A 288,358-nucleotide genomic window follows, 5' to 3' on the forward strand; every position below is an offset into this window, starting at 1 on the left:
TGCCCAAGAAAGCTCAAGGGCCTCACCAGTTTTACTTTCTGCAGGATGATCCTACCCCAAGCAGCTGTTATTCTTTGTGAAACATTGTCCAGGTGGCTGCTGAGGATCTGTTACAAAAGATGTTCTTGGAACATTTGTAGAGGCAAGGGTCAGTTTGCAAGGCATTGTGGCATAGGGATCTCAAAGACCTGCTTCGGTTTCTGCTCAGGTATAGCTCAGTCTAGAAACTGAGATGCTACATGTACGACAGGAGCTGAACAGACATAGGGGCTACAAGTGAGGCACAAGGAGGTGGAGTGGGGAATGCATGGCGCACAGGGAGTCTCCAAGCTGGGCTCTACATCACGGGCAAGGGTTGGAACTGCAGAGATAGGAAGGAAGGACATTCCAGGTACATGGAATGGTGACAAATCATGAGAGGAGAAAGGCCAGGGCTTGGGTCAAACTCAATGGTTCAGTGAGGCTGAGGGCAGGATATATGAAATGAAGACAGACATGCAACTATGGAGGAAGGGGAAGGCCAGACCAAGTCAGGATGAGAACTTGAATTTTATTTGATTATCAGTGGAAAACCACTCAACATCATCTTGTTTACCCATGAAAACAGAAACACATCCCAATTATTTAATATCCCTTATGGAACATTTAATTGGGTCTTTGATATAAACCAGAGTTTTCATGAAAGTTGCTATAGTCCATTTTGAGAGATGGCAGTGCACTTTGCTGTGGTTTCTCCTCAGAATGGAGACATGGTCCTGTCCTAGAGAACTGATTTCCTCTTCTCATTCCAGTAAGAGAAAAATCTTTTAAGCGGGAATACCTATTTTATTCCAATATCATCTTGATGTGTATTTTGTTTATAACATGAGTAATTTGCTGCATTTATAAAACTAAATTTTTTTATTGTTGTTCAAGTACAGTTGTCTCCATTTTTACCACACCTCAGCCCCCCGCCCCAGCCATCCCCACCTCCCACCCTCAAACCTACCCCCTTTGGATTTGTCCATGTGTCCTTTATACATGTTCCTTGATGGTCCTTCCCCTATTTTCCCCCATTATCCTTCTACCCACTCCCCTCTAGTTACTGTCATTTTGTCCTTTAACTCAAGGTTTCTGGTTATATTTTGCTTGCTTCTTTTGTTGATTAGGTTCCACTTATAGGTGAGATCATATGGTATTTGTCTTTCACTACCTGGCTTATTTCACTTAGCATAATGTTTTCCAGTTCCATCCATGATGTTGTCAAGGGCAGGAGCTCCTTCTCTTTCTGCTGCTGTGTAGTATTCCATTGTGTAAATTTACCATAGATTTTTGATCCATTCATTTACTGGTGGGTATTTAGGTTGCTTCCAGCACTTGGCTATTGTAAATTGTGTTGCTATGAACATTGGGGTGCATAAGTTCTTTTGAATTGGTGTTTCAGTATTCTTTTTTTTTTTATTTCAATCATTGTTCAAGTAGTTTTCTGCCCCCTACTCCCGTTCCAGCCCCTCCACCCAACCCTCCCCCCTTCCCCCCATTAACCCCACCCTTAGTTTTTGTCCATGTGTCCTCCAAATTTGTTCCTGTAATCCCTACCCATTCCCCCCTGAAATTCCCTCTTCTCTCCCCTGTGGCCACTGTCAGACTATCCCCTATTTCAGTGTCTTTGGTTATATTTTGCTAGTTTTTTGTTTTGTTTTGTTTTGTTTTGTTTTGTTGTTTAGATTCCTGTTAAAGGTGATATCATGTGGTATTTGTCTTTCACTGCCTGGCTTGTTTCACTTAGCATAATGCTTTCCAGCTCCATCCATGCTGTTGCAAAGGGTAGGAGCTCCTTCTTTCTTTCTGCTGTATAGAATTCCATTGTGTAAATGTACCATAGTTTTTTGATCCATTCATTTACTGATGGGCATCTAGGTGGCTTCCAGCACCTAGCTATTGTAAATTGTGCTGCTATGAACATCGGGGTGCAAAGGTTCTTTTGTATTGGTGTTTTAGTGTTCTTAGGATAGAGTCCCAGCAATGGAATTGCTGGGTCAAAAGGCAGATCCATTTTTAGTTTTCTGAGGAAGTTCCAAACTGCTTTCCATAATGGTTGTACCAGTCTGCAGTCCCACCAACAGTGCACTAGGGACCCCGTTTCTCCACATCCTCTCCAACACTTGTTGTTTGTTGCTTTGTTTATGATGGCCATTCTGACTGGTGTGAAGTGGTATCTCATTGTGGTTTTAATCTGCATCTCTCTGATGGCTAGCAATATTGAACATCGCTTCATGTGTCTTTGGATTTTCTGTATGTCCTCCTTGGAGAATTGTCTGTTCAAGTCCTTTGCCCATCTTTTAATTGGGTTACTTGTCTTCTTAGAGTGGAGTCGCGTAAGTTCTTTATATATTTTGGAGATTAAACCCTTGTCTGAGGTATCATTAGCAAATATGTTTTCCCATACAGTTGGTTCTCTTTTTATTTTGATACTGTTTTCCTTAGCTGTGCAAAAGCTTTTAATTTTGATGAGGTCCCATTTGTTTATTCTTTCCTTTATGTCCCTTGCTCTAGGAGACAAGTCAGTAAAAAAGTTTCTGCGTGAAATATCTGAGATTTTCCTACCTACGTTCTCTTCTAGGACTTTAATGGTGTCACACTTTATATTTAAGTCTTTTATCCACCTTGAATCTATTTTTGTATAAGGTGCAAGTTGGTGCTCGAGTTTCATTTTTTTTCACGTAGCTGTCCAGTTCTCCCAACACCATTTGTTGAAGAGGCTATTTTTATTCCATTTTATGTTGCTGCTTCCTTTGTCAAATATTAATTGACCGTAGAGGCTTGGGTTTATTTCTGGGCTCTCTGTTCTGTTCCATTGGTCCATGTGCCTGTTTTTATGCCAGTACCAGGCTGTTTTGATTACAGTGGCCTTGTAGTATAGTTTAATGTCAGGTATTGTGATTCCTCCTACTTTACTCTTCTTTCTCAAAATTGCAGCTGCTATTCGGGGTTGTTTATGGTTCCATATAAATTGTTGAAGTGTTTGTTCTATGTCTGTGAAATATGCCATTGGTACTTTAATCGGTATTGCATTGAATGTGTAGATTGCTTTTGGTAGTATGGACATTTTAATGATATTAATTCTTCCAATCCATGAACACGGTATATGTTTCCATTTGTTTGTGTCCTCCTTGATTTCTCTCCTCAGTGTTATGTAGTTTTCTGAATACAGGTCTTTTACCTCTTTGGTTAGGTTTATTCCTAGGTATTTTATTTTCCTTTTTGCTATTTCAAATGGGATTTTTTTCTTGATTTCTGCTTCTGCTGTTTCATTGTTGGTGTACAGAAATGCCTTTGATTTCTGGATATTGACTTTGTATCCCGCTGTTTTACCAAATTCATTTATTAGGTCAAGCAGTTTTTTGGTGGAGTCTATAGGATTTTCTATGTACACTATCATGTCATCTGCAAACAGTGACAGTTTTGTTTCCTCCTTTCCGATTTGGATTCCTTTTATTTCTTTTTCTTGTCTGATTGCTGTGGCTAGAACCTCCAGTACTATATTGAATAGAAGTGGTGAAAGTGGACATCCTTGTTTTGTTCCTGTTCTTAGTGGAAAAGATTTTAATTTTTGCCCATTGAGTATAATGTTGGCTGTAGGTTTCTCATATATGGCCTTTATTATGTTGAGGAATGCTCCCTCTATTCCCACTTTACTGAGTGTTTTTATCATAAATGGGTGCTGTACCTTATCAAATGCTTTTTCTGCATCTATCGATATGATCATGTGGTTTTTGTCTTTGCTTTTGTTTATGTGATGTATTACATTTACTGATTTGCGTATATTGTACCATCCTTGCATACCTGGAATGAATCCAACTTGGTCATGGTGTATGATCTTCTTAATGTACTGTTGGATGCGGTTTGCCAGTATCTTGTTGAGGATTTTAGCGTCAATGTTCATCAGCGATATTGGCCTGTAGTTTTCTTTCTTTGTTGTGTCTTTATCTGGTTTTGGGATTAAGATGATGTTGGCCTCATAAAAAGAGTTTGGTAGTCTTCCATCTTTTTGGATTTTTTGAAATAGTCTGTGAAGGATAGGTGTTAGTTCTTCCTTAAATGCTTTGTAGAATTCTCCTGTGAAACCATCTGGTCCAGGGCTTTTGTGTGTTGGGAGTTTTTGGATTACTGCTTCGATTTCTTTTGCCGTTATTGGTTTGTTGAGGCTTTCTGCTTCCATTTTATTGAGTTTTGGAAGGTTATATTTTTCTAGAAATTTGTCCATTTCATCTAGGTTTTCAAATTTCTTGGCATACAGCTCTTTGTAGTAATTTGTTACAATCCTTTGTATTTCTGTGGTATCTGTTGTAATCTCTCCTCTTTCATTTCTGATTGTGTTTATTTGGGTTTTCTCTCTTTTTTTCTTGATGAGTCTGCTTAAAGGCTTGTCGATTTTGTTTATCTTTTCAAAGAACCAACTCTTGGATTCATTGATCTTTAGAATTGTGCTTTTAGCCTCTATGTCATTTAATTCTGCTCTGATCTTGGTTATTTCCTTCCTTCTGCTTGCTCTGGGCTGTCTTTGTTGTTCTTCGAGTTCTTGTAGACGTAGGGTTAGGTTGTTTGTTTGAAATGTTTCTAACTTTTTTAGGTGGGCCTGTATCGCTATGATCTTCCCTCTCAGGACTGCCTTGGCTGTGTCCCATAAGTTTTGGGTTGTTGTGAGTTCGTTTTCATTTGTTTCCAAAAACCGTTTGATTTCTTCCCTAATATCATTCTTGACCCATTCATTGCTTAATAGCATGCTGTTTAATCTCTACGAATTTGAGTGTTTTGGGTTTTTTTCCTTGGGGTTGGTTTCTAGTTTCAGTCCCTTGTGATCCGAGAAATTGCTTGGTATGATTTCAATTTTTTTGAAATTGTTGAGGCTTGTTTTGTGTCCTATCATGTGGTCAATCTTTGAAAATGTTCCATGTACATTTGAAAAAAATGTGTATTTAGCTTCTTTGGGATGGAGGGTTCTGTAAATATCAGTAAAGCCCAGCTCGTCTAGGGTATTGTTCAATGCCACAATATCTTTGTTGATGTTTTGTTTGGAAGATCTGTCCATTTTTGATAGAGGGGTGTTAAAATCCCCCACAATAATTGTGTTGCTGTCCATATCTTTCTTGAAGTCCTCTAAGATTTTCTTTATGTATTTAGGTGCTCCTATGTCGGGTGCATATATATTTACTATGTTTATGTCTTCTTGGTGAATTCTTCCCTTGAGTATTATGAAATGACCTTCTGGGTCTCTCTTTATGGATCTTCTTTGGAAGTCTATTTTGTCAGATATGAGTATTGCTACCCCAGCTTTTTTCTCCTGTCCATTTGCTTGGAAAATTTGTTTCCAGCCCTTCACTTTCAACCTGTGCAGATCTTTTATCCTGAGGTGGGTCTCTTGTAGACAGCATATGTGTGGGTCATGTTTTCTTATCCAATCAGCTATTCTATGTCTTTTGATTGGAGCGTTTAGTCCATTTACGTTTAAGGTTATTATTGATAGGTACTTATTCATTGCCTTTTATGTATGTGTGATCCTCTCTCACTCCCTCTTTTCCTTTCTTTCCTTAAAGCAGTCCCTTCAGCATCTCTTGCAGAGTTGGTTTAGTGGAGGTGTATTCTTTTAGACTTCTTTTGTCTGAGAAGCTTCTTATTTGGCCTTCTATCTTAATTGAGAGCCTTGCTGGGTAAAGTAGTCGTGGTTGCAGGCCTCTGGTTCTCATTACTTGGATTATTTCTTGCCATTCTCTTCTGGCTTGGAGTGTTTCCATTGAGAAGTCAGCTGTTAGCCTTATTGGGGCCCCCTTGTATGTTACTTCCTTCTTCTCCCTTGCTGCCTTTAAGATTCTCTCTTTGTCTTGAAATTTTGCCATTTTAATTATGATGTGTCTTGAGGTGGGCCTCCTTGGGTTCCTCTTGATTGGGACTCTCTGTGTTTCCTGTATTTGTGTGACTTTTTGTCTCATCAAATTAGGGAAGTTTTCCATCATCACTTGTTCAACTAGGTTTTCTAGCCCTTGTTCTTCTTCTTCTCCTTCTGGTATCCCTATTATACGGATATTATTACGTTTCCTATTGTCTTGCATTTCTCTTAATCCCTCTTCATTCTTTCTGAGCCTCTTTTCCCTTTCTTGCTCTTTCTGGGTGTTTTCTTCTATTTTGTCCTCTAGCTCGCTGATCCGATCTTCTGCTTCATCGATCCTGCTTTTCATTCCTTCTACTGTGTTCTTCATTTCAGAGATTGTATTCTTCATTTCCTCTTGGCCCTTGTTGAGAGTTTCTATTTCCTTTTTTATGCTGATGTAGTTTTCATTGAGTTCATTGTAGCTTCCCTGTAGTTTCTCGTAGCTCATTGTGAGCTCATTGAGCTTCCTGACAATCACTGCTTTGAATTCAATATCTGATAGTTGAATTGCCTCTGTTTCATTTAGCATTCTTTTTGAGGCTTCCTTCTTTCCTCTCATTTGGGGAGTATTTCTTTGTCTTCCCATTGTTTGTGAGACTCTTCTTGTTCACCTCAGCTTCTTATATTGATCTGTTCTGGCTCCCTGGGTTTATGATGTGAACTTCTTTAGTAGAGTAGCAGTGAGTTTCAGTGGTGCTGTTTCCTTGACCCCCCAAGCTCGCTGGTCTTGGGCTGTTGTTTAAGTTGGCTTTATGTTTGCCTTTGGGTTCTGGTTGTTGTTGAGTCTTTCTTTGATGGTTTCTTCCCGCCAGCTGGTTAAATGTGGGTCACTCTGTCCACCACCTTCTATATTTTGTTGTGCTGGTGAGGGCAGGTTGTGTTGAGGCTGGTTCTTCTGTGTGTACAAGGTTTAAAGAAATCTTGTTCAGTTGTGTGTATTGGGTACTGTCTCTACTGTTTAGTTGTATTTCCAGATAAGCCCTGGATTGAGGTTTGTGTGGTTACTACTCCCTCCTTCACCTTCTTCTGCTGTTATCTGTTAGTGGTTCCTTAGTTGTTGGGTTTCCTCTTCCAGTGGGTATCCTGGTGTTCACCTCCTCCACCTATTCTTTTTTGTCATCAGATGGAGGGGAGGGCAAAATGGTTTAAGACAGCAACCGAGAATTCTATGCTATTTACAGTCGTAGCAAGTAGGGAAGATATAGGAGATCCTTTCACTATGTATAGTGTTAACCGTGGTCTTCCACCCAGCTAGCTGATTTTTAGAAAGGATGGAAAGAAGATAAGACTCTTGTTGGGGGAGGAAGGATTGTGAGTTGGATCTATAAAGCAGAAAGGTTGTGGGCGGTCAGATTCTGGGGTAAGGTGAGAGTAAAGGGTATTAAATAGGTGTAGTGTGTGAGAGAATAGAGTTAACCACTACAGTAATAGAGTTCAGGAAACTTTGAAATGGGCTACGATCTGGGGGGGGTGGGTGTTGTGAAGTAATTACACTTGCATGGAACAGCAGTTATTTACAATAATATTATGGCAACATTCATATGGCAGAGTCTATGAAATCTAGGTAATAAGGATATGAAGTACCGAACATTGAGTAGTATGCTTATAGGACACAGGTGAGTTAATGGACAGTAGATTAGTAATACGGTATAGAAAGAGATATCAGGGGAAAGCTGTCAGGTCATACAATAAAACCAGCCTAGCAAAGCAGGCTATACAAAAATAAGAGGGATATAAAAATATTGTTTAAAAAAAAAAAGGATGTAGGAACACTGGAAAAATAATAATAATACAAATTTGCAATAACTTGCAGGTTCTTTGTAATAGCAGAGTGACATTTATCTCACTGTCCCAGCTTTTGTGATGCCCCTTCTTTGGGTTCAACTTTGGTCTTTTCACCGTTCCAGGATTTTGTCTCACTTGTAGGTATTTAGGAAAAAATTTAAAAAAGAAAAAAAAAATAGAAAAGGCAGACGAAGGCAGGAAGAAGAGATAAAATTGGAGGACAGGAAGGAGGAAGGAATAAAACAAGAAATCAGGTAAGAGAGGAAAAAGAAATCAAAAGAGAATAAAAACAATAAAACTTAAAAAATTAAAAATTGTTAAAAAAATAGAATCAAATTAAAAAGTCTCTTGATTTCAAAGTGGCCAAACCGGTTTTTCTGCTCTTGCTGTCTGAGGCAGTCTGAAGGATGACTTGTTTGGCTTTTCTTCCTAGGCCCGTGGGGTTCGCACTGGCTCCGCGGCCCGTCCGCCGCCCGGCGCGACCCTCGCTCCCCGCGCTCCGGTGAGCGGGCGCGGCCCGTCTGCGCCAGCACGGCCGTCTGCCGCACGCCGGTGCCCCCGCAGGCGGGCGGGTGCAGCCTGTCCGCAGCCTGCGCGCTCACAGCTGGGGAGCAAACAGGCCAGAGCCACTGATCACTTCAGGAGAATTCCCCAAACAGTGTCTGTGTCCATTCACTCCTTCCTCTTGGGAAATTCCTCCCAATCGAGCCCGCCGCTCTCCAATGGCCCGGTTTCTCTCACCGCCAAAGCTCCAGCCAGAACGGTGACCCTGGGAGTCCGGGTCCGCAGCGCGACTCGGCTCTGGCGTTCACCGCCTCCAAAGCTGCATGCCACCCGGTGTGCCCGCCAGCACCTGGACTCCTCCCAGAGCCACCCAGACCTTGCTCGGCTGGGGAGGGAGCAGCCGACCTGGCTCTCTCCCACTAACCCTACGGCAAACCCAGCCGGGGCCCCCGGGCCTGGGGCTGCAGCCCCGGTACCACACGCCTGTCCTGGGAGCCTACCTTGATGCAGCGATCTGTTCTTTGTTCTTTCGGTTCTGCCACAATCCTTGGTCCTCCGTTCTCAAAAATGCTGAAATATGTTGGTTGCTTGCCTTTCCACTCCAAAGATCGGTCAGGACTCTCTCCCCTGAGTAGAGGAAAGCCAAATCTGCTCCTTCCTACTCCGACGCCATCTTAGATCCAGTATTCTTAAAGTATAATCCCAGCAGTGGATTTGCTGGGTCAAAAGGCAGTTCCATTTTTAGTTTTCTGAGGAAATTCCATACTGTTTTCTACAGTGGCTGCACTAGTCTGCATTCCCACCAACAGTGCACTACGGTTCCCTTTTCTCTACAACCTCTCCAGCACTTGTTTGTTGATTTGTTAATGATGGCCATTCTGACTGGTATGAAGTGGTATCTCATTGTGGTTTTAATTTGCATCTCTTTGATGGCTAGTGATGCTTACCATCCTTTCATATCTAGTAAGAGAAGCTTAATTCTAAGTTTCTGTGTCTACCTTACTCCCTTTTCTGCCCAACCTTTCTTCCTCAACCTTTCCTTCCCAGTGATTTCATCAGAAGAGAACAACATTCACACCTTCCCCCAAAATTCCAAGCCCTTCACTTTCATTGTCTTTACATTACTTGGAACATTTAAAGTACCATAAAAGGCATTAGCTGTGCTGTGTGCTGCAAATGGAGTCAAGAAAGAACATGGACTGAGGTTAACAGTTTCTTTTTTTTAATCCTCACCCAAGTTTATTAATTTTAGAGAGAAAGGGAGACAGGAAAACATTTATGTAAGAAATATTGGTTGGTTACCTCCTGTATGCATCCAAGTCAGGGATCACACCCACAACCGAGTTGTGTGCCCTGACTGAGAATCTAACCCACAACTTTTTGGTGAATGAGAAGATGCCCCAACCAAGCAACCAGCCAAGGTGGAGCTAACAGTTTTAATAACGCTCTTCCTGCTTTATTTTCAAAAGCATTTGGGAACAGTAACGTTTATGAATATTTAGCTAAGCTTGTGCATGAAATACTCTACTGCTTCCAGATGGAGTCTTAGTGAAGAGGCTGTGTTGCTGCCCACCTGGAAATGAGTTGATGGTGGGTTGCAGTGGCTGTGCCTACAATCTCTGCCATGTCTGACAGCCAGGACACCTCTATCACATCCTTACAACTTATTCCACCCCATCAACCAGCAGATAAATGCAACTCCTATGCTTTCCCACACAGGGAAAGCAAATTGGGCTTCATGCTAAAGAGGTAGACAAATTCACAATGAACCACCATCAAGTCTTGTGGGGTAATGGTAAAGGGATGATAGCCTTAACCAGGGGCTACTTCCCTGACAGCATTACTGGGGGCTTCCTCCTTTGAATATTGGGGCTGCTGGTGACTGTGTTGAGGGAAGGAAGCCCAGGACCTGTGGCTCTTAGATCTATTGTCTGGGCCCACTCTTCTACAAGAACCTGTGTCTATAAGATCAAGCCCTGGTCCCTCTGTGCTTCCACCTCCCCCTCAAGGGGGAAGCTGGTATGGGCCAGGCAGCTGGGGTGCAGGAGAAGGCCACAGCTGTCCCAGCAGAGGTACACAGAGGAACTCTGGGAACAGGCAGCACTTGTGTCCCAAACCAGGTGACCAGTCACTAAATAGTGTGTGGGCCATTGTGCTCAAGGCCTGGAGTGGAATGCCCCTGCTTCTTCCAGGTTACCCAGGAAGAGCCAGGCACTGAGGCTGGGGCACTGGGGGTGGTGTCCTGGGAGCAAAGCCAGCTTTGCCTTTGGATTCTCCCTCCTAACACCTTTCCCCAGGATTTACCTGCTTTGCTGGAGTAGCAGCTCATCTCTCTCTGCTCTCTCCCATGCCGGAGCAGAGCCTGGAAGTAAAGACAAGGTGGCTTGTGTGAGTTGTGCACTGTGGCACTGTGTGTGTAGTGTGAGGCCAGGAAAGAGGGTCATAGAAAATACTTGTCCTGAGTAGTTCTAGGTATGGGGTCCATTTGAAGTATTCCCCAGTGAAACATTGTGGTATGGAATGCAGTGTCCCCAGAGCCTCTTAGAGCAGTTTCACACAGAGCACCAGGACAACCATAGCTATTCCCATGTTGAGTGTGTCCTTGGAAGCTTGTCCCATACACAGTCTTCTTCGAGTACAGATTGAGCCCAGAACCACCTGATAGCCTGCAAAGAACACACTCACTATGGTTTGACTTCAGTAATACATAAAACAAACTCACAACTGGATGATCCTTCGTGTGAACACTGTTTCTGACCTTCGGCTCCTATACTACCAACTCCCCTATTATAAGATGGAGTGTTGAAGTTACTACTGTGGGGGTTCCTGTGAATAAGGAGATCCAAGCAGCTGACCCCTCTGACCTTATGGCAACCTAGCTCTGTGGCTGACCCAGATGTTATGCAATAGGTTGAAGCAGAGCTTGAGTTGACCACAGACTTTCTAGTTCAGGATTCTTATCTGAAATCCAGGTGGTGCTGAAGCCAACATAAATTGGGCCAGTTCAGACAAATCCTGGCCCAGGCATACTCTAAATATTGAATTCAAACAATAACCCCAACAGAATGGCTTTAGTGTAGGCAGTTTTACAGTACCTTTCTCAAAGGCTCCTTCAGCATTATCAATCCATTTAGCTCCATCTATTCTGAGAACTAGGTAGAAAAGGCATGGTCTTCTCCTCCCTTATTTTCTTTCTGGAGAAACTGAGACCTAGAGAACTTAAGTGACTTGTCCAAGGCAGAATGGGGCCTCAGCTGCCTCTCCTGAGCGTGTGCCACTCTAGGACCTGCCTGACCACCTCTCCCTTGACATGTAAAGGGAGAATCAGGACACGGACAAATCTTTTTCCAGCTTGGAACACCATATCAGGCTTGGTAACTTCTAATGTTGCACAATAAGCCTATGATCTCAGCTGCCCCCATGGCAGGAATGCTACCAGTAGACTAAGTAATTATAAGGAGCCTGCATGCCCTAATGCTTCGTCTATGTGGCAGCCCTTGACCAGAGCATGGCCCATTCTGCATGCCAGTGGGGCAGTACCTTTAACTCCCTTACAATTCCTTATCACTCTCACACATGTGAAATCCTTCCTATACTGCGGCAGGAGAGGGTATGATGGCCCTGCGACCTTCCAAGAGAAGGTAGTGGCAAATGCATTAGTCTTTGCCTCCCAGCTCAGCCTCTCAATAGAGGCAGCTGCCAATGCAGGAGCGAACAGTCGGTGCAAACAGCCTAGAATGCCATTCACTTCCAATGTCAAAGAGGGTGTCAAAAATGTCCCTGATCTTTTTTCCTATCTCTTTTGGGCAGCGTAAAAGAAACTTGGATCTAGGAAATGTTTTACATCTGCTACACACAATGGGAAATGTACCCCTAAGTGACAAGTAGTGATTCTGACAAGTGATGAGTCTTTCAGCTGCTCCTTCCCAATGGCTACAGAGACATGACATGACTGAAAGCAAACAACCCCTGTGCATTAGCTCCAGCTGCAATAAGAAAATACCATAGATAGGGAGCTTCAGCAGCAACCTTTACTTATCACAGTTCCAGAAGTTGAAGTATAAGACAAAGATGCCAATAAGGTAGGTTTTATTCAGATCTCTTCTTTTGGCTTGTAAGAGCCCACCATCTTGCAGTGTGCTGACATGGACCTCTTCTTTGTTCTTACAAGGTGAAAAATGGAGTAAGTTCTATGAGTCACTTCTCATAAAGGCACTAATCCCATTATGAGGAGGACCCCCTTCATCTAAACCTAAGCACCTCTCAAAAGCTCTACCTCCAAATACCATCACATTGAAGACAGAGCTTTGACATGAATTGGTGGGGGGCACATTCAGTCCATAGCACCCTTGTAGAGATCAGGCTGGCTAAAGAATGTCAAGATCCTCTTGTAGGTATAAGAACTCATGTAGCCCCTTTATTTTAACTTGCTATCAGAGACTGGAGGTTTCCTTTTCCTTCATCCAGCAATGGTTCGTTACCTTAAGACTGATATATTAAAGGCACACAATGGCTTATGGTAGAGTGATCCAAGCCCCCTTCCCATGTGGACAGCTGGAAAGATATCCTTCTTGGTGCTTGACCACAGAGTACATCACTTAATCTCTTTTCCTCCAGGGAGTAAACTCTCCCCCAAAAAGGGCTATGGTAGGAGAGAAGGAAGCTGTGTGCAAACTAAATGGGCACCTTGCCCTTATTTTCATCTCTGAGGTGATCTGAGGCATGACTACAGTCTAGAAAGTGGCTAGCCCCTAGGCCAACTGTTGTGGGCCTGGTGAGACTGTGGCTGCCCTTAGTGTCAATAAATGACCCAGCAGGCTTCAGCCACATAGAGGGCCTGGGCACAGACACTTGGAAAAGCAGAAGCCAATAACTTCTACAACTGTGGCAGGGAACTGAGGTGTGAAGGAGAGGCTCAGGGGAGCAGGTCACACACATGGAGCACAACTCCAGCAAATGAACCCTTCACTCAAGAGCTTAGCATCAGTCAGCTGAGTCAATATTACTTCTAGGTTAAAAAAAATCAGTCATAAGTTCAGAAACATTTATTAAGCAATGAAGCTGTTATTATATTAGGTCAAAGCACCTCACAGTTGGAATGTTATTCTCTGCAGATTTCCCCAATGTCACTATAGGGGAGGTGCAGGGCTTGATGATCAAGGCCAAGGCCTCAGAATTCTTGTAGCTTAAGACAGGACAGCTTCTTACTAGAATGCAAACCATACTGGAAATATTTCTTGGCAGAAGAAGGGTATTCTAACTTGAGCAGACTCTGCAGCCTGTCTGCCTACAGTAGAACAGTTGTGTGTGAGGCAGGGCAGGGTATATGGAGACAGCGGTCTCCTGCTACGGCCTTGTTGCTGTTACATACTAGCATACTAGGGATTATAAATTGCATCTGTATCACCACTTGAAAGAAACAGGTCATGTTCAACTAACAATTATAAAAAGAACTTCACAAGAAAGGAAAGTAAATATTAATTCTGAACTCTAAGGGACTCGAGCCATGAAGGTCTCAAAGGTCTCATAGGTTTGTCTCCCCAACTCAAGGCTTGGTAAGAGAGCACTGCTAGTTCAGCTGCTTTTCTGGGTCAGACTGCTCTGCAGGTAAGGAACAGATGATTTGGTCTGGTGGATCTTCAGCAGGGTCCTGGGAAGTCTGTGGACCTGAAGATCCCTGGGCTCCTCCCTCAAGAGCTAGTGCCTGCTGAGAAAAAGGGAAACAAGGTGAAGTCCTTTGTTAGAGGTTACTGGGACTGATTTACAACAGTGGGAGAACCCCTTAGTTTAAGTTAGCAAGGTACTGAAAAGTACCACTTTGGAACACAAACTTGCAAGATGCTGGCAGAAAGGTGGAGCTGGAGAAATTGGATTTTCCCCCACTTCTCTGTCCAAACAGAATTCTGACTTAAAGACTAGCAGAAGCAGGCCTCTTGGGCTCTCCTAAACTTATCTTAATGCCTAAAGATACTGGGTCCTGTGTCTGGCCCTCCCCATCCCAGCTTCTCTGAGAGCCATGGCTAGCCAAGGCCTTAAAAGGTCTCTCCATACTCCTACCCTTGAACCTTGCCATTGCTCTGCTTGGACTAAGGCTTCCATGTTAAGCCTCATCAGCAGTTACCTGGCCCACTTGAACACTATGACATGAAAAGTAACAACTCTGAGCTGTAGAGGAAAGGGGAGGGAGGAACAAACATAAAAATGGTGTTACAAAGAATGAACTGTGAGAGCTTTTTCTGATGGAAAAAGAGAGACTTGGACTGGTTTTAAGATGATGCAAGATTTTGACAAGTGGAATGCAGCAGGGTAGAAAAGAAGATAGGAAAAAACAAAAGGAGCAAGGCTGGACTATGGGTAGAGCTGGAGATGTCTGGAAATCTGGGCAGAGGGAGAGCCCAGAAGGTAGTAGAGATGATCCAGGGCAGAGTTTGGAAGTCTCTGAAGTCTTACAGACAGGGAAGAACACACTCAGTCAGTCCTTCCCTTGGCAGCTCCACTGTATTCTCCCAACTGCTCACCCTTCCAGGGTACTCCCTTCTCCATTTCCCTGGGATATGTTCTCAGCTTTGTCTTAGCTCTGCCTCTCTGGGCCCATCCTGAGGGTAAGCATCTTGAGAGGAGGCTTGGGGAAGGGTCTCACCAGAATCTGGCTTGGTAAATGAACCCCAGAATCCACTGATCACCTGATCTCTTTGTGTGGGTAGTCCCTCTAATTGATCAACTTTCTAGACATCTGGCAGCCCAGTTGCTCAGGGTGTGCATGTGAAATTAAATATACCTCTAGCCACTTAAAATATCCCAACTCTTTCATGTTACCTTAGCTTGGTGGGGTTTTTGTTTCTTAAATTTTAAAAGCGGTAAGGCTCAGTGAAGAATTTTTAAGCCAGAATCAAAACACCTTTTGCTGACTTCTGGCTGAGATGGAAGCATAGGTAGATACACTTTGCCCCCTCGCACAACCAAAAGAAGAACAACAACAAATTTAAAAACAAAAAATAAACAGAACGAACAGAAAATCGAACTGTATGGAAGTCCAACAACCAAGGAGTTAAAGAAGAAACATTCATTCAGACAGGTAGGAGGGGTAGAGATGGGCAGTTGGGCAGAGAGGACTCACAGCAAGGTGGTGGCTGGCAGGCCAAGTGAGGCAGCAGCTGGTAGAGTGGGCAGTCCCACATTTGGATGCAGACAAACTCAGAGGAACAACTGGGGAATAAGACAGACCACGTAACCCAGGGTTCTAGCATGGGGAAATAAAGCCTCAAAACCTCAGACTGTAAAATCCTGTGGGGGTTGTGGTGGCAGAAGAAACTCCCAGCTTCACAGGAGAGTTCACTGGAGAGATCCATAGGCTCCTAGAACATGCACAAAACCACCCACCCTGGGAATCAGCACCAGAAGGATCCAATTTTCTTGTGGGTAGCAACGGAAGTGACTGAAAGTTAGCTGAGAGCTGAACAAGTGGCAATGTTCCCTCTTGGACCCCTCCCCCACATACAGCAACATGGGTTGCCCTGCATTGGCAAATACTTAAGCCTCCAGCCCTTACTACGTAACAGGCACACCAAGACAAAAAAAACAACAACAACAACAAAAAAAACTATGGCCTGAATGAAAGAAAAGATCAAAGCTCTAGAAAAAAATTGAACTAAGTAATGAAGAGATAGCCAACGTATCAGATGCAGAGTTCAAAACACTGATAATCAGGATGCTCACAGAACTGGTTGAATATGGTTGCAAAATAGAGGAAGAAGTGAAGGCTATGAAAAGTGAAATAAAGGAAAATGTACAGGAAACCAATAGTGATGGGAAGGAAACCAAGACTCAAATCAACAGTTTGGATCAGAAGGAAGAAATAAACATTCAACAAGAACAGAATGAAAAAACAAGAATTTAAAAAAAAATGAGGAGAGGCTCAGGAACCTCTGGGACAACTTTAAACGTTCCAACATTCATATCATAGGAGTGCCAGAAGGAGAAAGGAAGAATAAGAAATCAAAAACTTACTTCAAAAAATATGAAGGAGAACTTCCCCAATCTGGCAAAGGAAACAGACTTCCAGGAAGTCCAGGAAGCTCAGAGAGTCCCAAAGAATTTGGACCCAAGGAAGCACACACCAAAGCACATCATAACTACATTACCCAAGAGTAAAGATAAGGAGAGAATCTTAAAAGCAATGAGAGAAAAGGAGACAGTTATCTACAAAGGAGTTCCCATAAGACTATCAGTTGATTTCTCAAAAGAAACCTTGCAGGCAAGCAGGGGCTGGAAAGGAATATGCAAAGCCATGAAAGGCAAGTACCTACATCCAAGATTGCTCTAACCAGCAAAGCTCTCATTTAGAATGGAAGGGCAGATAAAGTGCTTCTCAGATAAGGTCAAGTTAAAGGAGTTCATCATCACCAAGGACTTCTTATATGGAATGTTAAAGGGACTTATCTAAGAAAAAGTAGATCAAAACTATGAACAGTAAAATTACAACAAACTCCCAACTATCAACAACCAAACCTTAAAACAAAAACAAAAACAAATGAAGCAAACAACTAGAACAGGAACAGAATCACAGACATGGAGATCACATGGGGGGGAGAATCAGGGGGAAAGGTATAGGGAATAAGAAGCATAAATGGTAGATACAAAATAGGGGGAGGTTAAGAACAGCATAGGAAATGTAAAACCAAAGAACTTATATGTGTGACCCACAGATTTGAACTATGGGGGAGAATGTAGGTGGGAGTTGGTATGCAGGGCAGAGGGGAATAAAGGGGAGAGAATGAGACAACTGTAATAGCATAGTCATTAAAGTATATTTAAAAACACCCTTTGTTAAGTGCTATTCATCAGATTGAGTCTGTGGTCCTCAAGGGGCTTCTGGGTGTGTACCTGTGACCAAAGCCTGTTATGTGACTGCCATGTAGACCACCACTGCCCTGGAGACACGGCATTGTAGGTAGTCCCCAAGGAAGGGTATACCCTATCAAATACAGGGCACCCCACAGATGTATACAAGCACACTCAACAGGAGGACTCTTGGTTTATTTTCAGTATGAGAAAACAGATGCACACCTAGGTCCTGGATTGCAGCAGAAATAAAAATCCATAAATTCATAAAGGTGTCTGGGCTGAGGCAATAGGCTCAGCACAATGGCATGGCCCACTTTGCACAAATAACACATTTTTCTGAGAAATTTTTAAGTCAGAATGCATTTACTATCCATAAGGACTGCTCACTTTTCCATGGAAGCCTGAGAATCTTTTTGCTCAGCAATGAATGCTACCACCATGTGTGAGCAACTGCCTTCAAACTTACTGAGCTTTGAAGTCTGGATTTCATACAGAGCATAAGCCCATGATGTGTGCCTTATGGGGAGGATCCCAGACTCTGTGCAGAACCCCTGACCTCAGTTGGAGAGCAGAGAAGGGGCTGGTATACCTGGGGCAAGGTGGCTTGGTCGTCCTGTTTGCCGTGAGGCCAAACTTTCACTTGGATATTGAGGTGATTCTGTGGATCTGATGACTGTTGCCCAAGTTGGATGTAATCCTGTGGGATCTCTCGGGTGATTGAATCTGAGTCATAAGTTGTGGGAGACTGAGAAAAGCTGGCAGAAGAAATTGTATTACCATTTAGGCTATGTGCCAACTGCAGCGGAGTTTGTTCCTTCTGGTTCTCATGAACAAAACCGTAAGAGAAAATACATATTTCAATGACATGAATCTCTAAATGATGGCCCAGGAAAAATTGTTTTGTTCATTGGTAAGTGCTTAAGGCAATTTTTTTTTTTTTGGTGGCTAAATCAGGATTCACTTTTGTGTGCTTTTACTTTAGCCTGAATAAGTCTCAATTTGCTAAAGTGAAGCAAATCCTCTTTCTGGCATTTGAGACCAAAGACATTATCACTGAGCTGCAAATGTGTTCATGTAGTCATATTGTCTCCCAGCACTAAGACCTGTGTTCTTGACTCTTCAGGTATCCAATGGCAATCTAGCAACTGTATCGCACCCACTCCCTTCATATAGATTGTCAATGCCAGGCAGACCCCTTCACCTAATCTACTGTGATCACCAGATCTCAGTGAAGTGGGACAAGAAAACTGGGAGCCCAGAAGTTATTCAGCTGTGGGCACTCAAGAATTCTCTTAGATACCTTGTGCAATGAGACTGGACTCCAGTGGATGAAGTTAAACAAATTCAAGATCTGTATGCTAATTCCCTAGATGGGAGGCTTCCTTGTCTAGTCCTCCTGCGTCATGAAGACTCCTCTGTCCCATCAATACATGTTTGGCTATGCACCATCCATGTAGAGGCAGGGGGTCCTGTGGCCATAGGGTAAGATATATGGAAGCACACTGCTTTTGATGAGGGAACATTTGGTGCCCTGTAGGCAAGCCACCCATGGTTTCGACCATGAGAGGGTAACAGTGACCTTAGCCCTTACCACCATTCCATGCACTTCTTACCTTTGACTTTCATCTTCCTGGCCCCCAAGGTTTTTAAATAACTGGAGATGAACATCAGTAGACTGGGCCTGCATGAACAAAAGAGAGTCACTACAGAGGGAGGGGCCCAGAGAGGCCAGCTTGGTTTGTCAAGGATGCTTGCAGCCTCTGGTTTTCTACAATGATATTACACTGCTGGGGCTGCTGCTCCTGCAGCAGCTGCAGATATTGTTCTTGCTCCTGTAGGTACTGCTGCATTAAAAGGAAAGAGATCGAAATATTTCAGGGTCTACAAGAGCCTCTAAGAAATTGATGGACAACTCTCCATTTTCCCAAAGCAGAAGAAAGCAGTAGTCCTACCTCTTTGGGCACAGAAGTCTGAGTGACTGTCTCCTGGTTTGGCAAGGCATTAACTGCAATCATGTTACTGGCTATGAGAAGCTGTAATCTAGCAAATGTGTACATGAATTGTGTGTATGTGTGTCCAGGTCTTGATAGGCAGGATTTTTTATCTCCTCAGACACATGAATTGAAGCCAACTGAATAGTCATTACACCCTCAGGAGATCTGCCTGAACCTACATTACATTTTCATGAAAATGAAATCCCCTTTCAGATACACAGTGAAAACAGGTTTTCCATACCTGGTTGAAGGTATCGCAAGGCACCTGAAGCTCCTCAGGAAATTTCAAAGAGTGAGAAAAACATAAAGCATCAAAACATTTGGTCTCATTGGGATCTATAAGGGACTTCTCCATTTGCTCGGTACGCTGCTTCTTGGGACATGGTTCCAAAGATTGGGGATCACAAGTGTCAGTGGTTAGCTGCATCTGTAAGGACAGAGTATCACAAAGTATTCAGGAGTCACATCATTCCTTACAGCATAAGACATTCTGGGAATGCAGCAAGACTGCTCACAGGCAAGCCCAAACAGAAGCCTTGTCTATATGAGCCACATCTGCCACTCTCAGAGATGGGCTAAGTCCATCTTCACTCCTGCAGTCAAGAAAAAAAGTGAAAAGTCGTAAGTCCCTGTTGAAGAGCACTCCAGATGTCCTGTGCTGCCTCAGGGCAGCAGTTGTCCCTATTAGCAGTCCCTATTGACTCTTTTCCCTTTCTCCTGTCCCTTATGCTACTTACATAGAACCAGTCTCTTACCTTGAACTTGGAATCCTTCAGTGTGTTAAGCTGCTCCTTCATCATTTCCATGGCATCTTTCTGGTTTCTGATGTCAGCCTGAAGTATTTTAGTCTTCTCTTCCAGCTGCTTCTTAAACAACTTCATCAGTTCCTTCTCACGTTTGTTGATGTATGCTGCAACTGGCGATAGTAGTCGTAAAGACTGCAGGGAGAAATCACTTATAGGGAAACTAGGTTCTCCAAATACTACCATATTGTTTTATTTCCATGTTTTGAAATACTGAAAATGAGAACAATGGCATTCAAATCCTGATTTCATTCATTCTAGAAAGTTTAAAGATATGGTTAGAGAATCCAGGAATTCTAGATCAGAACTGGATAATGGGGATCATTTAGTTTTTTTTTTTTTTCCATAAGCATAAAGCTCTGAAATTGGCCCAGAGAAGTGAAATGATATTTCCAGAGTCCTTAGGTGAAAAGTCAGAGTACCACGGGTAAGATCACAAAGAAAGCATGTGGGAAACACCCATTGAATGCCCATTAACAATGTGGTAAGAAGCAAGTGAATGCTCCACTGCAACTTATTTTGCCCCAGGCACTTGTCTAAGCATTGCACAAAAATTCACAGATCTGACATTCACAACCCCATAAAAGTAGGTAACTTTATAGACATTACACACAGGTGTAGTACTTGGAAGAATACTCTCCTCTTAGAATCTAATTTTAAGTTGAGTAACAGTCTCATATCTGGAAATGAAAAACAGACAGGTTTATAAAAGTAGAGTGCATGTTCGGGGACAAAACAATACTTCAGGTTGACTGGAATAGAAGGAATGAGATAAGTGGACAAAGAGCTTTGTGTAGACCATACAAGTTTAGGAGGCTGAAAAACTTGGATTTTATTCATCAGCCACTTGTGCTGCTGCCAAAAAGAGTGTTTTAAAACATAGACCTGAAGATTAAAAGGTATAAACTTCTAGTTATAAAATAAATAATACATGGGGATATAATATATAGCACAAGTAATCTACTCATAATATAATAATTTTCCACAATGAAATATGGTTACTAGATTGATGATTGTGATCACTTTATATGACATGTAAATTTTGAATCACTACATTGTACACCTGAAACAAATGTAATATTGTATATCAACTATAATTTCAAAAAGGAAAACCAAGGTTTGAGTTTGAGGGGCAAAAACAAAAACAAAAACAAAAAACAGGCCTTACTAGGGAACTGACATGCTCAGACCTATATTGTAGAAAGTGCCTTCTGATGGCACTGTGGAAGATGAACTGTGAGGAGACAGTAAGCTTGGAGTCAGAGAAACAAATTAGAGGGATGTAGAGGTAATTCTAGGTAAATATAAGAGGGGCCTGAAACAGACCAGAAGCAGGAGACATAGAAAGGAATGGACACATTTGAGAAATTAAGAAAGTGGAAAGGACTTCTCAATTGACTGGCTGAGGAGGACAGAAAAGAGGTGAAATTCTTGAAAAGGAACTATCAAAGCTGTCAAAAAGACCTGGAAACAATTGTTGTTTGCCTTGATCTGTGCTATACACTGTGTATAAACAAGATTAGAACCAGAAACCCAATCCACAATGTTAATATTAATGATGAGAAAAAAAGTACATATTCTGGTCATGATGGTGGTATGGGTAAATATGATACTCCAGTCCTCCCCCAACCACATCAAAATCACAACTGCAAAACAACCATCATTCAAAACTGCCTAAAATGTGGGTGAAAAGGAGTCCTACAACTAAGAATATAAAGAAGCCACATCAAAACTGGTAGGAAGGGCAGAGGCACAGAACAGGTGGGTCCCACACCCACATGCAGTAGTTAAAAACTGGGAGGAATATTTTGGCTGTGGAAGTCCCCCCATGAGGTGGAGGGGGCCCCAGCCCTACACCAGGTCCCTCAGGCCAGGGTTCCAGTGTGTAAAAAAAAAAGTCCTCATAACTGTACCTGTAAAAACCAGCAGGAATTGTGGCTGAGGGAGATGGAATGTTGCTGGAGTCATGGGAAGTTCCTCTTAAAGGGCCCATGCACAGACTTACTCAGACTCAGATATTCTGAGCTCCAGTACTGGGGCAGCAGTTCAAAATGTACCAGGGGCATACAGAGAGGACTGGGACTGTCTGGCCTTGGGGTAGGAGCTGGAGGGGTGGCTTTCTCCAAGACAGAAATGCTGGCAGAGGACACTGTTCCTTTTCTGAGCCCTCTATCCTACCACAGAGCTGGCAACTTGGTACCATATTTAATCCTCCGTAAACTTGGCTAACACTGTTCCCCTTACTTTGGTGATTCCCTGAGACCTTGCCCCACCCAATGTGCAAGACCACCCAGGTGTTTCCATTGGTTTTTCCATATGAAAGACCTGTCTTGCCTCCTATTTTGGACTTTCCTAAAAGCTCTCAAGCAAGCAGCATCTGGCCTCAATGTGCCTTGTACTTCTCACTAAGTAACCCCAGGCCTGGCACTAGTGGCAAACAGTCTTGGTTTGCAGCTTGGCCTCTCCTGGGCACCTTCAAGCCCAGAACAAGAAGAAGCCATCTGCAAATCACTTGTAACTCATGCCAGGTGGCCCTGGGCAGGGTAAGGATGGCAACTGACCTTGGCCTCACCTCCCAAGAAGCCCCAGAGCCAACACACCAGTGAAAAGCTTCAAACCACATCACAGCACCACCCAACCACCTATACAAGTGACGTAGTCAAGGGGTGGATTCATCAGGCACCAGAGCCCCACTGAAAGAAGTCCTGCTCTGTGGGGCAGGTCCATGCACAGCTGGCTCTCCATGGTGGTCCTGGCTAGTCCTTGAAGCCAATAGGCCTGGGAGCAAATCCTTCCCATTGAGTTCCCAACAACAATCAAGGCTCAACTATAACAGGAGGGTATACACAGCCTGAGTGAGGGGCACACCTGCAGTGCCTAGCTCAGGTGATCAGGGAGGCTGTGCCACTGGACCCTAGAGAACACTCACCACATTAGGTACCATCTGTAACTAAAACATATAAACAAACATAGGGAGGCTGCCAAAATGAGGAGACAAAGAAACATGTCCCAAATGAAACAGAACACAACTCCAGAAAAAGAATTAAACAAAATGGAGACAAGCAATCTACCAGATGCAGAGTTCAAAACATTGGTTATAAGGATGTTAGATGAACTTAGTGAAAACTTCAACAAAGAGATAGAAAATATAAAAAAGGAGATAGAAAAGACAAAAAAGATCAGCTAGAAATGAAGAATACAATAACTGAAATGAAAAGTACATTATAGGGAATCCACACTAGAGTAGATTAAGTAGAGGATGAAATCTCTATTTGGAACACAAGAGAGCAGAAAACACCCAATCAAAATAGTAAAAAGAAAAAAAAAGGAATAAAAAAAATGAGGATAGTTGAATCACAACAGTAGATTAGATGAAGCAGAGGACCAAATCAGCAAGTTGTAAGACAAGATGGCAGAAAACTCCCAAACAGAGTAGCAAAAGAGCAAAAAGTATACAAAAAGGAAGATAGTTTAAGGAGCCTCTGGGACAACTTCAAATGTATCAACATTTGCACCATGGGGGTGCCAGAAGAAGAAAGTGAGCAAGAAATTGAAAACCTATGTGAAAAAATAATGATGGAAAACTTCCCTGACCTAATGAAGGAAATAGACATGTAAGTCCAAGAAGCACAAAGAGTCCCAAACAAGATGAATCCAAAGAGGCCCACACCAAGATATATCATAATTAAAATCCCAAAGATTAAAGACAAATCTTAAAAGCAGAAAGAAAAAAAGCAGTTACATATGTATAAGGGAGATCCCATAAGTATCTGCTGATTTCTCGACACAACATTGCAGGCCACAATGGATTAGCATGAAATATTCAAAATAAAAACCAAAGACCTATAATCAATATCACTCTACCCAACAAAGCTATCATTTATAATTTGTATTTATTAATTGATTCTAGAGATAGAGGGAGAGAAAAACATCAATTTGTTGTTTCACTCATTTATTCATTCATTGGTTAACTCTGGTATGTGCCTTGACTGAGGATTGAACCCACAATCTTGGCATATCGGGATGATGCTTTAACCAATCAAACTACTTGGCCAGGGCAGCAAAGCTATCATTTAGAATTGAAGGACAGATAAAGTGCTTCCAGAAAATAAAAAAAACTAAAGGAGATCATTACCACCAAACTATTGGGTTAGTTAAAATGTTCATTTGTTTTTTTTTCCCATAAGATGGCTTTAGCAGTGTTTGGTTGTCTTTAACTTCATTGGAAACAATTTTGTTAGGTTGTATTGTGACAGCTGTCATATAGGTATGCATTTAAAAACATTTATTAAAATTGTTGGAACTTTTTTTGCCCTGCCTGGTGTGGTTCAGTGGATTGAGCACTGGCTTGTGAACCAAAGGGTCAATGATTCTATTCCTAGTCAGGGCACATGCCTGGGTTGTAGGCCAGGTCCCCAGTGGGGGGCATACAAGAGGCAACCACACATTGATGTTTCTCTACCTCTCTCTCCCTCTTCCCCTCTGTCTTAAAATAAATAAATAAATAAAAATATTTTTAAAAATTGTTGAATTTTTATGTAGCCATTTTAATATTGAATGTAGAAGAAAATACAGAACATTTTCAGCATATTTTGCTTTATTATTTCAAAAAAGGTGAAAACACAACTGAAAGCCCCCCAAAAAGGTTTGTGCAGTGTATGGAGAAGGTGATGTGACTGATACAATGTGTCAAAAGTTGTTTTCAAAATTCTGTGCTGGAGGTGTGTGTGTATATATGTGTGTGTACATATATATTTTTTCATTCCATTATTTTTATTATTGTTTTATTGTTGTTCAAGTACAGTTATCTCCATTTTCATCCCACCATGCCCCCACCCCACCCTCAAATCTATCCCCTTTGGCTTTGTCCATGTGTCCTTTGTACATGTTCTTTTATGGCCATTCCCCTATTATCCTTCTCCCTGCTCCTCTCTGGTTATTATCAGTTTCTTCTTTGTTTCAATGTCTCTGGTTGTATTTTGCTTGCTTGTTTGTTTTGTTGATTAGGTTCCCCTTAAAGGTGAGATCATATGGTATTTGTCCCTCACTGCCTGGCTTATTTCACTTAGCATAATGCTTTCCAGTTCCATCCATGCTGTTGTCAAAGGCAGGAGCTCCTTCTCTTTCTGTGGCTGTGTAGTATTCCATTGTGTAAATGTACCACAGTTTTTATTTATTTATTTATTTTTAGAGAGGGAAGGGAGGGAGAAAGAGAGAGAGAAACATCAATGTGCGGTTGCTGGGGGCTGTGGCCTGCAACCCAGGCATGTACCCTGGCTGGGAATTTAACCTGTGATGCTTTGGTTCTCAGCCCATGCTCAATCCACTGAGCTACGCCAGCCAGGGCTGTACCATAGTTTTTTGATCCATTCATTTACCAATGAGCACTTGAGTTGCTTTCAGCACTTGGCTATTGTAAATTGTGCTGCTGTGAACATTGGGATGCATAGGTTCTTTTGAATTGGTGTTTCAGGATTCTTAGGGTATAATCCCAACAGTGGTATTGCCGGGTGGAAAGGCAGCTCCATTTTTATTTTTCTGAGGAAATAATATACTGTTTTCCACAGTGGCTGCACCAGTCTGCATACCCACCAAGAGTGCACCAGGGTTCCCATTTCTCCACAACGTCTCCAACACTTGTTGTTTGTTGATTTGTTTATGATCACCATTCTGACTGGTGTGAAGTAGAATCTCATTGTGGTTTTAACTTGCAGCTCTCTGATGGCTAGTGATGCTGATTATCTTTTCATATGTCTCTGGACCCTCTGTATGTCTTTCCTTGAAAAGTGTCTGTTCAAGAACATTGCTCATTTTTTAGTTGGGTTGTTTTTCTTCCTGGAGTGGACTCATGTGAGTTCTTTCTATATTTTGGAGATCAAACCCTTGTCCGAGGTATCATTTGAAAGTATGTTTACCCATATGGTTGGTTCTCTTTTCATTTTAATGTTGTTTCCTTTAGCCATTTAGAAACTTTTTATTTTGATGAGATCTAATTTGTGTATTCTTTCCTTTATGTGTCTTTCTCTAGGGGATATATCAGTGAAAATATTGCTGCCTGGAATATCTCAGATTTTGTGCCAATGCGATTTCCCACAAAATGATGCTCAAGGGTGGGAGAGACCTATTGAATTTGATATCGATCAAATCAAGGCATTAATTGGGAACTATCGATGTTATAGCACATTATACAACATTATCAGGAGATAGCCAACTACTCAAAATATCCAAATCAATAAAGTTATTAGTGAAAATGAAAATGTGTCACTGATATGATGAAAAAAAAACTAAATGAACTTTTTGGCCAACCCAATAGCATTTCAAGAAATGTTAAATGGTTCTTCTTTAAGAAGGAGAAAAAAAGATAAAAAATATGAATAATAAAATGGCAATAAATAAATATCAACACTTACTTTAAATGCAAATGGATTAAATACTCCAATTAAAAGACATATGAAGGCTGAGTGGATAACAAAACAAGACCCTTATGTAGCCTGTCTACAAAGACTCACTTCAGATCAAAATACACATACAGACTGAAAGTAAATAAATGGAAAAAGATATTTCATGGAAATGGAAACAGACAAACAAAAAGGAGGGGTAGAAATACTTATAAAAGGTAAAATAAACTTAACAAAAGACTATATAATAAGAAACAGAGAAGGACCCAGCAATTTCACTTCTGGGTATTTATCTCAACAAACTCAAAAAACTAAATTGAAAAGATGTATACATCCATATATTCATTGCAGCATTATTTAAAATACCAAGACATAGAAGTAACCTAAGTGTCCATCAATAAATGAATAGATAAAGAAGTGGTGCATTTATACAATGAAATATGACTCTGTGATAAAAAAGAATGGAATCTTGCCATCTGCAATAACATGGATGGACCTAGAGGGTATTGTGCTGAGTGATATAACTCACACAGAGGAACACAAATGTCATGATGTGAAATCTACAAAACTGTTGGGAACCACCCTGCCTGGTATCAGAAGCTGTAACCCCCACCTAGGCTAAGGCTGATGGACCTTCCTTGGACCGTAAGCCAGCCAGAAGACAAAAGCTTATCTCCCTGGCAGGAGCACCGCTTCTGCTCCTTTTACTTCACCCTGCCTGGCCCTCAATGCTTGGTTGGCTAGCCAATGACGGGTAAGATTCCCCAAGGGGGGAATGATCTAAGACAGGCACGATCACGTGGGAGGCCCCCAAGGAAGGACTTTGGGGGCTACAGCAAAAGGGGGTGATGGACCCTCGCCCCTTGGCTTTGACAAAGCCTGAGTCCTCATTGTCTGTGAGAAAATTTCCTAATCTCTTGGATGCCTTACTTCCCTTGCTACACCTAAGCCTGAAACAATGACAGAGGGTGGTGCAGCCCTTTGCTGGAAAGGGCAGGTTCCCCGGGTGATCAGGTCTAAGAAAGAATATGTAAAATCCTGTGAAACCTGCTTTGTTTAGAATGCTCTCAATTAACTGATAAGGGTCCAAGGAAGAAGTAAGTTTGTTCCTTAAAGTTTTTTACAGCTCTTTAAACCTGACTCAAAATAAGCCCTCAGAGTTCCTTGTTATCTATTGTTTGATCCTTATTTCCTGGCAATGAGTAATGAGCTTTACCTGAATTCTTATGCACACTAACCCAATAAAAAGCCTGCTCAGGTGGGAGAATGGCATGTTCTCCCTTAGGGGCGCTCTTCCCTAGGGAGGGTGGCTATGGCGCTCCCCACTAGAGAGACTGGCTGTTCCATCCCTGTTTCCCCACAGGACCTGGTTGTCTCTGTGTATGTTTTTCTCATGTTTTGACAAGCCATCCGCAGTGTTCCATGCTCTCCATGCTCACTGCAGGCCGGTGAGCGCGTGTCACAAAACAAAATAAACAAACAAGCAGAACAGTAACAGAGTCAGAGAAACAAAGAACACTTTGATGTTTGCTAGTGGTGGAGGGACTTTAGGGGACTGGGTAAAAAAAGGTGAAGGGATTGAGAAACACATTGGTAGTTACAGAATAGTCATTGGGAAATAAAGTAAAGAACAGGGATTATAGTCAGTAATACTGTAATAACTATGTATGGTGTTAGATGGGTAATGGATTTATCAGGGTGATCACTTTGTAAGTTACAATGTCTACATCACTGAGTTGTACACCTAAAAACTAATATATTATTGTATGTTAACTCTAAAAAATAAAATAAATTATTTAAAGTAAAAAAAAAAAAACAGATGTGCAACTGCTAGAGAGCAAAGATAACACAATGTATTACATCACACTGTGGTCCTTCAACCCCTTATGGTTAATGGAAGCATGTGGCTGAGTTATTAAAAAGGAAGAGAGAGAAAAACCATTCAAGTTGTTTTTCTTATTTGGAAAAAACATGTATTTTTAATGTACTTAAACTGCCCTCTTTTACTATATAGTGTATGTGTGTGTGCATCTATCTTCTTATAGGAAAGCAGGCATTCATTAGAGCAAAAAAGTCATCTCTAAACTCAGGACTGAAATAAACAAACTTTATAGGTCATCACACCCTTATCCAGGCAAGAATATTTTCTCTACTATCCCTGGCAGATGAACTACCAAGCCTTGCCTCAAACCTTTCCACTGAAGGAGAGGAGCTCACCCCCTGGGAAGGTAACCTAACTCATTGCATAAAGGCTTCCTTGAAGGGAGTGGAATGCTAAGCTGCCCTGAGGTACTCGCTATCCATCCTAGTTGGATCCATTGGAGACAGGTCTCCCTGTTCAGCAGCACGGTGGTCCTGCAGCTATTTGGTCAAGCTGTCCTGTCCCTCCCCAGTCTCCCTTCTCCAGTGTCTTCCACTATTGACCTAATGACATTTTCCAGGGCCTTTCCACCCTGTTCCTAATCTTCTAGATACACTCTAGTCTGTCAATCCATGGCACTCAGAAATAAGCCTAACACCCTATCACATGCAGAGCCAGACCATACACACTTATTGTTGGTTGTTTTGATTAATTTATTTTTAAAAATATTTTATTTATATATTTTTAGAGAGACGGTAAAGAAGAGAGAAAGACAGGGAGAAAAATATCAATAGGTGGTTGCCTCTCATAAGCTCCCTATTCAAGACCAGGCCCACAACCCAGGCATGTGCCCTGACTGAGAATTGAGCTGGCTACCCTTTGGGGTTCACAGGCCAGTGCTCAATCCACTGAGCCACACCAGCCCAAGCTGTTTTGATTAATTTAAATAAAAGACATATTTAAATTTTAATTGTAAATTAATTCAAAGGAGAAGAGAAGCCTGGGACAGTGAAAAGGGAACCAAAAGCTTTTAGCATAATAAGGACATAAAGAGAAAATGGATTTCTACAGAAATTTTCTTTTAAATAGTTCAAAGAATTTTCATATCAGTCCACAAATCCCTGCAAGACAATCAGACATTTCAAGATGGAGAAACTGAGACTCAGGAATGTGCCAAGGTCACATTGCTGGGCCCATACTCAAAACAACTCTCTTCTAGCCCTCAATTCTTCTCATCAGAAGAGGATGGCTTGGCCTTAGGAATGGAGTGACTCATCTTAGGTTTAGTAATCAATGCACAAAATTCCACATAACAGACCATCAATTCATTTTCTTGGCTGTCAGTCCTGATTTTAATAATCCTGTCTAATTATCCAAATCTGTGGTTATATACATAAATTTGGAGGTAGAACAAGAGAGTAATCACTCCAACTGTTTTGATTTGGCAGCAGACCATATATATTGGTGCTGACATTTGAAGGTTTGATAGATCTACTAACATTCTGAAAGGCATGCTTCTAAGCAATAAAAATTCTAATGAGCATCTACCTCTGTTGGGGAGGTGTTGGTATGGGTAGGCAGGAAATTCATCTTCCTGTGAGATGGTTAGCATCCCTTCACAGGTGATGAGGAGCATAGCTCTTAAAAATATTAACTTTTCAACTTCCAGCTAAGATGGAGGCATATGTAGACACACTGTGCCTCCTTGCACAACCAAAAGAAGGACAATAAAACTTTAGAAACAAAAAATACCCAACAAGTACTGACAGAAAATTGAACTGTGCAGAAGTCAGACAACCAAGGAGTTAAAGTAGACACATTCATCCAGACTGGTAGGAGGGGAAGAATCAGGTGGCTGGACAGACAGGGGTTGTGGCAAAAAAAAGCAGTGCCTGGCAGACCCCAGGCACCCAAAGCAGCAGCTGGTGGACCCAGGCACGCATGGCGGCAGTGGGCAGACCCAGTAAGGTGGCAGATTGTGAAGAGGCACCAGCACACAAGGTGGCTGGCAGACCAGGTGGTCCCACATTCGTGTGCAGATAAACCAGGTGAAACTGAGGAGTGAGACAGACCCTGCAACCCAGTGTCCCAGCACGGGAACATAAAGCCTCAAAACACCAATTGAAAACACCTGAAGGGGTTGAGGTGCAGGGAGAAAACTTCCAGCCTCATAGGAGAGTTCATTGGAAAGAACCACAGGGCCCTAGAATGTACACAAACCCACCCACATGGGAATCAGCACCAGAAGGGCCCAGTTTGCTTGGAGGAAATGGCAGAAGTGACTATAATCTGGCAAAGAGTGGAGAAAGCGCCAGTATTCCCTCTCAGGCCCCTGCCCCACATACAGCATCACAATGCAGTAACTGGGTTGACCTGCTCAGTGAACACCTAAGGCTCTGCCCCTCACTACGTAACAGGCATGCCAAGATAAAAAAAAAATGGCCCAAATGAAAGAACAGATCAAAGCTCCAGAAAAAAAAAATACAACTAAGCAATGAAGAGAAAGCCAACCTATCAGATGCACCATTCAAAGCACTGGTGATCAGGATACTAACAGAATTGGTTGAATTTAGTTGCAAATTAGATGAAAAAATGAAGGCTACACTAAGTGAAATAAAGGAAAATGTACAGGGAACTAATAGTGATGGGAAGGAAACTGGGACTCAAATCAATGGAGTGGACCAGAAGGAAGAAAGAAACAACCAAACAGAAAATGATGAAACAAGTATTAAAAAAAAATGAGGAGAGGCTTAGGAACCTCCAGGACATCTTTAAACATTCCAACATCCAAATTATAGGGGTGCCAGAAGGAGAAGAGGAAGAGCAACAAGTGGAAAAGTTATTTGAACAAATAATAAAGAACTTCCCCAATCTGGCAAAGGAAATAGACTCAGGAAGTCCAGGAAGCTCAGAGAGTCCCAAAGAAGTTGGATACAAGAAGAAAAACACCAAGGCACATCATAATTACATTAGCCAAAATTAACTGAAGGAGAGACTCCTAGAAGCAGAAAGAGATAAGGAGACAGTTACCTACAAAGGAGTTCCCATCAGACTGTCAGCTGATTTCTCAAAAGAGACCTTACAAGCAAGAAGTGGCTGGAAAGAAGTATTCCAAGTCATGAAAGGCAAGGACCTACATCCAAGATTGCTCTATCTAGCAAAGCTTTCATTTAGAATGGAAAGGCAGAATAAAGTGCTTCTCAGATAAGGTCAAGTGAAAGGAGTTCATCATCACCAAGCCCTGATTATATGAAATGTTAAAGGAATTTATCTAAGAAAAAAAAAACATAAAAAACATGTACAGTAAAATGACAGCAAACCCACAATTATGAACAACCACACCTAAAAGAAAAACAAAAGCAAACTAAGCAAACAACTAGAACAGGAACAGAACCACAGAAATGGGGATCACATGGAGGGTTAGCAACAGGGAAGTGGGAGGAGGAGAGAGGGTGAAAAGGTACAGAGAATAAGTAGCATCGATGGTAGGTAGAAAATAGACAGGGGGAGTGTAAGAACAGTATGGGAAATGTAGAAGCCAAAGAACTTATAAGTATGACACATGGACATGAACTAAAGTGGGGGGGGGGGTGTGGGTGGGATGGGATGTGAAGGTTGGAGGGGAGTGAAGGGGGGGAAATGGGACAACTGTAGTAGCATAATCAATTAAGTATATTTTTAAAAATACTAACTTCTCTGGGTGTTAAGCTTCGTATTTAACCCAAATTTTCTCTCAGACACAAAGTATCTTTGAATATTTCATATTAAGAGGAAAACAAAGTTGTCTGGAGGTCAGACAACCTCCAACCTCTCTGTTTGTTAGGACCCACAGAATTTCTCAGTTGCATCTGAAAATCCAGTACATCAGAAATGGTGATACAGTTTTTTTTTAAAGCATGCTTTCTTCAAAGTGAAACTGAGCATAACAGTGGAAACCTGTAGCCTTCCAGAAATAGCCTTTCAGATAAATGTGAGGCAAGATTCCCTTAGGTACCTGAGCACTGATGCCAGCAGCCACACTAAAGGATGAGAGGTTCTCCTGCTCTACCTCTACCACCTCTTCCATCTGGTCAATCTGTTCCAATTGTTCCACTTCAACTACATCATCCACATATTCCACCATATGTTTGAATTCAAGTTTCTTCAAAGATGATACAGCTGAGGAAGAAAGCACAATGAAATTCATAACCCAAAAAGCAAAAGTATCAATGCTATCAAAGAGATAATAAAGATTTCTCTGTTTAATTCTTGTATGTCAAAAAAACAAGAGCCCAATTTTATTTCATGTTAAAAATTAGACATGCCAGATACCAGGATTAATTCAGAAATTACTTAAAAATCTTTTCATATCTGAAAATGAAGAAAAGGGAAGGAGTGTATGACTTTACCTTCACCCAACCAAGCATATGGGGGTGCCCAAACCCATTAGTGATGTATCTTTTCATTATATAATTCTTTTGATACCTTCCAACTGATAAAAGCCAAATTAAACCTAGTCATAAATCAGTTCTGAAAAAATAGGTTCCCCAAACTGCGGGATTTCAGGAGTTCTTGAAGTGATCTTGAATGTGTTGCAACATGATGCTCCTTCAACAGCTCCAAAAAACAAAGTGGAGAACGTTATTTGATTAACGTGAAATGGTAGAGTCATTTTGGAAAATAGTTTCAATTTTGTTCACACACTTCCCATATGACCCAGTAGTCCCACATCCAGGAATTTATCCAAGTAAATTAAAAATATATTCATATGAAAATAACTCTATGCAAATGTTTATAGTAGCTCTATTTATAATCACCCAAACTTGGAAACAACTCAGATGTCCTTCTACAGATGAACTGATTTCCAAAAACAACTGTAATACATTCATGAGATGCATTACTACTCAGCAAACAAAAAGAAATGAACCATTAATGCAACATGGATGAATTTTAAATGCATTTTCTTAACCAACCAAGCCAGACCAAAATGGTTTGATACTGTATGATTCCATTTATATGACATTCTAGAGAAAGGAAAGCAGATGGAATACAGATCAATGGTTTCCTGAGGACAGAGGACAGAGTTTGAGTTCAAAGAGGCAGCACAAAGGAATTGGAGGGTGACAGAACTGTTCTGCTTGGTACTGTGGTAGTAGACACATGACTCTTTGTCTTTGTCACACCCACAGAACTGTACACTCAAAGAGTGATACTCTGAAATTTTAAAACTAAATTGCTCTTAGATATTTTAAAAATCACAATCATGGATCCATGAACATTGGCCCTTCCCCTCCAAAATCAATTATTTTTGAAGATTTTTAAAATCAAAGTTTTGAAATTCAGAGCAATAATGGAAAGGTTTTGAAGTAGAGTTATTTTTTTACAAATAGAGGTATCATGGTTTACAGGAAAAATTATAAAGGACATATGGACAACAAGGGGGGTGGAAATGGGGGATGGAGGTGGGGAAGGTTGGGGGGGAAGACAGAAAACTGTACTTGAACAACAATAAAAAAGAAACCTAGAACTTGGGTTAAAGGACAAGCCTCAGTTAATGGAAATAAAAGATGACTGAATAGATAATGAGAAAAAAATAGAGGTATCATGGCCATAGAGTACATGATATAAATTATCTATGACATGTATAAAGGAGTCATGGACAAAGCCAAAGGGGGACAGAGGATTGAGGGTGGGAGGTGGGGGTGGGTGGGGCAGAGGAAAGTGGTAGTGGGAAAATGGAGACAGCTGTATTTGAATATTAATTAAAATGATTAAAAAATACAAAAATAAATTTAGAATAAAGATCAGCTAATTAGAGGACATGGTCTGCATTATGCATCCACCACTGCTTTAAGTTTTGTATTACTATACAATTATGTTTATGAAATGCCTTTAATATTGAAACTTATGTAATAAATATTACTGTTTTTCCCTTCACTAGAAATTCTTCTTATAGTACAGTTTTTAAAAACAAGAGATTTCTTTGGAATACAACTACTATGCCATAAGCAGAAAAGATTGCATGAATACGAAAAGATAAGATGCTGCTCTTCCAAGGACTGAGATAGAGCAGCAGTCTTTAGTGGATTAAAATTAAATGGGAGGAAATAATTCCATCCCCAAGCACTCAAACCATTGATGAGATACTCATTTTCATTGCTCTCAAAGCATCATATCAAAAAGTTTACAGAAGATGAAGAAAGTTAGAATTCACTGTTTTGATTTCACAACATTATAAATAGAACATTATCTTCATTTGAAAAACTGTTACTACTCTGGAGGCCACTATTTTTCTTCTGATCGTCCCTATATAAATGTCCAAATGTACCTACCTGGCAATGGTGTGACTTCCATGGAAGATGTGCTGGAGTCACGAGATATATCAGACTCTACAGTAATTATGTGAGCAGATACTTCTGATTCATACTTCTCAACCTCTATAATATCAGCTTGATCCTAGGAATTTCCAAAAGATAAGATGACATTTCAATTCAGAGACAAAGAGATATATAAATAAAAGGAAACACAAGCAGAGCACAAAATCTGATTTCACATAATCTCTAACACTGCTTCAATCAACTGAATACCTAACACAAAACCACCATGAAACACGTCCATGAAAAATATCACTAGAAGATAACAACAAGCAGAGACTATGGGTGCCACATGCTATATATTATAAAAACCTAAAAGAGAAACAAATTTTAGATGGGACAAAAGCATAAGCATAATAAATATGAGTGCCAATCAAAAAGAAAACATGACTTAAAGAGGTGCCAGTTCATAGAGGTGAGGAGGCTGTGGGAGAAGAGTACCACTATAGACAGGTCATTTTTCCAGAGGTCTGGCACATGTGGCCTAAGTTTAGAGAAAGAAAAGACCACCTGGATGGCTGATTAACAACTAACTACTCCATGTTTTTAACACAGATTAAGGTTGAAAGTCTTATTATCAAAAGTACCTTTACTATAGTAGCACACAGATGAACATGGTCCTGGAGAGCTTCTCGTGCAACCTCCCCATTTGATAGTGTCAAAGAAAAAGTCATATAGCAAATTAGGAGAAGAAGAGAGGGAAGAGGAGGGGGGGAAAGGAGGGGCAAAGTGGGGACAGGAGGAGGGGAGGGGAGGATCCAGTGACTTGAAATCCAGCACTTGTTTCCCTAACCTTTGGCTACCTCAATTTAAGCCATTTGATGCCTTAAACTGCATACACTGTATTCATATTTAGCAATCCACTTCGACTTCCTTAACAACCAGATCTTTTTTTTAATAGTCTGTGAATCACTCTTTATATGAAATTTAAGTACAATGCCTGGTTTATTAATGCAATCTTTTACATCTTTGCCAACGAACAGTTTGTTTGCTTGCTTTTCTTTGGGACCAAATGAAGATATAGACCTATGCTGATTTTTCTACAAGGAACCTCTTTGTTGGAGCCCACTTGTCTAGATCAAAGCCCAGCATCTGAACTTCAGGAAATTGTGCAACCTCACTATTTAAATAGTATACTGTGATTTTTATTCCTTAAAATAAGCAGTATGTTGCTGGGGATATGGCAATCTTTCATTATTTAAAAAGATGTTTGGTGGAGTGGTATTCATTGAGGTGGGATATGACCTTCCTCTGTCCTCTTTTTCCTGATTTTTTATCATAGCCTTATATTAATTTACTGGATAATCACTAGCTGCTTGCTTCTGGATGATTTTCAATATAAATTTATATACCCAGATATTGATTAAGATGTCCATTTTGTGTGTTCACATGTTTTAGCCTATCAATATAAATGCTGTGAGCTTAAATGGGAAATCATGTGCAGTGAGTATAATTGGCCTGGGAAAAAACAAAGTAAAGAAACTATTTTGGAATCAAAAAGATACCAGTCTAAAATGCAATTAGGACTAAGGCCAGCAGACAGCTTTTCAAGAGAGGATGCTAGAAGCTAAAAAGAATGATGAAATAAAAATGTATATATGAGGACAAGAAGGTAATCAATATGCTTTTACAAGTTTAAGAGGAGTTTTCGCTTCACTTTTATTTCTTAATTGTCTCCACAAACAGTATGCTAAAGAGATTTAAAAGAGAAGCATGACTTTTCAAGCTAGGCATAGAGTAGACTTCAAATGCAGGCTCCAATAATGAATGGTTATGTGAACCAGAAAGGAGTGTACATTGTGAGAGTGGCAATCCAGAAGCATGCCCCCCAGTATTCACATTTTCCTCATGATTAGAATAGGTGTCAAAAGTGCTCTGCCTAATTTTTAAGAGATCCTTGCATATTCCTTTTTGGGAAAAAAAAAAGTGCTATAGATTGTCCAGTCAAGATGACAGATTGAGTAGACATGGGGAAAATATTAGATAAAATACAGCATAATCTTAAAATATACAGTTTAAAAATCCTCTCTGTATCCCATTTGTCCTCCATCTACAACCCGTTTACTTGATTCCCTAGACAGAAAAACTTCTTAAAAGGGAAGTACGCAATGTGTCCAATTACACCAGCCTTTCTTAAACCAGATAATCAGACATTATCTTCCTTCCCACTTTATATTCCACCAAAACTTTTCTCAAGTTCAGCAATGACTTCCAGGTCCTAAATCGAATGATCACTTCTGAGTTGTACACCTACTTAATCTATAAACAGTGTCTTACACTGTTCATCATTCCCTCCTCCTGGAAATACTTTCTTCTGTCAACTGAAAGTAATAGCGACTAGGTGTTTTGTCACTAAAAAGGATTTATTTGCAGAAACAAGAGAAAGGTTGCAAACCAGTGCATGTAGACATAGTGATTCATGCACACACTGCATAGCATGCCAGGGTAGAGAAGTTTATATAGAAGAGGAAAGGAAGGTAAGGGGACGAACAGTTAGTTACAGTCATAGAGCTTCACTGTAAGCAAAGAGTTCTTCCTGCAGTTTTCTAAATTATGTAGAGTGTAAGAACTCCTCCCGCAAGACCTAGCTCCTCCCATAGACTTCTGTTTGCTTAGAATCTCAAGTGATAATCATTATCACTTCACTTGGATTACCTCTTACCTAACTAGTTACTTCTTCTCATTCTCCATTGCTGATTCATTCTCCCTAATCTCTTAACTTTTGGGGTGCTCCAGATTAGCCCTTGGTCCTTAGCTCTATTGATACTTATTTGATAACTGCATCTAAGCTTTTTACTTTAAGACAATCCGTGTTGATAACTGCCATATTCTTGTTTCCAGTTCAGCTCTACATTTCCAATTAACTGCCTAATATGCATCTCAAAAATAGAAAAACTTTCAAAACTGAAACTCCATTATTATACCCCACAACAAACACCCCTAAGCTTCCAAATTCATCCCAGTTTTCTCCATCTCGGTTAATGGAACACTATCATTCCAGTTAGTCAGGTCACACACTTTAAATTAATTCCTAACTCCTTTCTTTTTCTGACATGCCTCATTTAATGTCAGCAAACCCAAGAGCTGTTTCTTTGAAATATATCTAGAATTCAACCACTTCTCATAGCTCCCACTGTTAAGACCCTGGTCCAAACCACCATCATTTCTCACTTGGATTGCTGACATAATCCCCTAACTGGGCTCTCAGCTTCCACTTCTGCTCCTTCTCCTTCAGTCTATTCTTAACACAGAGATTCTTTTAATAAACCAATCAGTCCATGTACTCTTCCACTCACATCTCTCCAGTGGTTCCTCATCTCTTTCAGAATAAAATCTAAAATCCATACAACGGCTCCCATGGCTTTATTTGACCTGACCCCCATTACATCTCTGATTTCATCCATACTTACTCTCACTATTCACTCTGCCTGACCTCCCCTGGTCTCCTTGTTATTCTTTGTGGATAAAAAAGGGGTTCTATGGAAAGTAACCTCACAGGATGATCTGGTCATATATTCCTAACTGGGTGGGTCATGGCGGGTAGTCATGCCCCAGGCATATACTTCTTTACTAAAAGGCTTATCTTTGCCTTAAGTCATGTCCATTGTTTCTCTGCATCTAGGTTAACACACTTTTGAAATGCTCCCTTTCAGACCCCTCCTTCTTAACTGTAAGAACACATAACCTTTACTAGGATGTAATCTAATCCTGGCCTTGCTTTCTGCCCCCCTCAAGTAATTTTCCTGCGTTCCCTCCTTAATTTCAAATGCATGAAAGAAGCTTCAGAACTGTTATTCTCTGGAGAATTTGAGATTTTGCTCCCTGGTGTATGTCATCAGTTTGGCTCAAATAAACATGAAAATTCTGTACAATGATGGTGTACATAGAAAATCCTATAGACTCTACCAAAAAACTATTTGACCTAATAAGTGAATTTGGCAAAACAGCAGGATACAAAGTCAATATTCAGAAATCAAAGGCATTTTTGTACACCAACAATGAAATATCAGAAACAGAAATTGGGAAAATAATCCAATTTGATATAGCAACAAGAAAAATAAAGTACCTAGAAATAAACCTAACCAAGGAGGTAAAGGACCTGTACTAAGAAAACTACACAATACTGAAAAGAGACATTAAGAAATCAAGGAAGACACAAACAAATGGAAGCATGTACCATGTTCATGGATTGGAAGAATTAACATCATTGAAATGTCCATACTACCCAACGCAATTTATAGATTCAACAAAACCCCTATTAAAGTACCGATGACATATTTCACAGATACAGAACATTTTAAAACTATATATGGAGGTATAAACAACCCTAAATAGCTGCAGCAATTTTGGGAAAGAACAACAAAGTAGGAGGGATCACAGTACCTCATATCAAACTGTATTACAAGGCAACTGTAATCAAAGCAGCCTGGTACTGGCATTGTTATGGAAAAGGCAACTCAGACAGCTTTGGGGTTTACGAAGTGGAGTTTTATTTATGCATGCGGACTCAGAGGAGGTGGTCTCCAAATTCTGGGCCCCAAGCTCAGGCAGGGGCTTGCTTATATTCTTGCTGCAAAGGCGGAAGCAGGAGAAGAGCGCAGTCACAGGTGGTCGCTGGTGGGAGGCGGGTTTACAGAAGCAGAATGCAGAAGTTAGCATGCAACCTTGAGATTACTGTTATCTGAGAATGGCTACTGCTCAGTTATGTCCTGTCACAATCCCCCCTTTTGATGCTATAAGATACTTTTACCCCTTTAGCATCACAATATACCTGGCTATACGGCTGAGGTGCTGGGGAAGGTTGCAACTGCTGATACTGGTGTTGGTACTGCTGGAGAGCTAACACTTTGGCAGCTGCCCTATGAGTCACCATGGCCTCCAGGTGTTGGACCAAGGTCTGAAGGATGCAGGTTCCCAGAGTTATGCCTAGGAGAATTATGAGGATGGGCCCCAGGACAGGTAATATTCATCTCAGCCACATTTGTGGGTTGAATCCAAAATTCCAATCTTCTAGCTCTTGGGCCTGTTTTTTAATGTTTTCTTTCTTAGTCTGTTCAAGCTCTGTCTGACTCATTCCATTCAAATGGCGGTAATAATTCTAACACATTTGTTTGCCTGGGGTCCCATATGCCTGACATATCCAGGTTTGATATCCTATGGTCCCAGACATCACCCCAGTCTGGTATACCTTCCCTCCCCAAATACAGAGGGATTGCTGTGGCTGAACACAACCTGATGGCATGTCGGTGGAGGAGCTGGAAGCTGACCCTGGGAGATAGTAGGAGACCACTCCACCGCTGAGCATAATCCTACACCCGGGGGTATTACATTTACAGGCTGGGGCTGAGACAGGAGCCGCATTTGTCAAGGGAAGCATATAATAAATCCAAATGCAGAGGCCAAGCAGAGATAAACTACTCCTAGGGCGATCTGCTCTACAGGATTCCATTCTGCCAGGGTCACAGTCACTAGTCCAATTCCCAATACTCTTGTGAAAGGGCCAATTAAAGTCAGGTACCCTGCGGAGCAATGGTCCATTCCTTGGCATCTTCTATACTGGTTGGCGTCCTCCGGAGCCTCAGTGTGGGTAGTCTAGGTGCATGCTTAGTCCTCAGGTCCTCAGAATCTGCTGCTGCTTCCACCCATGTAGTAGGTGGCATCAGGTCAGTCCAGGGGCTGGTCCTGGAGGTCCAGCCGGCTGGCGTGAACTTCTTAGTTACTTCGAGACAGTCATGGTCCAGCTCCCCAAGTTCTGCTGGTAAGTAGGTGGCCGGATTGCCTCGTTTCACAGTTTTAACATGTACCTTTGGGTTCTCTTGGAGAATGCCTTGGTACTGAGTCAGTCGAGGGCTTGACAGCCACTTATGATCCTGCCCAGAAAGGAGACTGTTCACCACGTGTGGTATGTGGAGATTGGTTTCTTGGCCTACAGTTAACTTGTCTGCCTCTTGCAAGAGGGTCATGGCAACAGCGACTGCCCTCAGACAGGGCGGCCAGCCAGAGGCAACATGGTCCAACTGCTTAGACAGGTAAGCCACCAGGTGTTGCCATGGTCTGACAGGCTGGGTCAGGATCCCCAGGGCTACTTTATTTCTCTCATGGGTGTACGAATCAAAAGGCCACCCTGGATCTGTCAAACCAAGGGCAGGGACATCACTGAGGCGCTCCTTGATGTCTTGGAAGGTCTTCTCTTCATTTTCTCCCCATTTTAGGGGCTTGGTATCCAGACCCTTCAAAGCCTGGTAGAGGGGCCTCGCCATGGAGGTGAATCCTGGTATCTACATCCGGCAAAAACCAGCTGCTCCCAGAAATTCCCACAATTCCCATCAAGTGTGGGGGGACGGGGGAAGGGAATCGGGCTATGAGAGCTTTCCTTTCAGTGCTCAGGGCCTTATTCCCTTGTGAGATGAGGAACCCTAAGTATTTTACTTGTTTCTGGCAGATCTGTGACTTCTTCCAGGACACCTGATACCTTAATTCAACCAGGCACTTCAACAGTGTGTGCGTTCCCTCACAGCACTGTTCTCAGGATGAGGCAGCCAGGAGGAGGTCGTCCATGTACCGCAGAATCATCAGGTCTGGCTCCCCCTCAGTGAGGGGCTTCAGGTCTCTTTCTAGGGCTTCCCCAAATAAGGTTAGTGAGTTCTTTAACCCCTGAGGCAGTCTAGTCCAGGTCAATTGAGTCTTGACCGCAGTGTGCAGGTCTTCCCAATCGAAGGCGAAAATGGGTTGGCTGGAAGGTGCCACAGGAATGCAGAAAAAGGCATCCTTCATATCAAGGCAGGTAAACCACATTGCTGTTGGGGGAAGCTGGCTTAGGAGGGTGTATGGGTTCAGAACGACTGGGTGGAGGGTGATGGCTGCTTCATTGATGGCCCGCCGATCCTGGCCAGGCTGGTACCCACTTCTGTTTGGCTGCCATCATGGGTCTGGGCAGGTGTGGCCCCATGTTATGGAGCCAATCTTCTCTGAGCTCCCACACAGGCATGTCCCTGTACAGGCACTGTAACTTGGGGGACATGCCCCCCAGTCACATCTTGGGTGGGGGGGAGTCTCTTTCCATCCCCCTGGCCCAGAGCATGGCCACAGTTGTTTAGCATATCTAACTGACCAGCCAAAGGCTATAGGTATGTTAAATTACTATGCCATGGATTAGCTGTAAAGCTGTTGCTCTATAAAACAGCCCTGAATATTCTTGCTCTGTGTTCCTTCCCCCAACTCACACCTGTGGGGGAAGGGGTGAAGACATCTTAAAATCTCCTGGACACCTTGAGTTCTGAACCCCATTTTAAATGCCTATTTAGGGTCCCCCCTCTTGGCTGCACCCTGTAACAATCCCTCCTTTCAGATATACACCCACTTTAAATTCTTTTAAAGGACAATGGACGAAGGTCTCATCTTCTTGTAACTACTTCCAGCTGGACATGGACGTCGTCCTACCTACCCGTGGGTCAGAGGTGCCCTGAAGCAGGGGGTGCAGCACAGAGAGAGTCCTTCCTGTAAGGGGAAGGGCCTTACAAAACCCTGGTCAGTTGGCTATCACCAGGAAGTCACAGGTTTAGTGTCCAAAGGCTGGCATTACTGGACCGTGGGCATCCTGGTCATATTCTGGAGCTGACAGATTTGGAAAGAGTTGGAAGGTACAATTAAATCATAACCACTAAATGAAAAAGACAGGAACTTAAGTAAAGAATGGCTTATCTGGAGGAAGGTGTACAAGGCATGCTACACCTACCCAAAACTCTTGTGATCCATTATACTTTACTCGGGATGAGGGGAATATATTAGGATTTCCCTCCTTCCAGATATCTGAACCCTTTCTATCCAAGCTATCAAGACAGAAAAGGGAAAATTAGTTCTAAAGTGAAGCCCACAGATCCCCCGAACCATTCACCAACCCAACTGCTTAATTCAGCCAAACCATTGAGTTTCAGGGGGTGATGATGAAAAATGGGCTCCTTAAGTGAGGCCTATATTGCAACCAATTACTCAGGTAATGAAGTCATAGGCATACGTCCTATGAAAACAGAAGAACACACAGGTTAATTCACACAATAATCCCTAAACCAGTCTCTGTGCCTGTGAGACTGTCTTTTGGGAAGACGTTCAGTTGCAAGGTCCTTTCTGCAACAACATTTAGCAATGGCAATTTGACAGGTCATCCATATCTGTAAATTGTACATCTTTGATGATATTACAAACCCAGTTTCAACTTTCAAATGAAAACAAACTTTCAAGACAGTTAGCTACGCCATTCTGATGTCCAATACTGAGCATTGTGATTTTCCTTGAACCACAATTTTTCTCAAGATCACCCTCACTGTTATTAAAGGGACTACTTTGAGTCCTGCTTTTAATTTTGAATGTTTGCATAAACACACCAAGAGAAGCCTGGACCACTTATGATCTTTAATTCCACTTTTCTGGAACCCACACACGGAACCTTTACATTGACTTTTCAATCGGCTCCTTGGGGCACAGAAGCTGAGCCACACATCCGCCATCTGGCTTCTCCTGTACCAGTTGTTTCACTCAAACCCTTGAGGTTTCCATTGTGCCTACAAGTTACTTTTTGGCCATCTTTCAGGAAAGCAACCTTCATTCCTTCCCTGGAGAGATTGCCATGAACCACACAACCAACCAAAGTACCAGGCTTTTCTCGTGGGCTTACACTAGCTTCACAAGTCAATCCCAGTTCCTCGGGGCTTTCTGGTAATGACCAGAACCCATACATGCCCCCTTCAGGTGTGACATTCCATTCAAAGTCTTGGTTAACAAAACGACTATTAATGACTGGTCTTATTGGTTTTATGCAAAGAAACCTTATTGTCATCACTCACTCCTACAGAATGCCAAATTCTGGAGGGATCAGGTAGGGAGAAAAATACAGTGTGAAGAAAAATCCTTTTCCTTCTGATATCCACTAAGATTGCATTTCCACTCCTTGTACATTCCATTACTAACTTTCACTACATAATTCCTTCCTAAAACTTTCACTTTTCTATTTATCTTTACAGTTTCCCACAGACCTTCTGCAACATTCACAAACCTTCTAATCTTTCTTTCAAACACCTTATTCATTTACGTATCTTATACTTTCTCATTTACTTTCCTACAGAGTGTGAAGTTTCAACCTTCCCTGGAATCCTCCACTTTCCTTTTCAGGGCAGATACGGAGCAAAATCCAAAACACAGAGTTCCAGAACAATACACAGGTAGAGGCATTCTCTTGCACCAATGTGTCCATTGGTGCCTTGCAGAGACATGCTCCTTTTGCCTCTGGCTGAAACACTCATCAGCCCCAAATGACCCTTCCTGGGTCCTGAGTGGCAAAGGCATTCTCCCCAACAGGTTACAGTGACCTTTCCTTGGTCTTATAATACAGAAGGTTTCTTATCAGAAACAGAACCAAATGTGAGAAATTTGCTCTTTTCCCACTAAGCCAGAAAACAGGTAGTTCAGGTTTCCTTTATTCCAGGTTTAAAACTTTCACATCCTTTACACATAATTTTATGCATCCAGATTTAACCATCAATCTCTTTTAATCCTGGTTCCTTTCCCACACTGGGAAGGACTGTACTTAAACTCAGTATTTAAACTCAGTATGTGGCAGCTAGAAGTCCCTAGCACTACAGGTATCTTCCACTAAAAGTCCCTGGATTTGCAGGGACATCCTGAAGCTTTCTGAAGCTTAGACCTTATTAACACCCTATATATCAGATGGTCACCCTTGGACCTCAGTTCATGACCTTAAGAACCAGAGCCATTCCTATCAGAATCAGTTACACAGAGAAGCTGACTGATGCATACAGCCCATAATCTGAAGAGAACCCTTAGCCCACCACCTTGTCCTGTTCCAAGATGGCAGCTCCCATGCACGCTGGGTCGTCCAAGATGGTGGCGCCCAAGCACCCTGGGTTGTCCAAGATGGGAACAACCATGCATGCTCGGTCCTCCATGGTGGGGCACTCACGTGGCTCATCCTCCATTTTACCCGAAATGGCGGCACACCCACATGGCTTGCTGTCTGATCCCCACCATACCTGCAATCTAGTATTGTGAAAGAACCCCCCCCCCACCATGATGAATTCTCCCGATCAGCGCTAACAGACAAGGGAAGGGACTCTTGGGTTGCCCACCTGGCCTCTCCTCTCTCGAGGGACTTGGGTCTGTCTTGCCTAAGGCTGCCCGAGTAGAATTCAGGTTAAACTCCCAGTTGTTATGCTGTACGACAGACCAAGGCATCACAGGTTAGGGCTCACTCACACTCTGTAGGCTTCTGCTGGTGGAGCAACAGACACAATCATTCACACAAGCATGCAGAGATTATCATGTTCCCACCTGCCCGAACAGTGGGAACCCTACCTGGGCCTTCTGGCCTGAGGAGTGATCAGCCCCTCCTTCCACCACAAGGGTGGGCCTGGTCTCGGGCACTGGTCCCCGGGGCACTTACGGGATAGGCGCCTTCTCAGATTTCACCAGTTCACACCCTGCCAGCCCAGGTCAAAGAGTGGTCCGGGGGCCAAGCCAGTGGAGCCTGGGATGTTCAGGATCCAAAATCACCGGGGCATGCACCTCCTTTTCACCGCCGGGCCCCACCGGCCACCCCACAGCTGCCTTCACCAGAGGCAACAGCCTGCTCGCATGAGTTGTTTCCCGGTCAGGGAACCAAAATGTTATGGAAAAGGCGATTCAGACAGCTTTGGGGTTTACGAAGTGGAGTTGTATTTACGCATGCAGACCCAGAGGAGGTGGTCTCCAAATTCTGGGCCCCAAGCTCAGGCAGGGGCTTGCTTATATTCTTGCTGCAAAGGCAGAAGCAGGATAAGAGCACAGTCGCAGGTGGTTGGTGTTGCCCAGTCACTGGCGGGAGGCGGGCTTACAGAAGCAGAATGCGGAAGTTAGCGTGCAACCTTGAGATTACTGTTATCTGAGATTGGCTACTGCCCAGTTTTGTCCTGTCGCAGCATAAGAGCAGACATATAGACCAATGGAACAGAATAAAGGCCAAAAATAAACCTAAGTCTTTATGGTCAATTAATATTTGACAAAGGGAGCAGAAACATAAACTGGAGTAAAAACAGCCTCTTCAACAAATGGTGTTGGGATACCTGGACAACTACATGCAAAAAAAAATGAAACTCGATCACCAACTTACACCATACACAAAAATAAATTGAAGGTAGATAAAAAGACTTAAATATAAATTGTGACACCATAAAAGTCCTACAGGAAAACATAGGGATGAAAATCTCAGATATTCCATGCAGCAATATTTTCACCCATATGTCCCCTAGAGGAAGGGACATAAGTGAAAGAATGAACAAATGGGATCTCATCAAAATAAAAAGCTTCTGCATGACTAAAGAAAACAGTATTAAAATGAAAAGAGAACCAACCATAAGGGAAAACATATTTGCCAGTGATACTGTTACAGAACAAACAAGGGGGGCCTGGGATGATATACTATTACTGAAAGAAGCCCCCGGGTCTGTTATGCCCGCCGCCAGAGGAAAGATGTCTCTCAATGCCAGAGATTTGTGAAAAGGAAAGGAAATGTTTATTTAATGCTATAAAATGCTATAAAATGTTTATTTAATGCAGACTTAAAGTAGTGACCTAATGTCTTCACCAAAACCCCAAAGTCCCTTAAAACACTGACAAACAGACACAGTCCTTCCTTCCTTCCTCCCTCCTTTGCCCAGTCCAGAGTACTGTATCTCCTAAAGCTGTGGGGGTCCCCACTCTGGCAAAGACACGTGGTCCCCTCTCCCCGGGCCACGGGAGTCCCCACTCTGCCAGAGCCGCATGGTTCTCCCTCTCAGGGCTGTGGGAGTCTCCACTCTGCTAAAGCTGTGTGGTTCTCTCCTCTCAATAGCTGTGATCTTCTCTGCACTTCCACAGCCACTTGGTTCTCTCTCCTCAATAGCTGTGATCTTTTCTGCACTTCCACAGCTGCATGGTTCTCCCTCTCAGGGTTGTGCATGGTTCTCTCTTAGTGGCTGCTATATCTCGGTTTAAATCCCTGAGCCAATCTTCCTCTGCAGCCCCATTTCCAACTCCTCCCACACTCAGCTTCACATGCCAGAACTCATACCCTTCTAGCTTTACTGGACTGCCATCATGAGTCTGGGCAGGTGTGGCCCCATGTACTGGAGCCAATCTTCTCCAAGCTCCCACGCAGGCGCTGTAGCTCGGGGGACCTGCCCCCAGTCACATCTTGGTGGGGAGGTTACTTCCATTCCCCTGGCTCAGGCATGGCCACAGCTATTTAACATATCTAAGCGACCAGCCAAAGGCTATAGATATATTAAATGACCACACCAGAGGTTAGCTGCAAGGCTGTTGCTATGCAAAACAGCTCTCAATGGCCCTGGTCCATTGGTCCCTTCCCCCAACCCATACCTGGGGAGTGGGAGTGAGGACATCCAAAAATCCCCTGGACACCTTGAGTTCTGGACCCCATTTCAAATGCCTATTTGGGGTCCCCCCTCTTGGCTGCACCCTGTAAAAATACCTAAGACAAGGGTTTGATCTCCATAATATATAAAGAACTCACATGAGTCCACTCCAGGAAGAAAAACAACACAATTAAAAAATGGGGCAAAAGACCTGAAACAGACACTTGTCCAAGGAGGATATGCAGAAGGCCCATAGACATATGAAAAGATGCTCAGGTTTGGATATTTCTTACTCTGACATCCTCTTGTTAAATGAAAAAGAAAACACCAGGTCCAAGATGAAGTCATTTACCCTCATGTAATTGTAACTTCATCCTTTTCCAGAAATGTGACCTATAAACAGTCAATCTGAAATTTCTTGGCTAGCATTAGTAAAGTTTCCTGCCAGATGAAAACCTAGCTTTTCCTTCCCCAAGGATGACCTGGCCTGAAACAATCCTCTTTTCTTTTGCTAAAGACTTCTTTGCCCCTCCCTCTGTCTGCCTATAAAACCCTTCCATTTTATACACCTCCTTAGTGGTGCTCAGAGAAGGGAAGAGCATAAGGTACAGTGTTTAAGACACATTGCATAACAAAAAAGGTAAGTTAATAACCCTGTCTTCTTGAAGGGAATAAGGCTGCCACCCAGGGCAAATTATGTACATGACTCAGAACCTGAAGTGATTTGTGACATAGCCTGGGGGGAGCTCCTACAGCACCTTTGTGAGAGGCAGCGGGAAGATGCCTAATCCAGATGTCTGTGAGTCACTGGGAACTTTTGCACTGACTAAAGATGGCAGCTGAAAGAGGATTAAAGATACTATGGAACTGGCAAAAATGGCAGACACTAATGCACTACAGGAAGGGCAGGATATGAGATCACATAGGAAGTTCCAAGCCAAGCATTTAAATTAGGGCAGGCTGAAAGGGGAAGAGAGAGCCACAAGGTCTGCAGTGACAAAGGAGGTTTGAAAGTCAGGTCAGTGAGTTGCCAGAGCTCAGTAAGCCTGCCTGCAGAGGACTATGGCAGAGCTGATGGAGCTGCAGGGACCTGCCTAGCCACCCAGATTTATGAGAGATGCTTGGAGCTGAACCATGACTGGGAATACTAAGCTGCAGAATTCTGGTTTTCTGAAAGATGGTACTTCTAAGTGCCATATTCTTAAACTGGCCTGGTTTGGCAAAGGGAGGCAGGACTGTGTGTATTGGATGCTTTTAAAGCTAGTGGCAGAGATCTTCCATTTATTCTAAACTTGTATAACCTTTAAATAAACAACCCCTTTCCTTTTTCACCAACTCTTGCATTGGGAGGTATGCTTCTTGGCAGTGGGCAATCGAACCCCACACTGTTCCACAACAGCACAGGTGGGTTCTTTAATGTTTCTACTAACTGGTTTTTCTTTTCAATAAAGGTCATATATTACTGCTTCATTGAATGCCTAGTAATCTTTGGCTGAAAGCCAGAAATTGTTCATTTTACTTTGTAAGGTACTGGGTATTTTTGCATTCCTATAAATACACTTCATCTTTGTTCAGGAATGTAAACTACTTGAACACAGTTTAACCCTTTGTCTTGCCTTAATGATTTGATAGAACCAGAGCACTAGTTACGCTATGGCTAATTTTTCCCCACAACTAAGGCAAAACCATTCTGTATACTCTTACACCTCATGTCTTGTGTGTTATGAGAACTTCCAGGGTGGCTGATAGAAACAGGAACTACTGCCATCCTTGTATGAATGCTGACACTGTTGTCCCCAATCCTCTTGGGTAGTTCTTTCCTTTCACAGATCCCAGGCATACTCTTTTCTACGTAACCCTTTCCTCTCTGGTACTCTGCTAACAACTGTAGACTCCTTATATTCTCACTTCAATCTCAACTCAGGCAGTCCACTGGGATCCTGTGTGTTCTACCTCTTGGTCATATGTCCTGGAGACTCACTGGGTAATAAGCTGTGACAGTTATAGGGCTCACTTCCTTCATTTCTCATCTCTTGAGTCCCTATCTTTTGTTGTTTAATGTCCATTACTTTGAAAACTATTTCATTGTCTGTTTTAGTTTGGGCTGTTTTGAAGAAAGTTAGTATTCATTTGTGTACAAAATTTATGAGTGCCTACTGTGTGTAAGAAGCCTTGCTGAAGATATATTTGGGGATATACTGATGAACAAACAGCCCCTGCTCTCTCAGAAGCTTCATTTTATTGTAGGAATACAGACAACATACTAACAAATGAGGTTCCTTTGGACATTATTACATTTATATAAGGTAGCCTGACAGATAGTTACTTCATTAACTTTACAGATGAAGAAACTGAGATTTTCCATGGTAAGTGACTTTCCCCGTCACATAATTGGTAAGTGGCAGAATCAGGAATCAAACTCTAATCTTCTGATGTCTAGGCCATCTTTTCCCTTTGCAGTACTGTCACAGCTAGAGTGATCCAGCCTATCATCTGGGTTACATGTACCTATGGAATGGCAGGTAAAGTGAAAGACCACCCATCCATTAAGAAGGCTTTGAAGGATGCTTTTTCTGTTCTTCTATACTGTTTTCCTTGCAGTCTTATCTTATCTCCCAGACTAGATTCAGATCACTGAGTGGACAACCAGATTTCATTTTTCTATTAATGTGTATCCCTATGAGGTTCTCTCTAGTAACTTTGGTGAATGGCTAAATGAATGATACATTCAATGGCTTAAGAAGACGATTGGGAACAATCTAGGTAGGTTATTTAGGACTGGGTTCTACCCCTGATGGGGTGACATAGTCTCATGAATCTATAGCCTAATGCAGTAGGCAGGTCAGTAAACTTTCATTCTGAAATGCACTCACAAGTCAAAAAGACCTTGAACAATAATATCTGGCATAAACCTTTGCTTAATTCTTAATTCTTTTTTCTTTTTTTATTGTTGTTAAAGCACAGTTGTCTCCACTTTCCCTCTACTACCCTCCCCTGCCTCACCCACCCATACTTCCTACCCTCAGTCCTACCCACCCTGGGCTTTGTCCCACCTGGGGGTTGTTTATACTGTTCCTTGATGACCCTTCCTCTTCCCCCACCCCTTATTCCCTTCCACACTCCCCTCTGGTTACTGATTAATTCTTTTTAAAGCTACTATAGGGACCATTCCAATCATGACCATTACTGGCTCCCAACAAGACACATCTACAACTATGTAACATCCTTCTCATGCTATACCCGTATGATATTTTTTTTTAATGGTTAGTGTCCTTACTGCCTTCCAGGAAGCAGCAGATTCTCATCAGTTTTTTTCATCAAAACAGCCAGGCACTCTGAAAGCAATTTAACATCCCTGGATCCCAAGCTAAACAAATCATCAGGGAGTGCCCTGACTGTCAAGCGCTTACTAAGGCACCTCCCTTGGCAAGAATTAATCCATGAGGATTAAGTTCTCAAATAATTTGGCAAACAGATGTCACTCATTATGCTCCTTTTGGAAAATTCAAGTATATCCATATTTCTATTGATACGTACTCTGGTGCCCTACATGCATCTGCTTTAACAGGAGAATCTGCAAAAAATATACAAGCCCATTGGCTTCAGGCCTTTAGTCATTTAGAATGGCCTCAGCAAATTAAAACTGATAATGGCCCTGGATACCTTGCCCATTTTACTCAGGTTTTTCTTCAGCATTGGAGTATCCAGCATAAAACAGGGATACCTTACAGTCCAACTGGTCAGGCAATTGTAGAATGGGCTCATCATATTTTTTAAAATCTTCTTAAAAAAAAAAAAAAAACAAGAAAAGGGGAGCCATGAGTCCTCCCCCCCAAATTTGACTATGTTAGCTATGTTTATGTATAATTTTCTAAATTGTGATGAATCACTTCATACTCCAATTGAAAAACATTTTCAGACAAAAGAATCAAAACCACCTCACCCTCAGGTGAGGATCTCTTTTATATAGAGATCCTTTAGGAGATGGCACTTGGCAGGGACCTGTAGACCTGTTGACCTGGAGAAGAGTGTGTGCATGTGTTTCAGTTCCTACAGGTCCTGTCTGGCTGCCAGTCAAAAAAGTGAAGCCTTAATATAAACGACACAACAGCCGCCAGTACCACTATCTACAGGTTAAAACCAATCACCTGTTGAGAAAGGTGTCCCAGATGGAACTCGTGACAGATGTCAAGCTCTGCTATCTGGAGGCGAGAACCATTCATCTTGAGAATCAGAAGACTCATCCAACACCCAACAACCAGAAGGATACCAGACACCCATGGCGTCACACACAGGGCCGCCAAAAGAGGAGGACGGGGTCTCCCCCAAGGACAGGGGCTGAGGCTTGGATGCCTCCTGCAGCGGGCAACCATCCCCCAATGCTCCATAGTGTTCCCAGTGGGTGTGCCCCCATTACATAGGGAGGCATTGAAGCCCTTAAGGCTCGAGCCGAGAAAACTCTCAATGAGATGAGGGTGGAAGACACCCCAGAGAACAGGTTTATTACATACCTAGCAGTACTGTCAGCCAAATCAACCAGAACTTTGCTTTTGATTGCTATTATACTCTGCCTAGGGGGGGGCAGGGCCTAGCTGCTAAAGATAATTCCTCTTATATCTATTGGAGCCCCATTATTGATCCACCGGTGTTTAAGCTGCATACCTGGTGGAATGTTGAGCCTCCTTTTTCCACTACCGATACTCAGTGGACTGGAGGAGTATGGATTCCCCCTTATGGCCTACTAGAAGAGAACAAGCACTGGTTACTGGTACCTAAAGATACTGTTTATGTCTCTGAACATTTATCGGCTTGTTTCTCTGTTCTTCTTAACACCTTATGCTTTCCTTTAAAGGAACAACTTTACGCTGCAAGCAAAGAGCAATGCAGCAATTACTATCAGCTTTCCATGATTGCCACAGTTGGTCTACGTACCCATGAGGGGGTTTACCATACTTCTAATCCCCCTCCGGTTCCTCCTTGTGCCTTGGACAATAGCCATAGAGATTCAGTCTTTTGGTCTTTATGCAGAGGACCGAATGCCACTGTTGCTTTTCTCCACAAGTTCTTTTATGATAGAGAATTGGGGAGCTGACTGGAGAATTTTAGCTAAGCCTGACACAACAACAGTTGTGGTTCAGCCTCAGAAACTATATACTAATATGTGGTGGGAAGGGCCTAATACCAGAGTGCCCATTATCAGAATTGTTTCTCCCAACCACACTAGCCCATGGCATTATAATTCTTGGAAAATGGGCTTTCCTTTTATTACTAGAAAACATCTGTATATAAAAGTTGGTTGTGACACTAGAAGAGCACTGGGATGTTGGTACCAGGTTGACCCTCCAGAACAAAATTGGATCATGGTTTGTACCTCTCACCCCTATTTGTTTTTAGCAACCCCAGGGACAGCCCAGGTCTTTTATAATGAATCAGCAAGAATTTATTCTCCGCCTGTCCTTGTCCCTGAAGGTTTTACATATGCTAGTTGCCTTACCCACCTTAATGTTACTCAGCTAAACCTTACTACAGTTTATATAATTAGAAGACAAACTCAGGTGTGGGTGCCAGTTAATATAGCCAGAGAATTGGAGGATCCAAATGGCATAATAGCACTTACCAATGCGCTGTCCTCCTTACAAGTCTGACGGTTCGTTGGCACCCTAATTGCATTCATTGTTTCTGCTATAATTGTCGCAGCTACTGCTGCCACGGCAACTGCTGCCCTCATTGACTCAGTTCAAACCACTCACATTGTTGATGTTCTCTTAACCAATACTACTTTAGAAATGATCCAACAGGCCCAGATCGATTAGGAGATCCTGACTCATCTTTCTGCAGTTGAGTCAGCACTTGACTGGATCAGCGAGCATCAGGAGGCACTGGTGACCCGTCAACACCTGACCTGTGACCCTGGATTCTCCAGACTGTGTGTCACATTGCTCCAATGGAATTCTAGCCAGTATACTTGGAGTGATATTCAGCATCGCCTGAAAGGGGCTTTTTCTACCAACTTAACGGGACAAATTGATAAACTGCAGCTAGAGCTACATCAGCAGCTGTAGGACATTCAATGTTTAATCAAACAGGAGGTTTTTCAGGCCCTTAATGAAAATATTAATTGGCTGAACCCTAGAACATGGTTTGATAGACTTAATTTGAAAATTTGGGTTTTGGAGCCACTGGTTGTTTACTGATTATAATAATGCTTTGTGTATTTCAATGTATTTGCAAATTGTTTTCCCAGGGTTGTATAAGAGACCAGCAAGTAGCAACCTTTATGGGACCTATAGCAGTCCTAGCTAAGAACAAGGGAGGAGATATGAAAAACCACTTTGCCAGAGGTGGAAATGTAACTCAACACTCATGTAAGAAACCAGTGGGGGATGAGTCGGTGAGCAGAACCGCACCTGTAAAGAAGTCCTCCCATAGGAAATCAGGCCTGCATTATACTCAGGCTGCCTCGTGATTTGCCCTTCCTGGAGTCTATGCTAATTCTCCCAAAGATTGAAATGTAATCAGACCTGTTACTCTTGTTATTCCCTTGTATTTGTAACATTTTTTCTTAGACTGAATTTAGGAGCCTGGGTCTTGACAACCCCTGGGGTCCCCTTTTGTTTTAATCCTAACTTGTGCCTTATGATATATATAGATGTTGTTCTTCTTATGATTTGCATTCGAAAACAGCAAATAGTAGGTTTCACAGGCTTAACAACAACATTTGGTTTTAAATACAAAAACGGGGAGGTGTTGGGGTCCACCCTGCCTGGTTTCAGGAAGCTGCAACCCCCCCATAGCTAAGGCTGAGTGAGAGATCTTCAAACCAGGAGACATTAAGGAGACAAGCCTGTCTCTCTACTCCATGTCTGGCCCCCATTGCTTGGTCAGTTAGCCACTGATGGGTAACATTCCTCAGAGGAGGATGGATCTAAGACAGGCATGATCATGTGAGAAGGCCCTCAGGGAAAAGACTCAGGGGGGCTGTGGAAAAGAGGGGGTGATCAACCCCCACCCCCTTGGCTTTGACAAAGCCTGAGTCCTTATTCTATCTGTGAGAAACCCGAATCTTCTGGTTACCTTTGTCTCCTCTGCCCAACCCAGACCTGTGGAAATAACAAGAAGCGGTGCAGTCCAGACCAGAGTCAGTAGACCCCCCCGGGGTAATTAGACCTGAGGCAGGGAATATGCAAAATCCTGTGAAACCTGCTTGCTGAGGATGCTCTTGAATTAGAATATGAAGGCATGGGCAGGAAATGAAACTAGCCTTTTAAGTCCTGTAGTTTTTAGGTGATAAAACCCCAAACTCAGCGTGAGCCCTTTCAGCTCTTTGAAAGTTACCTACTTGTTTGATCTTCCCTGCCAGACCGTAATCAATAAACTGTATCTGTATTCTTAATAAATTCCTGCTCAGGTGGGAAGGTGTGGTGCCTGCCCCCCATGAAAGAGTGGCTGTTCCATTCCTATTTCTCCACAGGACTCAGTAGTCCATGTGTATTTTTCTCGTTATCTCGAGCATCTGCAGTGCTTGCAGTTACTGCCGGCCAGTGACTGCCTCATACCCATATATTTTTTTAATGCTCACTCAAGGACATTTTTCATTTAACTTTTTAGAAAAAGAGGGAGGAAGGGAGAGGGAAACATTGATGCAAGAGAAGCATGGACTGGTTCCCTTCATATGCACCCAGACTGGGGATCTGTGCAGTGACCGGGGATCAGAGGCATGCAGACTGGGGGTTGCATGTGCCCATATCCAGACCAGGGGAGGCATGTGCCTGTGCCCAGACTAGAATGAACTTGCAACCTAGGTATGTGCCCTGACCAGGAATGGAACCCAAAACTATTCAGCTACTGAATGACACTCCAACAACTGAGGTATACCAGCCAAGGCTTGGATATTTCTTGAAAGTACAACTTTTATATGTTGGTTAAGGGAAGCAGAATTTTGTCAGCCCAAAATATGCCACTTTGGCATATTATTTTAAGCTGATTATTTATAAGAAACTGCAGGCACAAGTGAAGCTCTGAAAACTAAGTAAAAGTTAACCACTTATAAGAAACACTTACATTTATAAGGAAAATATCCATTTGTAAGGGTGTCACCTGCTCTGTACCAGAAAGAGAAGGATGAGAAAATCTCTAAAAAAATTCATTAATGCAGAAGGCAAGGAGTTAAATATGCATAACGACCTTACCTTTGTTCACTGTGCTTTCTCTGGTAACCTCCCATAATTGGCCTCTTCCCAACCACCCCTCCCAACACCTTTTGTCTTAGCTGAAGATGATATTTAAGGTGATGGCTTGGGCTATTTCAAGGAGTTACTTAGTTTTATTTTTTGTGGGTATCTCCCATGTATACATGAGGCATCCAGTTATTAAACTTTTGATCATTTTTCTTCAGTTAATATACTTTTTTATTAGAGAGGAATCTTAGCCAAGAACCTAGAAGGGTAGAGGAGAAATTACTTTTCTTCTCCACCTTGGCAACACACATTAAGTAAATAATCAACATTATGGCCCTGGCTGGTGTGGCTCAGTGGATTGATTGCCAGCCTGTGAACCAAAGGGTTGCCAGTTTGATGGGCACATGCCTGGGTTGTGAGCCAGGTCCCCAGTAGGGGGCATGGGAGAGGCAACCACACACTGATGTTTCTCTCCTCCCTCCCTTCCCTTCTCTAAAAGTAAATAAATAAAATATTTTTAAAAGAATCAACATTATGGGAATAAGGGTCTCAGCTTTTAGTCTTTGGCTGTCAATGTACGTACATATGAGGCAGAAGCAGTAGATCCACCAGGCAAGGATTCCATTTCAGAATTTATTCTTTGGCCTAGATCACTCCTATAAATGGGTAAAAAAAAGAGAGAGAGAGATAGTTCACTTGCCATTTGAATCAAAACTTTCTACAGCTACAATAAAGTAAGGTTCATATTTTAAAATATATATCTATTTTTCTTAACATATAACATCATTAATTTTTGAAGTGCTGATTACCCACAGTGAAAGTTGTTCTTTAACATCTCTATAAAATAAACCATCTGAACCTTCATTAGACTGAAGTTTTCTGAAGGTCTCAATGCCTCTTTTTGACATTAGGGAGCAAAGCGAGCTTTTAAAACATAAGACTTCTGGTCAAGATGGAGGCATAGGTAAACATACCTTGCCTCCATGAACAAATATAGCAAAAAATACAACTAGACTATGAAACATATTTCACCCAGAATTGTTCAGAAAATAGAGCTGTATGCAAGTCTGACAACAAAGGATTTAAAGAAGCCTCATTCATCCAGACTGGTAGGAGGGGCAGAGATGTGAAGAGGCAATGAAGACTCAGAGTGGTGCAGAGAGGCATGGAGTTAGGATCAGGAGGTCCCAAATCCACGTGTGGTGGATAAAAAATGGGAAGGATCCGAGCAAGGGATTCCAGCCCCAGTCCTGACCACCTAGTCTGATTCTCAGTGCCAACCAGATAAGTCTCCATAACTTCTGGCTGTAAAAATCAGTGGGGGTTGAGGCAGTGGGAGAAACTGTGTCCTCTCAAAGAGCTTATGATGGACTAAAGACTCACAAAGACCCACTCTCTCTCGGATTCAACACCAGGGCAATAGCTGGAAGGGCACCAGTGGGATATGGGGAGACAGTAAGTGCGAGTGTGGAGAGAGCTTCCTCCCAGGCAAAACTCCAGAGGCCAGGCAGCAGCACTGTCCCATCTGTGAGCCCTCTACCACACAGAGTGACAGAATAGTGACATAAGTTTCTCTGCCTTGGGGATTACCTAAGGCTTTGCCTCATAAAACTTAACAGATGCACTAAGACAGGGAGTCAAAGTAGCACTACCTAATACACAGAAACAAACATAGGAAGGGTCCCAAAATAAGATGATGAAGAAATATGGCCCCAATGATAAAACAGAACAAAACTCCAAAAAAATAACTCAATGACATGGAGATAAGCAATCTATCACATGTACAGTTCAAAACACTGGTCATCAAGATGCTCCAGAAACTCACTGGGTACTTCAGCAGCATAAAGAAGACACAGGCAGAAATGAAGGTTGCATTTAGTGAAATAAAGAAAAATCTACAGGGAACTAGCAGTGGAGGAGATGAACCCATGAATCAAATCAATGACTTGGAACACAAGGAAGGAAAAGGTATTCAATCAGCAAGAAGAAAAAAGAATTTAATGAAATGAGGATAAGTTAAGGAGCCTCTGGGACAACTTCAAATGTACCAACATTTAAATCATCGAGATGCTAGAAGGAGAAGAGGAAGAGCAAGAAATTGAAAACTTATTTGAAAAAATAATTAAAGAAAACTTCTCTAATTTGATGAAGGATATAGATATAAGTCTAAGAAGCACAGAGAGTCCCAAACAAGATGGACACAAAGTGCTCCAGACAAGGTAAAGCTAAAGGAGTTCATCATCACCAAGCCATTATTATACGGAATGTTAAAAGGACTTATTTAAGAAAAAGAAAATCAAAATGATGAACAGTAAAATGGCAACAAATTTGCAATGATCAACAATTTAATCCAAAAAACAAACTAAGCAAACAAGCAGAACAGAAACAGAATCATAGATATGGCGATCATTTGGAGGGTTATCAGTTGTGAGGGGAAGGAGGAGAATGGGGAAAAGGTGCAGGGATTAAGAAATAGAAATTGGTACGTACAGAATAGACAGAGGGATGTTAACAACCATGAAGAAAATGGAGTAGCCAAAGAATTTATATGCATGATCCAATGATCTAAGGGGTGGGGAGTGCCAGAGGGAATGAGAGGTCCTGGGCAGAGGGGAGCAAAAGGGTATAAAATTGGCACAACTATAATAACATAATCAATGAAATATATTTAAAAATAAACTTCCTTACCCTTTACTTAATTCCAAACACACAAATAAAAGCTGTAAACTGCCATTCAGAGAGGCATTTCCTCAGTTGGTTGAGCTATTCCTTCCAGGCATATGTTCAAAGAAATTTTTATAAAACTTTTCTATAAGTTTGGATGTTCTTATATCTATAGGGTCCATTTATAAAAAGTGGTCAAATATAATACAACTATGTACTTGCACATGTGCAATAAAAGCCCGCCAAAACTAGCCAGGAAGGATCTGCCCTATAAGAATATAATCCCTCCAGCCCCTGACGTCAGTCTCTCCTTGGAATTGGCCTGCTCCCATGTTCTGTGGAGTGTACTATCACTTAATAAATCTTCTCTCTCTCCTTTCTGCTATAAAAAAGTGGTCAAATATAATTATTTACTAAAACCCTGTTTCTGATAGTAATGTCAGCGGCATGGTGGTAAGAGAGGATGTCCAGGTCTCTTCCCTTGAAGTTACAAGTTGGAAAGCTACAATTTAACAAAGAGCTGCTCAACATACAAACATGTCTGAGAGATACACACATTGAGACATCTGAAGGTGGCCATATTAGAGTGAATATGGGAGATGGGATGGAAGGAAGGACAAAGATAAAAGTTACAGGCAGGCAAGCACTCACCATGGGCCCAGCAAACATGATAGCAATGAAGGTTGGTATGCATCCCCCACTGGGCAAATTAGAGGGGCAGAAAGAGCAATCAGGCCTCTGTGGCCTGCCCACATTGAGACTGACCCCAGGGTCAAGGGCAGAGAAGTGGTGCAAAGGGTTGCAGCAATCCTTAGCCTACCAACACCAGACAACGGATTCTGTATACATGAGAAATATGTGTTTATTTCCCAGCAGTAAAATCATCACTCAGCAGAGCACAAAAGACTGAAAAAAAATTTCCAGTGTAAGGGTATGTACTCATTGTCACTAAATCCACTAAAAATATCCCACAGATGTGTGAAGCCACTTCCTCCCTGCCTATTCCTCACCCACTTATCACTTTACAGCCTGTTGGGGGCAGCTGGGTCAACTCAGACAAAGTGCCTCTGCCAGCTTCTGGTTATAGGAATACAGTGCCAGGAGCACACAGGCCATGAGGTCCATAGCCCACATTTCCAATCTACAGGCATGGTGCCCTGAGTCCGAGGATACTGGGTAACATGGCACACTTTCCACAGTTGATGTGACATTGTCCCACAGAGATACTGGAAACCCCAGTAGTAAAAGGAAGAGAAAATAAAAATTTGTGCTTCAACACCATCTGCTGGAAAACAAAAGAAAGATTCTACATGTCAGTGTTCCCAAAGGCGAAGTGTAAAATACTTTTAAAAAGATTTTATTCCCACAAATGCCTGGGCAAAGAAATAATCCATCAAGTACAATGCATAACCAAAGTAACAAGAGAATTCAGAATGAAAATGAAAAATCACCTGAGAAAAAAGTTAAAGACATGGAAAACTGATTTAAATGACAGAATTCAAGACTGTAGTTTTAAAAAACTTAACAAGATACAAGAAAACTCAGAAAAGTGGTTCAGCAAACTCAGAAATAAAATCAATGAACAAAAGGAGTAATTCACCAAAGAGATCAAAACTATAAAGAAAGAACCAAACAAATTCTGAAGCTGAAGAACTAAGTACATGAAATACAGAATGAACTAGTGCGCTTAAGAAATACAGAAGACCAGATAGAGGAAAGAATTAGTGATACAGAAGATAGAAATCTAGAAATAACTAAGGTGGAAGATAAGGAGAACTGAGAGTTAAAAAAAAAACTCTATGAGAACTACTGATTCCACTAAAAAGAGCAAAATAAGAACAATGGGTGTACTAGAAGGAGAAGAGCAGAAGGGAACAGAGAGCCTATTCAAATAACTGATGAGAACTTCCCAAACCTATGGAAAAAACTGGATCCTCAATCCAAGAAGCTGACAGAACACCTAATGATCTCAATCCAAAAAAAGGCCTTCCCCAAGGCACATTATATTAAAATTTTCAGCAATTAATGACAAAGAGAGAACTCTCAAGGCAGCCAGAGAAGACAATAATTTGTAAAAGAAACCTTATTAGATTATCATCAGATTTTTCAGCAGAAATTGTACAAGCTAGGAAAAAAGTAGAATCAAATATTCAAATTATTGAAAAAGAGAAATCACCAACCAAGTATAATGTATCCAGAGAAGTTATCCTTTAGCTATGAAGAAGAAATAAAGGCTTTCCAAGACATACAGAATCTGAGGGAATTTACCACACAAGACCTGCATTACAAAAAAATGATGAAAGGTGCTCTTCTACCTGAAACACAGACATTTGGATACAAAACTATGAGTAAGATTACTGACAGATAAACAGAAGCAGGAAATTATAATCCTTGTTAATAATAAGGCATTGAACACTATTAAACATACCAGAAAAGTTTAAGTAAAAATATTTTTCAAAAATCGTATCATAGCTACTGCAATTTGGAAATGAACATAGAGCATAAAAAAGGATCATTTGTGACAACAAAAACAAAAGAAGAACTGAACTTGCACGGGTGAATGCAGATAAGATGCAATTGGAAGAAGGACAACTGTATATATGAAGCTTTATTTTACATACCTAATGGTAATCACAAACAAAACTAAAACTGAGACACAACATAAAAAGGAGAAAAAAATAAAATACCACCAAACCCAAATAACAAACAGAAACACAAGTAAAAAGAAACAATGGAGACACAAAACTACCAGAAAACAAATGATAAAATGGCTATAGGAAATCCTCATGTATCAATACTTATCCTAAATGTAAATGGACTAAACTCACCAATTAAAAGGCAGAGTAGCAGGGTGGATTAAAAAAATATTCAAATATATGCTACCGTTAGGAGACACATCTCACCTGTAAGGACAAACATAAACTTAAAGCAAAGGGGTGGAAAATGATACTCCAAGTAAACAGTATCCTGAGAAAAGCAGGTATAGTCATACTTATATATAACAAAATAGATTTCAAGATAAAAATGTAATAAGAGACAAAGATGGACATTTTATAATGATAAAGGGTACAATGCATCAAGAAGATGTAACACATTAATATATATTTGCCCAACCTGAGAGCACCGAAATATGTAAAGTAGCCACTAAAAGAAACAAAGGGACAAACTGACAAAAATGTAATTATAGTATTGAACCTAAAAACCCCATTGACAGTGATGGATAGATCATCCAAACAGGAAATCAATAAGGAAATACCAGCCTTAAATGACACATTAGACCAAATGGGAATAACTGATTTTTACAGTGCTTTTTATTCCGGAACAGTAGACTATGCATTCTTCTCTAGTGCACAAGAAACATTCTCAAGGATAAACCATATATTAGGGCACAAAACTGCCTCAAAAATTTAAGAAGACTCAAATCATAACAAACATATTCTTTGACCACAATACTTTGAAATTGGAAGTTAACTGCAAAAAGTGGGAAAATACACAAATATGTAGAGAACAAAAAACATGCTATTAAACAATGTCTGTGTCAAAGAAGAAATAAGAAATCAAAAGAAACATAGGCCTGGCTTGTGTGGCTCAGTGGATTGAACACCGGACTGCAAACCAAAAGGTCTCCAGTTCGATTCCCAGTCAGGGCACATGTCTGGGTTGTGCGCTAGGTCCCCAGTAGGGGGAACTCGAAAGGCAACCACACATTGATGTGCCCCTCCCTCCTTTTCTCCCTCCCTTTCTTTCTCTAAAAATAAATAAGTAAAATATTTTTAAAAAGAAATAAAAAGATACATAGAGACAAATGAGAATGACAACATGATGACATAACCAAAATTTGGGGGATGTAGCAAAAGCACTAATAAGAGGGAAGTTTATAGCATTACAGGAAAACCTCAAGAAACAAACCAAAAAAAACTTCAAATAAACAACATTTCACTTTAAAGAACTAGAAAAAGAACAAAGGAAGACCAAAGTTAGTAGAAGGAAGGACATAATAAAAATTAGAGGAGAAGTAAGCAAAATAGAGGACAAAAAGACAGTAGGGAAAAATAATGCCAGAAAGAGCTGATTCTCTGAAAAGATTGATAAAATTGACAAACCTCTGGCTAACCTCACTAAGGAAAAAATAGAAAAGACCCAAATAAAATCAGAAATGAAGGAGGAAAGTTACAGTGGACATCAAAGAAATACAAAGGACTACAAAAGAATACTATGAAAAGCTATAGTGCACCAAATTGAAAGAAATGAATTCTTAAGAATTAATATTAACTACATTATCGTAACATAAAAAAATCTGTGTGGAATCCTAGAATACTGTTGCTATTAATAAGAATGGTAAAACATTCTGTGACTTTACCCTGGCTGGTGTGGCTCAGTGGATTGAGTACCAGCCTGCGAACCAAAGGGTCACCCATTTGATTCCCAATCAGGGCACATGCCTGGGTTGTAGGCCAGGTCCCCAGTGGGGGCTGTGCAAGAGGCAACCACATATTGATGTTTCTCTCCTTCTCTTTCTCCTTCCCTTCCCCTTTCTCAAAAAATAAATAAACAAAATCTTCTAAAAAATATTCTGTGACTTTTTACTTTTAGCAAATTGACATGCCTTAAAATGCTCGACAGAAAAATATATCCATTGACTATATTCAAGAATCAGTACTTGTATATAGTTAAGAATGATATTATTCATATTAAAAGGAAAATTATAGAAGAGGGATTATTTGAATATATAAGGGATTTGAATATATAAGAGATATATTCAAATCTATATTTGAATATATAAAAGATCCAACCTATACCTTCTGAGCTAAAATTGGCAGCAGGCTGTTTTTGTATGAAGAATGATTTTGTTTTATAAAAGGTTGTCAAACAAAGAATATGTTATAGAGACCTTATGTAGCTTATAATGCCTAAAACATCTACTATACTCAAGAAAAGTATTTCTTAAGACATGTGTTTTGATGAATTAATAAATTTGGGTAATTTTTTAATTTTAATTAATTTATTTTTAGAGAGGGGAAGGGAGGGAGAAAAAGAGGGAGAGAAACATCAATGTGTGGTTGCCTCTCACACCCCCTTACTGGGGATAGGGGACCTGGCTCGCAACCCAGGCATGTGCTCCAGACTGCAACCCTTTGGTTCACAGGTGGGCACTCAATCCACTGAAAGACACCAGCCAGGGCAATGTGGGTAAATTTTTCTAATTGGTCATTTCAATGAGTTGGGTTTGGATGAATTGATTTTTGGCAATTTAGCCACTGGGCAAATTGATAATTTGGCAGAAAACTTTCTAAAATTTGTTTTTGGTGAATTCACTTGAAGTTGATCATGACTTCTCACAAATGAAAGAGTATAAATAAAGATACAGATCAAGATGTGGAAAAACCCAAGTAGGTTGAAGAGTTGCTTTCCCCAAGTGACTATGGAAGTCAATGAAAACTCAGAATCCCACCAGAGAAGCCCAGTCTATTTTCACCCAGGAAAGATCTTGATGGGCCTGAAGTTGTTAAGATCATGGTTTCCTATTAACAAAGAGACCACAACCCCCAACCTTAAAAAAACATTTTAGCACATGAACATGGAAACATTTTCTGAGTGCTTCCAGAAATATTCATTTTTAGTGTCAAAAAGTTTTTTTTAATGGGGGGCATGGTATGATATTTCATTCAGATATTCTGAATAGAAGCAGTGTGCTATTTGAATCTACCAGCCTTCTCCAGTAGAGTAATGTATACCACTAACTATCCTATAGTGAAGGCCCTGTCAGTTTTTAAGTGCATATTCTAGCAGGAAGAGTATTTATTTTCTGACACATTACTCCCGGGCCACAAGGATACAGGGAAATTTGGGGCGTGTGTGCATGTACGTGCATACACACGTAAACACAGGGGTTGAGAGGTGAGCGGAAAGTTAAATAAGATGACTTGGGAGATACTTGGCTCTTCCCCCACAGATTCCCTACTCAGATCATTGCAGTACTCACTGCTCCTTGACCAAGAGGATTGGTGCCCATAAGAGGATGACTTAAGGTCTATAAGCCAAATATACCAATAGCATCTTCCCTTCTTCCTGTTCAAGTCATGGATATAAATAATTATTTTTATTTTTTCAATTACAGTTGACATTCAAGATTGTGTTAGTTTCATGTGTACAGCATAGTAGTTAGACATAAGTCCAGTACCAACTTGGCACCATACATAAGTATTACAATATTTTTAATATATTCCCTATGCTGTGTTTCACATCCTCATAGGTACTTTTAAAGGTGAGTGGACATAGATTCTTGTGGTTTTTAAAATCATATTCTGTGTGTGGGCTGATCTATAACTGATATATCTGAAGTTTATATATCTAAGCTGATATATAACTAAACATATCATACAGAATAGTTCAGATGATTTTAGAACTAGAATATTTTTTTAAAAGCATTGAGCTTCCATTATTTAAAATAAGGGGTCCCTAATCCTCTCTGGTTAGTGTAACTCAGTTGGTTGGAGTGTTGTCCTGTAAAGCGAAAGGTTGCAGGTTCAATTCCCAATTATGGCATATGCCTGGGTTGTGGGTTCAGTCCCCAAGACAATGGATCAATGTTTCTCTGTCACATGGATATTTCTCTCCCCTCATCTCTCCCTCCTTTCCCCTCTCTCTAAACTCAATAAGCATGTCCTCAGGTGAGAATGGATAAATAAAATAAAATAAGGGGTCCCTTTAAAAATTGTCTGGTAGGTAATTATTTTTATCCCATAGCTAAGAAAACTCTATCTCTGTTTTAGTTATATGTTATAGACTTGAATCCAATTATTACTAGTACACAAATAAAATGGAATAAAACTCAAATGTGCCAATTGTCATATATTTTGATGTTTTACAAAGGATGTAGTCCATATGGGAAAATTTCCACCAAAGGCTTACTCCATCCATTTCATAGAAAATATCCTTTTCTCTAAAGGGCCAGTTTGAACTACTCTAATGTGCTTTTTGGGTCACACCAATTTTCCACAAACACATCAAAAGAAGAAAAACACTGAACAGCATTCAGTGGTATTTCCTCACTAGAATTGAAAAACAAGAAATACCTAATATTTATAACACAAAGTACATACAAATCATGAACATGGAGGAATCCTAATATGATATCCCTTGTATCTCAAAGGGAAAGCAATCATGATAAGCAGTGCCCCAATGTCAAAGAATAAAAACAAATTAAACACTAAGTAAACAAAACCCCTAAAATTTGTTTGAAGGTTTTATTATCTCAAAAAGATATTGCTATCATTGGCATCTTCTGAACAGTGCAGAGATATTAAGCAAGTTTTAAAAAATAACCTGTAGAATCTGATCAGTTTTCTGTTGTCTGCCCACTTTTCAAAAGTAGAGAAAGCAACATATAGTGTTGGTTGGCGAGTCACTGGATCATGTGTGGATCCCAGCCAGGATGCCAGCTAAGACTAGACATTCATAAGCAGAATGAACATCAGTGCTATACAGTTCCCCATCATATATTTGTGGAAAATTCTTTCCAGGAGAAATTCATAAATTAGACAAGAAGCTCTACTATGACCATCACCATGTGGTAAAATATAGTGTGCTCTGTTCCCACTAACTAAAAAGCCTGTTAAGCCAAAGCTTCCAGCAGAGGACAGGGAGTTTCCTGGGGATGTCTCCTGCTCCAAGAGAACAGCCTTTGAAGGACAAAAGTGCCACCTCAGATGTGTTTTTATAATTCATCTGGTATCATATTTAGTTGCACTCTTCATTATTTTCATAGTTATCTCTATTATAAAATATTTCTTTCAGTGTGAAGTGGTCAGGAGACTTTTTTATGAATTAAAGTTCATCATTGTTCAGTCAAATTGATTCCCTTGACATGGCTTTTCAAAAGAATGAAATGCACACATTTTCACATCACAAAACAGAGCAACACAGATTTCTCTTTTTTCCAATATATTTTTAGAAAAAAATTATTTATTTTTGGAGGGAGGGGAAGGGAGGGAGAAAGGGAGGGAGACAAACATTGATCAGTTGTCTCTCTCACACACTCAATGGGACCTGACCTGCAACCCAGACATGTGCCCTCAGCCAGAATTGAACAGGCAACCTTTTAGTTTGCAGGTTGGCACTCAATCCATTGAGCCACACCAGCCAGGGTGTACAGAAGGCCTGGCCTGGGTACATATGTTCATGGTAAGGTTTTTCCAAACAGCCCATGTTTTATTTGGCATCTCAACCTTCCTACTTGTAATCCACTCTCTCAATCATTTCCTGAAGGTGAAATTCTATGTGTTTCTTCTATCACTTTCATAGGATTATTTCTGAGCCAGCTGGGGAAATACAGCAATATAAATTAGTCAAGTCCCACCATATATTAAAAGAAAAATAAATTTTTGTTTCTTTGATGCACATAAAGGCACTGATATACTAAGTGCTGGCTGTTTAGATATAAGTTATGACTTTAAATTTGATGTATTTTCCTGAAAATGAAGCCCTTTAGTTTCTAGTGGCAAGGTGGACACATAGCTAAAGCTACTTAATTGATTAAGATAAGCTACTCTCTGTACTGGGGAAGACAAGAGCTGAATGCAATTTGGATACTTCCCTCTTGGAGCTTTACATTTTCTAGAAGTGATAAATCTGTCCTTGTGATCTCAGGGAAAAGTGGAGAATGTCAACAGGAAAGGAGAAAGTGAGGAGAGAGCTTTTCCAACTCACATGGTAGGAAGAACTTCGAAGAGGAGTAGGAATGAACTGGTTTCTGAATGGTGAGGAGGATGTTACCATACAAAATATAGAGGGAAGGACATTTTAGGCAGAAAATGGGAACAAAGGTGCAGTGAAACAGCATAGATGGCATTTACAGAATGGTGACTTCATTATGGTTTCTTGTGCATTTGTCCATCTCTGCACTAGGAAGTATGTTTCATTAGGACAAGCACAGTGCTGGACACTAAAAACACAGCCTCATGAAGTTTGAAGTTTTGTGCACATCCAGACAATGAACAAATAGTCCAAAGGTAAAATATATTTACAAATTACAAAAAGCAGATGAAGGCAGGGTGTCAAGGGAAGATAACCAAGAGTGGACCTAGGGATCATTATAAGCCAACCACATGGCATCAGTGGAAGAGTATTTCAGGGTCAGAACATAAGCACGTACTACTGTTCTTTGTTGGAAAAGAGCTTTGAGAATTCACAGAAGAGAGGATGCCAGTGCACCTGGAAAATAATAGATAAAAGAGAATATGGCACAAAATAAGGATTGAGAGAGAGGTAGGCATGAGAGAAGTGTGATTTACAGATCATACCAAAGGAATTTGGATTTTATTCTAAAAGTAAGGGGAAACCACTGAAAGCTTTTGAGTAGGAGAAGGGCAAGAGTATATTTTAAGAAATGGTTTCAGAAATACATATGTCAAAAAAATAGGAACTTCAACCTAAACCTCTCATTTTATATAAATATGAGCTCAAAATGGGTCACAGATATAAATGTAAACCTAGAACAATAAAAGTTTTAGAAAAATAGGAGAAAATCTATGTGATCCTCAGATTGGCAATGAATTCTTAGACATTGTCAAAAGCACAATCCATCTAAGAAAAAATGGTAAAATTATTCTTTTTCAAAATTAAAAACTTTTGTTCTACCAAAAGATATTGCTAAGAGAATGAAAAAAGAAGCTACAGAATAGAAAAAGCACTCTGACAAAGGACTTGTATCCAGAATATACAAATCCTCAACACTCAGTAAGAAAACAACATAATTTTTAAAGTAGGCAAAATGTTTGTATATTAAAATGATGAAAAGATCCTGAACATCTTTAGTCACTAGGGGAATGCAAATTGCAACTGTAATTCAATATCTTTTTTTTTTTTTTTTTTTTTTTTTTTTTTTTTTTTTTTAAGATTTTACTTATTTATTTTTAGAGAGGGAAGGGAGGGAGACAGAGAAACATCAATGTGCGGTTGCTGGGGGTCATGGCCTGCAACCCAGGAATATACCCTGGCTGGGAATCGAACCTGGGACATTCTGGTTCCCAGCCCGCGCTCAATCCACTGAGCTACGCCAGCCAGGGTCAATATCTTAAAGAAATAAAATAAAACTTTATGTTCACCAAAAACTTGCACATGATGTTTACATAACAGCTTTATTAAATACTACCAAAACCCAGCAACAACCCTGATATTACTCAACAGGTGAATAGATAAGTTGTGGTATCCATACAATGAAACTCAACTAAGCAATAAAAAATTACTGATGCATACAACAACCCAGATGAATCTCAAAAGAATAATGCTGAGGGCAAGAAGCCAATCTCTAAAGATTGTATACTGCATGACCCTGGTTTTATGACATTCTCAAAAAGACAAACTATAGGGATGCATAATAAATCAGTGGTTGAGAGTGATAGGGATGACTCTCATCTAAAGGGAAAGCACATGGAACTTTTGGGGGCAGGTGATGGAACTGTTCTTTATTTTGACTATGATCATGATTACACAAATCTAAGCATGTGTTAAAAACCATGGAAATGTACATCAGGAAAAATCAATTTTAATATACAATTTAACAAACAAGGGTGTCAAGAAGCTTGAGTTCATGCCTATGGGGTGTGAAGTGAGCTCCTGAACCAAAAACTGGCCTGAAGTTCTTTTCTCAAGAGTGAGCAGAGAGGGGGCACATCTCCATGAGGGTTCCAGCCAAGACAGAGGTGTAGGCAGAAAGCCTTCACTTCCTTGCACAACCAAAAGGAGGATAACAACCAATCTAAACTCAATAAACAACCAGAAGCACCAGAAAATCAAACTGCGTGGAACTCTGACAACCAAGGAATTAAAGAAAAGATGAACCAGAAAAAAACAGACTGGTAAGGCGTGCTGGCTGATAAAACCGTGGCGAGGCAGTGGACCATGGCTGTGTGCTGCATGGGTGGACCATGGTGAAGCTGCGGGCTACATGAGTGGGGCTGACTTAAGGGGAAACTGAGACTCAGAGCTGACTGTAGACTATGGCGGTTGCCACAGTGGGAGAAACTACCAGTCTCACATGAGAGTCTGTTGGAAAGTGTGCTAGAGATGAGCAGGCAAGCCACATTGTTCCCTCTCTGGCCTCTCTACCACAGGCAGTGCCACAGCACAGCAAAGGGGGTTGACCTGCCCAGGTGAATACCTACGGTCCCACCCCCTTACGACTTATCAAGTGTGCCAAGACAAAGAAATATGTCCCAAATGAAAGAACACAGCAAAATCTCAGAAAAAGAACTAAGTGATGAAGAGATAGCCAATCTATCTGATGGAGAATTTAAAGCCCTGGTAATCAAAATGCTCACAGATCTGACTGAGCTTGGTCAAAAAATGAAAAAAACAAATTAAAGATATCCAAAATGAAATAAAGCAAAATATTCAGAGAACCAACAGTGACAGGAAGGAAGGAAGGAAACCAGGACTCAAACCAACAATTTGGGATGAAAGGAAAAAAGAAACATCCAACTGGAACAGAATGAAAAAACAAGAATTCAAAAAAGTGAAGAGAGTCTTACAAGCCTCTGGGACAACCTGAAACATTCCAATATCCAAATTATAGGGGTGCCAGAAGGAGAAGAACAACAGCAAGAAACTGAAAACTTATTTGAACAAATAATGAAGGAAAACTTCCCGAATCTGGCAAAGGAAGCCAGCAAGTCCAGGAAGCCCAGAGAGTCCCCAAGAAGTTAGACCCAAAGAGGAACACACCAAGGCACATCATCATTAAGTTACCCAAGGTTAAAGAGAGAATCCTAAAAGAAGCAAAAAGAAAGGAGAGAGTTACCTACAAAGGAGTGCCCATATGTTGTTTAAAAAAAAAAAAAAAAAAAAACAACATCTTACAGGTAAGAAGGGGCTGGAAAGAAGTATTCCAAGTCATGAAAGGTAAGGACTTACATCCAAGATTACTCTATGCAGCAAAACTTTCACTTAGAATGGAAGGTCAGATAAAGTGCTTCCCAGATAAGATCAAGTTAAAGGAGTTCACCATCACCAAACCTTTATTATATGAAATGTTAAAGGAACTTATCTAAGAAAAAAGATAAAAATCATGAACAGTAAAATGACAACAAACTCACAACTATCAACAAAATGAACCTAAAAGAAAAGAAAAACAATGAAAACAAAAACTAAGCAAACTAGAACAGGAACAGAATCAGAAAACTGGACATAATATGGAGGGTTTTCAGTGGGGAGGGGGAAGGGAGGAATGAGGGGGAAGGTATAGGGAAGAAGAAGCATAATTAGTAGTCATAAAATAGATGGGGAGAGATAAAAATGGTATAGGAAACAGAGGACTCAACGAACTTACATGTACAACTCGTGGACATGAACTAAGGGGGGAGGTACTGAAGGGTTGGGGAGGGCAGGGTGGAGGGGCAATAAATGGGGGAAATTGGAAAAACTGTAATAGCATAACAAATAAAATACTTAAAAATAAATAAATTGTTTAATAATTAAAAATGAAAGCATATATCCACAAATAGACTTGTTAAAAAAATGTTCATTGCAGCTTTATTTGTACTCACCAAACACCAGCAATAAATGTTCATTAAAGGAAAATACCTAACATACTGTGGTGTATCTATAGAATGAAATGCTCCTCAACAACAAATACACATGATGTGATGAATCACAGAGACATTATGCTGAGTTTAAGAGCACAGGCCCAAGAGAGCATATATTACATGATTCCATTTTTATGACATTTGAATAAAGGAAAATTTAATCTATTGTAAAAAAACATCAAAACAGACATTGCCTCTAGGTGAGGGGCACAAAATACTTCCTAGTGTGTTGAAAATACTGTATGTTCCATTTCCCCCTCATTGTTTAATGTTTTCACTTGGTCCTCCTTACTATATAGCCTACTCTGGTCTATTGATTTATTATCTTTATCCTCACTGATTATAAGCTCCAGGAAGATAACAGTTTTTGTTCACTGCTGCATCCTCAGAGTCTAGAACAGATCCTCCCATATAGTAGGTGCTAAATATCTGTTGTATGAGTAAGTTTCACTGACACTGGATTGATGAGACTGGAAAGTTAGATACCTAGTGGTAGAGACACTAAACCAAATCAGATGTCATACAACAATGTATAGAGACCCCTCTTAAGAGGTGATGGACACAAGGAATGAAGTCAATACAATGTACTACAAATGCTCCATACAATAAAACTTCAGTAATACTGACAACTGTATACTTTTTCAAAATTCTTCTCACACCTTTGTATAAGATAACTCTTCACTGAAACAAACTTAAAGGCAAATTAGGCAAACTCATTGTTTTTGGTGTAGTTGCTGACAGGTAAAAGCTCCCTAAGGACCAATTTCAGCAATGTAGCAGAGTTTTAGAAGACTGCAAGCAAAGGTAAGAGCTATTAGAACATTTGGAAATACTTGTCATTTGATTTTCCAGTGTTCTGTATTCTATTTTTGGGTATAGATAACGTCTTCATAAAAAGTGTTTAGGGCAAATTGGTATAGTCTCCTCTTGTTATTCTTCTCTGCTGCTAAATGGAAGGTGCTATTAAAGAAAATAATTTCAGTAATGTCCCACAGCAAGTACTTCCTAAAACTTCTTGAGTTTTCTCCTTGGAATCCAAGCCAGGCACAGCTCTTGAAACTGGTGTCCTGACAGTAACAAGCCCAGGAGAAACTAGTTCCCAATTTTAGCCCTACTGATTCACCACTGTGTGAGTTTGGGAAAATCATACATCATCTGCAACTGCGCTTTCTCATCTGTAAATGGGTCTAAAATATACCTTAATGAACTGTGTAGAGTAACCAACTTAATAAACATGAAATCACACCATGAAAGATAAAACACAGGTAGATCTGTAGTAAGTGATGCTATGACAGGAATGTGGACTTCACCTGTACATACAACTGACCAAACTAAACTGACTCTAGCAGTTGTAAGATATAAAAGGGCTTTGCCTGCCCCATGCCAACTCTCAAGTGTCCCTTACTTATATTCAATGCTCCAATCAAGACCTTCTATTCCAGGGCATCAGTAACTTTAATGGAAAATAACCCAGCTGTTGAGTCCCTTTCCTGAAATGAAATGTTCTGTAACTTCAAACCTGAAACATGCAAGGACAGGACTAACTACATGAAAACAGACCCTTTGTTCTAAACATTTCAAATCACCTTGTTTTTCTTTCATAAGCACACACAAAGCTTTCAAGCCTCTTAGCAGGGTGCTTCTTACCTCTCAAAGAACATGAAGAATTACCAAGGGAAGTTCCACAGGCATTTTGGGAGATCTAGGTCCCTATTTGGGCCTGATTACTTTTCTAATCATTCTTCAGACTATAAAATGGGAGCCAGATTATCAATAAATGCTCAGGGTGCCTGAAAACTACAACCTTTACATGACACAATCTCTTTTCCTTCTGTTAGAAAATGTCCTGAAAACAGGAAGGAGTCTCTGAACAAAGAAGGAAGTACTGGTTTGCACTATTTTATAACAATACTGCATTACATTTGAGAGGTCTCATTCCATGACATGGGTTACCATTTTGATGGGATCAATCAGTCAGTCCCTGGGCAGATGTTTGTTTCTGCCTATTCAATGTCAGGCTCTGTGCTAGACCAAAATGAGGCTAACAAACCTCAGGCTAGTGAATGATCCAGGTCCACCAATAATGTATCATGTGAGAGCTGAGGTGGCTGAAGCCAGTACAGTAGCTATGGCATTGGAAGAGATGGAAGAGATATGAGGGACTGGGTGCTGGAATTAAACAAAACTTTCTTCATCAAATCCATCAGTTCTTTCCTGTGTCATTTTTTTGCCACCTTGCTATCTATATGATGAACAATCCATTGCCTAATTTCTGAAAGAATTTCAGTAAAAAGTTTATATAAGTATAGAATATATAAAACTGTAGTGCATTCATCCACACTCGAGTGATACCGTATTTTGCTGTGTATAATGCACACATTTTTGGCCAAAATTTTTGAAGGAAAAATAAAGATGCACATTATACCTGAGTAGCACTGATTCCACATCTATATAAATGTTTTTAATTATTTTATTTATGTTTATGCATTAAAAGTGCGACTCTAGAAGGCAATAACAATATCTGTATGCAAAATAATACCTTGGAATATGATAATGGGTTTTGTTTCTAAATACAAATAAATAAAAATCTGAGTTAAAAAATTAAAACAAAAGCTATTTTCTTGGAAGTTTGCGCTCAAAATGTGGGTGCACAGTATACATGGAAGCACATAATACATGGCAAAATACAGTGATTTCTTACAATATTAGAGAAATATTATGTTAAGCCTTAAGAAAACACTTTTCTTATATTGTGTAAAGATCAGTGGCATAGATGTAATAGTTGGCTCATTTCCACATCAGAATATTGTTCATCCAGGAAAGCTCCACTTAAAAACACAGCCCTGACTGGTGTGGCTCAGTTGGTCAGGCATTGTCCCCAAAATGAAAGGTTGCAAGTTCAATTCTTGGTCGAGGCACATGCCTTCATTACAGGTTTTGTACCTGGTCAGGACACATGCAAAAGGCAACAAATTGATGTTTCTCTTTCACATTGATGTTTCTCTGCCTCTCTCTCCACTTCCCTTCCCTTCTTTCTAAAAATAAATAAATAAAATATTTAAAAAATTAAACACAGATATCCTCACTCCCTAAACTCTGTCTGAATATGTGCTACAACAATCTGATGATATACACAAAATTCAATACCAAAGCCTACTAAATAAATGTTTTAGATTGTATTCAAGAAGATGTTTAAGTCATGTGTTACTAGGCAAAAAAAAAAAAATATGGTTTGCTGCTATTTTATCTCAGATGTTCTCCTAATAGGGATCATATTGTTTAAACATTTTATGTTTTGTATCTTCTTCCCCACATTTCCTTTCAGGAAAATGTTTTCTAATAAAGTAGAGAAACTACTTAAGGAAATTGGCAAGCACGGGAGGTCTAAATAAAAACATGTACTACAAGAAAAGTTGTGAATGCTAAAGCAAATTAAGACAGTTGAATGGCTAAGAGTCTTAAGTTTGGCCATGCACATGTCCCCAAGACATATGAACCACAAATATAATGCTAAATAATTACAAGAAGTTTGAGATCCTTATAAAATAAATCTTGCTTGTGCCAGTGAGTGTTATGCTGTTATGAACAAAACTGTCACATTCAACACACAAGTGCAGTATTCTGTTAGCAAGAGTTGTAGAAAACCAAGTAAAGGGAATGCAAACAGACTGCCACCATGAGCTCTGCTTTTCATTCCACTTCCTAGTGTGTAGTTTCAGACAATGGTTCCCCATCCAAACACCTCTGAACTCTCTTGCCAGGAAGCAGAGATTCACCCTTTTCCTCAGATCAAAACACAGATGTATCTCAGATATTCCTCTTTAACTCATTTTTTCAACAACTTTTTGTTCCTGACCTCCTCCCACTACCAAATAGTAAATGTGACAACAACTTCTAGCTTCCTCTTGTCACCACCAAACCTCACTCAAACATGCTTTCAATGATAAGAAACCTCTTGAAACCCAATCCTGTTTATTTCATTTTGTTAAGTATTATTAGCATGTAATACTCATCTTAATGTATTATTTTGTTTATTTACAGGTGCATGTACACTGTGATGTGGAATAAAAATGTAACCCATTCTGAATAACACATTGAGCAGTGGACAGTATTACAGCTCACTACATATGAACACACCTACTAATAAGTTTGTAAAGTATTAAATAAGCCTATAGGATTATAAGTATTTTCTATTTTGTAGAAATACCTGGTGGATTTTTGAAAATTTTATTTATTTATTTTTAGAGAGAGGACAAGGGAGGGAGGAAGAGAGGAAAAAGAAACATTGATGTGTGTAATACAAACATCAATTGATTGTCTCTCACATGCCCCCAAAATGGACCTAGCCCACAACTCAGGCATCTGCCCAGACCAGGAAGAACCAGAGAACTGCTGGTTTGTGAGATGATGCCCAACTTGCTATACCACATTAGTTAGGGCTGGATTAGGGTTATTTTTTAAGTAGGTTTGTCAAGCAGTTGTAGTAATATATGACAAATTGCAATTTCCAGTGTTAAAGAATGCATTTTTATTTTTCCTACTCAAAATAATGGAATACCAATTGCTATTCTCTGAAAATTCATTAATAAACAAAATTTTAACAGTATAGATTTACAAAAAGAAGGCCACCTGGATAACAACACTTACTACAATACGTACTTATTCTTTTACCATTTAAAAGTGTTTTAAGAACAAGAAGAAATCAGCAAAATCACTAGCTATCAGAGAGATGCAAATTAAAACCACAATGAGATACCACCACACACTGGTCAGAATGGCCATCATAAACAAATCAACAAACAACAAGTGCTGGTGAGGTTGTAGAGAAAAAGGAACTCTAGGGCACTGTTGGTGGGAATGCAGACTTGTGTGGCCACTGTGGAAAACAGTATGGAATTTCCTCAGAAAACTAAAAATGGAACTGCCTTTTGACCCAGCAATTCCATTGCTGGGATTATATCCTAAGAACCCTGAAACACCAATCCATAAGAACCTATACACCCCAATGTTCATAGAAGCACAATTTACAATAGCCAAGTGCTGGAAGCAACCCAACTGCCCATCAGTAAACAAATGCATCAAAAAATTATGGTACATGTGAACAATGGAATACTATGCAGCAGAGAGAAAGAAGGAGCTCTACCCTTTGCAATAACATGAATGGAACTGGAGAGCATTATGCTAAGTGAAATAAACCAGGTGGTGAAGGACAAATACCATATCATCTCACCTTTAACTGCAACATAATCAACCAAAGAAAAAAAGCAAGCAAAATATACTCCAAGACACTAAAATTAAGAACAATCTAACATCAGCCACAGGGGAGCGGGGAGAGAACAATGTGGGGAAGGGTTTTCAGTAACTACTATAAAGGACACATGGACAAAACCAAGGGGGAGGATGGAAGCAAGGGAGAGAGGTGGTTTTGGCTGGGGTGGGGGGAAATGCAGACAACTGTTATTGAACAATAATAAAATAATTTTTAAAAATAAAATAAAATGGAAAAAATATTTCTAATTATTGATAAAAAAAGAAAAAAATAAAGATGGAAAACTCCCTGTATTTGATTAGAGAAAATGTTACACAAATTCAGGAAATGAAGAGAGTCCTATTCAAGAGGAACCCAAAGAGGCCCACTTCAAGGCACATCATAATTAAAATGGCAAAATAACAAGACAAAGAGAAAATCCTAAAGGCAGCAACAGAGAAACAGGAAGTAACATACGAGGGAGCCTTGATAAGACTAGCAGCTGAATTCTCAATGGAAACACTCCAAATCAGAAGAGAATGGCAACAAATATTTCAAGTAATGAAAAACAAAGGCTTTCAACCAAGACTACTCTGTCCAGCAAGGCTCTCAATTACAATGGAAGGCAAAATAAGGAGATTCCCAGACAAAAGAAGCCTCAAAAAATACACCTCCACCAAACCAGCCCAGCAAGAGATGCTATAGGGTCTGCTTTAAGAAAAGGAAAAAAAAAAAAGAGTGAGAGAGAAAGAGGAGCACAGGTAGGAAGGAAGTAAAATGGCAATGAGTAAGTACCTATCAATAATAACCTTAAACATCAATGGACTAAATGTTCCAATCAAAAGACATAGAATGAATTTGGCAAAATAAGGAGACACAAAGTCAATATTCAAGAATCAAAGGCATTTTTGTATAAACATGAAATATCAGACACAGAAATCAGGGGGAAAAATCCCATTTCATATAGAAACAAGAAAAATAAAATACTTTGGAATAAACCTAACCAAGGAGGTAAAAGACCTGTACTCAGAAAACCATTCAACACTGAAGAAAGAAATTAAGAAATACATAAACAAATGGAAGCATGTACCATGTTCATGGATTAGAAGAATTAATATCATCAAAATGTCCACACTACCCAAAGCAATTTATAGATTCAATGAAATCCCTATTGAAGTACCAATGGCATATTTCACAGATACAGAAGAAACATTTCAAAAATTTATATAGAACCATAAATGACCCCAAATAGGTGCAGGTCTCCTTTTTAGAAAGGAGAACAAAGTAGGAGGGATCACCATACCTGATATCAAACTGTATTACAAGGCCACTGTAATCAGAACAACCTGATACTGGCATAAGAACAGACACACAGACCAATGGAACAGAATTCTCTATTTCTGCCCAGAAATAAACCCAAGTCTCTATGGACAATTAATATTTGAAAAATGGGGCAGAAGCATAAAATGGAGTAAAAATAGCCTCTTCAACAAATGGTGTTGGGAAATCTGGACAGCTATGTGCAAAAAAAAAAAATGAAACTCGATCACCAACTTACACCATACACAAAAATAAATTCAAGGTGGATAAAAGACTTAAATATAAGTTATGACACCATAAAAGTCCTTCAGAAGAACATATGCAGGAAAATCTCAGATATTCCATGTAGCAATATTTTCACAGATATGACCCCTACAGCAAGAGACATAAAGGAAAGAATAAACAAATAGGGCATCATCAAAATAAAAAGCTTCTGCATGGCTAAAGAAAACAGCATTAAAGTGAAAAGAGAACAACTGTATGGGGAAACATACTTGTCAATGATACCTCAGACAAGGGTTTGATCTCCAATATACAGAAAAAACTCACAGGAGTCCACTCCAGAAAGACAAACAACACAATCAAAAAGTGGGCAAAGAGAGGGAAGATGGCAACGGGGTACAAGGGAGCAGATTCCACTTCCCCCTACACATGGGAGAAAAATCTAGCCAATCTATGGAGGAAGCGAGCAAACAGCCAACAGTACCCCAGCATATTTGAAAATAATAGACCAAAAATTGTAGCGGACACTGAAAAACCAGACACTAAGGAGAATACTTCAGGACAATAAGGTCCCAGGGACCAGCTCAGGGACCAGAGTGGCTGCAGCCCCAGGCCTGGCGCCCACCCCCGGGTCTGCCACAGAGTCCTTGGGAGAGAGCCAGGTCAACTGCTCCCTCCCTCCCTGGCCAATCAAGGTTTAAACAGCACTGGGAGTGACCTGGTTGCTTGAAGTCACAGAGAGGGGAAAAAGGACAAAGTGGCAAACACACAGGGGCTGTAATCATCCACAGAGTCTGTGGACACCAGCTTGGGTGAATTGAGAGTCGCTCAGTGACATGCACTGACCCCGATAGTCACTGGTCTGGCTCGAGAATTGGAACGGCAGGCTTGAGTAGGAGGAATTTCTCAAAACAGAAAACTGGGAATTCTCCTACAACAGCCACTCAGCCTGCTTCCCACCCAGCCTGGCAGGGATCCGAGGTTACACAGAAGTTTGTGTGGATTGCCCTCTGCACCCCCATAGCATTGGGAAGAGCACCCAAACCCAAGGGACAGAGGGAGCCTGGCCAAGCATGCAAGCACCTGCACCCCAGCCCACAGCAGTAACCCGGGGAAAAGAATGCTCACAGAAAGAACTAAATCCCACACACAAGGCACCGGTGACAGGCCTCAGGCTAGCTCTGGGGCAAGTGCATGCAAGACTGGCTGAGTGCAGATCTGGAAGGGAGAAAAGCCATACCAACTGTCCCTCCGACTGCTGCAGCCAGCAAGACCAGAAAAACTAGTTTGGCCAGTTTGAAACCAACAAGAGGTTTTTTTGTGTGTTTTTTTTAAGTAATCTTTTATTTTTTTTAAATTTTTGTTATTGTTTAATCTTTCAATACCTTTTTTCTCTTTCCTTCTTTCTTGTTTTATTCCTTCTTTCTCTTTCCAATTTTATCTCTTCTTCTTCCCTTCTGCTTTTTTAAAATTTTTGTATTTATTTTATTTATTTTTTATTTTTTTAAATACCCAAAAGTGAGAAAAAAAAAACCCTGGAACTGTGAAAAGACCAGAGTTGGACCCAAAGAGGGGGCAACCCAACAGCTGAGACAGTGAGATAAAATTCACTTTGCTATTACAGAGAACCTGCAAGTTATTGCATATTCATATTATTATTACTTTTCATTACTCTTAAATCTTTTATTTTAGTAGTATTTTTATATTCCTCTTCTTTCCGTATAATCTTCTTTGCTTGGGGAGTTATATTGTATCATTTGACAGGTTTCTCCTGCTCTCTCTTTCATAGTGTATTGCTAATTTACTGTCCTTCACATCACTTGTGTTCCTTTAACACACTACTCAAGGTCCTGTACTCCCTATTCTTATTGTCCAGGTCACATAGATTCTGCCATATGATTGTTGCTCTAATATCATTGTAAATAATAGCTGTTCCATACAATTGTAAATACTACACAATATCCCCCTCTGATCTTAGCCCACTTCAGTTTCCTAAACTTAATTACTGTAGTGGTTAACTCTATTCTCTCACACACTACACCTACTTACTATCCTTTACTCTCACCTTACCTGAGAATCTGACCTCCCACAACCTCACTGCTTTCTAGATCCAACTCACAATCCTTCCCTCCCCAACAAGAGTCTTATCTTCTTTCCATTCTTTCTAAAAAGTGGCTAGTTGGGTGGAAGGTCACTGTTAACTCTATACATAGCAAAAGGATATCCTATCTCTTCTCTACCAGCTGCTACTGTAAATTATAGAATACTCTCTTGCTGTTTTAAATCATATTGCCTTCCCCCTCTAATTGATCACAAAAAAGAGTAGGTGGAAGTGGTGAACACCAGGATACCCACTGGAAGAGGAAACCCAACAACATAGGAATCACCAACAGATAACAACAAAAGAAGATGAAGGAGGGAGTGGAAACCACACAAACCTCAATCCAGGACCGATTTGAAAATACAACTAAATAGAGGAGAAACTACCCAGTACAAACAAATGAACAAGAACAAGAGAGCATCCTCAAAACATTATACACACAGAAGAACCAGCTTGAACACAATCTCCCCTCACCAGCACAACAAAATACAAGAGGTGGTGGACAGAGTGACCTGAAGTTAAGCACCTGGTGGGAAGGACCCACCAAAGAAAGACCCATCAACAATCAAAATCCAAAGACAAACACAGAGCCAATTTAAATGACAGCCTAAAACTAGTAAGCTTGGGAGATCAAGGAGGCTGCACCACTGAGTTTCACAGGTATCCTACCACAGAAGTTCACAGCATAAACCCAGGGAGATGCAACAGATCAATTTAGGAAATTGAAGCTAACAAGAAGAGTCTGACAAACAATGGGAAGAAAAAGAAACAACCCCCAAATGAAAGGAAAGAAGGAATCCTCAGAAAGAATGCTAAATGAAATAGAGGCAACTCAACTATCAGATATTGAGTTCAAAGCAATGGTTATCAGGAAGCTCAATGAGATCACCATGAGCTACCAGAAATTATAGGGAAACTACAATGAACACACTGCAAACTATATCAACATGAAAAAAGAAATAGAAACTATCAACAATGGCCAAGAGGAAATGAAGAATACGATTTCTGAACTGAAGAGCAGAGTAGAAAGAATCAAAAGCAGGTTAGATGAAGCAGAAGATCAGATCAGCGAGCTAGAGGACAAAGTAGGAAAAAACACCCAGAAAGAGCAAGAAAGGAAAAACAGGTTCAGAAAGAATGAAGAGGAATTAAGATAAATGCAAGACAATATGAAACATAATAACATCCACATAATAGGGATACCAGAAGGAGAAGAAGAGCAAGGGATAGAAAACCGATTTGCAAAATAATGATGGAAAATTTCCCTAATCTGATGAAAGAAAAAGCCGCACACATACAGGAAACACAGAGAGTCCCAATCAAGAGGAACCCAAAGAGGCCCACTTCAAGACACATCAAATTCAAATGGCAAAACATATAAGAAAAAGAGAAAATCTTAAAGGCAGCTAGGGAAAAACAGAGAGTAACATACAAGGTAGCCCCAATAAGGCTAGCAGCTGCCTTCTCAATGGAAACGCTCCAAGCCAGAAGAGAATGGCAAGAAATGTTCCAAGTGATGAGAACCAGAGGCCTGCAACCAAGGCTACTTTACCAAGCAAGGCTCTCAATCAAGATAGAAGGCCAAATAAGGAGCTTCCCAGACAAAAGAAGCCTAAAAGAATACACCTCCACCAAACCAGCTCTGCAAGAGATGCTAAAGGGACTGATCTAAGGAAAGGAAGGAAAATAGAGAGGTACACAGGTATGAAAATGGCAATGAATAACTACCTATCAATAATGACCTTAAATGTAAATGGATTAAATGCTCCAATCAAAAGATATAGAATATGGGAATGGATAAGAAAGCATGACCCACACATATGTTGCCTACAAGAGAACCAAATCAGGATAAAACACCTACACAGACTGAAAGTGAAGGGCTGGAAACAAGTTTTCCAAGCAAACAGACAGGGAAAAAAAGCCTTGGTAGCAATACTCATATCAGACAAACAAGACTTCCAAAAAAGGGCCAAAAAGAGAAACCCAGAAGGTCACTTCATAATACTCAAGGAAAGAATCCATCAAGAAGACATAAACATTGCAAATATATATGCACCCAACATAGAAGCACCTAAATACATAAAGAAAATCTTAGAGGACTTAAGGAAACATATGGACAGCAACACGATTATAGTGGGGAATTTTAACACCCCACTGTCAAGCATGGACAGATCTCCCAAACAAAATATCAACAAAGATATTGTGGCATTGAACAATACCCTAGATGAAATGGACTTAACTGATATGTATATAAAGCCTGTCATCCCAAAGAAGCTAAATACACATTCTTTTCAAATGTACCATGAACACTTTCAAAGACAGACCACATGATAGGACACAAAACACGCCTCAACAAATACAAGAAAATTGAAATCATACCAAGTATTTTCTCTGACCACAAAGGACTGAAACTAGAAACCAAACCCAAGGGAAAAACTTCAAAACACTCAAAATCATAGAGATTTAATAGCATGTTATTAAACAATGAATAGATCAAGAATGAAATTAGGGGAGAAATCAAAAAGTTTCTGGACACAAAGGAAAATGAACTCACAACAACCCAAAACTTATGGAATGCAGTGAAGGCAGTCCTGAGAGGGAAGTTCATAGTGATACAGGCTTACCTTAAAAAGATAGAAATATTTCCAAATAACAACCTAACCCTAAGCCTACAAGAACTTGAGGAACAAAAACAAGGACAGTACAGAATAAGTAGAAGGAAGGAAATAACCAAGATCAGAGCAGAACTAAATGACACAGAGATTAAAAACACAATTCTAAGGATCAATCAATCCAGGAGCTGTTTTTTTTTCCTAAACATAAAAAAATAAATCGACAAGCCTTTAAGCAGTCTCATTAGGAAAAAAAAAGAGAGACAGAGGACCCAAATAAACACAGTCAGAAATGAAAGAGGAGAGATTACAACTGACACCACAGAAATACAAAGGATTGTAAGAAATTACTACCAAGAACTCTATGCCAAGAAATTTGAAAACCTAGGTGAAATGGACAACTTTCTAGAAAAGTATAATCTTCCAAAACTCAATGAAGATGATGCAGAAAGCCTAAATAGACCAATAACAGCAGATGAAATTGAAGCAGTAATCAAAAAACTCCCAACACACAAAAGCCCTGGACCAAATGGTTTCACAGGAGAATTCTAAAAAGCATTTAAGGAAGAGCTTAAGGAAGAGGTTACCCTATCCTTCACAGACTATTCCAAAAATCCAAAATGATGGAAGACTCCCAAAATCTTTTTATGAGCCAACATCTTCCTAATCCCAAAACCTGATAAAGACACAACAAAGAAAGAATACTTCAGGCCAATATCACTGATGAACATTGACGCTAAAATCCTCAACAAAATATTGGCAAACCGCATCCAGCAATACATTAAAAATATCATACAGAATGACCAAGTGGGATTCATCCCAGGGATGCAAGGATGGTTCAATATTTGCAAATCAGTAAGTGTAATACATCACATAAACAAAAGCAAAAACAAGAATCACATTATCATATCAACAGATGTAGAAAAAGCATTTGATAAGGTACAGCACTCGTTTATGATGAAAACACTCAGCAAAGGAGGAATACAGGGAGCATTCTTAAACATAATAAAGGCCATGTATGAGGGAGCTACAGCCAACATCATACTCAATGGCCAAAAAGTAAAATCTTTTCCACTAATCAGGAACAAGACAAGGTTGTCCATTTTCACCAATTCTATTCAATATGGCATCAGAAGTTTTAGCCACAGTGATCAAACAAGAAAAAGAAATAAAAGGCATCCAAATCAGAAAGGAGGAAACAAAAATGTCATTGTTTGCTGATGACATGATAGTGTACATCGAAAATCCTAAAGACTCCACCAAAAATCTGTTTGACCTAATAAATGAATTTGTCAAAACAGTCTGATACAACAAAGTCAATATCCAGAAATCAATGGAAGTTTTTGTATAGCAACAATAAAACAGCAGAAGCAGAAATCAAGAAAATAATCCCATTCAACATAGTAAAAAGAAACATAAAATACCTAGGAATAAACCTAACCAAAGAGGTAAAAGACCTGTATGCAGAAAACTACACAACACGAAGAAAGAAATCAAGGAAGACACAATCAAATGGAAACATATACCATGTTCATGGATTGAAAGAATCATCATCATCAAAATGTCCATACTACCCAAAGTAATGAACAGATTCAATGAAATACCTATTAAATTACCAATGGCATATTTCACAGACATAGAACAAACACTTCAAAAATTTATATGGAACCATAAATGACCCTGAATAGCTGCTGCAATTTTGAGAAAGAAGAGTAAAGTAGGAGGGATCACAATACCTGATACTAAACTGTATTACAAGGCCACTGTAATAAAAAACGCCTGGTACTGGCACAAAAACAGGCACATGGACCAATGGAACAGAACAGAGAGCCCGGAAATAAACCCAAGCCTCTACAGTCAATTAATGCTTGACAAAGAGGGCAGCAACATAAAATGGAGTAAAAATAGCCTCTTCAACAAATGGTGTTGGGAGAACTGGACAGCTACATGCAAAAAAAAAAGTGAAACTCTAGCACCAACTTACATCATACACAAAAATAAATTCAAGGTGGATAAAAGAGTTAAATATAAGCCACGACACCACTAAAGTCCTAGCAGAGAACATACGCAGGAAAATCTCAGATATTCACACAGCAACATTTTTACTGATATGTCCCCTAGAGCAAGGGACATAAAGGAAAGAAAAGTCAAATGGGATCTCATCAAAATAAAAAAGTTTTTCATGGCTGAAGAACACAGTATTAAAATAAAACGAGAACCAACTGTATGGGAAAACAAATTTGCCAATGATACCTCAGGCAAGGGTTTAATCTCCAAAATATACAAAGAGGTTACACAATTCCACTCTAAGAAGGCAGGCAACCCGATTAAAAAATGGGCAAAGAACTTGAACAGACACTTCTCCAAGGTGGACATACAGAGGATCCAGAGACACATGAAAAGTTGCTCAATGTCGCTAGCTATCACAAATTAAAAGCACAATGAGACACCACTTCACACTGGTCAGAATGGCCATCATAAACCAAGCAACAAACAACAAGTTTTGGAGAGGTTGTGGAGAAAAGGGGACCCTAGTGCACTGTTGGTGGGGTACAGACTGGTACAACCACTATGGAGAACTGTATGGAATATTCTAAGAGAACTAAGAATGGATCTGCCTTTTGACCCAGCAATTCCACTGCTAGGATTATATCCTTAGAACCCTGAAACACCAATCCAAAAGGACCTATTAACCCCAATGTTCATAACAGCACAATTTACAATAGTCACGTGTTGGAAATAACCTAGGTGCCCCTCTGTAAATGAATGGATCAAAAAACTATAGTGCATTTACACAATGGAATTCTATGCAGCAGAAAGAAAGAAGGACCTCCTACCTTTTGCAACAACATGGATGGGACTGGAAAGCATTATGCTAAGCGAAATAAGCCAAGCAGTGACGGACAAATGCCATATGATCTCACCTTTAACAAGAACCTAAACAACAAAAGAAAGAAACATGCAAAATATAACCAAAGATACTGAAATAGAGAACAAGCTGACAGAGTCCAGAGGTGAGAGGGCAGGGAGTTTCAGGAGAAAAGGGGAAGAGTTTACAGGAACAAGTATAAAGGACACATGGAGAAAAACTATGGGGAGTGGAAATGGGAGGGACGTGGGGAGCACTGGGAGGGGTGGGCTGGCATGGGAGTAAAAGACAGAAAACTGTACCTGAACAATAATTAAAAATAAAAAAAATAGTAACAATGAAAAAATGGGCAAAGGACTTGAACAGACACTTCTCCAAGAAGGACATACAGAGGGCCCAAAGACATATGAAAAGATGCTCAACATCACTAGATGTCAGAGAGATGCAAATTAATACCACAATGAGATACCACTTCATACCGGTCAGAATGGCCATCATAAATAAATCAACACGAAACAAGCATTGGAGAGGATGTGGAGAAAAGGGAACCCTAGTGCACCATTGGGAATGGAGACAGGTGCAGCCACTGTGGAAAACAGTATGGAATTTCCTCAGAAAACTAAAAATGGAACTGCCTTTTGATCCGGCAATTCCATTGCTGGGATTACATCCTAAGCACCCTGAAACACCAATCCAAAAGTATCTATGAACCCCAATGTTCACAGCAGCACAATTTACAACATCCAAGTGCTGGAAGCAATCTAAGTGCCCATCAGTAAATGAATGCATAAAAAAACTATGGTACATTTGCACAATGGAATACTACACAGCAGAAAAAAAGAAGGGGCTCCTACCCTTTGGGACAGCATGGATGGAACTGGACAGCATTACGCTAAGTGAAATAAGCCAGGTGGTGAAGGACAAATACCATATGATCTCTGCTTTATGTGGAACCTAATCAACAAAACAAATAACCAAGGAAAATATACCCAGAGATGTTTAAATTAAGAACAATCTGACAGTAACCAGAGGAGAAGTGTGAACTAATAATGGGGGTAAAAAGGGAAAGGGTTTTCAGGAACAACTATAAAGTACACATGGACAAAACTAGGGTGGGAGAATCAGGAAGGTGGGGATGGCTGGGATGGTGGTGAGTGGTAGGGGTTAAGTGTGGACAACTGTACTTGAATAAGAATAAAATAACTAAAAGAACAAAATACATTCAAATTGGAAAGCAAGAAGTAAAACTATCAGTATTTGCAGATGACATAATACTATAAGGAAGGAATGTGAAAGATTCTGCCAAAAATGAATTCAGTAAATTTGCCAGGTGCAAAATAATATTAAAAATTAGTTATATTTTTATATGTTGATAATTAACTATCATAAAGAGAAACTAATAAACTATATCATTTACAATTTCATGAAGAGAAATAGAATAGCCCTGGCTGGTGTGGCTCAGTGGACTGAGCACTGGTCTACAAACCAAAGGGTCGCTGGATCCATTCCCAGTCAGGGCATATGCCTGGGTTGCAGGCCAGGTCCCCAGTAGGGGACACATGAAAGGCAATCACATATTGGTGTTTCTCTCCCTCCCTTTCTCCCACCCTTCCCCTCTGTCTAAAATTAAATAAATAAATAAAATCTTTAAAAAGAAAGAGAGAAATAAAATACTTAGGAATAAATTTAACCAAGGAGGTAAAAGACCCATACTCAAAAATTATAAGGCACTGAAGAAATAAATTGAAGAAGGTACAAATAAATGGAAACATATACTGTGCTCATGGATCGGAGGAATTAACATCATTAAAATGTTCATACTACCAAATGTAATCTATAGATTCAATGCAATTTCTATCTAAATACAAATGACGTATTTCACAGAACTAGAACAAATAACCCAAAAATATATATGGAACCACAAAGACTCCAAATAGCCTAAGAACACTTGAGAAAAGTCCAGTCAGTAAAAAGAAGTGGACTTTCCAATGGATTGTGCTAGTCCGCTCTACAAACTCAAAAAGAATCCACAGTCAACTCTGGATGTAGCATATGACTTTCTAAATGAAATTTGCGTTTTAGAACTCTGGCCCTAGGTAAACTAATGATGCTTTAAAGTCTCTACATTCCTGAGACATTAATCCTGAGACATCACAAGATAGCTACAGAATATTGCTGGACTCAGACTTAGTTGTTCAAAACAGAGAGGCTTCAGGAAATTCTGATGATAGGAAGTTTTGCAGGGCAACAAAGTTAAAGTGGAAATTCATTTCCAGTATGAAGGCATTCATTCATAGGCACACAATATTTCTTTTCATGGACACCCTCTATATAACAAAATGAATGATTTGTGATCAAAGGCAACTATCAAGGTTGCCAGTGAGATACTTAAGGGGGCCAGTGAGATACTTAATTCATATGTTTCATATTAACTAATTTTAGGATCCTGATCCATGTAAGAAAAGGCTTTTGTTTTTATTCCTCACTTCTAAGATTATTTGGAACTAAAACAATCAAAGAGAAAGTCAATCTTCCCAAATTTTGCCTGTGATAGAAAGTTCAATAAATATTGTTCCCAACCATTTTACATTGTATTTCAGGTTCCAATTTTTAGATGTACAACAAGATTATAAATGATGCCAAAACTCCTGGATATTTAACCACATTGTCTCTGCTTAACCGCAAGTTCAAAAGTGCACGATTTAAGTGCAAAAACCTGAATATTCAGAAGGCTTGGTCTAGGCTGGCTTTTTGCTGGAAGACTGAGTACAGTTCTGGCCTCCAAAGGCTGACAGAGTTTTATCCAAAGGCTGAGAATTTCGATACAGTTCATTATAACCTTATAGGGGCCTGGGAATATTCATACAGAAAAAAATGATAAAGACTACTATTATGTATTTTAAAGGTGAGTAAATCAATCTTTATTGAAGAGAGTAAATACTTACTTTACAATAAAGTGTGGCATTACTCAAGTTTAGTGTAAGAAACTATTTTCTAACATCTGAAATTATTGTATCTGGAATTGAAAACTAGGGGTAACTATGGATTCTTGTCTGAGATCTATAAAATAGAGTGAGTTTCTGGGACTTGGGTTGATTTATATATCTATCTTTCATGAACATGTGTGGCTAGATTAGATATTTTCTGAAGTTCTCCAATTGTAGATTTCTAATACTGGTAATCAAATACATAGTTCCTCATAAGTCTACTTAAATTCAAGTATGTTTAATTAAGTAAATCCAGATGTGATGAAATCAATTACAGAAAAATGGCACTGCTATTTATTTCTAAATAGAGAAGATTTATGTGTATTCATGCCTCTAAATAACAATATAAATACCAAACTAGTTAACTGCAGATTAACCAAGAGTTAAAGCAAAGAGCCCACATTACAAGAATAGACAACGAGGCTTTACTGCACAGGTGGCAAACACAAGGCCCATGGGCTGAATCCAGCCCTCCACCTTGTTTTATCCAGCCCAGCACCTTGTTTCTACCTGGTAGCAGTACCAAGCTCCTTGACCCTAGTTAAGGAGTAGTTACATTCATACAGTCCTAAAATTACATTCGGCCTTTTCAAGACAACTGTGAGGCTGATGTGGCCTCCGGTGAAAATGAGTTTGACATCCCTGTTAGCCTCAGAGAGCTTATCATAAATAGACCCTTACCAGAAGATGCACAGAAAATACAGAAAAATAAGCAGTTTTCTGCAAGGTCATTCACATTGTTAACCCCAGAAAACATTTTAAAGAGATAAAAATTTTCTCTTGTGTTTCTCTACCCCCCACATCTCAAGATTCCAGTATCTCCTTACTGCCTCTGGCTATTCAGAGTCATTCCTAGGAGCAAACACGTAGTTCTTTGCATTCTCCACCCTAAACACACACCCTTTGCCATTAAATTTTTGTAGGCATGATGTCTTCAATTGAAAAATGTTAGTCCTGTTTCCCATTAGTCTGAGTTAAACTGGTTCATCTATGCCAGAGGGTGAGATATCTTTAAGAAGTTATATATCTGTTTTTGTAGCACTTCTATTGCTGAGAATTCTAGGCCACCAGTTAGAAAAGGATTGATGGGGCATTTTTTTATACCTGGAATCTGATCAGTCAGGTGCCTGCCTCATCTGTGTGTTTGGACAAACTTATATGAATTAGCAAACAAATAATCTGGATTTACATGTTGATATATTTTCCATTTTATTTCTCCTCTATCAAATATAAACAGAATGTATATGTATTTATAAATTTAAAATTAAACCATTATTTCAAGTATTGTTTTATAACTACTTCTGCAAACTCTTGAAAATGTTAAAAAATAAGCTATGTCTAGACACCACGACGCTAACTCCTGAGGATGGCGGCGGCAGCCGTGGCCACGGCCCCGAGAGGGTCAGCACAGCCGCCAACACGCCAAAGAGCCTGCCACCCCCGCGAGATTCTATTTTATTTCGGGACTTCCGGCAAGATGGAGGAATAGGTGGACGCACCATACCTCCTCGCACAACGAAGAATAGAACAACAATAATTTACAGACATAATATCACTCAGAACTGTCAGGGGATTTATCTGAATGGAAGTCGGACAGCCAAGAAGTTGAAGTAGACCTGTACATCCAGACTGGTAGGGGACGACAAGCCTGGCGGGCGCGGGGCTGGCGCGGGTCGGTGGCACGCGGAGGTCAGGGGAAATTTGGTGCAAAATCGGCACGACAGCCATCTGGGGCGCAAGAACACAGCGGTGATCCCTGAGTATGCAAGCAGCGGCTGGGGGAACCAGTGGGACAGCGATTGTGGACCAGGGCAGAGCTCGCAGCCCAGGATCCCAGGGAAGTGTCTGAGCCCAGGAGAACGGAACTGCCGCCATTGTTCCCTCCCGCCCCCGCCCCTCACATATAACGTCACAATCTAGTGATTGGGGTGCCTAGCCCCGGTGAACACCTAAGGCTCCGCCCCCCACCGTAACAAGAGCGACCAGACTGGGAGAAAAAAAAAAAAAGGAGAGACAGAGAAAGACATAAGACATGTTTCCAGCAGAACAGATCAGTCCCCCAGGACTCATCCTTTTGAGCGACCAAGAAATAGCCAATTTATCAGATGCACAGTTCAAAACACTGGTGATCAGAAAGCTCACGGAATTGGTTGACTTTGGGCGCAATTTAGATGAAAGGATGCAGGTTACCATAAAAGACATGCTGGAAGATACGTGGAGGAAAGCCAATAGTGAAAGGAAGGAATCTGAGTCTCAAAACAATACAGTGGACCAGAAGGAAGATAGAATCAACCAAGCAGGAAAGCACGATGAAATAAGAATTCAAAAAATCGAGGAAAAGCTTAAGAGCATCCAGGACACCTTTAAACATTCCAACATCCGAATTATAGGGGTACCAGAAAGGGAGGAGCAACAAGTGGAAAAGTTATTTGAACAAATAATAAAGGAGAACTTCCCCAATCTGGCAAAGGGAACAGTCTTCCAAGAAATCCAAGAAGCTCAGAGAGCCCCAAAGAAGTTGGACCCAAGAAGAAACACACCAAGGCACATCATAATTACATTAGCCAAGGTAAAAACGAAGGAGAGAATCCTAGAAGCAGCAAGTGATAAGGGGACAGTAACCTACAAAGGAGTTCCCATCAGACTGTCAGCTGATTTCTCCAGAGACCTCACAGGCAAGAAGGGGCTGGAAAGATATATTCCAAGTCATGAAAGACAAGGACCTACATCACAGATTGCTCTATCCAGCAAAGCTCTCATTTAGAATGGAAGGGCAGATAAAGTGCTTCTCAGATAAGGTCAAGTTAAAGGAGTTCATCATCACCAAGCCCTTATTTTATGAAATGCTAAAGGGACTTATCTAAGAAAAGAAGATAAAGAAAAGACATGTATAGTAAAAGGACAGCAAACTCACAATTATTAACAACCACACCTAAAGCAAAACCAAAAGAAACTAAGTAAACAACTAGAACAGGAACAGACCCACAGAAATGGAGGGCACATGGAGGGCTAGCAGCAGGGGGGTGGGAGGAGGAGAGAGAGGGAAAAGGTATAGAGAATAAGTAGCATAGAATGTAGGTTGAAAATAGATAGGGGAAGGGCAAGAATAGTACGGGAAATGTAGAAGCTAAAGAACTCACAAGTATGACACATGGACATGAACTAAAGGGTGGGAACGTGGGTGGGAGAGGGGGTACAGGGTGGAGGGGAGAGAAGGGGGAAATGGGACAACTGTAATAGCATAATCAATAAAATATATTTAAAAAAATAAGCTATGTCTAACTCATTTAACAAAAATTGCAATACACCAATCTAATCATATGGATTAAAATATTTGTTAATTATTTCAAAAAAAGAACACTTGAGGAAAAAAAAAGTTAGAGGTATCATGCTAACTGATATCAAACTATACTACAAGGCTATATAGTAATCAAGAGTGTGATATTGGCATAAAGACAGACACACAGATCAATGGAACAGAATAAAGAGCCCAGAAATAAACCCACACCTATATGGACAATTAATATATGACACGAAGGCATACAATAGGGCAAAGATAGTCTATTCAACAAATGGTGTTAGGAAAATTGAAAAGATACATGAAAAAAGGTGAAACTACACCATCATCTTACACCAGATAAAGAAATGAACACAAAATAGATTACATATTTAAATGTAACCATAAGACTCCTAGAGTAAAGAGGTAGTAAAACCTCTGAGATTTCTCTTAGAAATATCTTTTTCTGATATGTCTCCTTGGGCAAGAGAAACAAAAGAAAAAATAATCAAATTAGAGTCATAGCAAAGTAAAACTTTTTGAAGAGCAAAGGGAACCATCACCAATATGAAAAGACAAACCACTGACCCTGGCTGGTGTGGCTCAGTGAATTGAATGCTATGAACCAAAGGGTCGCTGGTTTGATTCCAAGTCTGGGCACATGACCGGGCACAGGCCAGGTCCCCAATTCGGGGCACCTGAGAGGTAACCACACATTGCTATTACTCTCCCTTCCTTCCCCATCTCTAAAAATAACTAAAATTTAAAAAGAAGAAAAGACAAACCACTGACTGGGAGAACATATTCAGTAAGGATACATCTGATAAGGGTTAGTATCAAGAATTTATAAAGAACTCATACAATACCAACCACCCCCCCATCAATAATCCAAATAAAAATGAGCAGAGGACCTGAAAAGACACTTATCCAAAGAGGATATACATGGCCAATAAACATTAAAAGATGCTCAATGTCACTAAACATCAGATAAATGCAAACCAAACTGAGGTATCACTTCATACTTATCAGAAGGTTGTCATCAATAAATCAACAAATAACAAATACTGACAAGGATGTGGAAAAAAGAACCCTCATACACTGTTGCTGGGGATGCACTGTTGCAACCACTATGAAAAACAGTGTGGAGGTTTCTCAAAAACTTAAAAATAAAATTGCCTTATGACCCATCAATTTCAATTCAGGGTATATATCTGAAGAAACCCAAAACACTAATTCAAAAAGAGTACATACACCCCTATGATTATCACAGTGTTATTTAAAATAGCCAAGATATGAAAGCAACCCAAGTTCCACTCAACAGACAAGTGGAGAAAAAGCAGTGGTACATTTATACAATGGAATACTACTCAGCCATAAAAACAATAAAATCTTACTATTTGTGATTAAAATGGATAGACTTAGAGGGTATTATTACGCTAACTGAAATAGGTCAGATGGAGAATGACATATATGATATGATCTCACTTATATGTGGACTCTAATAAAGTAAATTAACAAACAAAATATACACAGATTCACAAATGGAGAACAAATTGACAGTTGTCAGAGGGGAGAGGGTTGTGTGGGTAGATGAAAAAGGTGAAGGGATTTAAAAGTACAAATTAGTAGCTACAAATACAGCATAGGGAATATAGTCAATAATATTGTAATAACTATGAATGGTGCCAGGTAGATACCTGAAGTATTGGGAGGATCACTCTGTAAAGTATATGATTGTCAAACCACTAGGCTGTAAACCAGAAACTAATATAAAATAATACTGAATGTGAAAAAAATTAAAAAAGAAAAAAGCCATCACTTATACTTATATTTAGTTGGAAAATATTAATTATAGTAGCTGAGGGGGGAAATATTCGGATTAGTAGATTGTTCTCCTGAATTTAATGGTTCATTTGTTTTCATTTTGATGAAAAAATATTTGATGATGAAAAAATATTTGGTTATTTCTCTTGTTCTAGCTTTGTTTAATAAAAGTGTGTTCCAGGTCTCCATTACTTACGTCAACATAGATGAATTTTCCTCATCTGAGAGTTCTACTATCTCAATGTCGTCAATGGTTTCCTTTACAGTTAAAAGTTCCTGGAAAAAAGAAAAAGGTATTTTGGATACTTAAAAATGTACTTCTACTCATTGAGCTGCTCATACCTAAAAGACAAGAGTTATCTTTAACTTTCCTTCTTTTATCCAATTGTATCAGCAAAGAATATGGGCTTTATCTCCAAAATATAACCCAAATATATGTATTTATTTCTCCATTATGACAATCCTAATTCAAGCCTTATAATCTCTTGCATCATTCTTCTGATATCCATTCTTATTCACCTATACTCCCTTTACCACCCAGAAGTCAGCCTGATCTTTTAAAAATAAAGTCATAACATATCCAAGACTATGGGGCAAGATGGTGGAGTACATTAATGCTTTAATACTTTGCTCACCTCCTCCCAAGACCACATCAAAATTACAACTAAATTACCAAACAACTACCCTTGAAAACCACCTAAGGACTCGCTGAACATAACTCCTAAAACTAAGGATATAAAGAAGGAGCCACGTGGAGACTAGGAGAGGTGGGCATGTGAAATGGGCTTGTCCCACACCCTCATGTGGTGGTTAAGAATCATGAGGATTATCTTGGCTGTGGAGTTCTACTCTGAGCTGTTAGGTCCCAGCCAAACATAAGGCTCCCCAGCTCAGAACGCCAGTGCTGGGATAAAAAGTTCAAACAATATCTCACCATGAAAATCAGCAGGGACTCAGTCTAGGTGAGATAAAAGGCTGCTATAGACCCAGGCATCTTCTTAAAAGGACGAACACAGACTCACTCACTCACAAACACTCATCCTAAACTCCAGAGAAGAAATAACAGCTCAAAAAGCACCAGGGACATCTGGGTAAGAACTAAATTGTCTGGCTATAGGGATAGGGCTGGAAGGGCAGATCTCTCCAGGACTAAAGTGCCTGTAAGCACCATGTTCCTTTGTTGAGCTTTCCCTGACACATAGCCCACAGACACATATAAGCACAAAATCTGAGTCTCCTTTAACCTAGCTAACACAGTTGTCTCACCACCCTGATGATTCCCTGAGACACTGCCCCACCCATTTCATGAGCCCTACTAAAAATACTTTCAGACACTACTACTACACACATGCAACTGGCCTAGGCTATCCCTGAAAACTTTGCTAAAATCTCTGAAGATCTGCAAACCCCAAACAAGCAGTACCTGTACCTCAGCTTGCCCAGTACCTCTTGCTAAGTGGCCACAAGTCCAGCTGTAGTAGCAGTCAGCATCAGTTTTCAGCACAACCTCTCCCAAGAACCTCTAAGTCTAGCATAGGCAGTTATCAATCACAGATCACTTGGTAGATCCCACCAGGTATCCCAGGTTCCTTAGTAGGTGACCTGGGCCTGCACTGGAGTCCCTTCCAAAAAGCCCAGAAACAACACATCTAATAGTGGGCTTTAGACCACATCAGGACACCACCCAACAAGTGGCACAAATGACACACCTCAGGTAGAATGAGCAGGTACCAGAGCCCTGCTAAAGCAACTCCCACACCTTGGGATGAGTCCCTGCACCACAGTTCATCTGCTGTAGTCACAGATAGTTCACACAGCCACTCAGCCTGAGGATCAGTCTTTTCCACTGATGTGTCAAGAGCAATCAAGGCTCAACAAAAACAGGAAATCAACACCACCCACAGAATGATGGCCCCTGGGGCACCAGCCTCAGGTAAACAGGGAGACTGTACCACTGGGTCCACAGGATACCCTTTACATAAGGCCACTTTACTAAGACTGGGAGACATAGTAAATCTGCCTAATACATCAAAACAAACACAAGGAAGCAGCCAAAGGAGGAGACAAAAAATATGTCCCAAATGAAATAACAGGGCAAAACTCCAGAAAAAGAACTAAAACAAAAAAAGGAATGTAAGAAGCCTGTCAGATGGTTCTAAACAATGGTTAAAAGGATGCTGAATGAACTTAGGTGAAGAAGAGATTATTCAGTGAGAACTTCAACATAAATAGGAAACATAAAAATGAAGACAGAGAACATAAGAAAGAACCACACAGATATGAAGCATACAATACTGAAATGAAGACTACATTAGATGGAACTGACATCAGATTAGACAAAACAGAGGATCTATTCAGTGATTTGGAATACAAGGTAGCAGAAAATACGTAATATAAACAGTATAAAGAGAAAAAGAAGAAAACAATGAGATAGTTTAAGGGACCTCTGGGACAACATCAAATATAACAACATTTGTGTAATATGGGTACCAGAAGAAGAGAAAGAGCAAAGGATCGAAATACTATCTGAAGAAGTAACAAAAAATTACCTAACCTGGTGAAGAAAAAGACACAAAAAGTTCAGGAAGCACAGAGAGTCCCAAAGGAGACAGATCCAAAGAGGTCAACACAAAGACACATCATAACTAAAATGCTGGAGAATTTTAAAAGTAGTAAGTGGAAAACAGTTAAGTTACCCATAAGGTAGCCCCCATAAGACTGTCAGATGACTTCTCAAAAGACACTCTGCAGACAGAAGGGACTGACGTAAAATATTCAAAGTGATGAAAAGCAAGAACATACAACCAAGATTACTCTACCTAGCGAGGCTATCACTGAAGATCAAAGGACATATAAAGATTTTCCCAGGGAAGAAAAAGGTGATGGAGTTCATCACCACCAAACCAATATCACAATAAATGTTAGAGACTTATTTAAGAAGAAAATATAAAAAATATAAAGAAAATACCACTAAGAAAAAATTCTCACTGAAAAAGGTAAACATAATAAAATCAGTAAATCAACAAACATTAAGCTTATACAAAGTTTAAAAGGCAAAAGTAGAAAGATCATGTGTAATTACAACAGTACATTAAGAAATACAATCACACAAAAGTAAAAAATAATGACAAAACAAACATGGTGAGTAAAAACAGTAATGATTTTAGAAAGCATTCGAACTTAAGCAATTGTCAACTTAAAACAGACTGCTATAAACGTAACTCAGTATATATGAAGCACATGGTAATCATAAACCAAATATCTACAAGTGATACATAAGAAATAAAGAAAAAGAAACCAAACATAACACTATACAATGTCATTAACACACAAGAGAACAAGAGAATAAGAACAGAACTACAAAAAAATCAGAAGATAATAAAATGGCAATAGCTACATGCCTATGATTAATTAAATGTAAATGAATTAATTTCTGCAATCAAAAGACAAATGGATAAAGCAGAGATGATACAAGTATACTGCACAGTAGAATATCACTTGAACACAAAAAAGAATGAAATCTTACCATTTGTGGTAATATGGATGGACCTAGAGGGTAATGTGCTAAGTGAAATAAGTCAGACAGAGAAAGACAAGTACTATATGATTTCACATCAATGTGGTATCTAAAAAACAAAACACATGAACAAACAAAACATAAATAAACTCTACAAAGAAGAATCTTTTGGTTGCCAGATGGGAGGAGGGTTGGGACTAGGTGAAAAAGATAAAGGGATTAAGAAGTACAAATTGGCAGCTATAAAACAGTCATAGTATGTAAAGTACAGCTTAAGGAATATAGTCAATAACATTGTAATAACTATGCATCATGTCAAATGGGTGCAAGATTTACCAGGGTTATCACTCCATTAGTTATATAAGCATCTAATAACTATGCTGTACACCTTAAACAAATATAATATTGAATGTCAACTGTAATTGAACAATTTAAAACATTTTTTTTGAAAAGCAGATCATGTCATCCTCCTGCTTGTCACTGTACTTTGAATAAAACCCAAACTCATTATCATGGTTCTCATAGTTCTACATAATCTGGCCCCTGCCTATTTATTGTAATTTATTTTCTACAACTTCTTCTCTTTTCACTTTATTGTAGTCATGTAATAGTACTTTCTTTCTGGAAACTCTCCAAAGCAGTTACTACCTAAGACTTTTACAGCTTCTGAATCCTCTACCTTATTGCTTTCCTTTCTTCTGTGGGTTGGTACCTTATAATCATTGGGGATCTCTTTCAAAATACAGCTTATCAGAGATACCTTCCCTGATCACTCTTAAATTCTGCCCTCTCAATCCATTAACATAGATTGTTTTATCATCTCCATGACACTTGTCTGTTGTCCATTCCCCCTAATGTTTCTCCAGCACCAAGCATAGTGCCTGGCACAAATGTTACTCAGTGAATAAATTCATTGAGCCTGAATCCTCCATATTAATTCTAACAACTAACTTTTTTTTTTTTAGAGACAAAATCTGTGAGTGCTACATTAGAATACTACATGATCAATGGGGTCGGGGACTGCCTCAAATCTCACCTGTGATGGAATGGTCCCTGCTCTTACTATGGCCCTGAAACCAGCCTCTGTAAACCACCTTTATATACAGTGGTACCTAGGCACTAGTTAATTCATTCTGATAAGCGGTGAGCAATCAAGGATTGATGCAGCATCTTCTTTTGTGGGGTGGCATTGTGACTTATACAAGTTCTAGCAAGTGTAATGAGTGGCGAGCAAGCACTGAGTGGTGAAACATTTTTTTCTCATCAAAATGTGATGAGTACCAGGTTTGACAAGTTTTGAGGCTGACAAGTACCAAGGTATGGTTGTATATCAAAACCACCTGTAAATAACTCTTTAAGGTGTGTTTAGATCTCCACTCAGATGCTCATCTTCTGAAATGCAGCTTATCTTTCCTCATTCACATATCCTAGCACAACCCTCTACACATATTGGGTGCTTTAGCAAAGCTGTCCAGTCACTGAAGGACCAGAGTGTTGGCCCTTCAAAGGAAGCCCGCATTGCCAAAATGGGGGAGAAACACTCACAACATACTCACCCACAGGGTCCGAGCCCTGAAGATACAAACAGTCCCCACTACATAAAACTGATCCTCCAATGGAAGCTGTGTATCAGATGATTCAATGTATTGTTGGCTGGGGAGGAAGCTTCTCAAAAGCACCAAGGGCTCTAAGGGAGACAAAGACACACATGTGACAATCTAACAGAAGGACAAGCCAGCTACATAAGAAAATGGACACCTGTCACTTTAGTGTGTGCTTGCTAGGCTATCAAAAAATTTCGCAGCTTTGAGCCATGGATTTTTCCTGTCGTTTTTCCATTACAGTCACCCTTCCCACCATGTTGTCTGCCAAAACATGAAGAAGACACTACTGAGAAATAATTATTGTGACTTCATGGCTATTTTCAGTCCTGTGTTCTTACCCTGTTGATAATGTTTTAGTTTCCTTAGCTCCCTTCTTTTATATAGATCACATGGGTATTAAATGTGTGCATGTGTGGTCAAGCACGAATTTTTAAACGGTATCCGCCCTTTAGTTCCTAAGACACACAACAAACATATCAGACAATCATTGGTTATTTACTCATTATTCATTTGTTCTATTCATTTGTTATGTTTAAGACCTTAGTGACAAAGAACTGAGTTAATTATACTTGGTTCATGGCATATTATGAAGACAGATAAAGTCTCTGCCTTTTTTCCTCTCTGTCCCTTCCCTACTCACAGACACCCACTGTCTTCCAGCACCTTTAATATAATATCCTTGTAAAATACACAGTTTGGTTTTATGTATATGTGTTTACACTTTACAAAAGTGGCATTGTACTATAGATCTCATTGTTGCTTACTTTTTTCAATCAACAATATGGTTTTAAGATCTATGTTATAGCCTGTGTATCTTGACTTCACTGCTTGTAACTATTACAAAGTTTTCCATGCTGTGTATTTCTCAAATCTGACTTGCCCATTTCCCTAGTGATGCATACGTGGGCTGTTCCCAACTCTCTCCTGCCACAAACTATACTATGGCATATGTAGTACCTATACTCTTAGACACAGATCTCTCTACAAGTTTGCCTCTGGGATATTTCTACCCAGTGATAAAATTGATGAGTCCTAGGATAGTCAACATAATTTAAGTTCATTCAGTTTTTTCAGGATAGCTTATGAGTTTACATTTCTCTCAAATGTATTAGTTTTTTTCATTTCTCACATTCTTATCAGTATTATTCATGTTTCTAATTGCTACCATTCTGATGGGTGCACACTGCTCTCTCATTGGTTTTTAAATATTTTATTCTGGCTTACTAGTGACTTTGAACATCTTTTCACATATTTGTTGAGCTATTTATCTCTGATTCAAGCCCCAGAAGTTTTAATGGCCCCAAATCAATGTTTATGTTAATTTCTCAGCTTGTAGATCTTGAAAACTGAAAAACGGACCTTATATTCACAAGACACAGATTAGGGTTTTGATTTTCTGTAAATGACACATTTTTTCCATTCAAATTCTGAGAAAAATGGAGACCTACTCTTCCTCTAGGCCAGTAGAAATAATTTAACTGATTATTTTAAATCTCTAGGTTTTATGTGTTGGTTTTATGTTTCATGGGTTAGAAAATCCTAACCCAACCCATTTAAGACTCACCTAAGTCACCACATAATCAGCTTCCTCTTATCACTGTGATTCTGTACTTTATCCTTTAATTTCTGGCTCCCATGGAATTCCCTTTCTTTTAAGTTTGGCTATGCATTAAACTTCTTTTGTTGTTCTTTTAACATTTCCTTGTTTTTGTAAAAGAAAAGAACCATCCTTAACTCCCAATCCACCATGTTACCATATGACCCCATCTTTTAAATTTCACTATTAATTTTTTTAAAGTCTAATTAACACCTGTAACCAAAGCCTGTGGTCATAGGGCTACCAGAGAGTTGGAGAGTACAGACAGCAGAAGGACATTTATGTTAGCAACAAAGGGCTGCATAACTCATTAACTTTATCTAGATCAAATTAAAAACTGAACTGCTTACCATCTGAAATATCATGTACAGTCAGGATAAATTTTGCATATTCATAAGGAGGGTTCTTATCATGTTCAATGTTTCCTCTTTTTAAATGACAGCAAAATTCTATATGATTTCCTACTTAAAAAAAGATACAAAAAAGTTACATTTGTACTTTACCATATTATTTTGGATTATTTCAGATGACTACTGTCTTAGACTAGATTTTTCCAGAAATGTTTTCTTTCCATGAACATTACCACTTGCATAGCTATCTATGTTGTACCTATAGAGTGGGTTACCAGCTAGAACATTATTTATATAACACTAATGCAATTATACAAAAGCTGAAGTAACTAGGGTTCATAATAAAGTACAAGATTTAATGTAGAAGAAATGTTTAACACTATAAATATAATTTGTAAAATTATATTAATTCAAATTAATATATAATTACAAGCTATACTAGATCTAATGTATTTATTTTTACTACTCTTCTGAGTGATAGTTACCAATTTCTTAAAATCTAAAAACTTACTGTTTGAAAAAAATAATCTATACCTGAGTTTGACAAAGGAAGTTTGAGACAAATCTTTTGGAAAACTTCTCTTTTCTCTTGATCAGGCAGAAGGCTTAGTAATGTTTTACCCACGATCTCATTCTCAAGAAGGAAAGAGAGAGAGAATAAATTTCTGATATGTGTTACTACTATTCACTCTCCCTATCTGCTTACCTTCAGTAAGCTTATTATCTGTCTGACTCACCCATCCTATGGTTATACTCATTGTACTTTTTAAAGTCCCAATGCACATTACCCCTCTCTGTAACTATCACCTTTTATCTTTCTTTTGCATTCACGCAAGTAACACATTTCTGCAACAATCATGCCATCCACTGAGACCTCCAGTCCATTCTTATCACATTGTCACTGGGCATTATCTATCTCAAATTGTCACATCCTTCCCTACCCAGCTCATATTACATAGTTAATCACTATAATCACTCCCACGTGCTTTTTCTCTCTGACATAGTTGCCTTGAAAAATTCAAACTCTGGTTAATTACAACTCTTCATCTAACCTTTACCTTCACTTAAGCAACTGAATGTATATGGAGAAAAACCCACAAACACTCTGTGTATTATTTAAAATGGGCACTTAGCTCTGCCTAGAGATCATTCCACATTTTTCTAGACAATCCATTCTCCTACTCTTCAAGGTAACTACTTCTTGCCTTTCTATTTTTCAAACCTCCAACCCCCATCCTTCTTATATTCATCTGGGGATCTTGTTTCAATGAAAAACAAAGGAGAAAGGCAATTTCAGTATCACCCTGCCACTAAATCTACCAACTTATCTGTTCCTGTGGCCAGATACCTGCTTTTCCTCCCATTTTAATGAATAAGATTCTACCTATGTCTGGTGGACTGCCTCTCATTCCCTCTCAACTTTTCAAGGACATCATTACAGAAAATTTCCCTTACCCTTGCTACATTATCATGCTCTCTCTCTCTCTATTGGGTATTTCACATGGTATGCAAATGCTATATCAGAGATGCTGTAATAATATCTGTTATCTCAAAAACAACATAAAATCCCCAAATCCAAAACCTTCCTTCATACTACATCCTCTCCTCTAGCTCTATTTCTCTGGTCTACATTAGAACAAAAATCCTTGAAAGGAACTATATGTGTGGTCTCTCATTTCTTCATATCTCACTCTCCTATGAAATCCATTCTAATCATATTTTTATCCTAACCATGACACTTTTGTAAAGATCACCAATGACCTCCACACTGCCAAATTCAATACTCAATTCTGAACCTTCATCATACCTAACATCTCAGCATTTGGTAAAATGGATTCTTCCTTCTCCCTTGAAACACTTTACTCAGCTTCCAGGACACCATACACATCTGGATATCTTTCTGCTTCATACTTTTCTTTGCTAGATCTTTTCCTCTTCCTAACTACTTGGCACTGGAGTATCTAGGGCCTAGTCAATGGACCTCTACTCTTACTATACTGTCTTCCTGAGTAGTCTCTTCCAGTTCCACATCATTAAATGCCACCTATCTGTTAATGACTCCCAACTTCTCATTTTCAGTCTGGACTTCTCCCTCAATTCTTCTACATAACTCAATTTGAATGTCTAATAGGATTTCAATTTTAAGATATCCAAAACAGTGCACTTGATCTTTTCCTTCACAAAACATGTTCCTCCCTCAATCTTCCTTATTTCAGTAAATGGCACCACTCTTTACCAACTTGATTACCCATGACTTGCCTTTTTTCTCTCAAACACCAAATCCAGTCCATCTGCAAATTCCGTTGGTTCTAGTTTCAAAATACATAATCACTCTACTTCTCAACACTTGGTCTAAGCTATCATCTGTACCTTGAATTACTGAAAAAACTTTAACTGGTCTTCCTGCATCTGCTTCTGCCATACCCTGATCTCACTCCATTCTCCACAAAGCAGCAAGAATGATCCATTTAAAACATAAGTCAGACTCCTGGTCAAGATGGTGGAGTAAATAAGTATTATGTTAAGCTCTTCCCACAACCACATCAAAATTAAAACTAAATTGTAGAACAACTACCCTTGAGAACTACCTGAAGACTAGCTGAATAGAATTCCTATAAACTAAGGATATAAAGAAGAAGTCATGCCAGACTGGTAGGAGGCATGGAGATGAAGGAAGGGCAGGTCCCACACACAGGTGTGCTGATTAAGAATCAGAAGGGATATATTGACTACAGAAGTGCCCCCTGAGGAACAAAAGGTCCCAGCCTGACACCAGGCTCCCCAGCCAGAAACACCAGTTCCAGGAAGAGGATTCACCATAACATATGGCTCTGGAAATCAGCGAGGATTCCATCTGGGTGAGATGGAGGACAGCTAGAGTCCCAAATGTCCCTCTGAAAGGGTCCCTACATGAACTTACTCAGTGACAAGACTCACTTGCTCTGAGCTCCAGTGCTGGAGCAGCAACTGAAAAAGCACCAGGGACAAATGGGGCAAAACAGAATTATGGGCTACAGGGCAAGCACTGGAGGGGCAGCTGTCCTCAGACCAAAGCTTTGACAGGGACCATTGTTTTTTATTAAGCCCTCCCACCAAAGATCTCACAGATGGGCTCCATTGTTTCTTTGCTGAGCACCCCCCTCATCCCAGTAAATCCCAATCTCCATCAAACTTGCCCCATTCTAGCCCAGACTGACCCTCTTGCAAACAGCTCTTCCACACAAGCTGCCAGCCTTGGCCCATTCTGGGAATGTTCATAAAATCTCTCAAAGTGTCATAAACCCCAAAAAAGCAAGGGATGGCCTCAGTGTGTCCTTTACCTTTTGCTAAGCACCCCTGGCAATAGTGGTAGTCATTCTATATTTGCAGCATAGACTCTCACAGGGCACATTCCATATTCAGCACAGGTATCCACCAACAACAGATCACTTTCTAGCTCCTACCAGGTGGCCCTGGGACATACATGGGCAATAGCTCACCTGGGTTCACCCAAGCCCTTTCCAACAGGCCCCAGGTAGCTGGCTTCAGACCACAGCAGAATACCACCCAATTAGCTACACTAATTATATACTTAAAGGGTGAAACTGGCAGGCACCAGACACTCGTTATAGTGAATCCCACAATGTGGGCTCAGCTCCTGCACTATGTTCATCTGCTGTAGTCATGGCCAGACCTGACAGCCAGTCAGCCTGAGGGTCAACCCCACCAACTTATGTGTCAACAGTAATCAAGGCTCAGCTACAACAGGATATCACACACAATCCACACAAGGGTCAATCCTGAAGCACTTTTCCCATCTGAACTGGAAGACTGAGCTCCTGGGCCCCACATGATATCTACTACATAAGGCCATGCTGCTGAGCCTAGGAGATGTAGCAGATCTACCTAATATAGATAAACACCCCCAAGAAGGCAGCCAAAATGAGGAAACAAAGAAATATGTTCCAAATGAAAAAACAAGACACTATTACAGAAAAAGAACTAAAATACATGGATGCAAGCAATTTACCAGATATAGAGTTCAAAACACCATTTTTAAGGATGTTCAATTACTTTAGGGGAAGAATAGATGAAATCAGTGAGAATTTATACCAAAAGATAGAAACTATAAAAAAAGAACCAGTCATAAATGAAGAATACAATAGCTGAAATGAAGAATACATTAGATGAAACTGACAGATTACATGAAGCAGGGAATCGAATCACCAATTTGGAAAAAAATGAAGCAGAAAACAACCAATCGGAAGAAGAAGGAAGAAGAAAAAGGAAGAAGGAGAAGGAGGAGGAGGAGGGGGAGGTAAAAGAAGGAGGAGGAGGAAGAAGGAGGAAAGGAGGAGGAGGAAGAAGGAAGGAGAAGGAAGAAGAAGAAGGAGGAGAAGGAGAAAAGAAAGAAGGAGGAGGAGGAAGAAGAAGAGGAAGAAGAAAAAATAAAAAATTAGAATAGTTTCAGGGACCTTTGGGGCAATTTCTAGCATACCGACATTCTCATCACAGAGGTACTAGATAAAGAGAGACAGTTAGGAATTGAAAACCTATTTCAGGAAATAATGACCGAAAATATCTCTACCCCGGTGAAGTAAAAAGACATACAAGTTTGGGAAGCACAAGGAGTCTCAAACAAGATGAACCAGAAGAGGCCCATACCACAACACATCATAATTAAAATGCTAAAGGTTAAAGGTAAAAAGAGAATATTAAAAGTACAAAGAGAAAAGCAATTAGTTACCTACAAGGGATCTCCCATAAGGCTGTCAGCTGATTTCACAACAGAAACTTTGCAATCCAGAGAGATTGTCATGAAGTATTCAAAGTGATGTAAAGCAAGGACCTACAATTAAGATTACTCTATCCAGTAAGACTATCATTTTGAATGAAAGGAGAAATAAAAAGCTTCCAAGACAAGAAAAAACCAAAGGAGTTCATCACCACCAAGTCAGTATTACAAGGAATGTTAAAGGGAGTTGTTTAAGGAGAAAATAAGATAAAATTATACATCAAAAATGGAAATAACTACATACATATTTATAATTACTTTAAATCTAAATGAATTAAATGTTCCAATAAAAGGACATAGGGTGGCTGAATGGATAAGTATTAAATAAACAAGAACCATACATAAGCTGCCTACAAGAGACCCACTTCAGATCAAAAGACATACAGACTGAAAGTAAAGGGATGGAAAAATACATTTCATGAAAATCAAAATTTTAAAAACTGGAGTAACCATACTTACATCAGACAAAATAGACTTTAACACAACGCCTATTAACAATAGCCAAGATATGAAAGCAACCTTTGTGTCTACGAACAGACAATTGAATAAAGATGTGGTACATATATACAGGGTGGAGCAAAAGTAAATTTATAGTTGTGAGTATGCCAAAGTTTATTCTTGCATTATTATTTATTAATTATTGTATTATTTTCCATATGAACAACTGTAAACCTATCTTTGCCCCACCTTGTACAATGTAATGACTGAGCCATAAAAAAAGAATGAAATCTTAACATTTGCAATATGAGTGGGCCAAGAAGGTATTATGCTAAGTGGAATAAGTCAGAGAAAGAAAATAGAAGATGGTGGAGTGTGTGGAAATCACACTGACCTCCTCCCAGAGCCAATCTGGAATTACAACTCAATTGTGGAGAAACCACCCCGAACAAACAACTATACAATAGCCAGAGAGAAGCCCTATAACTTCAGACAGACAGAAGAACCAGCTTTGTCACAAACCTGTCTGGTAAGGAGTGTGGTAGAGACTCAACAGGGTTGGCTGGGCACCCACAGGCAGCAGCGACAAAGGGATAATTAACCAGCCAGTTGGATACCCCTAAGAAGAATGGGGTGTAAACCCCAAGCTAGGATTCCCAGGATAGAGCACCAGAGACCCAAAAGTACACATATAACAAACATCAGTGAAAAGCAGCAGGGCTGCAAGGACATACAGTTGGAGGTGAAAGAGCTGTTTAAAGGGCCAACACACAAATTTTCATTCATAGCCATTTACCCTGGGCTCTGGCAAAGGCAGGGGCAGAGAAGGCTGGTGATGCCTGAGGAGAGACTAAGGACTGAACCTTTGGGGACAGAACTGAGAGTAGATGCAGGGATCCTGGTGCTGAGTCATCCTCCAGACAGCAGCAGCCATTGTGTTCAGGCAGACCACCCTCCTCCAAGCAGCAGCAGCCTGAGGGAAAATAATAGCCCCAACCCCAGGAGGATCTCTGCCCTGGCCCTGCGGTGCTTAAGGCTGACTGATGAGTGCAAAGTGATCAGATTAAAACTGAGGGAGACAGAGATAACAGATAACTGGCAAAGGGGAGGCAGAGTGGACTAGAGAGACTTTAGGAGAGAGAGGGGACAGAGCCCTTAGGGAGAGAACTAAGAAAGTAGCCTCCGGGGTCCCAGAGCTGAACCAACCCCCATATGCAGCAACCATCCTGCTTAGGCAGACCACTCTCCTCTGAGAAGCAGCAGCCTGAGGGAAGCAATAGCCCCCACCCTAGGAGGGATTTGGCCCCACCCTACAATGTTTAAACTTGACTGCTGAGTGCAGAGTGACCAGATTAATGATTGAAGGAGACAGCCAAATAACATCACCAGAGGCAGATCCAGAAAGAAAAAAAAAAAAAGTGGTAAATACAAGAGGCTACCAAGTCAAAAGCCACTGTGCTCTCCATGATTTGCAATATTTTCTTTCCTGCATAGCTTTTTAACATTCACTTCTTATCCAGCAAGTTTGTACATATTAAGTCATTAGATTTTATACTGTAGTGTATTTCACTTCACATATTTTGCCCCTCCTTCCTCTTACCAATTTTACCTTCCTCTTTCCTCACATTATTTTCATTTTAAATTTTGTTTTCTCTCTTGATACAACTTGTTTCCATTCTGCACTATTTCTCCCCCATCCAGACACACAAAACCCATTTTCTTGTCAAGGGTCATCTTACATCCTTTTTCCCTGTTCTTGAAAGTACCAGCGTTCTCTCTCCACCTTTAACAATCTTTACTAGTTGGTTGTGGGTAGTGTAGTTGTTGTTGCATTGTTTGTTTGTTTGTTTGTTTCAATTGTATCTGTAGAGCTTCACTAATTCTGTATTTCAAATATCAAACTTTACTGGACCCCTCTCCTACTCCTTTTCTCATATCAAATTTTAATTTTGCCAACAACTTTGCTTGTTGTTTTGGGGGGTTTTTTGGCTTCTATTTTGTCTTTCTTTTATTTCTCTTTCATCTTGCCCTTTTATTTTTCTTTATTCTCTTTTCCTTATATCAAAATTTTTAATTGTTCCTTCTCTTAGCCTGGTTTTCCTTCCTCACTCTTAGTTTCCTCTCCCTCTATACTTTCAAAATCACTTCCCATCTCTCTAAACATCTCTTAGACTTTTCTTTGTTCTTTTCCCAATTATTCCCATACCACCTATATTAATTTTAACTCATTTGTTGTTGATAGTACTCTGATGGAACTTTCTCTCCAATTTGGCTCCTATATTTTTATTAATTATTTAATATTTCCTTCCTTTTTATTTCTCTCTCTCACTTTATTTTATACTACTTTAATTTCTGTTTAACCTAATATTATACCCTTCCCTTCTCATGCTCAAGTCCATATTCTTTTCTTAAATATTTTAGTTTTATATTTTTAGAGAGAAGTGAAGAGAGGGAAAAAGAGAGGGAGAGGAACATCAATGTGTTATTGCTTCTCATGCAACCCCCTACTGGGGACCTGGCCTGCAACCTAGGCATATGCCCTGACTGGGAATCAAATTTTCAACCCTTTGGTTGGCAGGCCTGCTGGCAATCCACTGAGCTACACCAGCCAGGGCCATTACAACATCTTCATTCCCTTTTTTATTCATGAGGAAAAATTTACCTTCTCTCTTTCCACTGTTCCAATTCCCAACTGTTATTAGGGCCCCTCCCTCTACCCTCTCAAAATAATTTTTCTTTCAGTAGGTTATCTCATATCTGCCCTCCTTTCATATAATAGTCTTAATCTCATTACTCCCTTATTAATACTGGTTCATTTGCAGTTGATTGTGGGTGTGTGTGGGAGGGGAAGTTATATTTGTGGTAGTGGGTTTTGTTTGCTGGGCTTTGTGGTTTTGTTCTGGCAACACCTGCACATCAGCACACAAGATGTGATGTGCAGAGTGACCCTCACTCAACCAGCTGGAGGGAAGAACCTAACAAAGACAGACCCAATAACAATCAAAACTCAATTACATCCAAATAACCAGCATAAAAGGCATAAAAGGTATCTTAAGAGCATCAAGTTCAGGTGATACAGGAGACTGCACCACTGAATCTCACAGGTCTCTGACTATAGAAGTTCACACTACAAAGTCAGAAAGTCAAAAGAGATCAATTTAAGAAGCAGAAGCAAACAAGAAGAGTCTCACAAATAATGGGAAGACAAAGAAAGAACTCCCAATTGAAAAGAAAGGAGGAATATTCAGAAAGAATGCTAAATGAAGTAGAGGCAAGTCAACTATCAGATATTGAGTTCAAAACAATGGTTATCAGGAAGCTCAATGTGCTCACTGAATTATCAAAAACTGCAGGGAAACTATGAGGAACTAGCTGCAAATTATAGCAGCACATAAAAGGATATAGAAACAATCAACAAGGGCCACGAGGAAATGAAGAATACAGTTTCTGAATTAAAGAACACAGTACAAGAAATCAAAAGCAGGCAAGGTGACACAGAGGATTGAATCAGTGAGCTGGAGGACAAGGTAGAAAAAATCACAAAAAGAGCAAGAAAAAGAAAATAGACTAAAAATAACAAAGAGTTCTTAAGGGAAATGCAGGAAACATGACACAAAATAATATCTATATAATAGGGACACCAGAAGGAGAAGAAGAAGAGCAAGGTATAGAAAACTTGTTTGAAAAAGTAATGATGGAAAACTTCCCTAATTTGATGAAAGAAAAAGTCACACAAGTCCAGGAAGCAGAGAGGGTCTCAATGAAAAAGAACCCAAAGAGGCCCACTCCAAGACACGTCATAAATAAAATGGCAAAATTTAAAGACAAAGAGAGAATCTTAAAGGTAGCAAGGGACAAACAGGAAGTAACATAGAAGGAGGCCTGATAAGACTAGGAGCTGACTTCTCAAAAGAAACACTACAAGTCAGAAGGGAATGGCAAAAATATTCCAAGTTATGAAAAAAGCAAAGGCCTGCAACCGGGACTCCTCTATCCAGCAAAGTTCTCAAATTGAAGGCAAAATAAGGAGATTTCTGGACAAAAGAGGACTAAAAGAATAAGGCTCCACGAAACCAGCATTTCAAGATATGCAAAAGGGAGTGCTTTAAAAAGAGGGAAAAAAAGAGTGTGAGAGAGAAAGGAATGCAGGTACAAAGGAGGTCAAATGGCAATGAATAAGCACCTATCGATAATAACCTTAAATGTAAATGGATTAAATGTTGCATTCAAAAGACATAGGGTACCTGAGTGGATAAGAAAACATGACCCCCACATATGCTGCCTACAAGAGACCTACCTCAGGACAAAAGACCTACACAGACTGAAAGTGAAGGGTTGAAAGAAAACATTCCAAGCAAATGGGCAGGAAAAGTGAGTTAGGGAAGCAATACTTATACCTGACAAAATAGACTTCAAAACAAAGGACATAAAAAGAGACTCTAAAGGACACTTCATAATACTCAAGGGAAGGATCCATCAAGAAAACATAAACATATAGGCACCCAACAAAGAAGAACCCAAGTACATAAAGAAAATTTTGGAGGTCTTTAAGAAAGATATAGACAGCAACACACTTATACTAGGAGATTTTAACACCCCATTGTCAAAAATGGATACATCTTCCAAATAAAATATCAATAGGAATATTTTGGTAATGAACAATGCCGTAGATCAAATGGACTTAACTGGTATATATAGAACCTTTCATCCCATAAAAGAAAAATGCACATTCTTTTCAAATGCACATGGCACACTTTCAAAGATAGACCACATGATAGGACACAAAACAAGCCTAAAAATTTTCAACAAAACTGATATATCAAGCATCTTATCAGACAACAAGGGCCTGAAACTAGAAACCAAACTAAAAAAAAAAAAAAAAAAAAAAAAAAAACCCCCAAAAAACCCAACATAATGGAGATTGAACAGCATGCCATAAAACAATGAATGGATCAAGAATGAGATCAAGGAAGAAATAAAAAAAGTTTCTGCAAACAAATGAAAATGAATTCACAACAACCCAAAACTTCTGGGACATAGTGAAGGCAGCCCTGAGAGGGAATTTCATAGTAATACAGGCCTACCTAAAAAGATAGAAACATTTCAAATAAATAGCCCAACCCTACATCTATGAGAACTAGAGGAACAACAACAAACAAAGCCCAGAGCAAGTAGAAGGAAGGAAATGACCAAGATCAGAGCAGAATTAAATGACACAGATACTAAAAGAACAATTCTAAGGATCACTATATCCAGGAGCTGGTTCTTTGAAAACATAAACAAAATTGACAAGCCTTTAAGCAGACTCGTCAAGAAAAGAGAGAGGATTCAAATGAACAAAATCAGAAATGAAAGAGGAGAGATTACAATTGATACCACAAAAATACAAAGGATTGTAAGAAATTACTATGAACAACTATTTTCAAAGAAATTTGAAAACCTAGGTGAAATGGATAAATTTCTAGAAAAATATAATCTTCCAAAACTCAATGAAGAAGAAGGAGAAAGCCTGAACAGACTGATAATAGCTGACAAAATTGAAGCAGTAATCAAAAAACACCCAGCACACAAAAGTCCTGGACCAGATGTTTCACAGGAGAATTCTAAAAAGCATTTAAGGAAGAGCTAACCCCTATACTTCTCAGACTACTACAAAAAATCCAAGAAGATGGAAGACTCCCAAACTTTTTATGAGGCCAGCATCATCCTAATCCCCAAACCTGACAAAGACACAACAAAGAAAGAAAACTACAGGCCAATATTGCTGATGAACATAGATGCTAAAATCCTCACAAAGCACTGGCAAACCACATCCCACAATATATCAGAAAGACCATACACCATGATCCAATGGGATTCATCCCAGGGATGCAAGGATAATACAATATTTGCAAAGGATTTACAATGCAAGGATTTACAATATTTGCAAATCAATAAACATAATACATCACATAGACAAAAGAAAAGACAAAAATCACATGATCATATAAACAGATGCACAAAAAGCATTTGATAAGGTACAGCACCCATTTATGATAAAAACACTCACCAAATTGGGAATAGAGGGAGCATTCCTTACCCTAATAAAGGCCATATATGAGACACCTACAGCCAACATCATACTCAATGGACAAAAACTAAAAGCTTTCGACTAAAATCAGGAACAAGACAAGGATGTCTGCTTTCACCACTTCTATTCAGCATAGTATTGGAAGTCCTAGCCACAACAATCAGAATAAATAAAAGGCATACAAATTGGAAAGGAGGGAGTAAAACTATCATTGTTTGAAGATGACATGATAGTATACATAGAAAACCCTACAGACTACACCAAAAAACTCCTCAATCTAATAAGTGAATTTAGCCAAGAGTGGGATACGAAGTCAATATTTAGAAATCAAAGGCATTTTTGCACACCAACAATGAAATGGGAACTAACTGTACGGGAAAATATATTTGCCAATGATATCTCAGACAAGGGTTTCATCTTCAAAATATATAAAAAACTCACACGAGTCCACTCTTGGAAGACAAACAATCCAATTTAAAAATGTGAAAAGGAGCTGAACAGACACTTCTCCAAGGAGGACATACAGAGGACCCAGAGGCATATGAAAGGATGCTTAGCCTCACTAGCCATCAGAAAGAGGCAAATTAAAACCACAACGAAATAACACTTCACACCAGTCAGAAAGGCCATCATAAACAAATCAACAAACAATAATTGCTGGCGAGGTTGTGGAGAAAAGGGAACCCTACCGAGTACGTTGTTGGTGGGAATGCAGACTGGTGCAGCTACTGTGGAAAACAGTATGCAATTTACAAAACAACAACAACAACAAAAAAAACCTAAAAATGGAATTGCCTTTTGACCCAGCAATTCCACAGCTGGGATTACACCCTAAGAATCCTGAAATACTAATTCAAAAGAACCGGAAGCAGCCTAGGTGCCCATCAATAAATGAGTGGATCAAAAATCCATGGTACATTGACACAATGGAATACTACACAGCAGAAACAAAGAAGGAGCTCGTAGCCTTCATGACAGCATGGATGGAACTGGAGAGCATTATGTTAAGTGAAGTAAGTCAGGTGGTGAAAGACAGATACCATATGATCTCACCTATAAGTGGAATCTAATTAACAAAACAACCAAGAAAGCAAAATATAACCAGAGACATTGAAATTAAGAACAAACTAGCAGTAACCAGAGAGAGAGGAGAGGGAAATAGCAGGGGAAAGAAGGGAAAGGGTCATCAATGAATATGTATAAAGGTCCCATGGACCAAGCATAGGGCAGTAGTATTGAAGGTGAGGTGGGGATGGGTGGGGTGGGGGAAAGTGGTGGTGGGAAAATGGAGATAACTGTATTTGAGCACTCATAAAAATGATTAAAATAGTTATATGTAGATTTTTTATTACAGGTGTCAGCAATCCTAACCTCCATGTTGTTCAAGGGTCAACTGTAATTTGCTTAATAGCTCAAAACAATTGTGGACATTATATAAATATAATCAACCATGGACATAAAATACACTTTTTTTCACTATAAAGTGCAAAATATGACCAAAAAATAAAAAAAAGAAAATACCATATGATTCCCTTTATATGTGGAATCTAAAAAATGAAATAAACAAACTCATGGATATAGACAACAAATGATACTTTACCAATGGGAGGGGATTGGTGGTTGATTGAAAAATGTGAACAGATTAGTAAATACAAACTGGCAGTTACAAGATAGTCTTGGGGATGTAAAGCACAGCATAGAAAATATAGTCAATAATACTGTAATAACTAATGATACCAGATTCGTACTGACTTATGAGAGGATCACTTTTTAAGTCATATGGATTTCTAATCACTATGCTGCACATCTGAAACTAATACAAAATAATATTGAATGTAAACTACAATTGAAAAATAAAATTAGAAAAAATTTATTGAAAAATAAAACATAAGTGAGTTCAGGCTATTCCTCTGCTCAGCATTTTCTACTGGCTACCAAAGTCATTCAGAGTGAAAGTCAAAGTACTTACAATGGCCTTTACAACTTTATATCCTGGTTCCTTGTAGCCTATTGACCTTCGTCCCTCCCACTCTGCCTCTTCTTCACTGCATTCCATATACATTGAACTTCTTGCTCTTATTCAAATACAAGCAAATAATCTTCTTGAAGTCCTATCTGCTGTTCATTCAATGCTTAACACTCTTTCCCAGATATTTGCAATGACTTTCTCCCTTACTTCTTCCAAGTCTTTATTCAAAAGTATTTTCAAAACAGCACCAATTCCCTCACATTTCCTTCTGCCTTTTTTTCATAGCACTTAATCATTACTTGACATTATAGTCACATGTATTTATTTATCTGTTTATATTCTGTCTCCCTCAGTAAAATGTAAATTATATTAGAAAGAGACGTTGGCTGTCTTATACACTGCTACATCTTCAACACCTAGATCACAGCTTGGCACAAGTGAGCACCCAATAAATATTCGTTAAATGAATTAGTAATATTGTACCATGTAGGTAAAATATGGCAACACATGGATAAGTAGAATATCAGACATTAAGTTAAGTAATAAGCTTTTAATGTGACAGGAACAAAGCAATAAACAAAGTATTCTTTGTAGCTGAATCATGGCCTTGGGTGATGAACCACAAATTCAAATGAATTTTAACTGATTCATATTAATAACCTACAGTCAAATTTCAAAAATATACTTTTCCTGGTTCATTTGTATAAGCCACCTTATGAGTTGGCTAATGCTCAAATTAGAAAATTGATTCTGTCTGAATTTTTTTAAAAGCTTGACTTAATTCAAAACAGAAATATTACCTTAATTTAGAAAAAAACATTATGAAATAGGCAATAAATTTTCACAATGAAAGCTACATATTTTTCATTAAACAACTTGTTCCACAAAAATTATTTTATTAGCTTCATAATAAAATAAACTTTAAGTACCAAACCAAGTTACCTCTGATTAGTAGAGACCACTCATTCATTCCTCTAACACATTAATTAACAACTGTTCCTTGCCAAACATTTTGCTAGGTACATTCACATAATCTAACTCACTGAATACCCTTTGAGAGGAAGAATTATTCCTTATTTTATTCACAAGGAAATTAAGGCATGTCCAATTATCGAGAGGTCACAAGTTCAGAGATGAGATTCACACCCAGCTCCATCCAACTCCATGTCCATTGTTCCTTTTACTACACCAACAGTGCCTGGCACCAGGAGCAGCTGATTTGCTAATGGCCCAGTTTCTGCATTTTGGAAATTCTACATAAAATAGTTCATTAATTTTATTACTGAATACTCATGAGGATTAAAAAAGATTAATCTGATATGAATTCTAATTTCAATGAACATGTAGTTCAGTAGGGCAGATGGGACATGCACAAATAATTATGTGATGTAAAGTACAAAATAATACATTAAGAGATGCAAAGTGCTATGGCTCACTAGTTCTCTAATTAGTAGAAGAATGTGTCACTTAAAAGAATTCAAAGTGAGTATCTTCTGATAGTGTACATTCCATTGGATGGAAATGGTAGCAATGAATTTCTTATTAACTAAGTACATTCTTTAAGAAAGATAACAAGGACAATGAATGACTTATAATTGACCACCAATTGAACTAAAAACAATGGACATAATGATCATTCCAGTGACCCTTCTGATAGCTGAATAAAGGGTAGAAAGCTGAAAACATTATTAACATAATGTTATTTTTAGATATCTTTGGCATTTGCTCTTATAACACAAGGCAGAAAGATCAAGATACTAGAGGGTAATGAAGCAAAGATAAATACAAGTGAAAAATTAAGGAGATTTTTCAAAAGCCAAGTTTTAAAATACCTATTAGTTACCCCACAAATATTAGTATGGTGAGTCTCAGTCACACCAAAAAAAGAATAAAGAAATTTACTCCACTACATGACATTTACTGAGAATCAAGGCAGGCAGTATCTTTTGCTGGCAGAGACATTCAAATTTAACATGCATTAGAAAAACTGTTCAGTGGTACAGGGTACCTGGAATGATAAGAGCCTCTGTACCAGACTGACAACGTATCCTGAATAAAACAAGACTCATAATCACTAGTAATTATCTGTTATGCTATTAAGGTTCACAGGGAAAGCAGAGCAAAACTCATCACAATTATCACAAAATAACCATATATCTATGATCAAAAGTTGCTGAAGTCTCTTTAAAACTCAATGCTGAGAAAGCCTTTCCATTATGAAATTTATATTTTAAGTTTCATTTGTTGAAGAATTCTAAAAGAGAAAAAGCCTAATTTTAACTTTTTTGTGTGGGGGGAGTGTGATGAAGTAAGATGAGTAGGAGGGCAGATTGCTAGGAATAGGGGTAATGACTACAAGTTTTTCCAAAGGAAAAACTGTTAAGAAAATCAATGACTAGAAAAATGTGATGGCAGATTCTGAATATAAACTTAATACCATGATGATAATAAATAGTCCATAATTTAGTCACAGTATATGTTATAACATCATAACTTGGATTTTTCTCCTCTTTGTGTCACATTCATCCAAGCCACCAGAAAAATTATATTACTTACAAAACACTGATTAATTCCACACCCACCGAATGCAACCCATTGCTACCTATTGCCTGGACTATTGCAATAGCTTTCAAATGGACTCCCTACTTCCATGCCTGTCCCGATAGTTTATTCTTAACACAAGAACCAGAATGATTCTGACAAAACTTAAGTTCAAATCACTTCCATCATCTGCTCCCAACTCCCCAATGGCTTCCTCCCATCTCAGAGGAAAAGGCAATGTCATTACAATGGCCCTGAACAAGGTGGACCTCTGTTACTGCTCTGACCTCATCACTTCCTTGTACTCTTCCTTTTTCACACAACATTCCAGTCACAACAGTCTTTGTACTGTACATTTTCTCCAATAAGCACATTCCTGCTTTAATGTCATCTCACTTGTTCTTGCTTCAGCCTGGAATACACTTGCCCCAGTTTTATCTGCACAACTCACATACTCACTTCATTGAAGTCTTTGTTCAAATGTCACCTAATCAGACAGGTCTTCATAATCACACCATTTGTAATAGTCCACCTCAAGTCACTCTCTAAGTAATATTTTCCCTATTTACAGATGAGAAACTAAAGCTCATGTAGTTAGTGAGTAACAGTTCAATTTTAAATCTGGAGAGACTGATACCAAAGACCAAGTTTTCTTCCTATCCCACAAGCTATTAGTTTATAGTTGCCCAACAGATGGAGGTGCCTTGATTTTTAATGAAAGTGTAGATTCCTGGAGCCAGGTAGATGTCTAGAAATGGTGTGGTCTCCATATTAACATAAGATATGTGACTTATAAAATAATATTTTAAATCAAAGACTAAAAAAGATTGCATATTAAAAATTAAGAAAAGTTAGGGTTTAATGAAGAAAACTGCAAAATATGCTTCAGGTATAGTCTTTTTTAGCCCTGTTTTATAAAAATATATAACTTCATTATCATTTAATGATTATGTACAGACATAACAGATATAGTTTTATTTTCAAGTACACTAATCTCAGGCAATCAAGTCCATTGGTATAAGATTAGTCATTCAAACCCATTAGGTCCCAGACATCTTTACTTTAGGGCAACTGTGTATGTATGTATTATGTGTGTGGAGGGTACCTTAAATATTGAAAGGTGAAAGAGTCTCTTGAGAATGAAAACTTCAAGCCAAAATGTATAAACAATCATATTATAACACACACCATTACTGTAAAAAATCTCCATGTAATAGGGAAAAGTCACCAACCTCAGTCAATGACCAATTTGGTTTAAGTAATGTGTAATACCACAAAAATTTAGATACTTTTCTGGTCTTCAATATAGCAACATTTAATCTGTAATGTGTCATACTACTATGTCTTTTCTTTTAAAATAGATTTAATAAGACCATTTCCCTTCCATGATATAAGTACTGCAAAATCCAATTCAGTGAATATCTATCTCAAATACTTGTTTGTTATTCAGCTGTTTTGATATCCTACAAATATAAGTTGAACTTGAAAATGTAAACTGTTTTCTAAAAGAAAGTAAGAGAATGATAAATAAAGAAATGGATCACAGTATCTGTAAACAGAAGAGCAGAAAAGCTCTGAGTTTCTAAGTGGGCTATGGAACATGCCAGCTGGAACAGCATAAGTAGTAGAATAAAATTCTAATCCACTTCTAAGTTAACTAAATGATAACTTAAAAAAACTTCTATTAATGTACATATTCCAAACCTGAATGCTGGAATATGGGTCAGGGTTTATTAAGTTGTTGAAACAACTGTGGAATGAGGAATATACAATGAAAGCAACAATCCAGATACAACTAACACATGCAGACAAATGCCAGATTTCAGGAATTGTTGTGGTAGTAGACGTATTCTACACAGCCCTTCTTCACATACATGGAAGAGTGGAATATGAATGTTTGTACTACTTTCATATTTAAGTAATATACTTTTTGGTGTCCAGCCTAAAGATCCAGAAAAAATTTATGGAATCATATATTCCACATCAATTGACACTATGAAGATAGAAAAAGCTTTCTTTACAGGGACATAGTAACACTAAAAGCTCAGGATGAATGACCATTTTGGACACCAGAGACCCTGACTACAACCCATGTGTAGGTGTCTCCAGCAATACTTACAACATTGCTATGCTATGAGATCATTTCTATATTTTCCCTAAATGATACCATGATTTGTTCTTTAATATAAAGAAACAAAAATCAAATCAGACATGGAAATGGATGCTATGAGCCAGCATGAACAAACCATGATATTTACCATTTAACCAGTATATGATTGACTCTCAAAGAAATGGACAAACACACCCATCCAAATGAAAGCTGCCTGGCAATGCAATCACCCTGAATACCATCCACTGATTCTGAGGAGACTGCTGTTTCAAAAACCATATTCTTAATTAAAGATTGCTGTCAGGAGCAGTTTACAAGCCACACACACATGCAGTGTTTCATTACCTCATATCAGAGTTTACTTTTATAGATTTAAACTGAAACCAATGGAGATGACAATATAATAGGTGCACATTTTGACAACACTGAGAATATCTTTCATGATTTATACATTCCTGAAAACAAATAATAAACCTCTAAACAACGGAATGAATGATTCTTTCCCAAATTGTGCTGGAACTTACTGGTACATAGCCAAGGACAGAAGAGATGTTTTCGGCCACATAACGTATCACTCCATCTGTGCTCAGTATTATCATAAACCCACCTAAGGACTAATGAAAACAGAATAATAATGTAATTAGGTGATGGAACAATAATAAAATGACAGCTTTATCTCTAAATGCATAAATAATTATAATTGCACACTGAAAATGTGTTATGGTCCTTAAATATCAATAAAGCATGCATAAACCATTAAAATTCCATTATTCTGCCTCCTACACAGAATCTACTTAACCTTAAGCATGAGATGTTTACCAAACGATGTGTCACTCAGACAAACAAATTTCAATATACACCCAATTAACATAAAACTCTCCAACACAAGCTAGGGAGATTCATTTCTGTGACTGCATTGTTTTCCCTTTGATTCAAAATTAATTTCAAAACATTGACAATATTTTGGAGGCCATGTTCATTTGTGGTTTAATCATCCATTTATAAATGTTAATATTGCCACCATCTTCTTGCTATATAATGGAATAGATACTAAGACAAATACCTCCTGGTACAGAACACCTAAAATGATGAATATATAAAAACTTATATTTCAAAACAGGGCCAAACTCATGGTAAAGTGAGGAAAAGAACCTGATATTTGAAATGACTAGAACATGGGAACATAGGTAAGGTGATATTGGAGCTAGCATTTGTTTCTCTTGGAAATACTGCATAAACTGATGGTATAGGGCTTGGGGAACAGAAAGGAAGCCAGGGCCTTCACAAGGTGGGAGGTGAAATTAGAGATTCTTGCATAAAGCCAAGTCTACCAAATAGTAACACTCTCCACAGGCAAAATAGAAAAATGTCTTCCAGCAAAGGGAGACAGGGAATGTGCATGCCTGCCTCAGTTTCAACTTTGCCTAAAAAAGAAGAAAAACTAGTCTCATTTGATTATGTGTAAAAAGAAGTGCACCTTCACACAGATTCGGAGCTAGAATTAACAAACTATCTGTGTAGGACTCAACACCACAAGCATATTATTTAGTTTAAAGTGGTCCTGACTTACTTAGGTGGGGGGATGAAGGAATGCAAAGGGGAGAAATGGGGGACATCTGTAATAGCTAAAAATAAAGTATTTCCAACTGCAGATATCTAGTAAAAGTAAATGGAAATCACCTCCATAGAACTACTTTATTTTATTTTAAAGCATATTTTATTGGTTATGCTATTACAGTTGTCCCAATTTATCTCCCCATTGTTCCCCTCCTCCCTGCACACCCCCTTCCACCATCATTCTCCCACTTAGTTCATGTCCATGGGTCATACATATAAGTTCTTTGGATTCTACGTTTCCTGTACTATTCTTAACCTCTCCGTCTATTTTGTATGAACCATTTATGCTTCCTACTCTCTGTACCTTTGCACCAATTCTCCCCTTCCTCCTTCTCACTGATTACCCTCTATGTTATCTCAATTTCTGTGATTCCATTCCTGTTCTAGTTGTTTACTTATATTGTTCTTTTTTTTTTAGGGTCAGTTGATAGTTGTGAGTTTATTGTCATTTTATTGTTCATAGTTTTTTTTTTTATCTTCTATTTCTTACATAAGTCCCTTTAACATTTCATATAATAAGGGCTTAGTGATGATGAACTCCTTTAACTTGACCTTATCTGGGAAGCACTTCATCTGCCCTCCCATACTAAATGATAGCTTTGTTGGAGAGAGTTATCTCTAGATGTAGGTCCTTGCATTTCATGACTTTGAATACTTCTTTCCAGCCCCTTCTTGCCTGTAAGATTTCTTTTGAGAAATCAGCTGACAGCCTTATGAGAACTCGTTTGTAGGTAAGTCTCCTTTTCTCTTGTTGCTTTTAAGATTCTCTCCTTATCTTTAATCTTGAGTAACTTGATTATGATGTGTCTTGTTATGTTCCTCCTTGGGTCCAATTTCTTTGGGACTATCTGGGCTTCCTGGACTTCCTAGAAGTCTAGTCCCTTCATGAGACTGGGGAAGTCTTCCTCAATTACTTGTTTAAATAAGTTTTCAGTTTATTCCTCTTCTCCTTCTGGCACCCCTATGATTCACAGATGTTGGAGTGCTTAAAGTTGTCCCAGAGGTTCCAAAGCCTCTCCTCATTTTTTTTTTTTTTTGAATTCTTATTTCTTCATTCTGTTCCAGTTGGAAGTTTATTTTTTCCTTTTGTTCAAAATCATTGATTTGAGTCCTGGTTTCCTTCCTTTCACTGTTGGTTCCCTGTATATTTTGCTTTATTTCATTTTGTGTAGCCTTCATTCCATCCTTAATTTTGTGCTTGAGCTCAATGAACCCTGTGAGCAGCCTGATTATCAGTGTTTTGAACTCTGCATAAGATAGGTTGTCTTATCTCCTTGTCACTTAGCTCTTTTTCTCTGGTTTTGATCTGTTCTTCCATTTGGGCCATATTTCTTTATCACGGGATACCTGTTACATTGTAAGTGGTGGAGCATTAGGTATTTACCAGGGTGGGGCAACCCTCTTTGCTGCATTGTGGCACTGTCTGTGGGAGAGTGGTCACAGAGGGAACAATGCTGCTCTCTCCGCTCTAGCTCCACTTTCTAATGAACTCTCCAGTGAAACTTGGAGTTTCTTCCACCTCTGCAACCCCCACAAAACTTCAGCTAGAGGTTTTGAGTCTTTAGTTTCCTGGTGAGCCAGCCCCTCCTTGCCCATGCAGTCTGCTGCTTTCCCACAGGTCCTCTCCTCCTAGCTGCCTGTCTCCACCCCTCATACTGGTCTGGAAGAATGTTTCTTTAACTCCTTGGTTGTCAGGGTTCCATGCAGATTGCTATTCTGGCAGTTCTGGTTGTTTATTGTTTTTAAATTGGTTGTTATCCTTATTTTGGTTGTGTGAGGAAACAAAAATATTTCTACCTACACCTCCATCTTGGCTGGAACCCCCTGCTTGATGTAATTCAATCACCTTAAATTTACTGAAAATTGTTTTGTGTCCTAACATGTGGTCTATCCTAGCATACATTCTATGTGTACTTGAAAGGTATGTATATTCTGGGGCTTTGGGGTGGAATGTTCTGAAGATATCAATTTTATCCATATTACCTAGTGTGTTGTTTAAGGTCACTCTTTCCTTGTTGATTTTCTTCCTGGAATATCTATCCACTGAAGTCAATGGTGTGTTAAAAAATATCCCACTATGACTGTATTTCTGTCAATCTCTCCCTTTATGTCCATCAAGATTTCCTTCACATATTTAGGTGCTCCTATATTGGGTGTGTAAATGTTTACTAGGGCTATATCCTCTAGTTTACTAGGGTTTTGTCATTATGTAGTGTCCTTCTTTGACTCTTACTATAGACTTGGTTTTATAGTCTATATTTTGGATATAAGTGCAGCACTTCCAGCTTTTTCTTCCTTTACATTTTCATGAAATATTTTTTTTCCATCCCTTTACTTTTGGTTTGTGTGTTTCTTTTGATCTGAGATGGGTCTCTTGGAGGCAGCATATACATGGGTTTATTTTTCCTTATCCATTCAGCTATTCTGTCTTTTCATTGGAGCATTTAAGCCATTTACATTTAAGGTGATTATGGATAGATAAATGTGCAGTGCCATTTTATTGATGGACTGTTTTCCTCTGCTTTTTTTTCTTTCCCTTTTTCCTCTTTTATTCTTAAAACAAACCCTTTAAAATTTTCTGCAGTATTGTTTTGGTGTTAACAAACTTTTTTAGCTTTTTCTTGTCTGTGAAGCTCCTTATTTCTCCTTCGATTTTAAATAATAGCCTGGCCATCATAAACAAATCAATAAACAATGAGTGCTGGTGAGGTTGTTGAGAAAAAGGAACTCTAGTGCACTATTGGTGGGAATGCAGACAGGTACAACCACTATGAAAAATAGTATGGAATTTCCTCAGAAAACTAAAAATGGAACTGCCTTTTGACCCAGCAATTCCACTGCTGGGATTATACCCTAAGAGCCCTAAATCACCAATCCAAAAGAACATATACACCCCAATGTTCATAGCAGCACAACTTACAATAGTCAAGTGCTGGAAGCAACCTAACTGCCCATCAGCAAATGAGTGGATCAAAAAACTATGGTACATTTACACAATGGAATTCTATGCAGCAGAGAGAAAGAAGGAGCTTATACCCTTTGCAACAGCATGGATGGAACTGGAGAACATTATGGTAAGTGAAATAAGCCAGGTGGTGAGGGACAAATACCATATCATCTCACTTTTAACTGCAACATAATCAACAAAAGAAAAAAGCAAGAAAAATATAACTAGAGACAATGAAATTAAGAACAATCTAACAACAGCCAGAGGTGAGATGGAAGGGACAGTGGGGAGAAGGGTTTTCAGGAACTACTATAAAGGACACACAGGCAAAACCAAGGGGGAGGGTGGAAGCAAGGGAGGAAAGTGAGTTTGGAGGGGGTGGGGAGAAAATACAGACAACTGTAATTGAACGGCAATAAAATAATTTAAATAAAAAAGAATGTAAAATAGCTCAGTAAAAAAAAAACGATGGTATATTTACACAATGGAATACTACATGGCAGAAAAAAAGGAGCTCCTCCCCTTCATGAGAGCACGGATGGAACCAGAGAGCATTATGCTAAGTGAAATTAGCCAGGCAGTAAAAGACAAATACCATATGATCTCACCTATAAGTAAAACCTAAACAGCAAAACAAACAAAAGAGCAAAATAGGATCAGAGACAAGGAAGTAAAGAACAAGGTGACAGTGGCCAGGCTGGAGGGATGAGGGAGATAATGGGGAAAGAAGGGGAAGGGTCAAGTCAAGGAACATGTATAAAGGACCCATAGAAGAGGACAATGGGATGGAGAATTGAATGTGGGAGGTGAAGGATTTGCTGAACAGGGGCAGTAATGGGGGAAAAAAGGGGGCAAGTGTAATTGAACAATAATAAAAAAAAGATTTTAATAAAAAATAAAAGAAATGATAACCTTCCTGGGTAAAGTAACCTTGGTTGTAGGGCCCTGCTTTTCATCACCTTGAATATTTCATGCCATCCCTTCTGGCCTAAAATGTTTCTGATGACTAATCAGATGACAGTCTAAATGGTGCTCCATTGTATGTAACTACCTGCTTTTCTTTTGTGGCTTTTAAGATTCTCTTCTTGTCTTTAAGCCTTGTCATTTTAATTAGGATGTGTATTGGTGTAGGCCTCTTTGTATCCTACTTATTTGGGACTCTATGAGGTTCCTGGACTTGTGTGTCTTTTTCCTCCACCAGATTAAGGGAGTTTTCAGTCATTATTTCTTCAAATAAGTTCTCAATCTCTTGCTTGCTCTCTTCTCCTTTTGGTATACCCATTATGTGGATTTTGTTAGGCTTCATGTTGTCCCAAAAGCTTCTTAAGCTTGCCTCATTTTTTAAAATTCTTTTTTCTTTTTGCTGCTCTTCCTGGGTGCTTTTTCCTACTTATCTTCCAAATCACTGTTTTGATCCTGTTTCATCTTACTTACTATTTATTCCTTCTCGTGTGTTATGTATCTAAGATATTGCATTCTTTATTTCTGACTGGTCCTTTTTTATGTTTTCTATGTCTTTTTTCATGCTATTGAGTATCCTTATAATCATTACTCTAAATTCTCTATCTGAAAAATCACTTGCCTCCATTCCATCTAGTTCTTCTTCTGGAGAATTCTCTTGTTCTTTCATTTGGGGTCTGTTTCTTTGTCTTCCCATTTTTGCTGCTTCTTTGTATTTTCTACTTTAACTTCTAAACTAATCAGTTGTTAATCTGATCAGCTGTTCAACTAATGAAGCTCTAATAAGCATCCTGGCTTAAGCTTCAAATGTTAGGGTAGGGTTACTGCTACCCTACCCTATGGTAGAAATGTTAATTCCTGTGGGTAGGGTCACTGCTTCCCCTCAGGCTGATGCCACCTGGAGAGGAGTGCTCTGCCTGGGAAAAATGGCATCTGCACTACGGGGAATGACTCAGCACAGGGATCCTAGTGGCTGTTCCTTCAGTTCTTTCCCCAGAGCCACCAACCCCAGCCTCTCCTCAACCATCTCTAGTCCACTCTGCCCTTCCTCCACTGGACCCCAGGGTAAGGAGCTACAAACCAAATTTTATGCATTGACCCTTTAAGGGGTTCTCTGAATCTGTAGCCATCTCTCCCTGGCAGACAGAAGCCATGCTGCTTTTCACAGCTGGAAATGATCTGGGTTCTTTTCCGGTCTGGTGCTGCAGGCTGCGGAGCCTAGCTTGGGGTTTAGACCCCACACTTCTCAGGGGAACCTCACCACTGTAATATCCCTCCAGTACTTCATCTGTGGCCTGTGAGATCCTAGCCAGCCCTCTCCACTTTTTTCTACATTGCCTACCAATCTTATTTTGGTGAAGTGGTTTATTCTGCCTGTCCTTGGTTATAAGGCTTCTCTCCAGCTAGTGTTCAGTTGGTTATTCAGGATGATTTTTCTAAAATTCAAGTGTAATTCCAGAGTGGTCCTGGGAAGAAGTTAGTGTAGCTTCCATTTAACCTTAAACTGTCTTGGATCTCCCCAGAGAATTATTTTAAAACCAAGGCTCAAAGAATTCATGTACATAAAATTTCAAAAGTATGAGCTTATAATAAAATATTAATAAACACAAGAAGAAAACAAAACAGTGAATGAGTGGCAGTGTAAATAATAAAAATGCAAAATCAGATAAAAAAGACACTGGAATTATAACAAACAGACTTTAATATAAAATAAGTATGCTTAATATGCTTAAATAAATAATGAACAGTATTGAAAATATGATGAAGGAACAAGAGGCTAAAAACTAACCAAGCAGATGTGAAACTAATGAAACAAAATATTTAGAAATGATAATATAATCCAAAATAAAACTTAATGTATAGGTTAAATTGCAGGTGATACCACAGCTGGAAAGACAATTTTGAACTGGGAGATAGAGCTAAAGAAATGACTCAGACTGTAACACAAAGAGACATAGAAATGGAGAATAAGAAAAATTAAATGACATGGAGAAGAGAGTGAGAAATTCCAGTAGACATTTTACTTTGTCAGAGTAAAATGTTTACTTTATTCTCACAACAATTCAGTGAAATAAAGATTTTTAACCCATTTTACAGTGAAAGAAACCAAAGCTCTGAGAAAGGTAACTTTCAAGGACATATAGCAAGTAAGTGATAAAGATACAATTCATATCCCTATTTGTCTGACTCAAAAGACCATGATCATTTAAGCCTTAGTTTATGGCCTTTGAATTTACTGAAATTAATCAGTTCTGGAGATAGAAACCATAAATATGCCATGTTCTTATGTGAAAAAATAAGACTTAAATGTGTATTATTTAGAGTATAATAGTCTATGTTGAATGAGTCTACCAGATAATTACTAAACTTGCCACTAACCTATGCAAAGACTTGTCCATATCTGTTATCGCCCAAGATCAGTGGTTTTCAAAACTCACAGTCAAAATAGAAACAGACTCATAGATACAAAGAACAGACTGATGGTTGCCAGGGGGGAGGGGACTGTGTGAAAAAAAGTGAATGAATTGAGAAGTACAGATCTATAGTTTCAAAACAATCATGAAGATGTAGAGCATAGGCAATATAGTTAATAATAATGTAATAACTGTGTATGGTGACAATTGAGTACTGGAAGTATCAGGGGGAACATTTCGAAAAGTATATGATTGTCTAACCACTATAACATACACCTGAAATTAATACAGATAATATTAAATGTAAACTGTAATTTAAAAAACAATTTTCAAACATAAAATAAATTTTAAAATACCTCTCAGTTGGCATAACAAGTTTCTGGGGAGCCTCTTAGAAATGCAGACTCCTGGCCCTACCAAGATTGAGATTCTGATTCAGTTTAAGGTGAGTCCCAGGATTCTATATTTTTACCAAGCTCCCTAAGAAATTATTTTATGCGTGGTCTCCTAGCCACACTTTGAAAACACTATTCTTTATTTTCTATTGCACATATTGTACATACAAAGAAATCAAAGAACAAACCCACTCATACCTGTATTGCCATATGGTTGAAGTCTTCATAGCTATGAAATGATGGAATCCAATTAGATATCTCTCTAGAGGTTGATGGGCTGACTTTGTCTTTTTAGAAAAAGGAAGAAAAGATAGAAAACTGTCACATTAAAATGATTAGCTATGGGAATTAGTTTTTTCAAAGTTATAATTAATTTTATAGAGAAAACTCTCATGAGAAAATGCTGAGTGCTAATGAAAGATCTGGTGTAGACTGTTAATAAACTATCATAAACAGAAGTGTTTAGAATTGAAAAAAGACCATGAAAGACATTCAATTCAATATCTGCTATACATATTATGACCTGTCCACCAACTTTATGATTTTTTCCCTCCAGTTCTTTTCTTGATGACTTTAAATCTTCTGATTTCTACCAGAATCCAGTATTCATAACATGACAGATAAGATACAACCTGTATCAAAGGCTATAGATATATCAAGCACCTAAAAATCTCCTCTACCTCTGGCTAACACAAGGAAGTCCACAATTTAGTTTCATCTAATAGTTAAGCTTTTAGGTAAGGCTCTTACCTAGAAAATCTCTAAGCTCCATCTTGTATCTCTTCAAAATTATTGACACTGTTCTATCTCCCAGTGTTTCTGCTCCTGTGCTCACTCAGAGCCCTTCCACCTCCTCCAACCCCACTTACACCATTAACTTCACTTAACTTAGAGACTTTAGAAACACAGCAAATCCCCTGATGAGGATAATTCTGATAGCAGCACCTGCTTTCTTAGAGATATGGATAAGAAGAAAACCAAGCATGATCAGAAAAGCTCCAAAACCTTTACTAAAGAAAGACTGAAGCCCTGGCTGGCATAGCTCAGTGGATTGAGCGCCGGCTGGGAACCAAAGTGTCCCAGGTTTGATTCCCAGCCAGGGTACATGCCTGGGTTGCAGGCCATAACCCCCAGCAACCGCACACTGATGTCTCTGTCTCTCTCTCTCTCTCTCTCTCTCTCTCTCTCTCTCTGTCTCTCTCTCTCTGTCTCTCTCTCTCTCTCTCTCTCCCCCTCCCTCCATTCCCTCTCTAAAAATAAATAAATAAAATATTAAAAAAAAAGAAAAAGAAAGAATGAATAGAGGGTGTGTAACTGCATGGGAAGTAGAAATATTATGAAAAATAAACCCCAACAATTACACAACTGCCTCAAGATCAATGTTTCTGATCACTGTCCCAGCGTGGAGATTCAATTCTGGTCACAGCTCCTAATACTCCAGAAACAACCCATGACACTCTCCCACAGCTGATTTCTGAAGTCGTTTCCCCACTGACTTCCAGCTGTACCTAGTGACTCTCATCTCCTGTACCCTTTCCAAAGAAACAAAAAAGACAGAAAAGTGTTCATGTATTTCCAAGAAAATATAACCAATGTATTTTATCAACCTATCATAAAGGGCTTCCTAACTTACTATTACCCATGAAATTGTTCTTGTTTTGTTTCTAGAATATCATATTCAATTTTTATGAAAACCCCAGTGTCCAGCATAGTACTTAACTCACAATAAAGACTTGGTAATTCTTATTAAACTGAACCATATTCACTTATTTAACTAATATTTACTGAACTCCTATCTATCTATCCTGCTCTATTTCAGAGACTTGGGATGGAATATGAACAAGATAAATAAGGTAACTGTATTTTGTACCTTATAGACTGGTTATGGGGGTTGACAGATTATCAATTTGTCAACAGATAATCAACATGAAGTACAACACTTTAGACTGGATGATCAAGGAAATCCTTGCTGAAAAGGTAACATCTGAGCCAAGATCTGAATGACAGGAAGACATACTGTGAAGACCTGGGAGCAAAGCATCTCAGGCAGAGGAAGCAGTAAGTACAAAGTGATGCAGGAAAGAATTTGGCCTATTTAAGTAACAGACAGGAGGCCAAAGGGGCTACATACAGTACAGTGGCCAATGAATATAGTAGTAGAAAATGAATTCTGAGAGATAGGCAGGGCCAGATAACACAGGGTACATGGTAAGGAGTTGGCATTATTCTGAGTGGAACATTAAGTCCTTTAAGCAGGTAAGTGGCATATTTTTTTTAAAAGATCACTATGGTTATTTGTGGAAAATGCATCAAATTGAGGAGCAAGGGTAGCAGCAAAGAGTCTAGCTAGGAAGCTAATTCAGTCCACCATTATCTATTAAAGGTTGGTACACCAAGGCTATGGAAATGAGAAGGTAATAGATTTGAAATATATTTTAGAGGTAAAGCCAAAAGGATTTGCTGATGGATTAGGTGATGAGATGAGAGGAATGGAGAACACAAGAATGACTTCTAGATTTTTAGCCACAGCAACTGGAAGAATGATTGGTAGTACCAGGCACTGAAATGGGGAAACTGGGGTGGGGGTTGGGTGCCAGAACCAATGGAATGGAGAGGGATCAAGAGTTCCTGATCTCTTTTCTTCCTTACTAGAAATCTACATGAAAAGATCACATAAGGCCCTGGCTGGCGTAGCTCAGTGGATTGAGCACGGGCTGGGAACCAAAGTGTCCCAGGTTCGATTCCCAGCCAGGGTACAGTCCTGGGTTGCAGGCCATAACCCCCAGCAACCACACATTGATGTTTCTCTCTCTCTCTCTCTCTCTCTCTCTCTCTCTCTCTCTCTCTCTCTCTCTCTCTCCCCTCTCCCTTCCCGCCCTAAAAATAAATAAATAAAAATCTTAAAAAAAAAAAAGATCACATAAGGAACTTTCATACTAGTTTAGCAATGAGTATACTTCTCAGTATCAAACTCAGGTAGGTAGTCAGGGCTGGAAATAGATTTAAAAAGTGGGGGTCATTGACTTCCAGGTAGCACTTTAAATTAAGGGACTGGATGAGATTACCTAGGAAGTAGGGGTAGATATATAAGACAAAAGGTCCAAGGACTGAGTCCTGGGGCACACCAATATTTATAAGTTGAAAAGGAAAGTAGGAGATGCAAAAAGAAAAAGACAGAGAAGGCATGGCCAATGAGCTAAGAGAGAAACTAGATGTGTTCTGCTGGAATCCAAGAGAAAAGTGCTTCAAGAAGTAGAAAGTGGTCACCTTTCCAGTGTTTTCAAAAAGTCAAGAAAGATGAGGCCAGTTAAGGGATGTAAGTATTCAGCAATGTTGGAAGTCACTGTTATTCCTGACAAAAATAGTTGTACTGGAATGGTAATTGTTCCAGCTTAAGTTAAGTGGGTTGAGGAAAGAATGAGGCATGAGGAATTTGAGACAGGATCTATACAATCATTTCAATAACATTTGCTGTGACAAGGTACATAAATAAGTCAATAGCTAGAGATATCATGCAAGAGATTTTTACAGCACGATTATATTCTTATGGGCATGACCTGCTCAGATGTTTTGAGTTCAACATGCTTAAATATTCTAAGTACTATTTCACACCCTCGGACTATTTTCCCTTTGAAACATTCACCATATGCCTTTTAAGTGCCTAAGATATACTAATTCTCATTTCCTTGTTCCACTTCTGCATGAACCTCAATACTTTCAGCTTTGACCATAAACAGACTCATGAATGGAGAGAAACAAAATATGTGTGTATTAGAAGGTGTCTGTGGATATAATCTAGACATTAATCCCTCCCAAAGATTTTGAGGTAAAGGGACAGACCCAGCTATCTCACCCACAACTAATTTTTAATATGGCTATAAGAAACCTATACAGATGGGTTGAGGTGCTTAGATCAAACCTTTATTCTGTGAAAGAGCACTAGTGCTCTGCAATTTTTTTGCTCTGTCTTCTTTTACAGGATAACCATGAGTTTGCAGCAAGGCACGCAGTTGACTGAAGAAAGTACTGAATCCGTCCTTCTTTTCAGTTTCAGATACATTAGGTGCATCTCTAATTGACAAAAAAAATCAGAGTTATTAATGTTAATGGTAGGGCTGGAAATTCATATAGTAAAACAATGGATAAGGAAGAATAAGAAGAGAGAAGAGAAAATGTTAATGTCAATATCTGAGCAAAAATTCAGTCCCTTCATCACACATAAGACAGCAATAATTGTCAATATTGAAACAAGGAAACTAAAGCCAATGCCATCTCCCTTAGACTGTGGGGTCTTTGAGGATAAGGACCAGATCTGTCTCTAAGTCTTCCATAGCAAAACTCTGTGCAGTGTCTAGCATTGTGGCCTGTGAATTATATAAAGTAATTTAAGTTCAAACTAATTTGAATTTAATGGTGAGTGCTTTTTCTACTATATATTCTTACCTGTTTTTACAAGAGTATTAGTCATGAAAGAAAATTCTTCCTAAATGATCTATAATTACTGAAGAAGTTCTCTCCAAGTCATTGCTCCTCAGAAAGAAGGCTGAGCAATAAAATGCTAATTCAGATTTTTGACCTTTTAAAAAACATAGATTGTGCTGAAAAACTATGACAAAAACTTTTTGATCAGTGCACTGGAATTTACTTCTGTTGCCTGAACTGAAAAAAAAATAAGGTAATTTATCTTCTCAAACATAAATGAATTTAAGTTCCAGGCAAACTGAAGCCTTAAAATGGGCTTCTAAACCTATCAGGGCATGTAAACTATTTATTTAGTGTTAGCTGTGGGCAGCCACTGTATAAGGCATGTAGGACACAGTTTGATGGGAGAGATAACAGATACATAGACAATGTATTAAGTATTATAATAGAATTGAGGCTAGGGGTTATGGAAAACTCACTACAGAGACCAAATTTCCCTGATTAAGTCAGGCTTCCCCAAGGAAGTCAGATCTTACTAGATTTGAAATAGGAACAGAGGACAGGGTAGAGGGTTTTGATGGAAATATCAGTCAGTTATAAATTCATACCTCTTCTCTTCCTCTCTATCTTTACCCATTACTCAATGATGTAACAACAAATTCTGAAATCAAAAAAAGAGCAACATTTTACTAAGAAATCAGTTTATGATGAATCGCAGTAAAGCAGTAAGACTAATCAAAATTCTCTGCCCTGACTGGTGTGGCTCAGTGGGTTGAGTGCCGGCCTTTGAACTGAAAGGTTGCTGGATTGATTCCTGGTCAGTACACATGCCTAGGTTGCAGTCCAGGTACCTGGTTAGGGGCATATGAGACGCAACCAATCAATGTTTCTCTCTTCTTATCTTTCTCTCTCCCTTACCTCCTCTCTAAAAAATAAGTAAAACCTTAAAAAAAAACTAACTAAAATTCTCAATTGCTTAGCACCCTTCCCTCAAGGAATGCCTACTCCTTTTAAAGATAGAATTTAAGTACCAATAACCCTCTCATATGTTGCACAGATATTGAAAACTTGCTTTACTGTGTGATCTCCAATGAATACTTGTCATGACATTGCAAATGAATTTATTTGAAAAAGTTCCAACATTCTGTGAAGTTACACACTTAATCCAAAAGTCAAGTATTTGTTGGTTTAATACCATACCCCTTAAATTCCTTTAACTTCCAATAACTTAAAGAGTATTTAATGAAACAGACAGATGTGGGTTGAATGCTTCCTGTCTAGCCAAAAACAATACCATGACACAATAGTCTGCATTTATTGTCAATATTATAAAAATTATAGGCATACAAAAAAAATGGCCCTGAAATCACCAGAGTCCTCTGGCTTGAATTGTATAATTAGACTCACACATCACCCAAATGTCAAAGCCTCAATGTAGAAATCAATGACATTCAAATATGTATTAAATAAGAAAAAAAACAATTAAAACATAGCAAACATTTTTAATGCTCTCAATAAAGTAAGAGAAAGCTCAAGGGTCAAACGATGGGAAGACACTGAAAACCAAAGCCAGTTAGAACAGCAGCCTATGTTGCTGGGGCGGGGGGCACAGCTATGCAACAAAGGAGCTTGGATATTGAGGCCCTCTTGGGTGAAAAAGAATCCAAACAGAAAAGAATCCAAACTTGAAACTAAAACCTACTAGCTCCTCCCTATTTATAGCCAAAACTTCCAGAGAATAAAATTTTATTTAAAAATTGTCCCACCAACAAAGGAAAAAACAAGAAAGTTTCTCTGTCTCAGCATGTAGTAGTACCTCAGCAAAAAGGTACTACTAGACTGAATCAACTTTAGGGTTCCAGGAAAAGCAACAAACCCATTCTGGAGAGATTCTCTCTAAAGCTAGGTTCCACAGAATTTCCACAGGTAAGCACCACTGAAGGTGACTTCACCATCCAAAATTAGAATATATATAAGGATATAATTCGCCATATCTCAGAAATAGGAAACACACAAAACAAACAAAAACATATACACAGCAGTAGGAGACCTCCAAGAACTTCAAATAACTAAAACATCTGAAAGCTATTATAAAATAATTGTGTTTAAAAATAATAAAGACAAAAGAGATGGAAGTTACAATATGAAAAAAGACCAGGTAAACAGGAAGAACAAAAAAATTCTGTAAATAAAGACATGGTCAATGAAATTAATTTCAAAAAGAGGGATTAAACAATATATTAAGACACACCAGATAAGAAAATTAGTTAATATAATAGAGATATGAGATTTGCTACATTACATTTACAGAGAGATAATGAAATGGAAAATATTAAATGAGGATATAAAACATGAAGGACAGATGGGAAGAACTAATAAATATTTAACATGAGTTCCAGATAAAGAGAATAGCAAGAATGGAAGACAAGCAGTAAAGGGTTAATAACTGAAATTTTTTCCGGAATGAAAAATGTGACCCAAACTGCATGAATTAAAATAAAACCACATCTAGAAATTTCAGAACACAAAAGACATCCAAGCCATTCTAGGCAACAAAACAGATCAGCAAATATCAAAGAATAAGTATTTGTTTACAGACCTTATGCTCTGGCTCTAATGCAATTGTATTAAAAATGAACAAAAAGAAAACACAAAAGCTTTTTTACTTCGATACTTAAAACATAGCAGCAGCAACAAGAAAACTTCCTGAGTAGCTCTGGAAATCAGAAAATATTCAGAACTGAAATATTATAAGAGTACTACATATTACAACCTGTAATATGCAGCTAATGCACCACTAAGGAATTTATACTTTTATTTTTTTCTAAAGATTTTATTTATTTATTTTTAGAGAGGGAAGGGAGGGAGAAAGAGAGAGAGAGAGAAACATCAACGTGCGGTTGCTGGGGGCCGTGGCCTGCAACCCAGGCATGTACTCTGGGTAAGAATCAAACCCGTGACACTTTGGTTCGAAGCCCGCGCTCAATCCACTGAGCCACATCAGCCAGGGCTGGAATTTATACTTTTAAATGTTCACAAAAAATAAATTATCTAATAAGAAGTCAACTGGACAAATTGTAAAAACAAGAGTAAAGTCGCAGAAAAGAAAAGCAAGGAAATAATAAAAATAAGAGCAGAAAATAACACAATAAAAATAATGATAGAATAGATAAGAAAATCTGTTTCTTAAAAAAATAAAATAAAACACTGTTTTACCAGATGATCAAAAAATGAGAGAAGACACATTTTGGAATGAAACGTGAGTATGTATGAATAAAAGAAATGGAAAAAAGCAGTATTATAAACTCTGTGCCCCAAAATTTGAAAAGACACAAAATAGAATATTTCTCAGAAAAATGTATTTTATCCAAAGCTACTTTAAAATACAATGAAAATTTGAATAAATCATAAAAATGTAAAGAGATTAATTTAATAATTAAAAATTTATTTACAAAAAGGCGACTGAACCAAAACTAAACAAAACAACATCAATGTTTTCACAAATGGATGGTTTCAAATATTTAAGTAACAAGTATTTCATATTTCATGCAATTCATGCCATGAAACATAAAGAGAGAAGCCACCCACCCCACTCATTTTTCCCAACTCATTTCATAATGCTAGTATATTATTTTCTTATTTATAAACAATTATTTGTTTTTCAATTAGTTGGCATACAATATTATTTTAGCTTCAGGTGTACAACATAGTGATTAGACTTTATATAGCTTACTAAGTGACCACCTCAGTAACTCTAGACCCATGTGACACCATATACAGTTATTAAAATATTACTAACTATACTCTTTACGTATACTTTACATCCTGTGACTGTTTTTATAAATATCAATTTGCACATCTTAGTTCCTTCCCCCTTTCCACCCATCTTCCCACCTCCCCCCATCTGGCAACCATCAAAATATTCTCTGTATCAATGAGTTTCTTTCTGTTTGGTTTGTTCATTTACTTTGCTGTTTAGATTCTACTTTGAAATGAAATTATATTTGTCCTTCTCATTCTGACTCAATTCACTTAACATAATACCCTCTTCCCATCCATGTTATTTCAGATGACAAGATATCATTCTTTTTATGGCTGAGTAATATTCCATTGCATATATGTATCATCTCTTCTTTAACTAGTAATCTATCAAGGGACACTTAAGCTGCTTCCATATCTTGGCTATTTCAAATAGTGCTGCAATGAATATATGGATGTATGTGTCTTTTCTAATTAGTGTTTTGGAATTCTCCAAATAAATACGCAGATGTAAAATTGCTGGGTTCTTCTTCATCTCTTGTTATAGCCTTTGTTTTAAAGTCTATTTTGTCTGGTATAAGTATCGCTACCCCAGGTTTTTGGTTTGTTTGTTTCCACTTTCATTAAATATCTTGTCCATCCCTTTAATTTCAGTCTATGTGTGTCTTTTGATCTGAAGTTAGTCCTTTGTAGGCAGTATATGTAAAGGTCTTGTTTTGTTATCCATTCAGCCACTATATGTATTTTTAAAAGATTTTATTTATTAACTTTTAGAGAGGGGAAGGGAGAAAGAGGGAGAGAAACATCAGTGTGTGGCTGCCTCTCACACACCCCCTACTGGGGACCTAGTCCACAACCCAGGCTTGTGCCCTAGACTGGGAATTGAAACAGCAGCCCATCAGTAAATGAATGGATCAAAAAACTATGGTACATTTACACAATGGAATACTATGCAACAGAAACAAAGAAGGAGCTTCTACCCTTTGCAACAGCCTGGATGGAACTGGAGAGCATTATGCTAAGTGAAATAAGCCAGGCGGTGAGGGACAAATACCATATGATCTCACCTTTAAGTGGAACCTAATCAACAAAACAAGCAAGCAAGCAAAATAGAACCAGAGACATTGAAATTAAAAATAATCTGACAGTAGCCAGAGGGGAGGTGGGAGGGGATAATGGGGGGAAGAGGAGAAGGGTTTTCAGGAACAATTATAAAGGACACATGGATAAAATCAAGGGGCATGGAAGCAGGGGAAGAAGGAGGGGATGGTTGAGGTGGGGGTAGTTGTGGGGCATAAAAGCAGACAACTGTACTTGAACAACAATAATATAATTTTAAAAAAGGAAAAAGAAACAGGGACCCTTTGGTTCACAGGCCAGTGCTCAATCCACTGAGCCACAACAGCCAGGATGGTCACCATATGTGTTTTGATTGGAGCATTTAATCCATTAAAATTTAAATTAATTAATGACAGGTATGTAGTTATTTACATTTTGTTATTCTTGATTTTTTATCATTTTTTCTTCTTTAAGAAGTCTTTAATATTTCTTATAATACTGATTTGGTAGTGGTGAACTCCTTTAGCTTTTTCTTATCTGAGAATGCTAATATATCTTTTATAATACATCACACCCCCCCAAAAAAAACAGCAGAAAAGGGAAATTTTTTATTTTATAAGACAATATTATTTATGATGTAGATTCAACATCCTAAATAAAATTATCAAACCCAAACTAGAAGAGTATTTTAAAAAGTTTGAGCAAATTCCAGAAATACCAGGATAATTTCAAATTAGAAAAAAATGTAATTCAACATATCAGGCAAAGAGAAAAAAAGAATGTGATCATCTCAAAAGATGTGGAAAAGACATTTGATATATGTAATTCAATACGCATGAATGATTTCTAAAAATATTCTTTTTAAAAAGATTTTTTTATTTATTTATTTTTAGAGAAAGGAGAAGGGAAGGAAAAAGAGAGGGAGAGAAACATGAATGTGTGATTGCCTTTGGTGCACCCCCTATTAGGGACCTGGCCTGCAACCCAGGCATGTGCCCTGACTGGGAATCAAACTGGTGACTATTTGGTTTGCAGGCCAGCATTCAATCCACTGAGCTACACCAGCCAGGTTAAAAAAAAAACAACAACAACAACAACAACAAAAACACTCTTAACAGACTAGATATAGGCAAAAAATTCCTCAACCTGATAAAAGGTGTCAACCAAAAACATACCAACAATATACTTAAAAATGGAACATTAAATTAATTACTTACCTTCAGGGGAAAAAACAAGACTAGCTGGTAAAATATTTAATACAGAGTGATAAAGGCACTAACCAATGAATTAAGGTAAGAAAAATAAATAAAATGAATTCTCTCCTCATTTATGAACACTATAATTATCTTCATAAAGAATCCAAGAGATTCTTCAATTTACTGAGAATAAAAAAATAATCAGCAAAATTGCTGTATACAAAAGTAGAATTTAAAAATTAATTCTGTGCACTGGCCAGTGGCTCAGATGCTTGGGACATCGTCCCATACACCAAACATTGGCAGATTCAATTCCTGGTATAGAGGTCTCACTAACAGGAGATAGAAAGAGGGGTTCAGAAAAGTCAAGATTGTTGGAATTTGTGGAGCAGAATGCCAGAAAGAAAATAAATATGGTAAAAAGAAATCTCCAGAAATCTTAATACAGGTTCTCTTGAATCTTGGACTAAATATTAACCTTTGCCTGTGCAAGAGGACACTCTACAAGACCTACCAAAGTACTATCAGAGAAAGAACAAATACGATGAATTCAAAACTAAATAATAATCACAGCTTACACATGGGTGGAAAACATTTGAATTTCATCCACCAGAATGAAGAAAAATGACTGAAAAAATTAACAGAGCTTTAGTGTGAGATAATATCAGACAATGTAAAATATATGTAACTGGGGTCAAGATGGTGGCATGGGAAAACATGGCTTGCCTCCTCACACAACGACATCAAAATTACAACTAAAATACAGAACAACCATCACTCATAACCATCAGAAATAGAGTTGCATGGAAATCTGACAACTACAGAATTAAAGAGACAACATCCATCCAGACCAGATATGGAATGAGCTGGTTCCACATCCACGTGTGGCAAATAAAAATTCTGGAGGAATATCATGGGAGTGAGGAGTCCCAGCCCCATACCAGGCTCCCCAGGCCAGAATTCAAGTGCCAGGAAGATAAGTCCCTATAACTACTGACTGCAAAACTCAGCAGGGATTGAGTCTGTAAAAGAAACTTCTGGAGTCCCAAGGAGTTCCTCTTAAAGAACTCACATAAGGACTCACTCCAACTCACTCCCTTTTAGCTCTAGCACTGGGGCGGCAGCTTGAAAGGCACCAGTGGCAAATGAAGAGGAACTGAAGTGTCTGACATCAAGGCAAGAACTGGGGAACAGCTTTCTCTGAGACAGAAAGGCAGACACAGGCCATTGCCCCTTTTCTGAAACCTCCCCCAACAAAGTCACAGTGCCAGCAGGCAGATGCCATATCTGAGACTCCATCAACCTGGCTAACACTGTTCGTACCACATTGGGAATCCCCTGAGACTCCATCCTACCCAACTTACCATCCCACCCACGCTGCTTTTCCATATGAATGACTGGACTCAGCTCATGCTTTGCAACTTCCAAAATCCTCTCAAACAAGCAACAGCCAGCCTCAGTGAACCCCCAGCCCCCATGATCTTGCTAACTGGACTCAGGCCTGGCTCTAGCAACAATCAGCTTATATTCACAGTTTGTCTTTCCCTGAGAATCTCCAAACCCAGCACAAGTAGCAGCAATCTCAGATTGCTTTATACCTGAGGCAGGATGGCCCCAGGCAAAACACAGCTGGTGGCTGAGCTTGGCCTGCACCACCTGGGAAACCCCAGAGCCCACTGAACAGCAACAGACTCATCAGAGCACTACCACTGTCCCCGCACAGCTGATCCTCCACAGAGGGCAGAGGTTGACGGTCAGTAGTCACAGACAGTCTTTGTAGTTGACTGGCCTGGGTAAATCCCTCCCACTGATCTGCCAACAGCAATCAAGGATCAACTACAAGAAGAGGGTTTACTCAGCCCACATGGAGAGCACACCTCGAGTACCCAGCTTGGGTGACAGAGGAGGCTGTGCCACTGGACCCTACAGGACACCTATAGGATATTAGGCCACACTACCAAGAAATGGAGTCAAAGCAGCTCTACTTAATACATAGAAACAAACACAGAAAGGCTGTCAAAATGAGGAGATAATAAAACATTGCACAAATGAAAGAACAGATCAAAATTCCAGAAAAAGAACCAATCAAAATGGAGATAAGCAATCTATCAGATGCAAAGTTCAAAACAATGGTTATGAGGATGTTCAAGGAACTTACAGAGGACCTCAACAACATAAAAAAGGTCCATTCAGTAATAAAGGATTCACTAATTGAAATAAAAACAATTTACAGGGAAACAACAGTAGATTGGATGAAGCTGCAAATCAAATCAATGACTTAGAACATAGGAATAAAAAAAAAAATCAGAACAATAAGATGAAAAAAAAAAGAATCCAAACAAACAAGGACAGTGAAAGCAGCCTCCAGGACAAACTGAAACAGTCCAACATTCATATCATAAGGATGCCAGAAGGGGAAGAGAAAGAGCAATATATTGGAAATTTATTTGAAAAAGCAATGAAAGAAAACACTCCTAACTTGGTTAAAGAAAAAGACATGCAAGTCCAGAAAGCAGAGAGAAAGGCAGCAAGGGAGAAACCAGAAGTAACATACAAGGGAGCCCCGATAAAGTTAGCAGCTGACTTCTCAATGGAAATGCTCCAAGCTAGAAGAGAATGGCAAGAAATATTCCAAGTAATGAGAACCAGAGGCCTGAAACCAAGGCTACTTTACCCAGCAAGGCTCTCAATCAAGATAGAAGGCCAAATAAGGAGCGTCCCAGACAAAAGAAGTCTAAAAGAATAAACCTCCACCAAACCAGCTCTGCAAGAGATGCTAAGGGAACTGTTTTAAGGAAAGGGAGAAAAAGAGAGAGAGGGAGAGGAACACAGGTGCAAAAATGGCAATGAATAAGTACTTATCAATAATAACCTTAAATGTGAATGGATTAAATGCTCCAATCAAAAGACATAGAATATGGGAATGGATAAGAAAGCATAATCCACACATACGCTGCCTACAAGTGACCCACCTCACACGGGTTGAAAGTGAAGGGATGGAAACAAATTTTCCAAGAAAACAAACAGGAAAATAAAGCTGGGGTAGCAATACTCATATCAGACAAAACAGACTTCAGAAAAATGGCCATAAAGAGAGACCCAGAAGGTCACTTCATAATATTCAAGGGAAGAATCCATCAAGAAGACATAAACATTGCAAATATATATGCACCCAACATAGAAGCACCTAAATACATAAAGAAAATCTTAGAGGACTTAAGGAAACATATGGACAGCAACACGATTATAGTGGGGAATTTTAACACCCCACTGTCAAATATGGACAGATCTTCCAAACAAAATTTCAACAAAGATATTGTGGTATTAAACAATGCCCTAGATGAAATGGACTTAACTGATATGTATATAAAGCCTGTCATCCCAAAGAAGCTAAATACACATTCTTTTCAAATGTACCATGAACATTTTCAAAGATAGACCACATGATAAGACATAAAACAAATACAAGAAAATTGAAATCATACCAAGCATTTTCTCTGACTACAAAGGACTGAAACTAGAAACTAACCCCAAGGGAAAAACCCCAAAACACTCAAAATCATGGAGATTGAATAGCATGTTATTAAACAATGAATAGATCAAGAATAAAATTAGGGGAGAAATCAAAAAGTTTCTGGAAACAAAGGAAAATGAACTCACAACAACCCAAAACTTATGGAATGCAGTGAAGGCAGTCCTGGGAGGGAAGTTCATAGCGATACACGCTTACCTTAAAAAGATAGAAATATTTCCAAATAACAACCTAACCCTAAGCCTACAAGAACTTGAGGAACAAAAACAAGGACAGCACAGAGCAAGTAGAAGGAAGGAAATAACCAAGATCAGAGCAGAACAAAAGGACAGAGATTAAAAACACAATTCTAAGGATCAATCAATCCAGGAGCTGTTTTTTTTTTTTTTTTCAAAAAGATAAAAAAAATCGACAAGCCTTTAAGCAGTCTCATTAGGAAAAAAGAGAGAGAGAGAGGACCCAAATAAACTCAATCAGAAATGGAAGAGGAGAGATTACAACTGACACCACAGAAATACAAAGGATTGTAGGAAATTACTACCAAGAACTCTATGCCAAGAAATTTGAAAACCTAGGTGAAATTGACAAATTTCTACAAAAATATAATCTTCCAAAGCTCAACAAAAAGAACCAGAAAGCCTGAACAGACAAATAACAGCAGATGAAATTGAAGCAGTAATCAAAAAACTCCCAGCACACAAAAGCCTGGGACAAAAGGGTTTCAGAGGAGAATTTTATAAAACATTTAAGAAAGAGCTAACCCCTATCCTTCACACACTATTCCAAAAAATTCAAGAAGAAGGAAGATTCCCAAACTCTTTTTCCAAATCCTGCATCACACTAATTCCAAAACACAATAAAGACACAACAAAGAAAGAAAACTACCAACCAATATCACTGTTGATCATAGATGCCAAAATCCTCAACAAAATATTGGCTAACCTCATCCAGCAATACATTAAAAAGAGCATACACCATGATCAAGTGGGATTCATCCCAGGGATGCAAGGATGGTACAATATTTGGAAATCAGTATAAGTAGCACATCACATAAACAAAAGCAAAGACAAAAGTCACATGATCATATCAGTAGATGCAGAAAAAGCATTTGATAAGGTACAGCACCAATTTATGATCAAAACACTAAGCAAAGTGGGAATAGAGGGAGTATACCTCAGCATGATAAAGGCCATATACGAGAAATTTGCAGCAAGCATCATACTCAATGGGGAAAAACGAAAACCTTTCCCACAAAGATCAGGAACAAGACAAGGATGTCTGCTTTCAACACTTCTATTCAATATAGTACTGGAAGTCCTAGCCACAGCGATCAGACAAGAAAGATAAATAAAAGGCATCCAAATTGGAAAGCCAGAAATAGAGCTGTCAGTGTTTGCAGATGCTATGGTAGTGTACATAGAAAATCCTATAGACTCCACAAAATAACTACTCTACCTAATAAGCAAATTTGGCAAAACAGCAGGGTTTAAAGTTAATATTCAGAAATCAAAGCCATTTTTATACAACAATGAGAGATAAGAATCAGAAATTAACATAAAAATCCCATTTGCTAAGGCAACAAGAAAAATAAAGTACCTAGGAATAAACCCTATCAAGGAGGTGAAAGACCTGTACTCAGAATACTTCACAACACTGAAGAAAGAAATTAAAGAAGTCATAAATAAATGGAAGCATATACCGTGTTCATGGATTGGAAGACTAAATATCATCAAAATGTCCATACTACCCAAAGCAACTTATAGATTCAACAAAATCCCTATTAAAATACCAATGACATATTTCACACACATAGAACATTTCAAAAACTTATATGGAACCATAAACAACTCTGAATAGCCTCAGCAATTTTGAGAAAGAACAACAAAATAGGAGGGATCACAATACCTGATATCAAACTATATTACAAGGCCACTGTAATCAGAACAGTCTGGTACTAGCATGAGAACAGACACACAGAAAATGGAACAGAGTAGACAGCCAAGAAATAAACCCAAATCTTTATGCTCAAAGGGGACAGAAGCATAAAATAGAGTAAAAATAGCTTCTTCAACAAATGGTGTTGGGAGGCCTGGACAGCTACATGCAAGAAAATGAAACTCAAATACCAACTTACACCATACACAAAAATAAATTCCAGGTGGATAAAAGACTTAAACATAAGTCATGACTTCATAAAAGTCCTAGAGGAGAACATAGGCAGGAAAATCTCAGATATTCCATGCAGCAATATTTTCACTGATATGTCCCCTAGAGCAAGAGACATAAAGGAAAGAAAAACAAATGGGATCTCATCAAAATAAAAAGCTTCTGCACAGCTAAAGAAAACAGCATTTACATGAAAAGACAGCCAACCATGTGGGAAAACATATTTGCATATGATACCTCGGACAAGGGTTTGATTTCCAAAATATAGAAAGAAGTCACATAAAAGAAGAACTCCAGGAAGACAAACAACCCAATTAAAAAAGAGGCAAAGGACTTGAACTGACACTTCTCCAAGGAAGATATACAGAGTGCCCAGAGACACATGAAAAGATGCTGAATATCGCTAGCTATCAGAGAGATGCAAATTAAAACCACAATGAGGTACCACTTCACACCAGTCAGAATGGCCATCATAAACATATCAACAAACAACGAGTGTTGGAGAGGATGTGAAGAAAAGGGAACCCTAGTGCACTGTTGGTGGGAATGCAGACTGGTGCAGCCATTGTGGAACAGTATGGAATTTTCTCAGAAAACTAAAAATGGAACTGCCTTTTCACCTGGCAATTCCACTGCTGAGATTATATCCTAAGAACCCTGAAATACCAATCCAAAAGAACCTATGCACCCCAATGTTCATAGAAGCACAATTCACAAGAGCCAAGCACTGGAAGCAACCCAAGTGTCATCGGTAAATGAGTGGATCAAAATCTATGGCACATTTACACAATGGAATAATACACAGCAAAAGAAATAAGAAGCTCCTACCCTTCGATACAGCATGGATGCATCTGGAAAGCATTATGCTAAGTGAAATAAGCCAACCTATAAAAGAGAAAAATCATATGATCTCACCTATAAGTGGAACCTACTCAACAAAACAAACAAGCAAGAAAAAAAACAGGCATTGAAATAAAGAACAATGTGACAGTAATCAGAGAGGAGGAGTGTAGGGAAAATATGGGATAATGGGGCAGGGCCATCAAGGAGCATGTGTGCAGGACACATGGACAAAGCCAAAGGGGGTTGGTTCAAGGATGGGAGGCGTGGATGGGTGGGATTGGGGGGCATGGTGGGGTGAAAATGCAGACAAGTGTACTTGAACAACAATAAGAAAAAAAGCATGAAAAAAAATCTGCCCTGGCTGGTGTAGCTCAGTGGACTGAGGTCCAGACTTCTAAGCAAAGGGTGGCTGGTTCAGTTCAGTCAGGGCATATGCCTGGGTTTCAGGCCAGGTCCCCATAAGGGGGCACGTGAGGGGCAACCACACACTGTTATTTCTCTTCTCTCCCTCTCTCCCCCAAAATATATAAAAATAAAATCTTTTAAAAAACTCCAAATTGGTTGACAACCTCTGAATCAATGGGCACCTTTAATTGTGCTTTCTTAGTTTGCAAGTCACTAATCTCACCATCAGCACAGACCACAGAGGCATCTAGGCATTAGTGTTTTGACTTTTGATGGTAAACATGCAATGTAATATACATATGATGTATTATAGAAATATACACTGGAAACCTATATAATTTTATTAACCAATGTCACCCCAATAAATTAAATTTAAAAAAATTATCCTGGAGAGTTTTCACATATTTAAGAATTGACCAGAGTTCACAGTCATGTTTTTTTTTTCTTTTGGATATTTCCATTTTCAAATCCCTAGCACATGGCTTCAAGGCAGCTGTACTTTCAGAGTATAAACTATGTTACTATTTTGAAGCAGAATTTGAATTTATAGAATAAAGCCAGTTGATGTTGCCAATAACAAAGTAAAATTAAAGACCACTGGTAAAAGAACTCATTAAATTTTTCTACCTATGCACTGAGTTCATCTGGTGCAATTATTAAATAAGCACTCTATATCTTAACTTCATAGAAGAGTTAAAATCCACAGCTGCCCTCCCCCAACCAGGTATGGAAAATGGCATACTTCTTTTCTTTTTTTTTTCTCCTTTACTTTTATTCTTTACACTATTACAGTTGCCCCCACTTTTTGGCCCCCTCCACCCAGCTCCTGCCATGCCCTCAGGGCATCACCACCCAGTCATCAGTGTCCCTGTGTCATGCACGTATATTCTTTGGCTAATACCTTCACCTTTCTTCCAATCCCCCCTTCTCCCTCCCCTCTTTTACTGACAGAAAAAGAATTAAGAATTTAAATTCCTTCCCTCTCTCATCTAATCTGGATATATTCCTCAAAGAAAGAACAGTCTGAGAAAAAAAACAATTTAAACACAATAAAACTATTTAACATAAATTGTTACACAAACCACAAAAGCTTTTCCTCAAACTGTCAGATACACATCCCAAACACCAATGTCTTATCCATTGAAAAATAAATTAAAATAAAATAAAATAAAACCCATCCTCAAGTGGATCTAGCCTTTGAAAACCCACCCTTACAACATGGCCTTTAAAAGTGGAAAATCTGTGAACTCACAGTTCACCAACTGCTAGGTCTACAAATATCGGGGAAATGTCCTGCTTTTAAAACGGCTGTCCACCAGTCCGCGCAAAATAACCTCTGTCTCTGCTACTTGCTCATTTCCTTCAGAAATCTGTTTTTGAGGTTTAGGCTGATACTAAGAACTTTCTCAAAATTTCCAAAGAGCCGAAGGGTTTGTCTTATAATGCCGTCTGTGATGGCGGCCAAAAGACCAGCTTCTCATCGGCCATTTTGTCGCACCCCGTGGTCCTCCCAACCAAGTCTCCCGCCAGAGAGCTCAGAAAGACCAAGGGCCCAGGAGACACCTCTGTAAGGGGGTACTGTAAGCACTTGACTTTCAGCAAGGGGCAAAATGACTCTATACACCACCCAGGACCTTTTACCTCAGAGAAGACTTCTGTCACAGTCCAGTCCCACTGCCTGTCACCCTTTCAGAAGGTCCACTGTGAGCAGGGGACCTGGAGTCAGGGGGTTAGAGGAAGGGCTACTATGGGTAGCGTGAAAGCTTTGAAGCTCCTCTTTGGCCCCTAGTCCTCATTGAAATCCCGCAAGGGTTTAGGACAGAGCTGCTTCTGACTGACTCCTCAATCAAGAAACCGTCAAGGGTCGAAGCTCCCAACGGCAGAAATGAGCCCTTCCGGCTACGCTATTGGGCATTATGGTCCTCCGAGACTACTTCCGGTGTCAGGATGGACGCTTCCTCGAAGCCCTTAGGTAGCTGAATCACAAAGTCCCAGTTTAATTCTGGCTGCCTTCCCTTCCTGGACCCCCCGGGGTGATAGCTGAGAGGCACCTTATGTGGACTGTGGAGCCAAAAGATCTTTTGAGCCCAATTTGGGCTCCATTGTGGAACTAAAGAAGCTCAGATCTCATCCTGGTTAACGGGGTGGCTGAACCCGGAAGGGAGCCAAAATGTCGTCCGCAATTAAGTATCAAATAAAGTATCAAGTACTGCCGAGTGTCTGCAACTCAGCAGCACAGACTCAGTGGTGTGTGGAACCCCAGATATCAAAGGGAGGGCATCTGCAGGGTGTTCACCTTGACCCATTATTTCATTAAGCATGGGAATCCCAACTGTAAGGCCAGCTTTCTTTCACATTTTCCAATATTTTCAATGTGCCCTGCACTCCTATCTTTTCCTGAAGAGACACCCACCAGAGCTTCGCAGGGTTGCCCTACATAACGCCTTTTGATTTATCAATTCTGCTTCTAAACACTCTTGGGTAAGACAATTCCACAGCCTCCCTCAGCCACTCACTCCAGAATTAAATAATTCTCACTGTGGAGTAAATTTAACTACAAGTTGTTTTCTCAAGACAATTTTGCAACAAACTAAAAGGATCTTCAATGAACTGAAACTTCTAAAACCAACTTTAATTCTGATCCAGCACTCGGTATGAGATGAATGAGTAAATATTAACTTAACATCATTAATATTAAACTTTATTCACAATAGTGACAACCCTTGCCCCTCAGACAAGGGCCATATGTCATATAAAGGGCTCCAAAACATTCTATCTCCTACACCAGTGATTTTCAACTTTTTTCATCGCATGGCACACATAAACTATTTACTAATATTCAGTGGCACACCAAAACAATGCATTTTTTGCCAATCTAACAAAAATAGGTATAATTTTGATTCATTCACACAGGTTGGTTATTGCTGTGTTGGCTGTTGTTATTATTTTATTTGACAATCGAAGGGAGAAAAAGTCAGTGCCCCTGACGAAATAGTCAGGTACTGCATGTTTTAAAAACTCTTGCAGAACACCAGTGTGCCTCTTGTGGCACACTGGGGTACCCCCGCACATAGGTTGGAAGCCACTCTCCTACACAATCTTTCTGATTTCAAAGTTAGACCGCTCAATCATTTCACAATATATGCATATATCAAAACAGCACATTGTGCACCTTGAATCAGTAATTTTCAACTATTTTCATCTTTTGGCACACATAAACTAATTACTAAAATGCTGCAGCACACAAAAATATATTATGTTTTTGCTAATACAGCAAAAAATTGATATAATTTCAATTCATTCACACTGGATGGCAATTGTTGTGCTGGCTGTTGTCATTTTTTATTTGACAGTCTAAGGGAAAAGAGGTCAGTGTCCCCTGACTAAATAGTCAGGTATTGCATGTTTTAAAAATTCTTGTGGCATACTAGTGTGCCATGGCACACAGTGCCATGAAAACCACTGCCCTAAATAGATATAATTTTTATTTGTCAATCACACCACAATAAAGTTGGGGGAAGTGGACCACTCTGAAAAATAGTCATTGGATGTATTCTTCTCTCCATACTAAATTTAAAGATCAAATTCTAAACATTTATGTAGTTTAAAAAGCAGCTCCTAAACTCAGTTTCACAAAGGACTCGTTTTAAAATGTAATGATTCTTCAACTCCCAAAGTGCATTTTTAAATAGACCATTCAGATTTGTAGCTGTATTACAGCCTTCAGGCACCACAAACTCTAATTATTACATTTAAACATGTCAGCATGGGATGATATCTGAAATAGCCAAGAAATGATAAAGCAAAAACTTGTTTAGTGAGGCAGGGATTTATGTAACACTTTCAAAGTCCTAAAGCACAATGTTGCATAATGGGCATAAAAGCTAGGCCCCATCTTCCCCAACTCTCAATTTCTTCTTGTCTTCAAATCAGTTCTTTCAGTACCACATTACCTGCAAGGGAGTAGTGATAGCATGTATATATGTAATGTTTGTAATTTGTAAAGCATATCATCAGTATTAATTAAACTTAACTATGTAATTAGTACTGAGTTGTCAAAGACAACATTCAGGACAGAGGGATTATTAAATTCATTGATTCTAATAATGGTTAACCAAGGTTCCTCAGAAACAAGGCATGATTCACCCCCAAAACCAGAGATTAGCAGCAGCAAAGCAGAACAGAAAGAGACTGGGGCTTAAGTATAAATCCTGGCCAGCCTTGGAGAATGTAATTAACATCTCTGTAGCCATGGTGTCCTCTAGATGATACACCAAATAATAAATAGTACCTGCCTCCTAGATTTTGGAGGATTCAGTGGGATGATGTCTGCAGAGTGTGGCACAGGGCCTGGCAGGAAGAATGCCCTGGTCACTGAAGCTGTACTTACCATCAGGAACCATGATGGAATATTCAACAAAGGCAGGGATATCTTCCAGATGTCCATACCCCCTGAATACAGCAGGCAGGAGTCGAGGACTTTTACCTAAGACTCTCCTGGTCTTTCTCACAGGGGAAAGGCACTCCTAACAAAATAAAGACAGTCATGAGTAGCCTCTACAGAAAGTACCAAAATTCCATGGGAATCTCCAAAGGAATTCCCTGGAAGATAAAAACCCAAGTGATGTAAGGTTTTACACCTCTGTGTGGTTATCAAACTGCCAGTTGTTTAGTTACTCCCCAAACAAAATAAATATTTCCTTTTCACATTTCTTGAAAGAAAGGAGAACACACTTGCACAAAATCAACATCAAGTCACGACTGGCTTATAAAGACACCCACACCCTCATCCATCCTCAGTTCATTTGGATGCCATTCTGCGGAGTTGTGGTAATATTTCTACTACATCTGAAACACACTGATCAACATGTAATTTTTGTTTTCATTAAAAGTCCCTGGTTTTTCTTGGTATGGTATTTAGTGTACCCTTAATGTAGTATAGTCTATTTTACTTGTGGGAAAATTCAGTGATGATTATGTGAAAAGAATCGTAGTGTCATTTTAATTCATTTTGAATTTTTTTAAAAAATCAACCAATGAATTCTGGAAGGATCCTCCTTTTATGACTATACACTTTTCAGCTCTATCCATCAAGTAGCAAGTAGATGGCTTCTATTTTGTTACCTACTACAGTCTCCATTAACCCAAGAGTTTATGCCTAAAAAAAAGGTGTATTTCTAGATGCCAAGCCTCTTCTATCATTGCTCCCTGGCCAAAATATCAGAAACAGAGTCTGGTTTTCTGGTGTTCAAAATGCCCTTTAAGCAAAAAAACTAAAGTGTGTAAACTGTCTTCTCCCCCATCATGGTGCTGTTTTAGTCCATGTCACCCTCAGCTCTAGCCTGCACTCCTGACTGGAGTCATTGCTACCAACTCTTGTCCCCCATAAATAGTTCTCCACCCAGCAGCCAGAGTGACCTCTAAAACTACATTCATTGTCACATCATCGCCATGGTGGGAATACTGTAAGCTCCCTCCTACTATTTCTGGCCATTGAGGAAGGCCCAATCCCATTCTCCCCTCCCAATTGTAATGACTTCTTCCCTCTCCCCACAACAGAAGATTTGTTTGAGCATTGGAATCCAGAAAACAAATACTGAACTGATCCTCTATGTGGTCATTAACTAAAAAGAAAAGAATGATCTTAAATTATACTCCCAGAGAACCTAAACACCCATGCTTTCTTCTTTCTCTATTCTCAACTAAAAAAAGAATAAGTTTAGGATATTGAAATTACTTATGTTCTCTAAACTTCAGAGTATTAGTGGGCCCCTGAAGGGTCTTTTTCTGTAGTTTTTTCCTATTCTTTCATTTGGGACATTTTTTTTTTCATCTTCTTATTTTGGCTACCTCCCTGTGTGTGTTTCTATGTATTTGGTAGGTCTGCTACATCTTCCAGTCTTGGCAGAGTGGATTTATGTAACAGATGTCCTATGAGTCCCAGTGGCACTGTCTCGCTGTTCATCTGAGCCAGTTGCTCCAAGAGTGACCTTTGAATGGGTCGAGTGTGCTCTCCTGTTGTAGTTGATCCTTGGTCGCTGTTGGCAATTAGTTGGTGGGGTTGTCCATCAGGCTGACTGGTTGTGAGGACTGGCCATGACTACAGTGAGCAAGCTGTTGTGCAGTGGCTGACCCCTTAGAGTTGGATTCACTTTAGTGGGGTTCTGGTACCTGCACAGACCACCCTTTGGGTGTATCATTTCTAGTGTTAATTGGGTGGTGTGGTCTGAGGCTGGCCACCAGGTGTGTTGGTTCTGGGGATTTGGGGGAGGATCTACTATGCAGGTCAATGTCAGCTACTTCTTGTGTCTGGCCTCAGGGCCACCTGATAAGAGCTACAAAGTAATCTGCATTTGGTATCTGCCAGTGCTGTGCTCAGAGGCAATAGGGAGAAGCCATGCTGTGAACTGAGGCTGACTGCCAGTAGTGTCAGTCTTGAGGCCACTTAGCATGAGGTACAGGGCACACCCAGCCCAGCCACTTCTTGTTTGGGGTTTGTGGATGTGTCAGAGATATTAGGAAAGTTCACAGCATGTGAGTACAGGCTGGCCACTTATATGGATTGCTTCTGAAAGGGATTTGGGCAGGCACATGAATTGGGTGGGACAGGGTCTCAAGAATCATCAGAGTGGGAAGAGAGCAGTGTTAACCAGGTTAATGTAATTGCTACTTCCTAGTTGAGGACACTGAAGCTCATTGAATTTTGCGGGAAGGATTGTCCAGGATCTGAAGGCTAGAGTGAAGTCATGCTCGGATGAGAAGCCCTGGCTATTCCCACTTTATCCTGCCCACATGTATTTTGTCTCCACAAAAAAATATTGCTTTGAAACAGAGCATGAACAGATTTGTAAAGCTCTTCCTAAATCTTCAACAAATAGAAAAATAAACTTTAAAGCATATCAATCATTACATTAAATAAAAGTAGTATAAAAACCTTAATTAAAAGATAAATATTGTTAGACTGGAGAAATAAACCAAGGCTGAACACTACTCATGTCTACAAGAAATGCATTTAAATATAAAAATAAAAGAGATTAAAAGTAAAAGGGTGAAAAATTAGATACCATGCAGATCCTAATCATAAGAATGAGAAGCAGTTATATTAATATTAGACAAAGTAGAGTGAAGAGCTATGATATTACCAGTGATAAAGAGTAACATTTCATAATAAAAATAATCAATTCAAGAAGACATTACAAAAAACAATTCCCTTTATAACTGCATTAAAACAAATAAAATAATTAGAAATAAACATCCCTAAGGAGGTCTCCTTTCCCCATACCTTACCTTAGACATCCCTTCCATCTGCCTGATCCTGAGTTACATCCTTTCATAATAAACTATTAATATCTTTTTTTTTAAGAAAGAACAGAAGTACAAGTTTCTGGGGCAACTGCAGCAGGGAGCACTCAGGTCCAAGTTGACCACAGAGTTCCCTGGCTCTGTGCCATTGAAACCATCCTTTCCTCTTATTAGAATCTAAACAGTCTCTCCCATAAGTACGTGGTGTGTTTGTGCCCATGAACAGTCAGGTGGTTAGGGTTCCTACTTCCCAAACTATAAGCAGGTCTCCAGTAAGTTCTTGGTAAGGAAATAAATATACTAGGTACCAGAATCCTCTTATACAATATATGAACAGGGCATTCCAGTCAGTTTCAGTTGGAGGTCCCTATCCTTGGCCTGGGCCCCTCATGTAGACCTCTAAGCTAGACTGTGGCAATGTTTTTTTAGTTTTCCTGGCTTCCTCTGGTCTCTTCAGCCATCAAAACAAAAGGTGGGGTGTTTCACTTTGTCAGACAAATAATGGACTTGATATCAGATGTTAGTTCCTCTTTGCCTCCCCAATCTAACCCAGGTCCTCCTTTCCAGCTTTATGTCTCCTGTGTCCTGTAATTGTATCACCTTCATGCTAGCCATGCCGTATTTCCCACTTGCCCAAGGTTTTTCGACTCAGATCCTCTTCCATGCCTTTCTTGGCTGGGTGCAGAGTTATGTCCACAACTGTCTGGCAGAGGGCAGGGGCCATCAGGGTTTTTCAGCAACAAGCCCAAGTGTAATGGGGGATCAGGATAAGGCAGGGTGTGGGGGGAGAATTTAATTTTGTGATTTGGTACTATCACAGGTCAGATAAATTTCTCCTCTGAGCTGCCTCAACATCCCACTCTTTATATTTTCAAATAGCTCATATAGTTTTGCATGGCCCTAAGAGTGAGCGTCTCCTTAAATTTTGTGCCCTAGGCATGTCAGTCAATTTTCTCTCTATGTCAGAGCTCAGGTAAGTTGGGCCATCTCAGACACTTTTCATTCTTTTAAGCAGGTTGTTATAAGCCCTAGACTGACTTCACCACAGAAAAGAAAGAGCCCTTGGACCCCACTCCTTTCTATTATGAAATAGTTACTACTGCCCAAGCAGTGCTGGGGCATCTGAAACCAAACCCACGGAGAATCTTCAGATGTTTTTATAAGAGAAAATATCTTCACCTTTTAAAGACTGTGAGCAAGGCATTTTTTTGTCCTCTGGTCATTTGTTTTTTCAGTATTTGTATAATTTGTGGCTTTAGTTGTCTTGGAAAGAAAATGCCACTTTACCATGACAACTGTACCAGTTTAAGGTGCACAGCTTGGCTCAGGCTGTGAAGTTTCAAAAACATGAAATGTGTAGGGCTTTAATGTCCCTCCTTTTAAAAAAATCAATCAAATGTTCTTCTCCCCAGAAAAGCTGAGTATTCTCCACATTTTCTGTGCTATTTGTCATGAAAAGCCAGCAGGCCTCAATAAGGAATACCAGAGGACTAAAATCAAAGAAAATTGTAGTAAAAAATTGATTTCAAAAAGGTTTATATAATCAAAAACAAATAAATGGAGATGTACTTTGTACCTATTCTAAATCTAATGTGTATAGATTCTCTTTTTTTCATACATTTCATCTGATTGTGATTTTACCTCTCTTTACAGAAAAGAGAGAGACCCAGGAAAGCTAAATAACTAGTTAAACTGGGATTCAAACCTAGGGTGGATTGGATCCACCCAGCCTACCACAATATTGTTTATTCAAGGAGTTCAGTCACCTAATTATTGTAATTAGGCAAAAACTGAGGGTTCAGAATTACCCTTTTTGAAAACATAGAAAACAAACAGTTTTTGTTTTAAAAAAAAATGTTTTGATTCAGTTACCAGCCTCAATGTCAATATACCTTGTGAACAGCTATAGTTCCCTCTGATCTGGCTCAGTCTACACTGGGTCAGATCAGAAATTATGAGGCTGGGCAATGGTAGGAAATCTCTGCTTCAACTCACTAAGATGACCATCAAGTGACAGATAATAAGAACTATTGTTGAAGATGTGCTGTAATTGGAAACTTCATACACTGCTGGTGGGAATTAAAGTGGTGCAGCCACCTTGGAAAACAGTCTGGCAGTTCCTGAAAACTTCACCCCTAGGTGTATGCCCAAGAGAATTTAAAATATATGTCCATACTGGTATAGGAATGTTATATAACATTATTCATAAAAGCCAAAAATTGGAAACAACACAAATGTCAATCAACTGATGAATATATAAATGAAGTAGGGTATATACATACAATGGAATATTATTCAACCATAGAAATGAACAAAGTACTAATTGATGCTACAGTATGGATGAAGCCTGAAAACATGCTAAGTGAAATAAACTGGTTACAAAAAGGTGCATACCATGTGATTCCACTTGTATAAAGTACCTAGACTAATCAAATTCATACAAAAAAAGTAAAATAGTGAGCTAGTTGCCAGGGGCTAGAGCACAGGTGGCAAACACAAGGGCTGTGGGCTAAATCTGGCCCTCCACCTTGCTTTATCTGGACTGGTACCTTGTTCTACCCAGTGTCAGCACCGAGCTCCTTGCCTCTAGTTAAGGAGTAGTTACATTTATACAGTCCTAAAATTACATTTGGCCCTTTGAAGGCAGCCACAAAGCTGATGTGGCTCCTGGTGAAAATGAGTTGGACACCCCTGTACTAGAGGAAGGGAGAAATGGAAAACTGTCATTTATGAATGTAAGTATAGAGTTTCAGTTTTGCAAGGTGCAAAGAGTTTCTGGAGTGCCTTTCAGACTCTTCCACCACCCCAGAGCTTCCGGCATCTAGCTATGGTCAACCCCACTGTGTTCCCCCATGGTGTTCTTCGACATCACTGTCCACATTGAGCTCTTGGGCCATGTCTCCTTAAAGCTGATTGCAGACAAATTTCCAAAGACAGCAGAAACCTTTCCTGTTCTGAGCACTGGGGGAGAAAGAATTTGGTTATAAAGATTCTTGCTTTCACAGAATTATTCCAGGACTTATGTGCCAGGGTGGTGACTTCACACACCACAATGGCACAGGCAGCAAGTCCATCTATGGAGAGAAATTTGATGGTGAGAATTTCATCCTGAAGCACACAGGTCCTGGCATCTTGCCCAAGGCAAAGGCTGGACCCAACACAAATGGTTCAATCACTATTACTGACTGTGGACAAGTCTAATAAATTTGACTTGTGTTTTATCTTAACCACCAGACCATTCCTTCTGTAGCTCAGGAGAACACCTCTTTACCCCCATCTGCTTGGAATGCTCTATAATCTTAGTGCTCCTGCTGCAGTTCATTGGGTTCCAAACTTTCCTTACCCCTTCCAAGGCTAGTTGGATTGCAGAGTTAAGTTTATGATTATGGAATAAAAACTAAACAAAAAAAGAGTTCTGGAGATCAGTTTCACAGCAATGTGAATGTACTAAACATGACTGAACTGTACACTTAAAAATAGTTAAGATAGTAAATTTTATGTTATGTGTATTCAACCATAAGAAAATATGATTTTGTTTATAATTAAATGTCCAAAATAGGTCAATGCATGGAGACAGAAAGTACATTAATGATTACCAGGAGCTAGGGAAAGGGATAATATATAATGCTTGCTAATGGTAAAGATTGCTAATTCTAGAATTACATAATGGTGATGTTTGCACAAGCTTGTGAATACACTGAAAAAGTTTCTGAATTATACCCTTCTGAGGGATAAATTTTATGATATGTAAATTATATATAAATTAAAATTTTGATATGAGAAAATAAGAGTCTATCAGTGGGAGCTGGTGTTTATGGCAGACATGAAAATGATAGGAAGAACAGGAAAAATTATAATTATGAGAAACCATGCAAAGGCAATACACTGATCTGTCCAGCCACAACATATCATTGTATTGTAGATGCAAATGATCACATGCAATAATTGGTTCAAACTAAGGGTGGGTTTCATAGCTGTAGATCAAATATTTGAATAAAAAAATATATATATGTGTCCAGTCTTGGCTGGTGTGGCTCAAGGGATTGAGTGCTGACTTGTGAACCAAAGGGTCGCCAGTTGGATTCCCAGTCAGGGCACATGCCTGAGTTGCAGACCAGGTCTCCGATGGAGGGCACATGAGAAGCAACCACACGTTGATGTTCCTCTCCCTCTCTTTCTCCTTCCCTTCCTTATTCTCTAAAAGTAAATAACTCTTTTAAAAATACATACATGTCCTTATGGTTATTTTTAATGTGATATGAAATTACCCTAAAACACAATTTATAATTGTGGAGAGCAGGACCAATAAAAGGGCATTGGTCCAATCAAGATAGCATAAAGTATGTAAAACAAAGGAGTTACTCTTGTCAACCAAGATGGTTGTCAGTCAGCCATGACACTTTGGTTCAAGAGGGAAAGTCAGAGCAGATACAACTGGCAAGGAGATACACCTAAGATATCTAGACACATGGTCAGAGCAGTCATGTCTGGCAAGCAGAACAGCCATGTACCACCCATAGGCTCCTGAGCAAGTTCCCCACTTGCCATCAGTGGTGCCAAGACTTATCAAGAGACCCAGAAGGCTGGATTACACCACTTTCAAGGTATAACTGAGGCAGGCTTCAGACCACTACTAACACAACTGAACTCCACACACCAGAGTGCTGCTCCATGCCACACAGATTTCCTTTGTCATTGATTGCTGTGTGTGTGTACTTGTTATATTACTCTTAGAGTGTGAGTAGGATATTAATGTATATTGATACTCTACCTTGAGTGAACCTGCATTCAATAAAAGCTGAGTGAGTAGAATAATTACTGTGTGAGACTCTTGTCTATTCCTTGGTGCTGGCTGCTCAGCAGGAAACTAGGGGAGCAGTTGCCAGGCTGACTTGCAGGAAAGACTACCAGAAACATTCACTTGCAACAGTAACAAGTCATAATGGCTACCTAGAGGATACAGAGTAATAATTATAACATGAATATATGCTAATAGTCTATTTCAATACAATCTGAAGGTGCTTATATATCCTAACCCCACTCCTTTTGAATAAGACCCACCTCATTCTCACTATTGATCTTGGATAATAGAAATCTCTGTGGATAATTAATGGGATGCTAAGGTAAAATAACAATAGGTATCATTTAGTTAAAATATTTTAAATTCCCTGGCTGGCGTAGCTCAGTGGATTGAGCGCGGGCTGCAAACCAAAGTGTCACAGGTTCGATTCCCAGTCAGGGCATATGCCTGGGTTGCAGGCCATGGCCCCCAGCAACAGCACATTGATGTTTCTCTCTCTCGATTTCTCCCTCCCTTCCCTCTCAAAATAAATAAATAAATGAAATCTTAAAAAAAAAAGATATTTTAAATAGTCTGGTTCTTACCAGATTTGTTGGAAGTGTATCAAAACTCTCGATTTAGCAGTTTATGACACAATTTCCTGGCTTCTCCACTGGGCAAGGAATTGTCACAAATCTTTTAAAATGAAGAAAAGTGAGGCAATTCTTGGAAACTATACTGAACCTTCAACTCTGCAAGAAACCGTTGGTACTCATGGTGAATTAAAGTTAATGCTCATCAAGGTGTAGCTACTTATCACCAAAAGGTGCTGCCCATCTTGAATCCAGCAGATGAGCCTCTTCTCTGATTCATCTTGCAGGGTTGAATTTTCTTCTTTTCTCTTTTGAGGAAAGTTATTATTTTCTTAGCACTGAAGAAAATAACCAAGGTGAATGCATACAGAGCTAAGCTAGAGTCATGCTGGATACACTATCAAATGTAAGTGGACCATGAAATAGAATAGACAGTAAAAGGGAGACTCGGGCTTATTTGGGATCATAGGATACAATAAAACCGATAACACAAAGTATGGTAAAAGGATAGACTATTTAGTTAGATGGTCTTGGAAAAACTATCTCATTCTGGGCAGAAAAATCAAACTAGGTTCTCATCTAACAACCTGTATGAAGATGGTTTCCACATGGTTTCAAAAGCAATTATGGAAGGAAAATATAACATCAAAAACAAATGTAAAAATATTTTTTGTCTTGGAATAGTAGGGAAGAATTTCTTAACTAAAACTCTAAAATCAAATATATAAGGTAAAATTTAATTAATTTGATTATATTAAAATTAAGGATTTCTGTTTAATGAAAGGCACCATGGACAAAATTAAAGACAGATGGTAGGATGTGAAAAAATACTTGTGATATCTAAAACCAAAAAAGACTAATATTTTAAAGGCATCACAAAAATGATAGGAAGCCTAAAAGAAAAATATGCAAAGGATAGAGGAACAGGACATTTATAAAAGAAGAAACCTAAAGAGCAAACATATAAGATGCCCAACTGATTAATTAGTGAAAATTAAAATATCTATGTGATATCACCTTACATCTGGTGACATGGAAAATTAGAAAGCTAAAGATTACCAAGTGTTGAAAGAGCTGAAATATTATAAGAATCCTCATACTTTGCTTTGGCAGCATAGACAGGGCCAGCCATTTGGAGAACAGTCAAGCAACATACAGTTAAATTAAGTGTACACAATGGCCCAGCAAATTGGCATGTGTGTGCGTGTGTGCGTGTGTGCGCAGAAGAGGTTAGGAAAAGGAGCTAAAGAAAACTCTGTAACTAGAGTTAACGGATTTGGGAGTCCCAGGTATGCAATGTTAAAGAAAATACATCTTGGTTCTCTGTTTTGAAGCTAAACATTGCATGACTCATTCTTTTTATTTTTCATTTTGAGATTTTTTGTTATTCTTCAATTACAGTTGTCCCCATTACTCTCCCCACCCTATCCACCCCTACCTCCCATGTTCATTTCCCTCCACCAGTTGTCTTCGTCCATGTGTCCTTTAAACATGCTCCTTGACTTGACCCTTATCCTTCTTTCTCCTCTTTCCCGCCCCCCTCTGGTCACTGTCAATTTGTTCTTTATTGCCATGGGATGATTCATTCTGATAGCAAGTCAGGCAAGCCTTGGAAAACAATATGGTGGTATATGTGTTGTTGACTCTTAAACAAATAGATAGATATTTCTCCAGCAAAATTGGGTTTATTTGGAAATAACAAAGAATTGCAATTCAGGACGTGCAGTGTAATGGTGAACCATGCTGAAGTCCTGAGAAACAAAAGAGAGAAAACTCTGTTGTAGGAGGACAACAGGAAGTTGGGAGAGCTGTGATAAACATAGTTCTTGTTGTGCTTCTCTATCAACATAGAGTGTAAAAATGCTCCTACAGATTCTCCAAAATCCAATTTAATGAGGCTTCTATCCATTAAGCTTCATAGTGACTAAACTCTGACATAGTCATCTCATTCCTGATCATAATATCCAAAGGGAGAAAAAACTAGGCATAAAGTTACTTATTATACTTTTATATACTATATTAATGATTCCAGGAATTAATAAAATATAGTAAAATGAATATGTAAAATAAATAGATGAAGTTATGAATATTTTAATAAATAAGGGAAATAAAAGTTTGCTTCATTCAATATTGTATTCAAGGAATTTTCAGAAAGCAGTCAAAACTAATTTAAAAGTTTATGTCATTTCTCATACTGATCTTCTACTTTGACATAAGAGAAACAAGAGTTAATGGACATGTTGGTTAGAGACAAGACATATTTTTAGCAATTTTTTTATTATCTAACATTATTGTTTATGGTCAATAAATGTCCTAATCAGCATTAACTCAATGATGTAGTTTCCAATATTTTGAATGAAATTCAACCAAAATATTTGTAAATGTTTGATTAGTATGCCGATGATTCTTTTCAATCCTGTTATGTCTTAAACAAATCATATATTTGGGCACTGCTTGCCTGCCAAATGAGTCCAAATTTTTTAAACAAATCTAAATGTACATTACCTATATCTATTAGCAACTGAAAAGCGAAAGCTTTACCTCTATCCATAAATGAATGGTCTTATGTCACTTACTGAATATTTATGAAGCTGAGACCCTTTCTTCTCAATTAATTTATTCATAATCATACAAATTAATCTGGTCACTTTAATTCTCAATTCAGTTTAATTCTATAAACATATATTGACTACTATACACAAAGTGACATATTTATGAGGAATATTTCATTAGAATTATTTCTTTTTTGGTAAGACTTTTGAAAAATGTTTTTAGTTGTTATTTTTTTAGTTGTCTCAATTTTTCCCCCTTTGCCCTCTTCTACCCAGCCCATTAGTAAATGAGCGGATCAAAAAACTGTGGTTTATTTACACAATGGAATACTATAAAGCAGAAAGAAAGAGGGAGCTCCTACCCTTCATGACAGCATGGATGGAACTGGAGAGCATTACGCTAAGTAAAATAAGCCAGTTGGTGAAAGACAAATACCATATGATCTCACCTATAAGTGCAGTCTAATGAACAAAATAAACTAATGAACAAAATCATCAGAAATATTTCAGCAGCAATTTTTCAAAGCTATTTCCTCAGAGAAATACATGGCTTGTTAACATTACATTGCTACTTTACATATAATGGTGTTTAGTCTGGGTGAGTTGATATTTGCATATTAATCAAATGAAATGCACCATTGTTTGAAATTCCCCCACATCTGGTTTATAATAAAAAAAAAACATTTTCTAGTTTTAAATTGGAGGGCACATCATTTTTCCAGATGCTGTGTTGCTTTTCTGTCCACATTCTCAACTTCCTTTAAAATTCACTCATTTTACCTCCTTAATTGACACCCCCATCCATTTTATCCAGCACTGATTTTTGCTTATCTCTAACTACTTTTAATATTGACCCTCAGTCACATGTATGTTTATATTTCATGATTTATTTATGATTATAAATCTCTAAGTCCTACTTCTCCAGCCCTGTGGTAATTTTGCAAGAAATAGAGACCAAGCCTCTGTTTTAATTATTTATTTATTTTACTTTTGGACATGCCATGAGAGCATAAAAAGTAAACATGTATTGATTGCTTGATAACACTGCAGTACCATCTCCAAAAAAATTGTAAGAAACTGATACACATATTGACTCCTTAAAATTTGGGAATCACTGTAATCAGTCATTGAAAAATGAAGTCAAGTCTGCCCTGGCTGGTGTGACTCAGTGGATTGAGTACGGGCTGTGAACCAGATGGTTGCCAGTTAGATTCCCATCAGGGCATATGCCTGAGGTGTGGGCCAGGTCCCCAGTGTGGGCCATATGAGAAGCAGCCACACATCGATCTCCTTGTCTTTCTACCTCTCTTCCCCTCTCTCTAAAAATAAATAAATACAATCTTTAAAAAATGAAGTCAAATCTCAGAAATCCTAGCAGGGTCCAGGAGTTATCCTAAAATATTTAAAAATTGGATTTAAAGAATGTCTCAAAGGACAGGCACTTTCCTCATTTCTGTGTTTATCAGCAAAACACATAAATGTGGGAAAATTATTACCAGGAGACTGCACCAACAAAGAGATAGAAATGAAATGCAAACAGGATGCTACTTACTTGGAAATGGATAATTTTTAATTTGCTTTAGAACTGGTACTCTTACGTTGTATTCACCTATGCCTCCTCTCTACCCACTACTGCAAATTCATGCACACATTACTTAGAAAAGATCATCCTAAGAGCTACCAAACATTAAACTTCAGTCTTTTTTGGTACAATTTATCATAAATTCTGAATGTCTGAATTAAAAATTTGTAATGTTTGACTGTGGGGGAAACTCATGGCCAGTAAAGAAAAAATAATCTCCTGGGAAACTTAACTCAGAATTTCTTCCCTGAAGAAAAACGAGCAAGCCCTGTATCTAATGTCAGTCACAGGGAAAAGCTTCAGAACCAGGAAGAAGGATTTACAAATTCTTAAAATTGCCCTCTGTTTACACTTTAATTTCGAAGATTCAACAATTCCTTTAAATTCTGCTTAATGTCTTAACCACAGTGGTTCTATATTGAAAGCATTAAGTGGAATAGCTTCTGGCTGGAAAATGCAAACAAGTTTCAGTTATCTCAATCACTAAGAGCCAGAGAATAAAGCCCACCCTGCCTGGCAAACAAGCAATTAGTTTCTAGGATTTGTGTACTAGTTGAAAATAGTTAATGAATTTTCTAATATTCGCTGCCTGTTAAGGAATTAGCTGATTTCCCAGCTCTACAGATACATTATGAGATGTGGAAACTCTCACTGAGGTTGTTTCTACACATCTAGATCCCACGAGTAAAAATAATATTAATAATAATAATAATAATGGTCTACAAGACATACACAGAGAACACTCAATGTTAACCAGCATCTCAAAAGCCATAATCTGCCCAGTGCAAATAGACAATAGGGCCCTTCAAAACAGTGTCTTAACAAAAATGTTCAAGTCTTTGAGGGCTGATTTTTAAAAATCTCATGGCTGTATATTCCATGGGATGCAATAAGCTTAACCTTGTAGGATGCTTGGTTTTTTCCTTTGCTTATATGAATTTACTATTTATTCACACTTAATACTTGAAAATGAGTTAATCTGCAACATTAGACTAGAGGGCTGTGTAATGCTCAGTGTCGGGCAAAAGAGTGGGAAATGATTCCCTTTGAATGATTTAAAATTGTATATTTCCTTACCAATGTGATAAAATAAGCTCTCATTTAGATGAACTTCTTGAATAATGTTATATACTGGTTAGTTGTTGAACATCTGCCTATCTCTTTTCAACTCTAATTATTTGTTTATTTGAACTAATCTTAGCTATGGTTAGTGGTAAAATGTGAAGGGCTAATTTCAGCAGATTAGAGCTTGGCAGGAAACCCTGTGTAGGATGAGGGGAAAAGGATCACAGATAAATTGGCATCAGCTTCCAAGGAGTGAAAGCAGAATTAAACCAGACACGGGCCAGGATCTGGTCCTGGGAACTGAGAAAGAAAGTTGTTACACAGGGGGTTAAAACACAGATGGAGAAGATGATGATGCAGGGAGGTAAGAACTGAGGCCAAGGAGCAAGGAGACACTAAAACAATGACTAAGATAGTCTGAGAACAGGGTCAGACCAAGCTTGATGGTTAATTGATAACTTTCATGAGAATAAAGTACAGGAAGTAGGATGTGTGTACTATTTTCCTGCTAATTATTGCTACCCAAACACTATCAATCTATATTTTGGAAATGTATCTCCTGGATCACAAAAACAATTTGAGAAAAGAATGGGCAAGTTTGAATGTACTTCCATCTTCCTGTGTTATAGAACAGAAAGAGCCCACCAGGTTCTAGTAGAGCTCAAACACTAAATACCAAGTATTGCAGTGGAGAAATATTGGCTACTTTATTATGAATAGTGCCACCTGGGAGAACAGGAAACAAAAGCCTAAACTCCCTGATGATGTGTAGGTTACAGATTATATAGAACAAAATCTCAAGACACCATGGGTTAAGGGATTGGGGTCAAGCTGGGAGCTGACGATCAAGGTGAGGAAAGGGTAATAAATCATTTCTTCATGTCTTAAAGAGCTCTGAGGTCTTTTCTGTAGTCCCTCTGTCCAGTTTCATGGCAAAATAACCAGGGAGTTGTTCCACCTTAGGGCTCGGGAACTAAAACATAACTCCAGCCAAGATGTTGTCTCTGGCCTGCCAGAGGTCTAGGCTATATGACCTTTAATCAGGTCCTTTAGTCAAGTCCAGGCTACTGTCTTCTGCTGCCTTGGGGGTTGTTGATTAAGGGGTGGGGGAAGGTTAGGTCTCTGAAGGGCATAGTGAGAAAGAGAGAGGATTTCTAGAGCTAGGATTTAAGGCTAAACTTAATCAAAGTTATAAGGACCCTTGGTTCCATCTACACAGCTGGACAAACATCACCTACTGCCAATGAATCAGGGTCCTCTAAGCAGTCATTTTCTTGCTCTTCTATGGAACAGCTCAAAAAGGACACTTGTCCCTTTGTTCATTGCAAAATAGATTAATCTACATTTGAGAGATGTATTTATCAAACGGGCACAGATGATCCATCTGCTGATTGACGAGCTAATAAGTCAGTTAGGACCAAATAAATACAGGGAGTATTCAAATGAAGGTGACCTTTTTGTGCAAAAAGGTCCCTGCCAATTAAAACTTGTGAAAGTTGTCTTTGTCTCCTTATGGAATAGCAAGGTTGTTAAATAAGTGCTAGTTGATTACATTGAACTTCTTTTTAAATTTATATTTATCGTTGTTCAAGTATAGTTGTCTCCATGAACTTTAAATTGAGTATTCAAAATATTTACACAATACATCTTCAAACTAAATTGAAATTTTCAAAATGCATATTTCACAGACATAGAACAAACACTTCAACAATTTATATGGAACCATAAACGACCCCGAATAGCTGCTGCAATTTTGAGAAAGAAGAGTAAAGTAGGAGGAATCACAATACCTGACATTAAACTATACTACAAGGCCACTGTAATCAAAACAGCCTGGTACTGGCATAAAAACAGGCACATGGACCAATGGAACAGAACAGAGAGCCCAGAAATAAACCCAAGCCTCTACGGTCAATTAATATTTGACAAAGGAAGCAGCAACATAAAATGGAATAAAAATAGCCTCTTCAACAAATGGTGTTGGGAGAACTGGACAGCTACGTGCAAAAAAATGAAACTCGAGCACCAACTTACACCTTATACAAAAATAGATTCAAGGTGGATAAAAGACTTAAATATAAAGCGTGACACCATTAAAGTCCTAGAAGAGAACGTAGGTAGGAAAATCTCAGATATTTCACGCAGAAACTTTTTTACTGACTTGTCTCCTAGAGCAAGGGACATAAAGGAAAGAATAAACAAATGGGACCTCATCAAAATTAAAAGCTTTTGCACAGCTAAGGAAAACAGTATCAAAATAAAAAGAGAACCAACTGTATGGGAAAACATATTTGCTAATGATACCTCAGACAAGGGTTTAATCTCCAAAATATATAAAGAACTTACGCGACTCCACTCTAAGAAGACAAGTAACCCAATTAAAAAATGGGCAAAGGACTTGAACAGACAATTCTCCAAGGAGGACATACAGAAAATCCAAAGACACATGAAGCGATGTTCAATATCGCTAGCCATCAGAGAGATGCAAATTAAAACCACAATGAGATACCACTTCACACCAGTCAGAATGGCCATCATAAACAAAGCAACAAATAACAAGTGTTGGAGAGGATGTGGAGAAACGGGGTCCCTAGTGCACTGTTGGTGGGACTGCAGACTGGTACAACCATTATGGAAAGCAGTTTGGAACTTCCTCAGAAAACTAAAAATGGATCTGCCTTTTGACCCAGCAATTCCATTGCTGGGACTCTATCCTAAGAACACTAAAACACCAATACAAAAGAACCTTTGCACCCCGATGTTCATAGCAGCACAATTTACAATAGCTAGGTGCTGGAAGCAACCTAGATGCCCATCAGTAAATGAATGGATCAAAAAACTATGGTACATTTACACAATGGAATTCTATACAGCAGAAAGAAAGAAGGAACTCATACCCTTTGCAACAGCATGGATGGAGCTGGAAAGCATTATGCTAAGTGAAACAAGCCAGGCAGTGAAAGACAAATACCACATGATATCACCTTTAACAGGAATCTAAACAACAAAACAAAACAAAACAAAAAACTAGCAAAATATAACCAAAGACACTGAAATAGGGGATAGTCTGACAGTGGCCAGAGGGGAGAGAAGAGGGAATTTCAGGGGGGAATGGGTAGGGATTACAGGAACAAATTTGGAGGACACATGGACAAAAACTAAGGGTGGGGGGTAATGGGGGGAAGGGGGGAGGGTTGGGTGGAGGGGCTGAAACGGGAGTAGGGGGCAGAAAACTGTACTTGAACAATGATTGAAATAAAAAAAAAAGAAAAAAAATATATATATATATTTAAATTACACTGTCATTGTAAATTAGAGGGCATGGATAAAATGTTATTTTTGCTGGAGAGTAAATGATCTTTTCAAGTAATAATTTCTTTTTTTCTTTTTTCTTTTTTAATTTTTTTATTTTAATCTTTGTTCAAGTACAGTTTTCTCCCTTTTACTCCCATTCCAGCCCACCCACCCAACCCTCCCCACTTCAATACCATTACCACCCTCACCCTAGTTTTTGTCCATCTGTCCTTTAAATTTGTTCCTGTAAACCTTACCCATTCTCCCCTGAAATTCCCTCTTCTCTCCCCTCTGGTCACTATCAGCCTGTCCTCTATTTCAGTGACTTTGGTTATATTTTGCTTGTTTCTTTGTTTTGTTGTTTAGGTTCCTGTTAAAGGTGAGATTATATGGTAAGTGCTTAATTTAACACCAGCCAGAGCTAACTTATTGTTTTTAGATTTTATATTTAGCTATTTTGTCCATTTTAAATAATTTTTGTACATGGGGACAAATTGTAATCTAGTTTCATTCTTTTGCATGTGGTTTTCCCATTTTCCAAGCATCGTTTATTAAAGAGGGTTTCTTTTCTCCATTGTATGTTTTTGACTCCTTTGTCAAAAATTATTTGCCCAGCCCTAGCTGGTGTGGCTCAGTGGATTGAGAACCAGCCTGTGAACCAAAGGGCCACTGGTTTGATTCCCCGTCTAGGGTACATGCCTGGGTTTCAGGCCAGGTTCCCAGTAGGGGGTGTGCCAGAGGCAACCATACATTGATGTTTCTCTCCCTCTCTTCCTCCCTTCCCCTCTGTCTAAAATAAATTAATTAAATTTAAAAAAATTGTTTGCCTGTATACATATGGTTTTCTTTCTGGGCTCTCAATTCTGTTCCATTATTCTATGTGTCTGTTTTTCTGCCAATACCATGCTGTTTTGATTATCACAGATCTGTAATATAATTTGAAGTCAGGTAGTACACTGCTTTCCTATATACTAACAGTAAAATTTCAGAAAAAGAAGTGAAAAGGAAAACAATTCTTTTTGCAATTGCAACAAAAAGAATAAAACACCTAGGAATAAACTTAATAAAGGATGTGAAGGACCTATATACTGGAAACTACAAAGCATTGTTAAAAGAGATTGAAAAAGAGACAATGAAATGGAAAGATATTTTATGTTCATGGACTGGAAGAATCAACATAGTTAAAATGGCCATATTACCCAAAGCAATATACAGATTTAATGCAATCGTCCTCAAAATCCCAATGTCATTTTAAAGGAAGTAGAACAAAAATCATCATCATCAGTTACATAGAACTACAAAAGACCTGGAATAGCTATAGCAATTCTGAGGTGAAACAAGAAAGCTGGAGGTATCATGCTACCTGACTTAAAATTGTACTACAGAGCTCTGATAATCAAAACAGCATGGTATTAGAAAATTTTATTACTTATTTTTATAGTCAAAATTTCTAACAGTGTCATTCTACATTTGACTATTTTGCAGAGCAGTAGTCAGGTTCTAGAAAAAAAATGTTTAATTTCTACCTCCCATCTTGAAACAGATGGAAAAGCCATTAACATACTGTAAATGTAAAAATGTAAATGCTTAGGGAGAATGATGAAGAAATATGTCTTTAAAGAGCAAGGCTAATTCTTCAGACATCAGATATCTGTTTCCATAGGCCATATAGACTGAGTTATCTGCTTGATGGGACCTTGGATGTCAGCAAGCTCAATACCCTCAATCCCTCAGAAGAAAAATGTCTCTGGATAGTCAATCCATGCTGAGCAACAAAATGGGCCCTTTCAGTTATATAAACCTTATTTTAATAAGGCCCAGTTCAACAAGTCAAAACATCTGTATAAGAGGTAGGTAATTTCCTCTCACAGCTGGATTACTCTTCTATGTGTCCAAACCAGGATTTGGTTTCTATCCCCAATGACCAGATCATTCTTGGATGGATCCCAATAAAGGAGAGTATCATGTGTTGTGTCAAGGCCCACAAAAAGATCTCTCATAGGCAACCATGGTTGGGATAATACACAAATGTTAGTGCTGTAGTGGCCAGATTCTGAATGCTAGCAACCCAATTTCCCAGTACGATTTTAGGCCTGACCTTCTTGACCCCTCATTGCCACAATATGGCAGAGGCATTCATTATACACTGGGTTGTAGCTTTAAATGAAGAATGAGGAAGTTAAGTTAAAGAATATTGCTTTAAAATAATATGTTCAATGATTTTTTTATAGTAACAGATGCAAGGGAGGACACAGGCAGATTTTAACATTTTCTTGTTTGACTTTAACACTGAGTCATCACCATGAGAAAGTTAATGCATCCAGAGATATGAAATGCCAAAGACATTTAAAAATATTGATACCATATCAGCCTTTTACATTGTAAAGCATTCTTAAAAACTATATGGTTTGGTTACAAATACATTAATAATAAGCAATGATACAAAACAGTGGGAGAACTGCAACTTAAACTATCCTCACTTCATTACCCAAGGCTCACTAAAAGAAAATAAAGCCATAATTCAATTCCTTCCTACCTTCCTTCCTTCCTTCCTTCCTTCCTTCCTTCCTCCCTCCCTCCCTCCCTCCCTTCCTTTTATTTCTTTTTTCATTTTATTGTGGTTCAAGTACAGTTGTCTCCATTTTTCCCTCAGCAATTGCTCCACCTCACCACTCCTGGCCTCCTACCCTCCATCCTACCCCCTTTGGCTTTCTCCATGTGTCCTTTATACCTGCTCCTCGATGACCCTTCCCCTATTTTCCCCCATTATCCCTCTCCTTCCTTCCCTCTGGTTACTGTCAGTTTATTCTTTATTTCAATATTTCTGGTTATATATTGCTTGTTTGTTTGTTTTGTTGATTACGTTCCATTTAAAGGTGAGATCATATGGTATTTGTCTTTCACTGCCTGGCTTATTTCACTTAGTATATTGCTCTCCAGTTCAATATGCTAAGACACATCTATGGTGTCATGAAGGGTAGGAGCTCCTTCTTTCTTTCTGCTGCACAGTCTTCCATTGTGTAAATGTACCATAGATTTTGATCCATTCATTTACCGATGGGCATTTAGATTGCTTCCAACACTTGGCTGTTGTAAAATGTGCTGCTACAACATTGGGGTGCATAGGTTCTTATGGATTGGTGTTCCAGGATTCTTAGGGTGTAATCCCAGCAGTGGATTACAGCAATTGCTGGGTCAAAAGTCAGTTCCATTTTCAACTTTTTGAGGAAATTCTATGCTGTTTTTCACAGCAGCTGCACCATTCTGCATTCCCACCAACAGTGTGCTAGGATTCCCTTTTCTCCCTACCCTCACCAGAACTTGTTTATGATGGTCATTCTCACTGGTGTGAAGTAGTATCTCATTGTGGTTTTCATCTTTCTGATGGCTAGTGATGATGAGCATCCTTTCATATGTCTTTTGGCCCTCTGTATGTACTCCTTTGAGAAGTGTTTGTTCAGGTTCTTTGCCCATTTTTTAATCAGTTTGTTTGTCTTCCTGAAGTGGAGTTGTGTGAGTTCTTTATATATTTTGGAGATCAAATCCTAGTCTGAGGTATCATTGGCAAATATATTTTCCCATATAGTTGGTTCCCTTTTCATTTTAATGCTGTTTTCTTTAGCCATGCAGAAGCTTTTTATTTTGGTGAGATCCCATTTGTTTATTCTTTCCTTTATGTCTCTTTCTCCAGAGGACATATCAGTGAAAATATTGATGTGTGGAATATCTGAGATTTTCCTGCTTATGTTCTTCTCTAGGACTTTTTATGGTATCGCGACTTATATTTAAGTCTTTGATCCATCTTGAGTTTATTTTTGTGTATGGTACAAGTTGGTATTTGAGTTTCATTTTCTTGCATGTAGCTGTCCAGACCTCCCAACACCATTTGTTGAAGAGGCTATTTTTACTCCATTTTATGCTTCTACCCCCTTTGTCAAATATTAATTGACCACAGAGACTTGGGTTTATTTCTGGGCTCTCTGTTCTGTTCCATTGATCTATGTGTCTGTTCTTGTGCCAGTACCAGACTGTTTTGATTACTGTGACCTTGTAATAGAGTTTGATGTCAGATATGGTAATCACTCCTACTTTTTTCTTCTTTCTCAAAATTGATGAGGCTACTTGGAACCATTTATGGTTCCATATAAATTTTTGAAATGTTTTTTCTATATCTGTGAAATTTGTCATTGGTATTTTCATAGGTATTGCATTTAATCTATGGATTGCTTTAGGAAGTATGGACATTTCAATGAGATTGATTCTTCCAAACCATGAACATGTCATATGCTTCCATTTACTTGTGTCTCCCTTATATTTTTTCTTCAGAGTTTGTAGCTTTCTGAGTATGGGTATTCTATTTCCTTGGTTAGGTTTATTTCTAGGTACTTTATTTTTCTCGTTGCTATAGTGAATGGTATTTTTTCCTGATTTCTGTTTCTGTTATTTCATTGTTGACATACAAAAATGCCTTCAATTTCTGAATATTGACTTTGTATCCATTCTTTCTAGATGTAGAAATTAATACCCAGGGAGATGTAACTTCCCCAAGTTAATCACAGAAGCAAGCTTGGAACCAAGACTTTTTTGGGTGCTAAGACAGTACTTAATAAGCTCTGCTGCATTTGTAAGTCATCAAGAAGCACCTTTTCTTATTAAGGATGCATGAATTCTAGCATATGGCTCATCAAAATTTATTGAGACATCAATATCTGCATTAAAAATGTCAGCTAGATTTCCTTTTCAATTAAAGTATTAAAAACACCATTTGGGAGAACATAATTTATTTGCAATATCTCCTCCTGTTGAACATGATTCAGTGTTTAAGCAGAGAGATCTAATTTTATATATATATATATATATATAGTTTATATATAAATATATAATACTATATATAAATATATATATCAACAGTAAGTAATTCAAGTTTAAAATCAAATATCATATGAACTCAACTTCTAGATTTATGTTTCTTTCTCTAATTGATAATAGAGCCTAGTCCTGCCATTTCTATAGGGAATAGTGTGTCTTGCCTGTAAACAAATGAAATTTTTAAATTAAATACTGCTCAGTTCCCATCTGCTTTGAAGTTGTTTTAAACAATCAAAATCCACAAACTTCTCAAATTTAAGTAGGCATTCATTTTTGTTTGCTGAAGTGTTTTTTTAATATCTATGTAGAGGTGGAACAAATCCATACAGTTTTAAAGCCTGAAGTTTAACTGAGGTTTTATATATTGAAATTCTAAACACTTAAAGATAGTATTAGATATTTGGATGTCGCAAGCCGTACACTCAAAACTTGTATGATTTCCCAGGAGCTAGTGCAGAGAGCAAATTTCAATCACTTTCTCATTCTTACTCTGGCTTTCCATGTCAGCAAACAATTTCTGATTGCCCATTCTGAGCAAGATACTGTTGTATAACCAGAATGAGATATGGAGTAGAGGAGTGCAAGAAGGGGAGGGCTGAACTTATACAGGGATGACTAAACACTGTCTTTTTCCTCCATAACTTGTGGTCTATAAAGAGTATTAAGACAAGGACACATGTATCACATAGGACAGTCAATTGAGGGTGGAAACATTCTAGAACAGAGTTTTAGGAGGTTCTCCCAGAAGATAAGGGATGGAAATATGGCCTTGTATGAATGGGAGAATTTCAGCAGGCATACCTGAGAGGCCTAGGAGCAAGAGAATATTGTAGGTGGAGGAAACAGCAGCAGAAATGATGCAAAGGTGGGAAAGGGCAGATAAGACTGGGGACTGAATGTAAACAAGCCCATAAATTTGATTGCCTGTGTTTGGTAGGGCTCATGTATGTAGCCAAGCTATATGGCTGGCTAAGTAGAGGTACACATTTCAATGCCCCTGTGACATTAAGATAAGCTACAGGCAACTCACAAAGACTGAGTTTTGTGGCTATAATCCATCTAGTGGCAATGGCTTATGGACTATTGTCTAGCTAGGCCCACTAGAAGTCCCTATCAAATCTAATAGTGAGAACTGGGAGCTCAAGGATCTGGGACAGATGTAGAGCCTTCTGTTTCTGACAAGGTACCATAATTCTTGTTTGCTTGGAACTTTTAAAATTTAAGACAGAGCAGGCCAAGACAATTTATTATATTTTGATGGGCCTCATAAGAGTGCTGAGGGGAATACTCAACCTGTAAGCCTCTAAAATAATATTGCGAAGATAGAATCTGGTAATCTGAGGCTAGAGGTTGTAATTCTCTCTTTGGAAAAGTGTCTATTTAGGGCCTTTGACCATTTCTTAATTGGGTTGCTTTGTTTTATTTTGTTTTAAGAATAAGTATATATTTTTTCTTGTTTTCTTTTTTTAATTATTTTATTGTTGTTCAACTACAGTTGTCTGCTTTTGTCCTCCACCACTACTCCCTACCAGAGCCATCCCCACCTCCCACCCCTCCTTCCACCCCACCTTGGTTTTGTCCATGTGTCCTTTATAGTTGTTCCTGAAAACCCTTCCTGCTCTCCCCTGCCCCATTATCCCTTCCTACCACCCCTCTGGTTACTGTAAGATTGTTCTTAATTTCAGTGTTTCTGGTTATATTTTGCTTGCTTGTTTGTTTTGTTGATTAGGTTTCACTCGTAGGTGAGATCATATGGTATTTGTCTTTTGGATTGTTTGGCTTTTGGTGTTGAGTTTTATAAGTTCTTTATAAATTTTGGATATTAACTTATTATCAGATGTATCAGCAAATATGTTTTCCCATTCAGTGGGTTGTCTTTTCAATTTGTTGATGGTTTCCTTTGCTGTGCAAAAACTTTTTAGTTTGATGTAATCCCATTTGTTTATTTTCTTCTTTTCTTCCCTTGCCCTAGAAGATATATATCAGTAAAAAATATTGCTATGAGCAATGTCTGAGATTTTACTGCCTATGTTTTCTTCTAGGATTTTTTGGGTTTTAGCCTATTAAGTCTTTAATCTATTTTGAGCTTATTCTTGAGTGTCGAGTAAGAAGGTGGTCTACTTTAATTTTCCTGCACAAATCTGTCCAATATTCCCAACTCCATTAATTAAATAAACTGTCTTTGGACCATTTTAACCTTTTGCCTCTCCTTTAAAACATTAATTGACTATAAAGGCATGGACTTATTTCTGGGCTCTCTATTCTGTTCCATTGATCTATGTGTCTATTTCTATGCCAGGACCATGTTCTTTTGATTCTGTGGCCTTATAATATAGTTTGATATTAGGCAGCATGATTCTTCCACTTTTGTTCTTTCCAAAGATTGCTGTTGCTTCCAGGGTCTTTTGTGGTTCCATATACATTTTTGGAATATTTGTTCTACTTCTGTGAAATATGTCATTTGTATCTTGATAGGAATTGCATTGATTCTATAGGTTACTTTGGGTTGTCTGGACATTTTAATGATGTTAATTCTACCTATCCATGAACATGGTATATGCTTCCACTTATTTGTATCTTCTTCAGCTTCTTTCTTCAGTGTCTTATAATTTTCTGAGTACAGGTTTTTACGTTCTTGGTTAGATTTATTCCTAGGTATTTTATTCCTTTTGAGGCAGTTGTGAATGAGATTGTTTTCTTCATTTCTCTTTCTGATCGTTCATTATTGCCATATAAAGTGCAACTATTTTCTGGATATTAATTTTGTATCCTGCTACTTTGCTGAATTAATTCATCAGTTCTAGTAGTTTCTTGGTGGAATCTTTAGGGATCTCTATATAGAGTATTATATCATCTGAAAATAATGAGTTTTATTTCTTCCTTTCCAATTTGGATTCCTTTAATGTATTCATCTTCTGTGTTTACTGTGGCTAGGACTTTCAGTACCATGTTGAATAAGAGTAGTGAAAGCAGACATTGCTCTCTTGTTCCTGATCTTAAGGGGAATGCTTGCACTTTTTGCCCATTGAGTATGGTGCTGGCAGTGTGTTTGTCATATATAGCTTTTACTATATTTAGGTATGTTCCCTCTATTCCTACTTTGCTAGTTTTTGTCATAAATGGGTGCTTGAGTTTATGCTTTTTCTTCATCTGTTGATATGATCATGTACTTTTTAATCCTTCATTTTGTCTGTGTGGAATATCACATTTATTGATTTGTGAATATTGTACCAAACTTGCATTGCTGGAATAAAGCCTATGTGATCATGGTGTATGATCTATGTGATGCATTGCTGTATTTGGTTTGCTAATATTTTGTTGATAATTTCAACATCTATGTTCATCAGGGATATTGGCTTATAATTTGCTTTCCTTGTAGTGTCTTTATCTGGTTTTGGAATTAGAATAATGTTGGCCTTTTAAAATGAGCTTGATAGTCTTCCTGCCTCTTGAATTTTTTGGAATAGTTTGAGAAGGAAAGGTGTTAGTTCTTATCAGACTATTTGGTAAAATTAACCTGTGAAGCCACTTGGTCCAGGACTTTTGTTTGTTGGGAGATTTTTGATTACTGCTTCAATTTCACTAGGCATAATCTGTTTATCCAGATTCTCTAATTTTTCCTTATTCAATTTTAGAAGAATTTCATGTTTCTGGGAATTAATCCATTTCATCCAGGTTGTCCAATTTGTTGGCATACAGTGGTTCATAATATTTTCTTATAATTATTTGTATTTCTTTGGTGTCAGTTGTTATTTCTCCTCTTTTGTTTCTGATTTTATTTATTTGGGCCCTCTCTCTTGTTTTCTTGGTGAGTCTAATTAAAAGTTTGTGAATCTAATTTGCCTTTTCAAAGAACCAGCTTTCAATTTCATTGAACTCTTCTATTTTTTTAAGACTTTGTATCATTTATTTGTGCTCTGATCTTTAATATTTCCATCCTTCTGTTCACTTTGGGCTTTATTTGTTGTTATTTTTCTAGTTCCTTTAAGTGTAAAGTGTGATTGTTTATTTGAGCTTTTGCTTGTTTCTATAATACTATGAATTTCATTCTTAGGACAGCTTTCCCTGTGTCCCTCTGATTTAAGGTTGTTGTGTTCTCATTTCCATTTGTTTCCAGGTGTCATTTGATTTGTTCTCTGATCTCATTGTTAACCTATTCATTGATAAATATCATTACTTAGCTTCCATGTCTTTATGTACTTTTCAGTGGTCTTCTTGTGATTTATTTCTAGTTCCATAGCATTTGGTCAGATAAGACGCTTGATATGATTTCAGTCCTCTTAAATTTATTGAGACTTGGTTTGTATCCTAACATGTGGTCTATCCTAGAAAATGTTTCATGTGCACTTGAAAAGTATGTATATCCTGCTGATTTGGGGTGAAATGCTCTGTAGATATCAATTATATCCATTTGACCCCTTTAAGGCAACTGTGTCCTTGTTGATTTTCTGTCTGGAAGATCTATCCATTAAAGTCAATGAGGTGTTAAAATCCTCAGCTATGACTGTATTTCTATTGACCTCTCCCTTTATGTCCATCAATAATTGCTTTACATATTTAGGTGTTCCTATGCTGGGTGCATAAATATTTACTAGGATTTTATCCTCTTGTTGGATTATTCCCTTTATCATCAAGTTGTGTCCTTCTTGTCTCTTACCATAGCCTTATATTTTGTTACATATAAGTATTGCTACTCCAGCTTTTTTTCCTTTCTATTTGCATGAAATGCCTATTTCTATCCCTATACATTACTCTGTGCGTATCTTTCATTCTGAGGTGGGTCTCTTGAAGACAGCATATATATGGGTCTTGTTTTCTTATTCATTCAACTACCCTGTTTCTTGGCTGGAACATTTAATACGTTTACATTTAAAGTGATTATAGATAGATGATAAATAGATAGATAGAGAGATAGATATTGTTATTTTTAACCCTGTTCCTCTGTTTCCTCCTCCTTCTTCTTATTCATTTTTTAAGATTTTATTTAGTTATTTTTAGAACAAGGGGTAGAGAGGGAGAAAGAAAGAGAGAGAAACATTGATATGTGAGAGATACATTGTGATCAGTTGCTCCTTGAATGTCCCCAACTTGTGACTGGACCAATAACCAAGGCATATGCCCTGACTAGAAATTGAACTGGCCACCTTTGGGTTCACAGGCCAATACTCAATCCACTAAGCCACATCAGCCAGGGCTTCTTTCTTTTTTTATTGTTGTTCAAGTACAGTTGTCTGCCTTTCCCCCCACCATTTCCCCTGCACCCTGGCCATCTCCACCTACCTCCCCTGATCCTATCCCCCTTGGTTTTGTCCATGTGTCCTTTATAGTTGCTCATGAAAACCTTTCCCTCTTTTCCTTCCATTACTCCCTCCCACTTCCCCTCTGGTTACTGTCAGTTTGTTCTTAATTTCAATGTCTCTGGTTACATTTTGCTTGCTTGTTTGTGTTGTTGATTATGTTCCACTTAAAGGTAAGATCATATGGCATTTGTCTTTCACCACCAGCCAAGGCTTCTTATCCTTAGTCTTAATGCAAGCCCCTTTACATTTCTTGTAATACTGGTTTGGTGATAAATTCCTTTAGCTTTTTCTTGTTGGGAAGCTTTTTATTTCTTCTTTAAATTTAAAAGTAGGTTTGCTTGGTAAAGTAGCCTTGGTGTAGGTCCTTGTTTTCCATCAATTTGAATATTTTATGCAACCCTTTCTGGCTTGAAATATTTCTGTTGAGAAATCAGATGACCTACTCTTATAGGAGCTCCCTTGTAGGTAACTAACTGCTTTTCTCTTGCAGCTTTTAAAATTCTCTTCCTATCTTTAAGCTTGCCACTTTTTAAATTTTTTATTGTATATATTTCCATTACCATTTATCCTCCTCCATATGCCTCTTCCCCCCCAGGAATCACCACATTGCTTTCCATGAGTCCTGTCCCCTTTTTGCTCAATTCCTCAGCCACCTAACTGCTCCCACAAAGCTGTCAGACTACACTCTATGAGTCTGTCTCTGTTTCTCTTGTGAGTTTAGTTTGTTCATTAGATTCCACACATGAGTAAAATCATATAGTCTTTGCCTTTGTCTGTCTGGCTTTTTTCTCTTTTTTATTGTGGTTCAGTTACAGTTGTCCTGCCTTTTTCCCCATTGTTCTCCCCTGCCCTGTCCCCTCCCACCCTCACAGTCCATAAGTCCCCACTGACTGTTCCCAAGAGTTCTCTATTGGTGTTCCTTGGTTTTCCCCTTCCACTTCTTTCCCCTGCTATCCCCCTCCCCTCACCCCTCTGATCACTGTCAGTTTGCTCTTTATTTCCAAGTCTCTGTTTCTATATTGCTCATTTGTTTGTTTTGTTGATTAGGTTCCACTTATAAGTGAGATCATATGGTATTTACAATAGTCAAATGCTGGAAACAATCTAAGTGCCCATCAGTAAATAAGTGGATCAAAATATTGTGGCACATTTACACAATGGACTACTACACAGCAGAAAGAAAGAAGGAGTTCCTGCCCTTCATGACAACATGAATGGAACTAGAGAGTATTATGCTAAGTGAAATAATTCCAGTAGTGCCTGGCTTTTTTCATTTAGCATAATGTTCTCCAGATGCATCTATGGCATCTTAAAGGGTAAACTTTTCTTCTTTTTGTGACCAAGTAATATTTCATGGTGTAAATGTTGTATAATTGTTTCATCCATTTATCTACTGATGGAACTTGACCTGCTTCCATATCTTTGCAATTGTAAATAATACTGCAATGAACACATGGGTGCATATGTTTTTTGAATTAGTGTTCTGAGTTTCTTCGAATATATTCCCAGAAGTGGAATCACTAAATCAAAAGGTTGTTCTATTTTTAATTTTTTTAGGTATCTCCATACTGCCTTCCACAGGGACTGCACCAATCTGCTTCCTACTAGCAATGCAAAAGTATTCCCCTTTCTACATATCTTTTCCAGCACTTGTTTTGTTTTGTTTTTCAATTTACTGATGATAACCATTGTGAAATTATGATGTATCTTGGTGTCAGCCTCTTTGGGTCCATCTTCTTTGGGACTCTCCATGCTTTCTGGACTTGTGTGTCTTTTTCCTTCACCAGATTAAGGAAATTTTTTATCATTATTTCTTCAAACAGGTTCTTGATCCCTTTCTCTCTCTCTCTTCTTCTGGTATTCCCATAATGCAAATGTTGTTATACTTCTTGTTGTCCCAAAAGTCTCTTAAACTATTTTCATTTTTTAAATTCCTGTTTTGCTCTTTGATTCGGTGTTTTTTTTTTCTACTTTGCCTTCCACATTGCTAATTCAGTCCTCTGCTTCATCTAACCCACTACTTATTCCTTCCATTGTATTAATTTTTTTCAGATATTGCATTCTTTATTTCTGACTGGTCCATTTTTAAGGGTTCTATGTATTTTTTCATCCTTTTGGCATCCTCATTGGAGGGAGGGCTTAAAAAAAACCCCAGAATTTATTTAGAAAAATTGTGTATTTATTCTTACATGTTTAAATGTCAGCCACCTTAAAAATACTCTTCATTTGATGCAATACACCTTTGAGACATTTTTCACTGTTCAAAACAGTTTTCAAACTCATCAATTTTCATGGGGTTTTTTTTTTGTGCTTCTGCTGGGGTTTTTTTCATACTTTTCACATCATCAAAACATTTTCCTATGAGAACTTTTCCATCTGGGGGCGGGCGGGGGGAGTCACTTGGAGCAAGATCAGATAAATAGGGGATGTGGAGCATGGGGATCATTCCATTTTTGGTTAAAAACTGCTGAACATTCAGCACAATGTGGACAGCTGTGCTAATAAATCACCTATCATGAAATGGGCAAATGAGTTGAAAAAGTTTTTTTTAAAAACTTCCCTGAATCCAAAAGCAGACTTTCACAACAATGCCTGCTTGTACATTAATACAAATGGATTCCTAGAACACTCATGGAGCAGGAAAAGCCTATACTACAAGGGTCCTGAACTTCAGAAAATAATTCCATTTTGGGGAGGGTCCTCCCTCATAATCATTACTTTGAACTCTCTATCTGATAAATTGTTTGCCTTCATTTCATTTAGTACTTCTTCTGGAGAATTCTCTTGGTGTTTTGTTTTGTTTTGTTTTGTTTTGTTTTGTTTTGTTTCATTTGGGGCCCTTTTCTTTTTCTTCACATTTTGGAAGCCTCTTTGGGTTTGTTTCTATGTATTAGGTAGATCTGTAAAGACTCTCATGAAGACGTCTGTCAGGTGCTGCCTGTGACTGGCCTTGAGAAACCATATTGGAGCTATCAGAAATCCAGAGGTTGTGGCTCCCTCTGCTGGGCGTGGGTGCATGGTGAAAGGACCAAACTGCACCAAGGCCAGATTTACCAGCACTAGGTCCAGGTAAGTTTAGCTGAAGTCTCAAAGAACCCAGAGATCTGCTTCTACCTGTAGACTGCCTGTTAGGCATAGTCACTTAAAGAACTTCCAGTTGTACTCCTCAGCAGGGTGTAAGCTCCTCAAGGTGAGGTGAGAGGGATTCTTGCAGGTGGGGCTATTGCTTCCCCCCAAGCTGATGCAGCATGGAGGTGAGTGCTCTACCTGAGAAAAATGGGTTCTGCAGTATGGGAATGACTGAGCATAGGGACCCTGATGGCTGACCCTTAGGCATGCTCCCCAGAGCCACCAATCCAAGACTTTCCACACACAGTTTTAGTCCACTCTGCCCTCCCTCTGCTGAAGGCCTGGATAAATGGCTGCAAATTAAATTTCAAGCATTGATCCTTTAAGAGAGTGGGTGCATCTCTAGCCATCTCTCCCAGGCAGACAGAAGCCCTGCTGCTTTTAACAGCTGGATGTTATGTGGATGCATTTCTTGGTTCTGGTGCTGTAGGCTGGGGACTCCAGCTTGGAGTTTAGACCCCACATTTCTCAGGGTGAAACCTCAGCCAGTGGAAACATCCCTCCAGAACTTCAGCTATTGCCTGTGGGAGTCCAACCAGCCCTCTTGCACTGCCTCACTTCTTACTAGTCTCAAAGTAGTGATGGGGTTTCTTAGGTAAGTCCTTGGTTATAAGGCTTTTTTCTCTCCAGCTAGTGTTCAGTTGGTTATTCAGGATGTTTTTCCTACAATTTAGTTGTAATCTAGTTTCGTCTTGGGAAAAGGTTAGTAGCTCCCCCTACTCTGCCACCATCTTGATTCTACTAATGATTCATTTATTTTCATTCAACTAATACCTGTTCATCCCCAGTACCCTGAATGTGGGCTATGCAGTTTTAACTTACATTTATTGCAGTATAATTTACAAACAATAAAAATTCCTTTTTTAGAGTATAGTTATGTGAGATTTGATGGATACATAGAATTGTGTTAACTATCACCACAATCAAGAAATAGGATATCTTCCTTTTTATCATTTTTATTGTTTGAATACACTTGTATCCATTTTCCCACAGTCACTTTCCCTCATGCACCCCATATAGGATATTTTCAATGCCCCTAAAATTCCCTCCTGCCTCTCTGTAGTTAATTCCTATCAACATCCCCATTTCTTGACAACTATTGATTTGTTTTCTATTCCTTTAGTTTTGCTTTTTGCAGAATGCTCATACAAATGGAATTATGCAATATATAGCTACTTGAGTCTGGTTATTTTCACTTAGCGTACTACATTTGGGATTCATCAATGTGGTTGTGTTTATAAATACTTTATTCATTTTTTCCCTTTTTTTGTTATTGTCGAAGTACAGTTGTCTCCATTTTTCTCCCATCACTCTTCCCTCCTTACTGACTCCACCTTCCACCCTCAATTCAACCCCCGCCTTGGTTTCTCCATGGGTCCTTTATACATGATCCTTAATGACCCTTCCCCTTCTTGCCCCTGATATGCCCCTCCTCCCACCCCTCAGGTTACTGTCAGTTTCTTCTTTATTTCAATGTCTCTGGTTATATTTTACTTGATTATTTGTTCTGTTGATTAGGTTCCACTTGTAGGTGACATCATATGGTATTTGTCTTTCACTTCCTAGCTTATTTCACTTAGCATAATGCTCTCCAGTTCAATCTATGCTGTCACAAAGGGTAGGAGCTCCTTCTTCCTTTCTGCTGTGTAGTATTATATTGTGTGAATGTACCACAGTGTTTTTTAAATATTTAATTTTTTATTTTTAAAGAGAGGGAAAAGGAGGGAGAGAAGGAGGGAGAGTTATGTCAATGTGTGGTTGCCTCTTGTGTGTCCCCTAGTGGGGACCCGCCCCACAAACCAGGCATCTGATCTGACTAGGAATTGAACTGGCAACCCTATGGTTTGCAGGCTGGTGCTCAATCCACTGAGCCACACCTGCCAGGGCTATACCACAGTTTTTGATCCATTCATTTATTGATCGGCACCTAGGTTGCTTCCAACACCTGGCTATTGTAAATAGTGCTGTTATGAACATTGGGGTACATAGATTCTTTTGAATTGGTACTTCAGGATTCTAAGAGTATAATCCCAGCAGTAGAATCATCGGGTCAAAGAGCATTTCCATTTTTAGTTTTTTGAGGAAATTCCATATGGTTTTCCACAGTGGAAGCACCAGTCTGCATTGCCACCAACAATGTACTAGGGTTCCCTTTTCTCCACAATCTCACTAGCACTTGTTTGTTGATTTGGTTATGATGGCCATTCTCACTGGTGTGAAGTGGTACCTCATTGTGGTTTTAATTTGCATCTCTTTGATGGCTAGTGATGCTGAGCATCCTTTCATATGTCTCTGGGCCCTCTGTGGGTCTTGGAGATGTGTCTATTCAAGTCCTTTGCCCATTTTTTAATTGGGTTGTTTGTCTCCTGGAGCGAAGTTGCATGAGTTCTTTATATGTTTTGGGAGATCAGACCCTTTTCTGAGGTATCATTGACAAATATGTTTTCCCACAGGGTTGGTACCCTTTTCATTTTGCTGGTAGTTTTTTTTTTTTTTATAGCCATGCAGAAGCTTTTTATTTTGATGAAGTCCTATTTGTTTATTCTTTTCTTTATACCCCTTGTTCTAGGGGATATATCAGTGAAAATACTGCTGTGTCAAATATCAGAGATTTTTCTGCTTATGTTCATCTCTAGGACTTTTATGGTGTCATGAATTATGTTTAAGTCTTTTATCCATCTTGAGTTTATCATTTTTATGGTGTAAGTTGGTGGTTGAGTTTCATTTTTTTGCATGTACCTGTCCCAGACTCCTAAAACTATTTGTTGAAGAGGCTATTTTTACTCCATTTTGTGCTTCTGCCCCATTCATTAAATATTAATTGATACTGGAGGCATGGGTTTATTTCTAGGCATTCTATTCTCTTCCATTGATCTATGTGTTTGTTCTTATGCCACCACAACACTGTTTTTATTACAGTAGACTTATAATATAGTTTGATATCTGGCATTGTGATCCCTCTTTGTTTTTCTTTCTCAAAGTTTCTCAGGCTGTTTGGGGTCATTTATGGTTCCATATAAATTTTTAAAGTGTTTGTTCTATATCTGTGAAATATGTTATTGGTATTTTAATAGGGATCACATTGAATCTGTGACTTGAGTTGGGTAGTGGGGACTCTTTGTAAAGACTTAATTTATTTTTTAGAGAGGAGAAAGAGGTAGAGAAACATAAATGTGTGTTTGCCTCTAACGTGCCCCTTACTGGGCACCCGGGCCACAACCCAGGCATGTGCCATGACTAGGAACCAAACTGGCAGCCCAGGCTGGCACTCAGTCTACTGAGCCACACTAATCGGAGTTGTGGTATAGACATCATGATGGTGTGAATTCTTCCAGAGTCCATGAACATGGTATATGCTTCTTTTTATTCATGTCTCCCTTAATTTCTTTCTTCAGTGGTCTGTAGTTTTCTGAGTACAAATTTTTACCTCCTTAGTTAGGTTTTTTCCTAGGTACTTTATTTTTCTTGTTGCTGTAGCAAGTGGGATTTTTCCCCCTGATTTCTGTGTCTGATATTTCATTGCTGGTGTACAAAAGTGTCTTCAGTTTCTGAGTATTGACTTTGTATCTGGCTGTTTTGCCAAATTCACTTATTAGGTCGAGTAGATTTTTTTATGGAGTCTACATGGTTTTCTATGTACACTATCATGTCATCTGCCAACAATTTTACTTCCTCTTTTCCAATTTGGATGCCTTTTGTTTCTTTTCCTTGTCCAGTCACTGTGGCCAAGAATTCCAATACTATGTTGAATAGAAGTGGTGAGTGAAGACATCCTTGTCTTGTTCCTGATATTAGTGGGAAATCTTTTAGTTTTTGCCCATTGAGTATGATGATAGCTGTAGGGTTCTTTATTTTGTTGAGTTATGCTCCCTCTACTCCCACTTTGCTGAATGTTTGAGTCATAAGTGGATGCTGTACCTTATCAAATGCTTTTTTGCATCTATTGATATGATCATGTGATTTTTGCCTTTCCTTTGTTTTGTGTTATGTATTATGTTTACTGATTTGTGAATAGTGTACCATCCTTACATCCCTGAGATTAATCCTACTTGATCATGGTATATGATCTTTTTAATGTATGCTGGATATGGATTGCCAACATTTTTTTAGGATTTTAGTGTCTAAGTTCACCAGCAGTATTTCCCTCTAGTTTTCTTTCTTTGTTGTGTCTTTATCTGGTTTGGGGAATAGAATGATGCTGGCCTCATATAATGAGCATGGGGATCTTCCCTCTTCTTTGATTTTTTTTTTTTTTTGGAATAGTTTGAGAAGGATTGGGGTTATCTCTTCCTGAAATGTTTTGTAAAATTCTCTGTGAATGGTCTGGTCCAGGGCTTCTATGTGCTGGGAGTTTTTTGATTATGGCTCCAAATTTTACTAGCTGTTATTGCTCTGTTCAGGCTTTTTGCTTCTTTGTCATTCAGTTTTAGAAGGTTATATGTTTCTAGAAATTTTTCCGTTTCACATAGGTTTTCCAATTTCTTGGAATATATTATTTGTTTTAATTTCTTACAATCCTTTGTATTTCTGTAGTATCAGGTTTAATCTCATTCTTTCATTTCTGGTTTTATTTATTTGGGTCCCCTCTCTTTTTTTCTTGATGAATCTGGTTAAAGGCTAGTTGTTTCAGTTTATCTTTTCAAAGGATCAGTTCTTGGATTTATTAATCCTTAGAATTGTGCTTTTCGTCTCTATGTCATTTAATTCTGTTCTGATCTTGGTTATTTCCTTCTTTCTACTCACTCTAGGATTTGTTTGTTATTGTTCCTCCAGTTCTTGTAGATGTAGAGTTAGGTTGTTTATTTGAAGTGTTTCTTTCCTTTTGGGTAGGCTTTACTCTTATGAACTTCACTTTTAGAACTGCCTTCACTGTATCCTATAGGTTGTGGGCTGTTTTGTATTCATTTTCTTTTTTTTTAAAGATATTTATTTATTTATTTATTTATTTATTTATTTATTTTAGAGAAGGAAGGGAGGGAGAAAGAGAGAGAAACATCAATGTGCGGTTGCTGGGGGCCATGGCTTGCAACCTAGGCATGTGCCCTGACTGGGAATCGAACCTGCGATGCCTGGTTCACAGCCCGCGCTCAATCCACTGAGCTACCCCAACCAGCGTTTTGTGTTCATTTTCATTTGTTTCCAGAAACTTTTAAATTTCTTCCTTGATCTCATTCTTGACCCATTCATTGTTTAATAGCATGCTAGTCCATCTCCATGAGTTTGAGTGTTTTTTAGTTTTTTCCTTGAGGTTGGTTTCCAGATCCAGTCCCTTGTGATTCAACAAAATGCTTGATATGATTTCAATTTTCTTGAATTTGTTGAGGTTTGTTTTGTGTCTTATCATGTGGTTTATCTTTCAAAATGTTCCATGTGCATTTGAAAAGAATATGTATTCTGTTTATTTGGGATCCAAGATTATATATATATATATATATATATATATATATATCAGTTAAATCCAGTTGATCTAAGGCATTATTCATTGCTGTAATATCCTTGTTGATATTTTGTTTGGAAGATCTACCTGTTGTTGACAGTGGAGTGCTGGAAATCCCCTAGTATAAGTGTATGGCTGTCTATATCTTTCTTGAAGTCCTCCAAGATTTTCATTATGTATTTGAGTGTTCATATGTTGAGTGCATATACGTTTATGATATTTATATCTTCTTCATGGATTCTTCTCTTGAGTATTATGAAGTGTCCTTCTGGTTTTCTTTTTATGGTCCTTATGTTGAAGTCTATTTTGTCTGATATAAGAGTTGCAACCCTAGCTTTTTTTTTCTGTCCATTTTCTTGGAATACTTTTTTCCAACCCTTCTCTCTGTCTGTGTAGGTCTTTTGTTCTGAGATTGGTCTCTTGTAGGCAGCATATTTGCGGGTCATGTGTGCTTGCCTATTCAGCTCCCCTATGTCTTTTGATTGAAGCATTTGATCCATTTATATTGAAGGTTGTTAATAATAAGTACTTACTCATTTTTCCTCCTTTGTACCTGTGTTCCTCTCTCTCACACATTTTTCTTCTTCTTCTTCAATCAGTCTCTTTAGTATCTCTTCCAGTGCTGGTTTGGTAGAGGTGTATTCTTTAAGCCTCCTTTTGTCTGGGAATCTCCTTATTTTGCTTTCCATGTTAATTGAGAGTCTCACTGGGTAGAGTAGTCTTGGTGCAGACCTTTGATTTTCATTTCTTGGGATATGTCTTGCCATTCCCTTCTGACTTGTAGTATTTCTGTTGAGAAATCAGCTGCTAGCCTTATTGGAGCTCCCTTGTATGTTACTTCCTCTTTCTCCCTTGCCACCTTTAAGATTCTCTCTTTGTCTTTAAAATTTGGAGTTTTAATTATGATATGTCTTTGAGCAAGCCCTTGTGAGTTCATCTTGATTGGAACCCTCTGTGCTTCCTGAGCTTGCATGGCTTTTCCACTCTCCATTTAGGAGAGTTTTCTATCATTGTTTTTTCAAAGATATTTTCTATCCCTTGCTCCCTTTTTTCTCCTTCTGCTGTTTGTATGATTAGAATGCTGTTGTGTTTCATGTTGTCCTGCAGTTCCCTTAAGCTATCTTCATATTTCTGAGTCTTTTTTCCTGCAGCTGCTCTGCCTGGGTATTTCTTTCCACCTTGTCTTCCAGCTTACTAATTCAGTACTTTGCTTCCTCGAGCCTGATTGTAATTCCTTTTAGTGTATGTTTTTGTTTCAGATATTGTATTCTTCATCTCCTCCTGATTTTATTCACAGTTTCTATTTCCTTTTTCATACTGTTGTAGTTACCACTCAGCTCCTTGTAGTTGTCAGTGAGTACCTTTGAGCATCAGTATAACCATTGTTTTGAATTCTTTTTCTGATAGTTTGCTTGCCTCCATTTCATTTAGCTCTTTTAGCAGAGATTTTCCATTCATTTTGATGGCAGGTCCTTTCTTTGCCCCCCATTTAAGATCCCTCCATTAAGTTTCTTTCTTTGTCCTCCCATTTTTTGTTTGTTTCTGTGAATTCACATGCTCTGCTTTGCCAGTTGTCTTTGTAGAGTGAAGTTTTGTAGTAGGGGTTCACGGGACTCTGTGATATGGTCTCTTTGATCTCCTTGTCTGGGTGCTCTAGGGTTGCCGTTTATTCTGTTTGTGTGGGTTCTCTTGTTGTACTTAGGCTTTACCTGTTGGTGGCTCCTTTGTTGATGGGTTGTCCTCTCCAGTGGGTTTATTGGTATTCACAACTCCTACCTTGTTTTGTATGCTGTTGAACAGGTGTTGGTTAACAAATAGTATTATCAGACAACCAAACCTACACCAACAAAAAGGACCCCCAGCTCATCAGCAGTCTTTACTGCAATGGAACCAGATTAATAAAGATATAGAAAGATTGCAGATATTATAAGATATGACAAAGCGCCCTGGCTGGCATAGCTCAGTGGATTGAGCATGGGCTGCAAACCAAAGTGTCACAGGTTCAATTCCCAGTCAGGGTACATGCCTGTGTTGCAGGCCATGTCCCCCAGCAACCGCACATTGATGTTTCTCTCTCTCTCTCTCTTTCTCCCTCCCTTTCCTCTCTAAAAACAAATAAATAAAATATTTTTAAAAAAGATATGACAAAGGAAATGTGAGATGAATAAAAGAGGGGAAAATGTTGTTGTGTGGTAAGAGAGATAATTGGTAAGAGTTGGGATAGAACTTAGGTGAAAAAAAGAAGAGAGCAAAAATTACAACGTAAGTAAAACATGAAAGGGTGATGGAAACAATGGGGTTAGAAGAAGGAAGTGTATACTATGTGGTTTGAAATAAAATTGAAATTGTATTGGATAAATAGGAGTAAATTTGCAGGAAAAAATACAATGGGATCAATAGCAGTGACTGCTAAGTGAAGTTTAATAAAGGTGGAATGGGAATAAGAATATTGTAGAAAAGCAAAAAGTGAATATAAGATGTCTACAGTAAAGAAAAATGATTATGAGGGGATGGAGAAAGCAAACTAATAAGAGTAAGGAGTAAAGCCCTGGTTGAGAGAGTTGGAAAGAGAAAAAAAGGATGGAGAAAACAATGAAATAAAATTTCTTACTCAACTGATCCTGGGTAGGGCCAAGGTAAAATGGAGTAAGACATTAGGACAGTATTCTATGGGATTTAAAGTACAAACAAGTAGTGAACAAATAGGAGTTCCTTTGGAAAAGCACAGTAATAACCACAAAATTTCAACCAACTAGCCATTGTTTATAACAGATGAAAAAGAAATAAGACTCTTATTAGAAGGGAAAAAGAATGTGAGCTGAGTTAAGAAAGAAGAGTGCTTATGTGAGGTTAGATGGAGGAGAAATAGTGAGAGTAAGGAATAGAAACTTGGTGTAGTGTGAGAGAAAACACAGTTAACCACAATAGTAATAAAGCTCAGGAAGATGGCAAAACAGATTAAGACCAGAGAAGGGTGCTGTGTGGAATTTAGAATAACAACAATAAGATAAGAAAGATATAATCTGAATAAAAGGAATAAAAAGTAAAATACCAAGAGTAGTGTATTACTTGGAATACAAATGAAGTGAAAGAAGAAAAATTAAAATGTAATATGAAAAGGAGAAAAAACAAATCAAACAATAAAAACAAAAGAACAAAAAACTAAATAGAGGGAAAGAAGAGAAATACAAAAGAGAGCATGCATGTTCTGATAGATAGCAAAGTGAAAGATAGCAAAGTGAAATTTGTCTCAGCTGTTGGTGTGGCCTTCTGACTTCTTTCTGGATCCCTGTCTGGTTTTCTCACAGCTTCAGGTCTTATTGTCATACTCTTGCAAGAAAAATAGGTATTGCACTGAATCTGTAAATTGTTTTGGGTAGTATGAACATTTTGATGATGTTAATTCTTCCAATCCATGAACACAATATATGTTTCCATTTGTTTGTGTCTTCCTTGATTTTTTTCTTCAGTGTTGTGTAGTTTTCAGCATACAGGTCTTTTACCTCCTTGGTCCTAGAGGAAAACATAGGCAGGAAAATCTCAGCTATTTCATGCAGCAATATTTTTATTTATATATCCCCTAGAGCAAGGGACATAAAGGAAAGACTAAACAAATGGGATCTCATCAAAATAAAAAGCTTCTGCATGGCTAAAACAGTATTAAATTAACAGTATTAAAACAGTATTAAAATAAAAAAAGAATCAACCATATGGGAAACATATTTGCCAATGATACCCCAGACAAGGGTTTAATCTCCAAAATATATAAAGAACTTACACAACTCCACTCTAAGAAGACAAGCAACACAATTAAAAAAAAAAAGGTCAAAGGACTTAAACAGACACTTCTCCAAGGTGGACATACAGAGGATCCAGAGATACATGAAAAGATGCTCAATGTCACTAGCTATCAGAGAGATGCAAATTAAAACCACAATGAGGTACCACTTCACACTGGTCAGAATGGCCATCATAAACCAAGCAACAAACAAGTTTTGGAGAGGTTGTGGAGAAAAGGGGACCCTAGTGCACTGTTGGTGGGATTGCAGACTGGTACAACCACTATGGAAAACAGTATGGAATTTTCTAAGAAAACTAAAAATTGATCTGCCTTTTGACCCAGCAATTCCACTGCTTGGACTATATCATTAGAACACTGAAACACCAATCCATAAGACCCTATGCACCCCAATGTTCATAGCAGCACAATTTACAATAGCCAAGTGTTGGAAGCAGCCTAGGTGCCCATGAGTAAATGAATGGATCAAAAAACTATGGTGCATTTACACAATGGAATTCTATGCAGCAGAAAAAAAGAAGGACCTCCTACCCTTTGCAACAGCATGGATGGAACTGGAAAGCATTATGCTAAGCGAAATAAGCCAGGTGGTGAAGGACAAATACCATATGATCTCACCTTTAACAGGAACCTAAACAGAAAAACAAACAAACGGGCAAAATATAACCAAAGACACTGAAATAGAGAACAGAATGACAGAGTTCAGAGGTGAGAGGGGAGGGAATTTCAGGAGAATTTCAGGGGAAAAGGGGAAGGGTTTACAGGAACAAGTATAAAGGAGACATGGACAAAAACTAGGGATTGGTGGAAATGGGAGGGAGGTGGAGAGGGCTGGGTTGGTGGGCTGGGATGGGAGCAAAAGACAGAAAACTGTACTTGAGCAACAATTGAAATAAAATTTAAAAAAAAAAATAAAAGCCTCCTGCTGATTTTACACCTGCCAAACAAATTTTGCAGGTTTTCCTGGATCCTGCGGGCAGAGAAGTCTAGGCTCCATTTTTATGTTCCCTTTCTTTTTCTTTTTTTTTAAATTTTATTTTAATTATTTGGAATTAGGACTAAGCAGAGTTCTTAGACTTGACACCTGAAGGACTATCTATAAAAGACAAAAATCAATAAATTGGACCTGATCAAAATGTAAAACTTTTATTCTCAAAAACCCATGTGAAGAGAATTAAAAGGCAAGCTGCAGGTTGGAAGAAACTATTTTCAAAGCAAATATCCAACAAAGTCCTTGGATCTAGAACATGTGAAGAACTCACAAAGCTGAACAATAACAAATAAGTCAATTTGAAAATGGACAAAAGACATGAAGATTTATTTCACCAAGGAGGGTATATAGATTGCAAAATACATGTGAAATATGCTCAACATTATTAGCCATCAAGGATTGCAAATTATAACTATAATGAGATATTACTGCACATTTATTAGAATGTCTCAAATAAAAATAATACACCATCAAATACTGAAGGTGCGGAAATGTAAAGAAACAGATCACTCATACATTGCTGGTGGGAATATAAAATCCTATAGCCACTGTGAAAAACTACTTAGCAGTTTTTTTAAAACAGATATTCAATTTTTTAAAGATTTTATTTATTTGCTTTTAGAGAGGAAAGGGAGGGAGAAAGAGAGAGAGAGACAAACATCAATGTGCGGTTGCTGGGGGCCATGGCCTGCAACCCAGGCATGTGTCCTGACTGGGAATAGAACCTGCAATGCTTTGGTTCGCAGCCCACGCTCAATCCACTGAGCTATGCCAGCCAGGGCAGCAGTTTCTTTTATTACTAAAAATGCAACTTCCATACAACCCAGCAACTGCACTCTTGGACATTTATTCCACAGACTTTAAAAGTAATGAGGGAATTTCGGGGGGAAAAGTGGAAGGGTTTACAGGAACAAGTATAAAAGACACATGGATAAAAACCAGGGGTGGGTGGAAATGGGAAGGAAGAGGAGAAGGCTGGGTGGGTGGGTTGGGATGGGAGTAAAAGATAGAAAATTGTACTGCAACAACAATTAAAATAAAATTTAAAAAAGGAAAAAAGAAAACTACAAAAAATAAATAAAAGTAATGCTCATACAAAACCCCATATACAAGTGTTTATAAAAGCTTTATTTGTAATAGTCCCAAACTGGAAACAACCCAGATGTCCTTCAATGGGTGACTAGCTAAACAAATTGAGGCACCAATCATAGCATGTGATTCTAATCACCAATAACAAGGAATGAACTAATGATACATGCAACAACCTGGATGAATCTCCAGAGAATTATGCTGGTGAAAAAGTCAGTCCTGAAAAGTCACATACTGCACAATTCCACTTATATGACATTATCAAAATGACAACACTATAGAGATGAAGAACAGGATAGTGCTTACTGTTTAGGAGCAGAACCAGAGTATAGACACTGGAAGGAGTTGAGTGTGATTATAAAGGGAAATACAAAAAACTCTTGTAGTGATGGAAGAATTATTCAGTGTCTTGATGTGGTCATGGAAATGCTGAGGAAATAAAATGTTATAGAATTTCACACACACACACACACACGAACACAAGTAAAACTGGAAAATCTGAGTAAGATTAGTGGATTCCATCCATGTTAATATTGTGGTTGTAAAATTATACTACAATTTTGCAAAGTGTTACTATTGGGGAACTGGCTAAAGTCTCTGGATACATCCCCAAATACAACATAGCTGTATTATTAATATTTTCCAAAATTGCATGGGAATCTACAATGATCTCATCTGAAAAATTCCAAGGAGGCATTAAAGACCTAAATGTGAAAAACATGATGTTTAAGGTTTTAGAAGAAAACAAAGGAGAACATCTTTATAGACTAGGAAAGATTTATTTTAAAAAGACAGAAAGAACACAAGACCTAAAGTTAAAGATTGACATACATGTGACTACATTTATGGGGGGAAGGGAAGGTAGAATTTTCAGGAACAACTATAAAGGACAGATGGACAAAACCAAGGTGGGTGGAATCAGGGGTGAGAGGTGGGGATGGCTGGGGTGGGGGAAGTGGTGGGGAGAAATGCACACTACTGTACTTGAACAACAATAAAATGATTTTTTTAAAAAAATTCCATTCACCAAATACCATGTTAAAAAGTGTAAAGACAAGCTAGAAAGTGCTAGAAGATATATTCAACATAGGTATATGATAAAAGATTGATATCTAAAATATATGATAAATACATCAATAAGTTTTTTTAAAGATGTTTTTAAATGTTTTTTTTTCTAAATCCTCACCCTAGGGTATGTTTTTATTGATTTTAGAGAGGAAAGGGGAGAGAGAGGGAAACATAAATGTGAGAAAGAAACATCAATTTGTTGCCTTCCAAATGCACCCCAACCAGGGATCGAACCCACAACCTAGGTATGTATCCTGACCAGAAATCCAACCCACAACTTTTTGTGTATGGAACAATGCTCCAATCAACTGAGCCATCTGGCCAGGGCTAAAATGATGGTTTTAAATGAGCGAAAGATATAAAGAGGCAATTCCCCAAAGAGGAAACCTGATCAGTGTACATGTTAAAAAGGTACTCAACCATTCTAGTCATCTGAGAGATGCCTAAAGACAAGCAACCATTTCATATCAATCAAATAGGAAAAATATAAATGGTCTGACAATATCAGGTATTGGAGAGGAAGTAGGACAGTTGGGGTCTTACACACTGCTGGTAGTGTGCAATTTAGAGCAAACACTGTAAGAAACAAATTGGCAACATATAATAAAGTTAAAGATGTATATACTTTTGATTCAACAATTTCAGTCCTAGATAGCAGCTTGAAATATTTTTTGGTCCTGAGTCACACTATGAAATAATTTTAGCACAAAGTGTATTTAAAATTGAAGCAAAAGTTTTCTGCAAAACTTTTTATCCCTCATGCAAAACCCTGTGATATCTTCTATTTTATTCCATTTCACTTTTTAATGCTCAGCATGATGAATTAAATTGATTTCATGGCCCACTAATGCAGTTGTTTTCAATCTTGGCTGCATATTATAATCATCTGGAGAACTTTTAAATCTCCATTCCAAGGCCACAACCCAAACAAATTAGAATATCTGGGGAGTTTGACTTCAGCATCAGAAATTTTTTTAAGTTCCCAGGTAATTTCAGTGTGTAGACAAAATTGAGAATCTCTGCATTATTATTAATGGGTCACAACATTGCTCTGTGTATGGGACAATGCTGTGTATGTATTAACACTACTCTTAGTTAATACTATTTTGCCGATGTTAATTTTGGGGGTTTTAATTATTGCACTATGGATATATGATATTAATATTGGGGGGCTGGGTGAATGTTATATGGGAACTCTGTACTATTTTTGCAACTTTTCTATAAGTCCAGTTATTTCAAAATAAAAACATTTTAAATAATTGTATTTATTTTATTTTTAGAAAGAGGGGAAGAGGGGGAGAAAGAGAGGGAAACATAAATGTGTGGTTGCCTCTCATGAGGCCCCCACTGGGGACCTGGCCTGCAACCCAGGCATGTGCCCTGACTGGGAATTGAACCAGTGACCCTTTGGTTCACAGGCCAGCATGTAATCCACTGAGTCACACCAGCCAAGGCTCAAAATAAAAATTTTTTAGAAAGAAAAAAGTTCTCTAGAGAAATTATTGCACCAGGGAACATGTACAAGAATGTTCAAAACCACAATATTTGTAAAAGCAAAAAACTGAAAACCCCAAAATGTCTAACAACAGGAGAATGAAAAAATACACTGTGCTCTTTTCCTACAATGGAATACTATATAGTAGTTAAAGTGCATGAACCAAAACTACATATATCAACATGGATAGATCTCAAGAATAGATAATGCACAGTTAAAGCAAGTTACTGAAGCATAATTTATAGCATGACACCATTCTATGAGATTTCAAAACATGCAAAACAAGATTACATTATTTTTATGAATATATAGATATTGAGTAAAAGAATAAAGAAAGGCATGGGGATGAAAACCACTAAATTCAGAATAGCAATTAACGAGGGAAAGAGGCAAGAGAATGAAATCAGGGTAGGTTGGACAGGGCCTTCAATTGCATTTGTACTGCGCAATTACGTAAGCTAATTGGTGGGTATATAAGCATTAGCTGTACAATGTTGCTGGTTTGTTTTGCTCATTTGTATGTCTGATATATTTTATATAAGAATTAATCTGAAGCACTAATAAATCATCCAGTGGGATAGAAAAAAAAAAGAATTGTATAGAAGCTCTGAGTTTGGGAGTAAATGAGTGGGAGCAGTGCACCATCTTTGCTCTCTATCCAACTAGGATATCTGCCAATGTGCTTGACGGCCAATGTGCCTAGAAGACGATTATGCCACATGGATGCTAAGCACTTGGGCCTAGCATTTCAGTAATGACCTGAACAAGAGTAAAGTACCGATGACTTATTCACAAACATCGAATAAACACTTAAAAATATATATGAAACCATAAATGACCCTGAATAGCTGCAGCAATTTTGAGAAAGAAGAACAAAGTAGAATGGATCACAATACCTGATATCAAACTGTATTACAAGGCCACTGTAATCAAAACAGCCTGGCACTGTCATAAGAACAGACACACAGACCAATGGAACAGAATAGAGAGCCCAGAAATAAACCCAAGTCTCATATGGTCAACTAATATTTGACAAAGGGGGCAGCGGCATAAAATGGAGTGAAAATAGCCTCTTCAACAAATGGTGTTGGGACACCTGGACAGCTACATACAAAAAAAATGAAACTTGATCACCAATTTATACCATACACAAAAATAAATTCAAGGTGGATAAAAGACTTAAATATAAGTCGTGACACCATAAAAGTCATACAGGAGAACATAGGCAGGAAAATCTCAGGTATTCCATGCAGCAATAATTTCACTGATATGTCCCCTATAACAAAGGACATAAAGGAAAGAATAAACAAATGGGACCTCATCAAATTAAAAAGCCTCTGTATAGCTATAGAAGACAGCATTAAAATGAAAAAGGAACCAACCATATGGGAAAACATATTTGCCGATGATACCTCGGAAAAGGGCTTGATCTCCAAAATATATAAAGAACTCACAGGACTCCACTCCAGGAAGATAAACAACCCAATTGAAAACTGGACCAAGGACTTGAACAGACACTTCTCCAAGGATATACAGAGGGTCCAGAGACATATGAAAGTATCCTCAGCATCACTAGCCATCAGAGAGATGCAAATTAAAACCACAATGAGGTACCACCTCACACCGTTCTGAATGGCCATCATAACCAAATCAACAAACAACAAGTGTTGGAGAGGTTGTGGAGAAAAGGGAACCCTAGTACATTGTAGGTGGGAATGCAGACTGGTGTAGCCACTGTGGAAAACAGTATGGAATTTCCTCAGAAAACTGAAAATGGAACTGTCTTTTGTACCAGCAATTCCACTGCTAGGAGTATGTCCTAAGAACCATGAAACACCAATCCATAAGACCCTATGCACCCCAATGTTCATAGCAGCACAATTTACAATAGCCAAGTGCTGGAACAAACTTAAGTGCCCATTAGTAAATGAATGGATCAAAACACTATGGTACATTTACATGATGGAATATTATGCAGCAGAGAGAAATGACCTCCTACCCTTTGTGGCAGCATGGGTGTATCTGGAGAGCATTATTCTAAGTGAATAAGCCAGATGGTGAAAGATAAATACCATATGATCTCACCTTTAACATGAGCCTAAACAAAAAACAAACAAACAAACAAGCAAAATATAACCAAAGACACTGAAATTGAGAATAAGCTGACAGCAACCAGAGGGGAGAGGGGAGGGGATTTCGGGGGAAAATGATGAAGGGATTGCAGGAACAATTATACAGAACACATGGACAATAACAAGGGGGGATGGAAACAGGGGAGGTAGGTGGGGAGGACTGGGGTGGTGGGAAGGGGTGGGGGGGAAAGGCGGAAAACTGTACTTGAACAACAATAATAATAATAAAAAAAGAACAAACTGACAATAACCAGAGCAGAGGTGGGAGGGGATAATGGGGGGGGAGGGGGAGGGGTTTTCTGGAATATGTATAAAGGACACTTGGACAAAACCAAAGCGGGTAGGATTGAGGGTGGGAGGTGGGCACAGCTGGGGTGGGGGGGAGTGGTGGTGGGGGGAAATGGAGACAACTGTACTTGAACAACAATAAAAAAATGTAGATAAAAAGTTTTATGATAAAATACTAGGATCACAGTAGAAAATCAACATGTTTGATTTAATTTTCAATATGACATCTTTTGTACAACAATTACTACAAATTTTGTACAAATTCAGACAGTGAAACTTCCTAGAGAGAAATTAAACCAAAAAGGTTCTTGAAATCAGACACTGTCCTTTGGTGAAATGAATCTTGTTCTCTAACCCACTTTGAATAGCTCTTCATCTCATTTGCCAGGATAAATCTTCTTAGACAAAAACCTATTTTGGCCAAGTCTTTAGACACTGGATTGGAAAGGGCCCCTTAACTGAAGGGGCTGAAGAGAATAATCAGGCACCAATTTTCTTGGCCTTAGTTGAAAAATTGTGATGATATGAGTAGAGGTGCTTTCACCAACTATATACAGAACATCATTTTATGATGACAGTATATAGGCAGTATATATATTTCCTGTAATAGGCACTCTAACTGCATGGAATAATGAACTGAGAGGAGGTGAAAGGCTGTTGATGGACTTACTAAAACCTTAGCAATAGCTCTATGTGATACTAATTAAGGAGCATTGAGAGTTCATATGAATAATTCTTGAGCATTTTAGTTCCTTAGAATAGACTCTACATCTCAGCACTAAATTTTACAACTTTTTGTAAATGACAAGAGGATTGTGTAAATCAGGAAAGTTACCCTCTCAGGCAGGCACAGTTGATGAATCACTCAGGTGAAGGCACTTGATGCAGTCCCTGTTGCAAGAAAGGTGCTTAAAGCCCTTTGATAAAGAGACCTTTTATTACCAGTATTCTCTCTCTCCTTCCATTTCTAGAACCTGCCTGTTAGGAAGACAGGACTAACCTTGCAGATTGAAGCCTCCTCTATAGAATGACTTCCTCCTTGGAGCCTCTAATGCCTACTCAGTGCAGGGCTCAGAGGTGAAGGAGAAATAAATTATGGGGGGGGGTGCAGTAACTAAGAACATCCGTATGCTACACTGCCAGCTCCCAGTGAAGGAAATTTTGGGGAAATCTGCTTTATCTGCTATGTTAGTTTTCTGGGCTGTTATAAAATTTTTAAAAAGGACCACAAACTGCATGGTTTAAACAATAGAAGTCTTTTGTCTTGGTTCTGGATGTGAGAAGTTCAAGATAAAGGTGTGGACAGGTTTGTTACCTTCTGAGGGCTGTGAGGGAGGGATCTGTTCCAGACTTCTCTTCTTGGCTTGTAGATGACTGTCTGCTCCCCATGTTCATACATGGTGATCTATTACTTGTGTGCATATCTGTGTCCAATTTCCCCCTTTTATTGGATTAGGGCCCACACTAATGACTTCATTTTAATTTGATTACCTCTATAAAAACACTATTTCCAAATAAGATCACATTCTTAGGTACTGGGAATTTGGATTTCAGCATACCTTTTGAGGGGGGACACAATTTGACTCATAACACTTGTCAGACATGTAATCGGGTCCCTGGAAAAAGCACCATTCCCACATTGCAGGACTTCTTACTGGTAAGAGACTTTGAGACTCAGATCTATGGACTGACAGGGCCACAGGGGACCCCAGAAACAATCCCACAAGGGGCTAGTCCAAATTCACATATTGGTGGTTCAGTTGAGGTCACAACCTTGTTCTTATAAAGTGCCAGAAGCCTCAGGCAGAGGCCATGGGGAAGATGGCAAAAGGAGTATCCTTTTTCAAGGACTAAGACACAGGGCAGGAACCAACACAAGGTCTGGCTCTGATGGCAAGTGAGTGGAACTCCTGGCCACATTTCTTAATGGTTTTCCTCCCTCCCCCATATCCTCTTCACTGCTCTCATTCATTCCTGGTGTCCATGAGGTCTTACAGTGAGTTCAACTGAAACAGGTTCTTTCATCTACCCAAGTGCACTTTAAATCCATGTCAAAACTAAAAGAGAAGACAGGAGGAAGAAATTAAACATAGATGACTCAGCCATTACAAAATGTGACTGAAATTACAATAACTTGAACATATTCTGAGCTTTGTCTTTTAATAATAAAATGAAAGATCAAATGTCTTATTTAATCTTCATATAGTTTTCTTTCCCTGAGATCTGCAGATCAATCTGTTACCCACTTTTCTTCTTTTTTTTAACTGTGGTAAAACTCACATTATATAAAGTTTACCATTTTAACTGTTTTTTAAGTGTTAAGTTCAGTGCTGCTACTACCTCTGGCTCTTTCATACTTCTGAGTGCTCCCAGAAGCACTATAGCTGAAAAGCTGGGCAGGGATTTTTAGAGTCAGCCATAACTTGGCCCAACCTCCACTCTGTGACATTGGCTGTGTGACCTTGGACAAGCTGCTTGACTTCTTCTCTGACCATTAATTTCTTCATTTTTTTTTAAATATGCCATATCTCCCAGGGTACTGTGAGGGTAAAAATGAGCATCAATTCACATATCACTTGGCACAGAGTGAAAGCTCAGAGTGTCTAATCTTATTAGCCACTCTCTCACAAGAAATAATAACATTTAGTCTATTATCTGAAAAATCCTTGTACTGCCTTTATTTTATGAAAACTCAGAAAAATATCTCCTTGAATTCTAAGATACATGGAAATCCCCACTTCCATTACTCAACCCCTGCTGCTTCTCATTCATCCCTCTTCCGCCCTCACAACCCAGCTGCAGTCGGTCCACGTTGGTTTCTTTCCCATCATCCCTCCAACTTCATTGTTTTTATGGGTCAAGAATTTGGGAGTGGCTCACCTAGACGGTTCTGGCTCAGAGTCTCTCTGTCAAGACACCTTCTGGGACTGTAGTTATCTTAAAGCTCAAGTAAAAGTGGAGGACCCAAGGTAATTCACTCACATGGCTGGCAAGTTTGTGCGGGTAGTTGGCGGGAATCCTCAGTTTTATACCATATGGAACCTTATGGTTTTGCTTGAGTGTCCCCATGATGTGGTGTTGGCTTCTCACAGAACAAGTAAGCAAAGAGAGCAAAGAATAAGTGGCAATGCTGTTTATAACCTAGTCTCAGAAGTGCATACCTTATATACAGAATAGAATATTATGCAGCCTTGATAAAGATGGGGATCCTGCCATTTGCAACAACATGGATGAACCTGGAGGACCCTATGTTAAGTGAAATAAACACAGAAAGACAAATACTGCATGATCTCACTTATATGGGGAATCTAAAATAGATGAACTTATAGAATAAGACTAGAAAAATGGTTGCTATGGGCTGGGAAGTAGGGGGATAAATGGGGAAATGTTGGGTCAAAGTACAGTTTCAGTATTGCAAGATTAACAAGTTCTGGAGATCTAATTATGTTGTTAACTACAGCAATGTGTCTATAGTTAACAATATTATTGTGTATATTTGAAATTTGCTAAGAGGGTGGATCTTAAATGATCTCACTGCATACATACATAAGCTACTTATGTGAGGTGATGGAAGTGTTATTAGGTTGCTTGTGGTGATATACTCACAACATATACATAAATCAAAACATCAAATTGTATCCCTTAAATATATGTAATTTTTACTTGTTAATTGTATTTCAATACAGTTAAAAAAAGAAAATATATCCAAAAAATTAATTTAATGTAATCCAATTATTTTTAAACAAGTATATAACAGTCACTTCTGCAACATCCCATTGATCTTACAGGATAGCCCTATTTGTTATGAGAGGGGACCACCCAAAGGTGTGACTGTCAGTGAGGATCATTGGGGTTGTCTTGGAGGCAGAGATATTTTTATGTGGCTAATACTTTGAAATAACTTGGTATCAGCAAGAGTGGGAGAAAAATGAGAGCTCTGACACACTATTTGTTTTTGTTTAGCCTTAAAACATCTGACCCATAAATTTTCATTCTAGAAATCTGTAGTAAGGAAATAATTGTAGATATGCCAAAAATTAAGTGTAAAGATGCTCATCAGAGTTAATAATTGTTCAGAATTTTATAACTTAAATTCCCATACTAGAGAACTGGGTAAGTAAATTAGGGTATCCATATAATACAATATTAAGTAGAAGAATATTTAATGACACAAAAAATATTTATTGTGTGTGATTAGATTTTTTTAAAAAAGAAGCAACAAATCACTCACTTTTTAAGAACATTTTAAAGCATTTTTGTATGTACATAGATAGATGGTAGACAAAGGATATACTTCAAATATAAGCAGTGATTATCTTTGGTGGTGATATTACAGGGATTTATTTTTGCTTTTTAGAAGTGGTAATCCTCTGATAATAAGAAAAATGCTAAAGTTTAATTTTCACAGAGGACTCAGCCCAGGTATCACTGCCTCCCAAAAGCTTTGCCTAACCCCAGATTTGCTGCTCTCACCTTCCAGCCTGAGTTAGCTGTTTCCTTCTCATGCACTCAAAGCATGTCCATACCTCCTGTGGTACACTTTCTGTTATACTTAGTATTGTCCTGCTTGTCTATACCTCTGCCCTACCACTGTTGCTAAACTCAGATGGTGCCATGTTGTATCCATCTGCATATCCCTATTGCCATGTACAGGGTCTGCTATAACACAGACACTCAGTGTAGTTTGTGAAAAGGAAGTGAGTGGCACTGCTCACCATCAGCTAAGCCAGCTGTTATGCATGGGTTGGATTCCACTACAACTCTTCGAGGCTCTCCTGTAAGGAATAAGGCCATTGCAGATGGTGTGGGATGAGTAGCCTGTGCTTCTGGCCCTAACTCTGACACCTTCCTTTGGAATGGCTCTAGAATTCAGGTGAGATCATTGCACATCACTTATTTGGTGGTTCTCTCAGCAAGAGAAATGAATGATGGGATGTTACTAATACTGCTGTTTGGTTTCAAGACAGTAGACTGTTCCACAAATTTAACTCAACTTTACTTTGATAGCCTTTATTTCTGTCCCAGGTTTCATCAATTAAGTGATGACAGACCAAACACTTGAGTAGAAGCAGAGCTTGAAGTAATTCATTTAATGATGTCTCAGAAATGTACTGAAAATATCACATGATCAAGTATTTAAGTTGGCTCCTTTACCAATACCCACACAAACAGATCATCTAATGTTGTTTATACAGGCTCTGATACATGACTGCCCAATTTTGCCAAAGCTTCTACATTCCAAATGGTTATGAACAATTTAATCAAGATGACACAAGAACATATAGCCAAGTTGAGTTATAAATGGTCTTTCCTTACTACAAAAATCTGGAATATTTAATCAGGCCTTCACTTATGTTTTAGTATTAAAGGGAAGATTTATTATTAATGAGGAAGGATGCTTCAAGCTTCAATACTTTCTTTCTAGAATAAATATTAAGAAATTAATCAAAGACAAAAGGATCACAGCTTATTCATGCCTAAGATTTAATTCTGACTGGATCCACATGAACATCAGAGCAAGGAAGTTTCTTACCATCTAAAATGTGGGGCTGCCTAATAACAGTAATACCCTTGAGTGTCCAGGAAAATTTTCCTCAGGCAAAGGAGCTGAGAAAAAAGGTCAGTGTGAGGAGATGTCCACAGAACAGCTTAGGAGCCCTGTGTAGGGTGCATGGGCCTAGATGGGAGGGCTCAGCTCTGCTGTGGCTCTGGTTTGCCTGGGTGGCCTCAGACCTGCCCCATGCTAGCTCTGAGATTCTGATCCCTCCATCACCAGAGGAGTTTGGAATGGACCAGTTTCTTTTCCAAGCTCTTCAAGGCCATGAGCTTCCTGGAAAGGTGCTCAGGGGCTGTAGCTGAGTATAGCAGAGCATGTGAACACATACCCACGTGTGGATGTACTGCAGCCTGGGTAATTGAGCTTCACAAAACTTTTTCATAATGACCCTCTGCAATATGTTTTGATACAAAAAAAGATGTTTTGTTTCATATTGTAAAAAAGGACATTAAGAAACTTCTGGACTCATAAAGCTCTAAGATTCTAAGACCTCTTCAGCAGCTTTGTTGGTTCCATACTCAGATAAAAAAAAAAAAGTCAGTGAAAACTTCCAGCCAATATAGAAGCATAGGTAGATACACTTTCCCTCCTTGCACAACCAAAAGGTGGACAACAACTAATTAAAAAAAAACAGAACTGATAGAACATCAAATTGTATAGAAGTCCAACAACCAAGGAGTTAAAGATGAAATATTCATTCAGACTGGTAGGAGGGGCAGAGATGGGCAGCAGGGAAGAGAGTAGGAATGGCAAGGTGGCAGCTGGAGGACCAGGTGGTCCCACATTTGAGTGCAGATAAACTGAGAGGAACAACTGGGGAGACAATCCACGCAACCCAGTATTCCAGTGTGGGAAAAGAAAGCCTCAAATCTCTGGCCGTAAAAATCTATGGGAGTTGTGACTGTGGAATAAACTGCCAGCCTCACAGGAGAGTTCGTCGGAGAGACCCACAGGGCCCTAGAACATACACAAAACCACCCACATGGGAATCAGCACCAGAAGGGCCTAATTTGTTTGTGGGTAGTGGGGGAAGTGACTGAAAGCTGGCTGAGAGCTGAGCAAGTGTCATTGTTCCCTGTCTGACCCATTCCCCACATAGAACACCACAATGCAGCAATGTGGGTTGCCATGCCCTGGAAAATACCTAAGGCTCTGTCCCTTACAATGTAACAGGTGCAGTGAGACAAAGAAATATGGCCCAAATGAAAGAACAGATCAAAGCTCCAAGAATAGAACTAAGCAATGCAGACATAGCCAACATATTAGATGTGGGGTTCTAAGCACTGGTAATCAGAATGGCCACAGAAATGGTTCAGCATAGTCTTAAAATAGAGGAAAAACTGAAGGCTGTGCAGCGTGAAATAAAGAAAAATATACAGGGAACCAACAGTGAAGAGAAGGAAACCAGGGCTCAAATCAATGATTTGGAGCAGAAGGAAAAAAACAAACATCTAACCAGAACAGAATGAAGAAACAAGAATTCAAAAAACTGAGGAGAGGTTTAGGAAACTTCAGGACAACCTCAAATGTTCCAACATCTGAATCACAGGAGTGCCAGAAAGAGAAGAGGAAGAGCACAACATTGAAAACTTATTTGAACAAATAATAAAGGAGAACTTCCCTACTCTGGCAAAGGAAATAGACTTCCAGGAAGCTCACAGTGTCCCAAAGAAGTAGGACCCAAGGAAGCACACACAAAACCACATCATGATTACATTACCCAAGATTAAAGATAAGGAGAGAATCTTAAAAGCAGCAAGAGGAAAGGAGACAATTACCTACAAAGGAGTTCCCATCAGACTATCAGCTGATTTCTCAAAAGGAAATTTTCAGGCAAGAAGGGGCTGGAAAGACATATCCAAAGTCACGAAAAGCAAGGATCTACATCTAAAATTACTCTAGCCAGAAAAGCTATCATTTAGAATGGAAGGGCAGACAAAGTGCTTCCCATATAAGGTAAAGTTAAAGGAGTTCATCATCACAAAGCCCTTATTATATGAAATGTTAAAGGAATTTATCCAAGAAAAAGATAAAAAATATGAACAGTAAAATGGCAACAAATTCACAACTATCAACAACTGAACCTATAAGAAGAAAGTAAGCAAACGACTAGAAGAAGAACAGAATCAGAAATGGAGATCACATGGAGGGTTATCAGTGGGGAGGGGGAGGAGGAGATGGGGGAAAGGTACAGGGAATAAGAAGCATAGATGGTAGGTAGAAAATAGACAGGGGGAGGGTAAGAATAGTATAGGAAATGGAGAAGCCAAAGAGCTTATATGTATGATCCGTGGACATGCACTAAAGAGGGGGGATGCTGGTGGGAGGAGGGTGCAGGGTGGAGGGGAATAAAGGGAAGAAAAAAATGGGACAACTATAATAGCATAATCAATAAAATATACTTTAAAAAGTCAGTGAAAATATGGTCAACAAATAAGAATTTGTGTGGCAAATGCTTTCATTTGTTTTTTCTTTTGATTTTTTGTCTTGTTTGTCTATTTGTTTATGTGTTTCTTTTTGCAATTGCCACTTGCCTCCAGGGCTCCATTTTACAGAAGTGAAACAAACCGCTCTGGTAAATAACAGCCTGACACTTTCATATTTCTGATTCACTTGTAGTTAGTCACATTTTCCCCATTGGGAAGATTAATATTTTTGTGACAAGAACTTCACATTAATTTTAAAAGTGGATTCAGTGATGTCATAATTTCTCATTTTGATCTTGCCTGATCCAAATAGTCATTCCCTGTAGAGAAGAGGGATGCATTCCAGCATATAATTACTGTTGTTTATTATGGAGATGGAAACATCAATAATATCTTCTTTTTTAGCATATTCCCCTAATTCATAGTAATAAGATTGATAAAGTATTAAGGAATGATGAAGGGGTAGTTATTATATTATGAGTCAGTCTTTTATGTACTGTTTAGAAGCACTTTGTAAGAAAGAATGTTATACTTTGAAAGATGAGGTCTTTCTGGCACTTTTGTGTCTCATCCCTAATACTTGGTGGCAGTTATGCATCTTGACTTGGCCTGGGGTGGCAACAAGGGTCAAGTTTCTCAAGTTTACTAGGTGAAGGCCAATGTCAGGCCCACTGGGAGTCAGTAGTTATGTAAAAGCAAAACAGGCAAGAAAGAGTGCAGTTGCTGTTAACTGGAAGACACAAGTGGAAGGAAAGCCCAGAAAACTTTCCTTGAAAGAAATGTTTTCTGTGGAAACAGAAAATTTGGAGTTTCTTTTAGAGTTTGCTTGAGCAGTGACCAATGGAACTCATAAGAGGAAGATGTTCACTCACCATCTGAGTGTTTAATCTGGTAAAGTGTTCTAACTTGGATATATGTCTGTTCCCTCTGCAGTTAATAAACGTTAGCAAATACCTCAGAGGTAATTGTGCTGTGGCTGGAAGAGTAAATGAAAAGGGTGTAGGCCCCAAGGTGGCTCTATTAGAGGCTCATATTTTAAAATTGTAGTTATTTTCTGTAAAATGTAGCCTCTGAGTGAAATGTGTGATTTCGCAAAGTGGACCATGCTAGCAATGGGAGTGGATTTTCATTTTGTTTAGGTACTTTTTTAGAATCAGTTTTAAAATAAGCACCATTAACTGGCAAATAGGAGTAATGATCTAAATAAGGGCAGCTTTGACTCACCCCTGCAGTGTGCAAAACAACTTACAAATGTCATCTGGCTGGCCTTTGTACAAATCTGTGTGCAACTGGTGGGCATTGTCTCTACTCACCTATGAGGACATTAAGGCACAAAGTGATTATTGGAATTAGCCAAAAGTGTCTCAAAACTTATGATAAACTTTCCCTGATGCTACTGCTTTTTTATGAGACATGCTTATTGAAACTAAAAGAAAAAAATTAAATGGTAACCAATTGTCTCAATCTAGCTTCAGTCCTTGGGTGCTATCCACCCTTGTATTTCTGACAAACAAGGAGAAACCCGTCTCTAAATGGAAATTTGTTGGTGCCTACTGTGTTTGAAACAATCGAGCTGCCTGTGGCCACTCCTACAAATCACCTGTCCACACTCTCTGGGGTCCCTTCTTCCCTATTAGAATAATTGCTAGCAAAATCACCGAAGCAAGGAGCAAAGTATTCTCAACAAACAGCAAAATAACTAACTAACTAACTAACTAACTAACTAAATAAATAAATAAATAAAGTGAACTGACTGCATTTCAGCTGTTAACATTAACACCCAATGTGTATCCCTGGTTGGTGTGGCTCAGTGGATTGAGTGGCAGCCTGCAAACCAAAGGGTTGTTGATTGGATTCCCAGTCAGGGCACATGCCTGGGTTGCTGGCCAGGTCCCCATTAGGGGGGGCACAAGAGGTAACCACACATTGATGTTTCTCTCCTACTCTTTCTCCCTCCTTTCCCCTCTCTTTAAAAATAAATAAATAAAATCCTAAAAAGTTTTAAATAAAAAGATTTTATTTATCTATTTTTAGAGTCAGGGGAAGAGACAGAGAAAGAAGGAGAGGCCTTCCTGTTCGAAGGCCCATGCTCAATCCACTGGACTACAAAGCCAGAGCTAAATAAATAATCTTAAAAAAATAAATAACCAACGTGTGTGTGTTGGGGAAAGAGTTAGGGATGGTGGTGCATATAGAAAGATAGTGGCAATATGTTTTGGTAGACCTGGTTTGCTGGCTTTCTGGACAAAAACAAACAAACCAAAAAACCAAATGCCAAAAACCTTCTTGGACAGTCTCCTGACCCCCCAAGGACACCAGAAGCAGCACCAGGAGAAATGCTCACTTGGACCATAACTCAAAAACACAGATTTGTAGCTAAGCCACAAGGTTCACTTAGAATGCAGACTCCAAGTTTGCCTTAGGTCAAAGCCAGTTTTCAAAAGTCCACATAAAGGCATCTTGAATCCCTCCCATTCCTCTTTCTGTCACTATACCCTGTTGTGTAAGAACCCATTCATTCACTAATTCCTCCTCTTTCTTATCCCTGTAGGTGGGCATCCAGCAAATGCTCCTTACATGTCTGTTGTGTGATAGGTGCTGTTTCCAACTGCTGGAAAGTTTCTCATTATAAAATGAAAAATGATAGGCAAGTCCATCTTTAACTTTTTGAGGTATCTCTATATTGCTTTCCACAGTGGCTGCACCAGTCTGCATTCCCATCAACAATGCAAGAGTTCCCCTTTCTGCACATCCTCACCAGCACTTGTTTGTTGATTTATTGATGATAGCCATTATGACAGGTGTGAGATGGTATCTCATTGTGGTTTTAATTTGCATCTCTCTGATGATTAGTGATGTTGAGTATCTTTTCATATGTCTATTGGCCATCAGGATGACAATTAGTAGTGGGGGCAGTTAAGGGGTGAAGAGATTGAGGAAAAAGGGAAAGGACTCATGGACATAGTGTGGTGATTGCTGGGGGGTACAAGAAAGGTGTTGTAAAAATACAATAAAGATTAAAATAAAATAAATGATTTTTTAAAAGATTTTATTTATTTATTTTTAGAGAGGGAAGGAAGGGAGAAAGAGAGAGAGAGAGAAACATCAATGTGCGGTTGCTGGGGGCTGTGGCCTGCAACCCAGGCATGTGCCCTGACTGGGAATCGAACCTGCAATGCTTTGGTTCGCAGCCCGCACTCAATCCACTGAGCTATGCCAGCCAGGGCTTAAATAAATGATTTTTTTTTTTAAAGAAAAGTGATTGGCCAAACAAGCCCTTAGTTCTAGATATTGTTTCTACTCCAGAAGCTCCATCCTCCTGCCACACATTACTGCCTGAACTTAACCTTGTTGTGATCTCCTATGGTTCAGATGGGCAGGGCTCCTTCCTGTTCTTTTACCATAGCAGGACCATGTACTGTGAGATAAAAAGTCTTTCACCTCACTCTCTACCCTCTACACGTGCCACCATGGAGCAGCCTTCTCTGTCAAATGATCACATCCATGCATCAAGAAGTTCACTGACATACAAGCCAGAAGGTACCAAACCTGGGAATCTTGGTGGATCAGAAAATGTTTCCTTTTATTGAACCAAAACCTACCCTCCCTGCACCATTTACACAACTCAGGACAGGGAAATGCTGGTTATCAACACTGTTGTGAATAAGAATGTTTGGTACTGAAAGAAACATGGCCAACTTGCTTGCTTATAAATCCATACCCAGAATAGTTTCTCAAAGACATAAGTATAGTTTTCTTTGTGTGTTTGTTTTCCCTGTTCATTCTTTCTTTTTTTTTTCTTTTTTACTTTTCCTTTCTTTATAACATTTAAATTACTTGCCGAGGGGCTATACAAATGAGAATTAGATGGACTTCATGAGTCATCATTTCAGTGGGAAACAGCAGCTTTGCTTCAAAAAGCAATTTAATTAATTTTTGTTATGTGCTATGGAAATAAGTTTTTAGGGATGATTCAAAACATGTGTAATTGTCTAAAAATAAGCAGACAGCACAAATTACTGTCTGGTGTTTTAGAATGCAACTATTAAAGTAAGAGAAAGATGTTTTAAAATATAAAATGATGTAAAGTTTGTGTGTAATATTAAAGAGGTAAAAAAAAAAAAAAACCCGCAAAGTGGAGTCAAAGGTGTGTGTATGCCAAAAGTAAGCAAAAGCAAACATGGTGCCCATGAAAGACAAGGCCTAGTTTTAACTATCCCCTTCTGATATAAGAGAGGACATACCATCTACTCCAGCCTTTATGTCTCTCCTTTCTGCATCCCAATTTTCTCTTCTATAAAATGAGAATGAATCCTGTCATACCAATTTCTGGAGTTGAGAATCAAATGAAAAAGTGGGTATGAAAGCACTTTGTACACTGCAAAGTGTTGGACCCATATATGACATGGTTCTACTCACTTATGAATGACTCTATTTCTTCAGAGTAGAAAAGTAACACTCTGAGTTATAACCTTTTAAAGCAAAAACACTGCCTCTACTTTCTCACCTCTTTATTATTTGGAAATATGGTGAAACAGTGAGGACCTTGAACTTGCTCCTTACCTCTACACAAAAATTGTACCTGCCTATCTCCTGGGATGACAACCCATTTGTCCACCAATCCAGAAACCCTGGAGTCCTGTTTAATTCAGCTCTTTCTTCCAATATCCAGTCCATTGCCTCATCCTTCAAAATATACCCAGAACCCAACCAGCTCCACTCTGTTAAATGCCCCTCGTCTAAGCCCCTATCATTTCATCACAGATGTTGCTACTGGCCACTGGTCTCCTAAGTGACCTCCCCATATACACTCTTGCCCCTTCTAATCCAATCTTTTAATTTTTAAGTTTATACTTGGGGCAGGCACTCTGGCCTATCCAACTGCTGCTCTAACCCTTCCTACCTCCTACCTGGAACCTTTTGGTGGACTCAGGAAATCTGGCTACCCCTTCCCTCAGCCCAAGAATGGCCATGTAACCCACTTCTAATCAGTGGAATTTAAGGTGGTATCTGTCATAAAGTTTCCAGGAAAGAATATCATCCCTGTTAAAAAGTGAAAGACATGTGAGGCAAGTCCCCACCCACCCTACAGCAACATTTGGACATTGTCGTATGCTTGGAGTTATGGCAGCCATAGCTGTGGCAGAAATATGGCAACCATGCATGTAGCTGGAGAACCACCTGGAGCCCCAACATCATTAACTATTGAATTTACTAATCTTGAAACCATTTAACTTTGGACGCTTTTGTTAAATGGCAGGGGTCAGCAAACCCTTTCTTAAAGGGCCAGACAGTAAGTAGTTTAGGCTCTGTGATCCATCTCTGTCTTACTCAGCTCTGCCCTTGCAGGGCAAGAACAGCCATAGCCAATACTTAAGTGAATGGGCATGACTGTATGCCAAGAAAACTTTACTGATGAACACTGAAGTTGGAATTTCATATAATTTTCAAATATTTCCAGAATGTTCTCTTTTTTATTTTTTCAACTATTGAAAACATTTTCAATGGTTGAAAAAATAAAAAAAAATTCTCAGTCAATGGGCTAGATAAATATAGGCAGCAGGCCAAAACTGGCACACAAAAGGCTGTAGTTTGTCAATGCTTGATGGGGTAATAAAAAACCTATCCTTATATCTCTTTCTTATTTTCTTACTTGCAGCCAAGAGTACACTAACTGATTCAATGGCCTCTTTTTCCTTTTTTTACTTTCAACTTTTATTTTGAAATATTTCAAACACTAAAAAGTACAGAATAATAATATAACAGGCCTCTATGTCTCCACTATCCAGATTTAACCAATGATAACATTTGTCTATATTGCTTCAGATAATTTTTAAATAAATAAAGCTTACCAAATAGCTGAAGGCTAAATCCTATTCCCTTCCCCTACAGAGGTACCAGATACCCTGAGACAGGTTTGTATTCTTTCACGCACCTTTGTACTTCCATGTACTGTGTATGCATAAACAATATACCCCAGTATTTTGTATATTTTGAAACTTTACATATATGCACTGCATATAGCTTATTTTCAATTTCCTTCTCCCCTCAACATTATCCATGTTGATACATGTAGAGTTGGTTAATTCACTTTTTCCACTGTGTGAATAAGTCACAATTCATCCAGCTTGTTCCCCAACTAGGAAAAAAGTTGTTTGTTTTTCTATGGTTTCTCTCATGTCCAAGGAGGTTTGCATTAGAATGTTCACTGCAGCAGTCTGTATTGGCAAAACTCTGGAAACTATCAAAGTTTCTCGACATTTCTCCCCTTTGTTCATTAGGGATCTCTTCTAATAATTGAGATTTCATCATGTTCCTATCCTGTCCAAAACCTTTCACTGGCTCTCTGTCACCAAATCTCCTAACCCTTAATCCTGTGCTTCTGCCTCTACTCTCTGTCCTTGAAGTTCTGCAGCTTTGTTCCAGACAAAATGAGTTCATGTCCACCTCTAGGCTTTATTGCAAGTTTTTCTTTGGCTAAGTATAGTACTCACAAGGCCCTCTGTGTCCTGAGCCTGCCACCTCCTCGCCCCCAGACCCTCTTACCCTTTCCCACTTCGACATCATACTTTATGCTCTGTCCTGTGCCTGATGTGCTCTCCTCCCAGCTCCAACTCCACTTCCACTGCCTATTGCCAACCCTTTTACTTCCCCCCACACAGCTAGGAACCACTTCACCAAAGAAGCCTTTGATGAACTTCCCTGACCCTAGGGGAACTAACTCCTGTGTGCCTCTAGCACAGCACCTGTGGACATCTATTAGAGCCCTTCTCAAAAGGGAGTGCCCCTACTTACTTGCTTTTTCCCCTCTCCACTCTGGTAGCTGGTTGCATTCAGACACCATATCCTTCATGCCTTTCTGAAACCCCGCTCCCTCTCAACCACAGATTTGGCATATGGAAGGTACTCGCTAAATATTTGATGAATTGATTTCTGGATGAATGAATCAAGTCTTATCTCTACTGTATTAGCTTCCAGAAAAATGAACTCAAGAATTATGCAGACTAGGATGTGACTGGCAGAACTGAACAGTATTGAATCTAACTGACTCTTCCCCATGGATATTTGAAATCAATAAACACTGCTATTTTATAGCCTCAGAAGCTTTACTTTAGCTTTATTATTCAACCAATTATTGAATTACCCTGTTTTCTTAAAATTCATTTAAATCTATTCTGAAACATGAACAATAGACTCGATTATCTCATTTTACTTCAGGAAGACTTCTTGTGAAAGTATATAAACTTTTAGAAAGAACAAATTATATCTAGTAGGGAATGAATTTATAAAAAGGAAGACCAGATACTGACTAGTAACCTAAACCAGGGAGGGATAAAACAGTTAATATTACCTCTAAAATGTTATAATTGGACCCTTATTCATGAGACTGATTACAAGTTAGTAATTTAATTTTCTTTACTTTGAGGAAAATACTTGCTTAGTACTTTAAGCCAAAGCAGAAGTCCTTATGTGGTGCTTAATGGAGTTATGACACTGAATTTCACATGTCTCTTGTGGAAATCAATCTTGCTGTCTTACAAACATGACATGAATCTAAAAGCACCTTGTTTGCTGGAGACCAAGAGGAACAATATAGGAAAAAAATTTAAATATCTTAATTTACCCTCTGGAAATCCCAGAGCTTAAATATCAGGGCCATTTGGGAAAGCAATGTTTTAAATATAGTATATACTTCTTCTTTTTTATTTTTTAAAATTTATGTTTCAATTACAGTTTACATTAAATATTATTTTGTATTAATTTCAGGTGTACAGCAGAGTAGTTAGATGATCATACACTTTACAAAGTAGCCCCCACCCCACCCAGTATTTCCAGCACCTGCCTGGCAACATACATAATTATTACAATATAATTGACTATATTTCTCATGATGTATTTTACATCCCTGTGACTCTTCTGTAACTACCAATTTGTACTTTTTCATCCCTTTATCTTTTTCTGGCAGTCCCCCAAACCCTTCCCCTCTGTCAACCATCAGTCTGTTCTCTATACTTATGGGGCTGTTTCAAGTTTGGTTGTTCAATATAAATATACTATATACTTCTTAAATAGATAGCACAGAATAGCATTTAACACTCCCTTGAACACTCAACATTATCCCCAGAAACTGTGTGATACTGAAGGAGGCCAGCCTGGGAGGTGGAGATGGAAGTGCCACTTGGCTTTTCCATGATTTGCTGTGTGACTCTCATCAAGCTACTTTCCCTTTCTGGGCCTCAAATGTGCAATGAAGATTGACACGAGATGATTATGAAATATCAGCTGTCCAACAACGTCAGGTGTTTGTCAAGTTTTCAAGCACGTGTAATTTTGTTAGTATCTTACAAAAGGAATATAAGCAGTTCACCCAGTGCTTTCTGGAATTTGGTAGGCTAGAGACATATGAATTACATTAAACACAAATGACAATTATTAGTCTTATTAAATATTGTCATGGCATATTTTAATCAGACTAGGTTCTGATGAAATAATAAGTAAATTGTTTCTAATTACTGGGTCTTATTTTTAATGCCCAATCTTCTAGATTTTTCTTCCCCCTGATGTGCTCATCTGTTTTACTGTAAAACAATAATTTCAACACTCCTGTCACTCTGAGTATCCACTTCTACAAATGTAGACACAATTAATATACTTATATATCCATAGGGGGATTTGTGTCCATAAACTATGTATGAAAACTATTCCAGAACACATTGCCTAAAAGCCCCTCACACAATGACAAATCACAACTGATTTGGTGGAAAATTCCTCTGTGCATTCAAAGCCTGAAGTACTGCCAGAAGGGGAGAGAATCTATAAAACAATGTGGTTGGGCTAGACTGAATGCACAGGAAATATTATTTAAAAGACCCTTAACTAGGTGGGCAAAGAATGAGCTTACTCACCAGATGAAGTTAATAAAAGATCCTTTGACCAAGATTTCCATGACAAAGCTCTGCTAATTTTCTCAAGAAGAATCTGCCTCAGTGGTGAGTCACTGCCCTTTGCAGGCATTATTTAAACAATATGAGATAGGAGAAAAGGCCACAATTTAGATCAATGCCGTCTTTGGATGACAGAGTGTGTGAGTCACCAAATAAAATTAATGCTGAAGCGTGGTTACCATTTTTGCTGTATTTACTCTCCCCTGATAAATTCTGTGTGTATCATATTCAACGAGATATTTCAAGAGAGTTGGTTGCTAGGTTTCAGCCTCACTCACAGTTTTTAATTTTAGAACAGAAAATAAATCTTGAAAATTTTCAAGATGGCAATATTAAGTTTACCATGAGGCAATCAAAGGGCTGAGATGTCTGTATATTGACAGAGGTCACTCTAGTGACATAAAATAAAAAAACTAAAAGAAAGCCAGAGTTGCAAGGACTTTAGAAATCATTTTAGCCATTCCTCTTACTTTATAGAAGACACTGAGATTCAGAAAGGGAAGTAACTTTTCTAAGTGACACATTTGGTGGCCAGAAGGGACCAAGACACAGATCTTCTGTCTCCTTGACCAATATCTTTCTCCCAAATTGGACATTCATGATTTATATGTTTAGTCTGTAGACTTTAAGCTTTACAAAATGTTTCTTCTTACTGGTAATGGAAAGTAGCAGCAAAGTTAACAAGATGAATTTTAAAAATATTTTTAAAGTTTCTCAGGTTTTTAAATGTCATTAAAATATTTATTATAAAATGTGCCTTAATACCTCACAAAAGAAGATATGCAAATGGAAAATAAACACATGAAAAGTTTAAACTCATATGCCATTGAGGAACTATAAACAAAAACAATGAGATACACTGTATAAGCATTAGAGTGGCTAGAATCCAGGACACTGACAACACCAAATACTGGTGAGGATGTGGAACAGCAATTCCATTTCATTGCTGTTGGGAATGCAAAATGGTACAGCAGTTTTGGAAGATAGTTTGGCAGTTTCTTACAAAAGTAAACATACTCTTACCATAAGATCCAGCAATCACTCTCCTTTTATTTACCCAAAGGAGTTGAAAACTATGTCCACACAAAAACCTGCACACAGGTGTTTATTTATAGCAGCTTTGTTCATAATTTCTAAAACCTGGAAGCAACCAAGATGCTCTCCAGTAAGGGAATGGATAAACCTATTGTGATGCATCCAGAGAAAAGAATATTATTGGAAGCTAAAAAGAAACAAGCTCGGAAGCCATGAAAAGATATGAAGAACCCTAAATGCTAAGTGAAAGAAGTTAACCTGAAACAGCTACATACTGTATGTTTCCAACTATATGACATTCTGAAAAAAAGCTAAGCCATGAGACAGTAAAAAGATCAGTAGTTGTCGGGATTCAGAAGGAGAAGAGATGAAGAGCACAGAGGAGTTTTAGGCAGTGAAACTATTTTGTATAGTACTGTAATGGTGGATACATGTCATTATACATTTGTCCAAACCTACAGAATATTCAACACCCTGAGTGAACCCTAATGTAAACTATAAACTTTGGGAAATGATAATATATCAATGTTGGTTGATAGGAGAAGCTGGGAAGAAGATTAAGGGGGTATATGGGAACTCTTTATACTTTACACTCATTTTTTTTGTCAACTTAAAATTCCACTAAAAAAGTCTGTTAAAGAATTTTAAAATGTACTGTGGTTTTCATTTAGTACCTTATACAATTCAAATATTTTTAATAACTTTTTTAAAAGATTTTATTTATTTATTTTTAGAGAGGGAAGGAAGGGAGAAAGAGAGAGAGAGAGAGAAACATCAATGTGCGGTTGCTGGGGGCCATGGCCTGCAACCCAGACATGTGCCCTGACTGGGAATCGAACCTGGGATACGTTGGTTCACAGCCCACACTTAATCCACTGAGCTACTCCAGCCAGGGCACAGTTCAAAGATTTTTAAATAGGAAGTTCAACACAGTCCATTGGGCCAGTTTACAAGGAACAGTCTCTTAGATTCTCAGAAAATACACTAAATATCCTTTAGAACATGAAAGATAATGACTTTACCCCAGAGATGCTGTTACTTAGTACACAGAGATCTCATTAAGCACCCCAAAACAAACTGCATATTCATAATTAAATATTTGACATATCAGTGCTTATTTTGTTAAAATAATTACATGCATTTTAACATGTGGTCCAGGTCCAGAAAGCTTGCTTCTATAAAATGTGACAATTAAAACATCTGTTGTTTCTGGTTAGAAGGGTCCTCCTGAAATAGCCATCCCAAGGGTTTATGCTAAACCTCTGAGATTGGAGATAATCATAAAGTTATCAGAGGGAGGAAACTGATTACTATTGGTAAAATCAAAGCTAAATAAACAGATAAAAATACCACCTGTTATTATGGAATTAATTACAAATTAGACTTTGAAACCCACTGCATTAACAGAAACAACACACACCATCTAGAATGAAAACTACATCTATTTCTGATATATAAAGAACCATGTGTTTGAATGATATAAAATACAAATAATATACATTCTGTAGAAAACATTATGTCAAGGGCAGATATAGGTCCTAATTCTGGAGGTTACCCTGCCACCAGTGTGGGGTAAGTCCTTTGCAGCACTGCACCTGACCCCCAGGACTCCCCCTCCATGGCAGGCTCGGCTGCCTCAGGGGCTCAAGGAAACAAAAAACATATACTAATACCAAACTCAATAGAAAGAATGCTAAAAGTGACATAATATGGAATGACATTTATTCACTCAACACATGTACTGGATACCTATTTTATGCCAGGCACAGAGCAGGGTACTAGGTGCTCAAATGTGAGCAAAACTGGTCAATGTTACATCTGCATGGAAATGCATGGGCCACTAGAGCTTGCCGAGGCAGAAACTGGAGTAGGTTTCAGGCTGGTTGAGAATCAAATCATGAAGCTCCCCTGGAACTCTCTTAAACACACAATTGGGCAGTTGGTGTTTTGAGGAGCCAGCAACCTATCCAGAGAGCTACAGTCATGGGGTTTCAGCTTCCAGAGTCTGTCCACATTCCCCAGGGCCCCCTTCCTCCATTTTGAAAGCCAGAGTCCTTCTCAGATCCCACCACTGTGACTTCCTCTTGTACATCCCTCTTCCACTTTTAAGAGCCTTATTAGTATCCTGTGACAGCCATAGTGTATTACTACAAACTTCGTGGTTTAAAACAATGAAAATCTATTTCACAGTTCTTGAAGTCAGAAGTCTAAAACCAAGGCATTGGCAGGGCTTTGTTGTCTCCAGAGGCTGTAGGGGAGGATCCTTCCTTGCCTCTTCCGGCTTCTGCAGGTGCCAGGCATTCCTTGGGTTATGGCTGCATCACTGCAGTTTCTCCTTTCTTCACATAGCCTTCTCCTATGAGTGGGTCTATTTCAAACTCTCTCTCTCCCTCTTATAAGAATGCATGTGATTGCATCTGGTTATCAGGCATTATCAAAGATTATCCCACCAGTATAATCCAGATAAACTCCTTCTCTCAAATCCTTAAATCAATCGCATCTTTTCTCATATAAGGCAATATCCAGTCTTTTGTCATATAAGGTAATAATCATAGATTCTAGGAATTAGTAAGTGAATATCTTTGGGGTGTGATATTTCAGCCTACCACAAGATAATCCTAGGTACTCTTTCTCTCTTAAGGCCAACCAAATAGCAATATTGATTCCATCTGCACATTTAATTCCCCTTTACTAGGTAGGGGGACATATATACAGGTTTCAGGGAGTAAGACGTGAACACATTTGAGGAGTCATTATGCTGCCTACCACACTATATGGCATGTGTCTTAGACTGAAATGTGTCCCCACAGAATTCATACGTTAAAATCCTAACCACCAGTACCTCAGAATGTGACTGTACTTGAAGACAAGGTCTATATAGAAGTGATCGAGAGAGGTCATTAGGGTGGGCTCTAATTCAATATGACTGGTGTCCATATAAGAAGAGGAGATTAGGACACATGGACAAACACAGAGGGATGACCATGGGAGGACAGAGTGAGAAGACAGCCATCTGCAAGTCAAGGAGAGAGGCCTCAGGAGAAATCAACCTTGCCAATACCTGGATCTTAAACTTTCAGCCCCCAGAATCATGAAAAAGGAGTTTCCTGTTGTTTCAGCTACCCAGTTTGTGTGTGTTACTTTGTTATGGCAGCTTAAACACACTAAACAAAATAACCAAAGCAGGAGAGCTACTCTTCTATCATGTTCACAGGTTCCATCCATATTCAGGGGGAGTGGAATAGAAAAGGCTTGTATACCAGGCAGTGGGACTCTTGGGGATATCTTCAAATTCTGCTTACCACAGCTGTAAATCCTCACCAGACCCTTTTGCCAAGTCACCTGGAAGAACTGGTTTACCTTCTGCTTGCTCCATTTGACTGATTTTTCTATTCCTTTCCCACTCAATGTTTAATCTTTAAAAAATATTTTATTTATTTTTTAAGATTTTTATTTATTTATATTTAGAGGGGAAGGGAGGGAGAAAGAGAAGGAGAGAAACATCAATGTATGGTTGCCTCTCACACACCCCCTACTGAGGACCTGGCCTGCAACCCAGACATGTGCCCTGACTGGGCATCAAACCAGCGACCCTTTGCTTCACAGGCCGGCACTCAATCCACCAAGCCACATCAGACAGGGCCCAATATTTAATGTTAATTCTACTTGGTTCAAGGTGGGTTTGGAGGGAGGAGTAAGCCAAGAGCAGAGGCCCAGGACTATGTCTCTAGCAAGAAGCAGTAGAAATACTGGGGCGGGGGAGGGGGAAGGTGTGTTGTACTGAGTTTGTTGTACATCCAAGTTTTAGGAAATAAATGGAATATAAAAATGTGAACAGCCCAGGCCAGGTGGTTCACTTTGGTGGATCAAACAGATAGTGGATTTGATCCCTGATCAGGGTGCATACGGTAGTCAAGCTATTGATGTTTCTCTGTCACATCAGTGTTTCTCTCACTCATCCTTTCTAGCTCTAAAATCAATAAACACATCCTTGGGTGAGGATAAAAATAAATGTAAACAGATTTCATTTTCACAGGCCCCCAAACACTTTCATTTTCTATTGCAAATATTTTTTATTTCTTCTCAAGTTTTCTTAAAGTTTATTTTTCATTATATTTGACGTAAAATATGCTATTAGTTCAGGTGTAAAACAGAGTGATTAGATGTTAATATACCTTACAAAGTGATCCCCCAATAAGTATAGTACCCACATGGCACTATACATAGTAATTACAATATTATTGACTATATTCACTATGCTGTACTGTACATCTTCGTGACTATATTTTTGTTATGCTATTACAGTTGTCCCAATTTTTCCCCTTTGCCCTCCTCCACCCAGCCAACCCCCTGCTCCCACAGTCAGTCCCCAAATCATTGTCCATGTCCATGAGTCATTCATGAATGCTCTTTGACTGATACCTTCTCCTTCTCTCCACAATTCCCTCCCCCCACCTTTTCTTCTGGCAGCTGTCAGTCTGTTCCACGTTTCCATGTCTCTGGTTCTGCTTTGCTAATTACTTTATTTTGTTCATTAGATTCCTCTTATAAGATCATATAGTATTTTTCTTTCACCAGCTAGCTTATTTCACTTAGAATAATAGTCTCCAGTTCCAACTATGCTGTTGCAAAAGGTAGGAATTTCTTCCTTCTTTCTGCTACATAGTATTCCATTGTGTAAATGTACTACAGTTTTTAATACACTCATCTACTAATGGGAACTTAGGCTGTTTCCAGCACTTGGCTATTGTAAATAGTGCTGCTATGAACATAGGGGTACATAAGTTCTTTTGAACTGGTGTTTCAGGATTCTTCGGGTATATTCCCATCAGTGGAATTGCTGGGTCAAAAGATGGTTCCATTTTTAATTCTTGAGGAAACTCCATACTGTTTTCCACAGTGGCTGCATCAGTCTCGATTCCCACCAAAAGTACACTAGAATTACCTTTTCTCCACATCCTTGCCAGCATTTTTTGTTTATTGATTTATTAATGATAGCCATTCTGACAGGTGTAAGTTGATACCTCATTTTGGTTTTAATTTGCATCTCTATGATAGCCAGTGATATTGAGCATTTTTTCGTAAGTCTCTGGGCCCTTTGTATGTCCTCCTTGGGGAAGTGTCATGTGGATTGTATACCCATTATTTAATTGGGTTGTTTGTTTTCCTGGTGTTGACTTGTATGAGTTCTTTATATATTTTGGAGATCAAACCCTTATCTGATGTATCATCGGCAAATATGTTCTCCCATACAGTCAGTTCCTTTTTCATTTTGATGATGATTTCTTTAGTTGTGCAAAAGGTTTTATTTGATGTATTCCAGTTTGTTTATTTTTTCCTTCCTTACCCTTGCCCTAGGAGCTATATCAGTAAAAACATTGCTACATGAGATATTTGAAATTTTACTGCCTATGTTTTCCACTAGAGCTTTTATGGCATCATGACTTATATTTAAGTTACATATATTTAACTTATTCTGATAAATAGTGTAAGTTGGTGATCTAGGTTCATTTTTTTCATGTACCAGTCCAGTTCTCCAATACCATTTACTTAAGAGACTACCTTTACTCCATTGTATGCTCATGCTCCCTTTGTCAAATATTAATTGATCATAGAAATATGGGTTTATTTCTGGGCTCTCTATTTTGTTCCATTGGCCTACATGTCTATCGTTATCACAGTACCGGACTGTTTTGATTGCAGTGTCCTTGTAATATAATTTGATACCAGGTATTGTGATCCCTCCAATTTTCTTCTTCTTTCTCAAGGTTGCTGAGGCTATTCAGAGTCTTTTATGGTTCCATATAAATTTTTGAAATAGTTGTTCTAGATCTGTAAAATATGCCATTGGTATTTTCATAGGAATTGTGTGAATCTATAGATTGCTTTGGGTAGTATGAACATTTTGATGATGCTGATTCCAATCCATGAACACAATATATGCTTCCATTTATTTATATCTTCCTCATTTTCTTTCTTAAGTGTTCTATAGTCTTCTGAGTACAGGTCTTCCTCCTCCTTGGTTAAATATATCCCTAGGTACTTTATTTTTCTTGTCACTATAGTAAATGGGATTCCACGTCCCCGCCACAACTTCTCTTTCTGATAGTTCATTGTCAGTGTACAAAAATGCCATTGGTTTCTGAATATTGACTTTGCATCCTGCTGTTTTCCCAAGTATACTTATTAGGCAGAATACTTTCTTGGTGGAGACTATAGGGTTTTCTATGAACACTATCATGTCATCTGCAAATAATGACAGTTTTACTTCCTCCTTTCCAATTTGGATGCCTTTTATTTCTTTTTCTTGTCTGATCACTGTGGCTAGAACTTCCAGTCATATGTTAAATAAGAGTGGTGAAAGCAAACCCCCTTTACTTGTTTCTGATCTTAAGTGAAACACTTTTAGTTTTTTCCCCTTGAGTATGATGTTGGTAGTAGGTTTCTCATATATGACCTTTATTATGTTGAGGTGTGCTCCCTATTTTCCCACTTTGCTGAGGGTTTTTATCATAAATCAGTGCTGGATTTTATCCAATTCTTTTTCTGCATCTATTGATATGATCATGTGATGTATGTCCTTCCTTTTATGTGATGTATTATGTTTATTGATTTGTGAATATTGTACCATCCTTGCATCCCTGAGATATATCTCACTTCATCATGGTGTATGATCTTTTTAATGTATTGCTGTGATGCAGACACTGGCCCACAGTGTCCATGTCATTATGGATGAAATGAGACATTCACATGGACTACCAAGTCCGATGAAGGAAAAGGGACAGCATGGCTTTCCTCTCAAAGGGAGCAAAAGCCTCGGCCTCTGCTATGACAGGCCTTTATTTCTATCTCAGCACATTACATGACAGTCCTCATTTACTATGCACAGGTTTGCTTTAGGTGGTTACCTTTTACGGAAAACAAAGGAGTCAACACTGCTAATCACATTACAGAAGAGGGATATTTGCAAATGAAAAGGCAAAAGTGGTTGAATGGGTTACACTCATCCTTGGAAGGTTTAGCATGGATTTTAGGAAGTTACTTTGCAGTAAATGTCCTCAATTCAGGGTAAGGGAGTTTTTTAGCAAGAGCAAGGCTCAAAGTGGCCTAGGCACATTGCAGGCCTGATTCCCCATGGGAGAACCTATCCGTGGGCGTGGGTTCTGTGCATCTCTGAGTGGGAGCTGGGCCCACACCACACAGAAAGTTCTCCTACATTGCTGGATTGCTAATTTTTTTGAGGACTTCAGTATCTATGTTCATCAGAGATATTGGTCTGTAATTTTCTTTCTTTGTTGTGTCTTTACCTGGTTTTGGGAGTCTTCCCTCTTCTTGAATTATTTGGAATAGTTTGAGAAGGATAGGAGTTAGTTCTTTGAATGTTTGGTAAAATTCCCCTGTGAAACCATCCAGTCCAGGGCTTTGTGTGCCTGGACTTTTTTAAATTGTGCTTTAATTTCACTAATTGTTATTGATCTATTCAGGCTTTCTGTTTCTTCTTAATTCAGTTTTGATAGATTGTATGTTATTAGAAATTTATCCATTTCACCCAGGTTGTCCAGTTTCTTGTCATAGAGTTGTTCATAGTAATTTCTTACAATCCTTTGTATTTCACTGGTATCAGTTGTTACTTGTCCTCTTTCATTTCTGATTTTATGTATTTGGGTCCTTTCTATTTTTTCTTGATGAGCCCGGTTAAAGGTTTGTCAATTTTGTTTATGTTTTCAAAGGACCAGCTCTTGGATTCATTGATCACTTGAATTGTTCTTTTAGTCTCTATGTCATTTAATTCTGCTCTGATCTTGGTTATTTCTTCCTTCTACTTGCTCTGGGTTTTGTTTGTTGTTCTTCTAGTTCTTTTAGATGTAGTGTTAGGTTGTTTATTTGAAAAATTTCTATCTTTTTTAGGTATACCTTTATTGCTATGAACTTCCCTCTCAGGACTGCCTTCACTGTGTACCATAGGTTTTGGGTTGTTGTGTGTTCATTTTCATTTGTTTCCAGATACTTTTTGATTTCTTTCTTGATCTCATTGTTAACCTATTCATTATTTAATAACTTGTTATTCAGTCTCCATGCATTTGAATGTTTTTGAGTTTTTTCCTTGGGGTTGGTTTCTAGTTTCAAGCCATTGTGATCTGAGAAGATACTTGACATGATTTCAATTTTCTTGAATTTGTTGAACCTTGTTTAATGTCCTACCATGTGGTCTTTGAAAATGTTCCAAGTGCATTCAAAAAGAAGTGCATAGCATCAGCCACATCCTTATCTCCATGCACAGTATATGTATGTACTTCACATTGTCTTATTCATTTAATAAATTTGTTTAGTCTGCAGAGAACATTGCTGGGAGACTCACCAGCATCAAACCCCTCTCTCAGATTGGCCACCCAGTTATCTACCTAAATTAACCAGTACAATCCCCAAGTTACTGATTTGGGACTGAGTACTCGCCCACATATAAACCCACCAATGCCTGGCATTGTCCGGCCAAAGTGATTATTTCACAAGTGGGCAGAGTAAAGTCCAGGGGGGTTACTCAGTGGTTGGACCTATCTGTACTGTGCTGATGAAGCCCTGGAATGACTGCAGTCATTCTGTCATCATGAGGAAGGGAAGCCTGAGAACTTTATCAACACATTGAGAAGGACATGCAGAGGGGATAACAAAAACAGAGCAGGAATACACTAATTAAACTGTGCCAGTGGATTAACCCCATCTCTAGTCTTTTCCATTGTTTAAGTTAGTTTGAACTGCACTTTCTGTTACTTGCTATTGACTAAAACAAGTGCCAGGCACTGGGGATTTAGCAGTGAACAAGGTAGTGCCTACCTTCCTGAACTTATGTTTCAGTGGAGTGAGGAAGATAAACAAATAATTTTATCCAATACTACATGTTATGAGATTAGGTAGTCAGGAAGGCCTCTCTGGGGAGGTGACACAAGACTTATGACCAAAAGGGTCAGAAAAAGCCAGCCCTGGAATGATCTACAGATGGTACCAGGCAGAGGGAACAGGCTATGCAAAACTGTGAGGTAGGAGTGAAGATGGGAGATTTGGGAAACAAAGATCCCATAGGTTGGCAGATGTTGAGCAAGGGGAAAGGGAATGAAATAAAGGTAAGTTGCCTTGCTTATAGGCTGTGTATGGAGTCTGGATGTTACCCTGAGTAAGACTGGAAGCTATTTGGAGGATTTTGAGCAGATGTATGGCATACCTGATTTAAATTTTGTTTAGCTATTTATAATTGTTTTACTTTGTATCATATTGGGGTGACATTGGTTAATAAAATAATATAGGTTTCCGGTGTATGATCTGTAATATATCATCTGGGTATTGTATTGTATGTTCACCATCCCAAGTCGAGTCTCCTTCCATCACCATTTATATCCCCTTTATCTTCTTCTACCTCTCCCCACCTCCCTTTTCCTCTGGTAATCTCGGTACTGTTGTTTGTGTCTGAGTTGTTTGTTGTAGTTTTGCTTAATCCCTTCATCTTTTTCATCCAGCCCTGCAAGCCCTCTCCCCTGCAACAGTCTGTTCTCTGAGTCTGTTTCTATTTGTTAGTTTTTTTGTTGTTGTTGTTCATTATGATCTAATATTTTAAAAGTCATCATCAAGCTTCTTTCTGGTAAAATGACTATGGGAACAAGAGCAGCAGGGAGCAGTTAAATGCATCAAGTGAGGAGTGAAGCTGATCTAGACCAAGGTAGTGGCAGTGAATGTGTCAAGAAATTGGACACAGAATGTAATTTCTAATATTCATTCCCTCAGGGTGGCTGGATACTCCTTTGGAGGGACACATCAACTGAGTCACCAGGGTACGTGCAATTGTTCTGCACGGAAAATCCTGTTTTCTAAAGGGTTAACCTAGATACACCTTTAATGGGCAAAACAGCAGGGTGTATGCAAAATGAAGTGGGAAGATGTAAGCAGTGAGAGGGAAAGTATTTGGGGGCAGGGGAGTTACTCTGCCCCCCAAAAAGTAGATATGCCTAGGAAACCATTTCCGGTTTGCTCCATTACTTCCTTTACTTTAGGAAACCAGATTGACTTAAACTGTGTTAGGTTTTCCCTCTCTCGAAAGACCACTGCAGTGAGGATTCCAAATAAGGGGAAGGCATCACAGGGGCAGCATGGTCATTTCTTGGCATGACTAAGCTATTTATTTCTAAGTGGACTGTTCCCTGTACTACAGTTTTCATTTAATGAAATTTATTAACAGTGAAGCAAAGTGAATACAGATGGTCAGGGATCCAGTAAGGTCACCTGATTTTAAACTGAAACTTCAATATAGCATTATACAGGATTTTCCCTTTGCCCAATAACGTACCTGCTATTTAATGCCTGCTTTATACAAATATCTTCAAGTCCAGCATTAAAAACATATATACACAATTCTTTTTAAAAAGATTTTATTTTAGAGGGGAAGGGAGGGAGAAAGAGATGGAAACATCTGTGTGTGGTTGCCCCTTGAGCACCCCCTTCTGGGGACCTGGCCCACAACCCAGGAATGTGCCCTGACTGGGAAACTGGTGACCATTTGGTTCACAAGCTGGTGCTCAATCCATTGAGCCACACCAGCCAGGGTACATACATACACAATTCTTGATCTCTACCAGCAGTTCTCAACTTGGCAGTATCAGATCACAGCCTGTTACAAATATGTATTCCTGGTCCCTGCCCCCAGAGGTTATGACTCAGTAGGTCTGGGCAGTAAATCCTGTGAAGTTGATTCTAAATTTCTGCAATATAATTACCCTTATTAAGTTCATGGACATTTTATAACCTACTTTTAACATAAATACAATTGTATATAATCTGTATATTTTGATACTAAGATATCTCAAAAATTTTTGGAAGTGTATAGGATTTATTAATAAGAACTAGCTGGATCCGTCAGAAGTGCAGGAAGGAACTGGAATAAGTACAGTCAACAGATGGCTAGAAGACAGAGGACAAGAGCACTGGCATGAAGGGTGCCATGCTGGATATCACCAGGAGCTGACTAGTATTTGAAGCACATTCACTCCTAAATGAATTTTCTTAAAATACCACAGGACAGGGAGCTGCTTTCTTTCCCCCACCGCCACAGAAATTCTGATGAGCCAACTGCAGATGGAGCCTCATCAGCCCTTCCTAAGTACTCCTCACAGCCCCCCACCAGTTTGAGCATCTCTGGTCTACATTTACTGCATAAAAGCTTACTCTTGACAGTTCTGTACATATTCTATACAGTATAAACAGAGAGGCAAACAAATGTTAAAAAACAAAGAGTTTACTCAATAGAATTGTTATTAAATCAGGACACATCAAAGTGGCATTACAGATACCCTTTTAATGACAACAGATAGTAAATTTATACAGATTATGGGCTAGAACATAATGAATATAAAGTCCACTCAGATAATGGTTAAAAAGCATCACTAACAAAAGAAAATCTGATTCAAGTGGCTAAAGAATTCAAGTCCCCCATTTCGATAATTACACACAGCTTTCATCATAGCACATCTAAAGCCTTCCCCTAGTCATGGTACTATTCAAGTCTACAGCATATTCAATGACTCCAGTGATTTAAAGATTCACACTTTTAAGCATCAATGTCAAGAGACATCAGGTAAAAAGGTTCACTAAGCAAAACTCAAGAATATGTGAATGTTCTTTGCAAACTGTAAGGTGCTGTGCAGATGTTGTTAGCTATTGCTATTATTACTGTTCAGTGACATTTCACTGAACCTGAGAAAAAGGAAGACTAGTTTGTGTAACTGACAGATATGACTTGTAGAACATCTTAAAAGAAATGCAAGCCCAGGCTGGCGTAGCTCAGTGGATTGAGCTCGGGCTGCGAACCAAAGTGCCGCAGGTTCGATTCCCAGCCAGGGTACATGCCTGGGTTGCAGGCCATAACCCCCAGCAACCGCACATTGATGTTTCTCTCTCTCTATCTCCCTCCCTTCCCTCTCTAAAAATAAATAAATAAAATCTTAAAAAAAAAGAAATGCAGATATTACATTCAAGTACACGTAGCAAGAAAAACAGGCAAGGAAACCATGGATAGGAGTGATGGTAAATTGAAGAATTCTAGATTATTTTAATAAATATATAAGGGATTAAGCTATTCATAGATTACATGTAATATTTATCATTAGGTTCCCAAAGTCCCTGAAAATAACTTATTTTCTCAGGGGACACTTTCCTCCTGCAAAAAAATAAATAAAAAACTTGTGAAGTTATTAATATGCTGCTTCAGTTCAGCTCTTACAAAATGAGTCAAGTGTGATTTAATAAAATTGAACTACTCTGGTAGAGAATGCAGAGTGCCTGACAGCAGAGAAATCTGCTGCTGACCTAAGACAAGTGACAAGTTGGTACCATAGCCGAACTATTTATGAAAGGGTCCTAAGAGCAGTCTACAACTTCACTTAAGCATGAAACAATAAACATGAACTTGTCTGGGGACAAGACATACAGTTAAAACAGGATTTCAATGTTATGTTTCATGTACCTTCAGCTTTCATCTTTCCTTGGACACACCTTATTTAATTGTTTTTACTGGTCTCCTTGGGTAGTCTACAGGTATACATAAAATTTATGTGAAAATGGAAAATGAATACCAAAAAAGTCAATCAGTTGCCCCTTTTGGCAAAGCTGATGAGATTTTTATGATAAAAATAGTCTAATTATTACAAAGTATTTCAGTCAGATTCCCAGGAAACACAGGGTGGTTGTTTTTTTTTAAGTTAATGGTTTAAATTTCTCCAGTAACAACTCAAAACTGAACTTTGCTGCTACATGTAAAATGGTATCCACTTGAAGAACTGATGACATCAGATGCATTCTACAGAAGACTTCAGTTTTCAGCACAATGGGAAAGAAAGATTATATTCTGGGGGGTAAACTGGGAGGTACGGCCAGGAAGGCAATATGTTACAGTAAATGGGGTTAAATCAGTAGTTTGTGCTGACATTTTTAAGTTACACTCCCTTCTTGTGGTTATTCTTACAATCAGTTTTCAAACAACATATGCCTACCTTAAAACATGTATGAGGGCTCAATCATAGCTTTTCTTTCTATACATCCTGAAGTATGTATGTGGTGCAAGAGAAAACTAGTAAAAAATAAATCTGTATGTCAAATACCATGTTATTTCAACAGTAGCAAACTAACGAGTTTACAGTTGAAACCCCAGGAAAAAATGAACTGGTTTGAAAACAAATCTATTGTAGTAATCCTAAATATCAACCCTAGCATCTAATTCTAAATTTGAAACATATGGTACTTTTTTTCAAGAGGAAATTACAACTGCTTTTGCATGAATCCCTGGTTTAAATACTTGCAGAAAAATAGTCTTATCATTATCTACTTAGCAAATGTTGAAAATCAAACAAAATAATCCAACATTGGATATTAATATTTTACAAGTAGCATAACATTGCAAAAGTATAAGAAAAACTTTGGCATTATAGAAAAAGAAATTAGGTAGATAACAATTCTAAGTACAACAAGGCATCTAAACAGGGGACTATATAGAAATCTACTACACAGTATCCCACATTTACTAATTTCATTATTAAAGCTGTATAATTTTATACTAAAACTGTAGTCTTTTTTTAGGAAAACACTTTACATTTAGAATAACTGCTTAAAGACATTTTAAACTAGACATTTAACTAAACAAGAATCCAATCCATCCAATTGCACAACATTAAAAATAGGAGTGAACAAATTGGTAATGGCAAACAGGAATTAGCAATAACAGGAAATTTGAAAAATAAGATACCTCCTTAAAAGAATAAAGGTAGAGTGTGTGTGTGTGTGTGTGTGTGTGCACGCGCGCGCGTTTTTAAGAAAATGGCCACTGATCACTCCTGTGGGGAAAAAAAATGCCAATAGCTGTCAGGAAAAGTTGGCAGGATTTAAACTTAATCCAAATGTTCAGTGAATACTGAATTACCATTAAGAAATGCACATAGGTTGTAAACCAAAATACTGGTTATCTCCAGGTGGCAAAAATATAGGGAATTTAAATTTTCTTCCTTTTTAAATATGCATTTTTCTAGGTGTGTTTTTAGATTGCATACAAATAGTACCAAGTGGTTAGAAAGAACAGACTAAAGATACTAAAATAAAAACACAAGGTCTTTTTCTATCATAATGGGCCTTAAGAATTATCTAATTATACATACCTGGGAAATAACAGGTCTGATTAAAAATACTAGACTAGAAATACTAAGAATACTTTCTGGATAATAAAAACAATCTATTTTCAAGATTGTTCACACTACCTAAGTATGCAAAAATAAACATTTAAAATGTAAATCCCTATCATATGCATTATAAAAACAGTAAGAAAAACAAATTTAAAGGGAATTTACACAAACCTGGTAATTAAAGCATAACTTTATTATTGAACAAGAGCAAAGTAGATTATATTAAAGAGTTGGTATTAAAGCACAAGCTGGCTTTCAAGGGGGCTTTAGGGAGCAGGCCATGGTCTAGGAAGCTAGCTCTACTTTGCTATTGAGATCCTTCAATTAAGCAGTTCGTGTAAAACAGGTGGAATTCAACCTAGTTTTGCCATGAAATAACGTAATGAAAGATTCCTTCTGACTAGGGATTACATTTTATTTGAGATTTTTCAGTGACATTCAGAATAATTCCAGCATCCATAATTTAAACAATTTTCCATAGGAATTTACAACCCAAAATCCAATGACCTGGTACTTTCATAATAGTTAGGGAAAGTATTTCAGCAAAAAATAAAGTTTTCATTTGTCTCACTGTGTACGTATTAAGAGAGCCAGAAAAGTAAAACTCAAAACCAACTAAACAACAAAATGCTACAGAATATTTTTGTTGTAAAATAATCAAATTCTTTACAGAATAATGTGTAATTAAACATACTTATTTGTAACCAATTTAATTTTTCCAAATTCTTATTTGCAAATGAGAGGCTCATACAGTTAAAATCAAGGATACAAACCACTATATTAGAAGGATCAAAATTTACATTAGTCAATTGTGACTCCTTAAGATAAAGATTTTAACATGTCCTTTCAACTTTATGGAAATCATCAGTATCCCAGAAACATTTGCTATTTAAAAATATCAATGTAGTGCTATGAAAAGATGATGTTCACTTTAATCCTGTTTGCCTTCACGCCACTGTCGTGAACCTTCATTCCAGGCCACATAGACAAAGAGAGCCAGCACCACGTGGACAGCAACCACTGCAACAATAGCAGCATAAAAATAGCTATCCCTATTGGACATCCCAAAGGCACCTATAAAGAGAAAAATGTTTTCATTTTATTCCAAAGTATATCAAAGTACAAAAAGCAAAGCATACTAATTTTTATTAGCTATATATTTATTCAATTAGTCAGGGAATTAAAAAGTAACACTTTGGGTGATGATAAAGCAAATATTCATTTAAAGATTTGAATACATTCCTTCTATATATGAAAAAGTTTATTTTGAATGTGAGCTGTTAAGTATCATTTTGTGGCACATTCTAAGAAATGTGCCATGACAAAAAGGGGACTTTATTTCCTCTTCCTTCCAATGTCTGCCACCAAACACATGCTCCCCCAAATCCTGCTCCCATGTCAATTAACTCTTGCTCCCAAAGGGATATTAAAACTATTTCATAAACTATTCCACAAACTATTTCATAGAAAACTACAAACAAATACAATGTCAAGCTGAGGTGACTACAAGTGATAAAAACATTCGTTTTGTGAAGTAGAACTCATTGTGAGCAACATTATATTTGAAATATAAAACAGATGAAAGAAGCAAACTTAAGAATACCCAGTTCACATCTATAGAGACATCCTAAAAGCACAGTACATGAATATAGTAATATGTCTATAAAAATAGGATTACCTTCAAACACATAAGATTTAGAGGTGAAATATAACCCAATAGGTACAGTGATCATTAAAGCTGTGAAGAACAGGAGAGTCTTCAGGGTAGATGCTAATGAACTTTCATTTCTGGAATAAGGTAAACAAAGAGAAAATCAGAACCTGCATAACACTTCTAATCCTTCTTGTGTCTATAAACACTATATATACCCACAGAGAAGATTCTGAAAACCTTGCTCCTGCCTTGGAAGCAGTGGCCAGAGGAAGAAGAGGAGAGTCAGGGACTCAAAATTGAAAGATCTTGGAGACCCAGCTGCAGGCTGACCTCCAAGAGACTGTCATTCATACCCAGTGTGAGAAAAAGTATCAAAGTGTTAAAGTAGTTTGTAATCTCCAAAGTGCTATGCAAATGTACACTGTAAGTACAGAATTTACAATGGAGGTAGCAAGAGAGAAGATACACAGAAGACAACTGATGACTAGATGAATACATCACAAACAAGATATGAGAATCTCCAAAGAAAAAGCAGAATAGAACAATCTGGATGCAGCTGAAGGAAATTTACTCAATTTATTTTTAATTAAATAGCTATAGTACAATTTAGATGGCCTTCGAGTAACATGGGTGCATAAAAAGTTTGATGTCAAAAACTTTCTCTTCACTGAATTCTATTTGTCCACAAGCTATTTTCAAACCAAGGAAATATTCCAATGGAAAAACTTTTGTTTCAGAATACAATTAAAACTACTCTGAAGAAAGTAACCAAGCTTTGAAAAATCTATAAAGAAAAATAAGTCCAATAAATGGCTACTTAAAACATTAACAGGAAGCCAGCCCCTTGCTTGGCCCTGGCGCCGCTTGCTCCCTGGCCTAGGCTGTCTTTACCACCTGTGTGGAGGGCATGGAGGGCGTGGAGGGCATGGAGGTGAGGCTCCTTGCACTGACTCTGCCCTGACTGCCTTCTAGGGTATCTCCCCAAGCCAGGCTTCTCGTGGCTCCCTGTCCTCTCCCTTGGCTTCCTGCCTGTCTTCCTGCAGCAACCAAGTGCTCAGGAGGAAGATGGCGGCAAGGTAGGAGGGAGCAGATTCCACTTCCCCGTACACACGGGAGAAAAACCTAGCTGATCTGCGGCGGAACAGAGCAAACAATCAACAGTACCCCAACATATATGAAAATAAGAGACCAGAAACTGTAGCAGACAGCAAAAAAAAAAAAAAAAAACGACGGTAATGAGAGTGTTTCAGGACAACAAGGTCCCTGGGACCAGTGCGGGCAGCTGCAGCCCCAGGCCCAGCACCCGCCGGGTCTGACACAGGGTTCTTGGGAGAGAGCTGGGTCAACTGCTCCCTCTCCAGCCAAACAAGGTTTGAGCAGCACTGGAAGTGACCTGGATGCTTGAAGTCACAGAAAGGGGGATAAGGACTAAGTGGCAAACACACAGGGGCTGTGAGCACCCATGGAGTCTGTGCACACTGGCTTGGGAGAGTTGAGAGTTGCAGAGTGACAGGTCCTGACCCCAATAGTCACCGGTCTGATTGGAGACTTGGGCTGCGTGAAAGGTCAAGCTGCTGTACAGAGTGGCAGGCTTGAGTAGGAGAAATTTCTCAAAAAAAAAAAAAAGTGAAAAAAAAAGAGACACTATTTGGGGAATTCCCCTGCAGAAATCGCTACTGCCACCTCCCCACTCAGCTTGATAGCACTTCCAAGGGGACTCCGGAGGCCCCGCACACCTCATAGCACTGGGAAGGGTGCACACCCCAACCTGTGGAGCCAGAGACAGCCTGGTCAAGTACGCACACCCAAAACCCAGGGAAAGTGCACTCTGCAGAAGGTCCCAGCCAACAGCGGTAACCCCGGGGAAAGTGTGCTCTGAGGAAGGCCTAGATCCCCACACACAGGGCCCCATGGAGAAGCACCAAGCTACATCTGAGGAGAGTGCTTGAATGCCAAGCTCACTGAGTGCTGATCGGGAAGGGAGAAAAGCCCCACAGCCCCCTGCAGCCAGCAAGACCAGAAAAACTGGCGTGGCCAGTTTGAAACCACCAAGAGGCTTTTTTTTTTAAGTTTTTTTACTTTTTAATTTTTATTATTTTTTATCTCTTAATCCCTTTTCCCTCTCTCTCCTTCTTTCTTGTGTTATTCCTTCTTCCTTTCTTTCTTTCCAATTTTATCTCTTCTTCCTTCGTTCTTCTGCTTTTTTTTTAATACCCACAAATGAGACAAAAAAACATTGAACTGTGAAAACTCCAGACTTGGGCTGAAAGAGGGGGCATCCCAACAGCTGACACAGTGAGACAAATTTTACTTTGCTACTACAGAGAACCTGCAAGTTACTGCATTATTTGTATTATTATTTTTTTCATTATTCTTATATCTTTTATTTTAATAGTATTTTTGTATTCCTCTTCTTTCTGTTTAGTCTTCTTTGCTTGGCTGCTTATATGATTTAACAGGTGTCCCCTGTTCTCTTTCATAGTGTATTGCTAATTTACTGTTCTTCACTTCACTTGTGTTCCATTAGCACACTACTGAAGGTCCTATACTCCCTATTCTTGCTGTCCAGATCACATAGATTCTGTCATATGATTGTTGCTCTAATATTACTGTAAATAATAGCTGTTCCATACAATTGTAAATACTTCACAACACCCCCCCAGATCTCAGTTCACTTCACGGTTTCCTGAACTCTATTACTGTAGTGGTTAACTCTATTCTCTCACACTACACCTATTTACTATCGTTTACTCTCACCTTACCTCAGAATCTGACCTCCCACAACCTCACTGCTTTCTAGATCCAACTCACAAACTTCACCTCCCCAACAAGAGTCTTATCTTCTTTCCACCCTTTCTAAAAAGTAGATAATTGGGTGGAATAAAATGGTTAATACGATACATAGCCAAAGGATTTCCTATCTCTTCTCTACCGGCTGCTACTGTAAATATCATAGAATACTCACTTGCTGTCTTAAACCATATTGCCTTCCCCCTCCAACTGATCACAAAAAATAGGTGGAAGCTGGGAACATCAGGATACCACTGGAAGAGGAAACCCAACAACAAAGGAATCATCAACAGAGAACAACAGAAAGTGAAGGAGGGAGTGGAAGCCACACTAACCTCAATCCAGGACCTATCTGGAAATACAACTAAACAGTGGAGAAATTACCCAGAACAAACAACAGAACGAGAGCAAGAGAGAATCCTCAAAATCTTGTAAACATGGAAGAAACAACTTCAACAAAACCTGCCTTCACCAGCACAACAAAATACAAGAGGTGGTCACGGACAGAGTGACCCGAAGTTAAGCACCTGATGGGAAGGACCCACCAAAGAAAGACCCGACAACAGTCAAAGCCCCAAAACAAACACAGAGCTAACTAAAAGGACAGCCCAAGACCAGTGAGCTCGGGAGATCAAGGAGACTGCACCACTGGATCTCACAGGTATTCTACCACAGAAGTTCACACCATAAACCCAGGGAGCCAGAACAGATCCATTTAAGAAGCTGAGGCTAACAAAAGGAGTCTCACAAACAATGGTAAGACAAAGAAACAATTCCCAAATGAAAGGAAAGGAGGAAGCCTCAGAAAGAATGTTAAACGAAATAGAGGCAACTCAACTATAAGACACTGAGTTCAAAGCAATGGTTATCAGGAAGCTCAATGAGCTCACAGTGAATTACCAGAAACTACAATGAGCTCACTGCAAAGTATATCAACATGAAAAAGGAAATAGAAACTATCAACAAGGGCCAAGAGGAAATGGAGAATACAATTTCTGAACTGAAGAACACAGTAGAAGGAATCACAAGCAGGATCAATGAAGAAGAAGATTGAATCATGAGCTGGAGGATGAAGTAGAAAAAAACACCCAGAAAGAGCAAGAAGACGGAAAAAGGCTCAGAAAGAATGAAAAGGGATTAAGAAAAATGCAAGGCAATATGAAATGTAATAATATCTGTGTAAAAGGGATACCAGAAGGAGAAGAAGAGCAAGGGTAGAAAACATATTTTAAAAAGCAATGATGGAAACCTTCCTTAATTTGATGACAGAAAAAGTTGCACAAATCCAGAAAACACAGAGTCCAAATCAAAAGGTACCCAAAGAGGTCCACTTCCAGACACATATAATTAAAATAGCAAAATTCAAGGACAAAGACAGAATTTTAAAGGCAGCAAGGGAGACACAGGAAGTAACATACAAGGGAACCCTGATAAGGTTACCAGCTGACTTCTCAATGGAAACACTCCAAGCCAGAAGAGAATGGCAAGAAATACTCTTAAGTAATGAGAACCAGAAGTCTGCAACCAAGGCTATACTCTTAAGTAATGAGAACCAGAAGTCTGCAACCAAGGCTATGTTACCCAGCAAGACCCTCAATCAAGATAGAAGGCCAAATAAGGAGCTTCTCAGACAAAGAAGTCTAAAAGAATACACCTCCACCAAACCAGCTCTGCAAGAGATGCTAAAGAAACTGCTTTAAGGAAAGGAAGGAAAAGAGAAAGAGAGAGAGGAACACAGGTACAAAAATAGCAATGAGTAACTACCTATCAATAATAACCTTAAATGTAAATGGATTAAATGCTCCAATCAAAAGACAGAATATGGGAATGGATAAGAAAGCATGACCCACATATATGCTGCCTACAAGAGACCCACCTCAGGACAAAAGACCTACACAGACTGAAAGTGAAGGGCTAGAAACAAATGGACAGGGAACAAAAAGCCAGGGTGGCAATACTCATATCAGACAAAATAGACTTCCAAAAAAGGGCCATAAAGAGAGACCCAGAAGGTCACTACATAATACTCAAGGGAAGAATCCACCAAGAAGACATAAACATTGTAAATATATATGCACCCAACATAGGAGCAACCAAATACATAAAGAAAATCTTACAGGACTTCAAGAAAGATACTGACAGCAACACAATGATAGTAGTGGATTTTAACACGCCACTGTAAAAATGCACAGATCTTCCAAACAAAATTTCAGCAAAGATATTATGTCAGTAAACAATGCCCTAGATGAAATGGACTTAACTGATATATATAGAGCCCTTCATTCCAAAGAAGCTAAATACACATTCTTTTCTAATGCACATGGAACATTTTCAAAGACAGACCACATGATAGGACACAAAACAAGCTTCAACAAATTCAAGAAAATGGAAACCATACCAAGCATTTTCTCCGATCACAAAGGACTGAAACTAGAAACCAAACCCAAGGAAAAAAACCAAAATACTCAAAATCATGGAGATTGAATAGCATGCTATTAAACAATGAATGGGTCAAGAATGAAATTAGGGAAGAAATGAAAACATTCCTGGAAACAAACAAAAATGAACTCACAACAATCCAAAACTTATGGGACACAGAGAAGGCAGTATTGAGAGGGAAGTTCATAGTGATACAGACCTACCAAAAAAAGAAACATTTCAAACAAACAACCTAACCCTATGCCTACAAGAACTTGAAGAATAAAAATAAAGACAGTCCAGAGCAAGTAGAAGGACGGAAATAACCAAGATCAGAGCAGAACTGAATAACATAGAGACTAAAAGCACAATTCTAAGGATCAATGAATCCAAGAGCTGGTTCTTTGAAAAGATAAACAATATCAACAAGGCTTTAGGCAGGATCTTCAAGAAAAAAAAGAGAGAGGACCCAAATAAACACAATCAGAAATGAAAGAGAGATTACAATTGACACCACAGCAATACAAAGGAGTGTAAGAAATTACTACCCAGAACTCTATGCCAAGAAATTTGAAAACCTAGGTGAAATGGACAAACTTCTACAAAAATATTATCTTCCAAAACTCAATGAAGAATCAGAAAGCCCAAACAGACCAATAACAGCAGATGAAATTGAAGCAGTAATCACAAGACTCCCAACACACAAAAGGCCTGGACCTGATGGTTTCACAGGAGAATTCTACAAAACATTTAAGGAAGAGCTTACCCCTTTCCTTCACAGACTATTCAAAAAAATCCAAAATGATGGAAGACTCCCAAACTCATTTTATAAAGCCAGCATCATCTTAATCTCAAAACCAGACACATACACAACAAAGAAAGAAAACTTCAGGCCAATATTCCTGATGAACACAGAAACTAAAATCTTCAGTAAAATATTGGCAAACGGCATCCAACAATACATTAAAAAGATCATACACCCTGACCAAGTGGGAGTCATCCCAGGGATGCAAGCATGGCACAATATTCTCAAATCAGTAAATGTAATACATCACATAAACAAAGACAAAAATCACATGATTGTATCAATAGATGCAGAAAAAGCATTTGATAAGGTACAGCACCCATTTATGATGAAAACACTCAGCAAAGTGGAAATACAGGAAGCATTCCTCAACATAATAAAGGCCATATATGAGAGAGCTACAGCCAACATCATACTTAATGGCCAAAAACGAAAATCGTTTCCACTAAGATCAGGAACAAGATAAGGTTTTCCATTTTCACTACTTCTATTCAACATAGTATTGGAAGTTTTAGCCACAGCGATCAGACAAGAAAAGGAAATAAAATGCATACAAATTGGAAAGGAGGAAACAAAACTGTCATTGTTTGCAGATGACATGATAGTGTACATAGAAAATCCTATGGATGTGGCCAAAAACCTACTCCATCTAATAAATTAATTTGTCAAAACAGCGGGATACAAAGTCAATATCCAGAAATTAAAGGCATTTTTGTGTACCAACAATGAAACAACAGAAGCAGAAATCAAGAAAAAGGATCCCACTTGATGTAGCAAAAAGAAAAATAAAATACCTAGGAATAAACCTGACCAAGGAGGTAAAAGACCTCTACTCAGAAAACTACACAACACTGAAGAAAGGAATCAAGGAAGACACAAATAAATGCAAACATATACCGTGTTCATGGATTGGAAAAATTAACATCATCAAAATGTCCATAGTACCCCAAGCAATATACAGATTCAATGCAATACCTATTAAAGTACCAATGGTATATTTCACAGACATAGAACAAACACTTCAAAATATTATATGGAACCACAGACAACCTCAAATAGCTGCTGCAATTTTGAGAAAGAAGAGCAAAGAAGGAGGGATCACAATATCTGATACCAAACTGTATTACAAGGCCACAGTAATCAAAGCAGCCTGGTACTGGCATAAAAACAGGCACATGGACCAATGGAACAGAACAGAGAGCCCAGAAATAAACCCAAGTCTCTATGGTCAATTAATATTACATAGGGGACAGCAACATAAAATGGAGTAAAAATAGCCTCTTCAACAAATGGTTTTGGGAGAACTGGACAGCTACATGTAAAAAAAAAAAAATGAAACTCGAGTGCCAACTTACACCTTACACAAAAATAAATTCAAGGTAGATAAAAGATTTAAATATGAACCCTGACACCATTAAAGTCCTAGAGGAGAATATAGACAGGAAAATCTCAGATATTTCACACAGCAACATTTTTACTGATATGTACCCTAGAGCAAAGGACATAAAGGAAAGAATACACAAATGGGACCTCATCAAAATAAAAAGCTTCTGCACAGCTAAAGAAAACAGTATTAAAACAAAAAGAGAACCAACTATATGGGAAAACAAATGAAAAGATGCTCAGTATCACTAGCTATCAGAGAGATGCAAATTAAAATCACAATGAGGTACCACTTCACACTGGTCAGAATGGCCATCATAAACCAAGCAACAAACAACAAGTTTTGGAGAGGTTGTGGAGAAAAGGGGACCCTAGTGCACTGTTGGTGGGATTGCAGACTGGTACAACCACTATGGAAAACAGTATGGAATTTTCTGAGAAAACTAAAAATTGATCTGCCTTTTGACCCAGCAATTCCATTGCTAGGATTCTATCCCAAGAACTCTGAAACACCAATCCAAAAAATCCTATGCACCCCAATGTTCATAGCAGCACAATTTACAATAGCCAAGTGTTGGAAGAAACCTAAGTGCCCATCAATAAATGAATGGATCAAAAAACTATGGTACATTTACACAAAGGAATTCTATGCAGCAGAAAGAAAGAAGGACCACCTACCCTTCACAACAGCATGGATGGAACTGGAAAGCATTATGCTAAGCGAAATAAGCCAGGCAGTGAAAGACAAATACCATGTGATCTCACCTTTAACAGGAACCTAAACAACAAAACAAACAAGCAAGCAAAATATAAGCAAAGGCACTGAAATAGAGAACAGGTTAACCAGAGGGGAGAGGGAAGGGAACTTCAGGGGGAAATGGGAAGTGTTTACAGGAACAAGTATAAAGGACACATGGACAAAAACTAGGTGGGGTGGAAATGGGAGGGACGTGGAGAGGGCTGGGGGGCATTGGCTGGGATGGGAGTAAAAGACAGAAAACTGTACTTCAACAATTAAATTAAAATAAAAATAAAATAAAAATTTAAAAATATAAAATAAAACATTAACAATATAAAGATTAATATAATAGTACAAACTAGACTGGGTAACATAAAAATGTCCACTAAGAGAAAAATGATTTTACAAATGGTGTACATCAATATATGGAGAAACTAAAAAGAATTATGTGAATTATTCAGAAAGTATTTATGTGACAAACGAACAGCACAAATTATATTGCATTATGTATTTCAGGGGTCTGCAAATAAGGCCTGAGGGCCCACCACCTATTTCTGTAAATAAAGTTGAATTGAGACACAGCTACACCCATTTGTTTATGTATCATCTAAGACCACTTTGAAACTACAAGGGCACAGCTGAGTAATAGATCATATGACCCTTAAAACCTAGAAGATTTACTATCTTGCCCTTCAAAGAAAAACTTTGCCAAGCCTTGATGCTTTTACTGACTTATTCTTTCTTTCTTCCATTCCTTCTTTCTTTTTTAAAATTGATTCTAGAGAGATGGAAAGGGAAGGAGAAAGAGAAGGAGAGAAACATCAATTGTTTGCCTCCTGAACACCACACAGGGACTGAGCTCACAACCCGGGTATGTGCCCTGAAAAGGAACCAAACTGGCTACCTTTCAGTTTGTAGGACAGACAACGCCCAATTGAGCCGCACTGGCCAGGGCTCTTTTACTGACTTTTTAATGTCAGCATCTGTCATACGCACTGTTACAAATGAATAACACTACTGAAAGTGAAGCTGTAGTAAGCTTCCAGCAACCCTGAGTACACATACACCTCATACACACTACCTGACACATTATAAAAAATGAACCCTATAGCTTTAGTTTAGTATAATCATTAGTTTAAGGTCCTTTCCCCCCCTTAAATCTAACCATTCTGACTGTTTAACACACTTCTCACTTTATGCTTATAGTCAATACTTGAATTTAATTCTATTTCTGGCAATCCTCAGCTAGAGGCTCCAGTTTTTATGTTTCCTTAAGAAAGAAACACCCTAGCTTTCAAAGTCCCACCAAAATAGCCCTCTCTTCCAGGCACCTTTCCTGATTACATCCTGGAAAGTGTCATTGCTCTAGGATCCAGTCACACTTTGTTCCTACCTGTTATTACAGTACTTCATATAACAGCTTGCTTCTTAGACAGTCCTGTACATAGCTCTGTATCCCTAGAAAACCTAGGCAAAGCAATTCTCATAACTGCATATACAATTAGAAGAGAGGCTTCTGTCAGCCCAGAAAGGAAGGGAACATCTCACAAATTTTTTAATTGTCTACAAACATTTTTGACTGTGCAATCCATCCTTAAACTTTTGAGCACATAACCCATATAGGCATTTTGATATTTTCTTAGAGATTCTATTTATTTATTTTAAACACAGGGGAAGAGAGAGAGAAAGAGAGGAAAATATCAATGTGTTTGCCTCTCATGCGCACCCCTACTGGGGACATGGCCTGCAACACAGGCAGGTGCCATGACTGGGAATTGAACTGGTGACCCTTTGGTTCGCAGGCCAGCACTCAATCCACTGAACCATACCAGCCAGGGCTGATATTTTAAATAAATTACACACCTACCACGTTTTTAAAATACAAAACATATGCAAAATAGATACTAAAAAGGATGTGTCTCTGATTGGGTGTTACTGAGACTTGTTAGAAAAGAACAACGTGGAAGTCCAGAATTAAAGTTGGTCTCACACAAAAGAAGTAATTCAGGATGAACCTTAGTGTGCCCACTCTTAAAACCACTTAGAGTTTACCACCTTCATATAAACTTCTGCAGCAAACACTATGCAGATAACAGAGCTTACCACATTCCCTTTTGTGGTAATCAACACTTCTATTCCAAGTAGATTTCACTGCAGATTCCATTAGGAAACATGAAAATCAGTCTAAGAGAGCTAAACTGTATTTTAAGTGTACTTAATGAAAATACCTGTTGGCGTACTTAATAGTAAACAGTAACTTAAAAAACCACCTACTTTGACACTTGTGAAAGGGGAAAATAAGCACAAGCTCCAAAGATCGGATTTGCAGTCAGTGGGCCTGGTCAAATGCCAGCTTCAACACTTACTAATTGTGCGGCCTGTGACATTGGGTAAGTCACTTAACCTAAGCCAACTTCATCTTAAAATCAGGAAACTAAGCCTTTCTTAATTCTGACATCTGTAATTAAGCACCTAAGTTGAGTTGGGCACACAGTAGGTCATCACTGAAGGGAAGCTAAATCCCTTCCCAAATTCTTGTCTAGAAGTTGACTGAACTAGTAGGGCAGAACCACCTGTTCTCTCAGATTCCTTCCGCTCAGACAACAGCCAGCCCCCATACTACTGACTCACCAAGGGAAGCAGTCTCACACCAGAGACGGCCCCTACTCCCTTCCATCCATCCATCCATCCATCCATTCATTCATGCAGCAGTTATTAAACCCAGATTGTGCAGGCCCAGTATGGGACACAGAGATGGAGAAGACCACGCTCCTGTCCTCAAGGAGCTGACCCTGCAGTGGGGAAAAACACTGTAGACTGCAATGAAGAAAAAGATCGCAATGTAGACGACAACGAAAGTACTAGGAAAGAAGCATGAGCAATAGGCCTCCCGGCCTAACCTCCTTTGACCCCAGATCCATTGTTCTGGAGCGAAGGGCCGGGGCCGGGCAAGCAGACGCTGCAGGCCCTGACCTGCTCCCTGCTCTCCCACCCTGCAGCCAGGCCTCACACCCAAGGCAGTTCTGCCCATTTGACTTGCCCAGCTCCCGGCCCGAGCCGGCCCGCCACTTGGTTGGGGGCACTGCCCACGAGCCGGCTCAAGACTACCTGACATCAGATGGCTGCAACGCGTTCAGCGCCGCTTTATCAAGGCGCTCCATGGTGTGGCCACCTGCAGCAGGTTCTCGCGGACAGAGCTCCACAGCCACTCTCAATTGGTTTCGGCGGATGACTGGTTCAGGAAGGCCCCGCCGGAAGTGCCGGCCAGCGCTGGGCGGCGGGATGCAGCGCGCAGGCGTGGCGCATTGCAGTGACGCTGGCTGTGGCGGGCGCGAGCGCGGGTGCTCACGTGGCTTACCGGCCAGGGCTCCGTTGTGTGCGCCCCATCTGAGGCGTCTTGTAGTCGAGGAGCAACCCAGGCGAGTAGCCCAGCCACTCCACGTTGAGCCGGGACTTCCCTCGCAGCATAGTTCTTCCGGACAAGCTGCACTGTTGCTGTCGACCCCTGTGAGCAAGCAAACACCTCGTTCAGGGTCCCAGCCCCTGTCGCAAAGCTGCGGTTGCCAGGAGACAGGAGCAGCTGAGGCCAGAGAAAGGACGACCAAGCAAACCAGTGTGGTGCTAGGCAACCAAGCAGTTTCCAACGACAACAACAGAGAAAAAACTGCATATTATTCCACAGACCTTGAGCAAATGCCTCATTAATTATTACCCACAGTGAAAGTCCAGCGGTGGGAAGCTGGAAAGAGTTACTTTAACGCTGATCAGAGCCTGTAAAACTAGAGAATGTTAGGGCTGAAAGACCCCGTGCTGGCAGTAACTGTTCCAGGCTGCACATCGGTGACCCCAAATTCCACTTAAAAACATTTTGCAGCTGCTCCAAAAGCCGACAGCGATACACCAGGGACTCAAATAGTAAGGGATAGATAGTCCTCCTGGGCCTGAGCAACCCAAGAAAGGTATAAAACGGTGCATAAGCCTAAGGTAAGGCTCGACAAATTTAGGTTGTCACTGGCTGCTGATAAGAGGACAACCCTGACATGGTCAACTCCTAGAAAGAGCAATTGGCCACACATCTGTTTTTTGCACCACATGGACTCAAACATCACATCTGAAATCATGACTAAACCAGCAGGTTAAGAGCCTTCTTAAGGACCAGGGACTGGACAGCAGGAAACACACCTTTGAGTACAGACTCTCTGGGCCTCATCTAGAAGCACCTAATGCCACAACTATGGCAGAATTAGACTTTAGTTCTGTGGTTGGCAAATTGTGTCCAGTTGCCAAATACATACAGCCAGCCTGCCTACCACCTATTTTCCTATAGCGCATGAGTTAAGAATGTTTTTTTTTTTATTTTAAATGTTTTTTTTAAAGATTTTATTTATTTATTTTTAGAGAGGGAAGGGAGGGAGATAGAGAGAGAGAGAGAGAGAAACATCACTGTGCGGTTGCTGGGGGCCATGGCCTGCAACCCAGGCATGTACCCTGGCTAGGAATCGAACCTGGAGCACTTTGGTTCCCAGCTCGTGCTCAATCCACTGAGCTACGCCAGCCAGGGCTCTATTTTAAATGTTTTTAATTAAAAGAAAAATAATATATTGCCACACGTCAAAATTATATGAAATTCAAATTTCACTGTCCACAAATAAAATTTTATTGGAACTCAGCCATGCTCATTCGTTTGTACTGTCTATGGCTGCTTTCACACCACATCAGCAACAGTATTGAATAGTTCTAACAGAGACTGTATGGTCTACAAAGCCTAAAATGTTCACTATCTGGCCCTTGTCAGCAAACGTTTGCTGACCCCTGCTCTAGCTAATCACTCTGTAATGATCCTTAAGGGATCCATAGATGTCGTAATGGAGGTTCTGAGAACAATTTTCAATATTAAAAATAACCTAATGAATGTATTTAATGGATATATTGGATGTTACCTACCATTAGAAATCAACACCTACTTAAGACATTACCTTTCTTTGGTTTTTAGCACTACTTATATCACATTGATGAGGTAATCTGGGTTATTGAATGAGAAAATACACATATCAGTACTAAACCATTGTATACTTGGCTGACTAAATACATTAAAACATAGAATAAACACAAGAGGAGTGATCTTTGCTTTCTGACCTTGTGCATCTCTCATGCCTAGAATAAGGGCCTGATATACATACAGTAGGCACTCAGTAAATATTAGTTAGATAAATGAATTGGGTCCACAAGGAGACAAACAGCAAAGGGGTTATTTGTAAAGATTAGGAACCACTGATGCAGTTCTATTAGATTTCTAGGGCTACCTTAACGAACTACTGTAAACTAGTGGCTTAGATGACAGAAATATATTGTCACATAATATGGGAGGCTAGAAGTCTGAGATCAAGGTGTTGGTAGAGTTGGTTCCTTCTGAGGATGGTGAGGAAGAATCTCTTCAGTGCCTTTCACCTAGCCTCTGGTGGTTTGCTGGCATTCTTTGGTGAACCTTGATTAGCAGAAGCATCTCTCTGATCTCTGCATTTCTTGTCCCATGGCATTCTCTCCATCTCTGTATCTGTGTTCAAATTTCTCTGTTTTATAAGATCTCAGTCATATTGGATTAGGGGACTACCTTACTCAAACAAGCCCTCATCTAATTACATCTACAACAACCTTATTTCTTCTTTTTTTTCTCTTTTTTAAAAAATTGTTGTTCAAGTACAGTTGTTTCCATTTCCTCCCTCCACACCCCTAGCCCCACTCATCCCTGCCTCCCATACTCAATCCTAAGCACTTTGGCTTTGTTCATGTGTCCTTTATTCATGTTACTTGATGACCCTTCCCCTATTTTCCCCTATTATCCCTCTCCCTTCTCCCCTCTGGTTACTATCAGTTTGTTTTTTATTTCAATGTCTCTGGACTGGATGGTTTCACAGGAGAATTTTAAAAAACATTTAAGGAAGAGCTAAACCCTATGTTTCTCAGCCTATTCCAAAAAATCCAAGAAGGAAGACTACCAAACTCTTTTAATGAAGACACCATCACCCTAATTCCAAAACAAGATAAAGACACAACAAAGAAAGAAAACTTTAGGCCAATATCACTGATGAACATAGATGCTAAAATCCTCAACAAAATATGGGCAAACCACATCCAGCAATACGTTAAAAAGATTATACATCATGATCAAGTGGGATTCATCCCAAGGATGCAAGGATGGTACAACATTTGCAAATCAATAAACATAAGACATCACATAAACAAAAGCAAAGACAAAAATCACATCATCATGTCAATAGATGCAGAAAAAGCATTTGATAAGGTACAGCACCCATTTATGATAAAAAACACTCAGCAAAGTGGTAGTAGAGGGAGCATTTCTCAAAATAATAAAGGCCACATGTGAGACACCTACAGCCAACATCATACTCAATGGACAAATCTAAAAGCTCTCCCACTAAGATCAGGAACAAGACAAGTTTGTCCATTTTCATCACTTCTATTCAACATAGTATTGGAAGTCCTAGGCCTAGCAATCAGACAGGATAAATAAATAAAAAAAACACATCCAAATTGGAAAGGAGAAAACAAAACTGTCATTGTTTGTGAAAGACAAGATAGTATACATAGAAAAACCTACAGACTCCAGGAAAAACTGCTGAACCTAATAAATGAATTTGGAAAAACAGCAGGATACAAAGTCAATGTTCAGAAATCAAAGGCCTATTTGTATACCAACAATAAAATATCAGAAACAGAAATCAGGAAAAATCCCACTGATAGAGCAACAAGAAAAATAAAATACCTAGGAATAAACCTAACCAAGGAGGTAAAAGACCTGTACTCAGAAAACTACACAAAACTGAAGAAAAAAATTAAGGAAGACAAACAAATGGAAGCATATAGCATGCTCACAGACTGTAAAAATTAATATCATTCATCATTAAAATGTCCATACTTCCCAAAGGTATTTACAGAGTCGATGTAATACCTATTAGTATACCAATGGCATATTTCACAGATATAGATGAAATACTTCTAAAATTTAAATGGAACCATAAATGACCCTGAATAGCTGCCCCAATTTTGAGAAAGAAGAAAAAAGTAAGAGGGATCACAATACCTGATATCGAACTGTATTACAAGGTCACTGTAATCAAAACAGCCTGGTACTGGCATAAGAACAGACACATAGCCCAATGTAACAGAATAGAGAGCCCAGAAAATTACCCAAGTCTCTACAGGCAATTAATATTTGACAAAGGGGGTAGAAGCATAAAATGGAGTGAAAATAGCCTCTTCCACAAATGGTGTTGGAAGAGCTGGACAGCCACATGCAAAAAATTATAACTCGAGCACCAACTTATACCATACACAAAAATACATTCAAGGTGGATGGATGAAAGATTTAAATATAAGTCATGACACCATTAAAGTCCTAGAGGAGAACATAGGCAGGAAAATTTGAGATATTCCACAGAGCAATATTTTCACAATATGTCCCCTAGAAGAAGGGACATAAAGGAAAGAATAAACAAATGGGACCTCATCAAGATAAAAAACTTCCAGATGGCTAAAGAAAGCAGCATTAAAATGAAATGGATAACCAACTATATGGGAAAATATATTTGCCAATGATACCTTGGACAAAGGTTTGATCTCCAAAATACATAAAGAACTTGTACGACGACTCCACTCCAGGAAGACAAACAACCCAATTAAAAAATGGGTGAAGGACTTTAACAGACACTTCTCCAAGGAGCATATACAGAGGGCCCAGAGACATATGGAAGGATGCTCAGCATCACTAGCTATCAGAGAGATGCAAATTAAAACCACAATGTGATGCTACTTCACTGCGGTGGGAATGGCCATCATAAACAAAGTAACAAACAAGTGTTGGAGAGGTTGTAGAGAAAAGGGAAACCTATAGTGCTGTTGGTGTGAATGCAAACTGGTGCAGCCATTGTGGAAAACAGTATGGAATTTCCCCAGAAAACTAAAATTGGAACTGCTGTTTAACTCGACAATTCCACTGCTGGGATTATATCCCAAGAACTCTGAAACACCAATCCAAAGAAACCCATGCACCTCAATTTTCATAGCAGCACAATTTACAACAGTCAAGTGCTAGAAGCAACCTAGGTGTCCATCAGTAAGTGAATGGATCAAAAAACTATGGTACATTTACACAATGGAATTTGATGCAGCAGAAAGAAATAAGGAGCTCCTACCTTTTGCGACAGCATGGATGGAGCTGGAAAGCATTATGCTAAGCAAAATAAGCCAGGCAGTGAAAGACAAATACCATATGATCTTATCTTTAGGTGGAACCTAATCAGCAAAACAGACAAACAAACAAGCAAAATATAACCAAACACACTGAAATAGAGAATAGGCTGACAGTGACCAGAAGGGAGACGGGAGGGAATTTCAGGGGAAAAGGGTGAAGAGTTTGCATGAATAAGTATAAAGGACACATGGACAATAACAGGGGGAGGATTAAGAGGGAGGTGAGGAGGGCTGTGGGGCTGGGCTGGGGTGAGGGGAAAAGGTAGAAAACTGTACTTGAACAATTAAAATTTTTAAAAATCAAATAATGAATAAATAGAAAATATTACTAAAGTATGTGCAGAGGACAAGAATAGCAATTTAATGAATACCCATATAACTACCACTTACTTTATTTTTAAAACATGGATCCCTTTCCTTTCCCTCTGAGGACTAGCCACTAGTTTACTTTTGGTTGTTGTTTATTATTCCCTTGATTTTCTTTAAATTTATTTCCTGCATGTATTTTTAAACAACATGTTACTTAGTTTTGTTTGCTTTTGAACTTCTTATTGTATTGCATGTATTTATTATTTGTATTATTTATTTTTTATTTTTTCCAAAAATTATACTCCTAAGATGCATCTATATCGCCAATTTTCAACTGATGTGCTGCAAGAATCTTTAAAACATGCAATACCTGACTATTTAGTCAGGGGCACTGACCTCTTTCCCTTAGATTGTCAAATAAAAAAATAACAACAGCCAACACAACAATAACTGTGCAGTGTGAATGAATCAAAAGTGTACATATTTTTTGTCAGATTGATAAAAATATATTTTTGGTGTGCCATAGAATTTTAGTGATTAGTTTATGTGTGTCATGAGGCGAAAAATGTTCAAAATCACTGATCTATTATATATTGTTGCATTATAACTATATTTCACTTATTTTCTCTGCTATATAGGATCTCGTTTTTCAGCTACTACAATTTATTAATGCTTCCTACTGGTAGTGAACATTTGCTTTAACTAACATGTGATTATGAATATTCCTATACATGTGGGTGTCTCCAGGTGCATATGTGCACAGGTTCCTCTTGGAGACAAACATTGACATTCTGGTGGTTGTATGTTATGAACTGTGTCTATTGTGTCCCCCTTAAATCTGTATGTTGAAGTCCTAAACCACAGTACCTTAGCATGTGACCATATTTGGAGACATGTTCTTTTTAAAAATATATATATTTTATTGATTATGCTATTACAGTTGTCCCATTTCCTCCCTTCACTCCCCTCCACCTTGTACACCCTCTCCCACCCACATTCCTCCCCTTTAGTTCATATCCATGTGTCATAAGTTCTTTAGCTTCTATATTTCCCATACTATTCTTGCCCTCCTCCTGTATATTTTCTACCTACCATCTATGCTACTTATTCTCTGTATCTTTTCCTATTCTCTCCTCCTCCCACTACCCTGCTGCTAACCTCCATGTGATCTCCATTTCTGTGGTTCTGTTCCCATTCTAGTTGTTTGCTTAGTTTCTTTTGGTTTTGTTTTAGGTGTGGTTGTTAATAATTGTGAATTTGCTGTCATTTTACTGTACATGTTTTCTATGTTCTTTTCTTAGATAAGTCCCTTTAACATTTCATAAAATAAGGGCTTGGTGATGATGAACTCCTTCAACTTGACCTTATCTGAGAAGCACTTTATCTGCCCTTCCATTCTAAATGAAAGCTTTGCTGGATAGAGCAATCTTGGATGTAGGTCCTTGCCCTTCATGACTTGGAATACTTTTTCCCAGCCCCTTCTTGCCTGTAAGGTCTCTCTTGAGAAATCAGCTGACACTCTGATGGGAACTTCTTTGTAGGTTACTGTCTCCTTATCTCTTGCTGCTTCTAGGATTCTCTCCTTCATTTTTACCTTGGCTAATGTAATTATGATGTGCCTTGGTGTGTTCCTCCTTGGGTCCAACTTCTTTGGGACTCTCTGAGCTTCCTGGACTTCCTGGAAGTCTATTTCCTTTGCCAGATCGGGGAAGTTCTCCTTTATTATTTGTTCAAATAACTTTTCAATTTCTGACTCTTCCTCTTCTCCTTCTGGTACCCTTATAATTCGGATGTTGGAACGTTTAAAGATGTCCTGGAGGTTCCTAAGCTTCTCCTCGTTTTTGTGAATTCTCATTTTTTCCATTCTTTCCTGTTTGGTTGTTTCTATCTTCCTTCTGGTCCACTCTATTGTTTTGAGTCCCAGTTTCCTTCCCATCACTATTGGTTCCCTGTGCATTTTCCTTCATTTCACTAAGTGTAACCTTCATTTTGTCATCTAACTTGTGACCAAATTCAACCAATTCTGTGAGCATCCTGATCACCAGTGCTTTGAACTGTGCATCTGATAGGTTAGCTATCTCTCGATCGCTCAAAAGGATGGGTTCTGGGGCTTTGATTTGTTCTTCTGTTTGAGCCATCTCTCTCTCTCTCTCTCTCTCTCTCTCTCTCTCTCTCTCTCACGCTCTCTCACTCTCTCTCTCCCTCTTTGGGTCTGGTCTCACCTGTTACAGTAAGGGGCAGAACCTTAGGTGTTCATCAGGGCAGGGTGCCCCACTCGCTGGGTTGTGACATTATATGTGGGGGCGGGGTCAAGAGGGAACAATGGTGGTTGCTCCGTTCTCCGTGGGACCTCAGTCCCCTCTGCTGCTTCCCCCAAGCAAACTGGACCCCTCTGCTGCCAATTCCCGTGTCAGTGGGTTTGGGCACGCTGTGGGACCCTCCAAGAACCTCCCTTGTGAGGCTGGGTGTCTCTTCATGCACCTCAACTCCCACAGGTTTCCTCAATCAGTGTCCTGAAGCTCTATTTCCCAGCACTGTGATCCTGGGTTGCATGCAATGCCTTGCTTTACAATGGCTGCCTCACTGGTTCTGCCGGTTGCTGGTTGTCATTCCTGTGCCGGGGTCTGCCAGCTGCCGCCTGCGCACTCAGGGTCCACCCGCTGTGGTCTTGCGTGCCCCAGATGCCTTATGTGCCCCCAGATGCCTTACACGCCCGCTTGCACTGCTCTCTGCTCTCTGTGCTGCAACCCACACCTGGCTGCTCGTCTCCACCCCTCCTACTGGCCTGGATGCACAGGTCTAATTCAACTTCTTGGTTGTCCAACTTCCATTCAGATCAATTTTCTGTCATTTCTGGATGTTATTCTGTTTGTAAGTTGTTGTTGTCCCTATCCTTGTTGTGCATGGAAGTACGGTGTATCCACCTATGCCTCCATCTTGTCTGGAAGTCTTCTTTAGACAGGTTCTTTTTTTATTCTGAGATTTTTATAAAATTTATTTTAATTTTTGCTTAAAATAGCTATTTTGGCATAAGCAGAATCAGCAATAATATATTCATGCTTGATACAATCTTGGGAAATTTGAATTGCCCTCATTTAACAAGCAGACTCATTGTTTCCTTCATCTTAAAACTGGATTTTTGAAGACTTCCAGCCAAGATGGAGACATAAGTAGACACACTGTGCCTCCTTGCACAACCAAAATAAGGACAGCAACAATTTAGAAACAAGATAACAACCAGAACTGAAAGAAAAATCAACTGTATGGAAGTCAGACAACCAAGGAGTTAAAATAGACAGGTTTATCCAGACCGGTAGGAAGGCCAGAGATGGGCAGCAGGGTGGAGAGAGGTCATGGCTCAAAAAGTGGTTGCACCAGGTGTGTAAGGCATCCTGTTCACACAAGACCACAGCAGGCAGACCCTGGGTGCACAGGCGGCAGCTGGCAGACCCCAGGTCCCAGGGTGGCAACAGGAAGACCCAGTAAGGTGGTGGTTGTGAAGTGAGGCACTGAGTGCAAAGTGGCTGGTTGTCTGGGCAGTCCCAGGGTCCCTATGCTGGGAAATAGAGCCCCAGGGCACTCATTGAAAACACCTGTGGGGGTTGAGGCACCAGGAGAGACTCCCAGCCCCACAGGAGAGTTTGTTGGAGAGACCCACGGGGTCCTAGAATGTGCACAAGCCCACCCATATGGGAATTAGCACCAGAAAGGCCCAGTTTGCTTATGGGAAGAGGTGGAAGGGACTAAAATCATATAGAGAGGGGAGCAAGCACCATTGTTCCCTCTCAGACCCCGCCCCCACAAATAGTGTCACAACCCAGCGACTGGATTGCCCCATCCTGATGAACACCTAAGGCTCTGCCCCTCATACATAATAGGTGCTACAAGACAAAAAAATAGCTCAAATGGAAGAACAGATCAAAACTTCAGAGCAAATACAACTAAATGACCAAGAGATAGCCAACTTATCAGATGCACAGTTCAAAGCACTGGTGATCAGGATGCTCACAGAATTGGTTGAATTTGGCCACAAGTTAGATGAAAAAATGAAGGCTACACTAAGTGAAATAAAGGAAAATGCACAGGGAACCAATAGTGATGGGAAGAAAACTGGGACTCAAATCAGTGGAGTGTACCAGAAGGAAGAAAGGAACAACCAAACAGAAAAGAATGAAGAAATGAGAATTCAAAAAAATGAGGAGAGGCTTAGGAGCCTCCAGGACATCTTCAAATGTTCCAACGTATGAATTATGGGGGTAACAGAAGGGAAAGAGGAAGAGCAACAAGTGGAAAAGTTATTTGAACAAATAATAAAGGAGAACTTCCCCAATCTGGCAAAGGAAATAGACTTCCAGGAAGTCCAGGAAGCTCAGAGAGTCCCAAAGAAGTTGGACCCAAGGAGGAACACACCAAGGCACATCATAATTACATTAGCCAAGGTAAAAATGAAGGAGAGAATCCTAGAAGCAGCAAGAGATAAGGAGACAGTAACCTACAAAGAAATTCCCATCAGAGTGTCAGCTGATTTCTCAAGAGAGACCTTACAGGCAAGAAGGGGCTGGGAAAAAGTATTCCAAGTCATGAAGGGCAAGGACCTACATCCAAGATTGCTCTATCCAGCAAAGCTTTCATTTAGAATGGAAGGGCAGATAAAGTGCTTCTCAGATAAGGTCAAGTTAAAAGAGTTCATCATCACCAAGCCTTAATTTTTGAAATGTTAAACGGACTTATATAAGAAAAAGAACATAAAAAACATGTACAGTAAAATGACAGCAAACTCACAATTATTAACAACCACACCTAAAACAAAAACTATCTAAACAAACAACTAGAACAGGAACAGACTCACAGAAATGGAGATCACATGGAGGGTTAGCAGCAGGGTAGTGGGAGGAGGAGAGAGGGGGAAAAGGTACAGAGAATAAGGGGGAAATGGAACAACTGTAATAGCATAATCAATAAAATATATTTTTAAAATCATTTTTGGACAACTATAGTTGAATAACAATAAAATATTTTAAATTAAAAAATTTAAAAACCTGCTTTATATGAAAAAATTATATTAATTTTTCTATACTTTTCACAATAAATATGCTTTTGTAACAAAAAAATAAAACAGGTTTTTGATGAGCACTAATAATTGCCATGGATAATAAACAGAACTCTCTTTATGTAAGACTATGAATGCTATTTAATTCTTGAAAGTGATATTTGAACTAACATGAGATTTCATTCAGTTGAATAAAATACTGCCTGATTGCTAATAAGCTTTACTATTATCTCTAGAGACATACTAATATCAATAAAAAGAACATATGGTTGAAAAAGTTGTATGCACATTTATAATTGTGTTATTTTCTGAATATGAAAGCCTATTTAATTAAGATTATTACTATCTTTAAAGCTTTTTCTCAAAAGAAATGTTCTTCATTTTAAGCTACATATCTCTTTTGGAAAGAGTATATATTTTGTTTTGTTTTTATTATTTTCTTCTATGTTTTATTTCATCTTTATTGTATTTTTCCATTATCATTTATTTAGTCCTTTTGAACTGCCTTCCCTCAGCAATCCTCACACTGTTGTCCATGTCCATGAGTCCTTTATCCTTTTTGCTCAATCCTTCCGCCCCTTACCTCCCCCCCCCCAGCAGCTCTCTTCTCTTCTCCATCTATGAGTCAGTATGACTCTGTTTTACTTGTTAGTTCAGTTTGTTCAGAGACATGTTGTTTAAAGAAGTAATTAGTGTAAAATGCGGTCATTGGGGTGGGCCCTAAACCAATATGACTGGTGTCCTTATAAGAAGAGAAGATTAGGATACAAACACACACAAACTGAAGGCAACTATATGAGGACATAGTGAGAAGACAATCATCTGCAAGACAAGGAGAGGCCTCAGGAGAAATGGAACATTAATCTTGGACTTCTAGCCTCCAGGACTGTGAAACAACAAGTCTTTGTTGTTAAAGCCATACAATGTGTGGTATTTTGTTATGGGATCCCTAAGCAACTAGAAGAATGTGGATATTTTGCTGTGATTGGAATTTGCATTTATTGAGTTTGAGCATCTTTTCATATGTGTATGGAGTATTTGGCTTCCTCCCCCATAAAATAAGTAGTAATGTCAGTTGCCCACTTGTTATTGTTGTTGGGTTATTTGTCTTTTCCTTGTTAGTTTGTTGACCACCTTTCCTTATATATTTCAGGTTTTAATTATTTATCTATGTACATATTGTAACCTATATCATCTATAGTGTGTGGCTTCCTTTTTATTCTCTTCATTTCTAACCATTCACTTGTCTATGCTAGAATATCTTGTGTTTTTTTCTAAATTTTAATAATATAATGAACATTGTACACGAACTGCCAATTCAAAAACTACAGCATTAGTGATTACTTAAATCACTACAGATTTAAGTAATCAGACTGGTGATTACTCCTATGGCCTTATCACCTATTCAATCACTCTGCCATTGATTTCCTAAAATAACACATATGGCTCTCACTACATGCCTGGTATTGTTTACACACTATATATGTTTTAACTAATTTCAACTTAATCATAACCATGTGAGTTAGCTGAATTTTACACACAAGACCACTGAAGCACAGAGAAGTTAATTTACTTGCCAAGGTTATGCCAGCATTTGGTGACAAAGTCAGAATTTGAACCCAGGCAATTTGCTCCTTAACAATTTTGCTGTACTAGTCATTGTTAATCAGCATTCAAAATTTTCTTTCTTATTTAATTATTTTTTAAATTTTTATAATATGTTTATGTATGCTTAAATAATATACTCATTAGTTTTTCTTGTTTTATTACTCTTATTAAAAAGGCACCATGCCATATGCTGTCTCAGGAGATAACATATGGGGTTATTTTCATAAACAGAAGTTCTTTATCATAGCATCTTCAAAATGTACTGTCTTTTCCCTTATGGTTTGTATTTATATGTATCTTGTTTATGAAATTTTTTCTAACAAAGTTTTAGTCATTGTTTCAAATAGTGCTGAATTAGATCACTGCAATAATTTATTTGTTAATATTGCTGTAGCATAAAAATTTACAGCAATGAGTTGAATACAATGATCCTAATAATTTTCAAGGTAAAAATTCTAAGAAATATTGTATAACTCTTTTTTGTTACTTCAATAACCCTATCCTTGATGGTATTTTATTTGATATATTTTTGATAGCCTTTATCAGAATCTGAGACAAAATTTCAAGGCATGGTAATTTGAAGCAGGTTGGAGTTAACTTGGGGATATTGGAAATATTTTATAGTCCACTAGGAAAATTAGCAAGCTTAGAGTCTATGAAAGACAAATAATTCATGTTTATGTAAAAATAGTACTTTCTTTTGCATTACTGAGCATTTTAAATTTGTGTATCCAACAAATTTTGGTTATTTGTCTGCTAAAATTTGTTTTATATATTTATATATTAACTTTATTAAAAAGACACCATACATATGCTGTCCCAGGGAGAGAATATTAAGGGAAAGCAAATAATAAAAAAGTAAAAAGAGAAAAAAATGACCATTGAGCATAGTTAAAATATTTGAAAGTGGCCCTAGTGGATTTATGTCATTCCAAAAGAATATTTCCTATTAGAAATCTGTCTATTCTGACTCTAGAATTGAGATTTTCTTAATATGGGGTATTTGCATATAGAGCAGACAACTCTTTTGGGGGGAGTTTAAATGAATTTTATATGTGTATTTGCAATTGTAGTACTGATGAACAGCTCTTGAAAATATATTTCTTCATTTTATTTTTTGCCCTGTTTTGTTACACAAATATTCTACTTTACTCTTCAGCCTTGACCATTTTAACTAAGCATGTTGATTTTTTTATAGGCCATCAAGCAACCAGGTCAGAAGGATCACAAGATCTGATAGATAAATGCATAGAATGTATGGTGATTCTAAAAAATAAAATCATTTTCTGAGAAAAAAATATTTTTTTCTTACTCCAAGGTTATGAAGTTCTGGTCTTGTACTACCTTCTAAACAACCATAGCTTTGTCTTTTACTTTAGTGATGGGTTTTGTTGTTGTTTTTATAACAAAGTAATTTTAGACTTATAAAAATTGGGGGGAGGATACAGGGAGTTCTTCAGTCGGGTTCTTCACTCACTTTCTCCAAAAACTAATAGTTACCTAACCATAGCACAATTATCAAAACTGGGAAGTTGACATTGATATGACACTATTAACTAAACTATAGCTCTTATTCAGATTTTACCACTTTTTACAAACAGACTTTTTTATATTGGTGTACAGTTTCCTGAAGTTTGACCCTAGTTACAGATTTGTTTAACCACCATAACAATTGGTATACTCCCTTGAGCTACCCTGCCCTCACTGCTAACCCCTGGCAACCATTGATATGCTCTCTATCACAATAGTTTTGTTATTTTGAGAATGTTATATAAGTGGAATCAAGTATGTCACCTTTTAAGACAGGATTTTTTTCACTCAGTGTAATGCCCTTGCGATCCACCCAAGTTGGTGTGTGTATCAATAGTTTGTTTCTTTTTATTGCTGAGTAGTTTCCCATTTAATGGATGTACCCCATTTTCTTTATCCATTCAACCACTGAGTGACATTTTTGTTGGTTTCCAGCTTTTGACTATTACAAAGAAAGCTGCTGTGAACATTCACGCACAACTTTATGTGTGAACCTAAGGTGTCATTTCTCTAGGAAAAGTATACATAAATGAGTTTGCTGGGTCCTATGGTAGTGTGTGTTTAAACTAAAAAAAAAAAAAAAAAAAAAAAAAAAAAAAAAAAAAACGCCAAATCTAAAACACTGCCAAAATGTTTTCCACAGTAGTTGTGCCATTTTACATTCTTACCAGCAATGTATGAGTGACCCAGTTTCTCTACATCTTCAGTATTTAGTGTTATTACATTTTATTTTATTTTATTTTATTTTATTTTATTTTATTTTATTCTGTATTATTTTTATTTTAGCTATCCTAGTGAGTATGTGCTGATGTCTCATTGTGGTTTTGATTTGTATTTTTCTTAATGACTAATGACCGTGAACATCTTTTCATGTGTCTGTTTCCTCTTTGGTAAAGTGTTAGTTTAAATCTCTTTGCCCATTGAACTGTATGCTTTCATACTGCTGAATTTAGAGAGCTGTTTTTATTGGGTTGTTTTTTTCCATAAGATGGTTCTAGTGGTACTTAGTTGTTTTTAACTTCATTCAAAATAATTGTGTTAGACTGTATTGTTACAGCTGTCATTTCAGCGTGCATTAGAAAAAACAAAATTGGTGAATTTTTGTGTAGCTATTTTAATATTGAAGATGGAAGAAAATACACAACTTTGTCAGCATTTTATGCTTTATTATTTCAAGAAAGGTTAAAATGCAATGGAAACACACAAAAAAAGATTTGTGTGGTATTTGGAGACGGTGCTGTGGCTGATCAAACATGTGAAAAGTGGTTTGCAAAGTTTCTTGGTACTATTGATATTTTGGCCAACCAAGCAATCCTTTGCTGTGGGGCTGTCTTATGCAATGGAAGATGTTTAGCAGCACTCCTGGCATCTACCCACTAGAAGCCAATAGAAGGAGATAGCCTACATACTTAAAATATCAAAATGAATAAAGTTATTGGTGAAAATGAAAAATGTGTCTTTTATTTTACAGAAAGAAACTAAATGGACATTTTGGCCAACCTAGTATATTCTGGATAAAAGTCCTTTGTCAGATTTTTGATTTGCAAATATTTTCTCCTAATCTGTGGCTTGTCTTTTAATTCTATTAATAGTATCTTTTGGAGAGCAAACATTTAAAATTTAAGTCCAATTTATCAATTTCTTAATGGTTGTATTTTTGGTGTTGTGTCTAAGAATTCTAAAGCAAAAAGATTTTCATCTATGTTTTCTTCTAAAGGGTGCATAGCTTTATGTTTTACATTTAGAGTTATTATAAATTTGGAGTTTATTTTTGCACAAAGTGTGGCCTAGTGGGTAGGTAGAAGGCACCTGCTCATTTGGATAGGGTGGATGGTCAATATGGTTTCACCTCCCACCATATCCATGTGGGGAGGAGGCAAGGCTTTCTTTGTCATATTCACCTGGAGTAGAACATGTTTTATCAAACTGGTTCTGTCTGGAAAAATTGTCTTCTTCCCAATCCTAGAGAGAGCTGGACAGAAAGAATGGGCTTTTGATAGGCCTCCTTTTGTCTGCATTGCTGGGTTGTGGACTGTCCTAGCACATAAGCTATGAGGCAAAACAAACAAACATCCAGAGAATTCTCTGCTAGGTCATCCCTTGACCTCTGAGGTCCCTCTTCAGTCCTCCCTCTTTTCTCCCTCTGTCTTCTGACAACTACATATTTTTTCCTGGCTTTTCCATTGTAGTTAGTGGGAAGAATAGGGTGGAATGTATTTTTACTCCATCTTGCCTTGGTCTGGAGACACACACTTTGTCTTTAATTCACATGAAAATATTTTTTTTATATGGTGAGAGGTTGGGATCCAATTTCATTTTTTCAATATACAGAATCAGTTGTTTTGTTACCATTTTGCAAATAGTTGTCTCCTTTTCTCCCTCTCATTGATCTATAAATACAGCTCTATTATCTGCTAATGCCTGGCCCCTCAACTCATTGCCCTTCAGAAATGCCTCAGTTTTTCTTGATCATTTGTTGTTATCATCTAAAGTTTTGAATCTGTTTGCCAAGTACCATAAAAAACATGTGTTGGGATTTTTATTAGAAATGCACTGAATCTTCATATTGTTTTGGAAGAGAATGGCCATCCTTACATTGTTCAGATTTCCAAATTATGAATGCAATATGTTTATTAATTTATTTAGGCCTTCTGTATCTCCATTGTATATCTTATTAAATTTACTCCTAGTTATTTTAAATTTTTTATTCTACAAAATTCTGAAGAGCACAGAAAATTGGAAAATTATTGACACTGATTAAGAAGTTCAATAAAATGGCTGGGCATAGACTACATACACAAAAAAAACAGTTTGCTTATAATCTGACAATAATTTCTTTGAACACATAATACAGAAAAAGTTCCCATTCAAAATCATAATATAAAATATATAAAATATCCAGGGATGAATCTGACCTTATACATACACTTGGTAGTAAACATTTGCAACAGGCATTATAGGCCAAGAAGCACTACCCTTAACATAAAATATTATTAATAGTCAACAAGAGAAATACTGACCTACCAGGAAAAAAAGTGGATAAAATACTTAAATAGAATAATCATACAAGAAGTAACATAAATGAAGAGTAAACATTTTAAAAATCCAACTTCACTTGTAAAGAAAGAGAAAAAATGAGGTACTTCAACCTATAAATCTGGCAAATATTTCAAAGATACTTTCTTCACGGTGTGACACAGAAAGGGAAATATCTGTCTCCTCTACTGATGATGCAGTATAAATGAACTGTAGAACACTTGGCCATATCAGTTTTCTTTCTAGACATTTGTTCTAAGAAAGTGTTAGTGACCACTTTGTGTGGTATCGGAGACTGTAGCCCCAAGTGAACAAGGCCTTGAAAGAGGCCTGTGAATCTCGACCAGAATGCCAGGAATGCTGGAGGCAGGCATGACCTGATCGATACTACCACAGGGGGTTCCTATGAAAGATCAGGCCTAAATAATGCATTATACCCCTTGAGGCTTGCTTTGCTTAGCCCCATTGCCTCGAATCAGATGTGTAAATCCAAAGCAGAAAGAGTGAACTCCTAATCTCATGAACCACATCTTAACAAAATTCTGTCATCAGCATATCTAACAGACCTTGACCTGAGCAGATCTCTGTGTTTCCTCAATTGTTATCTGTAGATAATATCTGTTTTCTGTAACTATGGCCCTTAGACATTGATTTATGAGCTTGGCATGTATACTGTATACCCCTGTGCATAATGATCCCAATAAAAGTCATGTCAGAGAAGGGCTTGAAGGGTCGTTCTCCACTAGATGGAATTGCTACCCCCTTTCCCTCTGGAACAACAGATTGTGTCTGGGACAACATTTCTCATCGACGGTGGCCAGGAGAGCTCCACGGAATGGGGCATCCCACAGGGAAGTCATCAGACTAGCATGCCTTACTTTCCTGATTAGTAAAGTGGGAATGATAGCACTTTCCTCATAGAGTTGTTATGAGAATTCATGAGATAATCCATTTAGGGCTGCTAACCTGTATGATTCTTGGGGAAAATTTGAAAAATGTGTTCTTACTCTGCAGATAAACTGTCTCTTCCAAGCCAATGTCTAGGTCTTGGCAAACAAACACAGCATTTGTGCAACAAAAAAGGTGCCCCTTCTTTCAGGTGGATGCTATCCTGTGGCAGGGTACTTTGACTTCAGAATGCAGAGTGGGATTGATATAAACACCTACTTTGGCAGCTGTCAAACACCTTTGTTATGCACATCTATATGATGACACTGAATCCACTTATTTTTTTTAAGCAAAATGCCTAGCATTTAATTATCATTAAATATCATTTGTTAGTATGTTCAGGGGAATTCATTACAGTGGTATTATAATGGTGAGAAATTGAAAACAATCTAAGTGTTTAATAATATAGGAATAGTTATATTAATTTGGCATATTTATATAATGGAATTGTTTTAATCCACATTTTTTGAAGACCAGTGAATAATATTGGGAAATTCTCAGTAAGTGTTAAGTTTAAAAAATCAAGATCCATACTGGATAGTGAGTGAAATCCCAATTTTGTAAAAATCCTAGTACATTACATATGTGTATATAATATGTAATGTATGTATGTAATGTAATGTATAATATATAATGCAATTTGTAACATATGCATTATATGCACATATATTTACATTGGTTCACACTGATTGGGGGATTAAGACTGCTTTTTATTTAACATTTTACCCTTTCTCATGGTTTTACGACTTATTAGGAATCTGTATAGTATAAGGTTACTGTTATAAGCAGAAAAGATCATTTAAGAGGTCTCTTCCCTCCCCTCATGCCTTTCTCCTTCTGTAGTCCTGGTCCCACAGGGGCTTTTCAGAGGGTTGTGTCTGGGAGGACGACATCGGCAATGTTGGGAACCACCCTGCCTGGTTTCAGGAGCTGTAACCCCCATGGCTAAGGTTGAGTAAAGAGACCTTGGGACCATAAGCCACTAAGGAGACAAAGTTTCTCTTCCTGGCAGGGGTGCCACCTCTGCCCCCTTTTACTTTACCCTGTTTGGCCCCAGGCAGATGACTGGTTAGCCAATGACAGGTAAGATTCCTCAAAAGAGGGATGACCTAAGACAGGCATAGTCATGAAGGGGCCCTCAGGGAAGGACTTGGAGGACTATAGAAAAAATGGGTGATGGACCCTCACCCCTTGGCTTTGACATAGCATGAGTCATTCTGTCTGTGAGAAGTCTCCTATTCTCTTGGCTACCTTACTTCCCCTGTCTGACTTAAGCCTGAAACAATGTCTGAGGGCAGTGCAGCCCTAGGGAGGACCAGGTGGTTTCCCAGGGTAATCAGGCCTAAGAAAGAATGCATAAAATACTGTGAAACCTGCTTTATAAGAATGCCCTCAATTTTTCTGATAAGGGTCCAAGCATGAAATGAGTTTGTTTCCCAAAGTTTTATGACCCTTTAGCTAACTGACCTTGACTCAGAAGAAGCCCTCATAGTTCTTTCAATGTTATCTATTGTTTAATCCTTACTGTCTGACAATGATGAATGAGGACCTTCCTTGATGTAATGCTCCAAGAAAGCAGTAAAAGCCTGTCCAGGCCAGGGTCAGGGCACTCTGTCACTCAGAGAGTAGCCATGCTGTCCCTTTTCTCCACAGGACTTCTGCAGTCCATGTGATTTGTTCATTACATCCACAACACTGTGGACACCATTGACCAGAGTCAGCATCAAGGCAGGAAGTGGGAAGGGCCTGGTCGGTGACTGACTCTGAGCCTTCCTTAACCTAACCATCTAAGGACAGAACCAGGTTGCACATTCCCACACCAGGAAGACTACTGTACCTTTCTAGAGTGCCAGTGAAGCCTCTGGTGGTACTACCAACTCCAGGGAAATGAAAAGTAGGGGGAGAGTTGGAAGCCACTGGGTCTTGGAAACCTGACAGGAGGGTGGTGAGGGGCAGGACCACTCTTCAAGTTTGTGCAAGCTGGCTCTCCTCCCTCCTGGTTTCTTCCCAGGTGGAAGAAGAAGGAGAAAAGAAGAAGAAGAAGAAGAAGAAGAAGAAGAAGAAGAAGAAGAAGAAGAAGAAGAAGAAGAAGAAGAAGAAGGGGAGGGGGAGGGGGAGGGGAGGGGGAGGGGGGGGGGAGGAGGAGGAGGAGGAGGAGGGGGAGGAGGAGGGGGAGGAGGAGGAAGAGGAAGAAGAAGAGCAGCTACCCGCATCCTCCTGCGTTGTCTGAGCTTGCTTGGCTTTGGCCTTTGGTCCTTGAGAGGATTTCTTTTCGGAGGGTTCGTCTGTATCGGAGGAGGGGAAAGGAATGAATGGGGAGGAGGTCGACAGGGGAGGAGCTGAAGAATGTCGTTTCTTGGCGGAAGGTGGCGGGAGCAAGGTATTTTACGGAGCTCCTGGAGGAGAGCAAGAAATAAAGAAAAGAAGGAGGAAGACGGAGGAGGAATAAGAAAGAAGAATTAAGGGGCAACTCTACTTTCTTATTCATCTTTATTTATTAGGGAACCAGGCACTCTATGAAGTGCACTGAGTAAAGGGTCACTAAAGTCCCTTCATACAACAATCCAATTCTCAACTTTCTCTGAGCAAAAGCAGAATGCCCTGCCTAGGATATTGGGGGAGACAGTGTGGGGAAGAACAGATGACTGGACTGGGACAATGGCCCAAATATGTTAATAGACTGCTTCAAGGAGCAATTTCTCAACAGCCAATGGGTGGGTGGAAACAATGGCCCATCTCAAATGATAGGACTGAAAACAGAAGCAGTTAGCTTTTTCTCTACAGATTCATCAGAGAACAAAAAAGCCTAACCAGCAGGTAATGGAACAAAGAGGACATTCTGGAATCAGTCTCTCTTGGGTTATAATCACCTCAAACTTACTAGATGTGTGATCTTGAGCAAGATACTGAACCTCTCCGAGTCTGCATTCTCATCTTGGAAATGAGCAGAATAATAGAGCCTCCCTACTCCTGCAATTGATATGAAAGTAATATGCACTCCTGCTGGTGGTAAAGTGCACAGAGCCTGTCCTGTGGTAGGCACACAATTGATAGGGGGGCTTGCACTAGGGCAGAGTACCCTTTTCCTCCCCAGCACTTACAGCCCTTGATCCCAAAGTTTCCCATCACAAATTAAACATGGATTTCTCATCTCACATTTGAATATAGTGGCTAAATGGCAGACTCTTGGGTCAGGCAAAAAACCTAGTGTTATGGAGATACAAGCTCTGGGTTTAGGGACCAGCCCTGCCACATTCTTCTCTGGCTGTTGTTTTGACAGTAACAGCTCCAATCTGCTCATCTCTCAAATGAGGATAAGCACCTCTGCCTTTCATGCCTCATGGGCTGCTGTGGTGATAGAATGAGATAATGGAAGGGAAATAATTTCATAAAGGAGGGGTAATTACTCTATGAAAGGCTCAGTGAATCTTTTTCTGTAAAAACTGCCTCAATTTATTACTCAAAGAATGTTCTTTTCTGTATAATCTCTCCCAGAGTGCTTAAAGTGGTTCTGAAGCACTGTAATACCTAGTCACATGGATTTTCAATAATCTCCAATTGGCTTTCTCTTTTTTAATTGAAAGAGGGTGTATTTTTTTCAAAACCAGAGCTTTGTTGCCTTCAGCCTTTATTTCTACTCTAAATCTCTCTGTCCATGAAATTATTCTCAGTAGGGGCCTTCCTTTCCTGTCCCACCTTCTCTTCCACCAGAAAACCATCTGGTCAAAGAGATGAAGGCTCTAATCCACATCTGCAAAGGGGATACTAATTCCCACCTAGTGCCCCACGAGTAAAGCTGATACCCTTTCCACAGGATTGCACCGCCCTCTCCCTAGGCTTCCAGAAGAATTAACTAAGGCAAAGGTGTGGAAGTGCTGGGCACTAAATGCAAAGTCAGGAAGGACAAAATGCAGCAGAAGCAGGCAATGCAGCTACTCAACCAGAGTGTGACACTCTGTATACTTCCTCTTATTTAATTGAGTTGTCTTTGGACAGGTATTTCTGTTTTGTCCTTTATGTTCTACAGTTTCACTGACATCTCCTTTAAAATCTATGGATAGATTCCTTTAAAGACATTTTTCTTTAATGAAATTCTGAGACCTACAGTATAAGCTTTTTTTCTGGGCCTCATTTTCCCAAAGTGGCTCTAACTTTAACTGTGAATTATGTCTGGCATCCTCCCCATGTGAGTCAAGTGCCTTTGCTGTTATAAAACAGGAAGGCAATCCTGACCTGTGTGGCTTAGTTGCTTGAGAGTCATTCCTCAAAGCAAAAGGTCACTGATTTGATTCCTGGTCAGAGCACATGCCTGGGTGTTGGGTTCGGCCCTTGCTCAAGGGTGTGCAAGAAGCAACCAATCAATGTTCCTCTCCCTCTCTTTCTCCCTCCCTTCTCTTATCTCTAAAGACAAACAAATAAACAAACAAAAAACAGAAAGCCATCCTACTCTCAGGGACTACCTGAATGACATACAACATGGTAAAGATACGTAGGGGAGCACTTTTCCAACAATCTGTGTTTCCAAGGGCAGACACACAGCCCCAGGCACCTTTCCACAATAAAGGTGATGGCACATGGAGAAGCATGAACTCCTTTTGGGTTATTCATTTTGTGGGTGGGGTCATCACAGACACAGAGCCTATCCCAAGCCATCTCTTGTGGCTGCTACAAGTCATCTGCAACTGTTTCAACAAGCTTTCTTGTTGAAATGCTTTCTTGTTAAAACACTTTCAATAAGTGTTTTAAATTAAATGTCTGTGTGAAATTCTGACTTGGCAGAAAGCAAACAAATAGAAAGCTGTTCACTGTTTTATGAAACTTGGTGTCTCAAACCTCAGGGACATTGAGTGATAGCACTGTTTTATGTAGCAACTTAGATATTTTATTTAACAAACACTCAGAGCACTTACACTGAGCACGAACTGTTCTGGGTGCATTAGAGCCATGAACCACCCACTGAATCTAAGTCACCCTAATCAAGGAGAGGGGAATGCTTGCTCTGCCCACTGGAAGCCCAGTAATACTTTATTGGACAATAAGGACAACCTTATGAGAAAGCCCTAGGGCTCAGAGTGGAGAAGTCATCAGTGGTAAAACATCTGACTCCTGATTCTCTGCTCTTAGCTACTATCAAAGGGGCAAGTTGCTGTCCTGGGAGGCACCTGGAGATCAGCCCCCAAGAGTTGTCATAGGAAAGTCTCACCTAAACATCCACCATGACTTGCAGATATGGACACATCTGTGTCCTACAAAGCCTGTCTATGAGAGGCATCCAGCAAATGCTTTTGGTATGCATGAAGGCATCTGCAATTTTCCTAGGCATGGAGGAATGTTGAAGTATAGAAGATCTGAGCCAGAAGGGCCTTTAGAGATCATCTAATCCACTTCTTCCATTTACAGATGGAAAAGACAGAGGCCTGAAACAGGAAGAGACCTGCCCATGGACACACCACAAGCTAAAGGAAGAACTTGTGTTGTCCTTACTCATGTTCAATCTAGGACTTATGCAGCAGCACATGGCCTTTGCTCTCTGACTGGGCAAAGACAGAGGGCAGCAAGGAAACACTGGACAGAGAACAAGACCTAGCCTGCTTGTTGTAATTACAGTGAGCATATCATTTATCATCCAAACCAGGATACTTTTGGAAGAAGGAGTTGTTAATAATTACAATGGGGCAACAACAAATAAGAGCTTGTCCCCAGTAACCAAGACATAAGTTTTCCTAACTAAATTAATGAGAGTAATGATGGTAAGAAGACTGACAACCATGGCAAAAATGCTCATGATATTCAGATACTAGACTGAGCCCTTTGCATCCACCAGCTCATTTAATCTTCCTAACAGCCTGCCAGGAGGGTCTGCTTTTCACACTTGAGGAAACTACAGCTCCAGGAGGTTGAATCACTTGTTCAAGGCCATACAGTGGGTTAGGGCTGAGCCTGGATTGGAATCCAGTCTTGCCTGAATCCAAACCTTGTGCTCCTCACAATGGCCTCTGATTCTCTCAAGTAGCTGAGACCTCTTCCTTCACTTAATTCCCATGGTCCTTTGTATCTGGCCTCAGAGTCAGCTGCATTGTTTACATCCCTGCTCAGTCTACGTACTACTGGAAGAGAGAGTCAGTGTATCACTAATTTTGTGTCCACTTTCCCACCCATTCCAGACCCCCAGCAACTGGCAGGCACAGTGGTCTACATAGTAGACAATCATCAATGCTACCTGAATGAATGCATCAATAAACAAATACCATTCTTCCTTTATGCCCCAACTCCTTCCACCAACCATAACCCATAGTTTCTAGAGACAAACTGTGGCATTCCCACTAGCTGTCCCCATCTATAAAATGTTATGTACTCTACAATGTGGCTTTGAGACATGACTTAGAAGATGTAATAGCCTTAGAGCAATGCCTTCCACGTAATGAGGGCCTGCTCTTATCCTAGTCTCTCCAAATGTCCAAGGTCCATTCTTGACTTCTTTACTTGGTCTTTCCAAGCCCACCTTGCTCTTCTCCAGTAAAAATAAACTACTCCAGGGGTCTCTGCCTCCACTAAAGTGCAACTTCAGGAGACTCCAGAGGCACACTGACAATAGTGTGAATCTTTTACTTTCCAAAGGTCCTAAAGTAGAAAGCTGTCCAGGTGCAGCTACAGCCCTTCCATATGGAGACTTTCTCTTCTGGAGCTCATAGTCATAGAACCAAGGACAAACACTGAGCAGTACTTAAATGATAAAGCTATAATGCCCAATGATTAAATGTTACACTTAGGGACAAAGCTGAAACACAAATGTCTTGATAACAAAGTGTGCCATCCCCAAGATGAAATCTAGCCCTAGGAGCTGCAGTGGATAGGACACAAGATGAACACTGGCTTAAAGATGGTGAAATACAAGTTGGTGGGAATGAAGACTGGTGTAGCCAGTATGGAAAACATTATGAAAGTTCCTCAAAAATTAAAACTAGAACTGTCTTATGACCCAGCAATTTCACTCTGGGTATGCATCCAAAGGAACTCAAAACACAAATTCAAAGAATATATGTACTCCGATGTTAATTGCAGCCTTATTCACAATAGACAAACTATGGAAGCAATTCCAGTACCCATCAATAGATGAGTGGATAAATGCTGTGGTACATATATACAATGGAATATTACTCAACCATAAATAAGAATAAAATCTTACTATTTGCAACAGCATGGATAGACTTAGAGGGTATTATGTTAAATGAAATATGTCAATCAGAGAAAGACAAATAACACATGATTTCACCTATATGTAGAATCTAAGGAACAATATAAACTAATAAAATAGAAAAACACTTATAGATACAGAGAACAGACTGATGGTTGCCAGAGGGGGAGTAGGATTGGGGGACTAGGTGAAATGGTGAAGGGATTGAGAAGTTCATATTGGTGGTTGCAAAATAGTAATGGGGATATAAAGTACTGCATAAGAAATATAATCGATAATACTATAATGACTATGTGTGGTGCCAGGTGTATACTGAAAATATCAGGGGGAACACTTTGTGAAGTATAAGATTGTCTAACCATTATGAAAATAATACAAGATAATACTAAATGTAAACTGTAATTGAAAAATAAAAAGCAAATTTTTAAAAAATGATACTAAAGTGCACAAATTTCAGTGTGCTTCTGTCTGTACAGAACAGAGAGAAAAACACATCGATGTGGACATAGGCATTGTTGGAAATAAAAAGGGCACCCAAAACTGAAAAATGACCAGAATGCAGGTAAAAACAGGAGCTACAGAGAGATTCCAGAACATTCTGCCACAGAAAGGTGGTGGAATTATGTATTTTTCTTATTTCTGCTTTTATGTTTACTGTCCACACTTTACACAATTAGTACATATATGTTTATGATAGAAAAATAAGTTTTGTCCTCAAAATAGTCTTTGTAAATACAAAAAGAAAGAAAAAAGGAAGACAGGGAACGGTATTAATGAATTATGATCAAATTTGCTGGGCCATAAGCTTATTTCTGTCACCACTTCCTGTTGGCTTTGGCATTGGCCCTTCTCTTTTCCAAGTCTCCTCTTCCTAGTGTGTAGAAGGCAAGCAGACTGGGCTATCTTACAGCAAGCTCCTGGTGGTCATACACGAAGGACAGGTAGTTTGGGTGTGGGTGTGGGTGAGGGAGGGCAATAAGGGATGGATGTTTTGTCCTACTTCTATGCAAGAGATTCAAAGGTGATTTCTTTTGCTGCCATAATTATTGTTATGGTTGATTTTATAAGTAGTTTTATTGTTGTTTTCTTCTATCAATGTCACTGGAGTTCCAGCTACAACTTCTGTTATGATGCTGGCCTCTTCTCTAAGCATGGAGGTTTGGACTGGACAAGCCCACCAAAAATCCCTAAGTCCTTAGACCTCTTTTCTTTAATCATGGAGTAAGTCAGTCTTTCTTCTGGACCTCATAAACCTTGACAACTCTCTAGAGTCAAAGATCTCTCCCAAGTAGAAGAAACTTCAAATCCACATGAAAGTTAAAGTTAACAAACAAAAGTGTCTTCCATCCTTCCTCCCTTCCACCCTTTCTTCCTTTCTTTTTTCCCTATTTTTTCAAGAAAATATTACATTACATTTTCATTACACGAGTAATACATACTCATTGTAGAGCAACCAGAAAAAAAAAGATTTGGTTTTGTCTGTATGTGGTAATAATATGCAGCTGTTGAAAAGCATCCATATATTTGAACATAAGGTAAATCTATATGTGTTGGCATGAAACAATGTGTATGAATATTGTTTAGTGAAAATAGCAACTTAGAACACACTGCATATAATATAATCCCATTGTATTAAAATATACATACATATGTTTATACATCCATATACATGAGTGGAAAAAATATATACCAGCCTGTCCACAGCAGTTCTCTCTTGGGAATGGAGTGATGAGAGAGAAAGCATTCACTTCTGTCTGTTTTGAATTTTTATAAGCTTGTAATACTCTTGTAATTGTTTAAAAATCTAAGAAGGTAAAAAAGATGTCAATACAACAAAAGAGCTAGTATAAATATTTTTACATTGAAATAAAAAGGGAGTATCAATAAGCCAGAAGAAAAAAAACTCAGGTATAATCCATACTCTTCCTTCCTTGCCTTGAGGCAATTACTGTGAACATTTTGTTACATAGCACAATCTATTTTTAAATATGTAATGAATGTATTATTTTATTACATAAAAGGATCATATTATGCATACTATTCCCATTTAACCTGTTTTTCTATTTTAATATATTTTATTGATTATGCTATTACAATTGTCCTATTTTTCCTCCCCTTTATTCCCCTCTGCCCGGCACCCCCCTCCCACCAGCATTCCTCCAACTTAATTCATGTTCATGGGTCATACATACATATAAATTCTTTGCCTTCTCCATTTCTCATACTACTCTTAACCTCCCCCTGTCTATTTTTCACCTACCATTTGCGCTTCTTATTCCCTGTACCTTTTCCCACACTCCCCCTCCCCCTCCCCACTGATAACCATCCATGTGATCTCCATTTCTGTAATTCTATTCCTCTTCTAGTTTGCTTAGTTTGTTTGTTTGTTTGTTTGTTTGTTAGGTTTAGTTGTTGATAGTTGTGACTTTGTTGTCATTTTGCTGTTTATATTTTTTGTCATCTTCTTTTTCTTAGATAAGCCACTTTAACGTTTCATATAATAAGGGTTTGGTGATAATGAACTCCTTTAGTTGACCTTATCTGAGAAGCACTCTATCTGCCCTTCCATGCTAAATGATAGCTTTGCTGGATAAATAATCTTTTTTTTTATTTTAATCATTGTTCAAGTACAGTTTTCTCCCCCCTATTCCCATTCCAGCCCACCCACCCAACCCTCCCCCCTTCCCCCCATTACCCCCCACCCCTAGTTTTTGTCCATGTGTCCTCCAAATTTGTTCCTGTAATCCCTACCCATTCCCCCCTGAAATTCCCTCTTCTCTCCCCTCTGGCCACTGTCAGACTATCCCCTATTTCAGTGTCTTTGGTTATATTTTGCTAGTTTTTTTTTGTTTTGTTTTGTTGTTTAGATTCCAGTTAAAGGTGATATCATGTTGTATTTGTCTTTCACTGCCTGGCTTGTTTCACTTAGCATAATGCTTTCCAGCTCCATCCATGCTGTTGCAAAGTGTATGAGCTCCTTCTTTCTTTCTGCTGCATAGAATTCCATTGTGTAAATGTACCATAGTTTTTTGATCCATTCATTTACTGATGGGCATCTAGGTTGCTTCGAGCACCTAGCTATTGTAAATTGTGCTGCTATGAACATCGGGGTGCAAAGGTTCTTTTGTATTGGTGTTTTAGTGTTCTTAGGATAGAGTCCCAGCAATGGAATTGCTGGGTCAAAAGGCAGATCCATTTTTAGTTTTCTGAGGAAGTTCCAAACTGCTTTCCATAGTGGTTGTACCAGCCTGCAGTCCCACCAACAGTGCACTAGGGACCCCCTTTCTCCACATCCTCTCCAACACTTGTTGTTTGTTGCTTTGTTTATGATGGCCATTCTGACTGGTGTGAAGTGGTATCTCATTGTGGTTTTAATCTTCATCTCTCTGATGGCTAGCGATATTGAGCATCACTTCATGTGTCTTTGGATTTTGTGTGTGTCCTCCTTGGAGAAGTGTCTGTTCAAGTCCTTTGCCCATTTTTTAATTGGGTTACTTGTCTTAGAGTAGAGTCGTGTAAGTTCTTTATATATTTTGGAGATTAAACCCTTGTCTGAGGTATCATTGGCAAATATGTTTTCCCATACAGTTGGTTCTCTTTTTATTTTGATACTGTTTTCCTTAGCTGTGCAAAAGCTTTTAATTTTGATGAGGTCCCATTTGTTTATTCTTTCCTTTATGTCCCTTGCTCTAGGAGACAAGTCAGTGAAAAAGTTTCTGCGTGAAATATCTGAGATTTTCCTACCTACGTTCTCTTCTAGGACTTTAATGGTGTCACGCTTTATATTTAGGTCTTTTATCCACCTTGAATCTATTTTTGTATAAGGTGTAAGTTGGTGTTCAAGTTTCATTTTTTTTTGCACGTAGCTGTCCAATTCTCCCAACACCATTTGTTGAAGAGGCTATTTTTATTCCATTTTATGTTGCTGCTTCCTTTGTCAAATATTAATTGACCGTAGAGGCTTGGGTTTATTTCTGAGCTCTCTGTTCTGTTCCATTGGTCTATGTGCCTGTTTTTATGCCAGTACCAGGCTGTTTTGATTACAGTGGCCTTGTAGTATAGTTTAGTGTCAGGTATTGTGATTCCTCCTACTTTACTCTTCTTTCTCAAAATTGCAGCAGCTATTCGGGGTTGTTTATGGTTCCATATAAATTGTTGAAGTGTTTGTTCTATGTCTGTGAAATATGCCATTGGTACTTTAATAGGTATTACATTGAATGTGTAAATTGCTTTTGGTAGTATGGACATTTTAATGATATTAATTCTTCCAATACATGAACACAGTATATGTTTCTATTTGTTTGTGTCTTCCTTGATTTCTCTCCTCAGTGTTATGTAGTTTTCTGAATCCAGGTCTTTTACCTCTTTGGTTAGATTTATTCCTAGGTATTTTATTTTTCTTTTTCCTATTTCAAATGGAATTTTTTCTTGATTTCTGCTTCTGCTGTTTCATTGTTGGTGTACAGAAATGCCTTTGATTTCTGGATATTGACTTTGTATCCCGCTGTTTTACCAAATTCATTTATTAGGTCAAGCAGTTTTTTGGTGGAGTCTATAGGATTTTCTATGTACACTATCATGTCATCTGCGAACAGTGACAGTTTTGTTTCCTCCTTTCTGATTTGGATTCCTTTTATTTCTTTTTCTTGTCTGATTGCTGTGGCTAGAACTTCCAGTACTATATTGAATAGAAGTGGTGAAAGTGGACATCCTTGTCTTGTTCCTGTTCTTAGTGGAAAAGATTTTAATTTTTGCCCATTGAGTATAATGTTGGCTGTAGGTTTCTCATATATGGCCTTTATTATGTTGAGGAATGCTCCCTCTATTCCCACTTTACTGAGTGTTTTTATCATAAATGGGTGCTGTACCTTATCAAATGATTTTTCTGCATCTATTGATATGATCGTGTGGTTTTTGTCTTTGCTTTTGTTTATGTGATGTATTACATTTACTGATTTGCGAATATTGTACCATCCTTGCATACCTGGAATGAATCCCACTTGGTCATGGTGTATGATCTTCTTAATGTACTGTTGGATGTGGTTTGCCAGTATCTTGTTGAGGATTTTAGCGTCAGTGTTCATCAGCGATATTGGCCTGTAGTTTTCTTTCTTTGTTGTGTCTTTATCTGGTTTTGGAATTAAGATGATGTTGGCCTCATAAAAAGAGTTTGGTAGTCTTCCATCTTTTTGGATTTTTTGAAATAGTCTGTGAAGGATAGGTGTTAGTTCTTCCTTAAATGCTTTGTAGGATTCTCCTGTGAAACCATCCGGTCCAGGGCTTTTGTGTGTTGGGAGTTTTTTGATTACTGCTTCAATTTCTTTTGCTGTTATTGGTTTGTTCAGGCTTTCTGCTTCCATTTTATTGAGTTTTGGAAGGTTATATTTTTCTAGAAATTTGTCCATTTCATCTAGGTTTTCAAATTTCTTGGCATACAGCTCTTTGTAGTAATTTGTTACAATCCTTTGTATTTCTGTGGTATCTGTTGTAATCTCTCCTCTTACATTTCTGATTGTGTTTATTTGGGTTTTTTCTCTTTTTTTCTCGATGAGTCTGCTTAAAGGCTTGTCGATTTTGTTTATCTTTTCAAAGAACCAACTCTTGGATTCATTGATCTTTAGAATTGTGCTTTTAGTCTCTATGTCATTTAATTCTGCTCTGATTTTGGTTATTTCCTTCCTTCTTCTTGCTCTGGGCTGTCTTTGTTGTTGTTCCTCGAGTTCTTGTAGACGTAGGGTTAGGTTGTTTGTTTGAAATGTTTCTAACTTTTTTAGGTGGGCCTGTATCACTATGATCTTCCCTCTCAGGACTACCTTGGCTGTGTCCCATAAGTTTTGGGTTGTTGTGAGTTCGTGTTCATTTGTTTCCAAAAACCGTTTGATTTCTTCCCTAATATCATTCTTGACCCATTCATTGTTTAATAGCATGCTGTTTAATCTCCATGAATTTGAGTGTTTTGGGGTTTTTTCCTTGGGGTTGGTTTCTAGTTTCAGTCCCTTGTGATCCGAGAAATTGCTTGGTATGATTTCAATTTTTTTGAAATTGTTGATGCTTGTTTTGTGTCCTATCATGTGGTCAGTCTTTGAAAATGTTCCATGTACATTTGAAAAAAATGTGTATTTAGCTTCTTTGGGATGGAGGGTTCTGTAAATATCAGTAAAGCCCAGTTCGTCTAGTGTATTGTTCAATGCCTCAATATCTTTGTTGATATTTTGTTTGGAAGATCTGTCCATTTTTGATAGAGGGGTGTTAAAATCCCCCACAATAATTGTGTTGCTGTCCATATCTTTCTTGAAGTCCTCTAAGATTTTCTTTATGTATTTGGGTGCTCCTATGTTGGGTGCATATATATTTACAATATTTATGTCTTCTTGGTGAATTCTTCCCTTGAGTATTATGAAATGACCTTCTGGGTCTCTCTTTATGGACCTTCTTTGGAAGTCTATTTTGTCAGATATGAGTATTGCTACCCCGGCTTTTTTTCCCTGTCCATTTGCTTGGAAAATTTGTTTCCAGCCCTTCACTTTCAACCTGTGCAGAAATTTTATCCGGAGGTGGGTCTCTTGTAGACAGCATATGTGTGGGTCATGTTTTCTTATCCAATCAGCTATTCTATGTCTTTTGATTGAAGCATTTAGTCCATTTACGTTTAAGGTTCTTACTGATAGGTACTTATTCATTGCCTTTTATGTACGTGTGATCCTCTCTCACTCTCTCTTTTCCTTTCTTTCCTTAAAGCAGTCCCTTCAGCATCTCTTGCAGAGCTGGTTTAGTGGAGGTGTATTCTTTTAGACTTCTTTTGTCTGAGAAGCTTCTTATTTGGCCTTCTATCTTAATTGAGAGCCTTGCTGGGTAAAGTAGTCATGGTTGCAGGCCTCTGGTTCTCATTACTTGGATTATTTCTTGCCATTCTCTTCTGCCTTGGAGTGTTTCCATTGAGAAGTCAGCTGTTAGCCTTATTGGGGCCCCCTTGTATGTTACTTCCTTCTTCTCCCTTGCTGCCTTTAAGATTCTCTCTTTGTCTTGAAATTTTGCCATTTTAATTACGATGTGTCTTGAGGTGGGCCTCCTTGGGTTCCTCTTGATTGGGACTCTCTGTGTTTCCTGTATTTGTGTGACTTTTTGTCTCATCAAATTAGGGAAGTTTTCCATCATCACTTGTTCAACTAGGTTTTCTATCCCTTGTTCTTCTTCTTCTCCTTCTGGTATCCCTATTATACGGATATTATTACGTTTCATATTGTCTTGCATTTCTCTTAATCCCTCTTCATTCTTTCTGAGCCTCTTTTCCCTTTCTTGCTCTTTTTGGGTGTTTTCTTCTATTTTGTCCTCTAGCTCGCTGATCTGATCTTCTGCTTCATTGATCCTGCTTTTCATTCCTTCTACTGTGTTCTTCATTTCAGAGATTGTATTCTTCATTTCCTCTTGGCCCTTGTTGAGAGTTTCTATTTCCTTTTTTATGCTGATGAAGTTTTCATTGAGTTCATTGTAGCTTCCCTGTAGTTTCTCGTAGCTCATTGTGAGCTCATTGAGCTTCCTGACAATCACTGCTTTGAATTCAATATCTGATAGTTGAATTGCCTCTGTTTCATTTAGCATTCTTTTTGAGGCTTCCTCCTTTCCTTTCATTTGGGGAGTATTTCTTTGTCTTCCCATTGTTTGTGAGACTCTTCTTGTTCACCTCAGCTTCTTATATCGATCTGTTCTGGCTCCCTGGGTTTATGATGTGAACTTCTTTAGTAGAGTAGCAGTGAGTTTCAGTGGTGCTGTTTCCTTGACCCCCCAAGCTCACTGGTCTTGGGCTGTTGTTGAAGTTGGCTTTGTGTTTGCCTTTGGGTTTTGATTGTTGTTGAGTCTTTCTTTGGTGGTTCCTTCCCACCAGCTGGTTAAATGTGGGTCACTCTGTCCACCACCTTCTGTATTTTGTTGTGCTGGTGAGGGCAGGTTGTGTTGAGGCTGGTTCTTCTGTGTGTACAAGGTTTAAAGAAATCTTGTTCAGTTGTTTGTATTGGGTACTGTCTCTACTCTTTAGTTGTATTTCCAGATAAGTCCTGGATTGAGGTTTGTGTGGTTACTACTCCCTCCTTCACCCTCTTCTGCTGTTATCTGTTAGTGGTTCCTTAGTTGTTGGGTTTCCTCTTCCAGTGGGTATCCTGGTGTTCACCTCCTCCACCTATTCTTTTTTGTCATCAGATGGAGGGGAAGGCAAAATGGTTTAAGACAGCAACCAAGAATTCTATGCTATTTACAGTAGTAGCAAGTAGGGAAGATATAGGAGATCCTTTCACTATGTATAGTGTTAACCGTGGTCTTCCACCCAGCTAGCTGATTTTTAGAAAGAAGATAAGACTCTTGTTGGGGGAGGAAGGATTGTGAGTTGGATCTATAAAGCAGAGAGGTTGTGGGCGGTCAGATTCTGGGGTAAGGTGAGAGTGAAGGATAGTAAATAGGTGTAGTGTGTGAGAGAATAGAGTTAACCACTACAGTAATAGAGTTCAGGAAACTTTGAAATGGGCTAAGATCTGGGGTGGGGGGTGTTGTGAAGTGATTATAATTGCATGGAACAGCAGTTATTTACAATAATATTATGGCAACATTCATATGGCAGAGTCTATGAAATCTAGGTAATAAGGATAGGGAGTACAGAACATTGAGTAGTATGCTGATAGGACACAGGTGAGTTAATGGACAGTAGATTAGTAATACGGTATAGAAAGAGATATCAGGGGAAAGCTGTCAGGTCATACAATAAAACCAGCCTAGCAAAGCAGGCTATACAAAAATAAGAGGGATATAAAAATATTGTTAAAAAAAAAGATGTAGGAACACTGGAAAAATAATAATAATACAAATATGCAATAACTTGCAGGTTCTCTGTAATAGCAGAGTGACATTTATCTCACTGTCCCAGCTGTTGTGATGCCCCTTCTTTGGGTTCAACTTTGGTCTTTTCACCGATCCAGGATTTTGTCTCACTTGTAGGTATTTAGGAAAAAATTTAAAAAAGAAAAAAATAGAAAAGGCAGACGAAGGCAGGAAGAAGAGATAAAATTGGAGGACAGCGAGGAGGAAGGAATAAAACAAGAAATCAGGTAAGAGAGGAAAAAGAAATCAAAAGAGAATAAAAACAATAAAACTTAAAAAATTAAAAATTGTTAAAAAAATAGAATCAAATTAAAAAGTCTCTTGATTTCAAAGTGGTCAAACCGGTTTTTCTGCTCTTGCCGCTTGAGGCAGGCTGAAGGATGACTTGTTTGGCTTTTCTTCCTAGGCCCGTGGGGTTTGCACTGGCTCCGCGGCCCGTCGCCACCCCACTCGACCGGGGCCGTCAGCCGTCCGGCGTGACCCGCGCTCCCGTGAGCGGGCGCAGCCCGTCCGCCGCCTGCGCGCTCACAGCTGGGGAGCAGACAGGCCAGAGCCACTGATCACTTCAGGAGAATTCCCCAAACAGTGTCTGTGTCCATTCACTCCTTCCTCTTGGGAAATTCCTCCCGATCGAGTCCGCCGCTCTCCACAGTGGCCCGGCTTCTCTCACCGCCAAAGCTCCAGCCAGAACGGAGACCCTGGGAGTCCGGGTCCGCAGCGTGACTCGGCTCTGGTGTTCACCGCCTCCAAAGCTGCTCGCCACCCAGGTGTGTTTGCCAGCACCTGGATTCCTCCCAGAGCTGCCCAGACCTTGCTCGGCTGGGGAGGGAGCAGTTTACCTGGCTCTCTCCCACTAACCCTATGGTAAACCCAGCCGCGGCCCCCGGGCCTGGGGCTGCAGCCCCGGGACCACACGCCTGTCCTGGGAGCCTACCTTGATGCAGCATTCCCCCAGGATCCGTTCTTTGTTCTTTCGGTTCTGCCACAATCCTTGGTCCTCTGTTTTCAAAAATGCTGAAATATGTTGGTTGCTTGCCTTTCTACTCCAAAGATCGGTCAGGACTCTCTCCCCTGAGCAGAGGAAAGCCAAATCTGCTCCTTCCTACTCCGACGCCATCTTAGATCCATCCAATTTGCACTTCTTATATAGCCATGTAATCTTATAGAAGGATTAGAAAAACCATAGTAGGGATGATAAAAACCAACTAGGTCTTAGTTATTCTCACCATGAAAAATAAATGGTGTTATATAGCATGATATAGGTGGTAATTGCTACAATGGCAGTGATATTACAATATTTAAATTTATCAAATCAATATGCTATATACCTTAAATTTACATAATGTTATGTTAGTTATATTTTTAAAAATAAGATAGCGGTTAACTCTTGGGAAGTAGAAGACTTAGAGTGAGGAGGGGATTCCCAATGCTTCAACTGGATTTTCAATATTTTGTATCTCAAAAAAAGATCTGAAGTAAATATGTTAAAATCTTAGCATCACAAAAATCCAAGTGTTGGGCAAATGCATATTTTCTATGTATCTCTCCATACCTGAAAGATTTATAATTTTTTAATATTTTAATTATTTATTTTTAGAGAGGGAAGGGAGGGAGAGAGAGAGAGAGAGAGAGAGAGAGAGAGAGAGAGAGAAACATCAATGTGCATTTGCTGGGGGTTATGGCCTGCTACCCAGGAATGTACCCTGGCTGGGAATCGAACCTGGGACACTTTGGTTCCCAGCCCAAGCTCAATCCACTGAGCTATGCCAGCCAGGGCTTGATTTTATAATTTTTAAAAAGAGTTAAGAAAGCTGAGTAGTTGAAGATGATTTACAAAAATAATAGAGAATGAAATATAGACTAATTTAGATTTAATTCTGTAAGAAATAAAAGTGTCATAGTAGGTTTCTAAACAGAGTCCTGGAATCAGTGTTTTGCTTTAGAAAGAGTCCCATAAGAAGAGTAGTTAAGAAACTATTGCAATGGTCTAAATATGAAATGAGAAAGGCCTGGGCATGAGCAGAAGCATTGAGATTGGAGAAGAGAAAATGATGAATTTGGGAGACCCTACAGAGATAGAATAATTGGGATTTGGCTTTCAAATCTGAGCTAAGAGAGCCTGCCGAAACTTGTTGTATCTTGAAAATCTTAGCAGAGAGTTAGAAAGAAAACACCCTCATAAATTATGGAACCAAGTTCTGTGTCTCTGGTAGTTACAGTAAAAAAAAAAAATTATTGAACAGATCAGTTTTAGCCTGGCAACTTATTATATAGGAGCAGGAAGAAGAAAAACACATGCTTCCTTTGCTGCACAAGATAAGTGGGTCTGCAAGTAGCCTAAAAACACAGTTGGCTTCCTATCTTCTCCTAGATAGGTTTCCAGGCTGAGCACACCCCAGAGACCACTTTCACATGGGTGCTCTTCTTCTTGCTACTTACCTACCCTAATTTTTTACCACTATCCCCATTGCCCTCATGGAGATACCCAGACTTGGAAATACTATGGTGTCTCCTAAATTAGAGTGAGTTAATGGCTATACCAGGACTAGAAACTAGGCATCCCAACTTTCACACTTTGATGCTCATTTCACCAAGCATAGTTTCTCACTCTATGTTCTTCATAATAATTCCTCAAGGAGCAATATAGTATTCAATTCTACAGTATGACTCATCTAATGATAAGTCACAAAATAGAATATTTGAAAAGTTATAAACAAAATTATAACATCCACAGCTTAAAAGACCCGACTAAGTTATCTCACTTAGCATAACCTTCTGAGAGTCTATCCATGTTGTTGCAAATGGCAGGATTTCCTTTTTTCTGATATCTAAATAATATTCCACTGTGTATATACATCTATCACACCTTCTTCATCTATCCATTGATGAACACTTGGGATGTTTCCAAACCTTGGCTACTGTGTGTTATCACTTATATGTGCAATATAAAAAAAAAAACTGACCTTGTAAAAACCCAGCATAGAATGGTGGTTATCAGGGGCTGGGGGAGTTAAGAGTACAAACTTGAAACTAGTAGATAAATAAATTCTAGAGATATAATGTACAATATAGTGATTATTGTAAACAATACTACATTACAAACTTCAAAGTAGCTAAGAGACTAGGTTCAAATTGTTCTCAACATAAGAAAGATATTTATATCTTGTGATAAATGTGTTAGCTAATGTTAGTCTAGTAATCATATTACAATATATACATATACCAAACCAATATGTTTTATACTTCCAACTTGCCCAATGTTATGTTTCAATTATACCTCAATTGAAAAAAAAAAAAACACTTGAATAAGGAACTGAGAGGAAATAATGGCAGGGCAACAGGGGCCCTAAAGCCAAGGGTTATATAACAAGAGAAGCCTTGAGAAGGTCCATTCAGAGCTCGTGGCTAAGCAACTTTTCAGGCAGCTCTCCTAGTGGTAGAAACAGAAAAAAGTAGGGGACACCAAGGAGGTCTAGAAATAACATTGCCCTTCCCTGGGAAGGACCCTCAAGGAAAATCTGAAACTGGTTCAACCACAGTTAAAATTTCAAGTGGCTTTCCCTATTCCTTCCTTCATTCCTTCCTCCCTCCATCCACTCAGTGACGGTCTGGCAGGCACCTACAGGAAGTTACTTTTGTATGACTTGAAATTTGCTGTCCTTGGAAGATCTAAGTTTGATCACTCCTTTAATTGCACCTATTAACAAATTGCAATTATTTTATGCATTTTACTTGGTACTTGCTTTTGTGCACTTCCTCATTGCCATCCTCACCCCACCTTCGCACCGACCTGACAGTGTCTATATGCTTGACTATAGGCTTCATAACAGCACATACTATGATCTTGTCTTGTCTGCCACTGTAGTCTTAGAACACAGAACAATCAATGTCTAGTACATGATAAGTGCTCATTATGTGATATAATTCAACAATAAAAAGTTCCCAAAATTATACTTTGAAAATGTTTTTTATCTTTCAGTAAAAAAGGACTAGTGTCCAGTGTAAACCATGAGACATCACAGAAGGCTCTCTGAGATTTAACCTCTACTAAAATTGAATGGGTACTGCTATAATAGAAGGACGATATTTTACAGATGATTTTTGTATAAAATTTGGTTTCCATTTTCAGTTAGTAGCAGCCATGTTATAGAAGGTCCGAGAGGTTAGGCAGAATGACTGATGAAAACGTTGTGATAAACTTCAACAATTTCTACACTCATAGAGATGTGTTGAGACCTACAGAAAAAAAATATATCAGCAGCATGTGTAAGAGAGAAGGAACAGAACAGTGAAAATATCCTGGCAACATGTGGAGATAAAGGAGATAAAAACTCATCATTCCAAAGTGTGATGGTGATATAAACTTGAGATTTTTGAGGCCCACATGTTGATGTCTTGTCTCTGAACAGTAATTGAGAAGGTCAGTTTCTCTTCCAATTGCCTTAGCCCTAAATGATGAGGCACTGCTGCTTTCTTCAGACTAAATCCACCAGACCACCTTCCTGGCCACCTCCATGAGAACCAGAAAAAGGAGGGAAGCAAAGGTGATAGTTTCAAAACTTGGATAACAAACAAAAGGAGAAAAACAGCATATGTGCATGCACACTCCCCAAACTCCCCTGGAACTCCCCTACAAGGTAAAAAAAAAGGTTGACAGGCAGTTACATAGTCACCTAGTGTTACAGTGGTTAAACTCATTACAAACTTCTTTTTCACTCATGCATGTATTTGTTCATTTCAAAGTATATATTGAGCACTAGAGATGCAGAGATAAATTAAATCCATTAATTAGCTCTTTCCATAGAGAGAGGGAAACTTTAAGCAAACAAGTAAACTAATATGATGTAATAGAAACTTTCAGAAAGAGTTGGGAGGAAAGGTTATTAAAATGAAGAGATTAATTAGTTATACAGAGAAGATAGTATTTGATCAAGACCTACAGGGAACCATTCCATGTGGCATGGGGAATGTAGCCCAGCCCCTGATTTGGAAAACTGACAGAGGGCGAGATCGGCACACAGGACCCATACCCACGGATAGGTTCTCCTGTGGGAAATTCGGCCTGCATTGTACCTAGGCTGCTTTGAGGCTTGCTTTTTGCTAAAACTCCCTCACCCTGAAATGAGGCACAACTGTTTACTGCATATCTTTAAAGTAACTTCTTAAAACTTGTGCTAAACCTCCCAAGGACGAGTGTAACCAGTTCAACTACTTTTCCCTTTGCATTTGCAAATATCCTTCTTCTTTGATGTAATTAGCAACATCCTCTCCTTTGCTATCTGTAAAAGATAACCACCTAAACGGGCCTATGCATAGTAAATGAGGACCATCCTCAATGTAATGTGCCCTGGAAAGCAATAAAAGCCTTTCCAGACAGGGATTGGTGCCCTCTCTCACTCAGAGAGTGGCCATGCTGTCCCTTTTTCTCCACAGGACTTCTGTAGTCCTTGTGAATTTGTTTGTCACATCTACAATACAAGGACCCCGCAGACCATGGTCCAAATCAAAGGCCTTAAAGGGTGAACAAGAGGGGGGAGGGAGTATAGGGCACTGTAAGCAGAGGCACCAGCATGAGCAAAGACACGGTGTCATGAAAGTACCTGGACACAGTGCTAGTCAACAGAGGGGAAGTGGTCAGCATAACCAGAGCATTATGTGTGCTAGGGAGAGTGATAGTTGGTAAAGCTAGAACTTTTGGTGAAAAGGGATATAATTAGGATTCAGCGTGCCCTTCAAGCATCCATGTGCCTGGGGTAAGAACTCCAGTGACTCTACTCTCTGCAGTGCAAGTCCCACTTTTATAGTGGAGATTATAATCTTACACAACAGTGGTCCCACATCATTGCTATTGGAAATAACAGTGGAAATTGCTATTACCTTGGGAAATAGTCCTTTTAGAGTATTCAAATTGTAAGTCAAGAAAGACTATGCTAAGAAGCATGAGAAAATCCACAAAATATAGGAAACAAACCAACTTTCCCTCTATACCTGAATTTTAGCTTTTAAGAAGATAAGTGGAACAATTTTCCTAGTGAGGTCACTTTGATACTTAATCAACTTTCATGAAGAATGATAAAATGATAGAAGGTTAAATATTATTCTACTATACCCATTTGCTTAATTAAATTCACCTAGATTGGGGCATGGGGAGGAAGATGGTGGCAATGGTGGAAGCAGAGCCCACTTGCTCATGCACCCAACTGGGACACCTAGCTGATCTTCCAAAAAACAGAGTGAACAGCCAACAGAATCCCAGCTGATATGAAGTTTGGAAGCCAAAGTGTGCAGAGAACACTTGAACACAGACAGTGGGATGGGGGAAATGATGGTGGGAAAATGGAGACAAATATACTTGAACAATAAAAAAAATAATAATAATTTTTAAAAATTGGTTGTTAGGAGATTTTGTACGCTAACGGGAATGTCTCTGGGACACGCTCTGAAGACCACAGCTGCAGCAGGAGCACTGGAAGAAAGTTGGGTCAGTGATAACCACTAAGCATCTCCCTCCCCTCCCAGAGTGGTGGGGGGGAGTCTCAAACCCTACCAGCAGAGACCTGGATGGATAAAGTCACTCAGGGGATAAAAAGGTAGAAAGTGACACACAGCCAGTGGTGTACCCCTGCTGGAGTGGTGGTCACCAGATGACACAGCACCAGAGAAGTGAAGAGCCTGGTGATACCTGGAGCTGGGAGAAGAGATGGGCAGTGACTGGCCATGACCCAGATAGACTCTGAGACAGTCAGAGAGTTGAACTGTGTGGAAAGCAAGGTGCTTGTTAGGAGTGACAGGTAGCACCCAAAGGGATTTTTCTCAAAAGAAGAACTGTGGAGCTATGCTGGGACCTCACACACACAACAGCCTGGTCAGCAAAAGGGGAGGAGTAGGGAGTGCAATTTGCTCCCACTCAGGGCACCTCACAGATTGATCAAAGGTCACAAAATAAGGTGGATCATCAGTGCTGACCTAGCACAAATGTGCAGAGTGGACAGCCACACAGCACTGTGAGGGCATGGGCTGGGAACTGGGCGCCTGTGATTATTGTGGCCCACACTGAGCTCTGATACTTGTGGAACCACAAGAAAGGGAAAAAATGGATCCCACACCCCTCTGCATGTAAAACTGGTTTGGTAGATGTAAAATCAGAAGGAGGCTGTCTTTCTTTTTTTTACAATTGTAAGTCAGAAGGTAAACATGAACAGCTGAGACCAATATCCCTTTGCTATCTTTCAGAACTTGCATGTTTTTTATTTCTCTTCATTTATTTAGGTTTTTTGTTTCATTTGTTCATTTTTATTGTTTGACATGTTTTTTCTCTCCCTTTCATATTACATTTTAATTTTCTTCTTTCATTTCACTCATATTCCAAATAAGACACTACTCTTGGTCTTTTACTTTTTATTCTTTTTATTCATATTATATATTTCTTATCATATTATTGTTATTCCAGATCCCACACAGCACCCTTCCCTGATCTTAATCCACTTTGCCATCTTCCTAAGCTTTATGACTGTTGTGGTTACCTTTATTTCTCTCACACTACACCAAGTTTCTATCCCTTACTTTCACAATTTCTCCTCCATCTAACGTCACATAAGCACTCTTCTTTCTTAAGTCACCTCACACTCTCATTCTCTTCTAATGCAATTCTCGTTTCTTATTCATCTTTTATAAACAGTGGCTAGTTGGGTGAAATATCACTGTTATTGCTCTACCTCTCCAAAAGAAGTACCTCTCATATTTGTTCACTACTTGTTTGTATTTTGTATCCTGTAGAATACTCTCCCAGTGCCTTGCTCCATTTCACCTTCATCCTGCCCATAGAATTTATTTCATTGTTTTCTCTCTAGCTTTTTTCTATTTTCTATTTCTTTTTTCTTTATGTTTCCTCTCTCACCCTGGGCTTTACTCTTTTCCCTTATTAGTTTGCTTCCTTCATCCTCTCATATTCATTTTCCTTTACTGTGCACATCTTATATTCACTTTTTGATTTTCTACAATATTACTATTCCTGTTCCACCTTTATTAAACTTCATTCAGTAGTCACTGCTATTTTTGCTCTCTCCCTTTGTTCGCCTATATTCTATCCCCACTCTTACTCCTCCCTCTTACCACACAATGACATTTTCCCCTCTTTTAGTCACCTCATATTCCCTTTGTAATATCTTATAATATCCACAATTTCTCCTCACCTTTATTAATCTTAGTTCAATTGCAATAGAGACTGTTGATAGGCTAGAGGTTTGTTTTTGCTGGCAAAAGTCTGGTTGTCTGGTAATACTGCTTTGTTAACCAACACTTGTACAACAGCATACAAGACAAGGTGGGAATTGGGAATACTAGTAAACCTGATGGAGGGGAGAACCCAACAACAAAGGAGACACCAATAGGTAAAGCCTAAATACAACAAGAAAACCCACACAAATGGATCAACACTAGAGCATCCAGACAAAGAGAACAAAGAAATTGTACCACTGAGTCCCATTATACCTTAACACAGAAATTCACCCTACAAAGACAGCTGACAAAGCAGAGCATCTGGAATTGCAGAAACAAACAAAAAGAGTCGCCTAAAATAGGGATACAAAGGAATAACCCACAAACCAAAAGAATGGAAGAATTCCCTGTAAAAGAGCTCAATAAAATGGAGGCAAGCAAACTATCAGATATAGAATTCAAAAGAATGGTTATAAGGGTGCTCAAGGAACTCACTGACAACTACAAGGAACTGAGTGAGAACTACAACAATATGAAAAAGGAAATAGAAATTATACACAAGAATCAGAAAGAAATGAATAATACAATATCTGAAACAAAAAAAAAATACACTAAAAGGAATTATAAGCAGGCTGGAGGAAGCAGAGGACCAAATTAGTGAACTGGAAGACAAGGTAGAAAGAAATACCCAGGTAGAACAGCTTCAGGAAAAAAGACTCAAAAAATATGAAGATAGCTTAGGGGAACTGCAGGACAACATGAAACACAACAACATTTGAATCATACGAATACCAGAATGAGAGAAAAAAGAGCAGGGGATAGAAAATATCTTTGAAAAAAACAAATACAGAAAACTTTCTTAAATGAAGAGTGGAAAAGCCATGGAAATTTAGGAAGCACAGAAGGTCCCTATAACGATGAACCCACAGAGGCCTACTTTAAGATGCATTATAATCAAAATGACAAATTTGAAAACAAAGAAAGAACATTAAAGGTGGCAAGGGATAATGAGGAAGTAACATACAAGGGAGCTCCAATATGGCTAGCAGCTGATTTCTCAACAGAAACACTACAAGCCAGAAACAAATGACAAGAAGTATTCCAAGTAATGAAAAACAAAGGCCTGCAACCAAGACTACTCCATCCAGCATAGCTCTCAATTAAAATGGAAGGTGAAATAAAGAGTTTCCCAGGTAAAAGAATGGCTAAAAGAATACAGGCCCACCAAACCAGTAGTGCAAGAGATGCTAAAGGGGTTGTTTAAGAAGAGGAAGAAAAAAAGTGAGAGAGAGAGGAACACAGGTACAAAGGAGGAAATAAGTATCTATCAATAATAACCTTAATATAAATGGATTAATGCTCCAATCAAAAGACATAGGGTAGCTGAATTGATAAGAAAACATGACCCACACATAAGCTGCCTATGAGAGACCCATCTTAGACCAAAAGACCTAGACAAACTGAAAATAAAGGGTTAAAAAAATATTCCAAGCAAATGGACAGGAGTAAAAAGGCTGGGGTAGCAATACTTATATCAGACAAAATAAACTTTAAAACAAAAACCATAAAAAGAGACACAGAAAGACACTTCATAATACTTAAGGAAAGGATCGACCAAGAAGATATAAACATTGTAAACATATACATACCCAACATATGAGCATCCAAATATATAAGGAAAATCTTGGAGGACTTCAAGAAAGATATAGACAGAAACACACTTATACTAGGGGATTTTAACACCCCAATGTCAAAAATGAACAGATCTTCCAAACAAAATATCAACAATGTTAATATACATTGACCAATGCCCTAGATCAACTGGAATTAACTGACTTTATATTAACTGAAAGATTACATATATATTATATATATGTATAAATATACATATGTATATATATATATATAAATTATATATATATATAAATATATATATATATATATATATATAATCTTTCATCCCACAGAAGCAAAATACACACTCTTTTTAAATGCATATGGAACATTATCAAAGAGAGACCATTTGATTGGACACAAAGGAAACCTCAACAAATTCAAAGAAATTGAAATTACATCAAACATTTTCTTGGATGACAAGGGCCAGGAGCTAGAAACCAACTTCAAGGAAAAATTGAAAAACATTCAAATTCATGGAGATTAAATAACATACTATTACACAGTGAATGGGTTAACAATGAGATCAATGAAGAAATCAGAAAGTTTCTGAAAACAAATGAAAATGAATACACAACAGTCCAAAACCTATGGGACACAGTGAAGGCGGTCCTGAGAGGGAAGTTCACTGAAATACAAGCCTACCTAAAGAGGATAGAAATATTTCAAATAAACAACCTAACTCTACATCTGCAAGAACCAGAGAAACAACAACAAACAAATCCCAGAGTGAGTAGGAGGAAGGAAATAACTGATGTCAGAGCAGAATTAAATGACATAGAGACTAAAAGAACAATTCAAAAACTCAATAAATCCAGGAGCTAGTTCACTGAAAAGATAAACAAAATCAATGAGCCTTTAAGCAGGCTCATCTAGAAAAAAAAAAAAAGGAGAGAGGACTCAAATAAATAAAATCAGAAATGAGAGAAGAGTGACAACAAGTGATAACATAGAAATAAAAGGAATTGTAGGAAATTACTACGAACAACTATATGCCAAGAAATTTGAAAACCTGGGAGAAATGGAAATATTTCTAGAGATATATAGTTTCCCAAAACTGAATGCAGAAGCAGAAAGCCTGGACAGACTGATAGCTGCTAGTGAAATTAAAGCAATAATCAAAAAACTCTTGGAACACAACAACCCGGGATGGAATGGTTAACAGGGGAATTTTACAAAACATTCCCAGAAAAGCTAACCCCTATCCTTCTCAGACTATTCCAAAAAACCCAAGAAGAGGGGAGACTCCAAAACTCTTTTTATGAAGCCAGCATCATCCTAATCCCAAAATTCGATAAAGACACAACAAAGAAAGAAAGCTACAGGCCAATATCACTGATGAGCATAGATGCTAAAATCCTCAACAAACTATTGGCAAACCACATCCAGCAATAAATTTAAAAGATTATACACTATGATCTTGTGGGATTCATCCCAGGGATGCAAGGATTGTACAAAATATGCAAATCAACAAATGTAATACACCACATAAACCATACAACAGGCAAAATTATATGATCAATTGATTTTGAAAAAATATTTAATAAAATATAACACCAGTTTATGATAAAAACACTCAGCAAAGTGGGAATAGGGGAGTGTACCTCAACATGATAAAGACCATATATAAGAAACCAACAGCCTACATCATATTCAATGGCAAAAAACTAAAAGCCTTCCCCCTAAGATCAGGCAGAAGACAAAGGTATCCACTTTTACCACATCACTTCCACATAATATTGGAAGTTCTAGCCAAAGTGATGAGACAAGAAAAAGAAATAAAAGGCATTCAAAATGAAAAGCCAGAAATAAAGCTGTCACTCTTTGCAGTTGACATGACTGTGTACATAGAAAACCCTATAGATTCAACCAAAAAAAAACTACTCCACCTAATAAGTGAATTTGGCAAAACAGTGGGATACAAAGTCAATATTCAGAAATCGAAGGCATTTTTTGTACACTGACAATGAAATATCAGAAAGAGAAATCAGGAAAATTCCCATTTGCTATAGCAATGAGAAAAATAAAGTACCTAGGAATAAACCTAACCAAGGAAGGTAAAAGACCTGTACTCAGAAAACTACACAACACTGAAGAAGGAAATGAAAGAAGGCACAAATAAATGGAAGCATATATCATGTTCATAGATTGGAAGAATTAACATAATCAAAATGTCCATACTACCAATTGTAACTTATACATTCAATGTAACCCCTATTAAAATACTAAAGATGTATTTCACAGATATAGAACATGTATTTCAAAAATTTATATGGAACTGAAAACAGCTCTGAATAGCCTTAAGAATTTTGAGAAAGAAGAACAAAGTAATAGGGATCACAATACCTGATATCACACTATATTACAGGACCACAGTAATCAAAACAGTCTGGTGCTGGCATAAGAACAGACACAGAGATCAATGGACTAGAACAGAGAGCCCAGAAATAAACCCATGTTTCTATGGTCAACTAATATGTGACAAAGGGGCAGAAACATAAAGTGGACTAAAAATTACCTTTTCACCAAATGGTGTTGGGAAACCTGGACAGCTACATAAAAATAAAAAAAAAAAGAAAAAGAAACTCGACCACCAACTTATACCATATACATAAATAAACTCAGGATGGATAAAAGGCATTAATATAAGTAATGACACCATAACAGTCCTAGAAGAGAACATAGGCAGGAAAATCCCAGATTCCAAGCAGCAATATTTTCACTATTTCCCCTAGAGCAAGGGACATAAAGGAAAGAATGAACAAATGGGATCTCATCAAAATGAAATCTTCTGCATGGTGAAAGAAAACATCAGCAAAATGAAAAGAGAACCAACCACAAGGGAACACATCTTTGCCAATGATACCTCAGACAAGGGTTTGATCTCCAAAATATAGAAAGAACTCACATGACTCCACTCCAGGAAGACAAACAATCCAATTAAAAAATGGGCAAAGTACCTGAACAGACACTTCTCCAAGGAGGACACACAGAGGGCCCCTAGGCATATGAGAAGATGCTGACAATCAGGAGCTGTCAGAGAGATGCAAATTAAAATCACAATGAGATACCACTTCACATCGGTCAGAATGGCCATCATTAACAAACAGCCAGTGTTGGAGAGGTTGTGGAGAGAAGGCAAACCTTTTGCACTGTTGGTGGAGATGCAGACCCTTGCAGCTGCTGTGGAAAACAATATAGAATTTCCTCAGAAAACTAAAAATGGAGTTGCCTTTTGACCTGGCAATTCCACTGCTAGGATTATATCCTAAGAATTCTGAAACACCCATTCAAAAGAACCCATGCACCCCAATGTTCACAGCAGCACAATTTACAATAGACAAGTGCTGGAAGCAACATAAGTACCATTACTAAATGAGTAGATCAAAATCCATGGTATAATTACACAATGGGATACTAAGCAGCTACCTTTCTCAACAGCATGGATGAAACTAGAGAGCATTATGCTAAGTGAAATAAGCCACATGGTGAAAGACAAATACCATATGCTCTCACCTAAAAGTACAATCTGATCAACAAAATAAACAAGCAAGCAAAATATAACCAGAGACATGGAAATAAAGAACAATCTGGCAGTAACCAGAGGGGAGGGAAAAGGAAGATAATGGGGTAAAGAAGGGGAAGGGTTGTCAAGGAACCTGTATAAAGGACCAATGGACAAACCAAATGGGGGTAAGATTGGGGGGTGAAAGTTGGGGGTTGGTTGGGCAGGTGAGAGCTCTTTGGGGGAAAATGGAGACAATTGTACTTGAACGACAATAAAAAAATTATTTTTGCCTTTAAAAAAATTCACCTAGATTGGCCTGCAAGTTAAGTCCTCAGGGATACAGCTTACCATAATCATCATTCCCAACTTCCCAGAAAATGTCCACACTTGACAGGAGACTGATATTGCCCAGGATTTGGTTTGAGTGTGGGTATTTGAGCTGCACTTATTGAACTCATGCCAAATTTGTGTGTGTGTGTGTGTGTGTGTGTGTGTGTGTGTGTGTGTGTGTATTCCCAAAAGAGGCTATTAAAGATCTAGGGATGTTTTCCATCATTAAGATAACTGAGTTTTTCATTGCTAGCCTGGTGTGCGTATGTATGGGTGTGGTGGGGTGGGGATAGGAAGAGGAGGTCCTAGTGGTGATAATAGTTGTTTTTGTATTATTAATATATTATTTTTGCAAAATAATATTATTATTTAAAAATGTACTATTTTTGTAAAATAATATTCAATTATTTTAATTGATATAATCTAACGTATAATCTAAGGGTCCTTTTGGTTTCATCAACTTTTTTTTGCTTCTAACAAGAACATAGATGCATCTTTCTTTTTACTGTTCTTTATTGTACAAGTTACAATAACCGAGATTGGACTAGGAGTCAGGAGAACTAGGTTCTCATTTCACTCCTCTGTTAACTTTCTATGAGACCTTGGGCAAATTATTTCACCTCTTTATACCTCAATTTCTATGTATGTAAAATAAGGATGTTAGACTAATGATCCTTAAGAGTTTTTTCCAAATCAAAAATATTATAGTAGCTATAATACACTATAATATATAACTTGGTTTCTTTCTCAAAGGTAGTATTGGTTAAGTTTGGGGTTATCCACTTTGAGGATAGGTGGCATTAATAAAATCTATGAATTCAAGATGTCTTCAGATGCATTGTATTGATGGAATCCAGTTCCATAAAAAAATAGATTTTGTCTCTATGAGCTAAACTGAGGATGGCAGCATTCAAATTTATTCCATAATTTTTTTTATTTTTATTATCCCTGGTGTTCTGAGAGAATGAGATTCAGTGCTACCTCAGGAGATCGCCCACTGATTATGTGCATTTTCCTCTTAATTTATCTGGGCTCTTCATTCTTGCTATTTTTCCTCCTCTCCACTATGACATCCCTGAGAACATGCATGGTAATGAACATATCATTGTTTTAAGTGTACACCATATAGAGGTACTTTCCTCAACTTTGTCCAGGTGTAAGACCTTATAACAACAGGATAGAACTAGGGATTTAACTTCATAGGACTGGCAGAGCTGGTCAAGTCATTACATCCACCTACCTTGGCCTTAGTTTAATTGTAAAAATAGAGATGGTAATATATGTCTCAGAGGTATTATTTCATGGGGATTATACATGTGAAAAAACACTATCTGATATCTATAAACAAACAAGAAAATGTTGGTTATCTTCAGAGAATTTTATCCCTGAAAAGGATCTTTAAAGTCATTTAATGAGGCCTCATGTAATAGATGAGGAAACTGGAGCCCAGAAAGGGCAAAGGACATATGTAAGATAATCATCACAAGAAGATGCTTTGGCTTTCTTCCTTTAACACAAATCATGATCACAGAATGAAACAAAGACTTTGGGATAAACATAGCTTTTGTCTTGCCTTCCTCAGATGTAGGCTCTGGCAAAGCACAGGGGTATAGGCAAATAATGACTGTTCTAAATGTTTAAGTATAACTATCACTGGAAACTCTTCCCC

At 38.7% G+C, this 288,358-nt stretch overlaps 1 protein-coding gene across 5 annotated transcripts; it reads right to left on the reverse strand.

The window, feature by feature from the left end:
• Nucleotides 1-13,227: 13,227 nt before the first annotated feature.
• LOC114505158 (vacuolar ATPase assembly integral membrane protein VMA21) lies at nt 13,228-239,692 on the reverse strand. 5 transcript variants are annotated; one of them, XM_036017005.1, is made up of 17 exons: nt 239,257-239,326; nt 131,070-131,122; nt 129,959-130,110; nt 126,238-126,326; nt 118,231-118,320; nt 100,339-100,438; nt 99,805-99,918; nt 97,810-97,940; nt 92,933-93,012; nt 55,612-55,684; nt 34,409-34,532; nt 32,092-32,255; nt 19,791-19,973; nt 19,277-19,462; nt 18,655-18,722; nt 17,634-17,796; nt 13,228-13,903 (listed from the first exon to the last, which is right to left on the reverse strand). In XM_036017005.1, exons 2-17 carry the CDS (start codon nt 131,096-131,098, stop codon nt 13,895-13,897), a joined length of 1,755 nt encoding a protein of 584 aa, XP_035872898.1. In that variant the 5' UTR covers nt 131,099-131,122; nt 239,257-239,326; the 3' UTR covers nt 13,228-13,894. The 5 variants fall into 5 exon arrangements, with proteins under 5 accessions (XP_035872898.1, XP_035872899.1, XP_035872900.1 ...); XM_036017006.1 differs by lacking the exons at nt 13,228-13,903; nt 17,634-17,796; nt 18,655-18,722; ... (6 more) ...; nt 99,805-99,918; nt 100,339-100,438 and having other exon boundaries at nt 97,857-97,940; XM_036017007.1 differs by lacking the exons at nt 13,228-13,903; nt 17,634-17,796; nt 18,655-18,722; ... (12 more) ...; nt 131,070-131,122; nt 239,257-239,326 and adding exons at nt 224,878-227,433; nt 228,038-228,147; nt 239,507-239,692.
• Nucleotides 239,693-288,358: the final 48,666 nt, after the last annotated feature.

The sequence above is a fragment of the Phyllostomus discolor genome, chromosome X (genome assembly GCF_004126475.2).
Source record: "Phyllostomus discolor isolate MPI-MPIP mPhyDis1 chromosome X, mPhyDis1.pri.v3, whole genome shotgun sequence".
In the NCBI taxonomy this organism is placed as follows: Eukaryota; Metazoa; Chordata; class Mammalia; order Chiroptera; family Phyllostomidae; genus Phyllostomus; species Phyllostomus discolor.

Coding starts and splice junctions, on each gene's coding strand:
- LOC114505158 (XM_036017005.1), bottom strand. CDS start 131,098: ATGGGTAAAGATAGAGAGGAAGAGAAGAG. Junction 130,111..131,069: donor GATAGAGAGGAAGAGAAGAG/GTATGAATTTAT, acceptor TTTGTCAATTAG/AGATGCACCTAATGTATCTG. Junction 100,439..118,230: donor CTGTCCTTGGCTATGTACCA/GTAAGTTCCAGC, acceptor TTCCTTCTTGAG/AATGAGATCGTGGGTAAAAC.